The following is a 284,866-nucleotide window of genomic DNA, read 5'->3' on the forward strand; positions in this document are numbered from 1 at the left end:
TAAAATATTTAAAAAATAAATAGTTTTACTTTACACCTGGAATCAAAATTTTAGATTGATATATTATTTAGTTTTAAGATTTTTTTATTTAATAGTTTTTTTAAATAATTGTTTACAATGTACAATCGAAAACTTCAACATTTATTCATTTATTTTAATAGAAATTTCGTGTCCTTCCATAAGTACTTAATTGGATTTAGATCTGAACTTAATACTGGCCAATAAAAAATTTTAACATGACTTAATCAATTTTGAACGACTAAACGAAATCAGCAATATTTATATCTTGAATTTTAATGTTAATTATATCAAATATATAGAATATTGAAATATTTATATACTTACTAGCCAAATTTTGAATTAGATCCTTTTCTTCAAAATGTTTAATTTTAAATTACGATTTCTCTGACCACCACTTATATGGAAGTTTGATTTATTATTTTTATTTTTTAAAAATGATATTGTGGGAAAAATAAAACAACATTGCATCTAATTAACATTTATTATCTAATCAAGTACATGTTTCAATGATATATCCATTCAATAATTGATATTAAGAGTTATCTAGTTTTTGGTAGGACAGTCTAAAAAAATACACATTGTTTAAAATATGAATGTGACACAGTGTTACAATAAATAATGAAGTTTTGGTTCATGACAAGCTAATCACTAGTGTACTTAAATAATATCACATATTCCCTGTGTCTTCATCACATTATTAATGTCATCAGTGACCAATATAATAATTATTTAGTGCACAAACAAAATCAACATATATAACATATTACATAAGTTAGTCAGTCTTAAAAATTAACGACACAGTTGTTATATATAATAAATTATATAATCATAATATTTTGGAACTTAAATGAGTCTCACATAATAAAACATTAAAAAATTAATAACAATAACAAATTTTAGAACTATTACTAAAAGATAAAAGCAGAGGGATATAGAAAGAGAAAAAGAGTTACTAATATAAAATAAAAATACGTCATGATGTTAATAAAAAAAAATATCAATAATTGGTCACCAACCATCAAATACCATTTATACCCAGGGAAACCTTTTGCACGATAAGTATAAACTGAAGACTGCGACCGAAGTCGCCTTGAGATCACTACGTATACAAAAACCGGTCAAACATCGAGCACGTCATTTCGTAACTAAAACGACATATCTATCTTTGGTCCGTCGGAATGTTTGGCGTTAGGAATTCTTGTTCTTGAACTTGACGATGAAAAGCTTGGGTCATTCTTCCTCGTTACCGTGCGCGTCCTTCGGTTTCGGGAGGGTGGCCTCGTCGAACAGCAAGCTGCACAGCACGGCTTGCAGCTTCCAGCGTGCCGGTGCGAAGTTCGAGTCGAGGGCCAGACACGCCCTGTAGAACGACACCGACTTCTCTAACTCGCCCTAAAAATTCAAACGTTAACTCTACTAAATAATTATAGGCGTTATGATTGTTACCATTGATATGTGTATGTTAGCGATGGTGAAATGATTGAGGACGAAGTTGTTGTAGATGCCCAGAGCCATTTGGGCCACCTCCAGAGCGTCCGAATGATAACCGACTCGGTTCAGTAGGTTGGCGAGATGGATCAGGGGTATGTCCTTCATTTCGTCAGGTACGTATGTGAGCGCCACCCTCAGGCAGGTCAGGGCTTCGCCGCTGTTTCCCAATACTCTCCAGAACACCGAGGCCGCCACCGAAAGAATCCACGATTTTTCATCCTTAAATAAAACAATAATTGTAATATTATTCCTAAATTTAATATATTTTATTACTTGTTTCAAGGCTTGTGCTATTTTGGAGCCCAGTTCTTCGATAGAAGATCGTCGGTCGCTTGCCATTAGGCCCAAAAGCTCGGCCAGTTCTTCGTCTGGAGCACTCGCAAGTTGTTGCTTAAATGCTATCGACTTCAGATAATCTAACGTGTTCATGTTGCCCGGAATGTTTTGCGTACAATATGGTCTCAATATCTTATCATTTGGGGACTGTACTTTCAAAAACGGCGTAATACTACAAACAAAAAAGTTATTTGAAACTCAAAATATATATGGAAAAGAAAATAAGAACGTACTCAAGACTTCTGGCAGCAATTGAAGGCCAAACTGAAGAGTACTTGAACTCCTGTGACACTTTAAGATTCTTGCAAACGCTCGGGGATAACGAATAGGTGCCGAACTGATCGTACACATGCAACAAGTTCTCCCTGTCCGGATCTTCCGATAATGCCACAGACACTGAAAGACAATAACAGTTTTTAACACAATTAGAATGTAAAATATTGATTTTGTACCAAAGAAGTCGCCCAACCCGGCGTGTTCGTGGGCCGGATGTTTTTCTCCTAAAGAAAGGCGCATGTGAAAAGCGTGAGGGGCTGACTTTTCCACGTTGTCACGTGGCAATTTAGGATCGTGTTCTACATCAGGTCCGTCGGTTGATAAAAGTGTAGATATTAATGTGTGACCTAGTCCGATTTTGTCGTGGGAGTGGCAGGACTTTTTAAGATCTGAAAACGTTGATATTGCAATAAAATTTTGTACTATTTTGTTTTATTTTCAACTCCTAATAATTATTCTAACGTACCGTCAGCGCCAATATTAGTGGGGTAACATTGTATAGAAGCAGTTTTGCATTGATCTCCGTTGGGTGAACACAGGACTCCTTCCCCTTTAAAAGTCGTTTCCTTCTTAGCACACATCCCTTCGACCGAATGTTCCACCGTGCTGTACTTCGGGTTCGTGTACCCGCCCAGTTTCACCCTGCACGACCAAATCTTCAGCAACTCTTCGGCCTTTCCGTCGTAATAATCCGGGTCCACTCGCAGCACATTTTTCATGTAATACATGGCGAGCAAAGGATTGTTTTTCGTGTAGTGCAAAAGGGCCAGCAGGAAATTGGTGCTGGGTTCAACGTAGTTTATTTTAAACGCAAGGGTGGCGAATTTCAGGGCCTGTTCAGTGAAGCCGAGCTGATGTACCAGCGAACCGATGGAAACGAGCACCACGTCGGTGGGTTCTTTCGGGACGATCTGGAAGGCGAGGTCGAGGCAATCCAGCGCCCTGCGGGCGTTGCCCCGCACCCTCCAATAGAGGCTTGCTAGTGTTGCCAAAACCCAACGTGGGGCGCTTTTCTGGAATATAAAGGGGTAATAGGAAGTGACAACTTTATTAACCTATAGGTTTCTGTTCTTGTAGGAAACTGAGGTACTTGTTTCTGTGAAATATCTGTATTTATTAAACTATTAAAACAAATATGTTGTGTTGTTATTTAGTTTTTGTTAGTTAATTTTTATGTAGTGTTTCATTTATTGTATTCTTCTATTGAAACCATTATTTCTACCTTGTTTAATACTGCTGTATTTAATTGAATTGATTAATTAATTACTCGTACCTCTATAAAGTTCTAAATTACTCAGTATAAAGTAGTTTTAAATTAATTATTATTAATTAAGATATTGTATATAAAGAAAATATTAATTTATTAATTGATAGTACACTTTTTAATTATTTAACTATATACTAACTTTTTATTTATTTAACTATATAACTAAATTTTTATTCACATTGACCAAATTTATTTATTATTTATTAATTTATTATTTATTATTTTATTAGAAACTAATATTTATGTCAAAATATTAGTTTCTAATAAAAATTCGAGATAATATAAATCCAGAACAATTAATAATATGAAATGAAATGAAACTAATTATTATAATAACATTTAAACAAATATTTTAAAACAATAGTTAAGATTTTTTAATATAAAATCATATATTTTAATGAAAAATTGTATTTCAATTAAATGTATCTGCGATGCACGTAATTACATAAAACCCTCTGTCGACCAATCAAGCGCATGAGGTGACACTCATCCCCAACGACGCATCGCGTCATATAACCAATCAGTTTGTTATCGACCCGTGTATCGATCGGTTGAGTGGTGGAGCGTATTTACTCCTTCGCTTAAATTAATTCGGTGGTGCGGTTCAGTTGAATGTAGTTCGGTTTAGCGTGCAGTTAATTAGTGTTGTGATTAGTGCTCTATTGGATATAGTGTGTGTTTTAAATAGTTCTTTTGAATCTTTGTGAGAAAGATTTTAGTTTATATTACTCGTCGACTGTGTACATTTACTGTGATGATCAATCATTGGAAAGACGATAAGGCTACAGGGAAAAGGCATTAAAGGTAATAAATATCAATTTTATTTATCAAATGAACAATGATATTAAATGAATGTTTTTAACCAATTTCAGGTAGGTTCAGAACGAGACTAGTTAACCTGGCAACTGGCAACGCAAAGTAAGTTTTTGAACAAATTACTCTAGGATTCGACAACAGAATTAATTCATCAAAAAGGCTATGGAATAAACTGTCAAAAAACTACTGTTGAGTAAGAAAGTGTTAAAAGAAACTGTGCTAGAAGTAGACGTAATCTACGTCAGGAGAATAAAATTTCAGGGATGGTTTATTATTTGGTATGTTCTTTAGTTAATCTAACCAAGCGTTTTATTACAGCTTAAATAAATTAAAAAAAAAAACTTTTTTCGTTTTATTTTTATCCATATTTCCATACCATATCAAAATATTATTATCTATCAAGGAAGGAAACTTCCAACTATATTATTTATATTTTTCGTCCAGTTTTGACACACTATTTTTTCAATTCAAAAGCATGAAAATCTATACTTAATAGCAAAATTTATTTTTTAATCAAGTAGGCTATGGAATAAACTGTCAAAAACTACTGTCAAGAAGAAAGTGGCAAAAGACACCTGATGGACATCCTGATGGATTTACAGTGAACGGCACAATGTATAAATAAGGTTTTTTACGAAAAAGACTGTACATAAAAATATACCCTCAAAAACAGAAGTAATCCACGTCAGGAGAATAGAAATAGTGAGCATCACCATCATTAGCGCTTGAGAACTGAATTGGTAGAAACAAATAAAATTAGAGTAACAAATAAAATTAGAGTATTATTTCTTTCAGATTGAGTTCATATTTGGTTTTAAGTATTTTAATAATATTAAACTTCTGTTGGATATTTTAAGTTTTTAATATTATATTGCCTTATTTATGAATTTTATGAAGTATAAAATTACCTTTTCCATTGCTGTAATAATTCTCTGACCAATTTCGGCTTCGTCGGTGGCGTCTTCGTCCGCATAAATCATGAGATGTTTGCGCAAAAACGCAGAATTCTTCAGTTCCACATTTAATGCTTGTTTTTCGTTCGGCGGCAGATATTTATCCCCGTCAGAGTCCGGATGTTCACAAACAGGTGGATACCAAGGTAAATCGTGTTGCGTACCTTTAGGCAAGTCTATGTACTCGCCCAGAATCTTTTTGACCCTGAAAAATACAATTTAATTATCATTTTTGTGGGGTGTACAAACAAATTAACACTTACTGAAACCCTTTATTTTCGGGCGGCAAATAAACAGGCAAATCCAAATCGTCTTTTTGATGTATGGGCAAGTTCCACTCCAAACACTGCTCCTTGGTGGGCCAGCCGGTTGCGTCGTAATACTGATTTGTAGCGGTCGACATGGTGGTCGGGTACTTGAGATGCAGCAAAGGCGGCGTCTTGCCCAAACTCTTTTTTTCGTTCGCCGCCTTCTTCTTCAACACCTTGGCAAATTTCTTCGCCGGTTTGGCAATGTGATCGTTCAGTTTTCGTTTTTCACTTTCCACGTAGTTGAAGAGACTTTCGACGTTTAAGCTGTCCAAATCCGGGCCGGAATTGTAGAAGTCTTCGCAGGAAATGATGGGCTTGGAGGTGCCGGATGTCTTTTGAAAGCAACGTTGCACTTTTTTACCGGGCACCGAATCGAGGTTGTCGGAGTGAAATCCGTCGATTTGGACCTCAAAGGATGAATGTTCCCACATTAATCTCTCTTGCAGTCTCAGCCACTGTTGTTGTTGGCTGTGATAGTTGTGTAAATCGGTGAGAATCCCTTGCAACGATTCTTGCAGCTGTATCAATCCGGTTTCCAGTTTCCAGTAGCAGAGGATGGCGTGTCTATTCGCTATCACATCCTTTTGGCCAGGTTTCAGTTCTAAGTAACGGTCGTAATACTGTACGGACTTGTTGTAGTCGCCCAGTGAAGCGTAGATGCTTCCCAGGGCCAGGTGGTGTATGGCTTCTTTGGGGGCGTGTTCTATGGCACTGTGCAGGAACATTGCCGCCTCTTTGGAGTGACGAGCCTGGTGTAAGGTGCCAGCCAAGTTGTGGATTGGAATGTCTCTGAATTCCCTACAAAGCAACACAATTTTAATTGTCTTTAATTGTGAATTAAATCCAATTCTTACATAGGTACATAGTGAATGGCACGTTTGATGCAGTTGATGGCTTTTGGCCCATCTCCTTTGATGCGCCAGTAGATCGCGGCCAAATTGTAGTGCACCCACGAGCTGGTGTTCTTCTTCAGTCCTTGTGCAATCTCGTGTCCGAATACTTTGACTGAATCGACCGGCATGAACTGTCGTAAAGAATCGTCTGGAGCCACAAATATGTTGTTCTTGCTCTCCATCGGAGGCACGCCTTGATAAGGCCCGTTACCGTCTAAACTTGTAAATGTGACGCAATCAGGTGTGTTGTAGGTTTTCACCTCTTTGTCGCTGCCGCGAAATTCGACGTCGATGCCTTCGCGTTCGGTGCCGTTGGTCGCTATGTTTGAGAACAAGTCGATGTCGAGGAACAGTTTGCCGGCTGCCAGACAATCGGGGTCGTTGGATGTGAATTTGTTGCCCAAATTTGACGTGCGTTCTAAGTTGGACCATTTTTCTTCGATCATTAGCTTGCTGACGATCAGTTCGTTGTACAACCTGCTGATTTCTTCATGGCGTTTTTCCTGTTCCATTAGTGCAAGTAAATCGTACGGTCTTCGCATATCATACGGTGATTCCATCTGTTTAAATCATGAAAATTATTTTAATTAATTGTCCTAATATGTGAATTTCTATATTATATTGTAAAATGTTTCGAATCTTTTTTATTATTTATTGTTCATTACATTTTTTGTCATTTCTTGATTGATAATTTTAATTCTAACAATTAATTTTAAGAGTATAATAATTTTAATAATTATTTACGATTATTTATATAATAATATCTAGTAATAATAATAGTAATAATTTATATCGTTTTTGGTGAAAATAAATCAATTTTCTTAAATATTTTAATATATAATAAATATTTAAACTGGATTTAAAAAGTGTTATCTTAAGTAGCCACAAACGGAAATGATTTTATCGTCTTTATTTTATGGTGCCTACAACACAAATAAATATGAACAGCCTCCATTTGGAAAATCAATATTATGATATTGCTTTGTTCACTTGTTGCATTAAATTAAATATTATTTCATACATAATTAACTTATTAAATCAATTTTAGACCCCAAATGCTTTTTTAACTGCAATTCTAAAGATTAAGTACTTTAATTTTATAATAAATTTGTTTACAGTTTATTAACAGTTTTCACGAAAAATGGTAAAAATACCACAAGTTATAAATATTTATATTTCGTATCGTTACAAATTTAAACAGACGCAAATGTTGTAATTGATGATAATCGTAAAATGCGGCAAATATTAAAATAACAAGCGCTTAAACATATTCATAACCTAAGAGAGAACAGGTTGCAAACATCCGACTCACATAAGCTTGAATCCGACCGGTCTCGGTAACGATCCAATGTGTGACCGCACCATTTTCTTTAAGCAATTTAACAAAAATCAACAACAACAGCCACAGTTTTTTTAACATTTTTCTGTTTATCAACAACACGCATGAGCATTTTATACACTCACTGACAGCTTCTGTCACAAGTCGGCAAATACAATCGAATATACCACGTGATTGTGTCCTAAATTTGTTCTGCAATGCCACGGTACAGGAATATATTGTTAGCTTTCTTTAACACCAGTTATTAGAACGGTGATTGGTTCGTGCAAAACAACGTAAGTTTGCAATTGGTTTACAACTGATGATAGTAAGAGACGTAAGATTTGTGTTCTCTTTTGCGCCTTCCGGGTTTTGTGCCAGATATACGATTTCATATATACCTTCCAACTATATACAACACAACTACTGGAAATATTTGTGTAGGTGCAATATACGTCCACAATTTGGTCTGTCACTTTCAATTTGTACCATATGTGTTTAATTTTAATTTATAGTTGTGGAATTATGTAAATATAAATAAACTGTCCATTTAAATAATTTCTTATTTTGTGTAGTTACAGTTAAAATTGTGGTTTGTTATAGTGTAGTTCGAAAATATGAAAACCGCACTCAAAATTTCCCAAACTGTTATTAAGGTAAAACAACGTTAAAATCCTTTGAAACAATTACTCAGGTATTTACAGAGAATTTCAGACACAACAAAACCATGTCTGGGCAAACTATATGGAATTTTATTCAAAAACAACATAATAATATTAGCCCTGCAAGCTGAAGTGGACACATGCAGTAACCTACTATATTCATTGCCCGCTGAGGTTGATTTCTGTGGTGTGTTCAAGTCAGGCGACAATGATACCACTAGCCCTTGGATTAGGCAGTCAACCAGTGAAATATATGTAACAGACAGTCCAATTTACATTAATTTCAATTTGGAGGAAAAGAAACTGTCCACATTTATAATTTTGAATGACAGAATTGAACCACTTCAGTACACTGTTGTAACAGAGCCAGATTTAAATTCACAGTTCATTCATTTGAGGTTGTTGGGGAATTTGCCTGTTAAATGTGAGGCAAGCATTAAAGCTGTTGAAGAAGTTTTTAATGGGTTGAGAAAACTTGTTACCTCAAGTAATTATTAGTTTTTTCTTGGTGATATATTATAGTTATAATAATATATTTTTTAGATGCTGTTGCTTTCACTTTTGAAAAATCAAATGTATTTTTACTGGGAAATGATTATGACAACCCAATTTTGGGAATATCTGGTGATAATACCGTGTCAGAAATGCTAGAAGAAGGAAATGATATGGAAGGTGCAGGCAAAAAAAAGAAACAGGACCTGCAAGTTATCAACGTCAATTTATTAAGAAAAAACTCAGAACAAGACTTGACTGAAATTAAATCACATGCACCAATCTGCGTCCTAGATAAGAGTAATATTCCCACTTTAAATTGTAGCTGTTAATAAATTACTGTTCTTTTTGTAGGACCAATGACAGTTTTTAATATCTCGTTAAACCTGGACGGTTTAGCGATCGTTAATAGACAGTTAAGGGTTAGTAAGTTGCATGGAATTTTAGTGGAAAGTGCGATACGAAAATTAAGGTTGTATGAGCATGTTCTTTTGTCTAATTTAAGAGAAAATGAGGATAATCAAAGCAACATACAAGTACTTGAAACATTCCATTTTTATCCATCAGAATGCGGACATTTTGTCACCAGGATTTATCCGCATGTTAACGAAGAAGAATTAAGTAAGTTCTTTAAATTAATTGAGAACAATTGTAAATTTAAATATTTACAGAAAAAGAAAGGGCAATGTTACATGCTGAACTGCTAGTATCTTCCGAAATACCTATGTTCAGGCGAGGAAACCAATTCGATTTCTTAGCACTGACTAATAAAAATTCACCACTGCTCAACCCACATGAATATGTCAAGAAATCAGACAATGGTTTGAATGTAATTTAAACTAAAATTTAAAAAACTAATTATTATAATTTAGGTGGACAAGTGTCCTTGGTTAAAGGCAAATATTTATACTACCACTATTGCCAAGACAACATGGATGATAAAGGATGGGGTTGTGCATACAGGTCTTTACAAACACTCGCCTCTTGGTACAAACTTCAAGGGTAATTTTGCTAATTTCCCCCCCCCCTAAAAACAGTTAAAAATCTAATTGTACCGTTTCAGATTTACAGAAAAAGACGTGCCCACGTTCAAAGAAATCCAGAAGTGCCTGGTTGATATTGAAGACAAACCGGCATCATTCATTAATTCCAGACAATGGATCGGCTCCACTGAAGTCGGATTCGTTCTCGACACTCTTCTGGGAGTAACGTGCAAGATATTATTCGCCAGCTCGGGCGAGGAAATGTCCACTAAAGGCCCCGAACTGGTCAATCACTTCGAGAACCACGGCTCCCCGGTGATGATCGGGGGTGGCGTACTGGCGCACACAATTCTAGGTGTTGATTATAACAGAGACACTGGTAGTTTGAAGTTTTTGATCCTCGATCCCCATTACACGGGCGGTGAAGATTTGCAAGTGATTACCAGCAAAGGATGGTGTGGGTGGAAGGGATGCGAGTTTTGGGACAAAAGCGCCCACTATAATATGTGTTTGCCACAGGTTCCCAGGGGTGTTTGAAAAGTTTTTGTAAGGTTCATATGTTGGTGTTTTTTATAATTAGATATATTTATATTATACTATATGAATAAATGCTTTGTTCTATACAAACATTTTACAATGCTTTTCTTAATTAATATTTTTAATATACCCTTCCAATGGAATACAAACATCAAAGTTGATAATCTTCAATATTTCTTTAATGGTATTAAAACTAACATAAAGAAAATTATATAATTGTATGCGTTTTATTAAAAAACAATATGTTTAATATATTTTTTTTTGTGGAATAGAAGGAATAAAATTAAATGTCATGTGAAAGTTGAGAAAGTTTATTTATTTTAACGTCATGTTAAAAAATACAAAAACTAAAATGTATAATGGAATTGAAAATGCACAGCCTATTTGCACACACCTACATACATACAAAATTTACGATGTAATAAGGCACATTCACATAATTTTAATTAGTCGTTTTTTATATACTATCACTCAATATATATTTATTTTAACAATAACAATATATTTAGGGCAAATAAATAACAGTTAATTGATGATAATTTGTACTGGCCTTAAACTATTATTATTGAGTATTCCCAAACACCATTAACAATTCATAAATAAATAATTTATAAAGAAACTTAAATTTGTCAGAAAAATGTTTGAGAAGACTAAAACTAAGTGAATGATTTTTGGCGTAATTTGCAACAGCGATGTGCGTTCACTAAACAAAACGGAATGCTATTCAAGTTGAACCAACTTTACTATATCAACCTTAAACCCCCGAATGACGCATAATTTTCAAATTATTTGTGACTATGACTAGAAGGCCTTAATTAAATTTTGGTGCTCCTGACAACAATTAAGCATATATCGTTATGGAATTAAAGAACACATAGATTATTTACAAGGGTGTGATGGTGGTTTCAGTGGCCCATTGTGTGGCCACGCAGCAGGTTGTAACCGGCACCCAAGGCCCAACTGATCTCGTGTCCGTTTATTTTCTTGTATAACTGCAAAATAAATAATTTTTATTATTTCTATGGAAACAGTAGATTTCATGGAAAAGTGTATAATATAATTATGTAAATTTAAACAACTAATTTGTTGAATTTCTTCAAACAAACGTGTACAAGGTTACATTAACACTTACATAAATACTGCTTTCAGACTTCAATCCAAATCCTTTTTCCAATAGGACCCAAATGAAAGTCAGATCTAGGCACATGAAAGGTTGATCTGCGTTTGCTGTATGGCAAGCTAGAATTATAGGGAACATAAGTATTATTCAAATAAGGATTAATATAATACTAACATTCTTCCGCAGCTTTTTTGAAGTCTCCAACTTGTATTCTACCACCAGTTGATTCATCTGCAATAAAATGAAAATTAAGCATTTCATCTTATAATGACGATTAACCATTTTTACCGATTAATCCGACTTCTGTGGCACGATCGAAATAATAACTGAAGGCAAAAATGGTCTTCAATGGCAACTCTTCGGGAGGCTGCGCTCTACTCTCGACGTACTTCCTGATAATACCGGAACATTTATCGAAATTAACGATGGGCACCTCTTCGGCGGTCAAGAACTGCCCACCTAGCACCTTGGATGTGGGATACCCGGACTGGAGACCGCTGACGAGGTAGTCGGTTCCTCCGTACGTCCATTTGCGGTTTTTGATTATGGGATTGACGCATTCGCTGATCACCGACGTGTTGCCCTCTTGGCCCACCGTTAGGATTTCCTTACGAGCAGCCATCAGACCCAAGCCCAAGTAGCTGTGGGTGTACACGGAAATTTCCCTAAAAATATCCACAATAGTATGAGGGAAGGTGCAGCTAATTTATTTTATACCCTTTGGGTGTTAAGGCATTGTGAATTTTGTCTATTTCTTTGAGGCTGGCCGGGGTGGTGGCTGCGAATGTCACTTGTGTTGAGCCGCCCCCTAAATCGAGAGCTGCCACAGTATTCGCTGGGTTTCCACTGAATTTTTCTGCAATTTATTATTATTATTATTATGTAATAATATGAATCATATTTAAATTCTTTAAGAAATATTTATAATGCTATAAATAGAAATACTATCTATAACGTTATCAACTCGTAAATTTTAAATTATAACTTACACTTAATAATACTCATCAGTTGAAGTATAAACATTAAAATTGTATTAAACATCTTTAATATTATAATGCCAAAATAGATATAGCAATTTGGCTATATTAGTTCTAGATCTATTCGTGGACAACGTTTCAAACATTATTTATAGTCCAAGTTATATATTTCTATTTTAATATTCATTCGTCCTTGCGCCCAATTTAGTCTTAAAAAGCCTATTTCACAACATTATACAATAATTTATCAGCAGAAACAACAGAAGATTAAATTCAATAATCATTATCAAAATCCATTGTCTATTATGTAACCAGATAAATGAAGTGTTGTTAAATTTTTAAATTTTAAACTAAAAGTACAATTAAATGAATAACAAACAGGGAAACAGTAGTACAAATAAAGTTGTTTCAAAATATTATGTAAATATTGTTTAGACAAGTAAAATATACCCTTTTCTCAATATCAATATTTTTACCTGAAAGAAAGTTGACAGTGAACCAAGACATAATTCCTTCATCTGTTCCATCCATAATCTCCACAGAATTCTCGTTTGTTAAAAAGGGCATGCGTTTAAACAATGCCTTAACCGAATTAAGAAGATTTTCGGCCTTTGCGGCGGGCAATAAACGAAGGCCGGCCGTGGCTCTCAATATTAACGGAGTTTGTGACCAGTATTCTTGGGGAATTTCGTCTTTTGCTTGTTCCAACAAATTTTCGATTGTCGCAACTCCCTTAACACAAAAAAATATACATATTATGCATAATTTTACAATAATTTTTATCAGTTTACTGGACTCAATGCAAATGGCTTACCTTGTCTGGTTCATTAGCAAATGAAGATAGTCCTGGTTTTGTGTACCTAAACAATTCCTTGTCAAGTACCAAATGTCCACCTGAATAATTAATTTTTTATTGTTTAACTCGGGAAATTTGCAGTAAAAACTCACCCATATAAGCTTCATGGAAACTGAAAGCCAGAACTCTTGAACCAGTACTTCCAGCATCTATGACAACTACATAGGCTGGTTTGTTGTACCCAAACTTCTTGGCAATGTGGTCTATTGCTCGATGACCAATGTACCATGGTATCTGGTCCACATACAACACTGTAAACTCATGACTTAACCTTTCAACCGGTTCTAATTTAATAAAACTTACCGACAAACAAAGTCAGGATGGTTCCGCTCATAATAAGACACAACAACGACCGGTGCAGATTGATGTCCGGCTGTGCCTGTCGTTTTTTGTTCCGCGGCGACACCGATTTGCCATTGTGCTGCTCCTTGAGCTGAAACCACGTCACCACATTAGGGCACAAACATAAACAACTTTAACACCACAACTGAGGGCACTTACAATCTGATATTCGTACATTTAACTACTAATTATGTGTAAAACGTGATGGAATTTTTGTGTGTCTGGCTTATGTTTATCGTGCATTATCAGCGATTGAACGAATGGCCGACTAACACATTGCCCATTTACCTTTCGTTTACGTAGATGGTCCGCGTTGCTCATGTTATCTGACGTTAATGTTTTCGGAGCTCGCGAGCTGGTGTGATCGCACTTATTGATTCGTAAATGATACTATGCGCACAAGTTTCTATCTTATAATCTTTAGACTGCACGTATCTCGAGATGATGACTTGGTGGTTTCGAACCGGCCGATTTTTAATATGTGTGATTATTTCGCTTGTCTGAATGGAGTTGTTTGCGAACAGTCAGAGGCAATTCAATTATACGCATAAATTTGGCGCGTCATTTCCTGGACGTTTATTTGCGACGACAATTTTTTTTGACTATTTAATTTTTTATAGTTGTATAACAATTATATAAATGTAATATAAATAATATACTTGTCAAATATACAGTATGTTATAAAAAAGAACATGTAATTTTGACAAGAAATGTTACCAACATTAGACAATTAAATTATATTTCTAGTTTTGGTCTTCAAATTAATTTTTTTTATGTTAACAGAGCAAAAACCATACAATTTTTGTTTAGGATACATAAGAACTATTACGTGATTTTTATAAAAAAGTAGGTCGTCCGATTTAATGTAGGTATTTTAATTTTAATCTCAGTTCAAGCAGTTCATGAATATGTAAGAGAAACATAGTTTGAAATTAGGCTAGATTGTTCATATATTGGGATTTTTAATTTTGAAAATCAATGTTTTGAGAAATACCATTAGCATTTGATATCAATATTTATTATTTTTAGATCTTATTTGTTGATATTAATATTATGAAAACACTTTCATTCTATTAGAAGTATTAGAAAGTTATAATTCTGGTTAATAAAATGAAATAGAAACCAATTTAATTAAAAAACTTTATTCAAAATGACAAAAACAATCACTCCTGCTTGTACACAACTCCTCTGAGCACAGCCTTGTCCAAAATATCGGCGAAAGTCCTCTGCGTAAGATCGCACAGCTCTTCGCTCTCGCGTGCCGATATTTCCAGTTCCCTGCCCAGATGGGCGTCGAAATGCGACGCCAAAGACGCCTGACTCTGGCAGATCCTCGCCAGCTGCATCAGTAAATTGATTATGTCGTTGGTCAAAGGCGGAAAGGCTTCGGCGATTTTCACCAGCGAGGGCAGGACGGGCTTGAAAAGTTTGACGCGTTGTGCGCTTGAAATTCCGCCCAACAACGCGTACAACAAATTAAGGGCGGTAACGCACAGACCGATGCTGCGGTGGAGGGCGTACTGGAGTGACACCTCGGCCAACAGTTGAATCGCGAAGATTTGCTTGTTGAGGCTCGGCTGTTGCATCAGTTCCACCACGAAGTCCAGGCAAATGTGCATTGAGGGCACACCTTTGACCACTACCTCCAGTAGCTCGCTCGGGTATCCCTAAAAGTAATTAAATTTAGCCTCAAGATGAATTTAAAATGCTTAGGCATGTTACCTGGAAATGTACGAGTTTTGCTAGCATAGTATCTCCAATAAAAACTTGATGTAAATAACTGCACACCAAAGATCGAACTTCTTGTAAAGCCCATTGACGCCCGGGAATTGTTTTATCGTCTTCCGTTTCCAGGCATGTTTCTAAAAGCATTTGAACTGCGGCACTTTCCTAAAAATAAAATAATTTTCAAATTTGGGTTAATCTACATTTTATAATATCTATGATAACTGTGCAAAAAGAAACCTGTAAGTAAAACACGAATGTTTTGGCTATGACGTTTTTCCTAACCTAACTTCTTTGTAAACAAAATGGAAAGAAGAAAAAGACATTACGAAGACGATGAACCATCCACATCAAGACACAAAAGATCCAAATCACCCAGACAAAAAGAAATCGAAGACTATAAACACGAACTGAACAAATTTTTGAACGAACATTGCAACGTTCAAAAATGTTCGGATTTTTGGACGTTCTACACGAAATACAAACAAAAACAGTCTTTGGTCAGAAGCGACGTAGACAAAAACAAAATCCTTTCTCTAAATTTCGAATTACCCAACACGATTTTGTTTGAAAAGTTACCGTTGTTTGATAAAAACGGGCATAAAATGAAAATTTCACGGAGGGACTTTGAGGAATTTTTATTAGTAGTACGTGTATATCAAGACTTCCAACAGAAGATGAAGTTTTCAAAGCTCAAAAAGATCCGGAATGCACAAAAAGATCTACCAATTGCGCAACATAAAGAAGAAATTATCAACTGTTTGTCAACTAATAAGGTATTGCTTGTTGCTGGTGACACTGGATGTGGCAAATCTACACAAGTACCACAGTATGTATTAGGTACATAAAAAATGAATTTGTTTGCAAAAATGTCATATTTTAATTCTGGATTTCTAGAGGCGGGATACAAAAAGATAGTCTGCACACAACCAAGGAGAATTGCTTGTGTTTCATTGGCGAAACGAGTCGCATACGAAACTTTAACAGATTATGGGAGTACTGTAGGTTATCAAATCAGGTTTGAGAAGACCAAAAGAGCAGATACATCTATAATTTTCATGACTGAAGGTAATTTTTTTGTTTTATAAAGTATATGAGTACTAAAATAATGTTTTAAAAGGTTTATTACTGAGGCAGGCAAGTGAAGAGGAGACTTTAAACTCATATGATGTTATAATATTGGATGAGGTACATGAGAGGCATTTGCATGGAGACTTTCTGATAGGAATCATGAAATGCATCATAGGCCGAAGAGATGATGTCAAGCTCATTCTTATGTCTGCCACAATTAATTTACAACTGTTTAGTAGTTACTTCGCCGACGAAAACGTTAAGGTACAAATAACCTAACAATAGTTATAACAAAAACCTTATTAAAACTGTTTACAGGTGATACAAGTACCAGGAAGATTATACCCAATAGAAATTCACTACAAACCTATCGTCAAAGATCCTTACGAAAGGAAGCGGGACCATTTCGACTGTCAACCCTATTTACAAATCATTCAAATGATCGACGAACAATTCCAGCCTCATCAAAAGGGTGACCTATTAATATTCCTCAATGGTTACTCAGAAATTTCATCCCTTGCGGAAGCGGTTCGAGAGTACGCCGAACATAAACCACGGTGGATCGTGTTAGAGTTACACAGCAGTCTGTCTTTGGAGGAACAGGACAAGGTAATTATTACACACCTAATAAATGAATAATCAACCTAAATTGTTGCAGGTCTTTGATTATCCCCCAGCGGGAATACGCAAGTGCATAATTTCAACCAACATAGCCGAAACGTCAGTAACAATAGACGGCATACGTTTTGTAATAGACTCAGGTAAAGTTAACAGGATGGTTTACCACACGTCAGGAGGCGTGAACAAGTTAAGCGAAACGACCATCTCACAAGACAGTGCGAAACAAAGGGCCGGACGTGCCGGTAGAACAGGGCCGGGAATTTGCTATCGGATGTACTCGGAGGACGACTTAAAAAAATTTGAGGCGTTCACGCCTCCTGAAATCCACTTAGTTCCGTTGGAATCGTTGTTTTTGAAAATGATATCGTTGGGCTTGTCGGACGTTACTCAGTTCCCATTTATCGAAAAACCGAGTGCCAGTAGTATCGAGGAGAGCTTGGAGAAGTTGAAGTTCAGCGGTGCTTTGTCGCTGGAAGAAGATTGTTTGGCACTGACGCCTCTTGGTGATGCCCTCAGTCAACTACCGGTCGATTTGATTATCGGAAAGATGTTAATCAACTCAACTGTGTTCGGGAACGTTAATTCCATCCTGGCAGTTGCTTCGTTGATGAGTGTGCAAAGCCCCCTAACTCAGGAAGCGTATAAATCATCCGATGCACAGGATTTACGTAAACCTCTGGATTCGAATCATGGAGATCCTATTAGCCTTTTAAACTATTACAAGGAGTGGTTGAATATTAAGTACAACACCACTCCGGTCGATTACAATCACAGGCACAGGCAAGAGAGCTCCAGAACTTGGGCGAGGAAACGTTGCATAGAAGAGCAACGTTTCTACGAAACAACTAAGCTGGTTGAGCAGTTCAGGGATATACTGTGCGAGGCGAAACTGCTGCCGAAAATCGACGACCTCGAACTATCGAGTGCGGAACGTTCCATACGCCACGGCGAAATGAAAAAGCTGAAGCACATGCGTTACGAACTGAAAATGGAGAACAAATCACGACAGAAGAAACAACTGAAACAACGCAGGTTCCAAGAAGAGGAGGAGGAGAAAACGGATCTGCGCGATGTGGAGTTTCGCATCGCCAACGACTTCAAGAAGTTGCAGAAACTATTGAACGAATCGTCGGCGGACAGTCACAAGGACGTGATGATGTTGAAGTTGATTTTAGCCGGCGGTTTGTACCCACAAATTGCGTTGCCCGACGAGTTCAACTCCAGCAAGTCAGTGGCGGACAAGTTGTACCACACCAAAAAGAAAAACTTTATATTTTTGCGACCCATGTCGTATTTTGCCCTCAATCCCGAGTTACTCGAGTTGCACAATGACGACATCGAGGTTCCGCCTCCCGGTTACTTTAGTAAGCGGCCTATTAGTCGTAAGCATCAACTGTTGATTTACCAATCTATTCTGGAGACTAAAAAGGTTTACCTGGTGAACACCTTGCGCATGCCTGTGATACAAACGTTGATGCTTTTTGCTAAAACAATAGCCACCAACTTGTCCTTCACTAAATTTGTTTTCGACGACTTTGTGTCGATTGACGCTCCCTACTACGGACAAGGCAAAACACTTTTGTTGCGTGCAATTGAATTGCGCAATAAATGGCGGCAGAAACTAGAGACTAAACTGCGAGACCCGCAAGTGGTACATGACGATAAAAGGGACATCTTTGATTTTACTGAAGACTTGGTACGTTTCATGCAAAGTGATGTAAGTTACAACGTTAAACGTCTCTTGCCCGCCGATTTAAAGTCCATCTATACCGAGCGCTCAGACTTCTACACAAACATAACTTCTTCAGGCATCAAAGGCCCTAATCCTTTAGACAAAAACTTTACAATACGCGTTAATAATGAACTAGGAGGTTATAACGTAACGGAAAATGTAATTTACGGTTGTCTGATAGAGGAGGAGTGGTCAGCAAATATCGAAGAGACGATAACACAGCAAGAGCATGAATGTAAATACTGTAGGGCGGAGTTAAGGGGGCGTGGCACTTGGGAGACAATGCAGCACGAACAGTCCTGTCGGGTGGACGTCAAGGTTGAAGTTGTGGAAGAGGCGACCACTTCAACAACTGTTAAAGCGAATTCGAAACCGTTTTCTTGTTCAGTTTGTAATAAGGAATTGCTTTTAACCCCCGTTGAGATACTTAGGCATAAGAAAAATTGTAAATAAAGGTTTTTATAGTTATTATCATGTTTTTTCAATGGAGTAACCCATATCTGTTCCCTTAAATTTCAAATAGTTTAGTATATCTGATACCTGAGCAGCGATGGTGGCTCTGCACATCTCCTCCCTGTCGTTTTCGTTAACTAATTGCCCGTTATGGTCGATTCTGGGATTGGCTTGTAAATGTTGCATCAGTTGGCTTCTGGAAGATGCCAAACTGGCCCTCAACACGCGCAGTACAATCGAGTAAATCGGTGCGCAACGGAACACCCGTTCGTCACATCTTAATATCTGAAACAAGACAATTTAGTACCTTCCTCAAATGACACAACGAATTAAGTTACCTGTAGGGGATCTTCGGCCACATCAATTCGGGTGACGACTGAGAAATCGTCGACCAAATTCTTGATAGTCAAAACCCACAATCTGCGAGGCAAGACTGTGTTCAACCTTAACCAGACGTCTTTGTATAAGTCTTGCAGATACCTAGGCACGTCGTCGCCCAGTAACTTTCTGGCGTACAAAGTTAACGTTTCAGCTAAGGGCCAAATATCAATAGCCTCCTGATCCAACAACCCCTTCAGCAAGTTTGCGCATTTAGAAGGGTTTACCTCCAGTGCTTCCATGCCTTCAACCAATGCAAACTCGCTGATCCTAGTCTTGCGTTTCGTCTTGGTTTTGTTATCGTTTAACGACATGTCGTCCAGCCAATCTTCAACCAGCGTTAAGTGGGGAAAATGCGTTGCCAGTAACTTGAGCAACGGCCCGAATAATCCGGAGTAACTTGTCTGGTCTTTTTGAGCGTGGTGGAGTAAATATTTAATTGGCAGTTCGCTCAGAAAATCCGACGTGTATATCTTGATTTTTCTGCCACTGGTCGCCAAAAGATGTGCGTTACTCAACCTACAATCCTCGTACAACAGCAAGTAGTACAAAAGGAGGAGTTGTGGCGTAAGACTACTGTTGTCGACTTTTATCGTTCCAATTTCAGGGTCAGTGTCCATGCTGAACACCGACTGACGATGGTCGAAATATTTACCGAATATTGACGATTGGAACACGTGCCTTATTTCATTTTCTGTTAAAGGTTTGTTGGTTTGTTGCTGTTCGGAGACTTTCGTGTTCGGCACCATTATGCTGTTCACGTATACTTCAACAAGCATTGGAAGGACTGGATGAAGTGGGCTGATGCTGGTACAAATCTGCTTGTAAATCCAACTTTTAATATTAACATTATGTTTTGCAAACGCCCTAGACTTTAACAACTGATGTATACAATGTATGGGTAAAAACCCCGACATGTTGGCGTTCAAGGAGTTGGTAACTGGAACCTTGACAGCGTGTGCGGTAACCACCTGCTCCGTGAAAATGTCCTGCGTGAACACCTGCTTCATTCTCGTCATGTTGTTGTGTCTGATGGCAATTTTCATCCCCAACGTTGAGCACACCAAGTCGCAGATGGCACTCAGTTGATTGCTGTGAAAGTGGATGGCCATCAACAGCAACATCTCTCCGAAAGAGGCGCTTACACCGCTGGCAGATTCGAAATAAGCTTCTTCACGTACGAGCCACTGGACCCATTCGATGCTGCGCTTCTCGTGATCTTGCATGGTGACTAAAGACGGACAGGCGATCAACATGCACAGGCCGATTGAGACGAAACGTACGCCTGCCGGTGTTGGATTCGGGTGCGACGTTAATAGTTGGACTATTAACGTGACTTCTTCATCCTGAAATCTTTAAAAAAATTATTGAGAATAGGGCGAGATAATGAAAGTTACTTAATGGCGGCAATTCCACGTAAGGCACAGTAGAGTCTCAAAAGGGCTGACGCCTGAACCACCAATGCGTCAGGCAATTGTCCATTAGGAGACGCCTCTATAATACTGTGGAGTCGTCGCAACAGTTCATCTCTCAGTTGCTGCAACGCGTTGCTGGAAACTTCCCCTTTACGTTTCTGTCCCGTTCTTATGAACAACGCTATCCAGTTGCTAAAAATTAAAATTATTATATGTGATAATGATTATTATTATTATTAATACCGGGTTGTTTGATCATTGCCCAACAACAGGCCAGAAATAAAAGCGACCATGTCGCTGTCTTCTTCTACTCGTGCATTTTTGTCTCCATGTTCAAGTGACAAAGCAATGGCTAATGCAGGCATTCTGCACAACTCCACGCACTTTCCTCTAATCGTCAAAGCTTGAGACGGATTCATTCTGCATAAAAGAGTTATTGTTGACGCCCTAACTGTACTTGAAATTGTTTCTTCTTGTTTTTCGCCACTTTGAATCAAATACGTGCACACTAAAACAATATATTAAGTTATATTAAACTAATATGCCTAATTTACTGACCTTCTCTAAATGAATCTGGAAAATTAGCCACAAGTCTGCAAATTATCGCAGGTCCGTTGTGCACGTGCAATAATGTCTCGCAAATATTAGTGATGCTTAAAGTTGTTGGAAGCTCTGCCAGTGCTATACAAATAATATCAGCCAGTTCCTCTGTGAAAATATCATTATCAAATAAATCGGAGGCCCTTAGAAAATATTCGTCGTCGTTGCAGTCCTGAATTTGGGACTGAATGTAAAGGAGTTCACCCAAAAGTATGCTCAACCTTCTCGTCATATCGCTGCGTTCGTATTCCAGTGCCATGCTTGAATTCGACAGGTTACCAATTAAAACTGAGTCATTCTGTACTAAACTACCTGAAATTTAATCACTGTAATCTGGAGGTGTCACTTCAATAAACACTATAACAAAACCTTTTTGCCTCAACTGCTGCTCTTTCCTCACATCAATCTCAAGCTTGTGAAAGTCGATGGACAACAGAGCAACAATAGAATTAACCAGCTCCATCCCAGACACAATGGTGAGTATGCTCAGCTTCATATTGGAGCACTTTTTCGATGTGTAAACGGGGGAGATCAACCCCATTCGCACCAAACAGGGTAGAACGGGGCGAATTTCGGTCTCGGTGCATTTGGCCAGTTCGTCCATATCGACGTTCAGAACGGCACGGAAGACTTTTGAGTCTATTCCGCGTCTGAACGTCATTTTTAATATGTTTTTTAATTCAGTTTTGTGTTTTGTTTACGTCGTATTAGCATCAGAGTTTTGAAGGTTAATCTTCTACTTCTTTTGTGGGCGGTTTGTTTATAAATTTGAATTGATGTTTACTAATAGATTTATTTTTAATGTATAAAAATTAATAATAAGAAACGAAATTTCATTTCTTCCTATTAATGTTTATATATTCTTTTATTATTACTGTGATTTGCAATAGTTCAAAATTCACTTTTATTTTAACTCCTTATCTGTGAGTTTGTAGTTTAATAATAGATGGCGCTGCATTTGTGTGTGATTCCAACTTTTATTAAAAGTAATTATAATAATTAAATAATAGTAATAAATGATATATTTATAATAACAAGTACATTTTTTATGCAAATTTATATAAAATTCAGACAGCTCTGAAATGAGAGAGATTTATTGCGTTAATATTCTAATAACGATAATAATTTTAAAATAATTGAAATAGAAAATTGTATTACCAAAAATTATCCTAATTGAGATATCGAGTAAAAACAAGTAAAACATCTTTTATTCTAATTAATATTCAATGTCTTTTCGAAACATTTAATGGAGAAGGTCGAAATTATAATTAAAAAATAAAGTTAATTTTTCCTAATGATTTCTTTATGCAGTACTTTTAAAAATTTCGGAATTTTGGTGTGGTTATAACGACCGTTTTCTAATAACATTCCATCGAGTTATTATCCCCAAATCACAAACTAATCGATTAGAAGTGTTAGTGAAATTGCCATTCGAAAATCCTAATTAGCATCGAATGTGTTTGGGAATTATTTAACGGACAGCCTTAACGAAGAACGGGCACAAACCGAAAACCGTCGCGAGAACCGGTACGAACCGTTTCCTTGACCCAATGTTACGCGGCGTCGAAGAAAGTGAGTTTTCGTAGCCAATGAATGGTCAGTTGGCTGAAAGTGGCGAGCAGGAGGAAAGTGCAGTGCACCGTCGTCAGTCGTGTACGCGAGCAGGAAAAATGGGCAAGGTCCTGCGTTATGTTCCTGCCACCAAATCGGGACTGGTTGTTTTTTTTAGTGTCTTGTGTTTAACTGTTAGTATTGGTAAGTTCGTTTGTTGTCGACGCGATTGTGTGCGTTTGTACTTTGGAAAGCAAAGTTTCTAATTGCGGTATTTACATATTGCTCTTTGTGTTAAGACGCCAATTAAAGTTTTTATTGGTTGTTACTATTTATTCAACTGTAACAACACAAGTTTTCAGTTTTATTATATAGTTTAGCATAAGATATACCAGAATTCATTTTTAATTGAGGGAGCACCACAGTTAATAATTTTTGACGAATTATTCAAGTTTTAGTTACAGAAACTATAATGATTCATTTAATTTCTGTAATATCATTTTTTATTAAAATTTTCATGGAAGCAACCAAATAATTTTAATAATTACCACTGAAATACTGAAGTTAAAGCTTTTTTTCAAACTTTTAAACTTTAAAAACTAGCATTAAACATTGCAAAAACATTTTTTATTAGAACTTTCATAGAATCAACCTAATAATTTCAATAATTACTGCTGAAATGCTGAAGTTACAGCTTTTTTTTCAAAATTTTTTTTATCTTAATCCAATAAAATCGATGGATCATTAAAAATACAACTTCTAAGCTTTAAAAACAGGCATTAAACATTGCAAAAACGCATTAATGTTAATAACACCATCGTAAACAATAATTGCAACGTCTAATAATCGATTAAAGTTGACATTTTGTCACTAAACTATTTCAAGGCGATTTACCAATCGAATCCGATAAATTAAACCAGTTTCGCACTAACACGTTTCTGAATAAACATGAATCGTCGACGCGAAAAATCCTAATAATCAAAGAATTGGTGCCAACGAACAAGTTAAAAACCGGGGAAGGCGAAAAAGTTTTAGTATTAAGGCTGTTATTAATTTTAAAATTATATATTTTATACGAATTTCACAATTTATTACGCAACGTACAAACAATTCAATGACATAACGTCCAGATAAACATTCACATCCATTACGGTACGGAATTGTTTATTATTGTGAATGTTTAAATAAATACCTAACGGTACTTTTATTTGCATATATTGTATTAATATTATAACAATTATGATCGAAGTTTTAAGTTGTGTGTAATTTTAATGTAACAACTTTCATATTGTATAAGAGGTTGAATTATTTATTAATCTTTGAGGAGCTTTGAATTCGTCCGTCTGAAATCGGGTATTTAATTAAATTGCGTAACTGGTTTATGTATATTTACATAAAAAAATGGAATGAATTAACTTTTAACATTAGCAAAACCAGTTTTATTACGAGGATTATGTGTTAATTAATTCGTTTCCTAGTAACATTGTTATTTAATATTTTTATATTTGACGAATGTCATAATCATTTCTAAAGAAAACTGCCCTTTGTAAATCTGAATTAAATGGAGGAGAAGCCGAAGAGACGCGGACTGGCGGAGTTGGATGGTATTCTGGGTGTGGTGGAGACGTTGACGATTTTAACGACGCAATTTTTGATGCACACAAACCCGATTGATGACCACACAGGTTATGCCGGTGTGCTTTTAACGGACCACATCCGCACACGGTGTTCGGACTGCGACGTGTGCGAATGCCCGCAGGCCTTCAACTGGGCCAAGAAGGTGAAGAAGGCTCAGGTGCCCGAACATGTTCAGATGGAAATTAACAAGTTGCCAAAGCTTACTTAAGTTACCTTAGTAAATTATTAATAAACCCAATAAAAACACCTATAACTGTACTTTTAATGTTCGTTGATAATTTAATTCGAGACACGTTCAACGACGTTTGGGCGCATACAAATTGTAAAAGGTGTATTTTTAGATTTGACTCGACAAGTACCATTTTGGGTGGACGCACGACGAATTTTTAATGGGTTCTTGAGAATCTGAGGAGCCACAATTGTGTAACGTTCTCAGGCGAGGTATTTCGGTAAAAGTGAACTTGAACTTTACGATTAGGAAAGTGACACGAGCCTAGAAATTCCGAAACGGTTTTCGGATGCGGATAACTCAAATATGGTCGTCCTAGTTCCGTTCGGAAAAACTATCGGAAAGTTAAACAATATTAGTGCGTAGAAAGTGTACAATATCGATTTTCTATTTTTCTATGCCCGTTACAATAGGTAACGAATTTTAAACAATTAATTAATAAACCTAAAACACGTTACTTTCGGTTTTAACTGGGTTTTCACTTTTGCTATAACAATATATAAAAAAAGACCTTGATAATAATAAATCTCTCATCTTCATCGCGACTAATCCAGGTTAAAGTAGAAAGTCACGTTTGATGGATCCTTTTAGCTTTTATATAATTGAAAACGTCGCTTAAATTAGCAAATACCGACGTGCGAAAAATTACCAAGTGTTAATCTATTAAATTTAATTCGATTCATAACCGGTATTCGATATCCTGGAATAAAAACACGTTAGCCTTGTTTCGGAAACATTGCTTACCCCTTATTTGGACACGAAATTGTATCTTCAGTTGAATAGAAATCTTTTTCGCACTACTACACGATCACTTACTTCCACAAGACTTATTGGATTGGAAATATAATAATATTTATGTTTTTTTCTTTCATAATTAGATACTAATCCAGTTTAGTTATGTCTGTATGAATTAAATTAACATGAAAACTAATTATTTTTTTTTTACCAAATGTATTAAACTCTTCATGAATAATTATTCATCCAGTTTCTGTATTTTTATATGGAATAATAACTTAAATTAACAGGATTTAAATTAATACGAAGACATTTGATTTTTCGTTTCTTAAAAATATTTGAAGCCATTTGGTGTTTTTATATCAATATGAATTCATTTACAGTTTATTTCAGTTAATAGCCAAAACAACGAAAACGCTTCAAGAAAACCCAAAGAAGAAAAAAAAGATGTGGAGTTCCAGTGTCCGCACGAAACAGGCAACGGAAACTTCGCCGACCCAAACACATGCAGAAGATTTTATCAGGTACTAGTTAAAACTGTGGTTTATGTAACAGAATTTACTAAGTGTGTTTTGTAGTGTGTGGACGGTTATCCATATTTAAATAGATGTCCATCCGGCTTGTTCTTTGACGACATCAGCAAGTTTTGCACCTTCAAAAACGAAGCAAGATGCGGCCCGATAGCCACAAGTAAAATAAATCAACTACAAGACGTTTTAGATGTTTAACATTTGAATTTTTAGCCCCAGCTCCAGTGACCGAACCACCGAAAGACCTGGCGGTGAAATGCAACCCCGCCGAGTGCGAACTGCCTTACTGTTTTTGTTCCAAGGACGGCACATTGATTCCAGGGAGCCTGGACCCGGAAGAGGTGAGTTAGAATTCAACAAGGAACGCACGACGGTACCGTTATTTGTCCACAGACTCCACAAATGGTGCTGATGACGTTTGACGGGGCAGTAAACTTGAACAACTACGAGCATTACAGAAAAGTGTTCAATAAAAAACGCCAGAATCCCAACGGCTGCGACATAAAAGGAACGTTCTTCATCTCGCACGAGTACAGCAACTACCAGATGATCCAACAGTTGGCGAGCGAAGGACATGAAATCGCCACCGAAACAATCTCGTAATATCAACAATGGTCGTTTCCTTCCTGCAATTTATCAAGTTATTTTGCAGTTTACAAATGGGTCTTCAAGACAAAGGATACGAGGAGTGGGTGGGCGAAATGGTGGGAATGCGCGAGATCCTCAAACATTTCGCCAACATATCCAAGAGCGAGGTGGTGGGTATGCGTGCCCCCTTCTTGAAACCGGGTCGCAACACCCAGTACAAGGTTCTGGAGGAATTCGGCTACATTTACGACAGTTCAATCGGCGTTCCTGCCCTTCCAATTCCTCTTTGGCCCTACACTTTGGATTACAAGATTCCGCATGAGTGCAAGGCTGGTACCTGCCCCACTAAATCATTCCCAGGTGAGATGCGCAAAGTTAATTGCTGAGCCAAATACTAATTTTACATTTAAAGGTGTGTGGGAGATTCCGTTAAATGCCCACTACGTTGAGGGTTACGAGGGTGGTCACTGTCCGTATTTGGATCAGTGCGTGTTGCACAATCACGACGCCGAAGAGGTGTTCGAATGGTTGCAGGAAGATTTCAGCCGGTACTACGACCAAAATCGTGCCCCTTACATGATGCCCTTCCACACTAACTGGTTTTCGATCAAGGAGCTGGAACAAGGCCTGCACAAGTTCCTGGATTGGCTCACCACTCTGTAAGATCAATTAAATTGTTCTCTACCTCAACTACAATAATACTTTTTAGTCCCGACGTGTGGTTTGTAACCAACACTCAAGCTTTAACCTGGATAACCGACCCGAAGACGATAAAGGAGCTAAACAATTATGAAGCTTGGGGATGCAAGAAGAAGGACAACTTGCCACAACCGTGCGCACAGGGCAACAAGTGTGCCCTTAACTTCAAAACCCCCGACATGAATTTCACCGACACCAGATACTTGGAGACTTGCGTGGACTGTCCCAATCAGTATCCGTGGTTGGGCGATGCTTCTGGTTCCGGTATTCCGGGCAAGGACAATTACGTGCCCGACAACGTTTAGGTATGATCGGGATTTTAGTCAATTATGTTGACTGGTAATTTAAGATCATTGTTTGTTTTAAACAATGTAATACGCTGGTATAATTTATAAGCCAAATTTATGTGTGTATCTTACAGTTAGATTATAGGATTTTTATGACGAATAAATTATTGTTACATTGTTGTTTATTGTTTCACTTTTATTCTAGGGGATAAAAAATAAATGACGTGTGTTATGAAAATATGTTTATTATAAATAAGAATACATTAGTTCTTACATAAAATTATACATTAAATAACGTTATTACTTTAATTTTTAATTACACTAAATTCATAATATATCAAGTAATTTACTCTAAAATGCTCAAACTAACATCAGTTATATGGAGCATTCAATTAATAATTGAACAAATTCATATCAAAATAATATTTACAAAACTTTTTATCAATAAAGGAAAGCGCCAAATTATTGCACTATAAAGACAAAATATTGCGTAGAAAATTAAATTGCGTAGCCACAAAAAATAGACTGTAGAAAAATAATCTATAAAGCAACGTTTCTATTAATTGTGGCAGGGGAAACATAAAGTATGTTTTTATGACTAGCAAATATCAATTTACATTTTTTACATTATACAAACAATATATCTATTTGCGGTTACATAAACCTAAAAAATTCGGGACAATACATCAACATATTTGCATATTAAAAACACCACAATTGAGCAAATCTGTTAACTTAACAGTAAAGCGGAATGAAACTGAGAAATCACGACATTTTTCTATAAAATATAGGCCTAAGATTATTCACGACATTAACATTATTGTCACGAAAATAAAAATGTGCTCATGCATTAAAATGCACGTGATATAAACAGTGTAAAGAAAGCGATAATTATTATTGTCTGTAGGAAATTAAAATACATACATTAGGAAGAAGAATATAGATAGATTCGAGGACAGACAGATCTTGCGGAAACAACATGAGATGCAGCAAAACTTGAGGGTGTTGCGTAAAATTAAAACTAATGGAATTTTTATATTCTCTGTACGTATTCGGGACAATTTGGTTTATAAACTATTAAATTATAGCAATTACAAAACCGATATGTTTAACTTTAAAAAACAATGCTAAAGAAAGTGTTCCAAACTCTACAATATCTATAATAATTTGAACCAAAGTTATATTAAATAGAAACCTGAAACTATTATTTAAATGGAAAGTTGTGTCTCTGAGCATAATAATAAAATACTCGGTTTCTATATAATAAACAGGTCCAAATTAAAAAGTAGTCTTTTGTATTTTCATTTGGGTAAGTTTGTACTAAAACCAGTCGGAAAAACCCTTTCAAACTAAACAACCTGAGTCAAACACGTTACAGATCCAGAAAATAAAAACTGCAACATATTTTGGCAATGTAACATTCATTTTCAGTCGGTTAAAATGAAGTTTGGCAGATGTACACTGAATTAATTTGGCTCGATTTTAGTTTTGAGCTTAAGCGGACTCGTTTATTCACTAATTTGGTCAATGTTTTTTATTTAATGCCACTCGTGGACAACTCCCGTTGGCTTTTTAAATTCGACGATGACTTGTAAAATATACATATCTAGCTAAATCATCGATGAATCCACATCAGGTTTTATTAGAGGAGATTTATATATATAAATTTAATTATTATTTTTTAAATCCGTTGATTTACAGATTGATCACGCACTAATTAGACTAGTAGTAAGTTGTTCAAGAAAACTTTTGTGGAATACACACTGTTTTTGCACTAATTCTAATGATTGGATGGATTTTTACAACTAGCACTATTTATGATACAATTAAAGCTTATGATAATTTTTTTTAAATGTATTCCAAAAAAAATTTTTAAGATTTATAATGAGGGCAAGAAAAACATAATATTGTTTAAACACTTTTGGGCAGCATAATGTTTGGTCGTTGTTCAAAAGGCCAGACAATAAACTTACAATTAACATAGTATTACCAGTTTTGTTTCAACCCTGATGCGAAACCCTATTAACTTTTAATACATACATTAATCAACAATAACTAACAACATAAAACATAATAAATGAGATTCGAACAAATAACCCGCAATGTACGCATCAACTTCAAAACAAAACCGCCCTCATTATCAACCCTCAACATCTTATTTGCCATCCAAAGATTCAACTCTTTTCGGCACCTCCGCATACAGTGGAAACTTGGCCGTTTCAATTTTATTCCGCACCTTGAAACCAGGAAACAGTCCTACTTGATTCGTACGAATGTTCAGCCCTTTACTCAAGCCGTTCCAGTGGTTGCCGGCGATGCCGACGAGGTCGCCCACGGCCATCGTCATTTCGCCGCCCCGACGTGCTTCGTGGGGCAACACGGCGACGACGTTGTGTGCGTTCTGTCCGCCGTAATAGTAGATGTCGTCCAAAGAACGGAAACGGGCGGACGCATCCGGATAGTAGTTTTGCATTATCTCGTACGCCACTCTACACACCTAATTCAAAAAAAAGGTTATTACATCGAAAGGCAGGTGTTTATTTACAACAAACCTGAGATGAAAAGGTGCATACAAGGAAGTCACTCATAGACAACATGTGAATGTCAAAAATTATGCCGAACAATGAGGAATCCGAATAACGTGTGGATATTGCGGCTGTCTTCGAAATACTGGAGTCGCTCAGTATCTCGTAATTCGGGTATTTATTCTTGGCCTCCGCTATTACTCTGGGTTCGTCTGTGGCCAGATAGATGCGCCGCTTATCCACCGTTTCTTTCGCTTCTAGTTGGTCGTAGTATTCGTCCACCGCCGTCATGTACTCTACGATGCTGTGGAACGAGGCTTCGGTGCCCACTTTATCCGTCCGTCGAACGTGGACCCTAAAATAATCAATTACTTTATTTATTTAATGGGGATATAGGCAAATAATTACCCAACGATTGGTCGTTTGAAACCCATTTTCGTCATGGTTTCTTGTATGATAGCCTGCGTTTTTTCCTGAGGTCTGAGCAGATACTTTAAGATTTGGCCAATCCACCATACAATGGGGTCACCGTGAAGCCTTGTCAGCCTACAACACAACAAACAGTCACATACGTGATGAACAGTGTTATTTTAAGTTCTTGTACCTTGGAGCCAGATCCTCAGGAATCGCCAGGGGTAAGAACGGCGGACGAGGCGACAGAGAATCAATAATGGGCAAGTTGAGGACTTGCGTGTCCGCATTGCCCGGCCAGTTGCTGATGCTCTCGCCGTTCGGCGTCGTGCAGGTGTCGCTCACCGGCTTGAAGATCTCCTCCCAGCCTCCAGTGTGGTAACGCCACCCCTTGGATTTCAGGATCAGCGTGCGTTTCGTACCGTACGCCACCATGAAGCAGTAGACGACGTGGTGCAGCTGACAACCGTAGCCGCAACCCTGCAATCAATTTTTATGTGAATAAATAATGTAAGGAATAAAATATTAACGGGAAATATTCAATAAAAATGTTTCCTTGACTAATTCAACCCAATAATCAATAAATATTATTTATTAGTATGTTATGCATTCAGGATAATGATTTAAACAAAACTAACGTTTCTATTGTTCTATATAAATGTGATCAAACCTCATAAGTAGCCACTAATTATTATAATGAAAAATGTATGCATACGATATTCTTTTGTATAGTTCTAGAACGTTATGCGGATGTCTGCAAATTTGAGAGCGTGTGATTATCTGTGAGTTTTTCGCAATTATCAATTTATTCAAGATAATTTGAGTGCTGTAAATAACTTATTCTTTGTGTGATGTGTTTTGTTGTCAATTTAAATAGTTCAAATGTGCTTTTACAACAGATATTAATCTAATATGTTGGGTCTATCTCATATTATACGAATTTAATAAAATTAATACAATTAATTTATTCACCTTAAATAATATTTAATATTTCAAGAAAAATATAATTCAAACCACGGGTCAAGATTGTTTCTATATTCATATATTTATAAAAACTTACTGTAGTTTTGATATTTTTTTGTTTTTTTCGTAGCTTATTTTTAATTGAATTTACTGTTCAAATATACTAGTAGTTCAAATGTGTTTTTTAACAGATATAAATCTAATTTATTAGATTAATATATTAAATTAATACAAATTAATTTATTACCTTAAAAACATATTTAATATTTCAACAAAAAATATTCAAAGCACAGGTCAAGATAGTTTCTATACACATAAATTTATTGCTGTAATTGTTTCAAACACTAATACGACCAATGTAGTACAGTAGAAATTTTGACAATAGAATTCATTTGATACGCTCAAAATTGATAAAATTATAAACGTTTTAATAAAACAATCGACTGAATAAATGTAAACAATAAATTTTAGAATTGAGAGCGTAAAAATTTGTAAAAATTGAGGTTAGAAATTTTAAAATTAATGCTCTTTTACTCTTGGAGGATTTTTGACAGATAACCGGCAAATTCTTAATGTTAGTTACTATTTCTTTTAATACTCTCCAGTTATTGATAACTAATTTTAGTTTGTTTATGTGAAGTGTTGTGGTGTTGCATTGTGAATTTTAAAACGTTTTCAAAGTGCATTTCGTTGTATTACATATAAATAGTCAAACTAGGGCCAACAACGTAAAGGTATTATATCTAAACAATTAATCATGAAAATTAATAGTAATACAATTTGTTTTAGGTAGGTCCAGAACGAGTCTAGTTAATAAAGAAACTGGCATCGCAAAGTGAGTTTTTAAACATGTTTTAGTCGACAATTATTTATAATAATCTAGAATAAAATAATGTTGAATGAACAACGTTAGAAAAAAATATGATGATAAAAACACGATAAAATTATTTGAAGGCAGAGAAGCGTAACAAATGACAATCCCATATGTTATCTCAAATCTGAAACTCACTCCAATTTGCCGGACAATAAACGCATAACATCACGACCGTGAAATCCTTTCATTCGCCCCGTGTCAGTGACACACCACAATTATTATTACTATTACCGCATATTACGCAAAAACAGGAAACCTATCCCCGTACCTTGTTCAAATTGCAGACCAATTTCTTGGCCGTGGCGCAGTCGGGCGGATTCTGCAAATAATTAAACCGATCCTGCACCAAATTGCTGAGATCATTCGACTCCTTTTCCCTCCAAGTCGCGTAGCCGTCCACCTCCGCCAACTGTTGTATGTCGTTCAGCAAGGCCCTTTTGTGCTCGAAACCCGTGCCCAGCATGTACTGGAGCTGCTCCGCCAAATCGGGCGCCACATCCTTTGCCCGCTTCTGCAAGTCGACCAAACCCGAGTGGACGAAATACCAAAACTCGAGGGCGTTGGTCGACAGGCGCCTGCGCAGCAGTTCGTATTGGGTGTTGGGTTCTTCTTTGGGGCTGATGTAGCCAATCGAGGATTTCGAGAAGGCGTACTCGGCTTTGGTGAGGCGTGTCTGGAAATTTTCTATTGCTTCTTTTTGGTCCTGTTTCAGGTTGCTGCAACATTAATAAAGAATTATCAGTTGTTTATGACATCTCATATTTGTTTAGCACATGGTAAACATTGCATGAAAAGCAAACACAAGAAAATCATAACAAACTGAGTGGCAGTGACTAAAATTAAATATAGACACAACTTGACATTTGCGTGTTTGTTTCGTCGTAAAATCGTATAATAGAAAGTACAAATTATCTGATTTTTTTTATTACACCTGCGTTTTCGTCAATAAATTCCCTTACTCATACATGTGGGGCGTTCCAGTCCAAAGCGGACGGCTTGAAAAGTTTTAAGTGTTCTCTCCATAATCACCTGACTAACGAACAATTTTTACAATTTGTAAAATGATTTTAAACAACCAGTATAATGAGTTTGTGTTGTTAAATACATTTTTTTTGTTTCCCAAGAAAAATGTGCACAACAACTTGTGCATTAAATAATGAAAACGCTACAGTTTATTAATTAATTAACAAATCCAGTTTAGATAAGTTTTGACCCCGTAAATTACGTAACAATCCAATAATCCGATAATTAACTGGTAAGACAAGCCTATAAAATATGAAACATTATGAGAAACGTGGTGTGGTAACTAGAAAATAATTATAAGGCGGGGTAAAAACAATATTGACTGCACTTAAATTAATTACCGGGGCACAATTTAATGGACGAGGTGTTTTGGTACAATTAAATTGAATATGCGAACACAATTGATTCGTTTGTCACGAACTTCCTGCACTTCCTGTCCAGGAACTGTCCGATTCGTCTATTTTATTTGTACATTATATCTACTTATCTAACATAAACTGACACGTGCAGTAATATAAAAAAGAATTGATTTTATTTTAAAAGAAAATGTCCACAATTTTAATGTAGTCGTTACGATAATCTAGTTATACAATCAAAGCTGGGGCGTCCTGTTTTAATCCATAATTGGTTTAACAATAAGTTTAAGCTGTTTAGAAACAAACGTTACACGAGGATTATTTTTTCGCAGAACAGATTATGTTGAATATTTTAAAAGCCATTAATTAAATTACCTATTATACTGGAAATTATTTTTTGTGGTCAATAAAAATATAATTATTTATAGAAGTCAACAGAATTGAACATAAAATTACAAATACTAAATTATACCGTTTTATTCAGATAATTTCCGTCTTGATTATTTTTGCATACATGTTAACTAAGAACCATATTATAAGATGCCATTATTGATACCAAATTTTATACAAGGTGTTCGTTATTTATGTTAAAATTTATACATCTTAAATCATCAATAACTTTGTTATTTTCAGCGGAACACCCTGTATAATTTTATACAAAAACGCAAATTATTTGCGGTTTGATGAATCACCCAGTATATGTACCAATAGTAATTTTCAAATTGTTTTTATGTTTTATATTTTAAATGTTTTTTTCAGAATTGTGATAAAACTGTAAATATGTCTGTGAATAACAAAGTTTAAATAATATTTACTTTTTGTAAATATTGTTGGTGATATGTGATCTTTGATATAATAATACATTGCCTAAAAGAATATGTCAATTTTTAAACTTTTTTCATCAAAGTAATTAATGAGATAATATTTTGTGTTTCAAAAATTTTGATACGTATAATGAATATTTACAGATATTTTTATAATGTTTTAGTCACAAAGCAAATACCTTTCATGGAATACTACACTACCCTTAGTACACATAGGAAAATCAGAGTAATTTGTACATTTTTGGAAAATCTCTCTTAATATTAATTTTATGTATAAGGAATGTCTACACCAATCGAAGTTATGTTTAATATTAAATGTTTAAAAATAAAATTTAATCGTAAATAATGAACACCCTGTATAAAATTTGGGAGTACTAATAATGGCTTCTTATAGGATGGTTCTTAATTAACGTGTATGCCAAAAATGAATTTTTTACCATCAAAATTGGTAACTTTGCAGGCATTTACTTAGTCCATCAATTTTCAAACATGTCTGTGAATAATAAAGCTTATTTAAATAACAAATATTTATTTTTTGTAAACATTATTGCTGATATGTTATTGAAATTTTTGATATAATGATACATTGTTTAAAAAAATTGTCAATTTCTAACAAAATTTCACCAAAAATACTTAAAATGCATGTTAAATTATTTTGTGTGAGTGTATATTAAAACATCAATAATTTCGTTCATTTCAATAGAACTTCGTGTATATTTTAACTTAATTAAATTGAAACCTATCGATTGATAAGAGTATTCTCCATCGTAAAATGAATATTTACAGAGATTTGTAGGATGTTTCTTAGACACAAAACAAATGCCATTCATATAATAAATACTACACTCAGTACACAGGAAAATAAGAATAATTTTTACATTTTTTCATAATATTTATTTTATGTATAGGAAATATTTACATTAATGGAAAGGTTCCGTTGATAATAACTAAGTAAGTGATGTGTTAAAATACACAAAATTAAAAGTAAATATCGAACACTCCGTATAAAATTTGGGAGTTCTAATAAAGGCTTATTATAGCATGGTTCTTGGTTAATATGTTTGTCTAAAATGAACATTCCTGCACCAAAATTGGTGTCATTACAAACATTTTACTTACACCATCAATCTGTCAAAATTTTTGGAAAAAATAAATATCTCAAAAACTATTGGGTTTAGGTATAGGATATGGCATAACCATTTTATTTGAAATTACATATAGAATTTAAAAATCTAAAAAAATAAATAGTAAATCTAAGGGTTCTATTGACACAGGGTCCTTGTTATTTTCTATTTCGTAGATATAATACAGATTACAGAAAGATTATAATTTCTATAAAAATTTTAAATCAATTCCCTGTATATTATTATGTGATATTTCAAGCTTGAAAGTTAGAAAATATAATATTCTTAGTACTTATTACTTGCTTCTTTTAACTTATCACATTCAATTACTTTGTACATTATTATGTGATATTTCAAGTATGAAAGTTAGAAAATATGATATTCTTGGTACTTATTATTTGCTTCTTTTAGCTTATCACATTCAATTAATTTTAATGACTGAAGTACCATAGTTATGGCTTGACAAAAATTTCTATCCTAAATATCCCTTTTCCAGTTTAATATGTGCCCTTATATTGCGTAAATATTATTTTTATGTAATTATTTCAAAAATTTACCAAATTTTCGAATTAAAATTTAAAGTTAAATTATTTTTCGCTAAAAATTAATATAACTTTGAAAACTAGTATTTATAATTGTAATAATAAATGTTTATCTATTAACATACAATATTATTTCAACAATTTATACCATACACATTTGTTTTTATCACTTACAAGTAATTTCTAAGAAGAGATTATATTTATTACTTATTCGTTATTCATTCAATTAAATTTGCATATTATAAATTGTTTTCTATAATAAAAAAGCGAATTTTTAATCAAATTAAACACTGTACAAACATTCAAAGAGCTATTTCCTAATGGTAACAAGTGATAAAATGATAATAAATTAATACTTTAAAAGTTCTATTAATAGAAACTAACACATGGATATAAAGAATACAATCAAAACCCAATCACAGTACCGCAAGCACTAATGGAACGAATGCAACAGTAATCGAGAAACAACAAAACAGGTTGCGATCGCCCAGTCACCAAATCGTTCCAGATTTAAAACTTACTTGACGCTTATATCTTTGAAGATGTTCTGCAGCTCGACGTTCTGTTTCCTCAGCGCCTCCAAATCGGCGAGCGCCCTGCTCAGCCGTTCGCTCGTCTTCCCGTCGACGGGGCCCTGATTCGTGCTGATGATTGGGAAGCCGGTGATCACCAGCACAATCACCCACAGCGCCAGGAACACCAGCAGTATCCTGTGCCAGCCTACCGAGTTCACGTACCTCAACGCGGCACTCATCTCGCCACAATCTCTATTTACAAATAAACGATATTGGGGTTATGTTACGCGTAACGGAGGCCCGCCGAGAAACGCACATCAAACGGTGCGCGAGACGTTCCGTTCTCTCAATGGTGCTTCATGGCGGCCCAAAGCGCACTAATTGTCGCGACGGAAAACCATTTTCGAACGGATTATCCGGAGGCGAAATTCCACATAGCACAACACAGAATGCGTTCGAGCAACCAGTGTTACGGCTTTCATTGTGTACGGTGTTATATGGGTTGCATAAGTTAAACACTAGTATCTAATTAATTCATAATTTATTACATCTATGTATTTTATTAATATAATCTATAAGGACATGTGTTCACATTCTCATGAGATCTTCAAACAGTGATTCCATAGTCCAAATTTCGTTGCTCTCCTCGACACTCTTCTCGTTGTAGAGTTTGCTGGTAAAGAATGACAAATCAACATCACCAACACTTCCGAAATTGAGTTGGTCCGATTGTAAGTTCTCAAACTGATCATCCAGTTCTTTATATGTTGATTTGTCGACTGTAACCCTGTGGAAACATTAATTAATAATTGATGCAATTATGTAGTATTTAATTACATGGGTCTGACGTCCGGAAGATTTAACGGATCATCTTGTAAATCGTCGATGTCTGGAATTACTGGGATGTCGTCGTCTGATTCGATTTTTTCTTTTTGGAAACGTTCTCTTAATAAAAAATTGTTATTTTACATATATTTCATTTAAAAACAATTTATTTACTTACTGTTCTATAACATTTGGCCCTTTATTCCTGAAAATAAGGATTAACTTTATTATGTACACAGAAAAATAAAAAAAAATAATTTACTTGTTGGATTTTGTTCCTTCATCAGTCCAAACACCAGTTTTAACAGGTACATCTCTCGGACTTCCCGCTTCCTCCGGGGAATCAATTTTGCTGGACCTTCTTCCTTGTTTTACAGTCTTAAAAATTGCACAAATGAAATTCTAATCATAAATGTAATAAAATAGTTTTTACTTTTTTCCCAACGGAAAGGTCGATGTCTTCGTCCCAATTCATGTTTTTGGGAAAGGTTGCTATTGTTTATTTGTTGTGACGTTTCTATGGAAACATGAGTAGTTCCAATGTATTGAAAGTAAATGTTTCATGTTTTTACGTCCCCTAGTTGGTAACGTGAAATGTGTAGGTATTTTGCGGAATGTTTGTTAAAGCAGTGGTGCATCAAACTTAATTTTCTAATTTGATTTTCATCGAGTTCAAATAAATTTTGAAAATATTGTAAAACTACAATTTAATCACAATTAGAGCCGTATATGAAACAACAACCATTTCGCTAATTTAGAACCACAACCACATCTGAAACTACATCTACAACCACATTGGAACCACAAATACATCTATAATTTTACAATTATGTCTAAAACTATGAAAATATTTAGAATTAGAAACATCGAGGACCTTAACAAACACCATAAATATAGTACATTTACAATTAAAACAACTACTATAATCATCTGTATATCAATCTAAGAAAGTATATATTTAATATTTATTATAATTGTAACTACACCTTCATCCATAATTAAACTATAAACTGTTATTATGGTCAATCCCAATAGGGAAACGTATCTTAGAAAATCATAAAATTAAATAAATAAAAAAAAGTGAGTACGCCTATGTCGCCTCAAATAGTTCAAATTACCCGCATCCGTACAGTTGGCAAGGGAAGCTTGGTTTTCCGACTGACAAACGACAGAAAATGTAAAAATCACGACATGGCGGGTTTTCGGGCAACAGACAAGTCTTTATTCCCGATAAACAGCATAACAACGGTGGTGCAACTGTTCAAAAACCAATTGGAGAACTCACCAGAACCGGACCTCGCTCTGCTCTCGATAGTCGCGGGCGTCATCGAGAACTCGCTCACCGACCGCTCGCATCCCAATTTGCAGATATGCGAGCCAATCGACCACAACAGTTTACCCACGTTGGAATTGGACACGATTTTGACGTTGTACAACAAGTTTCACACCATCATCAAGAACGCCATCGAGGTGAACAAGCACAAGAAGTCTGCGAACAGGGAGCTGGTCAAGAAGGTGTCCGATGTGATTTGGAACAGCCTCACCAGGAGTTACTACAAAGACAGGGCGCATTTGCAAAGTCTCTACAGCTATTTGACGGGTAGTAAATTGGACTGTTTTGGCGTTGCGTTCGCAGTGGTGGCCGGTTGTCAGGCTCTGGGTTACAGTGATGTGCACCTCGCGTTATCTGAAGATCATGCTTGGGTCGTGTTCGGGGAAAACGGTACGGAAACCGCCGAAGTTACATGGCACGGCAAAGGCAACGAGGACAAAAGGGGCCAAGAAATTGGCAAAGGGGTGTCAGCCAGATCTTGGCTTTATGTCAACAACAAACCAGTGATTTGTACCAGAGAAATGGAGGTGGCTGCTCTCGTTTCAGCAATAAATCCATCTTTGAATGCCACACATGAAGCTTTTGAAGTCTCTGAGGTGCAGCAGGAGCTGCTGTGGTTGTTGTATGATTTGGGGCACTTGAAGAAGTATCCAATGGCTCTTGGTAACTTGGGGGATTTGGAGGAGTTGTCGCCGAAAAAGGGGAGAGTGCCGTGTCAAGTTTTGTTTGAGGAGGCCATCAAATCAGCGCGGATGTTCTACAACAATCAACATGTTTATCCATACACTTATCAGGGAGGTTATTTTTACCGCCACAAAATGTATCAGGAAGCATTTGAAAGCTGGGCAAATGCCAGTGATGTTATAAGATTGTAAGTATATTACCTAAATATAAAACAATTAATTATAATAACAAATTTCAGATATAATTACTCAAGGGATGATGAAGAGATTTACAAGGAGTTCCTGGAGATTGCAAATGAATTAATACCGCACATTATGAAGGTGGAGAGTTCCGGCTTTAGCGCCAACACAATTTTAAAGAAGCCTGAATGTTTCGCACATCTGTTACGATTTTATGACGGGATATGCCAATGGGAGGAAGGCAGTGCCACTCCAGTTTTACATATTGGATGGGCAAAGCCACTTGTCAACACCATATCGAAATTCGACGCAGAAGTCAGAGCACAAGTCAACATCGTGTGCGACAACGTGGAGGAAATTAAAAAGAACGGCGGTTTCTTCAACAATAACAACAACAACTACGAGAAGGAAAACGGCGGAAACGACAGCACCGGTTTACAAAAAGATGACAAGGAGACCGTTAATTTCCATCCGACTTTGGAGGCTCTAACTGCGGCCTGTTCCGAAAAGATTTTAAATCCGGAGTTTTTATTACAAGGAGACGGTTCACCATTCGTAGGTGGGGACGAATCGTCCCCCACTAAATCAGATGACCAAGACAAGACTAACGGTAAACCGAGCACGTCCAAAGACGAGGAACGACAGCCGACTCCACCGCCGGAGGAAACACGCCGACCCACAGTCACACTGCACAGCCAAAAGATGAAGGAGTTGAAAGATCTTTTGTTGGCCGAAAAGCTCAACACGCACGCTATATCGTTGCACCTCACTGCGCAGTCGCAGGTCCAAATAGGCAAGAAGACCCGAGGCGAAGGGGACTCAGGCGGTGGAACGCAGAGGCCCAAACGGGCACGTAGGGAGTAAGTAAAGAGTTACGAGGTATAAATTCGGTGAAATATTTTGCAGGTCTGATGCAAATTAGTACGGTTTATGCATTATTTACATAGATTATGTATTAGTTACTTGAATTGTTTAATTGTGTGGTGAGATAAACGCACATTTATGTTTGTCTTTTATTTTAAATATTGAAAGGAGTCAAGCAGAAAAGTATATTTATATCACCACACAATCAAACAATGGATTTAAATGTTTTGAAATATTCTGTTTCATTGATTTCAGTACAATTTATAATATTTGACCAAATTTTTCAAAATTTATTTGAATAACAAATGTTTTAATATTAAAAATTCCAAAAGAGAAGTATTACAACTAAGTTAAATGATTAAAATTCTTTGCGTATCGTACTTTTTTCCAAACATCATCAATTTAATCCATATGTGTGTACTAAACATAATTTATACGAATCGATTTGAACGACAAACAATTGTTTGTCTCTTGTAAATATTTCGTAACAATTTCGTTTCCCGTTCAAATCGAATCAGATGCCGTAAAAAAAGCAATCCGAAAGAGATAAACCTAGTACAACATCACCAGAGTACAATCTATGTATTATGTGTAATTTTCACCAGTTTATATTGATTATTACATTAATAGGGTACTTAACGAACCAGTTTTCACAACGGTTAGCAAAGTGTAGTAATGCTGGGCATTATGAGTATAGAGATATGCAATATATTATTTTGTTTACATTATTATTTTGCTCGATTGGCACGTGAGACTGGCTCTAAGGAATTCGATTGATCCCACTTATTTTGTGATTGTCGAATTCGTCGAATGTGATGATGAATTGAGGACGTATGACAATTTTTTACAAAAAAAAAGTATTTATTGTATCCTTGCCATTTTATTTGTTGAAGGTATTGATTGAATTAAAACCAGTACATGAACACGTGCAAACAGTATTATGTTTTTATTAATATTATTATTATTATTTAAAGGAACTGATATATCTATAATATCTTGTTAATATTTATTTATGTCCCACTTTTCTACAAACGTAAACTAATTAATTAATTAAGTCTTAATTATGATTAGTGTAACGCACCTCCGCTTAATTGAAAAACGCTTATATATTGTTGCACATCCATCGGTCAAAGCACATCTTTGCTTTTGGATTTAACATTAGCCGTTAGTTGCATATACAAACGACAACATTCCACTTGTGATTAGATCACCTAGTGTTTTATTATTTTGTTGATGCATCCGGATGCATGTAAATGTTGCGCGGTCGACTCCGTCCGTCCTTGCGGCCGGTGACTCTTGAATCGTCTTTTCTTCTGTGCTAGTCCTTCTACCCGCTTACCTGAATCTGTTCCGGCGTTGGGGGACGGGTCGTTCTGCGCGTTGTGCTATTTATTATGTATTTTATTAAATGTTAATATTAAGGTTTTAAAAAACGGGATCCTCATGTGAGTCCAGTGATTTTAGTTTAGTATTTAGTGATAGTGATTGTAAAAGATAACGCTGTAACATGATTTCTACGCAATACTATTTAAGGCCTTCGCACTATCCGAACAAGTATTTTTACCTTACCGGTGACTAATTGTGATTTGTGTTTGCTTTTTACACTCTTGGGTAGAAACGTGTGCAAATAATCAAAATAGCCGAACACAATATTCCGACTGTGAAATAATATTGTACGTACTCGTGTTGCAATCAATCAAAAGAGGTACCTGCAATATTATTTAAAGCAAGTGTTAAGTTTTCCAATTTTACTGAAATTTAGTTCGACAATGTTGAAACGTGTGGCTCCACTTTGTTATACTTATAGGATTTATTTGTGACACATGCCGATACAATAATGACAGGGAGGTTTGATGTGTGCTCTACAATATTGAAGTTTGCCAAAATTTTGATCTGATGTTGGAATTATTTTGATATTAACTAACCAGTATGATTAAGTTTAATTGTAAACGGAGGTACACTGGAATCATTTTTTGTTGTATGAAATTTGTATATTTTGTCGAGGTTTTTTGTATATTTTCCCAGTGATACTTCTAATATTTTCTGGAATTTCAGGTCTAGTTATAAGCATTTTAGTACATAAATATTTAATTGAAGAACAATATTATGTACCACAGAAGAAAAAAATTAAATTATTGTAGTCTGTGATGATATAAAGGGTGACTAATGTATTTATTGAGTAACGTATTTGTAGAAATAGAGAATATTATTAATACATGTATTTTTCTAACCGAAAATAAATTTTATCAGATAATCTTCCATTTTGTTTGTTAAATGTTGAATTTGTAACGGAGTTTAACAGTCATGTTTGGATAAATTGTCTAAGTATTGTTATATTTCAGTAGGTTTCATTAAAATATGAACAAATGTACAACCAACAGTTTTATAGGATAATTCTGATGATTTGTGTAATCTATAGATCAATCATGTCATTTTTGCCCACAAATATACTAATAAATCTGATGCATACAAATACATGTTTTTTCTTTGGATATTCTAGAATATACTTTTTAAACAACTGGCATATATTTATTTCAGTGACTATTATTAATTGAATATGAAGAAACATTTTTTCATTCAATCTAATTGGAAGTTACATAAATAAATATAACTTTCGGCGGATATTTCAAACATAAAACCAATTTATACTGTGTGTTTTATTATGTAAACTGCTTGTAGTAAAACACATTATTAAATACACATGGTATATTTAATGAAAACTGTACAATATAAATCTAATAAATAACAAACCCATCTAACGGACTGGTACCCATGGTAAGAATAGTTCTCCAATCTTTTTGCGATCTGCAAAACACAAAATTAATCCCTCCAGAATAATTGGCAAACTTTACATACCATAATCAGGAAAGTCCTCTGGGTGCAATTCGATGTAGTGACGGTAGACTGCGTCCCGGTCCGCCAAATACCTGTTCCTCACATCGTCCAACCAGAAACCTAACGCCAGGCCTCCGCCACCGAATAACGCGTGTCTATGGATACCTAAAACAGTAGAACTGTGCCTTTTCTGTGAGTTATATAATATTGTAGGTTACCGCTGAAAACTGGCCTTCTGGTCAGATAATTGCCGATGATCACGCTGGTGAATCCGACAACGGCGCAAGCAGCTGGGCCCCAGTATTTAGCCGTTAACGGCTTTTCGACTTTGCACGGGTTTGATAGTAATTCCAGAGCATTTTTTGGCAGTCCTGGACCAGTCGCCATTTTTATTATTATTTGACACGATACTTTTGAACTATTTGGGGATATTTGAACTATACTACTATCTGCGCATTACATGTCACAGGTGGTCACAGTGCGACAATATATCCATGTCTTTGTCACAGCACCAATCACAAACTATGATTTAAGTTTTAGAAAGAAATAGATAACGTTTTGTTCACCAACAAATGTATCATATGATAGTAGTAATTTGTATGTGTACGTAAAAAAAAGAATACTACTTTATCTAAAGTTTTTGCATGTTTAAAATTATGGTTATTTCAGCAGCATTAACTTTATTTAACACGCTTTTATAAATTAAACCAGTATTATAAACGACCACATAATAACTACAATAAAAATTATACATAACGGAGTGGTTGCCTATAAATTCCATGACTGTGACCAATTAACCAAAGTTTGTGTGAGTGGTTTTGTGTGCACAAAATTGGAGACATGCAAACAAACATAATTTACGATAGAATCAAATAATGGCATTATTTCTCCCAAGATCGATAGCCATGCTTTAATGACTCTCTAAAAAAACTTCCTAGTTCCTATTTAGTCATAGTTTCAGGTCACAGGTACACAGTTGTATTTTTTTGTGATGGTTTGGAATATGTTTCGTGTTATTTTAATATCGTTCTTTTGCCTTTATCAAACCTGCTCGCAGGAGACTGATTCTGCTTTAGCTGAACAACTCTGTATCCTTTTTTATGTTTCAATATAAATCATGTATTAATTTAAAAAATATATTATTTGCTTAACAGTTTAAAGATATGAGATTGTTCAAGAGACAAAGAGCTGAGCAGCTTGACGCAATAAAAAGTTTCAGACAAATAACCAACTTTGAAAAACAAATACAGATGATTGATCTGATGGCTGAGAAGGTTTTCACAGTGATACAAGAAAGCAGAGCGACGATCGAAGCCTCGCCGTATATTCCAGGCGTTTCCGACTTCCCTCTGGACGAAAAAATACGTGATTCCCTCTCCAGTATTCTGGAAAACACCGCCCTGTTTTCCGAGATTATTTTACGTTATCCAGACATTTCAGTTTCTGTGTTGAGAACCAATAATAATTGGGACGTGTTGTTGCAGTGGAGTATCGCATTTTGCAATCAAGTTAGGTATTTATTGGATAAACCGACGAAGAAACTGTTACATTTGGTCAGTCAAGAGTTGAACTACATTGATAAGGATCCAGAGTACAGGAATCCGTACAGGAACGAGTTCACGAAGAATCAGCCTAAAGACGAAAGAGAGGAAGAGAAAAAGAAGAGGAAGAAAAAGAAAGAGATTAAAAGGGGGCCGAGGATGTCGCATAACGAGTTTTAAGAGTTTTAAGATTCCTAATTAAATCAATTGCTCATGGAAATCTAGTCTAAGATTTGTTATTTATATTTGTAAAAATATTATAGATTTGTAATAAACTATTATTTCTGTATTGCGTGTATTTAATTCCATTTAAAAATCTGAAAATTCGAGAATTTATTGAAACAAATTAGATTTTATAATTTTATTACAAATTTCGACAAATTACACAAACTTCGCTGACAAATACGACTAAAAAACACTATAAAACCATATTTACAAATGCATAATTAATATAATTACACTAATAATTGTCCTTCTCAATTTTTAAACGTGACATAAAAAACCAGTCTGAAGATCTTATTATATAAAACTACTTATAAATTAGGATATATTAACTTAAATTTGCTATCCGTCGATCCCATCATGTACATATTTTGCCTCTTTCCGAAAAAATATCCGATCGTAAACGAAACGAACACAACTATGGTGGTGACGGTGGCAACGATAGCAATTTCCCCCGACCTCCTGTAGTTCAGGACGCAAACCGTGGTCGTGTTTTGATTAGTGGCCAAATCGGTTACCCTTGGGCTCCCTTCTTCGACCGTCATCAAAGGCGATTGCTTCAAATCACCTTTGACTTCCTTCTGCACTTTCACCAACGAATCGGTAAACAAGAGCCCGGCGTCATCCGCGCATTTTTTCTTGTACATCTCAATCACACCGTTGATCTTCATAAATTTCTTCTCGGTCGTTAAACACATGGCTGGCTCGTCTGGATCGATGAATCGTTCGTTGGTCAGGTACTCGAACAGGTGAATTGTTTGACAATTACAGTCCCAGGGATTGTATCGCAGGTCCACGTAGAAGAAACTCTTGGCACTTTGGAACATCGACACGGCAATGTGGGTGATCTTGTTCTGGTCCAGCATCAACAGCCGTATGTTGGGCAAATTGTCCAAGCTGTCGGCTGGAACGACGTGCACGTCTGACTTGGACAGTATCAGAATCTCGAGACTCTTGGACGTGATTTTCGGCATGTCGTTGAACAAATTTTCCGCCAGATTCAGCAGGATCAAATCCCTGTTCCGTTTGATAAAACCCTCGGGCACGCTCGACAACAGATTCGTCTGTAAATAAAGGCCCTGGAGTTTCTTCATTTCGGCGAAGGCCTCCGGATGAATGTCAGCCAAATTGGAGTTGTTCAGGTAGACTTCGATCACGTATTTGTTGACTTCGAAGTTGAAATCGTTGCGTTGCACCTCGGTGATGTCGTTGCCTGATAAATCGATGACCGAGGGGCTGTTTTCCAAAACGTCGAAATTCGGGATGTACGCTATGGATTTTTCCACACATGATACCGAGAACGTGTCACATTTGCACATTGATGGGCATTTGCTGGATCTCACCAACATGGTGGAGAATAACAGGATGAAAACTGTGGTCGCGACGAAATTGATTATTCCCATTTTAATGATTATGCAACCTAAAATTAATTATTTTGTTAATTATTATATAATATTAGAGAATAAATAAATATAATAACATTGAAGAATATTTTTCTAATTGGTAACTTAAATATATATACAGTACAACAAGAGTTGGATCCATTTGAATCCTGAAAGAGACATCACGTGCACTAGAGACAGTAAGTCTCCCACTTGGGACAGACTTCTTCTGTCTCTGTCATGCATGAGGTGTCTCTCTAAATTTAAACGGGTCAGACACTTTTCCTGCTGTATATAGAGTGATTCTCCTAACTTATTCATTTATGGAGAACGGAATAAGGTGTTAATTTGAAATTTTTATGGCAGTTATAACTTGACTTTATTTTGAACAAAATTCATTTCCAGTTTCGATATTACCTTTAAAGGACCCAGGTCCTGTACCTAAATGCAATAGTTTATGACAGATAATAAACACTCTGTATAAAATTTAGAAGTACTAATAATGGCTTCTTATAGTCTGGTCTTTGATTAATGTATATACCAAAAATGAACTTCTCAGCATCAGCATTGGCAGCTTTATAGACATTTTAGTTAGACTACCAATGTGTCAGAATTAAAAAAGAATTACTAAAAATACCCTGTACGATAAACAATTACAGTTAAAGTTATTACCTTATATGTTTTCGAAGTTCGAATCAGCAACTAAATTTTTATTGTTAATAATGAAACATTTAATTGAGGCGTACTTATGTTGACAATAAATTTATAAGTAAATGGCTATCTAGTGCAAAGATTTATCTAATAACAAGTACGTATCAATAGTATCAATAAGTTATTGATTTAACTTTGTTGATTTCAATTCATTATCAAATCATAGGTTTTTTTAAATATATAATTTAAATTTTTACACAGCATCAATTAAGAAAAAAATGCATGTGTAAACATTTGATAAGTGTATGTGATAATATATCTAAGATTACTAATAATAGACGATTGTTGTAATGTCTGTACGTAAAGAATAATATATTTTTAAATACACGGACAATAATTTTGTTAGTAATGTGTGAAAATTTTAATTTTGGTAAATAATGTAATATTATTTAATTAATTATAAAATAACAATAGATGAAACATTTAATTAATCGCAAAATTAATAATATGTAATTAGATGTGTTATCTTAAAGACTAATTATTTGCTAAACATGATATAATTTAATCACAATTAATCTATATTTTGACTCTAAAAATTCAGACAATAAAGATGAAAGTGTTTTATAATTGTTTTAATAGGGGTCAAAATTAATTAAACACTTGTAACAGTCCAAATTGGATCTAATCAGAATCGTAAAAATACGCATAAAATTAATATAGTATAATAGAGATTTATATAAAGTAACTTAATCTTATCTGACAGTTGTAAGAAAAAATTCAAGGTCCAAGAAATTTATGCACTAATAATAAATGATTTTGTACGATTGTGATCTGGATATTTAACAACCGGAATGATTTACAAAATATTATAAATATTATATTTATTTGAACAGGATTTCGGGAAGATACAACAAAACTTTCACTTCCCAAAATGAGTCGCATAAATGAAGGACGCACCAAGTCACTTCTTTCAATATTTAAAAAAATACGAGTTGTTCTTCATCTCTACCAGTAAAATATTATGTTTGTGGATATTTAGAGAAAAATTTGAGTAATAAAGTGTTTTTCTTAAGCATTTTAACCTTGATTATTATCATTTTTCAAACAAGTATCAATTGGGGAAACATGCCCCGTAAAAACCCACTGTGGCGCCATTTATCTGAATTTGTTGACAAAGCTCGCCGGTTACGAAATCGAGTGAATGAATGAAACCCAACCACCAAAATGAAATTTATTCTTACCTTTTTTCTCATGCACCAACAACAAAAACTTAAATCGGACGACACAATTAAATCGAAGTGTGTAACTATCGTTCCATGTGTCTAATCACAATTGACATGATTGATAAGATGGTGAACAAATAGCATTTGCAAGTACTTGTTGTAAAATCAATAAGAATGTCGAAAACAACTGTCTGACTACAGCACTGTATAGGTGCAAACAGATCGAATTGTGTCCTTATGAAAAATCATCGGTCGTAACTCATCGATTTCACGTTTATCTTATCAGTTTTAACTATTTATATTAATCCCGACTGCGTTTTAGTCTGTTTATCGATGCTCTTTTAGGTGTGAATCTATCTATACTGAACAAACAAATGGAAAACTGGTAGCTATTGACACATGGTACCTTAAATTCTTAAGAAATGATGGTTTTTCAATTTTTTAAACTCAGTTTCAAAAGTTTTGTATAAATAAATATATGATGAATTTACTTTTCTAAATTTAATTCAAGCGGTACCTCTAGAGGGACGTCCAAGTTCCAAGCAAGACAGATACTTAATACAAATGGCTATTATTTATGGTAGACACAGATCAAACATTAAGGTTGGAATAGTTCAATGTTCATCAAAATTGGCTTTTGCCTCAATGGTTATATGTTCCTTTTTCGAATTAAAAGAGGAGAGGATTAAGTGAGTGATGTTTTAGAGTGGAATCATGTATGAAAGAACTGCTTTGATACATATTCCTGTCAGAAAGAATTGACAGATTTATATAAATCTTATAATTTACTATATTGTGCAACAGATACGAGAGGATGTGAGTCCCAATTTCGTATTTATGGACTACAATGTTCACATACATAGAACCCAAGAGGTCAGAGATGTTCTTAGAGAAGATAAAATTGAAACAATGGAGTGGCTACCACTCTCCTCGATTATGAACATAAATGGGCATGTATGAATTAATTCGAAGCCGTGTAAATCCTCCAACGAGTATTCCAGATCTCCTACAGGCTGCAGTTGAGGAGTTGGGATAATATCTCTCAAAAATTTATTGATAACACAACACTAGTTTACAAATTAGAAAAAAAGTTCGTTTATGATGAAGGTATTTTACTCTTTATTTGTATTCTAATTTGAAAAAATCCTCTCATAGATTGTTTAAAACTATTTAGTATACTATAAATCTTCAAAGAACCTTATGAGAAATAGGTGGATAACTGTCAGTAGTCTTAGGAGTCATTATCAGGCTAGATACCACCCACTCATTTCCAATACAACCATCGGAAGATGGATGTTATAAGTCGGTTACGATCCAGAAGACTTTTAAGAGTATCTAGGCTATTATTTATGGTAGACACAGAACATCAAGGTTGGAATAGTTCAATGTTTATCAAAATTGGCTTTTGCCTCAATGGTTAAAAGTTCTTTTTTTAAAGGAAAGGAGGAGAAGATTAAGTGAATGAGGTGCTCAGTAACAATTCGCTTTTGGAAAGAAGTTCTTCCATATGCGGGTGTCAGTCAAGAACTACAGTGATACATGTACCTGTCAGAATGGTTTGACAAATTTACATAGATCTTATAATTCAACATATTGTACAACAGATACGAAAGGATGTGGGTCTCAAATTTGTATTTATGGTCGACAATGTTCGCCCACATCGAACCCATGTGGTCAGGGACGTTCTTAGAGTAGGTAAAATAGAAAGACTGGAGTGGCCACCACAGACCCCGATTATGAACCTGAATGTTAAATCCTCCAATGAGTATTCAACACCTTCTACATGGTGCAGTTGAAGAATTTAATTATATCCCTCAATGATTTTACTGCCATATCATTTCTAATTTGAAAAAAGACAACATTTTAAAAAGTGACTGTCTTTTCAACAACAATTTAAGAAAAATTTTTTAGATAATTTAATATTTGGATGAAATTGCTTAGAGAAGAACATAAAATAGTGCCCAAACACAGAAACGCGACCGGCTGATTCAACAACAAAACAAAAAAATTCAATTTTGGCGCCCAACATCCGAATTTAACGACGTCATCCTTTAGTAAACACCAAAACAAAGAAAAAAATGAATTCGAGAGGAAGACGATTTCCATAGAATCAAATCGAGGCCACCAAAACCGAATCGATTGCATAACAAAACGTGTTACGCGCGACGGAAAAGAGCACAACTGGAGTGGAAAGCAAAAGACCCCTTCCTTCGTTTTGTCGCTTCGCTGTTTTACTTTCGTTCGGTCCGTACCAGCGGCACGTTTCGACCTCACAAGAATGTAACGTGTGTGCGTGTGTTTTTCGATCGTACCTCATCAATTTCGAAGATGGACCAGATGGAGAACACGAGCAAGTGCTCGAGCAACGAGATACCTTCGATACCGGAATATTTGTCTGGTAGGTTTTTGTGTTTTGAGTGAAAGTGATCTGTGGAGATTTGGACGAGGAAGTTGGTTCGAATGTTCGCGGTAAACCGTTGCGGTTTCTAGGAAGTCCAAGGTTCTGTGATAAGTGATAACGGACAAAGGGTTTATCTGACTAAATTAGACAAAAAAGCTATAGATTATGGGACTCAATTTCAAAACCCAGATATTATCAATAAATTTACATTTTAAACAGTTTAATTTACCTACAAAACTGTGACAAGCTTAGTGTGAATTAGAAAAATAAATAAACCTCATAAGACTAATGATTATGAGATTGTAAAGAACACAGATTAGCACAGAAATACTTTCATTACAACAGCTGATCCATTACCGAAGAAAGTACGAACACTAATTCCATACTTTGCATTTATTTATATTAGAAATTGTGCGGAACTTCCTTTAATTAAATATTCACTTTCTGTGATGATTTTGAATTAATTAGTCTTATAAATCTAGTTACTTCATGTCAACAATTTTAACGCATTAATAATTTGATATTTAAATGCAAAACGTCGGTTGAATTTGTTAAAAATTTTATTGACCCAGTTTAGTTTATGCAATAACGAATTATTTCACTTTTACTTCTAAATATAAGATGTGTGACTGTTGCAGAATTCATTAATCTATTACCGGAAAAAGGTTGCAAAACGAAAAGAAATTGTCTCAGGAATATCTTTGGCGTAATTACACTTCTTCAAAGTCTTAAGTAACGATCTGCACACAAAAAAAGTGTATCATTATATCATCAAAAATTGCAAATACGTAACACTTATGTAATTGAAAATGTACGACAGGATAAGAAAACGAATGTTCCATAATTTCACCGATGGATTTTTGATAAAGTCAAAGTGAGTAAAAATAACCGGTCAGTTTCACTTTGTGTGAGATGAACTTTCACCGAAATCGTCCAGACAATGAATAATTATCGTCGTTAACGAAGTGCATGTAAATTTTAGTAATTAGTCTGGGTCAATTATTCAAAACAATATAAAGGCAAATTATATGTTAATTTCGAATTTTAATTAATAAATTATGAACGATGATTTTTTATAATTTAAATTGTTTATTTATTTCGCAAGTGTCGTGTTTTGGGAAACTAAAATTCTTGCAAAATTTTGAATAATTTAAATTTTAGTCACTGTGGTTAAAAAATGTTTTTCAAGGTCGAAGACATTAATCAACAAATCGAATCATGTTTCTGTTAAATTTCTAATGCATATGGGTCATTGTCTGTATGAGTAAAAATTATTTGCATTATATTTTAGTAAACACGTTTAAATTGGACTTAATTAAAAATGTGCAAATTCAATTTAAATTATCACAACAAACACAATAAATTTCTATGATACAATTACGGATATGCAGTAATCTTAAAAGAAATTTAAAACGACCTTTATTCAATGTTAACTTGGCAGTAATTATAAAATATAATTGTAAAACGTTAAAAAACTAATTTTAATTAAATTTATCATTTTAGTTGATATAGTTTTAATTAAAAATTGTAATTATTAACATACTCAGTTTCAAAAATCTTGTACCGCTTTGTAAATTACTGAATTTACTTAAAACAATGTATGTACCATTAATTACTTTTGTGTAAAATAAATTAAAACCCAGCTGTGTTAAAAGCAAACGATTTTAATTAATTAATGTAAAAATGCCAAGATATCCATTAACTATTGATATTTATTTACGAATAATATTTCTTCACGAAGAAGGTTTGTCACGTAGGCAAATTCCTCAATGATTGAACATTTATCACAGTATGGTAGCGAGGACTAAATGAAAGGGGTCTGTTAGAATCTAGATCTCGAAATGGATTACCAGCTAGACATAGTCCAAATGATGAGAAATAGGTGAATAACTATTGGCAGCCTTCGAAGTCATTACCACCAACTCATTTCGAATGCAACCATCAGAAGACGGATGTTGCTAGTCGATTACGATCTAGAAGACTTCTGTTAAATAGGCACAGAACATCAAGGATGGAATGGGCCCATGTTCATCAAAATTAACTTTTGCCTCAATGGTCAAATGTTTTTTTTTCAAATGAAAAAAGAAATAATGAAGTGGCCACAACTTCCCCTTAATATGAACCCAATTGAGCATACGTGATTACTTATCTAGATTAATTCAGTTTAAATCCTGCTATGATAATTCCAGACCTGCTACAGGCTGCAGTTGAAGAATCAGGGTCATGCACAGGCATGTAAATGTGTTACTTTATTACAAAACAATTAATTTAATTCTGTTTGGTATATGTATATGTATGTATATGTTATAACGTTTTAGAGGCTATTTACAGATGTGAAGACAGTTTATTAATAGGTGTAGTATAATGACAATAATTATTTGTTTATTTTAAACTAAATTATAGCCTGGTGAAACCGAGTTTATATGCTGAATTAAAAACAAACTTTTATTACTTATTAAATTCAGTGAAAATTTGAGTGAACTGCTACAATACACAATATAATTATTATAGTTATTAATTATGTAAAACAGTGAATGGGGTGTAAAGTTAATATTGAATGATCAATATGTGAATTATGACATTGAATAATTATGTTAATTATATACAATTGTATAAATTACATTTTAATAGACTATATAATCAAGATTATTTTCAAAATGATAACCATTAGTGTTTAATTTTATACTGAAAGTTATATTTTTCTTTGTTTAAATTTACCATTTTAATTAATTAAAATTATAATAAATCGTCATACATATTTCACAATTATTTAATTCGTTAACCTTCTTTAGTTTTAATTTATGTATTTTATTTTTTAATGGATGCAACTGACAATGAACAAAATTAATTTGGTATTTATATACAGTTAAGAAATATATTTCATAATTATTTCACATATGTAGTTAAAGATTGTTACTGAAACATTACAAAACTGTATGCATGTAAATGTAAGCAAACCATCGTTAAGTTGAACAAATTGCAATAATTACATCAATTTAGCAACTGAAAACAAGTTTTCTTAACAATTATTGAAAATTTCGCTAGTTTCCACGTCAAACATTTGTAAATGGAATAATGAGGACATTTCAAATGTTTTGAATATTCAGAATATTCTAAAAACAAATATGTACAGTATTGGAAGAGAGTATAGTAACTTTAAATAAATATACATTTTTTTTGAACATAAAGTTCAGGAGAAAATTATTTGAATTTTAAAAAAGTTGCTCTACTTATAAGTTTTTATAATAATTATTAAGATTTAAGGATTTCACAGCTTTCAGTACCTCCTTTCGTTCTGAACTTCTAATAAATATTTTAGGTGATTCACCCTGTAGATTTATTATTTTTAATATTATAAAGTTTGTATTATTTGTTACATTTCTGTAGTTATTATATAAATTTAATATAGGTCTTATTTTTTATTTAATTAAATTTGAAATTTTTAATATACATTTTTTGAACATAAAATTCAGGACAAAAATTATTTGAATTTTAAAAAAATTGCTCTACTTTCTGACAATACTGTAGATAAAATAAGTTGTCATAAGTTCTTATAATAATTATTAACATTTAAGGATTTCATAACTTTCAGTACCTCCTTTCGTTCTGCCTAAACTTCTAATAAACATTTTAGGTGATTCACTTTATATATTTGTTATTTTTAATACATGAGATTTGTATTATTTGTTACATTTCTGTGGTTATTATATAAATTTAATATAGGTCTTATTTTTTATTTAATTAAATTTGTAATTTTTAATATACATTTTTTTGAACATAAAATTCAGGACAAAAATTTTTTGAATTTTAAAAAAATTATTCTACTTTCTGACAATACTGTAGATAAAATAAGTTGTCATAAGTTCTTGTAATAATTATTAACATTTAAGGATTTCATAGTTTTCAGTACCTCCTTTCGTACAGTCCGAACTTCTAATGAATATTTTAGGTGATTCATCCCGTATATTTAGTATTTTTAATATTATGAAGTTTGTATTATTTGTTACATTTCTGTAATTATTATATAAATTTAAAATAAGTCATATTATTTAATTAAATTTGGAAAAATAATAAAAATATTTATATTAAGTAGACGTTGTTATAAAAGATTTGTGAAAACAAGAATTTATATGCAAATCATAAATTTAACGTTTATTCATTATTCTAAACAAATACAATTTCCAGCGACAAATGTCTACGGAATAACGCTGGTCTCGATGGGCACGGTTGCGGTGCTCGTCGTTGTCGCAATGTTCCTCGACACCTTCCTTTACGTAATGAAAAACGCCTCGTCCAAAGTGAAAGCGCACACCGCCTTCGTAATTGGAGTGTATCCGGTGAGTTTTCCCACCCGTACAAACCAAAACGAAAACCGTCCGCTTACCTTAAACTATTTTCAGGTCATTTCGTTGGTGACGTACTTTGCGATATTGGTGCCGCGTTCGCATCTGATCGCCGAGGCGATCACCCAGGGCATGTTCATGGCCGGGATGTACCAACTGTTCTGCCTGTTCGTCGCCTACTGCGACGGCGAAGCTGAGGTGGTGCGAAGAGTCAAGCCGGCGAAGCTGAGCCTGCAGGTCAATCCGCTGTGCTGCTTCCCGTGCTGCAAACTTCTGCCGACGTTTCATGTTACCAAGTAATTGTAATTTTATTTGACGGAATCTGGAAGTTGATGTGGGGGTGTTTCAGAAAGTCGGTCAGGACGTTGAGGTTTATGGTGTTGCAGCTGCCGATTTTCCAAAGTCTCGTTTACTTGACGCTTATTGTTATGTGGGCTGAACGAGAGGTAATGGGATCATTTTAAATGAATTCGATAATAAGTCAATTAATTACAGAGTTTATATCGCATCAATTATCTATACATTCAACCTTTGATCGGCATCTCGATTCTGATCGGCATTTGGGGCATTTCCATGATGATCAACATACTTAAATCGATTCTGGTCGATGAATTTATTATTGGAAAATTCATAGTGCTCCAAATGGTGCTGTTGCTTGCAAAGATGCAGGGCTTTTTCACCAGAGCTCTGGTCTGGATGGATCTGTTGCCTTGCAAACCTCCAATTACTCCAGCAGTTTATGGAAACCGTATGTTATCAATTAAAATATTTATTTAAAGCTAAAAGAAAAGTTAAATATTTAGAAAATATATATTTATATAAATAAATAATCTTATAAAAGATAATTGTATAAGATAGTAAATGTCGATAAGATCCAATTTGTTCACAAGATTAGTAAAATTTTTAATACTTATTCGTATGTATGTGAATCTAATTCATTCTTTAAATTTACAAGATTCTGAAGACTCATAAAATTAGTAAATATTCATTAAATTTATTACCTAAAATTCCAATAATTATGGACCCTGTAATATTCTTTGTAATTAAGACATTCATAAAATGTATGTGGATTTTTAAGGGGTTTTATTATTCATAAAATATGTGCAATTCGTATATTTATGTATATGAAAGTATTTCTTTAATTAAATTTACAAGATTCTGACGATTCATAAAATTAGTAAATATTTATTAAATTTACTATTTAATAAATATATAAAAATATATTTTTACAAAATCTGTAAACTATGTAAGATTCTATGTAAACATGGGATTTCTAAAATGTAATAAATTAATAAGAATCATATCAATTTAGTCTTAAATAATAATAATATATGATACTTAAAATTTTTAAAATTTGTATGATACATAAATTTACAAGTTTGAAAATTTGTAATATTTTAAAGATTTTTTACATATTTATTAATCCATCAAATAATAGAAATCCCTTGAATTAATTGAAAGATTCAAATAATTTATAAATAACTTAATATATTAAATGATTCGACGACATAATTAAAAATAATTCTTCTGACGTTTAAATAAATTTATAGGGTTTAAAAAATTAATATAATTTTTACCACTATAGTTTCCAAATAATTATAACAGTTTGGTAATTTTTTAGTGTTGCATAATACGTTGATGTTGGGAGAAATGGTTCTATTAGGTGCTGTGGCAAGATTCTTATACAAAAGACGTCTGCCAGAAACTGTGGACGTACCGACAAAAATTACAACAATCGGTTCGATTATGAGCGACGATTTCGCCAATAACAACAACAATAACAATCAAATTGTTATCAAATCGGAGAAGGAGTTGATTGGCTACGAAAATCATGCTTGTGATATTAAGTTGTAATTGTATTACTCCAGATGATGTAGTTTTCATTATTTTTTGCAGGGTGCAAATAAAATCAATAGTTTTACGAAGTTTTTTCAAATCTGGTCACCTTATCTTTACTCTTGATATTATATTTATTTTATTTAATATTGTAAATGCTGAATTGATTTTTAGATTTCTGTGGATGTTGTAAAAATTTCTGGTTACATAAATTTGGAGTGTGTGGAAATTATTTATATCAAGAGATTGTTATTAAGTTGTAACTGTTTTGTTTGTATTTTGTGATATTATAATAGATTAATGTAATTGTTTTAACAATGAATTTTTTAATAAATATATATTGTTTTATTTCACAGTGTTTAATTATAATTTTTGTTTTTTATCATTTAGAATTCTAATTTTTATTAGTATAGAATAATTTTTAATAAACAAACCTTGACAATTTTTTTGTAATTTCATTATACACAGATAATAAAGGGAAGGTTATCACTAATATTTATCGCAAAGTAAAGTCATTAAGACAAACAAACAACCTTTACAATTAAACAAATGATTTCAAATAATAATATTAATAATAGACAAATATTTATTTGGTACAATTACCGTTAACCAACAGATCAATTTTGGGTATAAAACTTGGGTATAATAAAGTCTCAATATCTTTGGCACTTAAGAGATCCAAATGGATCCATTACGACCAAGGTATTACTTTTATTTTACATCCACTCTCTTCTCGCAGCTTCGAATTAATCCTAGTAACAGTTTATAAACAATTAACGTTAATTAGTTTTAGTTTTGTTTGTTGTAAAACATACATACCTCGACTCGAATCTCGAAAGTTTAAAAGCCACACTTCGTATCCATGATTAGCCAAAACGTAAGCTAAAAATATTTACTCTGTAGGTTACAAAAATGGTGGATGCGCCGGTGTATAGTAGGAAGTATTTCTTATACTTAATTAATAATACTTATTCATTAATTTCATCGCCGGCTGAATAAACATAATAAGATTGAAAAATGTAGGTTGCTACGTGAAACAACACCAAAACTATCATATCAACATCAGGCATCTGAAATATTGTTATTATTAATATTGGCCAAAAAATGTATCAAAAATGCTCACCACAACCATTTGGATTAAAATCACGATTATATTAATTGCTGAAATCATGAAATCGATTTATAAAAATGTTTTAAAGCTTTCGTTGAATTGTTTTGTTAATCTGAAAGGATACACCCACAGATATAATTTTTGATGTTTCAGAACACATTCTTTAACATACAATTTTATGGCCTTCTGCTCAGGAATTTGCCTTTCTCGATTGTAGATTTTGATTGTGGCTGTGGTGTTCAGCAATTTGACTTTCAGAATTTAAGCCTGTCCAGCCAGAAACACCAAGTAACTCAACAAAAACGACGTCGTGTAAGAAAAGTACGCGAAAATCCACTGAAACACATCAAAAATTATTACAAAAAAGTTTTGCATTTTTGGCTCTCTTACCAAAGCATTGTGTCACGTACTCGAATAAAAAGTACTTGTTATCGTCGAACAGAAACCACATGTCGAAAATCAAATGTGCTTCTTGGCCTCGCGAAGATAAGACAACAACGATTTGACCTCTAGTACAAGGAAATATTCAATTATGGTCCTGTAAGTAACAACCAACAGGAAAATGGTACGAAAATTCAATTTGGATACGTATTTTTCATGTATTTATATCAATTCTTTATTGCTCGTCCTTTTAATTCATTTTTTCTTTGGTAAGCCTCTCTGATGCACTTTTCCACAGGAGATTGGAAGGAAATGTACACTTTGACGGCTGCGATGTAAGATCCAATTATTAGAGGTGTTTCAGCACATATTTCAGTTATAGTTTTCTCATAAGCCGTCAAAAGGGTTTGGAGAACAAAACAGAATACAAAATATTGCCAATAGATTATTACCAAGCAAAAATATGCATTATACAATTTTGATTTCCAATCCGTGAACTCATAAGGCCAAAATCCCAAAATCGAATATAAGTATCTTACTATCCTTAAATGTTCCCGAATGATTGACATTTTAATTTGATTATACAGAATATTGTAGAGTTTCTTTATAATTCACTATAAATTGAATCATTAAAGTTTAAATTTCATGTTATAGGTATATATAATATGTAAATTACCATAATGATTGAATGTATTATTAATGTTGATGTGTATGATAGCATGTGGTATGGTTCAAAATGAACTCAGGCTGTTATTTTTAATACTTAGTTTAATATTGGTCCTATTAATTATTAGTTTATTAAATGTTTTAGAACGAATATCATTTTTATTTGCTTACCCACTATACCGCTGAGTTTTTTATACTTCATTAATTAGCGCATCATTAACGTGCAATTCCATGGAAAGGTTATTTAAATTAATCGACACGCGTTGTCAATAACACAAATATATAAACAAACGCTACAAAATACTATTAATTAAAGACAATATTTTTCAACAAACATTTATTTGGTACATGTACCACTTGCTAACAGATCAATTTCCGGAATAAAACTTTGGTACAACAGAGTCTCAATATCTTTGGCACACAGAATATCCAGATGGGTCCATTTCGGCCAAGGTATCACGTTTATTTTACATCTGTTCTCTGGTCGCAGTTCCGAATTAATTTTCATCGCACTCTGTAAGCAATTAATATTAATTATTTGTTATTATACTGTGTGTTAATGATATAAACCTCGTTTGTGGCGATCCAGTCGTTGGGTCCGAACCACTGCGAAACCGGGACAAGAATGTCGCCCAATTTGTAAAGCGGCGGTGTTAGTTGTTTATACCTGAGCATGTTTTCCACCGGTCCATAATCGTATTGTTTAAACACCTCGGTTCTCGCGATTTGGAACATGTGGTTCAAGTTTTTGGTGGCTATGCTGTCCGGACCTTTGTAGAAGAACACCGGGTAGGTTTCCAGGTCAATTTGTTCGTAGTCGTCGCCGAAAATGAGGGCGGTTAAGCCGTGGCAGAAGTACAAGGTGAAGGGATCACCGATGGTGCACAGAGGGGCGAAGGTTTTGATCACGTCGAAGAAGCGACCGTTAAATACTGTTTTATCCAAAGTCTGAAATGTTTAATTATGTTAATTTGCTGAATTATTTCTGTGGCTTTGAAGTAGTACCATTAACATAGGCATAAAAGGGATAAGATATTGTGCCCAAGACTTTTGGTGGAAGTAGTAGGCTACTGGTGACTGGGCCACTATGGAGGTGAGTTTGGTTGCAGCCTCCTGAGGAAACTGGCTGCCGTAGACGAAGCCGGCGTGATTTCCCATCGAGTAACCGATGTAGGTTGACTTTTGGCCCGTCCTGTTGTAGACCAGATCGACTGTTTCCCTCAAATCGTATATTCCCATTTCGTGAAAACTTTTCATAACCACAATTAATTAATTCAGTTCAAATTTTGTTAATATTTTTGTTACCTGAAATCCCAAAATGGATAGGAGTTTGACGAAAGTGTGTTGTGGGTGTCGCTGTATGTTGTACCTCGGAAATTTAAAAGCCATACCTCGTATCCTTGATCAGCCAAAACGTATGCTAAAAATATAGTTTACTCTGTAAGTTACAAAATGGTGGATGCGCCGGTGTATAACAGGCATTATTTCTTACTGGTGAATGCACAATTTTTTAAAATCCTTATAATTTCAATTAAATTAATTCACTTGGAAGATGTGTTGGCAGAAAGTAGAGCTACTTTTTTAAAATTATTTATTTTTATTTATTTATAAAAAATGACCATCAGGTTCCTTCCACATTAACAAATCTTGAAATATTCACCGATATGTTTGTATACAGTGAGTGTTCAGTGTATTAGATTTGCATATAAAGGGCGGTGCAATTTATATATTTTTAATGTTGTTCTACTTTCTGCCAATACTGTATTTACTTTTTTATATAGTTATTTGACTTACAACCCTACAATACAATTTTAATCCCTATCATTTCTAATGTAGAATACAATATTATTAATAAACATGAATCATTACAAAATTACTCAGTGAAACTAAACTTATCATTAGTAATATAACACAATGACGAAAGTTAACATTTATGTGTTTTCATTTAATAATAGACTACCATAAAATTTAATCGTTGTAGTTAAATATTTAAGTAAGGACATATATAAAAGTCTTAGTTACCTAAAGATTTTTTGCCTTGTAGGGTAAAACCACCACCATTCATCATGATCCCATGTCCAATAATAATTGGGGTTGTTTTCGTTATATTTTTATATACCCTAACCACTTTTATGTGGTAACCATCTTTGGTCACCACCGTATTCTCTTCAGCTGTGAAGTTCCAATTTTGCACCGCTTGTGTCTAGAAGCAAACATTTTAATCCACTTTTTAAAAAGATATTTGTGTGATTTAAACTTACCAAATTTCTTTTGTCGTCCCCATTGTCATAGCAATTTTCGGCCGGAAAACCCTTGCACACCCAAACGGAGCCCGTCTCCAAAACACAAGCGACCACCAAAACCAACGCAACCTTCCACATTATTAACTGTAACACACAACAATGCTTATTCGTATTTGACTATTTTATATTTATATTGACACTATGCAGTGTTATCTCTACGATATTCATATTCAACACACCTAATTACCTTCACGTAATTGGCAATTAACCCTTTACTCCGGCAAAATAATTATGATAAGTGTCGGTGGAAAAAAAAATCGCTGTCGTGTTGTTAACGTTTGATGCGGGCGTTTACTGGTGTATTAGTAGAGGGTCGTTTAATTGTAAATTACCACTGGTGATTAAAGTGGCGTTTGAAAATTGAGACGGCCATTAAAATCAATTTAATAATGATTTTGTAGGGGACACAGGCGTATTTAATTCTATTTAATATTTCTATTTACTAATGTACATGGAACTATTTAATTTTCCCAATATTTTATAATATATTTTTATTTATTTTTTAAAATATTTGTTTATGCATGAGTAGAAGTGTAAGCAATTACATTTGCATCCATTTCTTAGTTTTTAAATATTAATTTTTAACTTATGTATGTATCTATTTCTGATGGGATGATTCATTAACATTTGTCGATAATTTTGACAAGGTTTTGACCTTTTAATTGTATGTACATTTCTAATGTATCCACGTGTGGATAAAATATTAAAAAATTACTATTTTTTTTGTTAGAATTTCATAAATATCACCCTGTATTCCCTTGACTTATTATTGGATTTTTGGCTACTTTTCTAATATAATTGACACCAAGTTTATTATTTTCAATAAAACACTCTGTTTATTTTTGCATTTTAAATTCTACATGTAATTACAAATAAAACAATGCCACTATATTTTATACCTAAACCCAATAGTTTTTGATTATAATTAACTTATTAATTTTTTTCCAAAATTTTTGTTCATTTCAAGCATATACATTAACTAAAGACAGCCATTATTAATACTCCCAAATTTTATGCAGGCTCATTATTTATGTTTAATTGTGTTCAAAATAAATCAAGTCAAGTTATAATTACTAAAAAAAAATTCAAGACGATCCCTTTCTTCATTCTTCCTAAACTTCTAATGAGAAAGCTAGGTGAACCACCCTGTTTATGTACCGGTATAATAATTTTCAACTTGTTTTTATTTTTTACACATTTTAAATGTGTTGTTTTATTTTTATCAGAATTATATATATTATATAAAAATACAAATATGACTATGAATAATACAATTTATTTAAATTTATTTAAATATTGAATATTTAATATTCAATAATTAGTTTACTACTTATATATTAATGCTAAATTTATAGACTAATATTTAAAAAATTCAACAACAAACTTATTAATTTATAACAATCTTATAAAAAATTTGATTTTTTGTCATATAATTAACAGAAAACGTTACTCTTTGTTTGGTATTTTTACATATTTATCATTTTAATTTACGTATTAGTCACTAAATATATTATTTAACAAAATTTAAATTTAAAATAGAAAATAGAATATACAAGATGTATTTAAATATAAAATAAATATATTTATTCTGTTAAATACAGGGTGATTCACTTAACTTGTTACTGAATTTTTAACTAATTTTCTAATATAATTGACACCAAGTTTATTATTTTCAATAGATCACTAAGTTCTATACTTAATTTTTTGGATTCCATGTAAAATGTCTGTATATGTACCGATATAATAATTTTCAACTTGTTTTTATTTTTTACACATTTTAAATGTGTTGTTTTAATTTTATCAGAATTATGATAAAGTTGCAAATATAAGTATGAATAATAAAATTTATTTAAATATTTAGTACTAAATAAAATCTTAGTTTACTACTTATATTGTATATTAATGCTAAATTTATAAACGAATATTTAAAATTTACAACAACAAACTTATTAATTAATCATATATATAATTAAAAGAAAACGTTACTCTTTGTCTGGTATTTTTATATTTTTATCATTTTAATTTATGTATTAGTCATTAAATATATTATTTAGCAAAATTTAAATTTAAAATAGAAAATAGAATATACAATAATATATATATATATATATATATATATATATATATATATATATATATGTATATTTATTCTGTTCTGTTCTGTTAAAACTCTTTAATTACTCTTAACTACAATAACATTTGTTAAAACGGTTCCAAATAAATATGTTATATATGTTATTTAAACTGTGTAATTACATATTGTTTAAAATGAAGCAAAAAGATGAATATACTACTTTAGAAACCTAAAATTAAAGTAAATTATTTTTTATTGTGTCAAATTTTCTTAAATACTTTGACCTTAAGTAAAAGTTCTAATTTCATATCGTAAAACGGACCAATCGTCAATCTCATAGGTAAATTTTGACAATTCTGCATCATGAACAACATATCCTTTTTTAGTAGATTATCATAATCATACCAGTCGCTTTCATAAATTGCACAAGCTAAATTCTTACTCTAAAACACAGGTAATCAAATTAGAACTGTTAATAATGAAAATTAATAATACTTCTTCATTAATTTCATCGCCGGCTGAATAAACAAAATAGTATTGAAAAATGTAGGTTACAACGTGAAACAATACCAAAACTATCATATCAACATCAGGCATCTGAAATATTGATATTATTAATACTGATCAAAAAATTTATCAAAAATACTTACCACAACCATTTGGATTAAAACCATGGTTATATTAATTGCTGAAATCATGAAATCTATTAATAAGAATGTTTTAAAGCTCTCGTTGAACTGTTTTGTTAATCTGAAAGGATACCAATAAATTTATTAATCCAATTCAATTCAATTGTTACCCACAGATATAATTTTTGATGTTCCAGAACACATTCTTTAAAATACAATTTTGTGGCCTCCTGCTCAGGAATTTGCCGTTCTCGAGTATAAATTTTGCTTGTGGCTGTGATGTTCAGCAATTTGACTTTCAGAATTTGAACTTGTCCAGCCAGAAACACCAAGTAACTCAACAAAAATGACGTCGTGTAAGAAAAGTACGCGTTCCCAAGAAAACCCACTGAAACATTCAAAAATTACTACAAAACTGTTTTGCACTTTTGGCTTTCTTACCAAAGCATTGTGTCACGTACTCGAATAAAAAGAACTTGTTGTCGTCGAACGGAAACCACATGTCGAAAATCAAATGGGCTTCTTGGTCCTTGCGAAGATAAGACAACAACGATTTGGTCGCTGGCACAAGAAAATATTCAATTATGGTCCCGTAAGTCACGACCAGCAGGAAAATGGTACGAAAATTCGATTTGGATACGTATTTTTCATGTATTGATATCAATTCTTTATTGCCCGTTTCTTTTAATTCATTTTCTATTTGGTAAGCCTCTCTGATGCACTTTACCACAGGAGATTGGAGGGAAATGTACACTTTGACGGCTGCGATATAAGACCCAATTATTAAGGGTGCATCAGCACATATTTCAGTTATAGTTTTCTCATTAGCCGTCAAAAGGGTTTGGAGAACAAAACAAAACACAAAATATTGCCAATAGATTATTACCAAGCAAAAATATGCATTATACAATTTTGATTTCCAATCAGTGAACTCGTAAGGCCAAAGTCCCAAAATCGAATATAAATATCTTACTACCCTTAAATGTTCCCGAATGATCGACATTTTAATTTGATTATACAGTATATTGCAGAGTTGCTTTATACTTCACTATAAATTGAATCATTAAAGTTTAAATTTCATGTTATAGGTATATATAATATGTAAATTACATATTATAATTCATCCTTGACAATTTGACTTTTGAGAAATTTTTCTCTTTGCTGTATTACTGGTCTAATTAATTATTAACGATGAAGAACAACATGTGGAAATATTCAAAACGAAATTAAATTTTTGTTTTAAACTCAATTTCGGTGTTCTTACAAATTATGAATTAAAAAATAAATATTAAATTTATAACTAATCATAATATTAATTTTCTACTTTTTTGTAATTTTCACTGTTAAAATGTTTTTTTACTAATTTACTTTGGTTTAAATATTAAGACAAAAAAAAACATCTTAATTGCAATTATACTTTTTAATATCATTTTTATTCTAGTTACAATGATTAAGTTCTAAAATATATACCAAGAGGAAAGCTTTGATCCTACTGAAATTTGAGAGAGACATACATAAGAGAGACAGTAAAAGATTCCCACTACGAGATTTACTGTCTCTGTTGTGCATGATGTCTCTCTCAAAATTTAGTAGAATCAAACTGTTTTCGATTGGTATATTTTAGGTGTATTAAAAAGAACATTTTGGTGCCTTATACAACATTTTATATTATTAAATTATGTTGATATATCTTATTCTTCATTCATATTGTGTAAAATAAAACAGAAGGAGGAATAAACAACTTTGGCAACCTGAAAATAATTATTATTAATTATATGCATTTAACGAATATTCATCAGTTTATTTACCTTCAACAATAATTCCAATTTCATATCATAAAATGGACCAATCGACAACCTCATCGGTACATTTTGACAATTCTGCATCATGAACAATAAATCCATCTTTAATCCATTATCATATTCGTACCAATCACATTCGTAAATTGCACAAGCCAAATTCATACTCTAAAAAATTAGCAATTAAAATAAAATTAAATATATTTAAATTATTACTTCTTCGTTGATTTCGTGACCAGCCGAATATATAAAATAAAATTGAAAAACGTATGTTACAACGTGAAACAAGACTAAAACTATCATGTCAAGACCAGGCAACTGAAAGGTTAATAAAATGCACATGACAATTTAAAAATATACGTGTTGTACTTACAACAACCATTTGAATTGAAATTATTGTTATATTAATTGCTGAAATCATGAAATCAATTAACAAAAACATCTTGAAGCTATCACTAAACCGTTTTGTTAATCTGAAACAATACGAAGACAATAAAGTATGTTAATTAATATTATTTTACTCACTGATATAATTTTTGGTGCTCGAAAATACATTCTTTAAGATACAACTTTCTAGCAAGCTCTTCCGAAATGTGACGTTCTTCCCTGTAAATTTTGCTAAAGGTTGTGATGTTTCGTAATTTAGTTTTAAGAATTTGCACTTGTCCTGCTATAAAAACCAAAAAACTCAACATAAAGCATGTCGTGTAAGAAAAGTTGGCGTTCCCATAAATCCCCCCTAGAAGTAACATAGAAATCGAATAGTTGTTATTAAATGTTTCGCACCTCACCAATGAATTGATAAACAAAAGCAACATAAAAGTATTTCTCCTCATCGAAGGGGATCCACCCGTAGAAAATCAAAATTTGTTCCTCGTTGCGGAGGTGCGAAAGTACCGACCTAGTCGCCGGTACAATAAAATACTCTATTATAGTCCCGTAAGCAAGAAGTAAAAGGGACAGCGTTTGAAAATTCGATTTCGCAACGTATTCCTCGTAAATTGCGTTGATCTCTTCATTTCCCAACTGTCTTAACTCTTTTTCTCTTTCGCACGCTTCTCTGATACAATTTCTAATCGGCGCTTGAATACAAATTACCACTTTGGCAGCTGCGATATAAGAGGCTACTATTATCGCTGCGTCGGCACATATTTTCAAAATTTCTCTTTCGGTAATCGTCAACAGTGATTTTATAACTAGACATAACACAAAGGAATTCCAGTAGGTGAAAGAAATGTAAAAATATGCTTTGTATGCCTTCGATTTCCAACCGGTTAAGTCGTAAGGCCAAATTCCCAACGCCGAGTACAAATATCTTGCTATCTTTAAATGTTCACGGATGTTCGTCATTTTGCTTTTTGGTGGCGGACTGTTTTGATGGCTTATTATATAGTCTATTATAGAGTGGATCATTAAGTATTTAAGTTTTGTACTAAGTATTATATATGTAAATTATATATCTCAATTCATCCTTGACTACATGTGGATGTTTCAGGAGTTTTTCGTTGGATATTGTTCATCAAATATGTCTTTTAAAGTGGATAAGGGGTAAAATTAAACACGAAAACTTGAAGATGTGATGTACATTTATTAAACTCATGAATATAAATTATGGCAGTGTAATGTAAAAAAAAGTAATAAAAAATGTGCATAAATAAAAATAAAATCTAGAAAAACATATTTAAGTACATATAACAAAATTTTCAGATATATTCAATTCCCATTCAAACCCCTTAACAAATAAATAACATAAATAATCATGCGGTTTTAAGGCATTGTCCAAAGAATATTTTAAATCTCTGCAACAATTCTATTATACAATTCTCTTAAACTCTAACAATGGCGAATTTTATAAACTATCATATCAGACTTGAAAACAGATAAATCTTATTCTAACTTTACCTACTGCAAGGTGGTTAAAACATTGAGTACAAGTTATATCACAACATTAATCAAGCCAGATAATCCAAATCAACAACAAAGTGATCCATTTTACCCGACCAAACGTGCTAATACTAAAAATAACTCAATAATTTCAATCTACAGATCATAATATAACGGCACGTAAACTAATTCTAGTTAAACTAGCATCTACATGACATCCTAAGAAACGCGTGTAAGTCAGACCCAAACGCCGTGCGGGTTCTTATTGGTCGGCACCGCGTTCTCCAACTGCCTCGGCGACCCGATCATCTTCCGTGTCGTGCCTGCCTTGGTCGGACCCTCCAGGATTTGTCGTACGTCTTCGGGCGGTGCGATGCTCAGCGACTCCAAGTTGGCCTCCTTCATCTCGGACACGAGGTGCTCCACCTGTTTCTTCTTCTCAATAATGGCCGTTTCCAACGCGGCCACCTCTTTCTTCAACGTCTCGGCGGTCAAGTGGTGCAGTTCGGTGCTCTGTTTCGCCAATTCGATGTCCTTCTGCAGTCGCTCCACTTCCGCCAAAAGGCTACGTTCCAACTGCTTTCTTGATTCGCTTCTCCGGCACTGCGCCCGTTGTTCCATCTGCAGCTCGTCCATAACCAACCTAAAAATTAATCTGAATAATCTGCAAACTAGACACGGAATTGTGTATGTACCTTATTTTATTTTTGCACTGCAACAGTTCCGTCTCGCAGTTAGCCAGTTTGGAACGTAACAAGGTTATTTCCGACTTGAGCGTTTTCTCCTGTTGTTTCACAATTTCGCTCTCCTCTTCTATGTAATTCAAAGCCTGAATCTGTGCATTAATTAGTTATGTAACTTCAAGTTGTAACCAATTTGTATTACCTGATCCTGATTGGTTTTGCTTTCATTTGACACAGACAGTATTTCCTGTGCCAGATAGTCCAACTGCATTTGTTTCTCGCGTTCTTTGCCTTCCCAAAACACGATTTCTGCGTCGTACTAAACAAACAACATTATTTATAAATAATAAGTTAAAATTGAGCATTAAAAACGTTTACTTTAGTTAAGTCAGCCTGTTGATTTGAGAGCTTCTCTCTTTGGTAGTTGATGAGGGCGATCAGTTCTCTGTACTGAGCGTTGTACAAAACGTTTTCCTGCGTCTTGCCCCTGTAATCGACGCTGTCCTGCGACATACTCTTCGCGTGGTTCACCAACGGCTTAATATTTTCCTGAAGAATGTTGCGTTTGTATTTTTCGTGATGGTTAGAGGCGGTCGGCGGGGGTGGGTCTCTGTATGGCGGAGGTTGGGGAGGGTCTTTGTACGGGGGGGCTATACGAGAGGGCGGTCCGGTGTCCGGATGATCCCCTTTCTTGGGTGACGAGTGCGGCGAGTTGCGACACTCGCGCACTTCCAGGGGCGACGGTCGCACCTGTTGCACCCCCTTCACCACCCCTATGTTGTCTGGACTCGCCAAGTGGCCGAGGTGGGTCATACTGGAAACATTTATGACATTATTTGTCATTAAGAAATTTCGTTTATTAAAACGCACCTGTACATTTGTGTTTTCTGCAGCTCTCTCATTCTCTCAGGTGAATCGGTGCCTGCACTGTGTGAGGTGACTGAGTGAGTTGGTGTGCTGCTATTTGACTTTGGTTTCTGAGTCACCATGTTCTTGTTGCTGTCACTGTATTGTAAAATGAACTGGACATCGCTCGAATATTCGCCCCACTTCATCAAAATCTTAAAAAGACACAGTTAGTTTAATGTTTAAGTGTCTGATTTGAGTTCGTACCTTCATGGGGTTTTCATTGGGGGCGAGTTGTCGCTCGTTGTTCCGCCACCTTTCGATGAGCGTGAACCTGCCCGATTTGCCAGTCGCATGGGCCAACGCAAAAACTACATCCTGAAAATGGTTTCAGTGTTTTATTAACCTCTCAATTGTTGTGGACAATTTGTGCTACAAACCTGACATGTGGTGGACTCCGATACTCCGCAAACGATACGTTGAATTCCTTCAACCCAAACTTTCAATTCCATATTATGATCTGCAAAGTTGAAATTGTTTAGTTCTGGGTTTTTGTTGATTTATTGTGTGGTGATTAATTGTGTACCTTGTGCCCAGTTTCATTTTGGGATACTAGTCTATGTGTTTAAGTATATGTTTGAGACATTAAACATTTTTTTACGGTTTTTGGTAAAGTTTACACAAATATGTCAAATTGTTACTTGTCAATAAAAATACCACTACAAAAACATTTGCCAGCAGAATTAACGGGCCGCTTACAGATTCCTGTGTCTCCAGAAATCTTTAATGCCTTGAACTTAATGTAGGTTTCTGTTATTTTCTGCAGGTAACTACTATAAATATGTTTATTTTTGTTTAACTGATGTGTGCACTTATTTTCTATCTTCGTCACTTGTTGCCATTTTTAATTATGATAGTAAATTTGGCGGGAATTAACAATGTAAATATTCAATCTATGGTAAACCAACGAAATTGTCAGTACAGTATTATTTTCTTAAAAAAAAACCATTATGGCACCGTAAGTAGACCAAAAATTTAAATCAACCCGTTTAGCATAAAATTTATATTTAATAATTTCAAGCGTGGTGACTAAAAAAGCACAAGAAAAGTTCACGATTGAAATAACGGTGGACAAAGAGAACGACGACGAACGCGACAGTCAAAGTGCAGACATGGAAAAAGGCGATGCGAAATCGGACAGCAAATCGCACGAGGAACACCAATACTTGCAACACATCGACCGCATAATCAAAAACGGAGTGAAACGCGAAGACCGCACGGGCGTCGGCACCTACAGCATCTTCGGTGCCCAGATGCGCTACTCCCTAAGGAACAATGTGTTCCCGCTGCTGACAACGAAACGCGTGTTCTGGCGCGGCGTCGCCGAGGAACTGTTGTGGTTCATCCGCGGCTCCACCAACGCGTTGGAACTGTCAAAGAAGAACGTGCACATCTGGGACGCGAACAGCACCAGGGAATTTCTCGATTCGGTCGGTTTGAAGGACAGGGAGGAGGGCGACTTGGGCCCCATTTACGGGTTCCAGTGGAGACATTTCGGAGCTGAATACAAGGGGATGCATGCCGACTATACTAACAAAGGTTTTAATTTGTGTTATCAACAAAATACCAATGATTATGAATTGATTTTTAGGCATAGACCAGTTGGCGCACGTGATAAACACCATTAAAAATAAACCGACTGATCGCAGGATGATAATGTGCGCATGGAACCCAATAGACTTGCCGGAGATGGCTTTGCCCCCCTGTCACTGTCTCGTGCAGTTCTTCGTCGCCAACGACGAATTGTCGTGCATGTTGTACCAGCGTTCCGCCGACATGGGTTTGGGCGTGCCTTTCAACATCGCAAGTTACGCCCTGCTTACTTACATGATTGCGCATGTCACCGATTTGAAGGCAAGTTTCATCTTTTGACAACAAATACAAGTTTAACAAGGTTATTTGCAGCCTGGGGAGTTCATACACACGTTAGGAGACAGTCACGTTTACTTGAACCACGTGAACGCGTTGCAGGAACAGCTGAAACGGGAACCGAGACCGTTTCCCACCTTACACATCAAAAGGAAGGTGGACAACATTGAAGATTTCACTTTGGATGATTTCGAATTGCGTGATTACAATCCGCATCCGAAATTGTCTATGCCTATGGCTGTTTGAGATTGTTTTATTCTTAAATTACTTTTATGTTGCTTCTGATTGTTTGATTGTGTTTTTAGTATTATTTTGTATGATCCAAATCTAATCTTATGTATACAATTATTTTTTTATTAATAAACTATTTAGTATTTACTTTAATTTTAGTTCCTAAATTAATTTTATGAGATATTTTATAACTTCACTCTGGTCTCACACCTACACTATTCTTATCAATACAAATTAAATAACAAATTTTAGAAAAGTTATGGAATGTGAAAAACAGTAAAATTGCAGTCGATATAAATTTAAACAATTTCCAATTTTAATAGAAAGAATACACTGGAAAGAGCTCCCAAAAGTGGTAGAAAATCCAAAGCTAACAGATCAGTAGACAGAACATGTGAACTGGACAAATGGGCAACGGAAAACAAGTTTGTTTTTTCCAATTCAAATGTGACGGCATTTTATAGTTGAGGAGACCAATTAATGAAAGGTATAATCCCAAGTACACTAGACGTACTGTGAAGCATGGTGTAGGAGGAGTTACGGTTTGGGGATGTTTAACATGGGTCCACTGGTTAAGATATATGGGATAATGGATAGTTTGGTTCATCCTGACATTCTAAAGAATCATATGCTTCTATTTGCCGAAGATAATATGAACTTAAGGTGGAAGTTCCACCATAATAACTATCCGAAACATATGTCTAACTTAATTAAGAATGGTTTGCTTCTTAAGTAGTATGTGTGAAGACCAGATTTTAATCCAATTGAAAACCTTTGGGATGAAATTAATTGGAAAATCCATACAAAAATTTGAATGAACTCACCAAGAATTTTAAAATCAGTGAAAAGAAAAAACCTACTGAAATCAATGAAAAAATTTGTTTAGAAGTTATTAAAAATAATGGATAGATACTAAATAAAGGAAGGCTAAATTTATGTAAGGTTGTTTTATTTTATAGTTATACTTTTGACCCTTGATTTGATTTTTTTCAAATATTAAAAAAAACTAATTAAACTCACTAATCAACGATTATATTGACGTATTGTTGTTGTTATTAAACATATTAATAATATGGATATATAAATGTACACACAGTATTGGACGTACCCACATAATTTCCGTATAGTACTAATATTCAAACACTGTGTCAAAATTTGCATGGGATAGCTGATACCTTGAAATTGGTATCTTTACAATTTTACATAAAAATTTGAACATGTCGAAGTTGCTTTCGCTGTGGATTCTGCGTTTGCCATCACCAGACCAGAAACAACAACGCGTCGACGATTCAGAACACTGTTTGGAACTGTTCAAGCGAAATGGAAAAAATTTCTTGCATCGGTATGTAACGACAAATAGAACATGGATCCACTACTAGAATCTTGAATCTAAAAGATCGCCTATTGAGTGAACAGCAGCCAGTGGAAGTCATCCAAAGCAATCGAAAAATCAACCGAAATCTTGAGAAAGACAGCTGTCAATAGTGAATTGTACATGGCACTATTGGATCGATTGAGTGCAGAAAATACGGCCCCATGTCGATGAAAACAATTGTGACAATTGGTCGTACACTCCAGGTTTGGCCTCCAGCTACTACTGACTTTATGCAGACATCAAAAAAAAAATGCTCCAAGGAAAGAAATTACGCTCTAATGAAGAAGTAATAGCTGAAACTGAAGCCTATTTTGAAATCGTTTTTCATAAAGGGCATCGAAAAGTTACAGGAACGTTGGAATGAATGTATTCTTTGAAACTTTCTCTTGTCATTAGTACAAAGAGTTTTGGACTTGTACAAATTTTTAAAAATGGGTTCATCAAATAGAATAACTCTGTATAATAATTTAACTTAATGTAAATATCTTGAACAAAAATATAATAATAATATTCGTAGGTTCATTTTATTTAATTGTCATAGAACGTATTTAATACAATTAATATATTAAAAATACAAGCTAATCTTACAGTAAATATGTTATCAGATTTATCTTCTTAATCGTTGACAGGTATATCTTTAATCCATTTGGAATATAATAGATCAATATTGATATCTGATAGTAATAAACTAAAAAAGAGGTTCATCATAAATCGAGATTTACTGTACTTTAATTTATGGTTGCGAAAATATGAATCTGAGATTTGTGCTACTGCTAATATTTACTCCGAGTTGTTTATGTGGTAAGTAACGTTTAATTATATATATACCATACTATATATTATTTAATGGTAATCGATTTCAGAATTAGCAGATGTAACGAATCTGGAAGCATCAAGTAGTTCTTCAACTATTTTCAGTGCATCATGGATTCCTTCTGTAGATTTTACTGAAGGGGATACATATCAAGTACATATACTACAAAATGAGACACAAAATTACTATCCATCAGAATGTGGGAAACCTTTTTATGACGAAACTCAAACCACCTCAGACACGAATTTTTTATATTATTATGGCAATCCCGATTTTATAGTTTATTTAACGGTGTCTCACGTTAGAGGGGATGAACTTAGTAAGGGAGTCACGACTGTGTTTGGAATGAGCTATCAAGGTATGGATTTTTCAATATTCATTCCACTTAATAATACCAATACTTTTTAGCACCCGACAAGGATTTAGGAGCTTCATATAAAAACAAAACTATAATCACCGAAACTGAAGTAGATCTGCAAGGAATCCTTAATTGGCATTTTCCTTGTCCACCAGGTGGTAATCTTACATTTGAGATTGAACTAATGGGAACTTATTCGGAGGACACTTCGATTTCTACATCAAAACTATTGGATGTTCCAATAGTGCAAAACTATGAACAAAGCTTTGATTTGAAGGAATATTTAAACTATTCATTCAATTACGAAGTCAGAATCAAACCTAGAAACGAAGTCGGAACTGGCAAAGTATCAGTATTGACCTTCAAAACTGACCCTAATTGTAAGTCACAAATGAACTTATTGAGGCAGAGCCATCAAATCAACAATTTCAGATCCTGGAAAGCCCCAAAATCTTATTGTGGAGGACACCGGCACCGAAGTGACGGTTAGCTGGGAAGAACCCGAAGAAAAGTGGGGAAAAATCGTCAATTACCATGTGGAGTTGGAGTCTTTGGGTCCGGCTCCGGGTGGGTTTGATTGCGAGGAGGAAAAGGGTACCAAAATTGTGGACACAACCGACTTAACCACCACGTTCAAGTCCAAGTCCTACTACAGTTACAACGTGAGAGTTAGCGCAGAAACGACTGTTGGACGTGGACAAGCTAATGAAGCGGACCATCAAACCAAAACGAGTCGTACGACGAAATTGTTTTCTTGGTCTGTTACTTATAATACAGAGGCATGTTTTAGCGCCAGAAGCGGTTGATGAGCTAAAAGTGGAAGATAAAAGTGTGGATAATCACCAGGATAATGTTGAATTGAACGTTGAATTGAACTGGAAAAGTCCTTGCACCAGTAACGGCAAATTAATGCTAATACTTGAACTAAACGGCCAATACACTGAAGATCCCACCAATACTCAAAGTCAAAATTTTTCTATTGAAGGCACAACACAAAATTTTGATGTGTCTAAATATTTGAAGTACTCCTATGATTACAACGCTACTATTATTAGTTCCAACGAAGAGGGGGAAGGCGGTAAAAATACTATAGCTTTTAAAACAAGTCCAAATTGTAAATCAAATTGTTTTACAACAGAACTTTTGTCTATTAAAATATGTACTCATTTTAGATCCTGGTGAAATAAAAATAAAAAATGTAAGTTATAATGATCAGAACATGAAAATTGAATGGACAGAACCTGAGTCGCCGGTGGGAAAAGTAGCCTACGACCTAAGCATTAAACCAAAATCACCAATCAGTTACGATTGTAGCCCCAACAACACAATAATTCAGAAAACTACTGAGGATGTTGTATTCGAAACTCCCGTAATGCCTTATTATAATTACGAAATTACTATTACTCCAAGTACAGATGTAGGAGCTGGAAAATCTGTAGTTAAAGAGGATAAATCGCCTCCTAGTGGTAAGTCTAGTAAAATGTCTTAAATAATCATTGGGTCCAATAAAATTTTCTTTAAGAATCGGATGTAGTGGCTCATATAGGTCACTCAATAGCAAACAAAAGTACCACCCAAGATTACAATACAGAAGTAACAGTAACGTTTGGTAAACCATGCAGATTTAATGACGAATTCCACTCGTACGTGATTGAATATATTGGAACAAGAAACAACTTCGAAAAGGATAGTCATACTGAAGAAATATTAGAAGTGGATATCACTTATGTTTACTCAAAGTTGAAACCACAATACGACTATACTGTTAGTGTGGTTGTTAAAACAGAAAATTTCGAAAGCAAGGCTGTACAAGAAAAGTTTTCAGCACCAGCTGGAGGTATATGTTTGTAACTATAATAAGTGAGCTAAAACAACAATTATTTCATTCCAGTGCCAATAATTAAAAGTGAAATAATAAACATGACCGAAGTGACTTTGAAGGAATACAATTTGGCGGAGTTCACCCTGAAGAAATCGTTTTTCGATGACACAAACGGTGATATAGTATATTGCGCAATTATTTTGTCAGAAAAGCAGATTCCGACAGCAGGAAAATATGCATATTGGGGCGGAACAAGTGACTATTGGCCCGAAACTGGGTCTGACAATACCACCTACGTCACTGATAAGATGTGGAATCCTTTTACAGGTATTAAAATTACCAGAATAAAATCCGTACTTAATATGAAAACATTTTAGATTCCAATCAGGTACAAGTGTCTATTGGTGATAAGATTGAATTGAATGAAAAAACCACTTATTACTTTGTTGTAAGGGCGTTCACCAAAACTGCATTCATAGATTCAATGAACATTAATTTTACGACGGGTAACTGAAATTAACATACCTTGTTTCACTTGTTATATAAATTATATTTTAGATGAAGAGGAATCGTCACAATTGGCCATAATTTTGGGCGCAACTTTCGGCGGTTTGGCTATTCTCATTCTTTTAGTTGTCGGAATTCTTTGGAAACTAGGAAAATTACCGTAAGTGTGGAGCATGAAGAAAAAATATGAAACTATTAGGAAATTCACTTTATGTTACAGTTTCAATAAATCAAAAGCGGTAATCCAAGAAGTACGTCGTAAAACTGCAGAAAAAATCTCAACAACTGAAAAAAATGAAGGGAACATCTGAAAAACCTGAAGAAAATACTGAAATTAAAGGCGACGTAGATAGTTTGAAAGCTGTAGATTTATAAATTTAATCATTTAAGTTTGGAAAATAACCGATGGTATTATAATCTAATGTTAAAAAATTATCTATCACATGTATATATTAGTTTTATTAATAAACCCCATTTAGATTCTACCTCATTTTTATCAATGATTGATTGTTTTTATCCTGTATATTTATATTTTATGATACACTTCTGTATGTAAATCTAATATTTAAAAATGAACATTTCTTAAAACACAAAATTAATTTGTTTCTTTAATTATTATTAATTTTAATTTTTTATATTAATGTTACATGTTTTGGAAGCTATTTAGTCGTAAATAGAAAACAATGTGTCACTTATCAGCCCAACTTAAACGATATCTTCTATCAGTCAAAACAATCTAAATCCTCACGTTATAATGGATTGATAAATATATCTGTAGATATGCAGAATTATGCTATTAACCATGAAAACAGTTAAACATATTTAGATTCACTAGTTATTTATTTGTATAAATATGGATCTGAAACTTCTGTTACTGTTAATATTTTCACCATATTGTTTATGTGGTAAGTAATAATTAAAACTAGGATTAGAAATGTCGACAAATATAAAATAATTCCGATTTTAGAATTATCTGATGTTAACAATGTGACATATAGTATCATTGATCCAACTATTTTTACATTAGAGTGGGAACCTCCTGATGATTTTGAAGATGGTGATATGTATCAAATTATTATAACACAAAATGAAACAGATTATTTCTATCCTACAAAATGTGGCAACTCCAGTAAAAACTTTGATATCAACACTAACCTTACAAGCTATAATATTACAGATTATTTAGCTGATTCTGTGGTTTACCTGACAGTGTATCATGTTCGTGAACAAGATTTAAGTAATGGATATTCTGATATATTCAAGATGCCAGCACAAAGTACGTACATGTCAATATCTTAAATTAAATGTACACAGCACTATACCTTTTAGAACCTTATCAGGAACTGGATGGTTCAATTGCGAACAATTCAACTGACACTGGAACTGAAGTGAATCTGGAAGTAATGCTTCATTGGCATTACCCTTGCCCACCTGGTGGTAATCTTTCTTTCACCATTGAACTAAATGGAACCTATTCGGAGGACGCCTCAATTTTTACGTCAGAAAATTTACTTGTTCCTTTAATGGAAGAGTACGAACAACAATTCGATTTATCCCAATATTTAAACTACTCATTCGACTACAACGTCACAATTATACCATTAAACGAAGCGGGGACTGGATTAGTGTCAGAATTGAGTTTTAAAACCGAAGATAATTGTAAGTTACAAACAAATTTATCGACACATTCATCAAATCAGCAATTTCAGATCCTGGCAAGCCACAAAATCTGTCGGTGGAAGACAACGGCACCGAAGTGACGGTGAGCTGGGAAGAGCCGGAGGGTAATTGGGGCAAAATTGTCAATTACCACGTGGTGCTGGAGTCTTTGGGTCCGGCTACTGGGGGTTTCGATTGCGACGAGGATAAAAACACCACAACCTGGGTCACAACAAATCTAACTGCCACGTTCCACTCCAAGTATTATTACAATTACAACGTAAGGGTGGCGGCGGAAACGGCGGCGGGCCTTGGGAGTTTTAGTGAAGTCAACCATCAAACCATGTCGATTCGTAAGCTATATACTTAGGTGATATAAACGATTATTGAAATTAAGACTCATTTTAGCACCGGAGGAGGTCCAAGAATTTATTGCAGTGGACACAAGTGAGGATAATGAAGTTGATAACGTCGAGTTAAAATTCGAATTGATGTGGAAGAATCCATGTGCTAGTAATGGGAAGTGGTTACTCACCCTTGAACTAAACGGTCAATACACTGAAGACCCATCTAATTCCCATATTCTAAAATTCACCTTTGAAGACACGACAGAAAATTTAAACGTGTCCAAAAATTTAAGATACTCGTACAATTACAACGCCACAATTATTAGCTCCAACGAAGCCGGGGAAGGTGGCAGCAAAACCATTGCTTTTACAACAAAGCCAAATTGTAAATTAGACTCGTTTATAACAAAACAATTATGTAATAAAATTTGCGTTCATTTTAGATCCTGGAGAAATAGAAATAAAAAATGTAAGTTACAACAACCAGAACATGATAATCGAGTGGGGAGAACCAGAACTGTTGGTGGGGAAAGTATCATACGAACTAAATATTAAACCTGTACCACTGAATTATGATTGTAACCCTAATGATACTTTAATAAACTTTAAAACGGACGAAACTACATACGAAACTCCCGTAAGGTCTTTTTATAGTTACGAAATTACCATTACTCCAAATACCACCGTAGGACCTGGAAATTCTTCAAGGGATACATTCAAAACTCCTCCTAGTGGTAAGTTGTTAGAAAAATAATGTTTTAATATATAAAAGGTTCGTTTTAGAACCAGACGTGGTGGACAATATAACTTACACAATAGCCAACAAAAGTACTGGGCAAGATTACGATACAGAAGTAAGAGTAACGTTCAACAAACCGTGTAGATTTAATGACAAGTTTCAATCATACGTGATTAATTATGTTGGAACGAGAGAAAACTTCGACCAGGATAATCATACTGATGAAATATTAAAAATGGACACCAACACTCATGTTTACTCTAAGTTGAAGCCACAATACGATTATACTGTTAGTGTGATAGTTAAAACCGACAATTTTGAAAGCAATGCTGTACAAGCAGTGTTTTTAGCTCCAGCTGGAGGTAAGTACTAAAAAACTATAATATGTGACCCAACAACAGCAATTCAATTTTAGTCCCAATAATTAATAGTGGGATCAACATGTCTGAACCAGTGTTAAAAGAGTACAATTTGGCAGAGTTCACCTTAAATAAAACATATTTTGATAACACAAATGGTGATATATTATTTTACGCGGTAATTTTATCACCAAACCCAATTTCAACGGCAGGCAAGTTCGCGTATTGGGGCGGAACAAGCGAATACTGGCCTGAAACTGGATCCACGGATGCATCTTACATTACTGAGAAGATGTGGAATCCTTTTTCCGGTAAAGAATTAAAAACTACATAATGCACGCTTAACAACGAAAAATTTCAGATTCTGAGCAGGTTAAAGTTCTTATTGGTGAGAATGGAACACTGGCAGAAAAAACTACGTATTACCTTGTTGTAAGAGCTTTCACTCAAGCTGCCTACATAGACTCAGACAATATTAATTTTATAACAGGTAGTTAAAAATTCCATTTGAATTGTCTTATAAATAAGTATTTTCTAGGTGAAATCGAATCTTATTTGGGAATAATTTTGGGCGCCACTTTTGGGTCATTAGCTATTCTAACTATTGGAATTGTAGTGGTTCTTTGGAAATTAGGAAAACTTCCAAGTATATCGTAAGTACTAGAAGCTCTTGTTTTGTGATTTGTTGTTGGTTTATTTAAATTTTCATGTAAGATTTTATAGTTATTTATGTTAGTGCTGTCAAAACTACCACAATTATATTAACCTTACTATAGTAATTTGTTTTTTCTATTTTGAAAGTTATGAGGAGTTTCAATTATCCATCTGTATCATTGATTTTACATATTTAATAAGGGATTTTTTTAAGAAAAAACTTTATTCTTTTTATACTCTACACTTAAAATATTTTATTACATTTTAAAGTCTGAAAGAATAAATACATAAGTCTTTAAAATATTGTAAAAGTCTATTTAGTCATACTGTAAGCAATCTAAATTTTTTCGAACTGGGCCCGAAGTCTTCCAATAGGTGAAAGCATAATATAAATGGGGTCATAAGTCAAAGGCATTTTGGTCTTATTACTAAAAGTAATCCTAAAATTTTTCAAAATATGAACCATAGCTACTTTAATCTGCAATTGCCCGAATTTTTGTCCTAAAAATTAGTCACAAATTAGTCGTAATTAATTAAAGTTACCAAGTCAACAAACCTAAGCAAGACCTTGGTCCATCACCAAAAGGTTTAAAAAGTCCTCTGGCAACATCCGACAAGGAGTGGTTTTCCTTGAGGAACCTTTCTGGAATAAACTTCTCACTATCTGGAAAGTATTTCTCATCCTTGAATAAGGAACCCCAAGGTAATAAAACAGACGTTCAAGGCTCAATAGTGACAGACAAAGGCCTAAAGTCCTTGGTGTTGGTTGTTTCATATGTAAATTTCTCCGTGCACACTTTGCCAAGCACCGTAACAATAGAAAACGTCCTCATTGATTCTGCAAACCAGATAATTATCTTAACGGCCAAAATTATTTCATATCCAACGTACCGCTTAAACAAGCATCCAAATATTCCATTTCCATGACTAACTCGTAGGTTAACTCTCCGTTGTTCCCTTCGATTTTCGTTAAGATTTCATTCCTGAGTTTCTCCTGCACCGGATTGCGCGCCAATTAAAACAGTGCGAAACTCATAACTATGGAACTGGTTTCGTAGCCATCTCCGAAAAATGTGGCAACATTAGCAACCACATCTATCATTTGGAAGTTGGGATTGCTTTCCTGTAATTGCATCAGGGTGTTAAGGTAGTCGTGCCTGTTGATATTGTTTTTTCCTCTGTAGTCTACCGTGTCTTGAAGAAGCTTCAAGATCTCAATCTAAAATGACAATTTATTAACTTATGATATATGTTTTGGATGCCAATTATTTACTGTAGGGAGAAGACCTTGGACAACCAGGGCATTAAAAATATCAGCATCATTTTAAACGACTGGAAACCTCCAGGTGTGAGGAAATTATTTGCCAATTGTTTAAATTCACAATTGGGGTCTTCAAAACATTTTGCTTCAAGACCAAAAGCAGAAATTGCTACGTTTTCTAGAGTAGTTTTAGTACTAAGTTCCTTTAGTTCTAATGTGGAGTTGTATTCTTCAATTTGTTTGTTTATGTAATTTACAAGTTTGGTGCCTACATTATCCATTAAAGGAAACAATATCTTCATCTGAAATATACATATATAGGTAATGATAGAACTAACGGCGTTGTTTTGGCTACAGTACCTTTCCAGATGTAAAACAAGGTGTCAGAATTGATCTGGTTTGCTTCCATTCTTCTCCTTTCAGGAAGAACGGGTTTCTGCCCAAAATCGGATCGTTTTTCTTGTCAAGATATACATCGTTGTTGTAGAAGTTCTTGAAATTTTTCACTGTGACCGCTTTTAATAAATCTGGATCTCTGACGAGTAAAGCTGGCGATCCAGACTTGTATATTCCAATAAAGGGATAGCCATACCAATCCCTGACAATAAGATTAATAAAAGTTTCTCACACAAACACCAGTACTTACTTGTACAAGTCATTAAAAAAGTCATGAATTGACTTCCTCCTGAACACGAAAGGTCCGATGTTACCGATAAAAATGGTAGGAGACGGGCCCGGCACTTTTAATCTATCCCAATATCCAAAAACGAATTTTCAATAACAATTGAAACATGTTATTTTTATAAGCCTATTTATTCATGTAAGGTCATAAATTAATTAATCGGAGGTGATGGGAGCTCATATTAAAATTGTCCATATTTATTTTAACTTACGATAGTTGAACTCATTTCGTACATGTATATTCAAATTAATAACATATTATTAAGATAACAGATGACAAACAACAAAAAGCATAACAGTCATCAATATAAATCCTTCAGTCCACTTATTATATCAGTCCAATTCCAAGTGTAACCAATTTTTCTCTAAACTATCTCAAGTATTTTTATTTAAAACATTTTGGAATGAAAACTGTTTTTTTTTCTTTGTAAAATATAATTTAATTGATGAATATTAGTTACTTTAGTAAAAATTGTTGCTGTAAAATCCTTTATTATTTATCATATTTTCGAAAAAGGTTTCAATATAAATTAAAATTAATTATATTGGGATTCTATTGCTCTTTTTAATATATCTAGGTAAATTTATCGAGGCTCTTCCAGAATTTCTGGTTTACACTGCCCAAGTTGATAATTTTAGTAGACGACCGTAATCACAGATAAGGAAAGAAACACTGTTTATTTTGTCACTTTCAATTGTACTTTTGGTAATTCCTTATTAACCGTTTAACAACATTAAATTATAATTCAAAAATAAAGATATACTGTATCGTTCGTACCAAAAATTTAAATCGATTTAATTAATAAAAAGATTATAATGATGAGTTCAATTTGTTCAACTTTATCAACCATTTCTTAAAATATAATTAGTCGTGAGTGAGTTAAATAGACGAGGTAAATTTGACATCACTACAACTTATTAATTTATTTCATTCATTCAATGAAAACGTCAAAGTCTAATTTGTCCTGGTTCATTAACAGCTCAATCCTCGCAATGTCCAAGTAATAATTATAAAATCTGATGATCTAATTGACTTGATAGATTTCGCAGGTCTTTAACATCCCCCAAAAATAATAATGTAGTCAAGTTATTAAAAGAATACAATGAGACCGACTTGAAAAACGAATTTCTTCAACTGAATATGGAAACACAGGATCTGTCTAAATCATCAACTGGTGTTGCTACATTGCCTTCTAACATGAAGAAAAATCGTTACAAAAATATTTTACCATGTAAGTTTTTAGTGATATATAGTTGAATGTTTAAAATTTTAAACAATGGTTTCAGACGATTCAACCAGAGTGAAACTTTCGGAGCAAATTTATGAGAATTTCACGGATTACATCAACGCATCGTACATAAAAGTAAGTCAGGATAGTTTATTGTAATATTTAAAGATAAAATTTCGTTTTGATAGGGTTTTTCTGGAAAACCTGAATATATAGCCACACAAGGACCCCTACCTTCTACAACTAAAGATTTTTGGAGAATGATTTGGCAGGAAGATGTCCATCTTATTATCATGGCTGCTCAGTTTCAGGAAAACAATCAGATCAAGTGTACGAAATATTTTCCTGACTTAGGCAAATTTCAAGATGAAGATGATTTGTCCATTAAATGTGTATCAGAATCGTCCAACAATGTTATTTGTAACAGACAATTCGAAATTCAAGTAAAATGTTGTCCCACTTAATTATTAATTAATGATTATACAACATTAACTTGTAGATGAACGACACTAAGCGAACTGTAACTCATTTGCAACTATTAACATGGCCAGATTTCGGAGTTCCGAATGGAACAAGCGACGTTATAAATATTTGCAAACAAATGCGCCAGTTGAACAAGTCAAATATGGTTGTAATTCATTGCAGGTAAAAGTTCAATTTCTTCACAAAATTTGTTTTCATTAAATTTATTACAGTGCTGGAGTTGGAAGAACAGGGACTCTTATAGCCGTCGACATTGGTATGCAAATTCTCAATTCAAAACAAAATGTGGATATTAAAAATACAATAAAAGAAATGAGGCAACAAAGAGCCCTCATGGTACAAACACCAGTACGTATAAACAAAGAAATGTTGATAAATATTTAACAATTATTCGTTTTAGGATCAATACGTGTTTATACACAAATGCCTTCATGACTATTTGAAACAGCAAGGACTGTGATGTAGATTTCTGCCATTTTCCTTTGTATTAGGAAGAAAAGTAGAAAATATTTATTTTAAATGTGATGTAACAGTATTTTGTATAAATTTCATGGCAATATTTCAACTTAATGATGAATACTCAAAATGAAATTAATAAAACTCTGACGTTTTAATTAAATATATATTTTTTTAATGTTTCAGATATAAATTGAATACAAAAATTATGTAACAATAAAAAGTTTTAATAACAAAATTGGGACAATTAAAAATAAAACAAAATTAAAAAACAGTCGTTTATTAATAATAATAAAATTTAATAAAAATATAATTTAGATAAAAAATACTTAAGTAGTGTTCGCCTGTTGGTCAGTGAACTCCTTGAAAGCCTCCACGAATTTCTGATCAGTTATGTCGCAAACCTTGATCAGATCTTCTAACCCCCTTTTCAGTGCATCCACTGCTTTGCCCTTGTGCATTTGTATCCGGAAGTGCATTTTTGATTCAGCCGGATGTGGAACTGTGTAGCCACAAAACTCTACATCCGGACTAAACGTAACAATTAATTATCAAAAAACAACAGGTGTAAAAAGGGTACTTACTAACTGGAAATCACACATCTTAGGGCATTTCCTAAAGTGTGACCTTCGTCTTGCATTACGAAGGTTTTGTTGGATTCGTCTGAGGTTTCGCTCCCAGTTAACTGTAAATTAATAAAGGATATCATAGCGTGGCAATGTTTTTTAATGTGGTCCTTACCTGAGCAATCGGCATGTTTCTAATGTTTACAAAACTTGTGTTTAATTGAGGTTAGGTGTGAATTCTTCACTTACACTGCCTGCACATAAATAAGACATACACATTGATCACAATGTATAGTGTATATAAGATAAAAATGGCTTATTTGTTTATTTTTTTTTTTGTTATTTACCTAGCTCTTGCACTTATTAACACATGACTTAATAAATTATTTGAATATAATAAAATTTTTCAATGAAAATATTGCCAATATAAAAAATAAAATAAATCATCTAACACAAAAACTCTTACATAGATCACATTTACACTAACTTGTAAATCAAAATAAATAATTAATATCAAATCTAATTAATAAAAATACATGTATTTTAAACATATTAAATTAAAAGTAAATACTTGAGTATTATTTTAAAAGTTGGTATTATGAGGCAATAAACTGTTAAACTTCTCAAAAACCATTATTGGTAACAAATAGGTTTAATTAACTAAATATATTAATAAGCCACAACAAAATATTAAGGTGAGTTTATAATTATATTTATAATTATAAAACAGTCATTTTGAGGATTGTGAAACATGTTTTGATACATTCCTTTGTGTAATGATTGAAAACAGTTTTGAAAGTGTTCTGATGTTAAAATCAAAACAAAATTCACAAATAACCCAAGAAAATAGTTACAGGTATGTAAAGAAGACGAAGTTTCATATAAATAAATTTAGTAAAATAGATTCAATTGTCAGTTTGTAACAGATCAATTTATTTAATTTAAAAAACCTTTATTAAAACAATCGTTAACCATAAGCATGGCCATAGTTTACTAATTGAATAACTATAATAATTAATAAATTGCGTAAGTTGAATCATTTTGGAAGAACGGCCACGCGAAGATCGTACGCTCGTGACTTGCCGAACACGACCGATGGCCGTTATCGTCGATAATTTGGAGTTTGGTAAATTATATTATGGACATTTATTTATCGAAGTTTATGATTTTAATTTGTTGTCAAACTATTGTAAAGTGGTGTTGGCGGGTTGTTAGGGTGCGTACGTGCCCAGTGCCGACAGTTGTGCGTTAGTTAGCGTCTCCGTTGGAAGTTTATATCAAGTATGCGCCTCGCACAAGTTTAAGCCCGGCCGAGCACAACTATTTGTCCGTGGTGCACGTTGATTCCACTAATTCCGTTTTATGGGACTGTTGCAGAATAAAATGAAGGATCTGGAAATAAGCAAAGAATTAAAATGCAACATAGAGTCGAACCAGAACCAATTGAAAAACGCTATCTTCAACCACCAGGTGAGTTTTCCTTACTATTATTTTTTTTCGTCACGTATTATGGAATTCGAAACGCGTTGGACAAAGATGTGCTAACATATTTTGTTATGTAAATAATTTGAAAAAATTTTTTTTCAGATCATCCTGCAAAAAATTAAAGACGGATCTGAGGTGAGTAGTAATTTACTTGTGTTAATTAATTTTTTTTAATACTTATTATATTTTCAGCCAACAGCAGATCAACAAACTGAATTGATCAAAGCTGAGGAAGAAATAATTTTGATCGGTCTTCAACAAGTAAGTGATTAATTGAATGTTATATACATTGACATCGAACACTAATACTGTCACATTTATTAATAATCAAATTTTTTATATTGCTCAATAATTTTTGAGGGTTATTAAAACTTGCAGATTGAGTTTTTATTGATTTGTTACACACGCAGATGCATAAGATTTAATGCGAGCTTTTAATAGGTTATGGTTTGGTTAAAATGCGACGAATCGATTTGCGATTTGTGTTTTTGATGTTTGGTTGTTGAAAAAATGGAGTCTTTTAGGTTAGTTGAAATTAAAATAATTTGGGGTCAAGATATAACCTTTAATTTTTAATATATTTGTCTATTATTTATTACAAATCATTAGTCAAATATCAAAGGGACTTTTTTTGAGTTGTGTTTATCTTTTATCTAAATATTTGAATAATAGATTAAGAAAATGAGTGAAAACAGGAAAATTGATATTTATAAAATTTAGGATTATATTCCTTATTTTGATATATTTGGGTTAAAATTATACAAAAGTTACATAAGAATATAGTTTATTATATCAAAATATATCATAAAGAGAAAAATTTATGTAAGTATAAAGTATATAGCTGTACTTATAGTGTCTTATTTACATTACATCATTTAGTAAAATGAGTCAATCTCAAAAATATAAGCAATAACTTACAAATATATATATATATATATATATATATATATATATATATATATATATATATATATATAAATTATATTTATTGATTGTGTCATAGAAAATTGAATTTGTCAATTACAGAAGTGAACTTCAAAATATCAAAAAGAAATAAATAACTTTTGCTGCCTAAAGAAATTTAACCTAAAAGGTTTTACTATTTAATTGTAAAAAATAAATCTAATTATTGACATATAGAATTGTATTGACTAATAAATAAACGAATACATTTTACAAAATTTTTAGTTTAGTTAGCAAATATTATAAAAACATTAATACTAAATTGATTGTAATGTTTTTAACAATTAAAAAAGTAAAAAAAAAATAAAATAAAGTCTGGTGGTTAAATGGAATTTTAACGTATTTTATTATTATTTTATACAGTTTTATTATTTAATTTAATTGTAAAAGAATAAATCTATTTATTGATATAACTAATTTATAAATTAATAAATTTCATAAAATTTTTAGTTGAACATCTTACAAATATTAAAAAAATGTTAAAAAAAATTGATTCGATTTTATTTAACAATTAAAAAAATAAAACAAAATTAAAAAGCCACAGGTTATATGAAATTTTAATGTGTGTGTATTATAATTATTTTATACAGTTTTATTATTCAATTTATATAGAATGGTACAGCTAAACTTATACTATCTTATTTACATAAAATAGTAAAATAAGTCAATATCATAAATATAACCAATAACTTACAAATATTGTATATAAATTATATTTATTGATTGTGTCATAGAAAATTGAATTTTTACTACTTAAAGTAATTCGTCCTAAAAGTTATATTAAAAAAATAAATATATTAATCAGTTTCTAATAAATAATTAATAAATTTCATAAAATTTTTATTGTTTAATTTAAATGTAAAAAATAAATTGATCATTTTCATAACATTTTTATTTGAACATCTTACGAATATATAAATACTAAAACCAAATTGATTGTATTATATTTAACAATGAAAAGAGTAAAACAAAATTTAAAAATCACTGGTTATATAAAATATTAATATGCGTATTATAATTATTTTATACAGTTTTGTTGTTCAATTTAATCCTAAAAAATTAATTTAATTGTTGACATAGAAAATTGTATTAATTATTAAATAAATAACATAAATTTTTTAGTTGAACATCTCATCATAAAAAAATACAAATATTATAAAAATAATATATAATTATAATTAAAAAAATAATATATAGTTATAATAATTTTTTTCAGTTTTATTATTTAATGTAATTGTAAAAAATATTTGTCTATAATAAAGTGTATTAACTAACAAATAAATTAATAAATTTCATAACATTTTTAATTGAACAGCACCTGAATTTGATTGTTGACATAGAAAATTGTATTAAAAAGTTAAAATTAAATATTAACTTTTTATGTATTTTAAATTTTTAATTTGATATTTTTTTTATATTTTCAGAAATCCTTGCTGCAACTTCTCAGAGATGAATTCAAGTCTAATCAGAAACTTCAAAAATCGAGTCCCGTGAAAAACGGCAACGATGATAAAAAAGCAAACTTATTAAACAGGAATCGGAAACAAAATATGTAAGTCACATCTTTATCTGGAAAAAAAATATGAAATATCCCGATATTTATTTTAGTTCATTGACCAGATCTCCGTCAGCAACAAACGACGATGCCTCTGAAGACTCGGTGGACAATGCGTCGATCGAATCGTCGACGATGGACAGGGAAAAACGTCCACTCAGTCCGCACGACATGTCCCAAACCGAATTCCTTAGCTACTTCAACCTGTGCACCCACGACGTCTACAGGGAGATGCAAAGTAGGCGGGTGGAACGGAAGAGACGCAGCACCGCCAATCCGCATTTCCTCTACGGCGGACGCGGCTACGAATACACTTCCACCGGAGTTAGTCTTTTACTTCTACCTATTGTACAATTATTATTCCGATTTTTCGTTGCAGAAAAGGAAACGTAACGCATACTTGGTGTCGGGCATGTCCCCGCCCCAAACACGCCAGTCCACGAAGCGTCGCTCGGCCGCCGAGAAGGCCTCCCCGCCCCAACCGTCCAAACAGTCCGCCCCGTGGCCACCCGCCCACAAGGACAAAGAGACAGCGGCCGCGTCGGGCGCCGCCGTCGCCGCCGAGCTGAAGAACGGCACGGAGAACGGCACCACCATCACCACCGTCTATCCCTCCTTCCCGGCCATCCCGAACCTGCCCAGCGGGCTGATTATCGAACGCGTCAGTCCCGGGTCGCCGTCACCCGACTCCAAGACGTGCATCAAATGCAAACAACCCGGTAAGGTGTTTGACTTGAGGTGCGGCGGACTGTGCTGATTGTCGGCGTGTTTTAGGTGCGTTGACGGTTTGCGAGGTGTGCGCGAACGGCTTCCACGTCAGCTGCCACAACAGGCCGCTGACGCAGACGCCGCGCCAATGTCCCAGGTGCATCACGAGGGAGGTGCGCACCGTCGGGTCGCTGACGGTGCCCTCCGGCATGACCGTGTCGTGCATCCATCCATCGGACGTCACAGGTTAGAAACAATCACACACAACTACCCTCTGTAAATACAGTTTTATGTGAGTTTACATGTTAAATGTGTGTGGTGTTCTTGTCGTAGCATTTTGTTGCCACTTTGATTTGGTACATTTTTTTAGTCTTGAGTTGCTGGTTATTTATTAATTTATAGTGACTAGGATTTTGGTACTCCAAATAATGCTTTTTATAAACGCTTGCACGTTTCTAGTAATTCTATAGAACTAGATAAGTCAAGTCGTTTTACATCTCTAATTAGATACAGGGTGATTCACCCACAATTTATTAATTTGACCTTTATGGACAACGAATTTGAAATTTTTCTGAGAAACTTGACTTGAAACTGCTTATTTCTCCGGAACTATATTTTCTGTGAACACACTGTATATTTTTAGATTTTTAAATTCTACATGTAATCGCAAGCTAAATGGCTATATCTAAACCAAATAGTTTTTGAGTTATTTTTTTTCCAAACAATTTGAAAGATTGATGGCCTACCTAAAATGTCTGTAAAGCTTTTAATTTGGATCCTGGCAAGTTAATTTTTGACATACACTTTAAGCAAGGACCATTCTATAAGGTGTTACTATTATTACCTCCAAATTTTATATGGTGTTTAATTATCTAAAACATACCTAATGTTCTATTGAAAATATCAAACTTATTGATGTTTTAAGATGTACAAAATTAAACGAAAATAACGAACACCCTGTATAAAACCTGGAAGTACTAATAATGACTTCTTCTAGGATGTTCCTTGGTTAACGTGTACTGCAGAAATTAACTTGTCTCCATTGTCTATAGACATTTTAGTTAGACCATCAATATATCAAAACATTTTGGAAAAGTATTAATAAATCAAAAACTATTGGGATTAGGTATAGAACATGGTATAGCCATTTAATTTTCAATTTTGTTGAAAGTAAATTAGAAAAATAATTCAAGTCAAGTTATAAAAGTTATATAACAAAACATTTGACTTGTCTTCAAATATTCTCAGACTTTCTGCAATAAAACATAAACTTGAAAATATTTTGTTCTTGTTTCCAGAAAAGGTGAGGGACAGAGACGCCCTCCTATCGAAAAACGAGTCGTTGAACGCCGAACTGATCAAACTCCAAGACAGACATACGGAACTGACGATATCATTAAAATCGCAACAGTCTCACCAGCAAGAGTTGCTGATGACGCAGCAAACGACAGAACAAAAGATTCAACAGATTTTCAAGTTTATTAACGCCGTTAAACAGCCGGAACAAAAACCGCAGGAAAATGATGAAGCTGAGGTTGTGGAAGAACCGGACAATAAACTTCAGTTATCGATTAATTCGGAGGAGTGTGATGATCCCGAAGAGGCGAATAAATCTGGAAATTCGTCGTGTAAATCGGTTGATTCGCCTAAAGCACAAGATTCACCGTGTAAATCGGACGATTCACCGAAATCGAGGGATTCGTCCTGTAAATTAGATGATTCACCTAAGTCGAGGAGTTCGTCCTGTAAATCGGATGATTCACCTAAATCTTTTTGTAAATCGAGTGATTCGCCTAAATCAATGAATTCGCCGAGTAAATATGATGAGTCTCCGGATCAGTCGATTAAATCGGATAGTTCACCGACTAAATGATTACTTCCGTTATTGTTCGGTTTCATATCAGGATGTTAAGTATTAAATTTTATTGTTTTAAAAGTTTTACGATGGATATTTTTGTATGTGTAGATATATTGATGTTTGATTGTTAAGACTGAAATGTTAAACTAATTTTATAATAAAAAATTTAAAATAACTGTATCACTTATTATTATTATTGCTATTTTAACACTGTGTAAAAAAGACTTTATGATCATTATTATTATTGTTAATGTTTCAGGATTTTTATCTTGTTGAGATATTCAAAGCTTAGATTGTCAGTTGTTAATTTGTCATTGATTGAATGATGAATTATCAACAAAATTTAATTAAGCACCTTATTTACAATCCAATCGGTGAACATTTTTAAAGAAAATAGTTTGAACGCATTGTATGTTTTTATTTTCAGATTTTTAAATCTTATATTGGCAACCCTGATGGATTTGTTTACGCGTAAACGCGACGTCAAAAACAGCTGATTGCCGTCTAAAATGCATGTTTTTAAATGTATAAAGTAAATAAATTAATTAAATAACATGAACCTGCTAAAAATAATTTACTCATTAATATTCCTTCATCAAGTGCAATCGCGACGCACCTATACCAAAGACGATGTAGCTAAACTAAGGTGAGAAAATCAAATTCCAATTGGAATCGTATTGCATTTTAATTATTACAGAGACGAAGTGAAAGACATGTTCTATCACGCATATAATAGTTATTTGAAATATGCATATCCTTACGACGAACTCAGACCGATTAGTTGTGATGGTGTGGACACTTATGGCAGGTAAAACAAAGTGTAAATGTAACCAAACTGTTGAAAAAATTTGGACGAATTTTAGTTACTCCTTGACACTCATAGACGCGTTAGACACATTAGCAATTATGGGAAATTATTCAGAATTTCAGCGTGTTGTTGATATATTAACCACTAAGAAAGATTTTGATGCCAACATAAATGTTTCGGTCTTTGAGACTAATATCAGAATTGTTGGGGGATTGTTAAGTGCACATTTAATGTCACACAGGTAAAACAAATAAGATTTACTTAAATAATTTTATCTAAAATATTTTTGTAAACAGAGCTGGTGTTAAATTAGAACCAGGTTGGCCCTGCAACGGACCTTTGCTGAGACTTGCAGAAGATGTGGCAAAAAGATTAATAGTAGCCTTCAATTCTAAAACAGGTATGCCATATGGAACTGTGAATTTACATTCTGGAGTGCCACCAGGTGAAACTACAGTCACTTGTACAGCTGGTGTTGGCACTTTTATTTTGGAGTTTGGCACTTTGAGTAGACTCACTGGGGATCCACTTTATGAAGAAGTATTGAAAAATAGTTTTATCATTTTCACAAAGTTAAAAAATTGTTTCTATAGGTCGCTCTTAATGCGTTGTACGCTTTATTCCATCATAAATCTCAATTGGGTTTGTTTGGCAACCATATAGATATAGACACTGGTAAATGGACAGCTCAGGATGCAGGTATATTAACTAAAAACATCCTTTTGAAGTATTGAAAGAAATTGTTTCATTTCCAAAGGAATTGGTTCTGGAGTGGACTCTTACTTTGAGTATTTGGTCAAAGGATCAATTCTGTTCCAACGACCCGAATTGTACGAAATGTTTTTAGAAGTAAAAAAGTCCATAGATAAATATTTAAAGAAAGACGATTGGTACATGTGGGTCACAATGAATAAAGCTCAGGTCACCTTGCCTGTGTTCCAATCTCTGGAAGCCTACTGGCCTGGAGTATTAAGTCTTATAGGTAATTAATTGAGCAAAAACTTTTAACAGTTGTCTTAAAAACCGTTTTATTATCAGGAGAAACGTCCAGTGCGATGCGTACGCTACACAATTACCATCAGGTGTGGGGCCAGTATGGTTTCACACCCGAATTCTACAACATTCCACAGTCGGAGGCCGGAACGAACCGCGAAACGTATCCGATGCGTCCCGAACTGATCGAATCGATAATGTATTTGTATCGGGCAACCGGCGATCCGTTTCTGTTGGAGGCGGGCGAAGATATACTGCGCAGCATCCAACACAGTGCCCGCACACCCTGCGGTTATGCGACCATTAAAGACGTACGCGATCACCGCAAGGAGGATAGGATGGAGTCGTTTTTCCTTGCCGAGACCACCAAGTACCTCTATCTGTTGTTCGATACCGATAATTTTATTCACAACCAAGGTGATCATGGGAAAATCATACAAACACCTAACGGTATACATACGACAATTTGTTTCCTAATTACTTAAATTAACATGTTTGTTATATTGAAGGGGAATGTATAATAGAAACGGGCGGTTACATATTCAACACAGAAGCACATCCCATCGATCCGGGAGCTTTGAGATGTTGCCACTTGGACGACACCACCAAATTGTACGACTTGAAAGGATTCCAGGACAAAAAGGACTTGTTCAAAGGCGAACCTTTAAGAAAACGACCCAATACTGTAGTAAAACAAGAAACGGTGGCGCAAGATACAAACGTCACACACGCAATAATCACAACAGAATCGACTAGTTCTTACATTAAGCTAGAGGATAACGATAACATCAGTAAAAAAATAAACGCGGACGATTTTCCAGACGACAACGACAGTTTCGTGAACGAAACATTGCAAGTAACGCTTCCGGAAATCGTGGATCAGATTGTTTTGAACACAAACAAGAAGTTTGACCCACAGGAAATGCTAGAGAGGTTCAGGAAAGAGGACAGGTTTCCCAGGAATTCCACTTGGGAGCAGAATTTTGGCGTTATGCAGTGCAAGGCACAACCGTTCTTGCAAAAATTGTCGATATGCGGCGAGTTCTTTAATAAATAATTGTTTTTTATAGCGTTTGTTTAATAAAAAAGAAAAATTATAACAAATGCCGTATGGTTGTTTGTTTTACTTTAATTTAAAGTGTGATTGATATTCCTTTTATCTAAAAATAATATAAACCTCATTTGTAATAACAAACAATTTATTTGTAATTATAATTCAAAGAGTTGTTATCATTTTCATTCAGTCCTAATAAGAGTAAACAGTATGTAAATGATTGTATATAAATTCTATCCTAAGTAATTTAAAATATTCATTTGATAATAGTTATATAAATAAACGACGATGAACAATGTAATACTATCACAAAATAATTAATGCAACCTCATATGACTTAAAACCGCCCACGTGGAGCTAAACATTTTACCACAAATCTTACACTCGCAATTCTTCTCTTCAATAATATTGTGCTTATTTTTCTTGTGCACCCTCAACGAAACGTTCTGTCTGAAACCTTCGCCGCATAATTCGCACTTGTACGGCGCGTCATTGGTGTGCTGCCGAACGTGAGTGCGCAACGCGAACTTGCTGGAGAAACCTTTGTCGCAGTGCTCGCAAATGTGGGGACGCAGTTTCATGTGCGTCATGCGGATGTGTTTGTTCAGACAGTAATGGGTGAAGAACCCCTTGCCGCATGTGTCACAAATATGACTTTTCTCACCTGGAAATCGACTATTAGATCTGTTCAAGGATTGTTTGTGAATGTTTACCTGTGTGCTCCTTTCTAATGTGCAACAGTCTGGAGTAACTCTTTTTGAACACCTTGTCGCATTGGCCGCACGGGAACTCGTTAGTCGAGTGCGTGTAGTACAAGTGTCCCCTTAAACTGTCGTGGTTCTTGCACGTGGCGCCACATAAGTGACACACACTTGGACCGGCCGTGTGGGACAGCACGTGCTTCTTCAGGTTCGAAATGGTGATCATCGCGTCGCAAATTTCGCACTTCTTGCGCTTGTGCACTTTGAGGTGTACCTCGTAACGACGTCGTTCCTCTTCGGGAAACGTCTTGCCGCATTCAGGGCAGCAGTACTGACCGTTGACGGGTACGTCTTCCATCGCAGCGTCACCAGTGCTCGTCGTTGCTTTCGGCTGGCTCGATTTGCGTTTCGGTGCTATCAATTTTTTCTGACCTACAATCAAAATTGTTATTATGGCATATGTCAATGTCAAGTAAACAATGACCTGTTAGTACAGCTTTTTGTTTCAGATGCGCCTTTTCCTGATGAATGACGAACAGCGACTTATACTGAAAACTGGCGTTGCATTTCGTACAAGACCACGTTTTGAATTGGCCATTGTGTTTCCCAATTATGTGGCTTTTGTACAGATGCAAGTTGCCTAGTTTAGTGTCGCATATGTCGCAGTATTGTTCTTCCAAAAAGTGATTTTTGACGTGATCTTCTATGCTCAATTCCGTCAGGTAGTCCCCGCATATTATGCAACTGAACAAGTTGTCTAGCTGTTTGTCTGGTTCATCTTCTTGTTGTTCACCATCTGCTTCACCATCTGAGTTTTCCTTAACTGGTTGTACCATGTTTATTTCTTCCTCCTCCACTTCCTCTCTGGTCTCATCAAATAATTCATCTGATATTTCACCTTATAACACAATCAAAATTACAACACAACTCGCCAATTATAAACATCTTACCTTTAATTATGATTAAATCTGTTTGTGTTGGATCACCTAATTCACATTCTTCATCACTGTGCTGACTTAAGATAGATGGTTCAAAATCCTCCTCAATCTTAATATTAGGATTATCTTCAATTGTGCATTCAATCAAGGCAAATCTTTTATTAGCATCAATAAAACCTTGTTGAATACCGTATGCTAGTTTTAAATTCAGCCAACATTTGTCACATACTGTTTTCGGCGCCGTTTCATCGTCTTTTGTGAACTACAATTGAAACATGTTAACAAAACTTAGCAAACATTTCTAACATACCTTTATTGAAGTTAAACATTCCAACATGTGATAACCATCATCTTGGGAAAGATCATGTCTGGTTACAGGAGGGTCTAAACATAATCTGCATAACTTTTCCTGCATTTTTAGTTTCCAACACAAAAACCTATACAAATCCTCTTGGATATTATAAAATAAATATAAATTATAGTTGTTTTGGGTTCTATTTTGTCACTATTTGTCGTTTTAAACGCGGTGAAATAGTGTCGAAAATTAGTTGTTCGTCATCAATTTTATGATATATTATTTTCGTTTAAACCTCATATTTACTAATTATTTCATTGTGTTTACCTTCTATGAGTGGAAATTGATTAAAAGTACTTGGTATATACCAAGCCTAAACCCAGAAATTACGAAAACAACATATGAAAGTAGATAAAATTTGACCTACTGAATAGTTCGGAATGGGTTGTTTTAGGTCCAATGCTATTCAAAAAAGTTATTGTGAAGTTAATTATAAAAGTTTTCGGTTAAATAATAAAAATTCATTAATAATTTAAATGTGAATGAATAAAAGTTTTTTGTTTATTGTATTTTTCGAATATTAAACGACTGGACAATTAATATTTGGCAACATTGTAAGGAACTTAAATTCTAGTCTGTTTATGTAGTAATTATATTTATACTGAAGTATATAACATAATTAATTTATATTTTTACATAAAAGAAATCTTATTCGTGAGTCCATTTAAAAATGCTAGTTGTAGAACATCTATATTATGTTTTGTGTTTTTTATTATTTAATAATTAATAAAACATCTACATTATGTCATTTGCGGCGTTGCCACATGTATACAAATTTCATAGAATCGTTACTTCAACAACTTTCTAGTCGTTAGTAAACAATTAGAACAAACAAAACACAATCTATCAACTATTAAACTACTTTCCTTAGCTCTTTTTACTATCAGTCTATAACTTACCCAAGTACTTTACGGTGTTCAAAAGTGTTCGTATTAATCAACAACAACGAAACGTGGCAACGTTTGAACGAAGCGTTTGAGGTTTCTAAAATATGGAGGGCTGAGTTTAAAATTCCTGCGTTGGGAACAAGTCATACAAAAACCGGTGATAATGTTGAACCAAGTGACGGGGGAGGCGGCATATTCCGCCACGTACGTGGAAAACTATCTGGACTGCGTCGAAAATTTGCCAGATGAGTTACAAAGGTTAATTTCCCGAATGAGGGAATTGGACGTTAATTATTTGGGTATTTTGAACGTCTGTAAGCTGGAAAAGGGTGTTTTTGTTAATTTTTAAGTTTTAGCGCGAGTTAGAGACGTAGCAAATCAAGTACAAACATGGAAGAAACTGACAGATGAGAACCCCAAGCGAGCCAGGGTTGGGGCCAGGATACAACAAGCCTTGATCGCCGCCCAAGAACTTGGTGACGAGAAAATGGGTTTGTTGCAAGCTATATTAGATAAAATCGAATCAAAGACCAGGATGCTGGATTCTGATTTAAAGAATTTAGGTTTGTTTATGTGTGTGTTTTGATCACAGTGAATTATAAGTTTGTTCTTAGATTTTGGAAAAGAAGATGTCGTGACCAGTGAGAATAAAGAACAGCAACCTCCAACCAATAACTCAAGTTCAACGAATAATTCAGTACAAAACAATGATAGACCTTCAAAAAGATCCAGGAGGTAGGATTAGAACAATTTTTACTTTTCACAGTTGTTCATTGATTATTTGTAATTGCAGAAATAGAAATGAAACTTTCTCAGGCCTGGAAAATAATCAAAATGACAGTGTTCAACAAGAACACACATTAAGAAGCACAGTTCCAACAAGTTCAAACTCCAACAACCAGAAGAAAACTGCTGCTGGTAAGTAATTAGCAAAATCAAACATGCAATTGTTCAAATAAATGTATTTCAGGAAAGAAAAAGAAGAGGAAGACAAGACAAGTCCCTCAGGCGCAGAAGGAAGAGTCGCCACCACGCGAAGAAGAACAGGCCATCGATCCGGATGAGCCCACTTACTGTCTGTGTGATCAGATTAGTTATGGAGAAATGATCATGTGTGACAATGATTTATGTCCAATAGAGTGGTTTCACTTTTCATGTGTATCACTTACAACTAAACCCAAAGGTACTGAATGTATGCTTTTGTTTCTTGATATTGTTTGTAATGTTTTTTGGTTTTAAGGTAAATGGTATTGTCCAAAATGCAGAGGAGACAGGCCTAATGTCATGAAACCTAAGGCACAGTTCCTAAAGGAGCTAGAAAAATATAATAAAGAAAAGGAGGAGAAAACATAATTGTTGGAGATCTGAATCATTCATTTATATATAGAGTTTTCTTTATCTAACAATGTAAATATTGTATCTGCATTTTTTATAGTCTGATAATATCAAGTACTTATAGGTTTATGTTTAACAAATTTTATTAATTTAAGCTAACAAATCAACCAGTTTTTAATTGTTGCAATATTTGAATGCTGATGAATATTTAGTTGAAATGTGGTTTCTACTGTATTATATATCTCTTGTCTTGTATGATCATACCTGCTGCGTTTCAGGGAACCAAACTTACTTTAGGATTACTTGTTTTATTTGTCTTGTTTCTTAGATTAATAAATAATTCATTTGGCATATTTATTTTTTAATAAACTACATGAATCATATTTGTGCATGATTATTATGGAGTTGTTGCAAATGAGCATACTAACAAAAAATATTTAACATGTTTCTTCTTTTTCTTTATATTTTTTCCAATTTTTTTTTTTCTATAAATACGTCTTGATGTTTACTTTCATCATGTTTAAGTAATCTATATAAGCCAAGCTAACAAATTAATTTTAACCTTTTTTATAAGAGGATGAATTATTTTAATTATTTTTGTTTGGCTTTCTTGTGAGATAAAAAAAGTGTATTGACTTTTGAGCTAACCATTAGAAATTCCTGAGCAATAACTTTTTTTATAGTAAAGACTGCAAAATTTTTAAAAGTTGTTAGCTATTTGTATTTAAATAAAATAAAATTTGGTATAAAATATTAATATGTGCTTTTTTTGCTATGTGGTTAATTATAACAATAAATAGAAACAGTAAATTATTTATTAATTCTAATATAACAAAATAAAAATTTAACAATGATTATTCCCACATTCCTTTGCTTTGTTTGATAGTATCATTATTCTCTCTCCTGGTCCTGGTGACGGCACTCGCCTCGCCCTTCGCCACCGCCTTCTTCGCCCTCTCCTTTCTATCCCTCGCGCTCATCTGCTTCTTGATCCTCTTTTTAATCTCGTCGGGGTGAATCGTGGTGGCCGTCGATCTAACGCTCCTACTTTCAAACTGTTCGTCCGAACAATCTGAGAAGTCCGACTGAGAATCTACGTTTAAGTTTTTCATCCTGTTGAATATTTCGTCTGTCGTGTTTATTATCTGGTCATTGTTTGTAGTAGTTTCACATTCATGGAAGATTTCCTGTTCCTCAGTTTCTTCTTCAGATTTATCCTCAGTTTCCTCTTCGGATTTGTCCTCAGTTTCGTCTTCACTGTCAATTCCCAGTTCCAAGTTTATGTCCTTAGCCATTTGTTTTGTGAAGCCAGAACACAAAACTTCGGCGTCCAACGCATCGCTTCTCTGTACGTCAGAAAATTTGGGGTACAATTCGCTTTCATAATCGAAACGCTTCTTAAAAAATGTTTTTATACAATTAACGTCTCGATTAAAGAAATATTCGGCGTTCGGATGTTCTGTTGAAATCATTTGAGGGAAATCGATGATTACCGGTTTCTCGTTTTCGTCCAGAATAATGTTGAACTCGTTGAAATCGCCGTGAATTACTCCGGAATCAGCGAATTTAATGATGAGGTTCATTAAATCATCATATAATGCTAATAATTGGAAAAACGCATTAATATTTATGGTCAACATTAAAATACTTTTACTCACCTTCAGTGTTATTGACTTCCATAACATGCGTGAGTAATTTGCCGCGTATAAGCTCCATGACAACACAATGCCTGTTGAAATCAATGGGTTTTGGAACTGGAAACTTCCTCTCATACAAAGCTTTCATGTATGCAAACTCTTTAGTGGCTGAAATGCGGGACAAATACAACCAAGAGGCGGACTTTCTGTGTTTGTGATAATCCCTTTTGTCCTTAACATTTCGGAAACACGTCCGGCCCAGCCTATGCAGTTTTAAACATACTTCTTCACCTTCTGGGTTTGCAACTATGTAAATGTTACTTTCTTTTCCTACTCCAATTTGATTCCCAAAAGAACTAATGACGCTTCGTTTAGTCAAGGAATGAAGTGCCAAATAATCGTAACCAGCATTAGTGAGTCTGTAACCATCATATTTTTTACCACGTTCGTAGCTTAATAATCTGTGTTTGCACAGATCGCGCAACAACTTGTGGACACCTAAAATAATATTAATTTATAATGATGTACGAGAAGTGTGCGAATTACGTTTTACCTCCGTGTTGCAGATTGGCAATCGAAGCAGCCATAGGGCCGGGCACTAACTCGTGGTTTTTCATGCCCATTTCGATTGCAGTCAACACGCGGAAATCTTCATGCGTTAAATAACGCATCATGCTAACGTTTAACTTTCCCATTTTTGAGCTTGTGCTGTTGACAACATAAACACATGCACTTGACAAGTTAACCTCAAAATGGAACCGTAAAATAACAAAAATGCAGCAGAACTACCTGTCATTGACGTAGACGGAGATATCTATGAAATGAACATTGTTTGTGTATGCAACTAAGATTACACTTAGTTCAATTTACAAAAATATTACTGGTTAAATTAAAATATTTATTGCAAAAATGAATAAATTAAAAATAATCTGATTCTATTAATAAAATAAACAAAAAGCACGGGACATGTTATTGTTTACGGGCGTAGTTCAAGTTGTGCGTCAGAGATTTTTTCTCCAGCAAATTACAAACATATGTGTGTATACACTTGAAAACATAACCCGAACGTATAGTAGATAACACAACAAAAGATTAGCCAGTTATCGATAAACCAGATTGTTTTAGTTGTGTCAGCGTATACGAAACAAACCAATCGTTTTTTGTTGAACGTAAATTTTTTGTATCGTCAATTTCATTGTTATATCCAGTTTGTTGTTACCACATTAAACAATACGAAATGGACAGCAGACCGTTTTTAGATTTCTTAAGGGAGCACTGCGAAATCAGGAGTCAGGTGACCGTATTGTCGCTTAATAGGGTCGTGTTTGCTGACATGGTCGTTGAAATTGGCGAGGCTATTTTGGATAGGGATTTGCACAAAGCCAAAAAAGTTTTGACCAAATGTATGACCTTTTTGAAAACAGAGACAGAGCTACAAACCTACAATATCAAGCACCAACATGTACAAGTTGTGGAAATTTTGTTTTGTTACTGCTATTACAAAACTAAATCTGATATTGAGGAATGTGCCAGGTATTTTAGAGACACTGAAAGGTTCATAATTTTGATGGGCATGGTACAGTTTGCTGAGAGCAGAGGGTATATTATTTAAATTTTATTAATTTATTTCATTTTTATCATGATTGTTAAATTAGGGAAGAGGACAAACTTCTGGAGAGCCAAATATCCTTTTTGAATGAATATTTGAATGAGACAAGATTTGCCAGGTAAAAAATTATACAATGATTAATAAAGGGAAATTGTAAACATGTTAAATTGTTATCAAGAAATTAAGAGATGATTAATTAACATAGTTATTAACAAATCCATTGTTAAGTCACTTTGAATATTTTCATGGTGAGACTAATAATGTTTAGTCTTTTATTGCTTTACAGATTATTTACACCTACAACAGTGCAAATTTAGATAAGAAATTTCAATGCTGCATTCAGTAATTATTTCATTTCTAAAATCTGGCGACAAAAAATATTTTAATATCATGTTTTTAATTAAAAATTGTTCTTAATAATGGATTAAAATATGGTGTATGTTAAAAATTATAAATTACAATGTATAAATATAATAAAATTGCTTTATTTAAATAAACAGTGATGAGGATGATTCATTGATCGAGAAAAAAATCCGGTCCAAAGCAGAAAAATCATTAAGCCCAGACGGTACGCCCAAAAACAAGAACAAATCAAAAAAAGGGAAGAAATCAAATTTAGACAGGACGTCATCGCCCACCCAAACTTTATTTGTGAACGGCAATGATGCTGAAACTTCATTTGAAAGAATCGAGGATGCGACCAGTTCCGTACGTTATCAAACTGCGGTTTTATTAGTTTTTATTATAAACGTATTTTTAGACATTGGTAATACGCGTACAAAAGAAAAAAGATTCGAACGATTTTGGCACGCAAACTGAAGCAAGAAAGGTCACACACAAAGGGGTAAGAATTAAGACAGATCAACTGTAATAATTCAATTAACAATATATTTTTTAATTAGATACAAGTGGACACAAAAGCGCTGTTGGATTCGGAGATTTTAACGGTTGTTCTGGATATAAAAAAATCCATTGACACCACAAACAAACGTGAACAAGAAATGGAAGATCTAAAGGAAAAACTACAAAAGTCGCAGGACGAAATGAGGAGTTACAAGCAAAAAGTCGACGAAGAGTATCAAAAGAAGAAGAACAAAGATAAAGCAGAGTACAACAACCTTAAGTACGGTGTTGTTTCGCTCGTAGTTCTTTTATTAAAACTGTTCTTTTAGGAAGTCACTCACCAAGCTGGAACAGGAGCTTAATATGTGCAAGGGAAAAATCCAACAGTCCAATAATACCATCCAAAACCTGCTGAACGCACGCAGAAATTTGCAGAACCTATATTTCAACATGTAAGTAAGCGGGAGCACGTTTTTACAATCTTCTACACTTAATCGTTGCGTTTAGATGCGAGAAGAGGATAAATCAGACGCTACACTTCCTAAAGGTGATGAAAAAGTACGTAGATCGGGACATGGTTTGCGATTCGGACGAACATTGTACGAACTTAAACGTTTGGAAGGCTCATAAAGACAAGATCAACACTGACAAGAGTCTGTATATGGTAAGAAAATTCACTGACAGCTACTCAGATAAAAATTATTTCGTTGACAATGTTAATATTAAAAAAATACATATTTTGCATGCTTTTATACTTTAAAATGGAATATAACTTAATTTTTAAACAAAGGTAGAAGGGTAATATGTTGTAAAACCGACAATTAAACTTGCTATAATAGTTTTATCTTAAATTTCAATGAATATTTTATTCAGAGGCACTTTTAAACGTGCCTCTTCGCGCCTTGATTAAGTTTAGGCTACTGTTTTAATGATAGGGGAGCTCAGGTCATTGAGATGACTCCTCCAAATGCCGACACAAACGAAGTTCCCGAACATAGCCAATTTTTCAGTTTCAAAAACTACTTGATTGGGTGCGAGTTTGGTGGATTCAGTTGTGAAAAGATTTTTAATACTGCATCTTTTTACTTCGTACTTAATTATGCGTAATTAAAAATAAAATGTTTTTTTTTGTTTTATATTTAATGAACACACACTAGTAAAATTGGTTCATTATTGTTAATTTATTTTATTTTTTCTAAGATGCATTTTGATACTTTGGAGAAAGCGATCAAAAACGGGAAAGATTACAACGAAATGGACTGGTCGAAAATAACGGATGTGTGTAACGTCGATCTGTTCACTAAATACGTCGAAATGGCCATTCAAAAGGGTGAAAGGTATTGAAATTGGCCCATTTATTTACAATTATACAATAGTTTATTTTTAGAAAACTTGAACAAACGAAAAGACAAAACAACAATCCGCCCATTCCAAATAGACAAACATATCTATATGGTAGTCAGCTTTTGTAATGCCGTTAACTTTATTTTATTACTTGTGTGTTTGTATACAGATATGAAAGATATCCCGGAAACGATAACTGTTAGGGCGACTCCGGGAACATCGACGGAGCATTTCGACGAAGTGGAACGTAAGCGGACCCTCCAAATGTACAAAAAGGAGCCTATTGGGAAGGTACCACCGCCGGAATATGAAATGTCAGAAAAAGCTTTATATCAGTATCTAATGGATAACACGGGGATGAGTGAAGATGTGCTTTGTTCTGTCGTAGTTGACATAGTTTCGAAGCGAAATACGGGGATTTGCGGCATGCGTAAAGAGGAAATCCTCAAAGAAATCAAAAAGATGTTCGAGTCGAAGTAGGTTTAACTTGTAAACGAAATTCAGATGTTAAAATTGGTTTTCAGGGGTAAGAGAAACTGGATAATGCCGAATGAAGCGGCGAGTTGGCGCTACGAAAATTCGGATAAAAACTGCACGATTTGTCTGGACGATTATTCGGCCAAGACTTGCTACACTTTGCCTTGTATGCATAAGTTTCACAAGAAAGTAAGTTGTTAAAAACATACGAAAGTTAATTGAGTATTAACCAATACTTGTAGTGCATCCAAAAGTGGCTAAAGAATAATAGTTGCTGTCCGATTTGCAGAGTACACACGGTGCTCGATGATGATTTTCCGCCGTTGGGATAAGTTTAAATTTCTATTTTTTACATTTAACAGTATTTTATTCATTTTTAATCTTATGACTTTGTGATAAATATTATGCATATATTTTCGATATTTATATTTACGATATTTTTCAGCAGACTAAATTTAAATAAAAATTAAAAATGTGTTTTATTGAAATTGTATATGTACATTGACGTATTGACCAAAAAGATATCAATTTTTTATTTTTGAATATATTTTAAATAAAGTGTATGGTAATTCCGTCGTTTATCAACAAGAAATCTAACATGGCATACGGCCATGTGAGATGTCTTGTTGGTAATACTCATCTCGAAGATTTTCGTGAGCGACTAATACTAAACAAACTCTCACTAAAAGTTCTCGTCTTATGGTCCTAATACTCGTGTTAATGGATATCTGTAACTCACTACTCGTTTCGAAATGTTTCGTGGGCGATCAGTACTAAACAAACACTCAGCAAATAGTTATCGTCCTATGGCCCCAGTACTTACTGTTAATGAGTAATTATAACTCATCTTGAAGTTTTTCAATACTAAATAAACCCTTAACTAATAGTTCTCCTCTTATGATCCTAATACTCGTGTTAATGGATAATTTAACTATCTACTCGTCTCGGAATTGTTTCGTGGGTGACCAGTACTGAACAAATCCATGTTGATGAATAACTAAAACTACTACGTCATTAAAACCCATAACTAATTGTTCTCGTCTTATGGTTCTAGTACCCATTGTGTTAATTGATAACTATCACTATTTACTCGTCTCTAAATGTTTTGTGGGTGACCAGTACTAAACAAACCCTCAGCTAGTAGTTCTCGTCTTACGGTCCTGGTACTCACTGTGTTAAAGGGTAACTATAACTATTTCGTTTTTTATTGGCAACCGATACTTTTTGAAGCTTTGAAGTTTCAGTACACCCGTTGAGCGATAAAGCTTAATAATTTTCGATATATTCCAATATGTGACTGCATTATTAAGTGTCTTATTTCAGATGAAACAGTTTTTAAGCGATCTATGATTATATTGAAAGAAGACAAGTAAACTGGACAAATAACGAAAACAAATTATATCTAATGTAAGACTGAAACTAAATAAAAGATTTATATTATTTTGTTCAGTTTAAAAATGAAAATAATTTAATTTTGAAAAATCCAATGAACTAAAAACCGTTTTAATAATTTTGATAATATACAATAATGAAAATAGTATATTAAGAATATTACAGACTCATAACTACAGTGTGTACTGAAATAAATAACAGTTTTAACACGTTGATATATTTTTGACTGACTAATACTGTAAATTAATATTTAATAATAATGAAATTAGTCACATTCAACTTGTTAAATAATTTTTATTATTAGACACATTTCTTGTGTTATGTAACGTTGTTTACCTGTGTGATTCAATTTTAAACGACGCAAATTTATTAGGTAGATTTACAAGGAACAACTTTACTCCTACATTAAATAAATAGTAATTTTCAATACGCCATTTAGGTATTTTCAGTATAGGAAAAAGGAATTTATAGGAAAAGGAATTTCACCTGTACTTTCACAAATTGGGAATAAAATATTAATTTATATATAATTTGATAAATTAATTATTTAGGGAGTAATAAAGGTATGAATAAAACATTCGCTAATTATAGCAGATATAATTATATTTAAAAGAAAAATTAGGTCCTTTTGTTACATACATCACCTCAAAAGTATATCCGTAACGTTTCTGTATAATTAATTATGTACAAGGTACTTGTTAGTGGTAATTTCATCTTTAGGATCTAGACAAGGTCACTTTGAGTTGTAAACTTTATTTATTTCCTTTGTCAACATCACCAAGACCAAGTTTGGTTACAATTCGATCAAAACGAAATAAAACAAAATAAATATATAAATAAATTAATATATTTCAAACAGAAAAAACAATTTTTGTCAGTCGATATGTATATTTTATATTACAGGAAAAAACAAAACTGAAATGCAACAATAAAATGATGCGTTCGAAAATTTCATAGATGCACAATTAATATCATCGCCAATTCGTATACACTCAAGAGATTTATTTCCGTTTTGGTCCCTCCTAGCAGCCTACTTCTTTACTTTTTTATTTTGTGATGTCAGCATCCAATTTTCCATAACAATCAAAAAATAAACATTCAACGCAAAGCTTTCAAAAGTCTCACACAGATCCCGGATTGAAATCTATTTTTTTTATAACAATACGTCAGTTTTCAATCCGGGATACGTCACAAAATTGCGTAAAACGTAAGTTTGTAACCAAACTTGTCTCAAAAGAATCGAACAACTGTCGTTAACCAAATAAAAAATACAATTGGTTCGGTAGTAAAAAAATGGCCCAGACGTTTTCTTTTGATTCTTTTGATTATTTTTTCCCCCGTTTTTTGATTTTGAGTGTATGCATAAACTTTTACTCCCTCCCAAATTCTCATACAAAATACTTGGAAGATCTATCGATCAACAAAAACACGTCATCATAATGAAAAAGTAAAATAAATTAAACAACAATATAATATAAAGTAAAAAACGCGACAATTTAATGTGTTTTGTGGTTTTTTTACGTCTTAATAATGACCTTAATGGAAAACAACTAATCGATAAAAAATTAAATAATAAAAATGTACAAGATATACATATACATGGTACATATGCACACACGACTCGGACGAAATTCTTTGCGAAGGTAAAATAACTGATCCAACACTGTACAGGGCAAAGGCGAGAGCGACACAATGAGAGACACACTGCTTTTAAATTATATAATCTCGAAAAACGTACAATATTTAAACGAATCATCAGTCTTTTTTTCTTTTCTTTCAATTCTTTATACAATTACCTAACAGTGTTTGATTTTTTTCGGGCCAAATCCATACTGACAATAATAATAATAATTGCAAAGGTGAGAATAAATTGACAAATAAATTATTTGATATATTATTGAAATCACAGTTCAATGTAGTTTTAGAATTAACCATTATTTGTTTTTGTTGTAAAGTTAACAATTCTACGTCCAGCTTTAGAAATTTGAACAAAGGGTTCCTTATTTAATTGACTCAATACAATTTAGTTAATTAGATATGTACAGTCTTGTTAATTCATAATTATTTGATATTAATTGTTTAATAAAATTATTTCAATGATAATCTATAAAAAATACACGGATATAAAAATAAATAAGTCAATGTATATAAAAAGGGTGAAGAAAGAGCAGCTTTTTAGATTGATTTGTGTCGCCCGCACGGAGATTGAAACGGATCATTATTTTCCGGGCAGAATTCACGTCACCGAGTCGAAATAATCTCTAAAATATATCTATGAAAAAAGTTATTAACAATGACCACTTGATTTAACATTAGTTCTCTTAAATCAAAAAAATGAAACTAGAGACATCCACAACCGAGTGAGATGTACGGATTTGTTTCGCTAGGCCTTGAGTTTTTAGATTTGCTTCATTTCACTAGTTTTTTTTTTGCAGCATTGTCATAAATATATTATATAACTTTTTAGCGTACATTATTTACACAAAAATATACAATTGGAATTTTACTATGTTTGTTTTTTTATAATGTATATGTAAAAATATTACTTATAGTACTGCACCCTAAGTCATTAACTAGAAACTCAAAATGTCGATCACAAAGACTCTAAACTTTAGGGGGAACGTCTCCGTTCCCCTTATTTATATATAAAATCAATCTAAAAAATTCGGCACCATTGCCATATTTCTCTAGGTAAAAGTCCCTAACACTAGCGTATCATAAATATATCAATATATATATATATATATATATATAATTGTATAAAGTGTGTTCCGGTAAATATGTTCCAAGTTTTATTATTGGTTATGAATCGCGCGCTGCTGGTTCCGCGTTTTGACAAATTGACTCGGTGCAAGTTTTCTTTGGCATCGTACATCGTTCCTCTTCCTCCTCCTCCTCCTCCTCCTCCTCCACCTCCACTATGTACAAGAAGTCGTCCGTGCCGCTCCGACGACTAGCGTTCCCGCTTCAACCGGTTGATGCCTTCGCGCACGTAACGCACCAGGTCGATCAGCGAACTGTGCAGCGTCAACGGTTTGCACTGCCGATCCAGTTCGATAAAGAAATCTACAAACAAAAACCCACACGATTAAAACCAACTCGGAAACGTCGATCGAAAACTCACCTTTATTGCCCATGTCAGCCGCCTTCATGACGAGCGCGTCCGCCGTGTCCCACAGCTCCTGATAAGAAATCTGATAGGTGAACAGCTGGTTCTGTTTGGCCATCGCGTTGTACACGGACAATGGCAGCCACACACCCGGACCGCCCGGATGGTGGACGGCGGCGGCCGTCGAACACACGGCTGGCGGTTGGCCGCCGCGTCCGGCCGCGTGCAGCTCGCCACTCGAATAGCCCGACGATTGGCTGCCCACGGAGCCCACGGAACCGGCGGGCGACGGGGTCGGCGACAGGGCGGACGGCGTGCCCTGACCCTGCTGCTGCTGTTGCTGCTGCTGGGCGGTCGGCGTCTGCTCTTGCGTGATCGCCGGATTCTAAAACAATTACAATTTGTTAGGTCATAATACAGAGGGGGTTGCTTGCTTTGGGACTTTACCTTGGCAATAAAATCGGACCACTGTTTGACAATATCTTTGGCCTCCTGTCGGCGCATTTTGAACAACTTGTAGTAGAGCAGTGCCTGACAGCGGTAACTGGAATGAAACATACGAGATTTAACTATTAGAAAATCTTGCTCTTCTAACGAAAACCAACCTTAGGACGGCCAATTTGTTGTGGACCGACGAGACGTTCTGTTGATTGCGGAACTTTGACGAGATGTATCTAAAACAATAAAAACAAAGTTAGATTTCTTTTATTTTATTTCAATATAATAAAAGACTTGTTCAATTAATCAAACTCCACTATTCCGAGAAATTAATGCACCACCTATAATTTTGTAAACAAATTTACATAGTAAATAAATAGGTCATTGTTTATATTAACTTTATAACACTTTCGTTTAAGACTTAAAAAGTAATGTTTTTACAAGTTATTTAGTCTGGGAAATTTTTGGGAAGCGTTTAAGGAATAGTCCTAACCGTCCGAATAACTTAGAGGATGTGGAGAGTCCAAAATTAAATTCGAACTTAAATTTTGAGTATAAGCAGAAGATGTGAGGTAGAGATTTTGTTAATTTTTAATGTTTTTAGAAAAATAATTGTTTTAAGATTTTTATCGTAACAATTATAATTAAAAACCTATTTTTAAATAAATATACAAAGAAAGCATACGTTTATTTTTCCCGTTTTCAGAAAATATTAGTAATAATCATTTATTACTGGTGCGGTTAATATCTTGGAACTGTTTACTAACTCCCCTCGATGTTATAATTTGACTGACTTAAAAAGAAAACAAAGAAAGGTACATACTTGATGAGGCTGAGTGTTTCTTTGTACATGGTGAAGACTGCCTTTTCGGTGACGCTCTCGTGTTCCATTGCGTTGCCGGTCAATAGAAAATACAACACCGCCTCCAAATAAAGCAGACACTGTTTAATGGGATCGGTTTCCTTGTCGGCAAGTCGTTTTAACCGTTTCGCGTCGCTCAGGTACTGATGTTGGTCCCTAAACAGAAACGAATAAATAAAGAGAACACCAAGTGATATGAATCGAACGAACCTTTCATCGATCTCCGACGGCTCGTCGTAGTGATCAAAGTACGAGTGGTACTCGCGGTGCGGCTGCTGCTGCAGAGACCTGTTGCCGCCGGACGAGTCGTATGTTTGGGCCGTCATCGGTGCGACCGTGGCGGTGAGCCGCGCCGAGGCGGCCTGCTCGTCCCGCTCGTGATTCGTCGGCGGCACCGTGACCAGATTGAGATTGTTCTCGCCGTGAGATCGGTTGTTGGCGGTGGATGGGGCGTGGAGCGAGAGCGGCGGCACGCATGCCACCGACGCGTCCGACGTACTCGCGTTCTCGTCTTTCCGCCTCTTCGACTTCTGATTTTCTTTGTCCTTGCCCTTTTTGTGCTCCTTGCGCTGCTTCACGCTGACCTGAGACTGGCTGCTCACCTGCGAACAGACCGAGCTGCCGCTGTTCCGCCGTTTGCGCTTCTTGCTCTTGTGCTTGTGTTCTTTGTCGCCCTTGTTCTTCTTCTCTTTCGAGTGCGATTTCTCCTTGTCCTCCTCCCCGTCGCTGTTCCTTCTCTCGTTCTCCTTGAGACTTTGCAGGAAGAACGGATGCTGTGTCCGCTCCAGGTGTCGCTTGAGGGCGGGTATTCTCTTCCAGTCGATCTGCGCCAAACTTAAGCTGACCTTCAGCGGCATAACTTTGCCGATTGGCGTGCCAGGTGGTTCAGTCTTCATGTGAATAGGAAAGGCGGGAGAGGAAGCGGGTGTTGTTGCCGTAACTGATGAAGGACGTTTCATGGGGGGTGGAGCGGGTGGTTGTTCGATGGTGGGCGCCGCTATAGGCGACAGCAGCGCTGGATTCTGTGACATAACTGGCATCGCTTCGTCTTCCACTGACGAACTGCTTCGTTCGTAGTCGCCGTCCACGATTATCACGTTCACTCCACCTTTTCCTAAACAAAACAATAAAATAAATGTTTGGTAATAATAAAAGGGATAAGAAGTGTTACCTTTTCCACCTTTGCCGCCTTTACCGCCGCCCTTTCCACCACCTTTACCGCCGTCCGCATCGCCCCTCTTGAACGTAAAGAGCTTGCGCAACGTGTCGTTCTTCTTCTTGTCCTGCACCGGTTTACTTTCCTCGAGTTTGAGCGTCGTCGTGTCTGCTTTGCTTGGTGTCTTTTTGAGTGGCGAACAAACGTCGCTGTCCGACGAATCGGATCCGGCACGACGTCGTCTCTCATCATCCGACGACGAAGATCTGGAGCTCGGTTTTCGTTTCGATCTGTAAATAATTTTTATCATCGTTATGGATATACACTTATAAACAACAATTTGCGGTTATGTAAATGTCACAGTTGTCAAAAACATACCTTGACGCCTTTGGTGGATCATCGCTGTCGCTGCTGTCTGTCGTCGTCGGACACGTTTCTGCACTCTTCGATGGCCTGCCCGGCTTCCTCTTCAGCGGCGAAGTTTTGCCTTCACGTTCCGGCCGTTTTTTCGGCGTAGTCTCGGCACGTCGACGCAGCTCACCTTCCGTCGAGGTTTTCGCACGGTTGTTGCGTTGCTGATCCACCATCCACTCCTCGTCTGAGTCACCCTTTTTCTTTTTGGCCACGAGTTTGTCGTCGGAGCGGGGCGACTTGTGACGGGGCGGTTTGCGAGGCGAATCGCTTCGGTCGGAAGAACGGTGGCTGGCCGACGAGACGGGACGACGCGTCGGTGTCGGACTGTCTGAATCGCTACTCGAAGAGGTTTGCAATTTTGATTTGGTGCGTCTAAAATTCAAAACATTTGCATAAAAAAATTCTTTGATATTTTTAAGAGTTTTACCTTCTGGGCGGCGGATGGGGCTTCTCGAACTTGCCGTGATCCTCGTCGTCGCTGCTGCTGGACGGGGCGGTTTGCTGCGACTTGGGGGGCCGGCCCCTCTTGCCCTTAACGTGGGCGGACGCGCCGTCCTTGGGCGGGCGTCCGCGCTTCTTCACCTTCACCTCCGTGTCCGAGCTGACGGGCGTTTTCGTTTTTCTGGGCCGTCCGCGACTCTGTTTCGGCTTCGTCGGCGTGGTCGTCGTCTTTTCCGGTACCGCTTTCGGTTGCTGGGCGACCGGCACGATCGGCCCCGGCTTGTTGAACACCTCGCCGTCGGAATCGCTTAGCGAATCAACCGATTTCGTCCTGGGACTGGCCCTGTTCACTGGTTTCACTGTTTTGCATTTGCTAGTCCTGCTGTTGGCATCGTCGTCGTCACTATCACTATCACTGTCACTCGACGAGTGTTTCCTCGCGCGACCCGCGCCCTTGGGCGCCTCGCCGCTATGATCCGAATCGTCCGAGAAGCTGCTCAGCATGTTCGGCACCCGCGTCAGATCCTCCGTCACCTTGCGCACAATGTCCTTCGAGTCGCTGGTGTCGTCTCCGTTCGACTCGTCGTTGTTGCCCTTCTTGTTACTGTCCGGACTCTCCGGTATCGAAATCTGATTGCCTGACTGGCCGCCCGAAGTCTCCACCTTCGGCGACAGCATCACGTTCTGGCTCGACACGAACGAGCCCAGGTTCCACCGCGTGTTCTGTTTCGGCGACATGCTCGCCACCTCTTCGACCGCCAGCGGTGCGGGGGCCAAGTCGGCGGCGGTGGTACCCTTGCTCTCGGCCGAGGTGACGTTCTCCTCCTGCGAATCATCGCTGCTCGAGTCGCTCGCACTGTCCGAATCGCTGGCCGAATCGCTCGACGAGCTGGCCACGGGACTGAGGGGCGGCGCCATGGGGGCGGGAGCGGGCGCCGGCGGCGGACACAGGTTGCCCTGGGGCGAGGGCGTCGATTTCTGATGGTGGCCGCCGTGATGGTTGTGCTGTTGCTGCTGCTGATGGTGGTGTTGGTGGTGGTGGAGTGGCGGCGGGTACTTCAGGTTCGGCAGGGGCGGGTGGTTGGCGAACGGGTGGGCGGGCGTCGCCTCGATCGGGGACAGCATCCTGCGTTAAAACGAAACAACGTTACACATTCAGACGGAACAAAAACGTGTCGTTTATTGTGAAACGAACGTTACCTTCCTACTGGTTCATGGGTGGTTTGTCTGTGCTCGTCATCGCTCTCCGACAGGCTGAGATCACCCTGAAGGTCGCTGCAAATGAAAACGAAACAACAAATTAAATAAACGTCGGTAATAAATGGACAAGAAGAAAAAAATCAACGGACAAAATTAGCGTTGGAATAGACGACGATAATCTTAAAAGAGGTCGATTTCTAAATGCGAACGTTAGCGGGCTTCACTTTCGCTAATGCACTTTGAAATGATCGATAATAAATGAAATTTTGCAAGCAATGAAGGTGACTTAAAAAAAGGTTCAATGTGAGGCACTTATACCTTTTTTTAATATAATAGGGACTTGTATTTAATTACATAACTACCACAAACTAAAAATAACAATAAAAGAATGTGAAACTTTCTTAACAATTTCATTTAAGTAAATAATAAAATTGCAATATTTACGTTTTAAAAGGAAAATGTGACATTTCGGACGGTCTCATAATATTATTGTAACTTTCTGAAAAAATACTTTACATACAATAATATTATTGCGAAATGTTTTTACCATCGCAGAGAAAGAGAACGTCTCCAATAAACCATCATTGCCATTCAATTGCAAATAAACATTCACACAATACAAAACAACTTGTGGGCTGTAAACAAGTCCGTTTCCATTGATTTTTTTTATCGAATTTGCCGTCGTTTAACTAGAAACTGGTAGAATACTTACGAAACTGGTGCCAGGCCGGGATGACGTTCCTTCTCTGAAACAGACGAGACCAAACTTTGAGTGAACTCCTCCAAAAACCACAACATAGTATACCGAGCTTCGACTGAAATGTGCCCGGACGCGTACGAAACTGAAAAGACTTAAGGGCGGTTCGTCCACCTGTTGCCGCCACCTGCGTCAGGTGGAACGGCGGAAAACAAAGGTGGCACGCGCGTATCACGTACGCAGAGCAAACGAATAACCGAAGAAATCCGTCAAAACTAAATTAATTTAACGTTTAATTGAATGGCGAGGCTTGAAATGTTGTCGCCCATGAAACCGCGGTTTGTTTTCTTATGGTAATCGGACGAATGTCGCCGGAATTCCTTCGCGTCAAATCACTATTCCTTTCCACCACCCTATAAATTGTGATTTATTAATTATTCAAAGGACGGATTGTAATTATATATTAATAATTGCTGGTTTGTATGAGAGCAGCATTAAATAATGAAATATTAAATTATTGACGAGTGTGAGAGGGCGAAAAGTGGACTTTTCGACCGTTGTTTCCAACGGCGTATTTTGAATTTTAAAAAGCGTAAACAATAAGTTGAGCGTGTTTATTGTGTACTGCCAGATCTGTGCACGTTATTTACTACTTTAGCATTGACTAGTAATTTATTATTTTCTATTATTGAACAACTATGATAATTTAATATTAATAATTGACAAGTGCATTTTTACAATGCGTCGGTTGATTTATTATTCTTGGAAGGAAATATCTGTTTACGGCCAACGGAATTTAGAGTGGAGTACTCAAGACATAAAAATATCATTTGTAACATTAACTTGAACAAAACAGTCCAATTAAAATAATTAAAAAAGGGAACCAAAACACAGCAGATACACTGCATCTTTTGGAATGAATAACTAAATTAAATGGATATAAAAATATTATCAATGTGTTTTATTTTAACCAGTAATTTTATTTGAATATTTAAAGCTCCATATTAAACTCATTACCTTCATTTTATGAATTTGGACACATTTTATTCGACTTATTTTTAATTTACAAGGTGAGCAAGTTTAAAATGTCCTTTTTCTGTTTAGGGATGGTGCATGAAACTTATTGAAGTATATGACGAACTAAAAACTTGTTTTTCTTGTTAAATATGTTGAATTTTGAGTCAAATAAGCATTATATTTTTGTCCAGTCAAAAGAAAAAGACACCGGAACGTCGAATTGTTATTGACACTTATGCTAATCTTGGCCCAATCCAAGATTTTTAAACATTGGTCTCAACATTTCAAAGTATTATTGGACAAACGCAACAAGTGATGACGAAGTAGATGAATGTCACTCGTCAAGCCATTCAGAGTCAAGCCTGAGAGATATGCCAAAGATTCAGTAGGTTGGAAAATGGGTTCCACATGAACTGAACGAAGGGGCACAGTGAAAAGCGAATAACTGTGTGTCAAATGATGCTTTTACGCCACGAAAGAAAGGGTCTTTTGTATCTATTTTGGTAATCCCAAACGCAAAGAGTCATGAATAAAACCAAGGAAACCATCAACATCGAGTGCAAGACAGGATCGTCTTGTGTGTGTGTGGTGATCACATTGATCGAAAAATAGCCAGAAGAAGCTAAAAAGTCATTTTGTACCATGATAACGTTTCTGTATATTCAGTTAAAGTAATAAAAGAAACGATTTCTTCACTTGATTGGGAATTTCTACACTACCTGCTGAATATGCCACACCTGACGCCTTCTGATTATCATCTCTTTTCATCAACGAGTACGCACTGACTGAGCAACACTTCAAAACCTTCGAGGATGTCTAAAAATTGCTCCCCGTATCAATGAAAGATGAAGTATCCATATATTAGATGAGAGATCGACAAAATGTGTATAAAAAGTGGGCTAAATACAATATTGCTGAACCTCAATTTCTTAAAAGAAGTATCAATATAAAAGTTAATTGGCTTACTTAATTTATTTGTAAGAGAATAATACAGTTTTTTATAAATATTTCTTACTTTGTTTAAAATATTTAAAAACTTGAGGGGAATCGACAAAATGTGTGAAAAGTGGGTTGAATTTGAATCTTTCGTCAATGTTCTTAAATAAATGAGTATTTTTCATGAAAAAGGAAATTGGGTATGTGGGATTTGTTGTTTAGCACCATAAAATGGCCTTCCTTCTAAAGACTTTACCGATATAATTTCACTTTTGGAACAGGCAATCTAAGTCAACAAGTATCCCAAATATATAATGTTTCATAAGGTGTGATAAGTTGAGCTTGGAATCATCATCAACAACAAACTCTTAATAGCAATATACGAAGGTGGTGATTGACAAGGAACTACGACCAGAAGACAGGACTATTTTCTGATTATTTCTGTTAGATGAAATCCCACATTGTACACATCCAGGCTTCGTGCAGATGTTAGAACCACTATAAGTTTGTTTACTATAAGAAGAAGGGTGCATAAAAATTGTCTTAGATCCAGAACACGTTTTGGACACCTTCTGTTAAACAAGAAACATAGGGTTGCCCACAGAGGATGGGTCTATGAACTGCAGCTAAATGGAGTATTGTTTAACAGATAGAAGAATCTACTCATTATCACTGAGAAATTTCAAGAGCAACACATGGCTCCAACTGTTGTTTTTGGAACTCATTCTGTAACTGTGTGAGGTGGAATTTCTTTAGATGCACGCACGTAGCTGCTCATATTGAACCTAGTAACTATGAATGTTCGACGATATCTCGACTTGGTTAATCAGCCAATTATTACCCATTTGCTTAAGAATTTGGACCGGATATCGTTTTTGTAGATGTCAATGCTCGACCTCATTGTGCGAGACGTAAATTTGACATTACTTGGATGTTGTGGTCCCCATGTTCACCAGGCTGAACATGTATGGGGACCTTCTTCAAAGACAAATTTACAGTCGAAACCACAAGCTTCAAAATTTGGATGAGCTACTAAAACTCTTAGAGAAGAATGGTGACTTAGGGACCAAGAATCACTGATTTTTACTATGCTAAAGAGGATGCCAGTAGTTCATAGAGCAAGGAACGACCAACCAAGTACTGATTGGATTTATTTAAAGGTAATAAGTAGTGTTTTATTAATTCCCCAATGAATTTGGTGATATTAGTTTTAATACTGGTTTGAAAGTTCCGTTATTGATACAATTTTGTAGGAGATTACACTGTTTATTTTAACTTATTTAGATAATATGTCATTGGTATTCCAAATTTCGAAGCAATTTAAATTACCCCGCTTCAAAGGAAGATCAGTGTAGTGTAGGAGACAAAAATCAGTCCCTTTCTTTGTTTCCGCGTGCACATTTCGCTCCGTACGCCTTTTCCGCCGCGGATCAGGTTGTTGACACCGTAAACCCCGCTATATTCCGTCCTCGCTCTCTCTCTTCGTCGCCGTCTTCGGCGCACACACCGCCACAGCGAGCCGAAGAAGTGTTTGCGAAAAATTAATAAAAAAAAAAACGACAACAAATTTCGGACCGAAACGTGTTTCGCGTTATCGAGATCGAAAGTTATCGTCGCCGACGTCGAAGAAGTAATTATCGCCTGGATTGCGTCAACGTATCAATTACGTCACGATTTTTATTTCCTAAGCCGGACTAAATAGACAAAGAATCTCGGGTCAGCTGTTTTTCTTGTACCTGGGATAGCTGCCTTGGCTGTTTGTTTACCTGGCCGAAAAACCGGGCGCTGTTTCTCAACCGTCCACCGCCAGTCATCGCACGTTCCTTATTAATTGATCGAACAAGATGGAAAAATCACGTTTATGAGTCGGTGAATGAATCATCGGTTGCGGCAACCTCGCACGTGCACTCACACACACACACACATAAACACACGGTGTCGTTGGGGTTACGCAATGGGGATTTTTCGAAACGGCACCTACACGACTGATACAACATGTGCGCGTTGTTGCAGTCGAACTAGACGGACTGAGACTGGGACAACAACGGGGCAAAGAATGAAAACGTTCCGGCACCGGGCCCTCGAGGGTTCAAAACATGTGTGTCGCACGATCGACAAAGAAAACCTCTATATACCATAAACGTATGGCATATAGAGGAATGTAAAAAGTTTAACAATTAATTGCTTGATTCAATCAAATTACGTTTGTTTACAAATTCATATTCTGAATGGAATTCTTTATTTGAATATTTGGATTACTTTAACTCATAAATTTTTATATAAAATGTTACTATATCATGTATTTTTGTGTGTTACCGTTTTTTGAACAAAATTTTAAATAAATATTGTTATTATATTTTATTAAAAACAATCTTAATGTCTCTCAATCTCATTAAATAAGCATTAGTTTGAGAAGTTAATTGCCATACTTAATTTATTTATAAGAGATAATAGTTCTATACATATTTTTACTATTTTTTAGTTTAATTTTTTTTAATACTTGAAACTAACGTATTACTTATATTTTAATGAACATAACTTAATTTAGCTATTTTATTTATAACAAAATATATTATTTTAAAATTGTATACTTTTCTATAAATATTTTTTATATTTTTTTTTATTTAAATTATTTTAAAGAAGTATCAATATAGAAGTTAATGACTTAATTTATTTGAAAAAGAATATATATTGTTTATAAATATTTCTTACTTTTTTTTTGTTTAAAATATTTTAAAATATTTAAAAATATTGAATATTGCCATAATTATTATATTTTAATAAATACACTATTGTTGAACCTCAATTTTTTAAAAGAAGTATCAATATAAAAGTTTATTGACTTAATTAATTTATTTGTAAGATAATATATTGTTGTCTATACACATTTCTTACTTTGTTTGTTTAAAATATTTTAAAATACTTAAAAATATTGAATATTGCCATTATTATTATATTTTAATAAATATAATATTGTTGAACCTCAATTTCTTAAAAAAAGTATCAATATAAAAGTTTATTGATTTACTTAATTTATTTGTAAGATAATATATTGTTGTCTATAAATATTTTTTACTTTTTTTGTTTAAAATATTTTAAAATACTTAAAAATATTGAATATTACCATTATTATTATATTTTAATAAATATAATATTATTGAACCCCAATTTCTTAAAAGTATCAATATAAAAGCTAAATGACTTACTTAATTTATTTGTAAGAGAATATATAGTTATATATGTCATTATTATTATATTTTAATAAATACACTATTGTTAAACATCAATTTCTTAAAAAAAGTATCAATATAAAAGTTTATTGACTTACTTAATTTATTTTTAAGAAAATATATAGTTGTTTATAAATATTTCTTATTTTTTTTGTTTAAAATATTTTAAAACATTCAAAAATATTATATTTATAATTGTATTTTTATGAATACAATATTGTTGAACCTATAGAATTTCAGTATTAATTAAGTTACTTAATCTATTCGTAAGATTTAGTTTTCTATAAATACTTTTAGATAAACCTGTAATTAAAATTCCTTAAAAAACTATTAAAACAGATTCTTTAGCAAAAAAAATGACTCCCATTTAGTCCTAAAACCCTACTTTAAAATATATTTGTAATATTAAAGTGAATTGGCAGACAAAAATTCAGCTTCGTGGCAAATTTGAACCTTCTTTTGTTTAATTTTATTCACCTACGATTGTTTTCAATACAAAATAGACTTATTTAAATTCACATTGATTTAAAATTAATTAATAACAACAATAGTTTGATAAAACGGAACAATCTAATCTGAAAGGCGTAGCAGATAACATTTTTATTGTCCGATCACAATATATTAATACATCGCGATTATAACATAAATAATGTTTTAGAAACTTAATTAGTAAAAGGAGGTTTTTGCATAACACCAAAAAAGTCATAAAACCCATCGTTGATGCAATTATTAAAATTCGAATGACGAAACAAACTCATTACTATGTTCGATCCGTGCGAAGAAAACAAACCGAATGCGAAACGGTGTGGGCGAAACGCGTGCGAACACGGGCGGAAATGTCGAATCAATTATTTTATTGCGTCCCATTAAAAACGTAACGGCGACCAAACAAAAAATTGACAATTTTACAAACCATTAAAGTACGTAATGAATTGAACGATTGTTGCGCGACGTTAATACGATATGTGATAAGACTGGCAAACGAGCCTTCCTTTTCATTATTATTGCCAATTTTTGATTTGCCCAACGTGGCGTTTTTCTTCGCCACCTTCGGAGGCGTGTCTGGCACTCAGTCGACACAATTAAAACGATTAGCTAGCCCAAAAACTGAATTAAGACTCACTTTTCGATGGGTACGGTCCTGGCGTCGCCTCGGAAATCTGCAAAAACAATTATGTATTATTAATAGTTTTTATTTAAACAATTTCCAATTAATAGAGTCGCAGCAGAGACGAAAATCTTGCGCAAAATTCGGCCGTGACTTTTGCTATCGCGATCAAAGAACGTGCGACCGTTCGTTGGTCGACGATAAAATCCACACGTTCTTTTGATTCGATTCATTTCAAGAGAGCACACTCACTTTTCCCAAATTGTACTGGCTGGCGCTCTGTCTGTACTTGTTGTCGAGATCGATGCGAGGCGTCGCAGCTATCGATTCCAACGGGGCCGGTATCCTTTTCATCTCCTGAAAAACGATCGAAAACATTATGTAGTTTTTTTCTCGCATCATTTACATGTTAATTTACCTTCATGATGTTGTCCAGGTCGCCGCTGCTCGGCGTCTGGAACGGCATCGGTTCGCGGGGCGCCGCCATCGACGACGATTGACTCTGCAACGAACAATTAAAAGTGTTCAAACGAAACGGTTAAATTGCATAAAATTACGGCGTCGAAATGTAGGAAAAAAACAATCAAACAATTTACAGTAAAATGCACCTAACAGTAACCGAAATTAACTCTGTATGACGACAAATTGCACTCCGGACGATAAAACGACACATTTTCAGTTATTCGACGACGAGTTTTCCGAAAATTTCCGTGTTTGTAGTCGGGAGTCTAGTTATTTATTTGGCAATAAACATCGGAACGTCCGACGAACGACCTATAAAACCCTCTTTTATTATCATGTCTCGGGTTTTTTTATAGAGTTTTGTGTGGTTTCCTTAAGCGAAGAATATTATATTCAGTAATTACTCTATTTCGAAAAGTAAATGATAATCAGGAAATGAATTTACCATCCATCTTTAAAATAACTGGCAAGGTGTCATGATTTATGCAAACTGGAGTGCGCATCTCTTAGTTGTTCAGGCAAATAACTGTTATGAAATGTTGATTTGAAAAGTATTAAACAATTTTCTTCGTATTTATTCTTTAAATATTCATGCAATTACCAATCGTGCTTTAAACTGTACTCCATTGATTTTGTAATCAAATAGTTAATATTCAATTAAGAAAAATAAATGTAAAGTAGTTGTTCAATTTTTATTAAATAAAAGAAAAAACAAATAGATATGCTTTTATTAATTATTTATCTCAGAAGGTAAAACTGTTCTAATTGTAACAAAAATGTTTGAGAGGTTTTACAATTGTCTCAAGTACTTTCTTAATTGTATAGACAATTAAATTCCAGAAAACAATACCTTTTCTCTATATTTTAAACATCTTACGTTTGATGTTTTATTTATTTTGTAATCAAACACAGAAAATTTACTATAAAGAAATGGTTAAATTTAATTTAAACAAAATAGAAGGAATAAAAGATATTTTTTACTAATTCTCTAAAATTGTCATAATTGTTTTTAGAACTGTTTAGGAAGTTTCATCTCTTTTAGTTGTATAAATTATTTCTCTTTGTTTTAAATAATATATTTATAGAGTTACCAATAGTGCCTTAATTTTTACCTTTGGCAATCAGTCCATTTAGTTAATATTTAGAGAAAATTTACTATAAAGAAACGACTACATTTAAATAAAATAGAAGAAATATAAAAACAGTTTTTACTAATTACTTATCTTATAAACTAAAACTGTCTTAATTGTTTTTAGGACTGTTTAGAAAGGTTAATGACTGTCTTAGTTGTATAAATCTTAAGAGGGTTGACATTGTCTAATAGCTACTAAAAATCCTTTCTCTTTGTTTTAATAAGTATATTTATGGAGGTATCAATATTATTCTAATTTTTACCTTTGGTAATCAGTCCATTTTGTAATCAAATACTATTTAATTGATATTTAGTAACAATTTACTATAAATAAACGTCTAAATTTAAATAAAATAGAAGGAATATAAAAACATTTTTTACTAATTACGTATCTTATAAACTAAAACTGTCTTAATTGTTTTTAGGACTGTTTAGAAAAGTTAATGACTGTCTTAGTTGTATAAATAAATCTTAAGAGGGTTGACATTATCTAATAGTTACTAAAAATTCTTTATCTTTGTTTTAAATAATATATTTATGGAGTTATCAATATTATTGTAATTTTTACCTTTAGTAATCAGACAATTTGTAATTAAATACAATTTAATTAATATTTATAGAAAATTTACTATAAAGAAATGACTAAATTTAAATAAAATAGAAGGACTATAAATACATTTTTTACTAATTGTTTATCTCAAAAATTGTTTGTCTAAACTGTCTTTGTTGAATGTTAATGGGAATGACACTGTTTAAATTCTATACACCCTTTGTTTTAAATATATTATAATAATTCTACACACCCTTTGTTTTAAATAATACATTTGTTTTAAATAATACAATAGTGCTTTAAATTTTACCATTGATGATCAGTCATTTCATTATAAAATCAAATAATATTTAGTTTTGAAGTAGTTTATTGGTTTAAAATATTCGTTAATCTCTTATCCACAACTTCTGCAGAAAAACCACGTCAAATTCCTATGAAAAATATCGTGAAATAGTCAGAATTCTACAGAAAACTGTGCACATTATGAAATTCGTCAAAACGTATGATCTAACATTATTTATGCAAGTTCTAATGAATCGATCCCCGAGGGTTGACCTCAAAATCAATGTCCCATTACAAAATGAACAAAAACAGACAGACACAGCCGTGAAAGGGGGGAAAAAGAGGTGCGTGCCAGCCGAATATAAATTCCAATCTTTTTCGACCGGGGGGAAGAGAGAGAGAAGGAAAGCGCATCGATCAACTCCCACTTGCGCCCCCCGCACAACCCGGGGGACTAAACCGGAGGGTTCATCTTTTAGCAAAGGCACAAAAAAAACGATGCGTAGTTTTTTTGCAGGTGCGAAAACGGCTTCAATCTCAATCTGTTTATGTTGTACGAATCGAATGATGTTAAGTGGGTAAATATTGAGTCTGGATTTTAACGATTCTTGGAACGGTAATTACGATTACAGTCGTTGGTGTGTTTGTGAAGAAGTACGGACAGATTGATCGGAGACGGTGAATTGTGCAACTGAAATAATTGGGTCAACTTCGTACGAAATAGAGCTTGCAAAATTCGTCGATCCGATATTCTAGAAACTGTGACTCGATTTAAATGACAAGGAGAAATTCCAACGAAATGAGCAAACAGTTTTATTGATTGTTGATTCTTGGACCATTTTATTAAATTAGAAGCGATATTTGACCCATTTTAATGAACGTGTAACTGAAAGAAAAACAATGCAGTTTAAAACCTTGATAGTTGTGAAGTGTGTATCGAACCGACACACGCAAAAACTGCATCTTGAACGAACGAACGGCGAAAAATTACACGTTCCGTCCCGAATCCTTACGGTAAATCTCGTTTTACGTACTGTAAACGCATTTTCCAGGCCGTTCTAAGGAGTACATGCGTTTTTCTTCGGTAATCAAACGTGATACAATTTTCACATTGTTGTATAACGTTTAAGGTATGGATGGAATCATTTTTTCTTGTAACTTTACTTCATATATGACCATTTTAAATTAAATTGTCAAATTCTTTCTACTCTTTCTACTTCGTGAAATATTTAATTTATTCAAATATTTATCACTACTTGTTGTAGTAGATCAGGAGTCTTCATAGAAAATTGGGGTTAATTAATTAAATTCAAGTTTTTTTTCAAAAAATAACTCAAAAAAAAATCATTATATTTATAATTATTGCCCCAACCAATTATTTAATTGAAAAATGTCGTATATAAAGTAAACAGGAAATTAAATTATCTTTAATTTAAATCTACAAATTCATAATCAGCTCACTGGAACTCTTTTCAGTAAAGCTTATTAAAAGGCAAAATGAGGAAACTTTACTGACTTCTCAAAAGTTGTTTAACGTTTTAAATTTGTGGCCCAATTTTTGTATTTACAGTGCAATGACTAAATAATTAATAATCGCATAGATTAGAGCGATCATTGTCGATAAAATGAAATAACGAAGCAACAAGTTAAGAGGTAATGTCGAGAACGACGTTAACGACTTGGGCCGGAAAAAACACACGCCAAGATTAAGCGATTATCCACCTGTAATCTCGTTCTCGACAAACACACTCACACACGAACGTACGTTTCGGCCTTTTAATCGACGTGACTCATCGAAAGGTTTACTAATGGAAAAAAATCACACGTACCATATCATACTGTCCTCTGGCTCCTACTCTGGCGTGGTTCTGGTGCATCCTCGACGCGGAGGACGAGGAGGCGGGCGCCGCCGCCGCACTGGTCGACGACGACGCCGTCGGCGACGACAGGGGTGGACCCTTGGCGGGCACGATGCCCTTAGACCGGTGGCCGGTGATGCCGTTGCCCGGCTGGCCCGGATAGTCGCCGCGGCCGGCGTACGGCGGCTTGCCCTCCTGCAGCTTTAGGTAGCCGCCCCGGGGGGCCGACGCGTGGTTCACGCCGCCGCCCGGTTTCTTGAAGTCCTGCCGGCATTCCGGCGACGGTTGGAGTCTGCAGAAAATGCAATATTAATAAACTTCCTTAGCCCTAGATTTCGATAATGTTCATTGTTTTTAAAGGCTCAGTATAACGGAGAATGTTTGTTTATATATCTGTCGAAAAGTCTTGATTATGCAACTTAGAGTACTTAAAGGGCTATTGGATATATTTTGCACCTCACATTAAGTATCCTCTGGTGTGCATAGACCACCAGTTATAGAGGAAATATAAATATATTTTTAATAAAATACTTCATAATAACATAACATTTATGTTATTTCAAATGTTCAAAAAAGTCTTCTCTCCGGCGTTAGCTCGACTAAACCGTAAATGACATCTGGTGAGCTATGAAACTATAATTTAATTATTTATGCTAATTGTTGATGAACGTGGCTTAAACTTAAACATTTGAAAGTATTTATGTAAAGAAATATAAAAATAAAAAATTGTCATTTTCAGTTAGTATTTTGGTAGATACAATGTACATATTCTGCGAGTAGAACTACTAGAGAGACCTTTGACGTAAGTGTCCTTATATTGTTGTTTAAAAGATGTGTTGTGTTCGTTTATTATTTTAGCCGTTTTGGCAACGTTCTTACACTGGTGAGTATGTTTCATAAAAATATGTAAATATATCTACTTTTTTATATCTGTTATAATGAAACAAATAATAGGGAAACAAAATATATTCAATAACCCTATAAACGTGTAAAAATGGTATTTCTGATTATAATTTGCTTTTTTTTTATTTTAATTGTTGAAGAAAGACGAATATTTTAGACAATTAAACGACTATGGTAACGACAGTGACAGAGTAATTTTATGAAAAGAAAGTTGTTTTATCGTCTTCTTTTCTATATTTTCTGTCAAGCATTAAGCAAAAAAAAACAGAAAACTAAGTTCTTTACTTCATGGCACATAACATATAACCTTTTTATGTATTCTGTACATAATACATGCATTTGGTACCACGTATGTTATAAAAACTGTCAATGTGAAACTGTGTAATTTACTACTTCTACATTTTCCTTATTTTGTACTGTAACAAAGTAAATTTTTATGTACAGTGGTGGCCAGAGAAATAGCACAAAATTTAAAATCAAACAAAAGGATTTAATTTAAATTTTGTCCAGTCAGTATAAAAAATAGATTTCAATATTCGATACTTTTTTATTACACATTTTATAATCGTCTGATTTGGTTGGCCAAAAAATAGCACTTTCAAATCCATTTACGTTTGGTGTATATATATAACAATACTCAAAATAGTAGAATTTATTCTTATTAGGAGTATTTTAAATTCAGTTTCAATAAGAAGAAAGAAACAATGCCTTCCAGAGGAAAATAATATAAACATGAAATAACAAGGTATAAATATTGCTGATATAGCTAAAAATGTATGATACTTGCTTGTTAACAAATATGAAACAACACACTCAATTGAAAATACAATAAGAAAATATATCCTTTTATTGATAGACAAAAATCAGTAAACGACCTCTTTCTTGTCTTCTAAATAAATAAAAAATGAATTAATAGAGTCGCACAATCAGTGTGTCTAGTAAAATAATCAGACGTCAACTGAATAAACAACACAACTTGAAAGGATATATTTCAGTAAAGAAACATAATTACCCCCGGAATTTTGGCTTACTTTGAAGTGATGATTTCATGTTCAAAAAAACAAATCAGATGGTAAGAAATACATTCGTTGTCCCTCTAATAAAAATTTGGATCCCAGATACACTAAAAATACTTTAAAACACGGTGAAGGAAAAGTTTTAGTTTGGGGTTCCCTTCCTTGGCATGGTATAGGGCCATTACAAAAAATGATTAGTGGACCCTTTCATAAATAGAGACATCATGACACAAGTAATGGAACCATTTGTCAACGTTAATTATCAATTATATGGATTTTTATGCATACTAATGATACGAAGCATGCATCCAAAGTGGTTCAAAATTGGTTAAAAGATAAAAATGTTGAGACTCTCGATTGACCAGCATAAGATCCTGATTTAAATACAATTAAAAACTTGTGGAGCGATACGTAATTTCGATTAAAACACCAAAAAGGATGAAATTTAGAAGCTTTGTGCTTTATTAATTGAAGAGTCGTGAAATTTCATTTCAAACGACCGTTGCAAATATTTCATTGAATTTCCACCTCACCGTTTACCAGTGATTATAATGACCAAAGGGTATCCAACGAAATATTAACAATTTTGATTAAGTCATGTGTAAATTAATTAACAAATATATATTTTTCATATTTTATTTAGGATTTATTTTAAGTAGAAATTATTTTGAATTAGGTACAAAATGAATAATAGTAGGAAGAATATATGGTAGTCTAATTATTATTTATATTGTATTTAATTAGAGGTGAGCGTTTCCTAATTAACGTAAATTTAGTAATGTGAGTGCTACTTCTCTGATGTATGTTTAATTAAAAGACAAAATAAGGACATGTTTTAAACCAAACTTTAAAAAACAAACAACATAAGTAGAAATGTATTTGTCGTGAAATGTAAATAACAGTTATTATTATCGTTACCTGGGTGCGGCTGATGAGTTCGAGGGCGGCAACGGGAAGGAGGGCGGCCTCGACGACGGCGCCGGACTGGGCGGTATGACACCGTCGACGCCGATCAAATGATTCTGACCGAGATACGGACGGAAGGCGCCGAAATCGCCTAGCTTCTGTTGAATCTGCTGCGTGACCGGATCGGTCGATGACGGATTGACCTTTAACGACAACAAAACATATTCAATTATATTGTTCGTTAATTATATATTATTGTATTGGCTGGTGTAATAACGAAAAAACGGTGCGGTCGTTAGGAAAGCTTTTATTCCACGACGGATAATGGTGTAAATGATTTTGTCAATGGGTCGGAATGTGTTGCGCTCCGCTCCGAAAACTTACTCACTCGCACATGCGGCACGGTTTATTTTTAAACCAAGATTCCGAAACGGGGCGACGCTTGTTTTTCGTACGTTCGTAGCGCAACAACTTTTTGCGGGGGTGTCACCCGACAAACTGCACGTTTATATTTTCCACACACACTCACGAGAATTGGTGTTTTTTATCGACTTATTTAATGTTTTAAAAAGGGCGACCCGCATACAAAATTGGTACACGGATATTAATTAAACTGGGCGGGGGATGAAAACGGGCGACACGGTATTCGGGGTGCAAATAACAATCGTTAATAATCCGCGGTCCATTATCGAGCTACGTGCAGTGCAGCATTACGTTCTCCTCTGTTGAAATGTAGCCGAGTATGCGTTTTCGCCACACTTGGATTCCAGCACGATTTCAGAAAAAGTAATTCCAAATTTTTCAGTGCAATCATGGGAAAACACTTATATCTAACGTTATCATTTCTAATAAATTACATGTTTTATCTGTACAAAATTCGCCACAAATTTGCCTACAATGAACAGTCACTTAAAATAAAATTAGGTATCTAATCGCAACTGCGGTTTCTGATTCCCGGTAGTTGCATTACAAATTGAGTAAGTTGTTTATTTTCGGAGCTGAATCTTCGTTGTTGATCTAAATTATAATTTGTCCAAATTACATTTACAACCGCAACAACTGTATTATGTTTTATTAGTTGTGCACATGTTCGTAAAATAATCGTAAAAATGAGGAGTAAGTATGTTGCCCTTCTAAAAGCGTTATTGGCAATTACTCGTTTCTTAACCTAGACATTTGAAACAGAATACGGTGTAATAAAACATGTTCCTACATTAAAATTACACGTTCGTTATTCATTCCATAATCAATATGTATGTCTTTTCTAAAATCGAAATGTTCTTTTGTAATAACAGAGCTAATGTTAAAATTACAATGTAATTAACATATTTGATGGTTAAAATCAGTTGGTTTTCACATTCACAGCATGTTTCTGAGGTTTTTTCTTCACTAATAAGTTTCTTTTATGTGACTCATAACTTAAAACAGTGAAACTCAATAATCCATACATTTTTATTTTCAAAGTCTCTTTTTGAGACATATTTCAAGTTACATTAATAAAACAAAAGAAAATTATTTCTTCTTAAATCTTCTTAAGATATTTTTCATGTCTGACAATTTTAGATTTTCAAATTTACTGATTTTTCTACATTTCTCTCATATTCATTTAACATGTTGAGACGTTAATTTTCATTTTTCCTAATTCTATACAGATATTTTTTACTTTGTGACGCTTTCAAATATTAAACTTTCAACTTTTTTTACAATTTTTAATAACAAATGTTTTTCAATATATTTTAAAGATTTCTGTTTTATTTTTCAACAATTTTAGATTCCAAAAATTGGATTGTCTCTAAATAAACATTTTTCTTTATTCTATACAGACACTTTTTACTTTGCGACACTTTCAAATATTAAACTTTCAACTTTTTTTACAATTTTTAATAACAAATGTTTCTTAAGATATTTTAGAGTTATCTCTTTTACTTTCCAAGAATTTTATATTTCAAAATTACGCTTCTTTAAAATAAATTTTTACTTGTCGTATTTCAGAAATAAAAGCTTTCCTTGATTGACTACAAAACCGTCGTTATCCGAATATTCGATTAAATTTGAATTAGTCCACTTACCTTGATCGGCTGTCCGAAAAGGGGCCCCGATCCGGCACCTTCGTCTAGATCCGGGACCTGCGACATTTGCGCACGTGCCTGACGATCCCGCTCCCGCAGGCGGTCTCGTTCCACACTGCAACACAACAAAAACACACGCACAATCAACACCGAATCGAATCTGATCAATTGACAACAAGAGGCGACAATTTCAATAAGAGAGTTTAGTTGCAGCTTGTGAATAAGCGGTGTGCGGAAAGGCTGCGCTCCTTAGAAATTGTTTTTCGATCAATTTAATCACGCAATTAATTAATAAGCCGTCAATTTCAAAGGGGCGCTGGTAAATAATAAGAGAAGAAAACAGAGAAAATGTGTCGATTAGTTGGCAAAATGATGAGGCGGGTTATTAACAATTTGCGCTACACATCATGAATGTCGGGGTGAAACAGAATGGGGCGCATTTTTATTATTTGTGTAATTTAAACCTCGAATTAAATTAAATAACAATAACAACAACAACGTGATATTTTTGGCACTTTCATAACAACGCAAATTTTTATATAGTGACACAACTAAAAATACGAAAACAATTTTTCCACGATTGTCAAAAACACGCGTAATAATTTTTTTGGGTCCCGTCCAATTTTCTAGTAAAACTACACAACAATATCAAATGTAAAATCGCACGAACGATTAACGTGGCGAGAATGCGCAACACACATAAACAAATTATTAGGATAAGACGTCACGAGAACGACGACATCAATTATGGATTTCGTCAGCGCTAAATGATAATTAACTGTTTGATACTATGTAATTTTCCGGACAAAAAATGCGCCGATCAAATATTAATAAATTTGTGTCACGTTTCTAAACGTTTAATCTAAAAAATGCACCTGAGTGACCTATTCCATTCGATACTGCTCATATTTTACGTTTTATTCAGTAAAATTAAATTTGTGTGTCATTCCTTTTATATCAATATAGTTTAAATAACAAAATCAATCAAGTAATATTCTTTTTTCGTTGTAAAATGTGATTTTTCTCATACATAAAACTCGAAATTAAATGTGTAAATTATTTACAGATATGTAACTTTAAACTAAAAATGATACACAGGATATTTCATTACTATATAGGGCGTTTGTGGTACTTTGAAATTGTTAACTTAGTTACATATTAATCGAAAGGATTTTAATATTCTATTTATGCTAAAACATACATGTTTCACTGAAAATAATAAACTTATTGATGTTATAAGATGAACAAACTTAAACGTAAATAAGAAACACCCTGTATAAAACTTGGGAGTATTATTAATGGCTGTTTATAGGATGATCCTTCGTTAACGTTTATGCCAAAAATTTCTAGCTTCAAAATTGATGGGTTTATAGATATTTTCTTCCTTTTTCTTTCTAAACAATGTTTCTAGGTCTAGATGTGTTTGCTACTTATTATTTGGCTCAACAAACTACATAATTTAAATAAATTGTTAAATAGAAAAATGAGTATTGCTAATTGTTGGAAGTTTGTAGTAAAATAGTAATTTTTCCGCACATTTTAAACAAAGTATGATCCAAATTCGTCATCTAAAAAATGGACAAAATGGACCAGTCGATTTGAAATGGAATAGGCCAACTGTGTGTTTGTAAATTACTCCCAATTAGTGCACAGAAAAAACTTATCTAACTATTAAAATGCTTCGTTAGATAAAGTTTATTGCCATCAGTTCCGTAACAAATGTTAAAGCCCCCAAAAAAATATATAAAAGCATGATGATCCGAAAAAGTTGCGAATCACGATCGACGAATTAGTCGGATTCTCATTTGTAATAAAAAGGTAATTTGTTATGTGAACAAATCTGTACTTACAGTTTCTCGTTTGTTAATTTGTTTTCGGGCAAATTGTTTATTTAAAGATTTTCGAGACACTCGGACCCTCTCTCACTATCTCTCTCTCACTATTAATGGACCTGACTACACGTGCAAGGCTGACGCACGGGAACCTCGCCCTTCTCATCATCCCCCAAAACACCTGCCCGCAAAAAATTCAGCAAAATCACAACAGATATTCAGTTTTCGATCGATTTTTAATGAGCCAATCGTGTCTTTATTAATTTCCGGGACTATTTCTATCGACAAATGTGCATTGTTTATAAATTAGGCCGTGCATATTTGTCAACAAATCATTTATTCGTCGTTGTCCAACTTAACAATAAAATTTTGAAAAAGGAAAACGTGCAAAATAGTAAATTCTGGCGAAAATCTTGTGCGTGTTCTTATAAGATACCGTCAAAAGTGACTCGTTTAACAACAAATCGCAATAAAACAATAAACAAACAAAGTGGATATGAAACCTTATCGCTCGTACAACAACAATAAAAAAACGCACCAGGTAAATAACCTGCTGTCACACTATTTTATCAGATATAAGGAAATCTTTGGTTTTTCCGGCCTTGACCAACGTCACAAACTCGTGTGTTGTGCAAAGCGTTTCCTTTCAAGGTGTCGTAACGAATCGGAAAAGATGAAATGCACCCTTTTCTTTTTTTAGAACAGGATGCTGGGGAAAGAGGGCTGGCTGCGAGATGCCAAATGCAAATCACGGTGACGATTGGTTGATGACGCAGGAGATAACCTTTCGAAACGGCCGGTATTTCCAAGACATCTGTTTTTATATTGCCTGCATATTACTTCTGTTACATTTTAATTATTCAATATGAAGAGGGTGCTCCAATATAATGGCATTTTTGTGATTCAATAAAAACTTATTTCATTCAAAGGTTAATAATAATCAATGTGCAGGTCAATGTTATTTTTTACATATACATTTAAATCAGTTTTATAGATAAAATTAGAGAAAAGAGATTTTATTAATTCAAGAAATTGATCATTATTTATGTGTTATTTTAAAGAAATCAAAGTTATAATTTTAATAAACAACTTCTATTAAACTAATTTATGTTAGGAACTTAGTTTCCTACCTTTTTTCCATTAATTAATTAATTAAGTATATTTTGAAATATAGTACATCGCTTATTCAAAATCTTAGGTTAACTACCACTTTCATTAATCCGAATTTTTATGTAAACGAAAACACATTTCACCAAATAAATCCCCCTAACATTTAAATGAAGAAAATTTGATAAAGGACCTTTTTTAACTAAAACAAACACATTTTGATTCTTCATTAATCTAAGAATCCTTTTTGTTCATTACTTATTTTAAAAACAGATTCTTTTGTGTGTACGGAATTGCCATTACAAAATCAGTCTCCGATGATAAGACAATGGAACAGGCTACAAGTTATTTAGGTCAATCTTGATTAAAACTTACGTTGTAACTTTTTGAGTTGGCTCAAACTTTCAGCACGAATTAGATTACGGTGTACAAAATGATCCCCCAAATTAGCTAATTCTCGCACTTCTCCAGCACAATTAATAAAATCGCAAACGCGGAAAAACACCAGATGAATCACCGTCGTTTCGTAAAACTGGGGAATTTCGTGTCGCTTCGTACGGATTTGTTTTTCAAAGTTAAACTTCTTTGCAGGTATGCAAAACTGGAAAACTGGGTGTGCAACAGGTATAAACGTATACACACCAAACAGATGCAAGTTTAGATGAACAAATACGATTTATATGTTCTTCTTAAACGTATTATATTAATTTTAACAAATCAGATTTAGGTACTATTAACTACATTGTTATAAATAATATTATACAACAACACGTTTATAACGTAAACAAGATACTGATCAATTTCATCTGTGTTTAAACCAGATAAAAATGCGGCAAACCAAAAATAGCTTTGATTCGATTGATAAACAAATTCAATTATATGCATTAAAGTTGTTATAAGGACTAAACTTACATATTTCTTTAATGGTTTCATTTTGATAAACGAATCAGACAAAAATGTATTGAATTATCCCCAATTCTCGATGTTTAGACGCAGTTAATATTAACAAGTGTCAAAATATATCATTGATTTTTGCAGTCTGATCAACGAACCAGATAATTATTTATTAAAATAATGGATTCTAAATGATTTTGTTGTTCAATTTGCTTTTACGTTTATTATTGATGGTAAACATTTATAAATTATTTCATCTTTCAGCTGCAGTTTGTGTGGTTAAAGTAACAACTGTCTAAATTTTGATACAGATCTGATTATTACAGACCGGTCAATGAATCAGTTAAACATGTATTAAAATAGATGTTTCCAAATGGTTTTGTTGTTCATATTTCTTTAACGTTTGTTATTGATGGAAATATTTATAAATTAGTTCATCGTTCAGATGTAGTTTGTGTGGTTAAGGTAACAACTGTCTAAATTTTGATACAGATCTGATTATTACAGTAGTTCCGTGAATGATTCAGTTGAAAATGATTTTGTTGTTCAATTTTCTTTAAAATTTATTATTCATCGTTCAGATGTAGTTTGTGTAGTTAAGACAACAACCTTCTAAATGTTGATACAAATCTGATTATTGCAGTTCAGTGGTTGAATCAGTTAAAACTGCGTTAAAATGGTTGTTTCTAAATGATTTCTTTGTTCAATTTAATCCTTCAGCTAAACTTTGGGTAGTTAAGGTAACAACTGTCTAAATTTTGATACAGATCTGACTATTACAGTAGTTCAGTTGAACGTGCATTAAAATAGTTGTTTCTAAATGATTTCGTTGTTCAATTTTCTTTAACGTTTAATATTTATTGGCGGTAAATATTTATAAATAGTTTAATCCTTCAGCTAAAGTTTGTGCGTTTAACAACTGTCTAAATTTTGGTACAGATGTGAGTTCTACTCTCAAATAAAATGCAATTAAATAATTGTATCTAAATGACTTTGCTGTTCAGTATTCTCTAATAGTGATTTTTTATAAATTCTTTCATCGTTCAATTGCAATGTGGTTAAGATAACTGTATATATTTTGATACAGATTTGATTTTTACTGTTTGATAAACGAACAGGATAAAATGCATTTAAATGATAGTATCTAAATGACCTTGTTGTTTAATTTTGTTTAACATTTATTAGTTAGTGGTATAAGTATATTTCTTTCACTATTTAGTCGTCGCAGTTTGTGTTGTCTGTCAAATTATTAATTGTTTTGACATCGGAAAGATCAGTATTGTTTTTAATTTATGATCCTATGAAATAGTAAATAATAATAGTCTTGGAGACGTTTTAACAAAGGAAATTTAGAAGAAGTGACGAAACATCCCTGCCGTTTCGATCGGTGTGAATTCCCGCTCCATTTCCATTGTTCGCAACGCAATTCTGCGGCAACAAACAACCAAATCCGGATAATCGAAGACTGGGAGAAGGAGAGATGAACGTAGTAAACAACACGGAACCGTGTGTTCGGTGTGACGTCGCTATTTTGCGGCCATTTAACTAAAACTGTGACGATTTCAATGATCAATCCCGTGTGTGTTTACACGATCCAAGTATTAAACGTTGCACCATTGACAGTCGCAACAAGATTTTCGTCTCGAACAATCGACCAGCAAGTGTCGCAAAACGGACGGACCGCTCTGGCAAAAATAGGGCCCTTGACCCGATTCGTACGGGTGCAATTCGGGCACATATCTCTCTTCCGTTTTGCGGCGCTTGTGTGTGCGTGCACGTACGCCACCGAAGAGCGAGGAGCGCACAGAACTCTCACCGTGGGGGCTTCTTCATTTAATCGCTAATCCGATCGCATGACACCAAAACAACCGGACACCACAAGAACAACAAACGAACGCAAACACCACCAGCAATAACCAAAACACACGGCTCGTGTCCCGTTCTCCCGAGTGTTCCGTGTTCCTCGGCTGCGGCTTCGCTTAGCACGGTGGCGGCGCGGCCCGTCTCATCTTGCTCGGGGGGCGGTTGCACTGTTACGTTTACGCGTTCTCAGGGGGCACACGCACTAGACACACACACCGCTGTGTGCCCGTGTTCACATCGTCCGTGGCGGAGATTTTCGGTCGCACGTACGTTTCTCGTTCGCGGTAGACGTTTCACTTTACTACCGTCTTCCCCTCGGCTAGTGGACGGGGCCCGATGACGGTTCGGTTGGCGAGTGGGACGCGAGGCGGCGCCACCGGACGGCCGCGCAGATTTCTGGAATCCTCGGTGAAAAACCAGCAACGGGTGCGACGTTGTCGCGTCTATTTTTTTATATTCTCTTTGGGATTTTTCTTTTATAAAAAAGTTCAATATGATAAAAATTTAATCAAACTTTTTGTTTTTTTTTAATTGTTGATGAAGTTTAATAACTGTCAAATGTTAATTTAAATTTTACAATTAAAATAAATAAGTATATTTTACAGTTAAAAACTGTAAAAAATATAATTATTTTTGTAGAAAAATATAAAAATCAATTGTTAATGGAATATAAATAAAAAATATTTTTTTCAAACCGTTTTAAAATCATAAATATACTTCTTTAAAGGCATTCATGATAAAATTTAATAAATGTCAAATGACTTAATTGAATATTGTTATTTAAATTTAAAAACCTCTAATTAATACAATTTTATTAGATAACTGGGTTTAATTAAAAATTTATCTAGAGACCATATAAAATATAATTCAATATTCTATAAATTTTTTATTTTTTACTTTAAATTCATCTGCTATTTGGTTAGTCAAAGAAAAACCACATTCTAATATGTATATTTACGTTGTATGTCCTTATTTCTAACAAAGAGAAACATAGCAATGCAGAGGGAAGTAAAATAATAATTAACATAGAAATCAAGGTTTAAATATATTGCTGACTTCACTAAAAGCTTTAAGATGTCTCATAAAAAATGGTTTATAAAGTTATTAACAAGTATGAAACTACATACTCTTTTGAAAATTGATAAGAAAAGGTAAATAAAAAATTAATTCATACAATATCAATAGGTTTAGTAAAGCAATTAAACATCGACAAAATGGACAAAATTAGCTGAGATATATTTTAGTAAAGAATATTTGAACAAAACTAAAGTTAAATAATAAATAAAATTTAAAATATTTTCTTTACATTTAATTAAAGGTATAATACTATGTACTATTTTTTTGGACGTCACCGTACATTACTTTATTAATCAAGGTTACTTAAAAATATAAAAATTTGTTAATTAATCAAATTTTAAAAAAATAAAGTTTTTAATTCTTATCGTTAATAACATAACTTTAACATAATTATTGATATAGTTTTTGTTGTATTGTTGTATATTATAAATTGTCAACCTCATCACCACTTCTATTAGAAAGAGTAACTTACAAATTTTAAAAACTATAGTTAATCAAATATTACCATTAAAAACTATTATTTTTCAAAATGTTTTTACGATTTTAACATAATTTTTATTATTTAATGTCAAAATTTCAATTAATATTAAAATAAACATAAATATCATTTAATTAGAGGTATAATACAATGTTCTTATTTTTTGGACATAATTGTACATTATTTTATTAAATAACGTTATTTAAAAATATAAAAACCTATTTATTAATCAAATTTTTTAATAAAAAAATAGATTTTCTAACTCTTTTTGTTTATTAATATAACAATTAATAGAATAATTTCTGAAATATTTTTTGTTGTACTAAAAAGTATGATTTAAAAATTTCAAAAACTATAATTATTCAAATATTAGGATTAAAAACTATTATTTTTCAAACTGTTTTTAAGATTTTAACATAAGTTTTATTATTTAATGCCAAATTTTCAATTAATATTTAAATAAATATTAATATCATTTAATTAGGGGTATAATACAATGTTCAATTTTTTTGGACATCACTGTACATTATTTTATTAAAAAACGTTATTTAAAAATATAAAAATCTATTTATTAATATAACATTAACAATTATTAGAATAATTCTTGATATAGATTTTGTTATATTGTAGTATATTATACATTGTTAATCTCATCATCACTTTTATTAAAAAGTGTAATTTAAAAATTTCAAAAACTATAGTTATTCCAATATTACGATTAAAAACTATTATTTTTCAAACTGTTTTTAAGATTTTAACATAATTTTTATTATTTAATGTTAAATTTTCAGTTAATATTTAAATAAACATAAATATCATTTAATTAGAAGTTATAATACAATGTCCCATTTTTTTGGACATCACTACATTATTTTATTAAAAAACGTTATTTAAAAATATAAAAATCTATTTATTAATCAAATTTTATAATAAAAAAATACATTTACTAACTCTTTTCATTTATTAGCGTAACAATAACAATTATTAGAATAATTCTTGATATAGTTTTTGTTGTATTGTTGTATATTAAATATTATTTATCTCATCATCACTTTTATTAAAAAGTATAATTTAAAAATTTCAAAAAATATAATTAATCAAATATTACGATTAAAAACTATTATTTCTCAAATTATTTTTAAGATTTTAACATAATTTTTATTATTTAATGTCAAATTTTCAATTAATTTTTAAATAAACATAAATATCATTTAATTAGAGATATAATACAATGTTCTTTTTTGGACATCACTGTACATTATCTTATTAAATAACATCATTTAAAAATATAAAAATATATTTATTAATCAAATTTTATAATAAAAAATTAATTAATAATAATAATAATTTTCTAACTCTTTTCGGTTTTAACATAACATTAACTCAAAAACTATAGTTAGTCAAATATTACGATTAAAAACTATTATTTTTTAAATTGTTTTTAAGATTTTAACATATAAAAGGATACAAAAGTAGAACTGGCAACGTTGTTTCGAAACCAATCAGTTTTTCGCCAATGATGGACGGATTATTATGCGTTCGAAAAAATGTATGTGTCATTGAACCGACGACTAGGTTTTCATAGAATTATCATTTTGGTTAAGAAAAAACAATTATTAACATGTAGATCTACTACATATTTATCTGTTACGATGACGCAACAAGAAATTATTAGTCCATTACTTATTTGAAAAGAAAAATATGTAGGTCAGAATTATTTTCATGTCAATAATAGGAATTAACATGTAATTATCAGCGCTTTATGATAAATTTATGTGGTTCTTTACGATCAGAATAATAATTAATATTTATTTTATGTATGCATAACATATTACGACTGAAAACGTTTTACAAAACGATCCTCAATGAATAAAAGCCTCCCCCAAAGGCCGATAATTCTAAATCCATCCCCATAATTCAAAATGGAACGTGGAAAAATCGATTAAATCGAACCTCATTAAAGTGATACTGGGTATTTATCCGTTTAGTGCACACACTTTACAGGAAACAAACATTCCGCCATCTCATTCTTTCACATGCACTCATTCACCTTCGCACTCTCGCACACAGTATGCAAGTGCAACACTCCACCTCTCTCCTTCTTACTTGCATCATTTAAGCGTGGCCTTTCTCTCTTTTTAATCACCGGAGACAAGTATTAGTCGCGTTCTCTTTTACACACACGCGAACGTCCGTTTTTTTCTCTCGCTTTCGATTTGATCCCAATGACAATTGTCCGTCTCGCTCGTTTTAGTCATCGCAATTAAATGTTGCTGTTTCTGGTTTCGCGGGCAAAACGTTGTTAACATTACGATTCGAAAACTCGCCTAAACTCCAACCTTGACAAAGGATAACAACTCCAGGTCATACAAAACACGTAAATGTATAAAACGAATCGTGTATGCAACAACACCGGATCCGATCTGTATTAATTAGGCGCCCCTAATTGACTGTTAACGACGGCCAATCAGCGTCTCGACCAAATTCTGTTTTATGTGATTTGATATTAATCATTAAATTATGGTCAATATTTATTTCACGATCCCACTTGAATTATGTTATCGATTTCCTTTAAGTATTTTCTTGACTTATAACAAAAATGCTCATTGAAACTTGTTTACCCGATTCCTATTTATACACGTACTAAGTGAATTATTATGATGAATCCGAAACGAATTCCTAATATAGAACCAGTTTACGTTTTATTTTTAGACCGTGTTCGGTGGCACAATTCCTGTCATTTAATAACCAACCAATTCCTCCACGTTATCCCGATCGGAAACCCGTTGAAATTGTTTTAAACGATCAATCAACGAGTGCGAACGAGTTTACCAGGTTGAGCAAATATTTGATAAAATCGTCGTCAATCAGTAAATCCTTGACATTCAGATACGAACTGCATTAATTTAAATTATTCCGGATGAAAATTCAAATAAAACGAGGACGCAAATTGTTGACTACTCTGCTTGAAATTGTCACTTACTCCGTGGCCTTTTCGAATTGGTGAAAGGTTTGGGCTTACCTGCAAAAAATATATAATAATTAATAATTACTATGAACATTAAATGAAAAATTAATAGAAACTATGAAATAAATAATGGTGGTATTAAATAGTACTTAATTAATGTATCCAAATTAATGCTGAATGATTAAAAATTAAAAAAAAATGTAAAAGTCAAAGAAACAAGATTGTTTATTTGTTTTGCACGAAACGTAACAAGTAAGTAATGACAAGAGTCGCCACCTTTTGTCCCGTGGCTAGAATTAAAGTTGCAGGAACAAAAGATGCGCGCGCACCTCACGATTAAAGTATCTCATTGTCATTTCGTTAAGTTCGTGATACTTTCGTTTCAAGTTGGATTGTTTGACGCATTTTAGTTTTAGTTTAGTTTTCGACACTGAATTAATATTAAATAATTAATAAATAGTTTTCAATATATTGAATAAATGTTTTTTACTCAGTTGAAGGTTGAACAGATTTACAAGCAGCAATTAATAACCGTCCCTCGCCTGTCAAATCTACAAAAACGTATCAATCCATAGTAACATTGAGCGTTTCCCAAGTTCAAACCGTCGCGACGCTCACGCGGAGACGTCATCGACGACGTAGCCGCCGCGAGCGTCTGTCTGGCCGGCGTCGTGCGCCCGAATCGATGTCCGCGAACAAAGAGAGGCGGACGGGGGCGGCCGCCCCCTTTTCCCGCGCTGCCCGCCGCCCCAATCACGTGGCGACCACGTTTACTATCGATCCGTGTGTGTGTGTGTCGGCGTTAGGGGATGAGAGGGACCGTTAACTGGGTTTGTGGAGTGAAATTTCGAATCTCTGCGTGGTCGGGGTGGATTAAAATTTATGTTGTCTGTGTTGCCTTTTTTTTAACGTTATTAAAGTGGGACGAGCACAAAAGTGCTGGGGTAAAGGTTAAGAAGAGAATAACTAATGGGAAGGTTACGAAAGAAGTTTTCAATGTATCAGTAAAAAGTAACAAACAATTAATCAATCAATCTGACGATACTTTTTAAATTGAGATTTACTGTTCACACTTCTTTACGTTCAATTCTTTCTAATTTATATTAAACTGTTTTAAAATAACTACGAACCATAAATTATAAATCATCTTTCTTGCTCTTATTCTCTAGTTTCAATCAGTCATTCATTGTCAGTGTGGAATGTGAATTCAAAGCATCTGAGACCCCTTTCCCCCAATCACCAACTCTTAATCCCAGCATCCCAATAAATTAATTAACTAAACGTCGCATTAAAAACCAAGTAACAAATTCGAGAATGATCTCCTTCCACTAGTGTAAACAACAATTGCACAACCCGAATTATGTAATGTTTTCATTTTATATAAATTAATTTTCGTTTTTCGTCGACAACCACGAATTTGTTTAATAATTGTTAAATAAATAAATAATCGTTTTGAATTGGAAACGGGGTCAAGGTAAAAAATAATTAAACAAAATGTTTTACGGTAATATAATTTTCAATCGGTTTTTGTGAGCTCGCACAAAATGGAAAACTGCTGATGTTTATCGGAAGATTCGGGTTAGTTACTGTTATCACTATTTTAAGCGAATTTAATTGCGCAGATAAGGTCATTAAAATGCATGATTAATAGTTTAAATGCTTGACGAATTTTTAGTTTTTCCTGTTGAGTAACACCCATAATCAATCTTCAATTATGTACTATAGTTTGTAATGATACAGATTAAATATACTTCTTGTTTCACTGTTATACAAGAAATCGGTTTTAAAAACACTCCAATGTGATATTGACATGTCTGGAAATGAATAAAAAAGGGGATCTGAAATGGACGTTTCGATTTTCATTTCAAAGATACAGTTAACATTAATAATGCTGATGTAATTAATATTACAATATTATAATTATGATATAACAAATCAGGTTTTATTTTTTTCTGTTTCTGTTTACTCTACAAATATTTAAATTATTTGTTAATAGTATTAATAATTGATTAAGAATGTTAACGAAATTAAAAATAAATATATATTTATGTAAAAAGTTGTTGTCAAGATCCTTTTAAGGTCATATCAGTAAACAAACTCCATTTTTTCAGGTAAAAAAGTGCTTCTAGAAAATTTTTATCGTTTGTCAAATATAAATAAATAAATAAATAAATAAAGATTCAGTAAATATTTCTAGAATAGTCTAAATATATGTTTATTTAGACAAGTTACTCATATTATGGAAAATTGCATCTATAAACTTTTTACTATAAATAAATTAATAAAAAAATGTATTATACATTTTCGAAATCTGCCAAGATTAAGATTAAATAAATATTTCTGAAATAGTCAGAGATGTGTATATTTTTTAGACACGTTACTTATATACGGAAAAAATGTATTTAAATAGTTTATCCAGTTTGTAAAAAATAAATATTTAGAAAATTTATTACTTTTTCAAAAACTGCCAAAAGTGAGACTGAGTAAATATTCCTAAAATAGTAGATATGCATATTTTTTTAGGTAAATTGCTTATATTACGAAAAAAAGCATCTAGAAAGTTTTTATAGTCTGTCAAAAATAAATGAATATGTAAAAAAAGATTTATCAGACGTTTTCAAAAGGTGCCAAAAACAATAAGTAAATATTTCTCAAATCAAAGATATGTATATTTGTGAGGTTAATTGCACATATTATGAAAAAAAGTAAATATGTAAAAGATTCATTATACGTTTTCAAAAGGTGCCAAAAACAATAAGTAAATATTTTCGAAATAGTCAGATATATGTATATTTTTGGGGTATATTGCTTATACTAAAAAAAGTATCTAAAAAGTATTCACAATGTGTAAAAAATAAATAAATAAAATGATTTATTATACTTTTTCAAAAACTAACTAAAGCATTGAGTAAATATTTCTGAAATAGTCAAAAATATATAGGTACATATATTTTTGAGATAAATTGCTTATGTTATAAAAAAAAGTATCTTCAAATTTTCAGCAGTTTGTAAGAAATAAATAAATATGTAAAAAGTTCATTATACGTTTTCAAAACCTGCCAAAAAAATAAGTAAATATTTCTGAAATAGTCAGAGATATGTATATTTTTGAGATAAATTGCTTGTTATGAAAAAAAGTATCTACAAAGTTTCTGCAGTTGTAAAAAATAAACAAAAACTGCCTAAAATGTTGAATAAATAGTTCTGAATAGATATGAATATTTTTGAAGTAAATTGTGCTGTATTTTTGAGATAAATTGCTTATATTGTGAAAAAAGTGTCTTTAAAGTTTCTACAGTTTGTGAAAAATAAATATATAAAAGATTCATTGTACGTTTTCAAAAGCTACCAAAAGCAATAAGTAAATATTTCTGAAATAGTTAGATATATGTATATTTTTAAGGTAAATTGCTTTTACTAAGAAAAAATGTATCAAAAATATTTTCAGAATTTGTAAAAAATAAATAAATATGTACATTTATTATACTTTTTCAAAAATTATTAAAAGTATTGATTAAATATTTCTGAGATAGTTAAAGATATATTATGTATAAGCATAAGTAAATATTTCTGAAATAATCAGAAATATGTATATTTTGAGGTAAATTGTTTATACTAAGAAAAAATGTATCTAGAAAGTTTTCACAATTAGTAATAAATAAATAAATATGTAAAAGATTTATTATACTTTTTCAAAAGTTGCCAAAAGCTTTGAGTAAATATGTTCGAAATAGTCAATGATTAGTATATTTTTGAGGCAAATTGCTTATGTTATGAAAAAATGTATCTAGAATTATTTGCAGTTTGTAAAAAATAAATAAATATGTAAAAGATTTATTATACTTTTTCAAAAACTATCAAAAGTCATATTCAGTAAATATTAAAAAACAATGATATAAAGTTACTAAATAAACATAACAGTAATATTTTGTTAATATTATGTTAATTATGGTTTTTATAGCGAATTTTCGTCATTATCAAGTTATAGAAACATGTCAAGCTAATAAAATTACCGTAATTGGAGATTCTAAGAGATTTTGTGTGAAAAGTGAGAGTGAGAACTTTCGAAATCGCATGGCCAAGTGGCGATCCCCATTAAAATTATAAGTGTTTTGAACCGTTGTGCATGTAGGTATAAAAAATGCTTATCTCGTTTTTATTTAATTTAAAATGTCGCTTGTTATTGAATTATTATTGGAATGTTACTGTTGATAAAGCAGGAGCACACACGCTCCCTCGCCATATTTATCGTTATTTTCAACATTATTTTTAAAAAACTTATCCCTCTTGTATTTCCACATTTTCCATTGAACTCTTTTATAATCACACGATTCTTTGTGCCCCGCACGTTTTATATCTCGTTCATATTTTTCCTTCGTTTTTGCCTCCCGCATTCCAATTACTATTGAAAAAGTCGCCGTCTCACTCCGACGTCTTGCTCACAATCAGTTATTTCCGCGGTTCCTATTTTCGTTCCGGGTTTTATTTTTAGCCCCGGTTTTTTCGTGCGCCTAAATTAGACTAACGCTCTTAATTAACCGTGCTCCAAAACAAACAGTTTCCAACTTAAACGATGATTTTGTAATTTATGTGCACGAATAAAAATGGTCGGGCCTGAATTAATTGCGTGGAATCGGAAGTTTCGGCTTCGAGGTTTCAAGGTAAACAATACCAATGACATTTACCACTTTACAATAAATCTATTTTCGACATTCGGAATGTTTATATTTAAATATTTGTTTAAAAACGGCGATGAATGTTGTGCCTTGTTATCTCACTGTGTTACATTTATTAATTGCACAAATCGGTGTGAAACAATAAACGTTGCTTAATTTGCGGTTTTTGCCAAGAATGAACACATGAATGAAATGTTCTTGGGACTAGTTTATGAACGCAGCAGATGTCGCTGGCCTATTCTATTTCAAATAGACCGGTCCATTCTAGTTATGAAGGAATATATTCCATAAGCTCTTTCATTGGACACTTGTGGACAACCTTGTTTTCTGTAGGGATCAACCGATATAAATATATATGCATCAATAATCAAAACATTTCCCCATGGACCTCGCCATCTGCCATCTGCATTCAGCAGGAGAAATTTTGAATAATATGTGCAGTATTTTTATTTCAAATGGAAACAAGAATTTATATTTAAAATGTCAGGAAAAAATCAAGCCAAAATATTTAATTTGTGATTAATTAAATTATCTCCAACCAACGATATAACTATATTTCTAGTAAATTTAAAACAAAGAGAGAGTAATTGATACTGATTTGTTTATATTTTTCACATACACTAATGCAAAATTTCTGATGTAACTACTCATTTTCAAACAGATTATCAGGGGCTAAGATAAGTTAACAATAAATTTGTTTAATATCACATTTGGTGGCTTTAACATCACTTGTGAAACTATTACTTTCTATAATTACATTTTTTAAATAAATTGCTCATATTTTTCTTTGGAATGTTTTTATTATACTACTTATATTATATATTATATTATATTACTCAATCTATATCTTTCATATAGATTCAGATTCAGATTGAGTAAATGTATCTGAAATAGTCAGGGATTTGTATATATTTTGAGGAAAGTTGCTCAGATTACCGAAGAAATATGCCTCTAGAAAGTTTTTACTGTTCGTCACAAATAAATAATTATATAAAAGGTTCATTATACTTTTTTAAAATCTATCAAAAGTCACACTAAGTAAATATTTCTGAAATAATCAGATATGTATATATTTTGAGGTAATTTGCTTATATTACTGAGGAAAAGTGCCTCTATAATGTTTTTACTGTTGTCACAAATAAATAAATATATAAAAGGTTTATTGTACTTCTTCAAAATTTGTCAAAAATCAAATTAAGTAAATATTTCTAAAATAATTAGAGGTATGTATATATTTTGAGGTAATTTGCTTATATTACCGAGGAAAAATGCCTCTATAATGTTTTTACTGTTTGTCACAAATAAATAAATACATAAAAGGTTTATTGTACTTCTTCAAAATTTGTCAAAAATCAAATTAAGTAAATATTTCTAAAATAATCAGAGATATCTATATATTTTGAGGTAATTTGCTTATATTACCGACAAAAATTCCTTTAGAATGTTTTTACTGTTTGTTGCAAATAAATAAATATATAAAAGGTTTATTATACTTCTTCAAAATTTGTCAAAAATAAAATTAAGTAAATATTTCTAAAATAATCAGAGATATGTATATATTTTGAGGTAATTTACTTATATTACCGAAGAAAAATGCCTTTAGTATGTTTTTACTGTTTGTCACAAATAAATAAGTATATAAAAGGTTTATTATACTTCTTCAAAATTTGTCAAAAATCATATTAAGTAAATATTTCTAAAATAATCAGAGGTATGTATATATTTTGAGGTAATTTGCTTATATTACCGAGGAAAAATGCCTCTATAATGTTTTTACTGTTTGTCACAAATAAATAAATATATAAAAGGTTTATTGTACTTCTTCAAAATTAGTCAAAAATCAAACTAAGTAATTATTTCTAAAATAATCAGAGATATCTATATATTTTGAGGTAATTTGCTTATATTACCGAGGAAAAATGCCTTTAGAATGTTTTTACTGTTGTCACAAATAATAATAATACATAAAAGGTCAAACTAAGTAACACAACTAAATAAATATACAAAAAATTTATTATACATTGTCAAAGACAACAAAGATGAGAATGAGTAAATATTTTTAAAATATTCATATATATTTTTCAGTTAAATTACTTATATTATGACAATAATGTTTCTAGAAAGTTTTTACAGTTTGTGAAAATTAAATAAATATGAAAAAGATTTATTATACTTTTCCAAAAAATGTCAAAAATCAAATTTAGTATAATATTCCTAAAATAGGGAATAGAAATATTTTTTGAGATATATGCTTATATTACGAGAAAAAGTGTTTTTGGATAGATCATTAATTGGAACAACAGACACATTATCTAGTTATTCAGAAATAAATAAGGCTTTTTGAGAAGTTAAAAAATCATTTATTATTAAAAAAAATTATAAGAACTGTTGTAACTACAGTTGAGTGTTACTTATTCAACAGATATTCAAAAAAAACAAAATTTTTACTTGCTTATGAAATTATATTGAAAAAATTAATATAAATAGATTTATTTATTCCCTGAAAATAAAAATGTCCGCATTAAAGTCAACACACTTAGCTCAGCAATGGTTCTCGGAACGTACAAAGCGATTTCGTTTAATGGCGCAACTCGTGACGTGAAAAAAATAACCGTTGAACGCGTGCGAACTAGAGAAAAAATCCACTAAAATAACGAAATGTGTTGGACACGGAGGCGATGTTCGGACGAGCGACGACGAAGCCGGAATGTGGGTCAGATGCGGCTCTTCGGCGATGCGCTTCGTAACTGACCTATAAAAAGTGTAGATTTTCTACCGATCCATCTTGCCAATTACGAACTGCTGCTTTATTCAAATACGTCAGCGGTTTCGGTTACGTAAAATCAAAAGGTTCGCACAATTCCATTAATTGAACGATAATGATCGATTACCTGGTGGTACGGGGGGGAATCGCTGAATTATTCATATGCATGTTGAGCCAACGACGAGACGAAAACTGATGGGATCGAACGTGAACGTGGACGTCCTAATTAGTAACTTGGCAAAATTTAATTACGTTCGCATATTGACATTTGCATTTATACAAATTCATTCCATTTATTATTATAATGGGCTCGAAGCAAGGTCGTTGTAGTTTTAGAAATTATCACTAAAATTATTTAACAACTTATTTAGTTGCTTTTAATTTTTTCAACGGGAATTTCCTTGCAACTCTAGAATTGCAATGATGGATTAAATGTAAGTGCTCGTTTCTAAATTGCCATTAACATTCAAGCGTGTTCCAATGTAAAAATTGAAGAGAAAGTAAACAGAAGGTATTTTATTATGAATGGTTTTGTGATCCAAACTTATATCGGACACATTTCAGTCTACTTAGTCCGTCAGTCTTAATAAAAATATGTGAACTTCTACTTCTATTTCTTACCCCTTAATTAGTCCCCTTTTGTATCCTTCCTTATGAAAAGATTGTGTGAAGAGATGACACGATTTGTTATTTGTAGCTATAATTTTTTATCGACTACACTCGATACTTAATCAATGTCAACTAAAAAAATGTCAATCTTCTTCTTCAAAACGTTCAAACAACACGATCCCATTAATTAGAATAAAATAGAAGTCTTTTAGGGATAATCTAGTCATAATTTATCTATGGAAGGAAGAGTGGGCCCTTCGTTTACGTTGATTGATAACGGTCAATCCTTGTTCTTCCTCCAGTGATCGACAACAAGATAATCCATGGATGCGATTACGCGACGGGGCTCCACAAGTCGCCATGGAATTCCGGACAAGGCTGTTGCACGACGACCGTTTTCCGTTATCGACGTTATCCGAGCAGACGTGAAAGTCGCCGAAACGAGAGAGAGTCGAACGATGCGAGCCCGTTGTTGCTGACGATACGGTGAGAAAACACGATCCGATTGGAAAATTGGTTTGGGGGTTTTCTTTGTTTACATGCCGTTATTGTGTGGCTTCTGGATTAGTATCGATGATACTAATATTAAGTGGAAAGATAACTTTTGACGTGATTGATTTGTGAAGTAGGAAACTGAAATTGATACAGTTCACTTGCATTGTCTCATATAATTAAAATCTATAAAATTAAATAGAAGACAAATATATAGTTTGGAAAGTGATGAAAGTTGTCTTCTATTTTTAAAGGACAATGAAATATTTAATTTGTAAGATTTCAATGGTGAAGTAAAATTATCCATTGGGAATTTGATAAAAAAGTAAAAAACTTTGATTGATAAAGTAATCGAATCCTAAAGTTGTACCATCATCAAATATATAGAAGTTGAATGATGTCATAATTCTAATGATATACGGTTAAGAAATTGATAAAATTTGTCTTTTGATGTCCCATAAGGAAGTCAAAACCAAAATTTGTATCACAACAAAATCACTATCTTGTAAGTTTATGTAGAAGACGAATCATGAAGTAAAGCATATGATTTGGAAACTGATAAAAGTTGTCCTCTAACTAATAAAAGTGCCATTAGAAAGTTACAATTTTGACAGCTTATATAGAGATAATTGATGCAGTAATATATACAATTAAGGTATTGATGAAAGATGTCTTCTTATTTGTCCTTTAGACCAATTAAATACAGAATTTGTATCATCAAAAATCACTATAATGTAAGTTTATGTAGAAGACGACTGATGTATGTGATTTGTAAACTGATAAATGTGGTCTTCTTTGGTGCAGTAACATGTACAATTAAGAAATTGATAAAGTTTGTCATTTGATGTCCTATAAGGAAGTCAAAACTAAAATTTGTATCACTGTAAAATCAGTATCTTGTAAGTTTATGTAGAAAACCAATGATGAAGTAAAGCATATGATTTGGAAACTGATAAAAGTTGTCTTCTAACTAGTAAAAGTACCATCAGAAAGTTACAATCTTGACAGCTTATATAGAGATAATTCGTGCAGTAATATATACAATGAAAGATGTCTTCTTATTTGTCCTTTAGACCAATTAAATACAGAATTTGTACCATCAAAAATCACTATAATGTAAGTTTATGTAGAAGACGACTGATGTATGTGATTTGTAAACTGATAAATGTGGTCTTCTTTGGTGCAGTAACATGTACAATTAAGAAATTGATAAAGTTTGTCATTTGATGTCCTATAAGGAAGTCAAAACTAAAATTTGTATCACTGTAAAATCACTATCTTGTAAGTTTATGTAGAAAACCAATGATGAAGTAAAGCATATGATTTGGAAACTGATAAAAGTTGTCTTCTAACTAGTAAAAGTACCATCAGAAAGTTACAATTTTGACAGCTTATATAGAGATAATTGGTGCAGTAATATATACAATTAAGGTATTGATGAAATATGTCTTTTAGCTATCCTGTAAGACGATTATTCGCAAAATTACAGTCTTGTAGGTTTACACAGAAGATGATTAATGAACTAAAATATACGATTTGTAAACTGATAAAAGTAGAATTTTAACTATTAAAGGACAGTCGAATCCTAAATTTGTACCATCACAAAATTACAATCTAAATAGAAGATAATTTGTACAGTAATATGTACAATTAAAAAATTGATAAAATTTGTCTTCCAACTTTCCTTCATAGCAATCAAATCCAAAATTTGTAGTACCATGATAAAATTACAATATTGTGAGTTTACAAAGGAGATCATTGGTGCAGTAATATGTACAATTAAAAATTGATAAAATTTGTTTTCTAACTGTCCTTCATAGCAATCAAATCAAAAGTTTGTACAATCACAAAATCACAATCTATATAGAAGATCATTGATGAAGTAAAGTATACGATTTCGAATCTATGGTCTATAGTTTATATAGAAGATAATTAGTGCAGTAATATGTACAATTAAGAAATTGATAACTGTCTAACTGTCCTTTAGGAAATTTGTACCATTAGAAAATAACAATCTTGTAAATGTATGTAGAAGATGATTCATGAAGTGAAGAATACAATTTGGATTTGATTTGATCACAAAATCATATTTTTAGATTATGTAAAAGATTATTGATGAAGTGAAGTATATGATTTGTAAATTGAAAGTGGTCTTCTAACGAATCCTAAATTACAGTCTTGACAGTTTATATAGAAAATAGTTGGTACAGTAAAATACACAATTAAGAAATTGATAAAAGTTGTCTTCTAATTAAATCCAAAACTTATACCATGCTTGATGACGTAAAATATATGATTTATAAACTGTATTCTAACTATTAAAGGTCAATGGAATCTAAAAATTGTACATTAGAAATAAATGATGAAATTTATGATATAATTTTAGTCAGAAAGTGGAGGAAGAGATGCGTGATTTGAAAATTGAAAGTTATTTTCTAAGTGACAATTTGAATATGTGTAACACCTAACCCAACAATCACAGAAGAGAGGAAGATGATGATGATGATCTTTTAATAGTTTGTTAATCTCTTGAGAGTATATTTGAATGAAACACAAGTTAAACATCCCATTATCGACCGTACAAACGATCATATCTTGTAGAGAGATCCACGAAAAGGCATTTAACCATGTACTTAGTAAAACACCGGTTGATCCGAGCGAGAGAGAGAATTTGATTTTGGCCGATCTAAAATCGAGGTCAATGACGCCATCGCCATCGCCATCAACTCATTGTTTAGCTGGCGAAACGTCGACACAAACACAGAGGAGAGACACACTCCGAGTGTCGGATTTCTTAAAATACACCCGGTTTCACGAAACACACGGTTTCGGGAAAAACGAAAACCTCACCAAACGGCGGACCGTCGTCGTGGCCTGGTGGGGGGCTAAATAAAAAATTACGTCCCGCTAAAAATACGTCGTAGGTGCGAGGTATTTCGCAACGCGATCAATTTCGACATTGTAAAAATAGAAATCCGATATAAAAAAAAAATAAAACTAACTGACAACCGAAACTATTGTCGCGGTTCTGTTTCGCAGTCGGGCGACGAAACGTGTCCCGAAGTTTGTTGAACAATTGCGAACCGTTAATTGTTCACTCAGTACGTCGTTCATAATTACATGTGTTAATCTAAACTGAAAAGTTTATTAGCGACTAGTTTCTTTTTTTTTGTTTTTATGCAATTAACGTGTGGGTATATCTAAATGGGTAAAAATTTGATATGGGAAAGATAAATAAAATGGATCTTGAGGCGGACAATAGTAGAAACAACGGTTTAACGGTAAACCAGCAAGTAAAACTGGAAGCATTATCGAAAATGCCTAGCGCCCGACCTTGGAACAATTCACAGCCGATCCACGAACCAGAAAGCCATATCCACGATAAATAATTGCCAATAATTAATCCGTAATTGACGCTTCGATCGTGTTTTTCTCTTGCACGATAACAATAAAATCTGCTGTCGAAAAGTAATACAGCTAAAAGGCCAAGATAACGAAACGTATGAATTTGTGCTTGTCGCAGGTTTGGCAACGTTGTAAGAGGACGATTTTATCAATTGTCAGCTTGGAATTACAACCGATTTACCTGTTGTTAATGCTAAATGGAATAGATTAGAATTGGACTACCTGAACGCGACGAACTGTCATTAGTCTTTAACAACTTATAATCGTTCCTTATATTATATAATTGTAAAAAAGATGGCGTCGTTAACTTTCAGACAGTGCAACAATAGTCCAGTTAACATGAATCTAAATAATATTGTGCTATAAGATTTATAGTTACATGGTGATTAACTTTTAATTGCAATTCAGACGGAAAAACACATTACGTGAAAATAATCTATTCTTTAGTAATTTTTTCCGTATAATTCAAAAATATTAATGGTGTGACGCACGGAAACATATTTTCGTCAGCAAAAACAATATTTTATAGAGATTTACTCTGCTTCTCATTGTAAAGGATAGTTAGAAGAACATGTTTCATCATTATAAAACTTCAGAACGATGATACTTCAATGACTAAGATTAGTTGAATGTAAAAAAAGTTATTTATTGTCTTCTCAAACTTCTAAATATTAAAAATTGTAGAAAACTTACCTAAATTAATTATCAACATCTGAGCATAAGACTTATCTTCTAACTATCAAAATTCAGTCTAAATTTATACCGTAAAACATTTGATAATGGTTGTCTTCTAGTTGCCTTTTAGGACAATCAAATACAAAATTTGTACCACCACAAAATCTGTCTTGGAAATGTATAAGATGAAGTAATACATATGATTTGGAAACTGGTAAAAGTTTTCTAATTATTAAAGACCAATTGAATTTAAAATTTGTACAGTCAGAAAATTATAATATTGTGAGTTTACATAGAAAATAATCTATGCTGTAAAATGTACAATTAAGAAATTGATAATAGTTGTCTTTTAACTGTCTTTTAGAGAAATCAAATACAAAATTTGTACCACCACAAAATCATAATCTTAGAAATGTAGAAGATCATTGATGAAGCATATGATTTGGAAAGTTGAAAGTGACAGAATCTTTCTTCTAGATATTAAAGATCAATTGAATTTAAAATTTGTACAGTCAGAAAATTATAATATTGTGAGTTTACATAGAAAATAATCTATGTTGTAAAATGTACAATTAAGAAATTGATAATAGTCTTTTAGGGCAATCAAATACAAAATTTGTATTATTACAAAATCACAATCTTGAAAATGTATATAGGAGATGATTGATGAAGTATATAATCTTGAAACTGATAAATGTTGTCTTCTAACTATTAAAGGTCATTAATACAATATTTTAATTTATATAAAATATAATTGATGCAGTAAAATGTGCAAGTAAGAAATTGACAACATTTATCTTCTAGTTGCCCTTTAGGGCAATTAAATACACAATTTGTACCATTAAAAAATCACCATAACTTTACGTAGAAGATGATTAAAAAGGCTAAGCATGTGATTTGGGAAATAATAAAAGTTTTCTTCTAACTATTCAAGGTCAGTCGAAACTTAAATTTATGCTATTAGAAAATTACGAAGTTATGAATTTACACAGAAAATAATTGATACAGTGAAATGTACAATTAAAAAATTGATAAAAGTTAGAAAACTGTTTTTAGGGTAGTTAAATTAGAGATTTGTACCATCACAAAATTACAGTGAGATTTTAGGTTAAGTTTTCATAGTGGTCTGTTTTACCAACATTTGTAGACCATAAACATTCATAACATAAATTAAATAATTTTAATGAAACAATATTTCTGATTTTCGTAAATTTTCCTTATTAAGTAGAAAGTGCCTTAAATTTGTCAAAAATTAAATTAGTGCAATTGATGATTTAAAAGTTTCATCATTTATCTATGGAACAAATATTATCAAATGAAGAAAGTAAACATTAGTAATCGATAGTGGCATGAATAACACTCTTTTTTACATATTGAGGTCACAATGGCAATTTTAAGGAGGTAATTGTGGAAAAACACCTAACATCAATGGATTTGTTTGTTTACTGCGTTACAATATTGTTGTCGTTTTTTTCCTTAACAAAATATGGCCGGTTAATTAATTAAATAAACAATATTTATGTCGTAAATTTCAGGCGATATAATCACGAATATATAATACAACAAACGTTTTTGTTTTCATTAGTTATAATTAAAACAATGCACATTGAAAATGTTTACTTAAAAATCGCCGATTGTATCGACGAAGTTCATATGGCATTACACATTGATAACATAAAATAATAATTTGCATGGTAATTTATTCAAATCGAAACCGGTTTCCACGATTTAAGTAACCCGTTCCGATTTTAATACACAATGCCGCCCATTAACGAACCAATCCGATTTAACCAAAAAAAAAAAAGACGGACGAATATCACACGCGAGATTAAACCGAGAAATTTACGAGCTCTCGAAAAAAAGACGGCGCAGTTAATCGGGATGGATGCCCGTAAAACGTTTTCTTTTTTTAGGGGTCGAACACTCCGAAAAAATCATCGGTTTAGTGCACACGATCATTAGCATCGCTTAAGGGTAAACAATGTGTTGCTGGTTTGGCGTTTTTGTTGATTCTTTGGTAATTGTTAGCTTTGAAATAATTTGAAAGGTTTAACAGTATTATTGCCACAACTGGTACTTATTGTTAAAAGGTAATAATACATGTCATAGTTTAGAAGTAGTTTAATGTAAGGTTATACAAGAACTTCCTGTCCATTGAGCCAAGAATTTTTTCCCCAATATTAAAAGGCAATCAAATCCAAAATTTATATTATCACAAAGAAATAATTTTGTAAGGTTAAATAGAAGATGATTTATGAACTAAAATGCATTAATCCACAATCTGTACTACTGCAAAATCATAACCTTCTAAGTCAAGTGTGTTCCCAGTATTGAAGGTGAATGAAATCCAAAATATATAATATCAAAAAATTATAGTCTTGTAAGAACAGATAGAAGATTATAGATGAACTAAAATGAAGATCTATGGAAGTCAGTTGATGAAGCAAAATATACAACTTGAATTGATCAGAAATGTCTTCCAAATGTTGAAAGACAATCTAATTCAAAATATGTAATAACAATAGTCTTGTAAGAATATATAGAAGAATATGAACTAAAATGTATGAATCTACAATTTGTATTCTTACCAAGCGATAATCTTGAAAGTTTTTAAAGAAAATGATTGTTGAAATAGAATGTACAATTTGGAAATTAATAGAAGTTATCTTCTAACTATTAAAAATCTATAGAAGTCAGCTGTTCAAATAAAATATACGATTTGAATTGTTCAGAAATGTCTTCCAAATATTGAAGGACAATCAAATCCAAAATATGTAGTATTAAAAAATCTTAGTCTTGTAAGAACATATAGAAGATGACAGATGAACTAAAATGTACGAATCCATAATTTGTTTTCTTACCAAGTGATATTCTTGTAAGTTTATAATGAAGATGATTGATGAAATTAATATGTAGTATCAAAATATCATAGTCTTGTAAGAATATGTAGAAGATGACAGATGAACTAAATTGTATAAATCCATAATTTGAATTCTTACCAAGTGATAATTTTGTAAGTTTATAAAGAATGCGACTGATGAAGTGAAATGTACAATTTGGAAATTAATAGAAATTATTTTCTAACTATGGAAGATCTATAGAAGTCAGGCGTTCAAATAAAATATACGATTTGAATTGTTCAGAAATGTCTTCCAAATATTGAAGGACAATCAAATCCAAAATATGTAGTATTAAAAAATCTTAGTCTTGTAAGAATATGTAGAAGATCACAGATGAACTAAATTGTATGAATCCATAATTTGAATTTTTACCAAGTGATAATCTTGTTAGTTTATAAAGAAGGTGATTGACGAAATGAAATGTACAATTTGGAAATTAGTAGAAGTTATCTTCTAACTATGGAAGATCTATAGAAGTCAGGTGTTCAAATAAAATATACGATTAGAATTGTTCAGAAATGTCTTCCAAATATTGAAGGACAATCAAATACAAAATATGTAGTATCAAAAAATCATAGTCTTGTAAGAATATATAGAAGATGACAGATGAACTAAAATGTATGAATCCACAATTTGTATTCTTACCAAGTACTAATCTTCTAATTATTGAAACTCTATAGAAGTCTGTTGATGAAGTAAAATATACGACTCGAATTGATCAGAAAATAAAGGCTATGAAATCTAACTTTCATAGTATTGGAAAATTACAATCTTAAAAGATTAGATAGAAGATAATTAACTAAAATATATTAAACCACAATTTTTACCATTGAAATATAAAAATCTTGTAAGTTTATGAATAAGATGATTGTATGGCTTTGATAATACTTGTTTGTAACTGTTGAATATCTATTAAACAAACTTTTAAGATCTGATAGAAGTTGATTGAAGAAGTAAAATGCATGGAAATTGATCTAAGAAACTATTAAAGCCCATTTAAATTCATAGTTTGTTGTCGATCATCAAATATAATCTGCCAAGATTACAAGGAAGATGATGAACTCCTATAGGACAATAAAATCCAAATTCTATACAAGCACAAAATTACAATCTAGTAATATTATTTAGAAAATTATTGTTGATTTGATAATCACGTAATCTCGAATAGAATAAAGACAGTGCGTTCAATCAAAGCTTGACAACCGACGAACCATTGACTCCGAACAAGCGGTTAAGATGTCGGACCGTGCACAAAATAAGTTATTTATCTTATGCACAATAGAAACTCGGCTGGTTACGGACGAACAAAAACATGGTTGTTTGATGTTTGATCCTCCAGATCACCGGGATCCGGATCAAAACACCCAACACCGCTCGGGTTAATAGTTGTAGTACGTAGTGGCCGTTGCATGCCGAGATTCCCGGGTTCCACCGTGCCGAACAATGGATTTAATTGAAGAAAATATGTCGGCGGTCGCACAATGCGGCCGGTAATTGTATGTTAATGCCGGTTACGAACGCACACTAACAACCGGGAATTAAAAACAGCCGCCGATGTCCAACGGAACTGCGTTATTAAACGGCATTAAAGGGGGTCGAGCGTTCGCTCGGAACGAAATCAATAAATGTGCTTAAAAATTGCCATAATTAGCATACATATATAAGTACTCAAGTACAGGGAGGGCGTACAACAGGAAACCTACGAACGATTGATTGATTGATTGATTGATTGATTGATTAATTCGTGGTTTAATAGACCCAAATTTGGTTGTTGGTTGTTGGTTGTTCGGTAAACACTTGTTAAAACATCACGAAGCGGAATGTTATCTACCCCAGTTAATGTTAATCGCGTCAACCGTGCAAAAGTGCTGTTGCGGTTGCACTTTGCACACGGTGTTATACAAATCAGTTGTGCGTTTTAGGGTTTTTGCTTTAAATACTAATTAATGCGAATAATTGATGGCAATTACAAGTTTGTGGTACTGTTTTCATATTACTCAATTATCTCAATATTAACAATTCAAATTGTTTTTAGAGGTTTTTTACGATTACTAATAATAACTATAATTTGACGTTGGAATAGATAAAATAGGTTTTTATCATTCTGTCGTATATTTGCATTAATAACTAACCAATTTTTATTTTACATTAAAATTGCAACAATTGGTGGCTTTTGATTAAAAAATAAATAAAAAACATTTCAAATTAAATTTCGTATACTTTGCTTTTTATTTCGAAATAACTAAATATCATATTAAATGTGAAGCACTAAAAATACCTACAGAAAGTGCTAATTTACAAAGTTGGTGGTTTATTAGATGTTTCAAAGGAAGTTGAATATCTCAGAAATTATTAGTTTTATAATTTCATATTTCTTTTTGTAGAAACTCAGAAGTTAGATTTAAAGTTAACTTATTGGCATTTCAAGTTCACCTAATCTGTCTTGGATTTTGTTACATAATTTATCGAAAGTGTTTAAAATTTGATGTGCAACCTTTCAAGATTCCAAAACACATAATATCAAGTAAGATATGAGTTTTTGATTGATGTACAAGTTAGGTTTATTGACGTTCCAAGTTCACCAAATTTGTCTTGAATTTTGTCATATAATTCATTGAACAATGTTTAAACATTTCAAAAATTCTAACGCCATGTCAGCAAACCTAATAACAAAAAAGTTATGAGCTCTTTTTGATAGACATATAATTTAGGATATTGACGTTTTTAGTTCACTTAATTTGTCTTCGATTTTCTCAAATAATCTATTGAGAAGTTGTTAAATTTTGACATAGAAACTTTTAAACACTGTTTTCAAATTTTATAAATTCAAATCTCATGTCAGCAAACCTAATAACAAAAAAGTTATGAGCTCTTTTTGATAGACATATAATTTAGGATATTGACGTTTTTAGTTCACTTAATTTGTCTTCGATTTTCTCAAATAATCTATTGAGAAGTTGTTAAATTATGACCTGGAATCTTTTAAAAAATATTTAAAAATTTCATAAATTCAAACCTTATGTTAGCAAACCTAATAATAAAAAAGCTATGGGCTCTTTTCAATAAACATACCAATTAGGATATTTACGTTTTTACTTCACTTAATTTGCCTTGGATTTTCTCAAATAATCTATTGAGACATTGTCAAATTTTGACATGGAATCTTTTAAACAATATTTTAAAATGTCATAAATTCAAACCTCATGTCAGCAAACCTAATAACAAAAAAGTTATGAGCTCTTTTCGATAGACATATAAATTCGGATATTGACGTTTTTAATTCACTTAATTTGTCTTGGATTTTCTCAAATAAATTATTGAGAAGTTGTTAAATTTTGACATGGAATCGTTTAAACAATGCTTCAAAATTTCATAAATTCAAATCTCATGTGAGCAAACCTAATAACAAAAAAGTTATGAGCTCTTTTCCATTGACATACAAGTTAAAATATTCATGTTTTTAGTTCACTTAATTTGTCGTGGATTTTCTCAAATAATCTATTGAGAAGTTGTTACGTTTTAACATGGAATCGTTTAAACAATGCTTTAAAATTTCATAAATTCAAATCTCATGTTAGCAAACCGAATAACACAAAGTTATGAGATCATTTCGATTAATATACAAGTTAGGATATTTAAGTTTTTAGTCCACTTAATTTCTCTTGGATTTTCTCAAATAATCCATCGAGAAATTTTTAAATATTGACATGGAATCTTTTAAACAATGTTTCAGTATTTCATAAATTCAAACCTCGTGTCAGTAAACCTAATAACAAAAAAGTTATGACTTCTTTTCGATAGACATATAAGTTAGGATATTGACGTTTTTAGTTCACTTAATTTGTCTTCGATTTTCTCAAACAATCTATTGAGAAGTTGTTAAATTTTGACATAGAAACTTTTTAACAATGTTTTAAAATTTTATAAATTCAAAACTCATGTCAGCAAACCGAAGAACAAAAAAGTTATGAGCTCTTTTCGATTGACATACAGGTTAAAACATTTACGTTTTTAGTTCACTTAATTTGTCTTGAATTTTCTCAAATAATCTATTGAGAAATTTTTAAATTTTGACGTGAATCTATTAAACAATTTTTCAAAATTTCATAAATTCAAACATCATGTCAGCGAACCTAATAACAACAAAATTATGGGCTCCTTTCGATTGACATACAAGATAGGATATTTACGTATTTAGTTCACACAATTTGTCTTGGATTTTGTCAATTAATTAATTTTTGGCAAAGTTATGAGCTATTTCTGATTGAAAAACACATATTGTGAATTTTAGAGAAAAAATTAATATCTCGAAAACTCTTAACGTTAACTATGGGACATCCCATAATCATTTTTATACAGAATTTTATATACAATCGAGGTGTCTTATTGGATATAATAAAGAGAATGTCAGTTGTGATGAATAGTACATTTTATACGTAAATAACCATAACCTGTTCAAGAAACAACATATTTGAGTACCAGCAGAACATAAAATCATAACCAGGATGTTGATTTAAACAGCAATAATTATATTTGTAAAAAATCTAACGCATTAGCTCATCTAAACGATACGAAGAAGAAAAGAGAAAAAACGAGATGTAAATTTATGAATGGAATGCATGAAATTCAGGTTACCGTGGCGAAGGAACTGAACATGTCGACGGTGCGCTGAAGACCCAACATAACTAAACAAGTGCGTACTGAATTGAAACAGATTAAAAACCATTATATGCCATCATTGATTGAAATTAAAAGAAACGTCACGATTTCTATTTATTTCTTGTACACCATAATGTTGGAATTTTTCAATAAACGAGACGTGAATTTTCGTTATTCCAGGGACTTTACCTTGGAACGGTTTTCGTTGTGACTTCTTTCGGTTATTGACAGAGATTTGTTTATTTTTTTTCCGAGTTATCAATTTTGAGATTATTTAATAACGGTAAACAACATACTTTTGTGGCTTATTAAAGATAAATCGTCACAAGTTCAACTTTAAACAAACACAAGACACTGTTTTTTCTACATGAATGTGGTCTAGTGGTAAAATTATGATTTTTAAGGCATGCATAGAACGGATGGGTTTTTGTGGAAAGCGCAATCGACGCGCGCAAAAACAATTCCTTCCACTAGCCAGAGAAAGTTTAATGGCCATTTGTCGAGAATGTTCTTATATAATTCTGCATTTCTGCCATTCGTTACAATTTCATCCCGTCAATCGATCAATATCTGATGCGATTTACACAAAAATTTACCGTCCCAAACTGTTGTGAACGAATCTATTCAAAACCATCTAAAAATACACCCGCCGATCACCTCTTATCTTATCTATTTTACTCGCACTATCTAAATTTTTATTTATTATGATGAGTCTCACATCTTGAAACAATACGAAAAAAATATTACGTAAGCGGCGTTGCCAAAAAAAAAAAAAAAAAAAAATAATCGGTAAACAGTTGTGAAACGTAACAATTGACGTGCGCCATGTTTTTAGTAGATTTTCGTTGTGTGAAACGGCGAAAATAAACGCGACCGTGAACTTGCCGACCCTAAATGCAGATACCCGAACGTGCACAAAAGGAACTTTACTCTTTATCGTCTTGGCACGTCGATCCTGACGAAATTATGACATTAGCGTGGGCAAATTAATTGAAAAACTTTATTGAAATCGAATCGGCGCAACAAAATCGGTTTTCATAGAAGCGGCAACGCGGCGCAAAAGAGAATGGTAACCTCCAGGGTGAGGGAGTCCGGGCCGCGGAGATTGGAAATCTGCTTCAGGTGAAAGTGACTGCGACTAACGCAAAACTAGTCTCTGTCTATGCGGATTTACGGAATTAGAAACTTTTTGGCTGGTTTTGGGCTATTTTACGCTGGTTCCTTTAGCTCTTCTTAACGGCGCTTTGAGGAGGGGCATCACTGGATGAGCCTAACGTTTGGTCAAAGGTTAATTTTGCGAATTAAGGTGGACCAATGTAAGAAAAAGTTGCTTCAAACTGGTCTGTTATTGCTAAATTACAAATGCAAGGCATCAAGCAATCACCTTAGATTGGGGGTACCTCCAAGGTAACCTAGAGGAAGGACAACATGGATATCGTCTTCAGCAAAAAGTTATAGAATAGAAATGACACCCCTGATTAACTGTGTTCCAAGTTGTTTTGAGTTGGAAAAACTCCACGGACTAAATGTGGACAATATTACCCATGGAGTAGGAAGAGTACCTCCAAAACAAGTAAACAAAATCGAAGGAGAAACGTCAAAAAGTTTGTGGGTGACCCCCCAGAAGGATTACCACTGGGCAACACACCAAACTGTTGTTTTCAATTGAGTATTTCACGTGGGGGATTACCTTGTGAGTGTCCCTTTCAGCAGCGGATTGCGGTCATAGTATCCACCTAGCATGTTGACGACACACCACCAACGAACTGCACCGCATCAGCGCACCGCACCAATAATCGGAATCACCAAAAACACATGGAAATAAAAATAATAAAACAACGGATCGATCACATGTCACACACAACACTGTTGGTAAACAGGTATCGCACCACTATGCGACGACTGGTGCCCTTGATGATGGGACAAGACGTACGTAAATCGGGACGCCAGGGTGTCGCGGTTACGGACGCGACACACACACTGGAGAGACTGGTCGTCGTCGGCTCGGCGGTTCGGTGCGATCGGCCGCGTGCGGTGCGCCAGGAGGTGGACTTGACTCGCTCACCTAGTTTCCGATCGGGGACGCTTGCCGGCCACTTCCTTCTCGCACGCTTCGGTCGCGGCTGTGCGGGGTGGGTTTTATTGTTTTTTGGGGGAGTGAACGGCTGACACGGCTCTTCCATTAAGGCGCCGCGTGACGTGAAAATCGGCTCGGCAAATATGATTTTCGACAACGGTTGATGTCTGACCCATTTTACGCGGTGCCGTTTAATTTTCCGGGGGAATTAATGCGGATTGAGTCGCGAAGTTTCCAGACGAAAAGTTTGAATTCAGGTTCGGTTTTATAATGTGATTGTGACTCGAATAATTGTAACACTTACCCATCAAACTGGAAAAATGTTAATGCTTCCATTTGGCCGTCTCAACTCTGAAAACGACAAATTTTTTAATTTTTTTTAATTTTTAAGTGGCATTTTTCGATTAATATGAAAGATTATTTCCTTGTACGATCGTGGAAGTAAAAGTACTGTGTATAAATTACATCCATATAATAATTATTCAGCCAGACAATCATTAAGTGGAATTAAAATGGATTTTAATTGGCTGTTAAGGCTAGTTCGGTTATTGTCACATGACTTAATCTGTTTTTCAGATTTGTCTGAACGCACACTTGTTTTTATATTCAGGTATTTTAGACTTAATATAAACATCTATAACAATTTTAAGGCTTGTTTTTATTGTACTGTTTTGACAAAATAAAGATTGTTTTGTTAAATTGTGTTTTCTAAAAATTAAAAGTTATACAGATTGACAAATTGTAAATAGATATACACTTTTATAAAATATTGGAAATTATCACAAAAGCAGGTAATTCGATTTAACTTGATTATTTATTGAGGTAACTTCAGTTATTTATTATTAATAAGAAAATTAATATCAATTTTTACATAAATCAATTATTATAGGTCATGAAATGCTTTAGATATTGGAAAAAATTACGACTTACCAATTTGTTGTTAAATGTCATTTTAATTAAATATAAGTAATAAAAGTAATATATTTTATTTTAAGTATAAAAAAGGTGTGTTGATTTCACAATAAATGAAAACAAAATCCAAATAAAATATATAATTTATTTCTTAAAAACAATTTACTGTTTTAACAATTGGAATATAGTGTTCCACTATTTTTTTTCTTTAGTTATCCTGGAAATGTCGTTCACTGTGATAAAATAAAAAAAATAGCAAAGTTTGGGCTCTTAATATTAATATTAAGGTGTGGCATATCTAATTTCCATTTTAAATAACATTGGCATTTTTTTATTTGGAGTTTAAGGCGTTTCAATAAATTAACTTGTAAAAATCAATGCATATTCTTGAAGGAAATTGAAAAGGTCTGATTTGATTTTTTTAAGTTAAAAGTTATTGAAGGTTAAAGTACAACTTCAAATTTTTATATTTTATCTCGAAATTTACTTTATTTTAATTAAATATAAATAATAAAAAATGATTTTGATGTCTACTTAAGACATTTAAGAAAAAATAACGAATAAGTGTGTTGATTTCACAATAAATAAAAACAAAATCTAAATAAAATATCTAATTTAACTGTTAAAATGAATTTACTCTTTTAACAATTGGATTATAATGTTTATTAGGGTGCACCAAAAAAAAATTCTTTAGTTATCCTGAAAATATCATTCACGACGATAAAAAAATAAATTCGGGTGAAGTTAGAGCCCATAATATTAATATTAAGAGGTGGCTCATCGTGACCTATTATTTCCCATTTAAACAACACATTTTTTATTTGGATTTTTTTGTGTTCTAACAAATTAGCGTGTTGTAAAAGGCAATATTCCTGCAGGAAATTGAACGTTCTTCAAAAATGGTACTGATATAAATTTTCGCTGAGTCGACTCCTTTACAAAAAATATTGAGGGTTAAAGTTCAACTTCAAATGGTATATGATGACTTCCACAAATTTTTATATTTTATCTCAAAATTTACTTTATTTTAATTGAATATAAATAATAAAAATTGATTTTGATTTCTATTTAAAACACTTAAGGAAAAATAATTCGGGTAAGGTTTGAGCTCTTAATATTAACATTAAGAGGTGGCTCATCGTAATTTACTACTTCCAATTTAAATAACACATTTTTTATTCGGAATTTTTTGCGTTATAATAGTTAACTTGTTATAAAAATCAATACTTATTCTTGTAGAAAATTGAGCGATCTTCAAAAATGGTCTGATATAACTCGTTTAAAAGTTATTGAAGGTTAAAGTTCAACTTCCACAATTTTTTATATTTTATCTCGAAATAGTGGCTCAATAACTTAAAATATCATATTTTCCTTGAAGTTCATCAAGTGTTATTTGGTCAAACATTGAAATTTTAAGAAAATACAAATAATCATAAAGAAAATCAATTTTTTACAAACTTAATTTTATGTGGCACACATTTTTTTTTGTTTTTTAAGCCATGTTTCAATAATTTTTCAATCAAAAAATTTTTTTTTATTTTAATTGTAAAATTTTTTACTATTTCAGAATTGAATTAAATTTTTTTTTGTTACAATGGGGATATTTTTGACTGATTCCTCCTACATATAAATTCCTTTTTGAGGCTTTTTAATTGAATCGTGGAAAATAATATAAGTTTTTCTTTGTAAGTTCGTGGAATGAAAACGACAATAGGTAGAATATTATATTATTATTAGTGTTTATACAAAGTACTAAAAATGTTCTAACAAAAAGAAAGTATTTGTGATTTAATTTTTTAATCAAAAATGGGTTTTAACAATTAGATGTAACCATCCAATTTTACCGTACAAACGAAGAAGTTAAAATGCAAATTTCAGTAACATTGTCATATCAATTAATGAGTAAATTAAGCTACGGCAAAAAGAATTGCCAGTCGCCAACGATCGAACACATCAACCAATTCAACCAACAAATTGAGACGAATTAACAAGCAACTCAATCAAGACGGTACAGTCACGAGAAAACTGACCTGCGAGCCGCCAAAAATCGCCGCCACAGAAAAACAACAAAACTCGTCCACACTCTCTCTCGCACGACACACACACGCACCCGCACGCACACGTTGTGTTTTTCGCGTAATCGATTGATCGGTGGTAAAGGGATCGAAACCGTGACGCGAGACGGGATGAATCGACGGCGGAAGCACACCGCGGACAAAACGGTCGTGCGGCCTGCGTGTGGGCGGTGCCAAAAACCAGTGGAAAGAACGACGGCGCGTGTGATACGCCGAATCAGATCGGACCTGTTGTCTCATTGGTTAGATTTGAACTGAAAAATTTTTAAGCGGGTTGTTGATTGGGCGGATTGTTCGTTAATCGAAGATGTTTCGGTGTCAATCGGTGATGTCATTGGTGGTTTTGCGTTCGAATGATAATTGTTTGTTTAATTTGTAGTTTTATTTTGATTTTGGAACGAGGTTACGCGTTATAACACCCCGGGATAAAATTGAAGTTCAATGCGACGCTTTAGAAAATTTGCACGTTTGTTGTACATGTAAAGAGTGTCAAGGTGGTTTGTGTTAAGATGATTGTTGTCCAGGAAAAAATCGACGCTGATCACAAGACAGACCTCAGCGACGTTGTAGTTTTTTCTAATTGGTCGCCTTGAGTTTTTTCCGAAACTATAAATCATTCAAATCGGTGATCAATTATAATTTTAATCGTTGAGTTTTTTTAACGTTCATGATTGTAATTCAATTATTTATTTATGTAGGAATATAAACTTTAATAAATTAAAACAATTAATATGAGATTCACATTCCATATTTTTCACCTACTTTCACTAACAAAAACATAATTAATTAACTATGCAAGTCAAGCGTTGAAATTAATTAATATTATATTTTCAACACATTTTTTAACTTGGACACGTAAATTTTAATACGAATGCAATTAAACCTTGTGCTACGCGATTCGCATTTTTAATTCCCGATTGTATGGAGGACGTTTACAAAACGACGGAATTTCCTTTGAAACGCTTGCGGCCATTTACGTAAATTTTGGACATTGGACGTGCACCGCCATCTATCAAGTGTACAAATAACCATTAAATTTAGAAGTTGTAATATCCCAATTGATGGCGCCAGTATGGATGGTAAACAGAGTTGCCTACATAATTATCGTAATTAATGAGTCTTCAAAAATTATTAATTGTAGAGATTTAAAAGAGATTTGATGATTTAAGTAAAAGTTTAGCCATAATATTAGAATTTATTATTTTTATTAGTAATTTTATAACGAAAAACAGGATGTGACGTCAAGATAATACGACACTGCGCACGCGCCCCGGCAACTTAAGCCAACTTCACGAACAAACCACCGTTTATTTTCCTTTCTTTCGTTAGCTACGCTAGAAGAAGGATCAAAACGTAAGTTCCTCCACTTTTATCCACTGCTATTTACCCCATCCCTGTTTGATTGTAACACCAAGACATCCCTTGTTAATCCCCCAACATGATTCCACGCATATTTAAACCGATTTCCCCAAGTTAATCGTGCAAATTGGACAATCAACATGTGTGTGATTTTCTTCCAGAATGGCGGACTCAGCTCCAGCCCGTGGCGGATTTCGCGGAGGTTTCGGTGGTGCCGGAGGCGGCGGTAGGGGAGGACGCGGCGGCCCGCGCGGTCGCGGTCGCGGACGCGGTCGTGGACGTGGACGCGGCAAGGAGGACTCCAAGGAATGGGTGCCCGTGACCAAGCTGGGACGTTTGGTGCGCGACGGCAAGATCCGTTCGCTCGAGGAGATCTATCTCTTCTCTTTGCCCATCAAGGAGTACGAAATCATCGATTTCTTCATCGGTGCTGATCTGAACGATGAGGTGAGTTTTTTCGTTGTGTTGATTGAGTTGAAGTATGGTGCAATGTAAACAAAACTTGTTTTGTCACATGTGGAAAGTAACGTGACTGTATGCAAAATCGTTGTAATGTAGTCATTCATAGATTTTACTAATTAGATAAGGTCTAGAATTGACTTAATATTTGCCAATACTATATAATATATGATGATCCTTTAGTAATAGATAATCTTACCAAGTTGTAAATGAAATTCTAAAAATAGTAAATAATTTTCAAAATATGTTCAAGACTCGTAAAAGTAATGTTTGGCATTTATAGCACGTTCATGTAAATGTATATATAACTTAACACAAACAATTCTCTCATTAGTAACAGAAATGTTAAAATTTAATTTCTTTACCATTACACACAACTTGCTAAATGACATCATGTAATATTAATGAGTAAACTGACACTTTAAATGATAAATCTTCCATGATGAATAACTAATTCTTTCGCGGTTTCCACCAGAAGGAGTAAAATCCTCATGTTGGCCAAGAATAACTGATTTTCCACCCTTGTTTACATTTTAAATTTGTTTTAAAACCCATCAAACTAATATTATAATTTAATTTCAGGTTCTTAAAATTATGCCCGTTCAGAAACAGACCCGTGCCGGACAACGTACACGTTTCAAGGCCTTCGTCGCCATTGGTGACAGCAAGGGACACATTGGTCTTGGTGTCAAATGCAGCAAGGAAGTGGCAACTGCAATTCGTGGTGCCATCATCTTGGCCAAGCTCTCAGTGGTTCCAGTCCGACGTGGATACTGGGGTAACAAAATTGGTCAACCCCACACTGTGCCTTGCAAGGTAAATATCATCACCTGACTGTAGAATTTTATTAATTATTATTGCTTTTGTTAATATGATGAATAACTCATTCTTTCGCGGTTTCCACCAGAGGGATTGACGTCCTGATGACGGCTAGAATGACTGAACACCCTTTAAATCAGCAAAATCATTTAACTTGATAGCGTAGCAGCGTTGCTAAATGAATTGTTTGTTCTAGGTAACTGGAAAATGTGGTTCCGTAACCGTAAGACTGATTCCCGCCCCCCGTGGTACCGGTATCGTATCTGCGCCCGTACCCAAGAAGCTGCTGCAGATGGCCGGTATCGAGGATTGTTACACGTCGGCCAGAGGATCCACAGGCACTTTGGGTAACTTCGCAAAGGCCACATACGCCGCCATCGCGAAGACCTACGCATACTTGACACCAGACTTGTGGAAGGAGATGCCCTTGACCAAGACGCCCTACCAGGAGTACGCCGACTACCTTGTGAAGAATCACAGGCCCGTCGCCCTCAACCCTCGTGCGGAAAATGCGTAGGGATTTTAATGAATCGGCGATTCATTTGTCCTGTATAACACACATATTTTGATTTTGTTGGCAGTTAGCTGAACTGCTGAATAAAATCCTAAAAGAACCACAATGAAGTGTTTTATTTATTCCTAAATATAGAACTTTTTTATATTTTTTGTACAGGTAATTACTTTTTGAAGGGCTCAATTTAATCAGCTACTAAATGAGGAAAAAGTTGGATTTCTGGCTTTAGATAAATTGCAATTTGCTGCATTTTTGATTATTAGTTTTAATGTAACATATAAATAATTCTAAAATTGAAAGTGCATGAGATGATTACGTCATTTATAAAAAATGTCTGAATAAAAAAGTAAAAATGTGGTTTAATTTATGCAATACTCGAAAATGATAAATGAAGATTAGTTTAAAATATTCACAAAATTAAATGCAGATATTAAAATTATGTTAAAAATAAATATTACAGAATAACTTGTGCTTCATTTCCTTTAACAATGATGAAAAGAAGTTATTTTTCAGTATAACTATTGTCCTTTGTTGAACTAATTTTAAAATAATGCTAACAAAGACTTATGAATTGATAATTACAATTTTTCAAGTAAAATCATTAATATTAACGTAAATTAAAAGCAATTAAGGTATTAAAATATGTTTAAAATAAGTATTACATAATAACTTGTGCTCAATTCTTTTAACAATTTTGAAAAGAACTTTAAGAATTTTAAAATAATGATAACAAAGACATTTATGAATTGATAATTACAATTTTTCAAGTAATATGCTTAATATTAACGTAAATTAAAAATGGTTAAGTCTCGGTGTACTTATATTTTAATACAAGAAAAAATAATTATATAATCGCTCCCCCTCATAGCAACAACACATTTGATAGTTAAAAAATTATTTTTGTAATAATTTTACTTATTATAAATATTAATGTTTAAGTTGCTGATTTCCAGTTTTTTTTTAATATAAGCAACATTGAACTCTGATCCTTTTCAAACTTCACATTTAAACAGCAGTGACGTTGGGTGACGTCAGTAAACGATTTCAGTAAACTTCACAGGAATCTTGATAAAAATCACCTTTTTACAATTATTGTCTGTTGTTTTGGATAATTTTAGTAGAAACATAGTTTTGCATTAAAAATCAATAAAGCAATTACTATGAATTAAATAAAAACTTGTTGATATGGGTTTTGACAGTTCATTTTTAAAGTGTTATTTTTCATTAATTGCTTCATTTAACAACAAAATAAAGTGCGGGATCGATTTTAGAAGACTTTTAAATAAAATATATGTAAATTATGTGTTTGCAAAAAGATTTTTTGGGGTGTGGCGCGAAAATTTCAAATCGCATTTTAATAAACATGGCTTCAAACAAATCAGTGATATCATGTGTTTGGGTGGCATAAAATGGTGTGCTCTTGAAACAGTTCGAAGTTTTTAGTGTAGTTTATTAGGATTTACTGATAAAAGGTAGTTTTAGAAAAACGTTATGTGACATCGAATCGCGTCGTTTGTTAATCGAGCATCCGGCAAAGTCATTTTGGTGTCCTGTTAACGAAACGTTGGCGAATTACTCGACAATTTCAATTCGGATGCACGTTTTGTTGTACATCCAATGGCTGAAATTTGACCTATATTATTTGAATTGATCAATTGACATTGTCGCTAAAACCGATCGTTGTTTTAACGTTGCACATTCGCACGGTCTAATTATAAATTGGGTATTATTTCGGGCCGTTTTCGTCCTTTCGAAAAATGTGGTTAGGTCGTTGTTACGTACCACGTATTGTGTGTTTATTGCTAAATTTGGTAAACAATATTTTTATCTGGACAATTTTGGACGTAATTCGCCCTAACCAATAACTTATAACATCCGAATATTCTTTGGTTTTAGTCATTTTTTACGTTTGTTATGTCACAACTACTGAAAATTTATTCTGGGATAAATTTATCTCAGTTGGAAGATGGTTGGGATCACGCAATTTTTGTTTTACTTTTACTGATCTACTTGATATTTCACATCAGTTCAGGGTTGCTAAGAATAAACATTACATAAAAACGCACACGCATTAATAACAATAACCAACAACAAATCGAAATCGTATTGCAAAATGGTGGAATAAACAATATCAGTGATTGTTGTTATTTGCGGAGTTGTCGAAATTACACCGCACATTCCAACGTTGAAAACGAGGTTAAACAATTTCCGTTAACTTCTTCAGGCCACAATTAACTAATAAAAAAATTTCGGGGCATCTGTTTATGTTATAATTAAGATACGGGGGATCGTTAAAATGACGATTTGTTTAATTCGATGTGTTGTCAGTGTTTATCTCGATATCAAACAAATATCAATAAAGTTGAGAATTGATTAATAAAATATTGTTATTGTGTGCTCGTGTAAAATTTTAGAATTGTAACGTTGGATTTAAGTATCATTTTAAAATACCAATTTTAAAATAATACTTAAATCCACGTTACAATCCCAATATGTTTAAAATACCAATTTTAAAATGATATTTAAATCCAACGTTACAATCCCAATATGTTTATAATACTAATTTTAAAATGATATTTAAATTCAACGTTACAATTCCAATATGTTTAAAATACCAAATTCAAAATGATATTTAAATCCAATGTCACAATCCCAATATGTTTAAAATATCAAGATTAAAATGATATTTAAATTTAACGTTACAATCCCAATATATTAAAAATATCAATTTTAAAATGATATTTAAATCCAACGTTACAATCCCAATATGTTTAAAATACCAATTTAAAATGGTATTTAAAACCAACATTACAATTCCAATATGTTTACATGAGCCACTTTCAACTTGCTGTGGAAAACGCATTATGTTGTTTACGTGTTGTTTTAGTTGTTTTTTAATTAACCAGTAGTTACCTAATTATAATTTGAAACGAGAGGAACTTTCAGGCGCGTTATGTAATAGCTTTGTTCAATTTAATGTTGTCACGTATATTCGAGACTGCAACTAATTAAAAATTTTTTTATTGTATACTTCATAAATATGTTATATATTTAAGGGGCGCCCTTGTGTATGTTACCATTTTCGTAGTTTTCTATTTTAAAATGTATGGAGTGTCACCAGTGCACAATTGAATGTTTATTTATTTGTTTATTATATATAAAATTTATGAAACTAAAATGGTTAACAATAAACACAGAGGTGGACAACACATAAATAAATTCATGGTTTTCATAAACATGTTTTTCAGTGTTTATCTTGAAATTGATGTTTATCTAAATAAACAAAAATAATAGAAAATTGTGGTTTTGATAAGTAATATTCATTAATTTGGTAGTAGAATGTTAACTATATATAATTTTTTGAATTAAAATAGTGCGTTTGGTGATAATGTACTTAATAATCACAAAATTGTGTAACATTTTATTAAATTTTATTGTTGTAACACTCTAAATTGTTATCTTAGCGTTTAAAATGTGATAAAACTTGATTTATAATTGTTCATAAATTAAATTAGATAATAAACCTATTTTTAAATGAAAATAATAAATCAAAAGAAAAATGTATATTAATTGTTTGTAACAAATTTAAATTCTCTTTTAGGTAGTGTATAAATTAACTGAAAGCAACTAGACAATGTCACCAGAAAGATCGAATTCACCACAAAGCGACGTGGCGTTAACGCCGAAACTATCGGTACCGGGCAGTCCTGTAGCCGGCACTCCAATCCAGGACGCCACATCCCCATTTTCGTTCTTGCTGGCGGTCGCCCAAAGCCAGAGCAAAATCACCGACGACGATTTAACCAGTTTGTCCTGGTTGCAAAACAGAGACCTCTTAAAAGGTTGTACAAAATAAATCCTCGTGTATTAATCAAACTTTAATTGATTTTCATTTTATTCAGACATGAACATAAACCCATCTCCTTCGAGCAGCATGAACAGCACGCCGGTGAAACACCAGACGCCCGAGTCATCGGACGGCACCCCACCTGAAGCAGCGGCGCCGTCCCCGTACACCAACAGCTTCACGCCCAAGAACAAACATCCGCACAACATACCGTACGACCCGCTCGTGCACACGAACAACAAACCACCGTACTCGTTCAGCTGCCTCATTTTCATGGCCATCGAAGACTCGCCGCAAAAAGCGTTGCCCGTCAAGGAGATCTACGCGTGGATCCTGGAACACTTTCCGTATTTCAAAAACGCACCTACCGGCTGGAAGAACAGCGTGCGCCACAACCTGTCCCTGAACAAGTGCTTCCAGAAGGTCGAAAAGGCCCCGGTACTGATTGAACTGTTTAAACATTTTTAGCACGGTTTTACTTTTTATTGTTTTCAGAACTTGGGGAAGGGTTCGTTGTGGACGGTGGACCCACAGTACAAACCGAATTTGATCCAAGCCCTGACCCGATCGCCGTTCCACCCGTGCGCCAACCTGGACCCGACCTCGTACATGAAACCCTCCGCCAAGTCGCAGTCGGACGAGAACAACGTGGTGCGTCTCCCCAATCCTCAGCTGTTCCCCTATCTGGCGAGGAAGCTGGCCTCCACGCAGATGGACAGCGAGGAAAGCCTGGACGAAAGGGACGCCGCCGCCGTGATGTTGAGTCTCAAGAATGGGCCGAGGGTGAGCGACAAGAAGATCAAGGGTGTGTGGCAGATCATCACGACGTCTCCCAGCCAAGACCACACATACAGCGCCGGTGTTTCCAGCGAGGAAAACGACGACGACCGGTAACTAACTCTAGAACATCCATTAACTAGTCTACAATTTAATTTGATTTAAGGTTAACGAAGAGCAAAACGTGCCGCAAAATCGACTTCGAGGACGACGAAGAGCGCAGGATAAAGGAGGGGGCGGAGACGCTGCTGAATTTGGCGCACTCGACGAGAAAGCGCAACAATTCCGGTAACCTGGAGGGCGGCAAGATACCGAAACTCTCCCATTACGTCGACGTTAACGAAAACGAGGCGGAGGAGAAGCACGCTCCCTTCAAACCTAGATTGCTACGTACGAAAGGTGACTATTACTAGAATACTTTACTTATTAATTGTTGTGATTTTTTTAGGGAGGTCGACAAACAATAACAACAACAACAAAATATTGTCGAACAACAACAACAACGACGAATGGTCGAAACACCGGCGCGAATTAGAAATATGCCAGAACAGGTAATATTCAAGAAAAGTCTTAAACAACAAGTAAATGCAAACCTAGCGAATTAACAAAAAACATTAGTTACGTTGATATAATATATATATACTTGAGCTGTTATTATTATATTCTAATATATTTTATGTTTTCGTTTATATATAGAAAAAATACCTATGAATTGAAAAAATGTACATCTAAGGATTGTTTTTTTACTCTTACTGACTGAAAATTATTTATTGAGTCTTCTACATAACTTTAATATCTTGTAAATAAGTTTGAATGCAATTTTTTTATATATACACGGTTTTGGAATTGGTGCTCCGAGTCAAACACCAAACTTATTATTTACCTAACTGAGCGGAGCCACACATTTCAAAACGCAAATTATTGTAAATAATTAAAATATTTATTTGTATAATTTCCAGTCATCTACATTGTTATAGTTTGTTACAATTAATTGATTTAAGTATAATCGTTACCAATTTTTTCGTTAACTCTTAAGCTGACTAAAAATCCCTTACATTACTCCCTAACGCTATAATTTCGATGTGATTGCACGAGCGACAATCAATTTCTCGTTGAAAACGCACTAAATAATGTTGTTTACGTGTAGATATAATAATAGCTGTTTTAAATGGACCAGTAGCTGCTTAATTATGATTTGAAACGGGCGGAACTTTGAGGCGCGTTATGTAATAGGTTTTGCTCAATTTAATGTTGTCCTCAGATCTCAAAGTTCCGTCGCGTTTATTCGGGTAGTACTACAAGTAATGTAAAGGTTTTTTCTATTATATACTATATAAATATACAATTAAGGTGTGCTCTTGTTTAGGTTGCCATTTTCGTTGTTTTCTTATTTTCTAATGTGTAGAGTGAAGTGACAAGAGTGCACTATTCAAAATTTTATTGTAAAAAATTTAAGATGAAACTTTTGAAATGGTTAGCAATAAATTCGGGGGTAGATTGTTGAAAGGGTGGACAAAAACAAAAATGTCTTGAGGTTGTAGAAGAGTAGTTCGAACTGATATATTTTTTCTATTTCTCGTGATATACATGTATATTATACATATATGGAATGTGCTCTTCCTATTTTAAAAGATAATTGTCGATAGATTTTTCTATGTTCTAACTTAGCGGTTGGAAGTCTCAAATTCGATGGAATACAAGGACCAAAATAGTCATCCAAAATAAAAACACATCAAATTGAATGGCCACTATTATCCCAGTGAAACCGCCGGTGAGTTTTGAGACTTCCAACAAACATATCGATGAACCCAATTGAAAAGCAATAATAGTTTTTAAAATGTAGTGTGATTTCCGTTCCCATGATTTCGCCAGCAGAATTTAGTATGCGGTGAAACTTGTGCCGCGCTTGGGATTAATTTCGCGGACATGATCATTCTCTGTGCCAAACTAAATTTATAGTTTTTATCTTGATTTTTGAGTTTGTTGAATTTTTTGGCCTCTGTCTTCCAATTTTATAAGTACTCAAATGCTGACAAAGATGTTCTAAATTTAAGGGATTTTACTAGTTCGATAGGTATATTATTATTATTATTACTATTATTATTATTACGACTTTTACGGAAGATGTTTTTTCGAGGACTACATGAAATTTTAAATAGCTACGATGTTAATTGCAATCTATATGTGCTGTATTTAGTTTTTATTGTTTTTAAAGATGTTATTTATATGTATAAATATTAAACAATAAATTTGTTATTGTAAAAAATAAACGGAAATAAAACAATTACTTTGTGTTTTAATTATCCCATTTCCTATAATTAATTTATTGAGTGCTAAGATCAAAGACTACTAAAGGTAAGCGAGTAAATGTCAGAATGTAGTAGAGGTATTTCCCGCCAAAACTTATTAGGAGTAAAACTCTGACGTCACGATATCTTGAACAAAAATGGTAGTATGTAGTTAGCAATCTGATTAATCTGTGACTTCCCGCCAAAAGTTATTAGGAGCAAAGCTCGACACCTCCTCGCGTTTATGTTATCCTGATACAATATTGATATTTCTTCAAAATCTGCTCAGTAAAGTGAAAAATTTAACAGGGCAACAGAATGTAGTAAGAGGTATTTCCCGCCAAAACTTATCAGGAGTAAAACTCTGACATCACGATATCTTGAACAAAAATGGAAGTATGTAGTTAGCAATCTGATTAATCTGTGACTTCCCGCCAAAAGTTATTAGGAGCAAAGCTCGACACCTCCTCGCGTTTATGTTATCCTGATACAATATTGATATTTCTTCAAAATCTGCTCAGTAAAGTGAAAAATTTAACAGGGCAACAGAATGTAGTAAGAGGTATTTCCCGCCAAAACTTATCAGGAGTAAAACTCTGACGTCACGATATCTTGACCAAAAATGGTAGTATGTAGTTTAGCAATCTGATTAATCTGTGACTTCCCGCCAAAAGTTATTAGGAGCAAAGCTCGACACCTCCTCGCATTTATGTTATCCTGATACAATAATCTGCACAGTAAAGTGAAAAATTTAACAGGGCAACAGAATGTAGTAAGAGGTATTTCCCACCAAAACTTATTAGGAGTAAAACTCTGACGTCACGATATCTTGAACAAAAATGGTAGTATGTAGTTAGCAATCTGATTAATCTGTGACTTCCCGCCAAAAGTTATTAGGAGCAAAGCTCGACACCTCCTCGCGTTTATGTTATCCTGATACAATATTGATATTTCTTCAAAATCTGCTCAGTAAAGTGAAAAATTTAACAGGGCAACAGAATGTAGTAAGAGGTATTTCCCGCCAAAACTTATCAGGAGTAAAACTCTGACATCACGATATCTTGAACAAAAATGGAAGTATGTAGTTAGCAATCTGATTAATCTGTGACTTCCCGCCAAAAGTTATTAGGAGCAAAGCTCGACACCTCCTCGCGTTTATGTTATCCTGATACAATATTTATATTTCTTCAAAATCTGCACAGTAAAGTGAAAAATTTAACAGGGCAACAGAATGTAGTAAGAGGTATTTCCCGCCAAAACTTATCAGGAGTAAAACTCTGACATCACGATATCTTGAACAAAAATGGAAGTATGTAGTTAGCAATCTGATTAATCTGTGACTTCCCGCCAAAAGTTATTAGGAGCAAAGCTCGACACCTCCTCGCGTTTATGTTATCCTGATACAATATTTATATTTCTTCAAAATCTGCACAGTAAAGTGAAAAATTTAACAGGGCAACAGAATGTAGTAAGAGGTATTTCCCGCCAAAACTTATCAGGAGTAAAACTCTGACGTCACGATATCTTGACCAGAAATGGAAGTATGTAGTTAGCAATCTGATTAATCTGTGACTTCCCGCCAAAAGTTATTAGGAGCAAAGCTCGACACCTCCTCGCGTTTATGTTATCCTGATACAATATTTATATTTCTTCAAAATCTGCACAGTAAAGTGAAAAATTTAACAGGGCAACAGAATGTAGTAAGAGGTATTTCCCGCCAAAACTTATCAGGAGTAAAACTCTGACATCACGATATCTTGAACAAAAATGGAAGTATGTAGTTAGCAATCTGATTAATCTGTGACTTCCCGCCAAAAGTTATTAGGAGCAAAGGTCGACACCTCCTCGCGTTTATGTTATCCTGATACAATATTTATATTTCTTCAAAATCTGCACAGTAAAGTGAAAAATTTAACAGGGCAACAGAATGTAGTAAGAGGTATTTCCCGCCAAAACTTATCAGGAGTAAAACTCTGACGTCACGATATCTTGACCAGAAATGGAAGTATGTAGTTAGCAATCTGATTAATCTGTGACTTCCCGCCAAAAGTTATTAGGAGCAAAGCTCGACACCTCCTCGCGTTTATGTTATCCTGATACAATATTGATATTTCTTCAAAATCTGCACAGTAAAGTGTAAAATTTAACAGGGCAACAGAATGTAGTAAGAGGTATTTCCCGCCAAAACTTATCAGGAGTAAAACTCTGACGTCACGATATCTTGACCAAAAATGGAAGTATGTAGTTAGCAATCTGATTAATCTGTGACTTCCCGCCAAAAGTTATTAGGAACAGGCTCAATGTTATCCTGTTAAAAAATGGACCATAATAAACATTTTTTTTTGACAAGATGGAATTCGGAGGCAAGTGTCCGATTTTCACGGACCTCTCTCCGGGCACCAATCCTATGATCATAACTATTTGAAATTTTGCAAACCAAAGTCGCGGACAAATAGAAACAAAATTTGTAACTTAAAATGTACACATACTAGCGTCATCTATGTATTATGATATTAACATTGAATTTGTTAAGAATAGAAAACTGTGAAATGGAAAGTTTACAAGCAGAAAACTGGAACAGATCTTTAACGGTTCGACAATGCTGTTCTAGGTGGCACTTTTTTTCATAAATTAATTGATTGAAAAACAAGTTTTTGAAGTGCTATGTGATGAATATTTATTGGGTTGGGAACAAATAAATAAAACAATTTATAATTAATTAAAAATTTATTAGGGTTTATTACGAACAGAAAACTGTAAAATTGAATCTGCGTATTTCTGTAATTCAAAATAGATGGTTTCGCATACTAATCAATTGATAAAAGAAGTTATGTTATAAAATTCATTCATTTATTTTTACGAAAACAGTAAATTAAAGATATCTACCATTTACTATATGTTTGATTACTAATATAAAATTCAATGAATTGTAAGGGATACTTTACAATTCATTAAATGTATTGATAGTTCATAGTTTTTTATTTCTTTTCAAAAAGGCAAAAAATTTGTAATCGTAGAAACAGACTATTCCAGTTAATCAGATGAATTGCAGGAGTTTAACAGTTTGATGGACTTACCTGTACCAGAAACAAAAATATAAATGAGATGTATTTATCATGTAATTTATTTACACTGATTATTTAGAATTATTGTTTAAAGTATCACAACTATTTATCCATTCTTAAAATGTATTCTCATTTTTTGTAACATTTTTATTTAATGTGTAATTTTAATTAAGCACAATAAATTTGTGGTCAAGTTTATTTCGCACAATTATTTCGACCACACCCCACAATATTGTCTCGACATTGTTTATTGTCATTTTGTAAATTTAACTGAATCAGATATTGATATTCAAGGATACGACAAACGTATATACTAATATTGCATAATTTTAGCCACTTACTTTAGAATGCGAAAATTACTCTAATTCATTCAATTTAAATTATTTTCGGGGCATTAAAACATAAAACATGTTTCTTGTGACATCCATAAGTTAAAAAACGTTAAATGTGGAATGAAATTAAGTAGTTGACACTTTCACGCTAACTATACCATTCTCCGACGCGTCCTAACAAAATGTAGACGACATTAGAAAGCATCTCTTTTAAGAAATCGGAAACCCGATATTGGGCCAGCAATATTGATGATGACACTCCGTTAAAATATTTAACACTTTCAATTTTTTTACCTATTTTTTAATAATTATGTAACAGATTAGAGGGTTGAATGTAATTAGCATTTATGAGAATTTTTGTATTGTATTATCTGGTTCCAGTTCGAATAATTATATTTAGATTAAATATAGAAGTGAATGGTTTAAGCACAATCGGGTCACCTGAAGGAAACTGAAAGTCTCTTTAAGATTTGCTTACGAATGCGGCTGCGAAAACCGATGTCCATTTATTTAACACGACAACAGACATACACACACGACCGCGCTAATTTTTTCGTTCTCATTTATTATGGGGGTGGGAGTGAATAGACTCCAGCTACAGATTATGTAACACGGTTTTACGTAATGTTTTTTTTTCGCTAATTTGATGTAGACGGTTGCACGATTTTGTTTGGGGGTCAGTAGAATTGGTCTGATCTATTTTTGGATGTTTGAAGACGATTTGCCGAATTTGCATTTTGGTATTTGCAAAATTTTGCAATAATAACTAACCTTTAGATTTATCTAAATGTTTCTGTATGAATATTAAATATATCGATTAATTAAAAATAAAAGGGCAACAAGAAATTAAAATAAAATTCATCTTATATGCATTTTTATAATCTGAGATTTAATAAAAAATTAGATTCTCCTAGGAAAACTCAAATGAAATTGGATAATTTTTACTTGTCTTTATGTAGTGTGTTTTTGCTAATATTATTGATAAGGAATAATCTTTTAATTATTTATTCCAATCTGAGAAGAGGGTGTCGTAACCCAGAAAATGATTTGGTCTTGAAATAATGAAATGTTTAATAAACTTTTTATTATTATAAATACAAAAACATTTCAAAAGATAATAAGACTACAATTATAATATATTTAATAAGTATTAAATAAAACAAAGTAAACTACTAAAGTACAGAATAAAGTGATCGAAAAAAGAATATTAACATATTTAACCAGACATTTTTATATGCCCTGTATACGTTGATTATTTGTGAATGAAAACGTAAAAATGAAAACAATAAAATCTTAGACAAAAAACAACGAGGTCGAAAAAATGCATCATGGGTTTCAGTCGATATTTAAATATCAGTTTGATTTTAATTCTGTTCGAGAATTAACAATCAATTTCTACTATCTTTTCTTAAAATCATGCAGAGACGTCATTTATCAGAAGCTGACCGACTTCATCGTTTAAGGATCATTCAGGTTAGCTCAATACAAGTTGATGTGGCCTCTGCAATTAATATTGAGGAATCTGTAGTGTGCAGACTCTATCAATGGTTTTTAGAGACTGGACATGTGCTAGATTGGCCTAGAGAAGGTTGACTAAGAGAAACATTTGATCGGGAAGACCGATTATTATTCAGAGGAGCACGAGCGGACCCAATAAGAAATTTCTTAGACAAGACCTGATTTTGGCTACTGGACGTCATGTCTCCTGATCTGAATTGCAGAACATGCCCAGGATGTGATTGGAAGATCATTAATTGCTCACCAACCCAGTGCTCACATTACCTGAGAGTTAAGACAACTCCTTCTAGCAATATGGGACGCTTTGGATTAAAATCATCTGGATGAGCTGATAAGGAGTATGCCAAACCAATTTCTTTCAATTGAAATAACTAAATTGTATAAAAATAAAGAATATTTCATGTTACTTTTATAGTAAAAACTTAAAATTCCATCAGAAATTAAGAAGTGTTGATTAAAAAAAATCCTGCATGATTACCGAAGAAGTCGTAAAAACAGAAATTCGTGCAACTGCACTTGTAATCAATCGCCTTACGCCGGCTCGATTTCCTGCCGAATGCACATGTCGCTCTCCTGCTCGAACCGCACGGTCCGAAAGAAGTGGGGACGGCTCACCGGCAGCAGGAGAAAGGACAGGTGAGAGGGAAACTGATACAGTTTTTTTTCTTCTGAACACCACCACAATTCGGGGTTTCCTCGACGTGACGCGATTCCGAACGGTCCGAGTGCACAGTACGTTTTACGACGCGTCCACGCCAACATTTGTTGGTTTTTTAAAAATTTTTTTCTTGCCGACGTTTAGGACCGACTTTAGTTTGTAGTGGTGGCATGTTTGTGAATTTCAGTGTCGGATGATCGATTTAAGTTTCAGGATTAATTCGACGTTTGATGCTATGGTGTGTTATTGATTGATTTCTGTATTTTGTTTTAGTTGTTTTGGGTTTTTATGTACGGACAAGTGATCTAAGGGTGAAATGTGAACAATTCTGAAGCAATTAACATCTCTAATGATTTTATGAAACGACTGTATTGTGTTAAAAAATTGCTTTTTTATAACATTGGTGATTTAAATCATTAAAAATTAACTGATAAATTTAACATAATGCTTTCTGGGGGATTTAATTAATAACAATATATTTTTAATGCATATATATGTAAATATAAAAATTCAAATAGGTTGAAAAATTTAATATATAAATGTTGTGATTCTATTGAAGTTTAAATATCTTCTGAGGTCTTTTAAATTTTTTTAAAAAAATAAATAACATCTTCATTCAGTCAAAAATGAATTTACTGTATTTTTATAAAAAGTTAAGACATTTTCTAGCGTTACAAAACAAATAACAACGTATTTGAAATAAAAAAGAGAATGTATTTTTCTATTAAATTACTCATTGCGTTATATTATTATTCTGTAAACATTCCTAATAAAATGTCAGACCTTCTTATTCTAATCACACACAAATCTTAACTATTGTAACGTCAATTACGTTAATAAAAGATAAAGTTACTCGAATACACTTTCTAATTGAATTCATAATTGTCAATTCACTTCTGAAATTGTTTATAGTAATTAAGTTATGTTACAGTTATTATGAAATATGAGTTAAAACTCGTTTAAACCTTCCAAATTTAGTTCACACATGACAGGAGTTTTACTTCTTTTACTTCATTAACAGAGCTGTTAAAATATAAGTTTCTAAAAGCATTTTATGATCGAATATTTACTTAATTTAAATAATTCATATATATGCATTAATTAACTTTCCACAACAAATTACTTTGACAATATAGTTTTTGTTTTTTAAGAGAAACTTATAGAATCCATCCAAGAAATTCAATGTGAAGTGTAACATTACGATGCGTGAATCCGAACATGAAAACAAACATTAGGAAATCCGTGAGTTGGTAAATTGCGATTTGCATCGTTGGATCAACATTAGAAAATCAAATTTATACCGCATTGTTGTCTTAAATAGTTATATTTATTAAAATAACAGCCCCACAATATTCCGCGTTTTCACGTAAATAATTAATATAATTTATTCGCAAGGTTGACACACTAATTAAACGTGGTGAAATATTCAATTTTTAAAAGGGAAGGTCGCACTAATTATTTAATCATTAGAGAATTTTCCTAAATATAGAACAAGTTAGTAGTAAAATATGCGAAAAATTGATCCACATTAATTTGCGATGGAAAAAAAATCTTACGTAAATTTGCGTTCATGATATTAATTGCGACCAATTTCCTGTAGAAAGTGAACGATTTTCGATAACAAAACGCGACCCACAAGCGTATTTTTTTGCACATCTTAATCATCCGACATTAAAAAATCAAGATTCTAAATACCAGTCCAGATAGAATAGGAAATGTCAGCGTATAAATTACATTTTGGTGGGCTTAGGTTGCGTAATTTAACCGATGACTCCGGAATATATTACATATTTCGGCTTCGAAAGCTTGGAAAGGTCAAAAAACCATTTTTTTCTATTCGAAAGTGTATTTATTGTGAAAATTTATCAAATGAATATTTATATTAAATCCGAGAAAAATTTCGTTTATTATAATTTCTAAATGATCTTTGTTAATAAGCGGATAGAATGTAAATAAAAGGCACAAAAATTTGCTGCTGCATTCGTGTGTTTGTCTCTTCCTATTTGTGGGAAAGTTGAGAACGTTCAACCTGCGTTTTACGTTTTGTTGTTGTTATTAATATTGAAAATTATGTGCGTAATTTCAGTGTTTCAATCATTAATGTAACGCCAAACGATAAAATTTCAAATTAAATAAACCAACTCGTGAGATTTCAATGCTGGTAGACGAGAGAAACGTTTTATTTTTGTAAATTATATGTGTAAATTGTGTTTATTAGATTTATTATTGGCACTTGGTTATTGTATTTCAAAATTAATTGCCAAGCATTAACTCATATATGGTCATTTCAAGTAAAACTCAAACATAAAACATGAATTAAAGGAAATATATAAAGAATATAGTTGATTGATTGTTTTTGCAAAGATATGTTTAAAAGTAATTATACGTAATTATTTCGGATATTTATATAATAAGTATACTTTTTTATACCAGTCCTATCCATATTCTTGCTTCGATGTTCCTCCTCATGTTACAGACTCTGAAAAAAAAACTTATATTAACATTGATTGTGTCATTTTTTATTCGAAACATTTTTTTATTAAAAAAAGTCTGTTGTACTTCGCTTTTTCCTATCCATTTTTCACCATGTTGTTCGTCCTCATGTTTCAGACTAAAAAAGAAAGACTTGCATTAACTTATGTCAGATTGATGATCATATCATTTTTTATACCTAATATTCTTTTTTATTAAAAAAAAGTCTTTTGTACTTTGCTTGTTCTAGTCCATCTTTTCACCCTTTTGTTCTTCCTCATGTTTCAGACTCTGAAAAAGAAAGATTTGCATTAACTTACGACAGATCAAGTATCTTATCAATTTTTCAATAAAATATTTTTTATCAATAGTTTTTTGTACTTCGCCTTTACCTCTCAATTTTTCTATCCCGTCGTTTTTTATCATGTTTGAAAAAAAGACTTGTATTAACTTGTTGTATCTTTTTCCATCTTTTTAGCCTTTTTTTTAATAAAGAATAGTTTTTTTACTTTGTTTTTCCTGTCCATTTTTTTGCTCCATAGTCCTTACTCATGTTTCAGACTCTGAAAAAAAGAGTTTTTTGTACTTAGCCTTCTCCCGTCCATCTTTTTGTACGATCGTCCTTCCTCATGTTACATACTCTGAAAAAAAAAAGAACTTACATTAACTTACGTCAGAAAATTTAAATTAACATGTAACTAACTATAATAATACAAAAACTTAAAATAAAAATAAATCTCGTTATCCTTGATCTAATATCAGCATTTATCGGAAATGAACCTAATTAAATCTTGTAATCCAATATTTCTAATACGTTTTCCTTTGTTTCAGGATCCTACTCTGAGTAGAGTACCATACGTGTTCTGAGTGAAATAATTTTTATGTGACCAACTGGATCAAAATGAAGCCATCAATTATTCTACTCCTTGTCTGCCTGTTGTGCGCAGACGCCCAAAGACGTGCACCGTCCGTAAGTACAATTCGATAAAACAGTAATTATGTTCGTAACAGTTTTGCACAAAACCCACGTTGCATAATTAACGTGTTAAACTTTCGTTCGGATCATTTTTGTTCACGCCGAATCGTTAGTGATTGTTCAGCAACTTATCGATTTGCATATGTATTGATTAAATAATCGACGAAAGTTATTGTTCAAATTAATGACGATCCGAATGTTATTTGATGTCTATTTAATTGTTTCAAACGGATTCGATGCTGGTTTACGTGGTTTCGTATCTCTAGGTCGACATATGAAAGTTTGGGTGCGGTTCTGTTTTTAATGTTGTCCTTAAAAGTTAAACTGCACAACACGAATTTTATATGACTCGAATTAATTGTAAAAATAATGGTTTTTGTTGATTTAAGTCGGAGATTAAGTTACAAGTTAAATTATGTGTTCTTTTGTTCGTTACAACATCTAATCTGTTATTCAAAATTGTAGAATTATACGGTTACTCCTTTGCCTAAGAATTTCCGGTGTTTTCCGCCCACCGAATAACGTGCGAATAACTGAATGAATTCGAAGGTGAAAGCTATGAAAATCAAAACTGCATCTTCATGACTATTTGAATTGTTAATTGATGTGGAATTGATAATTTAACGTGGGTGCTTTAAGAGTTGGGCATTTCGGAATGTTTTCCTGAAGCATAACAAATGTGGTTGCGCAATTAACGATAGATTGTGAACCGAACACGTATATTCAATTTGTCGGACTAAATATTTTTGCCATATTATCCTTTCATTATATAACAACACTGCAATTATATAAATAATTGGAATTGAAAATATCGTACAAATGAACATGTCGGTTTTTAAAGTTATATATGATTTTTTACCGAAAAATAACTGATGGTTAAGTAACGGTATAATTTAGCAATTTACCTAAATCGGTAATATTTAATCACAAATTAATTGGAAATAGTTTAATTCCGCTCGGTTGCGAAATTCCAATTAGAACGGTTTTATATCGAAATTTGACATTTGGTAGTTGCACAAAACTCATCTCTTTTTAATTATTTAACATAATTTGTGCATTATGAATGACCTAATAATTTTTTGGTAGATCTTGGAGATGAGATAAGTTGTGTAACACTTTCGTTCAAATGCAAATGATAATTTGCTAATCATTAACGTCAATTAATATTCAAATTTATGATTTCTATTCCGGGTTATAATATTCAAATTTATTATTTGTAGGAATTTCAAAAATTTGTGTAAATGTAAATATTCCATTGGTTTTATCTGAAAGTTTAATTTAAGTGTCTTTTGAAGTGGTTAACACGAATTTCTCAAATTAAATATATTTAAAAATATTTTCAATATGTATTATTTTGATCTTTGCAGCTCTATTGGATAGTATGTCAAATTTATTTTACTTTTTATATATTTAATAGATAGTATTCCATTAATTTTACAATTTTCATTTTCAAAAAACGTATTTTGTGGATTTTAATGTATTTTATTCTCAATTTATTTGTTGTTGAGCATCGTCAAATTCTTAAAAAAGACATTCTTCTGCTGCTATAATTGCTATTTTACAATATGGCAATCTGATTCAACAAGTAAGCTGCCACCAAAAGACAGGACCGTTTTCTGATTATTTTTGTTAGACGAAATCGTATATCCTCTATATCCAGGGTTCATGCAAACGTTGGAACTATTGTAAGTCTGTCTATTGTCAGAAGAAGGATGCATGAAGGTGGTTTTAGGGTCAGAAGATGTTTTTCACATCTTCTGTTAAACAGGGAACATAATGTTGGAACATGGGCCAATTAGCCAGCCAATGGGTACATCTTATATCACTGGAATAGATCTTTAGATTCCTTAGATTCATTAGATTCTTTGGATTCTTTAGATTCTTTAGATTCTTTAGATTCTTTAGATTCTTTAGATTCTTTAGATTCTCTAGATTCTCTAGAATCTCTAGATTCTCTAGATTCTCTAGATTCTCTAGATTCTTTAGATTCCTTAGATTCATTCGATTCTTTGGATTCTTTAAATTCTTTAGATTTTTTAGATTCTTTAGATTCTTTAGTTTCTTTAGATTCTTTAGATTCTTTAGATTCTTTAGATTCTTTAGATTCTCTAGATTCTCTAGATTCTCTAGATTCTCTAGATTCTCTAGATTCTCTAGATTCTCTAGATTCTCTAGATTCTCTAGATTCTCTAGATTCTCTAGATTCTCTAGATTCTCTAGATTCTTCAGATTCTTCAGATTCTTCAGATTCTTCAGATTCTTCAGATTCTTCAGATTCTTCAGATTCTTCAGATTCTTCAGATTCTTCAGATTCTTCAGATTCTTCAGATTCTTCAGATTCTTCAGATTCTTCAGATTCTTCAGATTCTTCAGATTCTTCAGATTCTTCAGATTCTTCAGATTCTTCAGATTCTTCAGATTCTTCAGATTCTTCAGATTCTTCAGATTCTTCAGATTCTTTAGATTCTTTAGATTCTTTAGATTCTTTAGATTCTTCCTTAGATTCTTGCTTAGATTCTTCCTTAGATTCTTCCTTAGAATCTTCTTTAGATTCTCTTTTAGATTCTTCTGTAGATTCTCTTTTAGACTTTTCTCTAGATTTTTCTTTAAATTCTTCTTTAGATTCTTCCTTAGATTCTTTTATATATTCTTCAAAATCATTTTTAGATTCTTCTTTAAATTCCTCTTTAGATTCTTCTTAAGATTCTTCCTTACATTTTTATTTATATTCTTCCTCAGAATCTTTTCTAGATTCTTCTTTAGATTCCTCTTTAGATTCTTTTTTAGATTCTTCTTAGATTGTTCATTAGATTGTTCTTTAGATTCTTCTTTTGATTTTTCTTTAGATTCTTCTTTAGATTCTTCCTTAGAATCTTCTTTAAATTAGATTATTCTTTTTTGGATTCTTCGGAAGATTCTCTTTTAGATTCTTCGGAAGATTCTTCTTTAGATTCTTCTTTTGATTTTTCTTTAGATTCTTCTTTAGATTCTTTCTTAGAATCTTCTTTAAATGAGATTATTCGAAAGATTTTCTTTTAAATTCTTCTGTAGATTCTCTTTTTGATTCTTTTTTAGATTTTTATTTAAATTCTTCTTTAGATTTTTTAGTTTCCACCGCGTTCACAGACTGCAATCCAATTGAACACCGTCTTCAAAAACAAATTTAAATTTCTAATCCAACATTTGGAGGAGCTTGTTAATGCTCTTAGAGAAGAGTATTTGCATCAAACATTTATTCCATTGAGAGTTTTAAGTATTGATTGGAAAATTGAAACTGTTAACAGTTTAAGCTTTTTTTTTCTTTAATTTTAATTAATTTTGCTTTATTAATTTCCATAGGTATTTGGTGATATCAGTTTTATTACTAGTTTAAAAAATCTGTTGTTGATGGAATTTTATATATATAAATTTATGTAGGAGATTACATTGTTTATTCAAACTTATATTTATTTTTGAAATCATTCAAATTAGAATAAAAAATGTCCTAAAATTCTTGGACTATAAATTTCTAAACAATATTTAAAATTAATTGTAAACAAACACAAATATAACAGAGAAAGTTAATAATAATAAAATTGTAAAAAACATTAATTAACAACATATTATCCATAATAACAGAACATTAAATAAAAGGAAAATTGTAACTAATTATAGCACAATCTTTATGACAAAACAATTAAAATTAAAATAAATTAATTAATAATTCTTAATTAAATTAAAATCTGTTTTTCCAAATGTTAAATTTGTGATAATCTTAATTACAACTTCCTCTTTTAATGCCAATAAAACTATTAAATCATGCAATAAAATACCCAGAAGGTGAAACCTTATTAAAATTACAAAATTTAAATATATCACGAATAACAATATTAATAAATTCAAGTTGCCCAACATTTTTATGGTAGCAGATGTTTAATTCGCCTAAATAATGTCATTGCTCTTACAAATTTAGAAATCAACATTTTTACACCAATTTAATGACAACTATTTCATAAAATATCAAACAGTTTTATTGTTTAAATTGTAAACTAGTTTGTTTAATAAATCATTGCTAAAACGTCATTGAAATAAAAACGAAGACGTTGACACATCGCATAAACGTGATATTTAAATGCACGTCCGTCAAGAAAACAGTTAAATGATTCACCTCAAAGTGGGCAGATTTATTTGAATTCATTTTTAGATGCAGCCTTGTTTAACTATAATTAGAAATGGCAATCGTTTTAGATTATCATTTTTTTGACGCGCCCGATTTATCGTGCTGTTGAACAACAAACTTTCAGTTTCTGGAATTTCACTTTTTCAACTTTGAACATTAAATTATAAAATGCCCGTTTTGGGAAGTAAAAGTGAATCATTTTCATTGTTAGCACTGGATAATTTATACAAATTGTGCGTTGTAACTAATAAAATAGTTCACGTTTTGTTAAACATCTCGTGCAATTAGACCGGATGTCGGAATTATTTATAATTTCCGCCCGTTTTTGAATTATTAACTAGTGAAATTACGAACGCGAAGATAGAGATCACTTTTGTCGATCGATTTTGATCGATTTACTTGTGCAATTGATACGAAGTGTCGGTTACAAATAACAATGTGTAAAAATGCTTTTTCATTTACATGTTATTGTTCCACTGTTGCTACACATTTGTTAATCAATCTGGGTCAGTTAATTTGTGATTATGATAAAATCAACGTACCTACATTTCTCTCGATTTTGACTCAACAAGGTTCCCAGTTAACATTCTAAAACCGCATCTTAGATTTTATTGCATGCAAAACAGCCAGGTGATTACACGCGATGACTTTAATTACAGTTTTATTGTTGTAAACGCATTTGCAACACCGCATTGCATGATTAGAGCCTCGGGGGGACTTTTCTGAAGATGTGCAAATGCATCTGAAATGTTTTTCGGTTACATGTTTTCTGGGTCACAGTCACTTAATCATAGGAGGCGGATTTTGGAGAAAATCACTTCATATAGTTGATGTGAAATTATGATTTAACGACGGTTTGTGTGTTTAATTTGTAATTGCGTATTTAGTAATGGTTTTTGAGTTGCACTTTCTGAACAGTTTACCACAAATAGCATAAAATTTAAAATTTTGTAACATATTTCATAAAATGATTTAATTCAAGGTGTATTTTATATGTATTGACGAAAATGGGCGCCGATTTTTTTCTTGAAATAACAGAAATAAAGATGATGATTCACAGAGAAAAATGTCGTATGAATGGAATCTCTCAGTTATATAGAAGCTGAGATACAAATTTTTGAAAATAACTAATTATTGTTTTCAAATATCAAAAAATTTTCCAATGGCAATGGCAATGTGATGGATTTTTAAGAAAAAAATCAGTGTCCAAATCGGTTACCCATGTTACTCATTACATTTAATCAATAAAAATTCCTTTCAAAAATACAAGTTGTTATTTTTATGACTATTTTATAGACTAAGAAAATATTGGCTTTTAGAATAGTTTAACAGTTCATATTATATGAAATAGTTATGGCCATAATATTTAAAATTTTAAAAAGTTGTTTTAATAATGATTACTACTGTATTTACGTTTTGTGACACTATTTAACATTGTACTACAGAGAAGAAAGATCAAGGTCTAAACATCGCTCCCAAGAAGTGGTTTATAATGTTATTAACAAATAAGAAACAACACATTTATTTAAAAATACCAAAAGAATGTGTCCTAACAAAAAACTCCATTTTTGGACAGAGAAATTAGGAGAATCAGTAAACTAAATCATTTCTTGCCTTCTAGGCAAATAAAAAATGAATTAATTCAGTCACATAATATCATTATGTCAAGTAGAACGTCGACTGAATGAACAAAACTTGCAAGGATATATTTCAGTAAAGAAACAATTGGTACTAAAAATGAATACTCAAATTTGACTGCACAAAAATATATTAAATATCCTCCAGTTATTTGACGAAGACACTATTTAACATTGCACTACAGAGAAGAGGAAAAACATAAAACATCAAGGTCCAAGCATTGCTAACTGCGCTCCCAAGAAATGGTTTACAATGTTATAAACAAATATGAAACAACATATTTACAAAATACAAAAAGAATGTGTCCTAACAAAAATCTCCATTTGTGGACAGAGAAATTAGAAAAATCAGTAAATTAAATCCTTTCTTGCCTTTTAGGCAAATAAAAAATGGATTAATTGAATCACTCAATATTAGTGTGTCTAGTAGAACGTCAACTGAATGAACAAAAGTTGCAAGGATATATTTCAGTAAAGAAACTATTGGTACTAAAAATAAATACTTGAATTAGACTGCACAAAAATATATTAATTATCCTCTAGATATTTGACGAAGAGTGTGACAGAGAAGAGGAAAGACATGAAACATCAAAGTCCAAGCATTGCTAACATGGCTCCCAAGAAATGGTTTACAATGTTATTAACAAATATGAAACAACACATTTATTTAAAAATACAAAAAGAATATGTTCTAACAAAAAACTCCATTTTTGGACAAAGAAATTAGAAGAATCAGTAAACTAAATCTCTTCTTGCCTTCTAGGTAAATAAAAAATGAATTAATTGAGTCACACAATATCATTGTGTCTAGTAAAACGTTGACTGAATGAACAAAACTTGCAAGGATATATTTCAGTAAAGAAACCATTGGTATTACAAATGAATACTCGAATTAGACTGCACAAAAATATATTAATTATCCTCCAGATATTTGACGAAGAGTGTGACACTATTTAACATTGCACTACAGAGAAGAGGAAAAACATAAAACATCAAGGTCCAAGTGTTGCTAACACCGCTCCCAAGAAATAGTTTAGAAGATTATTAACAAATATGAAACAATACATTTATTTAAAAATACAAAAAGAATGTGTCCTATAAAAACACTATTTGTGGACAGAGATATTATAAGAATCAGTCTAAATCCTTTCTTACCTTCTAGGCAAATATAAAATTGAATTAATTGAGTCACACAAACCATCAGTGTATATAGTAGGAAATCGACTCAATGAACAAAACTTGCAAGGATATATTTCAGTAAAGAAACCATTGGTGCTAAAAATGAATACTCGAATTTGACTGCACAAAAATATATTAATTATTCTTCAGATTTTAACAAAGAGTGTGACACTGTTTAACATTGCACTACAGAGAAAAGGAAAGCATTGCTAACACCGCTCCTAAGAAATGGTTTTCAATGTTATAAACAAATATGAAACAACACATATATTTAAAAATACAAAAAGAATGTGTCCTAACAAAAATTTCCATTTGTGGACAGAGAAATTAGAGGAACCAGTAAATTAAACCATTTCTTGCCTTCTAGGCAAATAAAAAATGGATTAATTGAATCACTCAATATTAATGTGTCTAGTAGAACGTCAACTGAATGAACAAAAGTTGCAAGGATATATTTTAGTAAAGAAACCATTGGTATTAAAAACGAATACTCGAATTAGACTGCACAAAAATATATTAATTATTCTCCAGATATTTGACGAAGAGTGTGACACTATTTAACATTGCACTATAGAGAAGAGGAAAAACATGAAACATCAAGGTTCAAGCATTGCTAACATCGCTTCCAAGAAATGGTTTACAATATTATTAACAAATATGAAACAACACATATATTTAAAAATACAAAAAGAACGTGTTCTAACAACAAACACCATTTGTGGACTGAGAAATTAGGAGAATTAGTAAAGGAATTAGATTAAAAATTGCACAAAAATATATTAATTATCCTCCAGGTATTTGGCGAAGAGTGGTGAATCCAAGTTCAACAGAAATAGAAAATCATGTTGAAGTTGTGGCTTCTTGAACCAATTGAAAGCTTGGATATGAAATCTTGTTGAATTATTAAATGTTTAACATTTTGATTGCATTAAATTAGAGGTGTGCATTTCCTAATTAACAAAAAACAGCAATATCCTTAGCCACCACTGTAAATAAGAAACAGGTAAATTTTACATACATGAACTAGTTTAATAAAACATATTATAAAACCTTGTATTGCAATCAATTAATTACCCCGTGGTAATATTATTAAAGCCAACGATAACTATAATAACTGTATTGATTTAATTGCAATTTGCGAAATAGAACTGATCACCGTTACAACCTTGAGTTAATTGACTGATTTTTATTTAAAAATCCTACTTCCTAAATCTATTCAAATATTTGTACCCGTTTCAAAACCGACTGACTGTTCTGTAATTTTCAACAATTAAAACAATAATCTTTTGATTTCTCGAACAGTAATTGCACTTGTGTAACAAGATAATGCTTGAAGTGAGGATGACACAATTCCAAACAAAAATCGAGCGAAAAGCTGAAGCTGTGAAAGCAGTAAAATCCCAAAACCATTATGTTATGACCATCTAACCTTTCATCTCTATTAATATGTTTTTAATGGCGATTTTTAATTCGGACTTTCCTATTTTAAAATCTTGGTATTACGTAAAACTTTGGACGATTTATTTGCATTTTTATTTGATGTTTGTTAATTTTCTTTATTTTTTAAACAATACTTTTACTTGCTCCACTTGATTTTTAATGGCGATTTTTAATTCGGACTTTCCTATTTTAAAATCTTGGTATTACGTAAAACTTTGGACGATTTATTTGCATTTTTATTTGATGTTTGTTAATTTTCTTTATTTTTTAAACAATACTTTTACTTGCTCCACTTGATCGTTATTTAAAATTTTACATAACTACATAAAATAACAATAAATTTCTATTAAATTACCATGTCACCATTAAAATAATATTTAATCACCATTAGAATAATATCGAATTGTCCTTTTTTCGAATAGTAAAAGTAATGGGGCGTTTTACGATTAACTAGAACATGACAATGTGTAATTGTAGCCCATAATTATACTGGAGGAAATTTCAAATTCGAGTTTTGGTCCGTTGACTAAATTATCGATTTTCTAATTATCGGAAAAACGATCAATTTCCATTTACGAATAAAAATCAACGAAAGCGAATCGAATGCGACGTTCAAGGTCGTTAATCCTTTCGCAGGATTACGAACGGTGAACGTACGAAACCGCAAAGTATAATTGCTTTTGACGTCTCACAATTCAGCTCGAAATTATCGTTTTTGAATGCAGTATGCACATGGAATAATATTGCAATTTTTTGAAGCCTTGGCATCCTTATTTTACATAAATCAAATTGTCACAACTATTTATTACACATTTTAATTTATTTGAGTTGAATACTTAAATGACATTCTTTAAAATTGGCTTTTATGTGTCGATGATAGAGGCTGCAAAATTAAAAAGTAACACAAAAACAATTAAAAAATAGTTTCGCAACAGCTTTTGCACAATTAAACCTTTCCTAAATTAAATCGAGTGCAAATAATTAAGATTAAGACTCGTTGAAAAGATAATCAGTGACCTTCACAATGCTGAAATTCCGTCAAGGTTTCCAAAAAAAGTTTCTAAATAGATATCTTTTGTGATACACTCATAAATTGATCAGTCAACCATCAAAAATACTTATTTAAATGTCATTCTTAATATTATACAACTTCCTGTTCTAACACATCATTCACAGCAACCAACAAAAAAAAAAGAAATCAATGATTAACTATGTATTTATGGAAACATCAACAGTTATTGTTGAAATTATAAAATCTGATTTATAAGAAAACACATTTTTTGCGTAACCGTTATTTCGAAACCGTGAAGATTTTCAAACGAAGCGTGTAAACGTTTTGTAATTGCGGCTTTAATTTCATACAAACTATTCGATTTGATTGACCAACCCCTTCATTGTTTTAAACAACAAATAAACAAACAAATTCGGTTTTTTTACTCGACCTATCCCATTTATCAACAAAAAAAAACAGATTCGAAACTACCGAATACATTAAGATTGTGAAACGTGGACCTGAACTGGTTAATTATAAATGAGTGTACGAGATTAAAGAACACTAAACCACCTTCGGATGTTAAAAATTATATCGCTCTTTTGGACGGTTGGAAAAATTTACAAAGTACATTGATTATGTTGCTCAGTTTTAATTGGAGTGGATTATAACACTGATTAAAAACAGCGATATATAAAGGGGCAACACGATTTTATAATTATTATAATAAATCATGACATTTGCATTATTCGTTATCGATTGTGATTAAAAGAACAAAAATGGAAGGCCTTGAAATATTTTTTTTTTGGTGCACTAATTTTGGATGAATCTTCAGTTAAAGGTTAATTACTTTATGCACCTTAACCTACAAAATTACCGGATTATATTTGCACATTTTAAGGCTTTACTGTTTGTTCCTGCTCTTGAACCTGTCAATCATTAAAAATTAATTAGTAATTATCTGTAGCAGTTAATGACAAAATTAGCCATAATAAAAATTCCTTTGTCTACCGTTTATAATATATCTGTACTTACAACAATGTGCAATGTAAGTGAAGGTCGTTGGTTTCTCGCCTGTAATAAACGACTTTAAACGAATGTAAAAGTGAAATAATTAAGTAATATGCAGCTGCCATTTTAAATATTAGAACTTGCTCCGAGCATTTTAACACTTTTACTTGAAATATTCTAATAATATTTATTTTAATATGCCTATTAAAATATATATAATACGTTTCGATAGTGTGTGCCATGTGAAAGGGGGATAATCTTATAAAATGTCTATTTTTTGTCAGATTTTAATATATTTTTTATTCAATTGTAATGCATGAAAATATGTATTTACAGACAAAATAATTTTTAATTTTTCACACACATAATTTTTTATGATGTATACTCATTTCAGAAGTTGTTTAATCCAGTGGGGTAGTTATTTTTTTAGAAATGATTTCTAGCATAATCTTTTCAGTGTATTAGCCTAAAAAATTACCCTAAATAGGCCAATGTATAAGTATATATTTTCATGATATACAATTGAAAAAAATGTTTATCAAAATCGGAGAAAAAATATAAATTTTATGGGCATGCCCCGATGTAGAACGGGCCACACTGTATATATAGGATAATTCACGTAACTTATTCATTAGAATTTTATGGAGGACGAAGAAATTTTTACAGCAATTATAATTTGACTTGAACTGCTTTTCTAATTTATTTTGAATAAAATTTCATTTCCAGTTTCTGGAATTGATATCAATTTTATTAATTTCAATGAAACCTCTGTATATTTTTGTATTTTTAAATTATACATATAATTACAGAAAAAATGGCTATACCATATCCTATATCTAAACACTATAGTTTTTGAGATATTAATATATTTCCAAAGCCATTATTAGTATTTTATACAGAGTGTTCGTTAATTACGTTTAATTTTGCGTATCTTAAAACTTCAATGGGACACCATGTATATTTTATCATAATTAAACTGAATATTTAAAAAACTTTCGATTTCTAAAACCATTTCCTATACATAAAATGAATATGAACAGTAATTTTACCAGTTATTTGACACCTTGCGTAGATTTATTTAATTTATTTGTTTCCGGTTTTAGAAGAATAATAAATTATTTTATTGAACAGCATGAACAATATTTTAAACAATTTGATTTGATAAGACTTGTTTTAAAACTCATTAATTTTATTGTTTTATTGCTTGATTTTATTTGTTCTGTTATTAATTATACTTTCTTTTATTTGAAGTTTATTACTAGTTTTTTTTTTTTTAATTTTTGGAAAATTGTCTGTTAATGTTCATTTCATATATAGGGAATTATTTTGAAATTTTCTTGAAAATAGAGTTATTGATGTTTTAAGACGTACAAAATTAAACTTGTAGTATTAATAGTAGTTTCTTATAGAATCGTTCTTCGTTATCAAAATTGGTGACCTTTCAGGACATTTAAGTTAGACCGTTAATCTGTCAAAATTTTTGGAACATTAATAATTCAAAAACTATTGGCTTTAAGTATAATACATAGTATAGCTAAAGTCCAAATGCGTATTCTTCTTATTTAACTCCAAATAATTATTTTATTTAGTTTTTAACATCATGAATAAATGATATACTTTATTTACAACATAGTTAAAGATGTTGATTGATTGATTATTTTTGTAAATTTAATATAATTTCTATTCGAAAAGCTTGTACATTCGCCAATCAAACCTCTTTCGTAACAAGTTAATTTCCTATAAAAAAGTTGAACAATACCGTTTCCTTTTTGCTTTAATTCACTAAAGAAAGCATTAAATTAAAGTTAATTGAATTAAAACCACCAAACCGATTTTAGCATGTAGATCAAATTACCTCCATGCTTCGTTACCGAAAATTAGACATCCGTTAGTTTTCCTTTATTAAAAAATAGCCAACCATATGCTACTTATTAAGAAAAAACGATAATCGTTTTGAAAAACACCAGACGGCATTTAGTAGTATGTTAATTAAGGATTAGGAGAAATTTGAGCAATTAAACGTTGGCAGGTTTTAGAATTAACGAAAGCGACACTGTTTTCACACGCTTTTTCAAAAATATAATAAAAGATGAAATAGTGCTTGCTCTTCAAAATGCTTAATTGCGACATGTGCAAAATCACGTTTTTATTTGTTTACAGCCAGAGAAAGTAAATCTTGTTTATAACCATTTTTCTTTCTGTTACAAACTGCTGATCCAATCGAAAAAACAAAATCAAATTTATTAGCCTTTCAATGATTTTTTAATGTTGTTGTGATTATTAAACATATTTTGTGTGAGGCATATGGTGATTTAAATATTTCCGGTGCGTATGAATGAGTAAAAGTTTCAATTTTTTCTTAAGCTCAATCGTGAGTCAATGTGTAAAAGTGGAACGAATATTGCGACACATTCGAACAGTACTAATAAATCACTTAACGTTGGAATACTTTTAGAAAATTAAAACCAATTAACTGTATACATTTTCAATAAACGATTGATTTACAAACATAAATCACCGTTAAACTCAAACAATTTGATTCACTGGAGCATTAAGTTTCCGTGCGTTGTTTCCTATTGGAAACAAATTGTCGATATTACATTGTTTCTTGTTCTATTGTAATATAATAATAAAATAAGATAATATTATATAGAAAGAAAATGAAAGGGAATAAGTAAATTGGTCCGGTTTGTTCCACATACAAAGTAACTGTACGACCTTGAATAACATTAATATGTCTGCATACAAGTAAGTACTTCGGTATTACGCCCATTGCAGATTTGTCTACTGACAATAAAACTAATTTTATTATATGCTTTATTGCCACATCGAATTAATTGAAAATACAATTGTTGTTTTGAAATATCAACTAGTTATTTATTTTTGGACCTTGTCAACATATTCCGGATCGAAGAAAAAACGGCTTAAAACAGATCTTGTTTTCGGGCGTATCCAGTTTCAAGACTGGTTTTATTTAAAATGAAAAGTGAACTGTAAAAAAGTGAAAATTGGCTATAATTACACTGTGGATATGTCTGATCAATTAATGGAAACATTCTTGTCAATAATTAATATTTGTAAACAGTAATATTTTAAGGTATGAATAAGGAAGGAAAAATGAATAAGAAATAAGTACTCCATATTTTATAGAGGGAGTTCGTTATTTAAGTTTAATTTTGTGCATCTTAAAACATCAATATCTTTCCTATTTTCAATAGAATATCACATTCCCCAATCATATTGGTATATTATAGAAAATTTATCAAAAATTGAAAAAAAAATCTAATAAATAAAAGGAAATAAAATTAATAATAGACAAAAGACGATTAAAATCAAACAATAAAACAATAAAATAAAGGATGTTTAAATCAAATTTACTGACAAAGTTGTCCCTACTGTCCAGTAAAACATGGGAATAAAATTTTATTCAAAATAAATTAGTATCTACATATATCCACAAAGAGTGTCAAAATTAGTAAAATCTTTGTATAGGAAATGATTATAGCATTATCGAATATTTAACACAAATATACATGGTGTTCCATAACAAAGTTATAGATGTTTCTTCGTAAATAACGATCACCCTATATAAAATTTGGGAGTATTAATGACGGTTCCATATAAGGAGTTACTTGGTTAACATGTATGCCAAAAATGAACTTTTAATCATCAAAATTGGTGGACTTACAGACATTTCTGTTATATCAATTTGTCAAAATTTTTGAAAAAAGTTTAATAACTCAAAAATTATTGAGTTTAGGCATAGCACATTGTATAACCATTTTATGTAGAAGTTGATATATTTTTAGCATTTTAGCAAAACTGTACATAAATAACAAAAACTAATTCTTTTAAGATATCAATTACATAAAATTTCTTAACCACCATTAATATAAATTATTTTTAACAAGCCATTGATATGGCTTAATGCAACAGTTAATTGAGGCTAATGCTGTTAATCAGTTAATTAACATGCAACTATTTTTGCAAGCAATTATGCAACTTAATGAGTTGTACTTTATCAAAAACTGCAGTAAATTTTGTTTATGTTTGTCTTATTTTTAATATAAATTTATATAATTTCACCAAAAAAAAAAAAAAAAAGAAATTTTATAATGCTAATAAAAATGTTTATACCAATTTTGGTTACTGTTAAAAGTGAACGTTAAAATAATTGAATAATACATAAATCCTTTACAATATGTAAACAGTATTAAAATTTCAATATCTTTTTGCTTAATAATAATTATTAATGATCCATCAGATGTTTCATAACTAAAAATGAAGAGCAACATTCACATTTGTAAATTAAAATCTCCATTTCTAACCTTATAATTATTGTTTAAATCTTTTAATAATTATGTTCGATACAAATGTATCCTCAACAATTGATACGGTTAATGCAACCGTTAATTAAGGCTAATGCAGTTAATCAATGAATTAGCAATACTTTTTATGTTAGTGCGCAGATTTTGCAACGCTATGATTGATCCAAAAAAACAATGTAATTTACGTGAGAAACGACATAAACTCGTTTAGATTCCGGGTTTGTTTCGTGTATTTGACCCGATTCCATCGAAATGAAGCCACAAAAATCGATTAATTAAAAAATTCCGCTGCGGGCGTTTCGGTGCAGTGAAAGTGGTCCTTAAAACGCGATGCTCGCCAATCATCATGCCGTCGGAAATTAATCCGATGGCTTAAGGTCGGCAATGTAACGTGGCCGTTTCGAATTGAACGAAATTTATGTAATATTTATTGTACTAACTATCCGTGAGTTATGGCGATGTCATTAAGTTTTGAATGAGAGGATTTGTTAGGATGTTATTAAGGCTCGTGTAATGAGGTAATTATGATGTGAAACTTAATGGTTTTAGCGTTTCAAGAAGGACAACAAATCATGTGGAAATGCGCGTAATTAGAATAAAATCCATGGATTAAAATATAAATTATGTATGTGATTTATATAACGTTTTTTTATTACCGTTTTTAAGGATTTTTATGCAACCAAAAGTTTATAATCTTGTGGGTTAATTAGCGCAGAATTTGCATGTGCAGTTTAACGGATCACAAGGTAAAAGTAGATTGTAATTAATGTTAGGAAAAATTACAACTTGTGAACAGACTAAAACGGAAATAACTAAAATAAAATTAAATTAACATTTACTTGACTTTTTAATTTTATTTGATAATCTAAATGCAATCATTTGAATATTTATTTATTTAGAACAGCTCGTAAAATTTTAGTTTTACATAATGGTATGTAAATAAAGTTATAAAATTACACTACATATTTAAATGCACTTTGAAATATTTAATTTGACATTTTCAATTAACTGATTTAAAAGGGAAATTTGGTGTAAAATGTTAAAGCAATAAAAAAATTATAATTTAAAAAATTGCATTCAAGGTTTCTTCTTCAAAAAAATGATAAGAATCAATGTTGAAGATATAAATCAGTTTGCCCTCTAAATATTAACCTTTATTTTAATGAATAATTGCTAAATGGTACTTTTCACTTATGTAAATAGAATTTATTTTTGTATGCATTTATGTTAATTATATTTTTGTTGCAATTTCCGTAAATTACATTAATTGTTTGTGAGTCTAGACTATTAAATATTACACTAGTTTATTTCTGCCTTATATTCCACTATAATTTTTCAATAAACCTGAAAACTGTATTAAACCTGAATACCACATCATGGTACATATTTTCAAAGAATGAATTTTTAATTTATATTTTTTCAATTACCGGATTTGCTCCCACATATTTGAGTACAACTCGAGATCAAATTGATTGATTTGGCTAAACAAGCATTCAAATAAAGTCAGTTTTATGGATAAAAATTGTTGCTGAAATGTGTATATGATGATGAGAGCAATAAACATCACAAAGTTAAGTTCTCTTTGAATTTATTACATAAATATGAAACTTTATGAAAGAAATAAACTATTGAAAATGAAAAACTAGAACGATAAATTATGAAGTTTTACAGCGACAGACCAAATTTCTAGACTATTCAATATTGTATTAGTTTACAAATTCTGCCACTATGATTTTTCAATAAACCTGAAAACTGTATTAAATCTGAAAGTCACATCATAGAAGTATTTTTGAAGAATGAACTTTTGATTTTTTTTTTAATTACCGGATTTGGTGCGACATTTTTGAGTATAACTCAAGATCTAATTAATCGATTTCGCTAAACAATCATTTAACTTAATCATCAATGAACATTTTACAACTTTCATTTATATAGTGTTGGGATTGATCCAGTAGTTTAGATGTCAGAAATTTTAATTACTTGATAATGTCAGTTTTACGGGCAAAAATCGATACTGAAAATGTGTATATCGTGTTGAGAGTAATAAAAATCACAAAGTTAAGCTCATTTTCTACGTAAAAGTGACACCATTTAAAATGAAAATAGAACAACAAAGTATGAGGTTTTACAGTAGCAGATAAAAATTTAGTTTTTTTGACAATTTTAGTATAAAAAAATTGTGTTATGGCTCTTTTTTTGTACATTTTCTATAATTTATTAAAAAGTCATAGTGAATATGGATATGAAAGGCATAATAACTGTAGACCAGTGTTATGAGATCTTTCGAGATTTTTTAATATTTTTAGTTTCTTATATAACAACAATATTAATGATTTTCTATTCATTGAAGATTTAATGAGGAATTAAAAAAATGCACGTGCCAACTGGTATTTAAATAACAAGATGTTCAACTTCATAAATCTGACTATTACATTGCTTTTTACTTTTTAACATTTATTAATTGTTATTTAAAAAACGTGAAAAGATTATAATGTAAAAATAAAAAATATTACTAAAGCAAACTTTCAAATTTAATTAGTGAAAATTATTTTCACAGTTTTTTTTTTAATGTTTTGCATATTTTTGTAAATTTACACTTTGTACCATACAAGAGGCATACATAATTGGTATTTAATCTAGACTAAATTAAATTATTTTTTATGCAGAAGGTCATTTTATAATAAATTGCATCCAATCAATTTTCCGCAATAAAAATAGATTTATCGTCAATAAAGATCAGTGTGACCAAGTTTAATTACTTTTTTACAGCATGACATTTACTTATAAATATACCAAAAAATATTGTACATCGATCAAATCCATTAAATTACCATAACTATTTGGAAGATGGTTTTTTTGGATGACTAACATTCTTCGAGATTTTCTGACATTTGTGCGACCTAGAGAATTGATTGCTAAATGAATATTCATGGCGAAAGATTTCCACACATACACAAACAATCCTCTATTAAATTGCAATCAAGAATCTTCATTGAAATCGTAATTGCTACGCTGATTATTTAATTAATTCCCCACAGTTTCTCAACAAATAATAAATTCTATAAAGTCAAGTGCAAATAATGAGAAAATATAAAACAAATCCTACAAAAACATGATAGTTAAAACAATATGCAGTTCCAATTATCAATACACTTTTGCTTTCTATGCAGTGAAAGCATGTTCGGGAATAACTGTCAGATCACTGTAAACAATTTCTTTTTGCTTGCAGCGCGACGCACCAGAACCCGAAAAACAACCGGACAAAGCCCCGTCGCATCCCAGAGGGAGAGGCCGCGCCCGATTCACCACCACCCCCGAATTCACCCAAATCACCGAGGCCCAAAAACAGGAAACAACCACCAGAAAACGAGTCAACCCCGTGGCCTTGGAGCGACGCACCCAAACGGCTCCGGCCAGCAGGACTTACGAGGTCTCGGAAATAGTCGAAGAATCACCGATTGATTCGTTCAAAAGGCAAAGTAAACCTAGAGTGTTGACTGAAAGTCGGTTTGAAGCCAGAAACGCCCCGAAAAAGCCTCTGTTTGAGCCTGCACCATCAACTCCTGAGCCAACTGTTGATGAACTACTAAAGTCTTTCGGTAGCAACTTAGAGACCACCATCCCCGACATTTCAATCACCACCATAAAACAGGATTTGGACTCGACGTCTGAGGACTCAGAAATAGCCAGTGCCAACAATGTTTTACCTAGCACAGAACCGTCGAAACAAGACAACGAAATCAAAAAAGAGAATTCTAAAGCACCAGAAACAACAACAAAAACGGAACAAAGGCGCCCACAAAATAGGCGAGTAAACGTTGTAGCTAGAGGTAGGGCTACTCCAATTCAAACCGAAGTTTCGACGCAAGCCTCAAGAACGAGAGGTAGGACGAGACCGACCAGAAAACCTGAGGTTACTTCAGCCTCCACAACCACCGCTTCCACCAGAGCCGCACTGAGAACAGGAAGGAGACGTTCTGAAATTCCTGAACCTATCAAATCTCGAGGGCCGTCCGTTTTGTTAGCAGAAGAAACCCGTGAGGCGCCCAGCAGATCAAGAACCGGGCGTAGAATTAACAACAGAGTAGAAGAAAAATCCCCGGAGAAGATTACTATAGATTTAAACGCAGCTCCTGTCACGAATTCGAATTCCAGATCTAGATTTTCAGGGAAACCTACTGCAAGATCTGAAACATCTACTCCCTCTCGCAGGGCGGGATCTAGGTTTCCGTCGAGGACCGCAACAACTGAAGCTTCGAGATCAACGACTTCTGCTCTGCCTGTTACTAAAGGCACGACACATGTCAGGAAAGCTTTGAGGAGCAGGACTAGAGTGACTACTACAACTCTTAGTCCACCGGTTTTTGATGAACAGAAATTGGAGGTGCTACCTTTGTTTGAAACTGAGGCTAAAACTGTTTTGCCTGCTAAGACTAAGAGGAATTTTAGCGGAGAAGAAATGAGTGCCACCGAAACTGATAACAAGTTTACGGCGAAACCCAACGACATACAATCTAGAGTGACGGTTTCACACAGAGTCGAAACGAGGAAACAGACGTACTTCAAACGAAAGGTTACCAAAAGACCTTTGGTAAAAGAGACGGTTGTTGCGGAAGTCACAGAGGTCACATCCAGATCGACCGCCAGAAAAAGAAACAACGAAATCCCCGTCGAAATTAAAGGAAGAATTAAAGTTGACGACCCCAAAGTCTCCGTCAGCAGTTCTATTTCTAGAGGCAGAAAGAAAAGTTCGGCGAGGAACAAATCGGACTTGACCAGTTCCGAGGAGGACATCGAAGACGGTGACAACTATCCCAAGGAGTTCAAGGCGCTGATCCAGGCGAAAAAGAACAAAAAGGTGAGCGTGCGATCTTCAGACACAACAATGAGCCGACCGTAACAATGAATCTCGTTGCAGGAGTCAAGGTTGCCGCCGCGAACGAATCCCACGACGGGAAGAACGAATGATGTTGCGAGCACTGTACCATCAACGGTACCCACGGTCACGACGACTACGCAGAGTACCACTACGACCGTAACCACTGAAGCCGTAAAAGAGGTTTGTTTGTGTCTTCCTGATGGCGTTTCTTAATCGTTTTAAACTGTGCCGACCAAATTTGGAAGGTCAATTGTTTGTTTGGGTTGTGTAATTTTGTTCATTGAGTTCTAGTGCTCTTATCTGGTTTTAATGTATGTAAATCAACTGCGGAATTGGGGTATTTAAAGGGCAAGCTATAAATCTATGTAAAGTGTGAAACAAGACCATTAATTTTAAGAGCTTTATCTTAATGACTTATTTTGATAAATGCCAAGACACATCGACAACTCGATCATAGTAAACCTAGATCTTTCTATTTTTTGCACACACTCAATTAATCAATTCATTGTAAGTAACGTAGATCCTGCAAGAGTGAACAATCGTCCTTGAACATTTGTTACAATTATTCCGTAACCGACAATTTTCCCACTGCAATTGGAAGTTTTTATTTCTCATACAGACTGCACATATAATAAATCGAACGAAATAATAAAATGTGATAATTGTGGTCGAACGGATCAGGTTCTAAATAAAACTCAAGCTCACAATACAACTTTCACTTTCGAAAAGCGGCACGGCACTTAATCTGGGGTCAAACGAGCTCAATCGGCGTCGAGTCGGTACGGTTTTGCGCGAAATTAATTTATTTATTCATAACTGTAAAACAAACGGCGTCCATTACGTAAAATCGTTATGTTTTAGTTGTCGCGATTGTGGCTTTCTATCGCACAATCGGGCGCTGTTAATAAATGGTAAAAGTGATTTTCAATTCGATACGAATTCCTACATAATATCCAACGAATTATGACGAAACTATGTCATTTATTAATCCGTTTTTTTGGTACACATTTGCAATTTAATAATTAAACACTCGGAATATTTTTATTTTATGTTAACATCCACTTAAGTTAGAAAATAAAAAAAACTGGTTAACATAAAGTTCTGTATCAAAAACAAGATTAACCATTTATCACATTCAAAATTATTAACTCGTTACAATACTTAATACCTTTTAGATTATCTAACGCCAATATTTTTTATTATATGGGACTTAATTTGACATTATCATAAAACTATTCCTATGTTTTATCAAAGTTGTCACTGTTTAACATGTTATTTTTGTAAACTGTAATAATTTATTTATTTTGCATACATTAATCTACATTCTGCCATCAACAAAAATATTGCCAAGTAAATTCAGTACCTGTTCTCCTTGAAATCACGAATCAGGTTGAAACTATTTAACGAATTTACTCTCCCAAATTCCAATACACAAATTTATGGAGAAATAATGTTTAATATGGCCGATATTATTGTTTAGAATGCAGATTTGGAAAATGAAGTACTACCGAAAACGACAGCTCCAACGTTCAGGCCTACCAGAAAAAGAATTGTCAAAGTTTTGGAAAAAACAACACCAAGACGTCAACCTTCAACAACAAGACAAAAAGTTGTCAGATCAACAACTTTTGCCCCCATAGGTAAAAAACTACACCTACAGTTAAATGTTTCTAATTGTTTTCCGTTTTTTGTTGTTGTTAGAAAGTACCAGGACCTCACACAGATTCCATGCGAAGTTCAACTCCAAACCTGAAAGCTCAGAAAGTTCATTAAGAACGGAAAAGAACTACAAGTCTTCAAGAAATAGATACAGTAGCAGGAAAAGTAAAGAAACAGTTAAAGAAGAAAAATCAGGAAAAGTTCCCACTGAACCCACTATTAAACCAACACAAGTAAGAATTGTTTAGTCATTAAGAGTAATTTTCTGAAGAATGTGTCCTATTATTATATATTTTATGCTGCAGACACATTCTTGTTTGACAATTTATTGCACTTAGGTATTTTCATCGATTATACGGAGTAATTACATGCATATTACCCACAATTAAATTTTATGCAACGCCTTACACAAATTACATAAATTTATGATAGCGACAAAGTAGAAAATCCGTTTCACTCGTTTAAATCTCGCCGTCTCTCAAAAAAAAAACGCAAGAGTTCTCTTTCCTTTTGTACAGATAAGCAGGAACGCAGCAGGAGCAAAGAAATCAAACAGATTCAGCGCCAAATACCGCGGCGACACCTCGCTGCGAGGAGCCAGATCGTCGACCGCCGCGCCAGCCTACATTCCTACCATACCGACCGCGCCGTACGTCCCGACCATACCGACCCTGGTGCCGCCCACCACAACTGTAAGTACCGCCATTCGTCCCCAGATGCCGATCGAAAAACGTCCGATTTGATTTTTTGATTGGCCCGAGGGGTGAAACACCACTTTACAAATGAAATAGTACGCCGCTTAATCTAAAACGATTGAATTTGCTGATTTGTTTTCTGCCCGAAGGAGTTCGTTTGGCCGGACGAGGCGAACGTTGAAAACGACCGGTACTTCGGTCGATTGTACTGAAGCGAACCGGACATTTCTTCTATCACACGACCTTCCACACACCACTCTCCCTTCTTCGGGGAACCGATGTTTTTCGATTGCTTGAATGCCAAAACATTAAAACCGTACAAAATGAGAATTCTTTTAGCATTATAATTTCGTGAAAAATCCAAAATGCCACACAAAACACTAAAGTCTGTTATGAGCATGGACCATTACTGAAACACATCCTTCTTGCTTATACATTTATATATATTCTTTTTCGACTTGCCTATCTTTATCACTTTTTCTAATATATTTTGGATTTTTCCAAGTCTATACATACACAATTTATTTTATTTAATTACTGGTGTAGGGAATTGTTTATAAACTGTTGTACAAAAATATTTATACTTACCCTGGCTAATATCAAATCATAATTGGCAATAACAAAATTACTCAACACAATTGTGTTTATCTCCACGTTTTGAAACAAATTACGCTTCGTATTATTAAGTATTATTACAAAACAAGCATGACTCGCCAGTCAAACAAGTATAAATATCAATCGTAACAATTTTTATATATAAATATAGAATTTTAGAATTAAGAAAAGGTGTACTATTTTATTTTTATACAAAAAACACAATAAATGCAAAGAGAAGTTTTGATTTTTATTTTCTTCATTGTAAATTCATGTATATATGTCTATTGCACGTTTATACTCGTTTAACTAACAGTTTTAGATGAGCACCATGTAATACACTAAATAGCACGTAGATTTTTTTAATTTATTACACCAGTGGTGTTTGAAACTAAAGGTCACCCTTGTAATAACTATTTTAACATGTGCGTCTAATTTTAGAAGCGCCCAAAATTTTCCTTGAGTGGCATCTTTAATTTAGTATTCAAGTTTATTGAGCAATGAGGATGTAAAAGCATTCTTTTTTTAATTTCTAAACTTCAAAGAAGGGTAATATCAAAATATTTCATTAAAATAGTTTCTTTTGCCATTAAAGGAAAATAATGTTGATGACAGTCAAATCGTCTCTAGCATAAACAGGAATTCTAAAACATAAAAACAGTTGTGTGTAGTGTTTAGAACCAAAAAATGTTGTTTGACCGGCCATTTGCAGATAAAATGGAGTAAAGGAACGCTGGACAAAGATTTGGGCCTTGAGGTACTAACGATCGATGACCCAGTAGCGTATACAGTGCCTTCAGCAAATCTAGTCAACGAAGAATTCGTGTCGCCTACCAATAGCAACCGCCTGTCGAACTCCGTGGTAACTACTCACCATTCTACTAACAGTTCAAGCAACCAACCTAAACTGCTTTATTTCCCCAAGGTAACGACCACCGAGAAACCAGTGTCCATTATAGAGCGCATTATAAACAGCATAACAGCGATATCGACGACAGCGGTGCCGGACGCCATGACGACGCCGTTCACGACGCCCAAAACCGAACCGTCCGCCATATTGAAATTGGCCACCAAAAAGCCGACCAAACAAGACAAGACGCAACCAGACAAGACTAACAATCCAAGTATCACGACCGAAAAACCGACAACAATCATTGAACGCATCCTAAGTTCATTGTCTGCCATCCAGGCAGACGACGAAATCAATTCAAACAAAGTAGGTAACAATTTTAATACTTTAAGCTCTCCCTCCACTACGCCCATCTCTAGAGTAACCAAGTCCTCACGTAGTATTCCTTCGCCTACTGCACAATTTAGCACCATCAATCCCCTCACCATCTTAGACGAGATATCCGACGAGCAGGTACTTCAAAAACGAACAATTGGTAAACTTCTCTCCTTGCTCAATGGTCTTACCTCCACGGTTAAAACTCAAACGATTGTTGTCACGCCTAAACCCTCCAACACTCTGACCACACTGACCACCACTGACTCGACACTCTTCACCTCCACCCCCTTGCAAGACGACGTCAACATCAACTCTAGATTCAATGTAGATAGCACTGAAGCAGCCGTTCCTTCCACTGTACAATCTAGCACTGAACCGCCTTCAACTACTGTTCCAAGCACTGAATCTATTACAACCGCTGTAACTGAAGCTAGTTCAGTTCCTAGCACTGAAGCTGCAGGCTCAACAACTGAAGCAGTCACGAGTACTGTTCGTACAACCGATGAATCTTCTACAGTTTCAAAAGAAATAGCTACTCCAAACCCCTTAAGTCTAGACAGCAACGATCTCGGGGTATTAAATCTGTTCGTCGCACCGGATGTGACGAGAGACTTAACGGAAAGTTCTACAGTAGGAATGGAAGGGGAATTCACCGAAACCGTTTACACTATACCATCTACAATACCCACACTATCGAATTTCGAAGTAAGTCCAAACAGCGTGTCTATCTTCTCAGCTAACGATCTTTCTAACGCCATAACATCCGACGATAACCTCTTCAGTACCGTAACCATTTCCGCCAGAGCCAACTTTGGAGAAACTATCACGACCGATGAAAGCACTACTGAAAGTACTACATCTAATGCTCCTGTTAGTACTACTGCAGCTAGTTCACCAGCTAGCAGCACTGAAGCAACAACAGCAGTTGCTAGTACATCTGAAGCCAGTACAACTGTTAGTAGTGCTGAAGCTAGTACAAACGTTGGTAGTACTGAAGCTAGTACAACTATCGGTACTGCTGAAGCTGGTACAACTATTGGTACTGCTGAAGGTAGTACTACTGTTGGTAACGTTGAACCTAGTACGACTATTGGTAGTGTTGAAACTAGTACAACTGTTGGTGGTGCCGAAGCTAGTACAACTGCGGGAAGTGCTGAAGCTAGCACAACCGCTGGTGGTACTGAAGCTGGTACAACCGCTGTTGGTACTGAAGCTAGTACGGCCGCTGGTGGTACTGAAGCAAGTACAACTGCCGGCGGTAGTGAAGCTAGTACAACTATTGGTAGTACAGAAGCTGCTCCAAGCAGTACAGAAGGAGGTTCCGATAGCACAACTGTTAGTGCGATCAGTGCTGAGAATAACACAGCAGTTGAAATGACGACTGAAGGTACCATCAACCCTTTAACCACCCCCGTTTCTGTGTCTAATACCACTGAACCTGTAGCTAACAACACTGACGCATCTTCGAGTGCTAACACAACAGATTCACAGTCAAATCGTTCCGGTCGTCTATTGAACGTGGTCCAAGATCCGGTCGAGAACAGTCTGGACGTAACCACTACCCCCGGTCCTGATTATTACGTTTTCGCAGTGCTGAATAACAATACGATCCTGCGCAAGAAACCGTTGAGTTTCCCGCCGCCGCCGCCCCCATACGTCGTTGTGGGCGTCTATCCGAATAACACGATCGTGCGCAAGTTCCCGAACGGTACTCTAATACCGATGGACATGATAATAAGGGTAAGCGGATTCGACACCCGTCCGAATCCACCGCCCCTGCCAGAAATAACTAGTAACCAAGTAACAAACGACCCCGGAGCCCCTGTGGATAACACAAACGTTCAAACGGTATTCATTGTCAATAACTTTATGGTGGTGTAGCTTCCGGGACGCTTTTTATATCATTTTGTCTTCCTATGTGTGTCACCGGATCTTGATCCGTAGTGTTTTTGTTGTGAGATGTTGGATGCACGTATGCCGAATCACATATGCACCATCCCTGTATGTTTTTATTAATGGGGTTGTCTTTTGTATATAACTGACTGACTGTCAGTGTTTAATGCATGAATTTTAGAGAGCTTTACTACATTTTGTACGCTTTTGTTGATGAAAGATTCTGGTGACAATAAAGAATTGATTGGAAAGACATAAAGTGGTACCAGATGGATAATGGAAGATGAGTTTCAGGAGGTGTTTAAGTATTTTCTCCAATGTTTGCAAACGGATTAAATATTGAATTTACCAATATAATTATTGTATAACCTTGAAGTAACATTTCAAACTATGTACTTAATTTAATTTGTACTTAACTTATCTCACGTACTAATTTGATTACTCTTATTTTATTGTTTTCCCAGTTATGTAATTGATTAATTTTATTCCATATTTAATTGTTAATCTAATATTTCATTTTAACATATTACTGTTATTAAAATTCATTATTCCTAATAAGAAAAAAAACCTGAAGATTATGAATTATCTTTAAATACAATCAATATCCATCTAATTTTTCTATCAAATATACTCATAATGGAAATAAAACCTTAACATATTAAGTAGTTAAACCAGTACCATTGAATAACAAATAATCAATTCTTTATCTTTTTAAAACATTCATCCTGCTTTTAACCTGTATCACATATGCAAAAACGGCTGCGCTCTTTCCATTTATGTCACTTTTCATCCACATGTTTGTGTTCTCTTGTAGGATAACGTTGACGAAAACACAGTACCGTCAGTTGACCTGAATTCCCCCAATCTAAGTACCAGTACGTCTGGATCTCCCACGGTTAGTACCAGTACTCCAAACACATCTACACTAGACACCCCGACCAGTACCACTAGCGCGGGCGAAAACCGAGAGGGAAAGGCTCTTGATATTGATAGTACTACTATTAATTCCCCCATCAGTACAACCGAAGGTGCAAGTGAGTCGGTTCAATCTAGCACTGAACAGGTTGTACAAATTACCCCAGAAAAAGCTTTGGAAATTGATAGTACCACAGTAAGTTCCCAGATTAGTACTGAAGGTTCAAATGCCGCCGTTGAATCTAGTACGGAACCAGTTGTTGAAAATAAAGTTGAGGATGCGGTTACAATTAGTGCTCAAATTAGTTCTACAGAAGGTTCAAGTGAATCAGCGCAGTCGAGTACTGAGTTAGTTGCAGATAAAGATAGCACCACTGTAGTTTCCCAAATTAGTACTACAGAAATTCCAAGTGCAACAACAGAAGCGAGCACCGAAGCAGTAGTAGAAACCAGAGCTGGTAAAGCTTTGGATATCAATACTGTAACAAGTGGCCCAAATGAGTCAGAACAAACGAGTACAGAACCAGCTGCAGATGTTCAAAGTAGTACACTGACACCACAACAATTGAGCACTTTATCCCCTGAACTTAGCACGATGTTGAGTATTTTGAGTACGACATTGGGAGGTAGCAGTACTACTCCCAGTCCGACGATTCCGACTTTGTCCGAGCTGTTGAACGGAAGAACATTAGAGGCGTTTAACGATTTAATCAATAACTCGAAATCCAATTACCAAACTCTGATGGTGAATCAGGTAAGGATCATGGAAGAAAGCTTGGGCAGGTGTTGGCAATGATCATCATTCAATCAGCATTTCAAACAAGTGGTACTTCGTGTGTTTTTCAACGCATCTCAAATGGAGAATACCTGCTTTTATAAAAAGAATTCCGGTTCATGTTTTTTGTAGTTAATTATTAGTAATTTTGCTATTTTTCCCCATTTTACGGTCATTCTTCTTTAGTTTAAGATTATCTATAACACATTTCATAAATATATTTCTACTCTCTTGATGGAAGAGAAGAGGAATATAATTACTAAATCTTCAAACATTTCTGATGAGCGTCAAGAAAAGAACTTATTGATTATTACTTTTTTCTTGGTGCAGCATCAATGCATGTCGAAAGACAAAAAGTGCACACGTGCTTTTTTCTATACATGTCTGTTTCTTTTTTGACTTTGACAGTGGAATGAAGTAGTAAACATACAAGACTTGATAAAACAGAACGACGTTGTATACAGATGGAAACCTGTTACACGACCATACAACCAAGACAACAAGGCAAGATAATACTCAATTTTAATACAACTTACTCGACTAAATGACTAACATCTTTTACAAAAATGTAATATTGACTATTAATGTTTCTTAAGCATGACTAACACAACTGACATGTTTCATTTATTTAATTTTGACTCATCAACCTCATAATTTATTTTAATTTGTTAGATTTTAATAGTTTTTTCATTGTCGACATATCATCCCCAAAAGTGCCACAAATTTTAACATCCATTCTAATATATAATTTTTCAGGATGGTACTTCTACTGTTCCTCCTACAACTGCAAGAACCACTTTAAAACCAACGGTAATCACCATATTTTTAATTTGTTTATGTGTAAAAAGGGAATTTATAAATGTTTTTAATTTTAGGAGTCTACTTCTTCAGTACCATCGACGACTGAGCCACCTAAACCCACGGTATGACTTTATGGTTAAATTTCGTTTTAAATAGATATTGTTTATTTAATATAACAATTTCCTTTTACAAATTTTAGGAACCACCAACTCAACCAACCACCACTGAAGCCACAACTAAACCAACGGTAATTTTAAAACCTTGTACCAATTAACTTAACTTAATTATCATAAATTTTAGGAACCACCACCGCCACCATCTTCAAGTGAGGTGAGCGTTATAGGTAGAGTGGCAGAGGTACCAGAAAATACAGAGAACATACTCACAACTACAACTGCTGAACCGATCCAAACGACCACACAAACTGAACCACCAGTCACAACTACTTTAAGAACAACCACAGAAGCAATAAGATACACATCTACACCAACAACCACCTACCAAACGTTCGAACCAATCGTAACATCAATACGTCCCACATTAGCCCCAATAACCACCCTGTTCCCGAACTTCTTGACCACATTGTTGTCCACGTTACAGCCGGTAACGCTAGCCCCGCCAACCACCCAAGAAACTCCAAAAGAAGTCAACACTGATCAAATTTTGGCGGCTACGACAATTGCTCCAAGTACTTCAGCACCATTTTTGAGCACTAGAGGAAGGGTAGGTTACTTTGACACTATCAGTACGGACATTCCGTTGACGACACGTAGAAGAACACAACCACCAATCACTATCACAACCAATCCACCCACAACGACACAGTCCCCAACACGTCTTCCGTTAACCACAAGAGTTTCAAGAACAACGATTCCAACGAGAACTACAATTATTACATCTGTGCCGTATGTCGAGACGACCACTTCCAAAAGATTAAAGGAGTTGACTGAAGAGCAGAAGCAAAACTTGAAGACGTTGGCGGAGTTAGAGAAGGAACAGGCTGCTCTTTTGAATCAGTTGTCCATTCTTACCAGTTTTGTAAGTTAACTTTATTAGTTACTTTTGTTAGAAATATTTGTGATCGTGATTTATTTGCAGGCAAATGGAGGGCGCAAACCAGCTTCTGAAAACGGAAATCTCGCTAATAGAGTAGGTGTCTAAAGTAGAATATTTTGTGTAAAAACTTATGGTTTATATATTTGTAGATCATAGCTTTGGCAATGGATAGAGACAGAACAAAGACGACTACAGAAGGCACAACCGTTTCAGTAAGAGGAGGCAAAAAATTGGAGCCGTCCCTGGACGAAGTGCTAAAACAATACAATCTCCAAGGTTTGGAAAGTGTGACAGCTTCACCTTCACCATCCAGCGCCTCGACTTTCGGCAAATCCAACGAAGCTCTAATCGCTTCGCTGTTGAAGCAACAGGGAATCGGACCCACGACTCCAAGTATTCTGCAAGGAATTTACACGCAAACAACTACAAGACCTCCGCGCACCACCACGAGACAGCCTGGAAGGATCCTGCAAGGTTTGAACTGGTTGTTAAACGCACTCTCACCACAGCCTCAAGCGCCAAGACAAAAGCCCAGACCGAAGACCACGACCAGTAGTCCGTCGGATGACGAATTGTTGACGAACCTTCCTACTCATATTACACCTGTAGTCACTGCAGCCCCAAAAATTCGTCCTAATCAACTGTCACAAGAGGACATTAAAAAACTGATCAACCAGTTGGAGACGTTGCAGAAGAATCCACGCGACAGCAAGGCGTTGGACTTTACGCAGATCAAAAGCCTTCAAAACCTCATCAACACAAACGAGGGCGTGTTGGTAACTTCTTCGGGCGAAAGCGGAACAACAAGACCGTCAACACGAATGATTGCCACGACTCAACTTCCGGCCATTACGACGAATTTGATAGTTGAAGAAGAAGACTACGTGCCTACAACCACAACAAGACCGAGGATTTCCTTGCCACCAGTCAGATTGAATCCCGTTCCCGGTGTCGACGACGAAAATTCGGATCCCTACATCCGAGGAAACTTGATAACAGCAGCCGTGAACGTGACGAGGGCGATTTCCAGCTTCTTGGGGTCGGCGTTGCAGGTAAACTGGTCACTTCTTCTCTAGTTGATGGTTGTGAACATGTGTAAAATGTTTTCCCCGTGTTTGTTTTCAGGATGCCGCCTTCCAATTTACGAAAATGTTCTCGAGCAATCCCAGTTCCTTATTACCAAACGTAGCAAACTTTACTGCCATTAGCGGTTAAGTCACTTGGTCGATTTAGGATAGTTTAGTGAAATGAATGGTAAAAATTATGAAAACAATGCTTTATTTATATTGGCTTTTTGACGACCAATGACAAAAATTTAACTAGTTGACTTTTAAAAAGATGACTGACTCTATTTAGATGAAAATAACCACTTGGGAAACTACGTTATTAACATTGATTAACAGTGTTAATTATATAAAAAATGACAAATTAGCTAAATAAATCAATTTATAAAACATAATTTAATGACTCAGACTATAATAAACTACGATTGGACTAAGGATTAAGCTGCTTCCTCCTTTACTCTACTAGCAAAACTAATGTATTGGCCAAAGTACATGGTCAATAGAGCTCTATTTCAGTTCTATTGTTTCTATTTCCTTCTTTCCATCCTTTTTCTTCCACTATTTTTTTCATCATATCATTCATTTTATTATCATCATCATTTCTTGTTCATCATATTCTTTACAAAACGTATTTCAATTTGTTCTTTTGCATGTTTTTAACAAATTAAATTTAAAAAATATTAAAATCCTTTTTTGTTTAGGGTGCAGCACAATCGTTCCAGTCTATAATAAGCAATGGATCCAGAGTGGTCAATGGTTACATGCAGGGATCCAGCAGTAGACCGGGATGAATGGGGAAAGTTTCTTAATTTTTTAATTAATTAATTAATTTCTTCAATCTTTTATTTATTTATGCCTCTGGTGAACTATTTTATAAACTATATCTGAAATTCAGACAAACTAGGACTTAACTGAATTTGTGTATTTCTTATTTCCTTATTATTATTTTAGTGTCTTTATTAGAGTATTTTAATGCTGTTTCCTTGTTTCTTTCTGCATGAAAATTGTGATAATTGTAATTCCTATTGAATGTCCTCAGCACTTTTTCAATTATTCTAGGATTGTTATTATTGCAGTGAATTGATTTTAATGTAATTTACGCTTTTTTGTATATAGTAACACGAATTGTAAATTATTATTGTTATATGTGTATTATAGTATGAGGTTTTAGACTTAATAATAATGTAAATAATAAAAAAAGTAATGAGTAAATCTGGTACTTTTTATTTTTATTGTTTATTATTACAAGTTGCTGGGTTATTTTATACAACAACCCACTCTTTTATTAGCAATCTGATTATTATTATAACAAAATTCTCGAAACCAATGATTATTTACCACAGTAACTTAATAATTAATAGTACATTAGTGTACGCAAAACCACTGGGAAATGTAAAACGGAAATTCTTCAGCGTTGTCAATAAAACAATGCAATTCAAGGATAAACTAAAATCGATCGATCGACACGTGTTCCATATTGGTACGTTAATCGATTCATAAGCAACAACATGAAAAAAGCCTCATTGCATAAACTCGCATCTAATCTGCATAAATGTGCATTATATTCGTACCTACATAAATATTATACAATTGGAAAATCCGAACTGTGATTCGTTTCTTTTTTTATTCGTTTCATTAATGAAACATGAAATACCGGCTGCGACAAAATGAAAGGTATAAATTCCCGATCTATTTTCGGTCCGTTCAAAACCATAGAAAAATGCTTGTGGGTAAAAAAACGGGTGGAGGAACATTACCGAAACCCACTCATTAATTGGCATTGTTCTTTGGGATTTCATAATCGATTAGCGGTCATTTTTTTATGTTTGTTTTTATTTGTCATTAAAAATGTGGTGTATATTTTGTTAATCTCCAAAATAAATTAAAATTTCTTAAAAATTTAGGAAAAATAAGCTATTATTACTTTGACTAGAAAGGTTTTCCATTTTATATTTAATGTTAATAGTACTTTTGTCTTATTTTATACATTTCGATAATACATTAAAATCTCTTGAAATTAATTTACATTAGAAAAAAGTAATGTAAGAAGGAGTGGAAAAGAAAAAAATAATTTTCCATTATGCTTTTATCTAAGGTTTTCAATATTAAATTGAGGATTTGTAATGTTCTTTATAATTTTTTACATAATTTAAGTGTAATTACTTACGTGTAGTTATATTTTATTAATATTCAAAATAATTTGTTCTTAAAATTAATTGAATGGAGGAAAAAGTAACTTTCCATTATTATTTTGTCTCAGGTTTTCAATTTTAAATTAAAGGTGTTTTTTTAAAATATAATTTCAATCCTATAAATAAATAAATTAATTAATATCCAAAATAAATTAAAATTTTTTAAATTTAATTTAAAAGTTAGACAAATATTATCTATTTTTTTCTAAAGATGAATATTTTTAATGCTTTTTTGTAATAGTTTAAATTAATTAGTAAATAAAAATTTCTAGAATTTAAATTAAAAGAGAAAAATGTAATTTTCCGATATTATTTTGTCTAAAAAAGTTATGAATTTTAAATTGACAGTTTTTAATTCTTTTTAAAATATTTTATATAAGTTTAAATGTAATTAATTTTAGTTTATTTATTGATATCCATAATAAATTAAAAATTTTTAAATTTAATTTAAAATAGGAAAACACAATTTCCATCATTTTTGGTCCAAGAAAGTCTATATTTTTTAATTGAATGTTTTTAATACTTTTAACACAATTTGTTTAACACAAGTTTAAATGTAGTGGTATCTTTGATAATATTTTATTAATATCTAAAATAAATTAAAATTTCTAAAATTTAAATTAAAAGAAATAAGTAATTTTCTATTATTATTTTGCCTAAGAAGGTTATCTACTTTAAGTTGAAGGTTCTTAATGTTTTTTAAAATTGTTTACAGATGTACAAATACCATTATGTTTGTTTATATTTTAGTAATATCCAAAATAAAGTAAAATTTCTTGAAATAAATTTATAAGAGAAAAAGGTAAGTGAAAAAGGTAAGTTGAAATTTAAACGATATGATGCTTTAATCTTAAATATCTGTAAACTGTCTTAGAATTCGTAAATGAAATTATTTAAAAATTGTTTAGTTCATTAAAACTATTAATTTTAACTGTGAACCACTTGGAAAAATTAAAAAAACAGAACAACCAATTACCCAGCACCATTTTAAACTGTCATCAATTGTATTTTTATGCATAGCGTAAACGAACAAATCCAGAAAACAAAAAATTACCATAGAAACCGCAAAATAAATCCGTGCGCATTGGCACGAATTACATCACAGCGCACGCCACTGCCTCAACACATTCTTAAACCCGATCTGAGCCCGGTCGACTTGCCGTCTTTCACTTGTTTCTTGTCGGGCCCCACGACTCTAAGTAGGCCGCGACTTTAGAAAGACCAGTACCAAACCATTGAGTGTCGAACAGTCGGATGGTGCGCATCACGCAGTATCAGCCACCATTTTTTTTGCACGTATTTTACCAGCAGGAATTCGACTTTTGTGCGTTTTAATGAGGAACCATATTGACTGGTTGTGACTTTTTGATTACGAGAGATAGTGCGACTGTGAAAACGACCTGCTGACGTTTGGAAATGGTACTGCTCAACAGGAATACGGAGATGGACGAGACAGTAAGCAGGATTCTTAGTATTTATGATGGTGCCTTAAATGGTAACCATTATTTGCACTGCAAAGCGTTGTTTTGTTTTAAGCAGCAGGAATATTTCTTCATTATACAATGATCACTATTTTTTTCTGTAATAAGCTGAACTTATAGTTATAAGGCTTTATTCGCTGAACTTTTAACGAAATCTTTTGAAGCCATCAACACTTTGTACAATCTTATAGCAAGTTTCAATATATTTTAAACCTTCTTAAAACAATAAACAACTATTTAGTGCACTTGCTGAAATTTTCACTAAAACATCTGTTGTAATATTGTTATAACTTCATCAATGTGAACATCATTAAAGTACAATAGAAGTTTTTAGAAAATATCTTGCGAAAAACAAGTGAAAAAATTTTTCCTTCAGATAAGTTTGTCCATTGATATTTCAAGGTTGCGCAACTGTGCAAAAATATAATTGTGCGTTGCCCAAATTAGTGTATGCAGTGAAAGTATTTATTAATAACAATAAAACAGTATACAAGTCTAAAATGCAAATAATTTGGCCGATTTGTAAATTAAAAAGGTGCGTTTATCCTAAGGTTTTTTTCGGTGCTTTTAGATCGTGCTTTGAAAGTAAAGTTGTTTTTTTTGAATTGAATTTAATAAGATGATGTCATGCAGGAATCTATGAATATCGGAATGTAATTTGATGGTTAATTTGTTGATCGGGGAAAAAACCAATTACCAACATCCAAAAATATTCATGACTTTAATCAGTGATTAAATATAATCAAAGATTTATAATCGGTAAATGTGATATTAAGAGAATAAAATATTTTTAGAATTTAGTTGTTTTATAAACAGTTTATCGGTTTTGAAACTCGTGGTTTGTACATCCAAATCAAAAAAAAGTTAAGACACGAGATAAACGGTTGATAAAAAAGGTTGCAGTTCAACATTCTGTAAACATTTCAACGAATTATGTTTATCGTAATGGACCAATTTTTAAGACATTATCGACTTTTAATAATTGTTTCTAATCCCATTGTATAATTATGGAATCGCAAGTTCAAAATTCAATTTTGCAGTTACCAAAACACTGATTAAAGAGCGACAAATTTAATTAATTAATCAATTAATTAATTAATTAACTTTTCCAAACTTAACGAAAAATGAAACGAATGAGTCACAAAATTGCACGTTGTTAAAACAACGAACAAGTATCGTTACTTAGCTGGCGTTCAGTAATTGAAGCTCTCACGTCTAGTACGAAACATTTTCCGGAACTAATGAGTGAGTAGGTTGAGAAAATCATCAATGAAAATCTGTTCATTTCCGAAAACAAACCGTGTGTGATTTGAGTTTTGCTCGGACGTGTTCTGCTGATTTCTGAAAGGTAAAAATAGAACTGTTTGTTTGGACGGGCTCTGTGTTATTTTTCAATGTTGGAAGCTTCGATATTAAAAATTTCTATTGTAATAACTTTGCAGTTAATTTTACCGTTTGACTAATTGCTACTTATAACTTGTTAGTAAGTAATTTATGAATCAATAATTATATACATTATTATCGTCTTCAGTTGTCCTTTTGTTGAATTAATGTCAAGCTAGGAAAGATTAGTGAATTGCATAATTAATTAAGTAAATATGATAATAATAATTTTGAAAACAATTTACATATTAATATACCAAGAAATGCATTAATCAATTCAATAAATAATCTTAAGCATTACACTAATATTAAAATATGACATTTTTAAAGAACCCAACTAAATTTTTCGTAGAATTCTTAAAGAATTGTAAATTATTATAAGTGTTTGAAATTGTTAAATAAAACTCTTTATATTATACATTGTATTAGATAAAATTACAAATTAATTCATATTCTTCTTTTGACATTTTTTAAAATTTTTCTGAAATAGGTAATCAGAGTATTTGAAATTTTTAAATAAAAATCTTTATTCAGTGTTTTAGATAAAATTACCAATAAACAATAATTAATTTAATTCATATTTTTCATTTTATATTTTCTAAAATTTTACTTACCCAGTAAATTTCTTAGTCGAATTCTTCTGAAATTAGAAATCAAAGTATTAGAAATTGTTAAATAAAAATCTTCACACATTGTTTTAGATAAAATTACCAATAAACAATAATTAATATTTTACATTTGACATCTTTTAAAATTTTACCTAAAGAACCCAATAAATTTCTTCTGAAATTATTTCTAATTTTGATTTCTCAAAGAATTTGAAATTGTTCAATAAAAATCTTTACACTGTGTTTTCATTCATATTTTTCATTTGAACTTTTATAAAATTTCTTAGTAGAATTCTTCTGAAATTATAAATCAAAGTATTTGAAATTGTAAAATAAAAATCTTTAAACGTTGTTTTAGATAAAATTACCAATAAACATAAATTAATTTAATTCATATTTTTCATTTGATGTCTTCTAAAACTTTTCTTAAAGAATCCAATAAATGTGTTAGTAGATAAAATTAAAAATCAAATTATTTGAAATAAAAATTTCTACACGTTATTTTAGATAAAATTACTGATATGTTAATTAACTTAATTCATATTTTAATTTCAATTCAATAAATTTCCTAGTATATTGTTTATAAAATTAGAAATTAACAAATAATATGTATAGCATTTGATAAAATTTAAGAAATTCAATCAAACCTTAACTAAAAAAACACAAATGTTTTATTGAAAAGTAAAATTTGATAGTTAAATCTCAGTTTTGACTTTAACCATCGAACCTATGAATCGAATACCATTTGGTTGAGTCACAACAAACATACAACAAACTGCAATTACATTCAAAAAACGCATGTTTTCCATCGTATCGATAACATTACTACGTCCATTCATTAATTAAACGATGACTCACAACAAAAATTTAATAATTGTCGCAAACAAATTCAAATATCGAACAAGATCGATTATGTAAAGAGAACTTTCTCTTCGTTGTTCTTCGAATCGTGACGCACTCATTTTCGGTGCCAAGCACCGTTTTTATTCGCACGTAATTTCAGGGGTTCCCAGAAATTGATTAATTACGCAAACATTTGCTGACTAAAATACTGATTGGGGTAAAGAAATGGTAGTACTGGATCCTTGAATGAACATTGATTTGTATATCGATTGTATCCACGTGGTACCGAATAAATTAACAATGGCAACGTACAAAATGGAACCATAACACATTCACTTTTAATTTATTTCAATCGTTTTGAATAAAACACACCGTGCAAACAGGTATGAAATCTTGTTTGTCAGTTTCAAGGATGGTCGGTTTTTCCTGGCGAACACGTAATATCGTTGAGCCCGCTCGAATAATCGGAATGTCGGTTCGTACGCCACAATTAAATATGTTAATGGAAGAACAAACAGTGCATCCATGTTTTTGTTTCAAAAATGCTGAGTTTAATTGAATACGAGCGGCGGCGAATTTGTTTAAATCGTTTTAATAGGCTGAACAGGTTTTGGTAACTGTACTCTGAGCCGTGCTAATCAATTTTCATGCTGGACGTTTCCATTATTTTTCGATTCGCTACAACACGTTCGATTTGTACGTTTTGATTGATTTTTGTTTTACAATAGTAATGTTTTCGTAAATATTATTGCGAAGAAGCAAAGGAAAATTTTATTGTATGATTTCATGTACGTAATTAAGGTTTCCAGAAGGTCAAATTTATTATATAAAATTTATATTGTTCATTAGTTTTAGCGAAATTACTTCCAGTGGACTTATAAAAATATACAATGTTGTACTGGATTATTTTGTCCTAAGGGAAAAAACACTAATTAATATTAAAATATAACAAAAAACTTCTTATTCATTTAATCAAATCCTGTTGATAACTAATATTTAGTAAGAAAAAGTAATTTTACTAAAATTATTGACTGGAAACTCGACTTTCACTAAAGTGCAATGCACTTTGTGTGTACAAATCACAACGAAATTCCCAAGTAGGAAGTTTATTACACAATTTTAAAAATTATTAAACTATTATACAAGAAAAACAAAGGTTAAAGACCTGCAAATTATTAAATAAAATCATAAACGGATGTTAAAATTTACGAATAAATCAAGGACTGGGTTTTCCTCCAGTCACGAAAACTCTTCGATCCGTATCCGTGTTGATTTTAATACCGATAATGTTAATTAATTTGAAATTAAATTTCGTCATACCATTCTTTAAGGCGTCATAACCATTCAAATTAAATTTTAGTGTTTATTAATTATAAAAAATATGTTTTGTTTGCTAATTAAAAGTTTGATACAATTAAATATACATATTTATCCATTGAAAGATCTATGACACTTAATTTTGATCTGAATAAATTCCAGTTGGTCCAGGAAGACAGACGCAATGACGTCACGTCTCGACAACAGTACCAAAAATTCGAACGTGGATAATAAAAAACGGTCGTTGTAACAATGAAGAAACCAAGGTTGTATCAGTACCGTACAAGAGCAAGATGTGCGTTCCTCAGTTCGCCGCGTGTTTTTGTTTTAGAAGTACATTTTGTGTGTAAAAATAACATGTAATTTTGAGTTTAACAGGTAAAATTTAATTTTTGGTTTTCTGTTGGTAAATTTACCAGTACGGTACTCAATATAACTTGAGGAAATGTTGTGGCCAACCTCGTGCAACAGTTTAATGACCATCAATACGTAAAACTCGATTAACTTTTTCATTAATAGATTATGGGTGTTAAACCGCATTAACGTAGTTAATCTAAAAATATCCCTTTTTAAAATAGTCAATCGGCATCGCGAATTTAGCACATCTGCAAATAATCCAATCGAAAAACAAACAAATACACATGGTTAACGCACGTCATCGCATCATTCAAAATCGTCCAAACCACCAGATTATCATGATTCTGTTACAGATGCCACAAACGGTACCATCGGCCGGTTTCACGCCTCCATGCGACTACAGCACCTTCGCCGAGAACTTTGACTTGTCGCTCTTGCCCTGTGTGTCGCCCTCCACACAGTTCTACAATCAGGTCGAGGTGGAGAAGCCGAAGATCTTCGCCAGTTTCCATCAAGGCGTCAAAAACCCAGAACTGAGCCCTGACATACCGAAACTGTTGCTTCCCGAGGACAAAAGCGTCACGAACATTTATCTGGAGGTGCCGCAGAATTATCCGAACTCACCTGGCAGTTTGTCTCCCTATTCTCCACACAGTCAGGGGTTGCTGTCGCCGAACGATCAATTCTCGGCCTACAGACAATCTGAGGTTAATTATTATCCCAGCAGTCCGGAGCTATCTTTGTACACGCCATCCCCGAATTCAATATATTCCCGTTCCCCCTGCGCCGGGGAAGATTACCTGCAGAACGGCTACAAGGAGAGCACGTCGCCTTTGCCGTCGTTCTCGCCGTTCCAGATCAAAGAAGAGAACTACCTATCGCCGTGCAGCTTCTCCTCGCCCACCAGTCCCGGGAACTACACCAATCTATCATCGCCGGAACAACAAATCAACTTGAAGTCGGAAAACCCGGATGTGCTCCTGTTAGAGAACAATGCGCTGGAAAAACAAATAAAACAGGAAAACACCGACTTCTCGAACATACTGCAGGCATACAACCAAACAGACACGTTCCGGCAACTCATCGAGGAGGACCTCAAGAAGACGGAGCACCAGATTGTGCCGGAGAAGCCGCGCGACCATCAGCTCCTGCGGGAGGTGCTCAAGGACACCACGTTCCAGAAGAAGTACAACATCAGGCCCTTCGACCTGGGCTTCATGAACGGGCAGGACATCAAAATGGAGGAGCAGGACGAGAATGTGGAGGGCGATTTGATGAGGAGTTGCAACGAGCAGTTGGCCCGGGAGCCTGTGCTGAACATGGTAATCGAGGAGGTCAGGAAGGATGTCGGACGTACGTGTGCTGCTTTGGGAATCTCTCCTGGTGAGTTCTAACTCCTTTTAATTGCTTGATTATGTCTCAGATTTTTTATGCTTTTCGTCACATACGAAGTCAAGCTGGTCTTTGTTTTGTCAGTTTTAAATGTCTTTTTTTATTAAGATTTGATAATTTTGAGAGAGTGACTTAAAAGATTATTGTTTAGGGCAATTTTTTGAAATCAAGATGTTAATGTCAGTGACTTCATCAATTATAAATGGTCATGAATTATGACTATTTATGATTTTGTTTTTACTTATTGTGTCTTTGTTTTTAATTTTAACAAATATATTAATTTGTCCGTGACATTATTTAATATAAACACAAAAATAGTAGAGTTAGAGACATTTTTTGCAATCGATTGGGTTCTAAAAGTAAAACACCCCACTAGAAAGGAACGAAGTGTTCTAATTACTTAGGCATCGTTTGCAAAACGTTTGACAAAACGAAAACGAAGGAAAAAAGCACGGACGTCGGCCTTGATAAATAAAATCTCGTTACCACACCCAACATTCTAGTTCATGGGTCTCGTATGATAGTTTTGCGCGTTGAAAACCGCGTGGGTGAACGTCAACTTGCCTTTTTCTTTTCTGAAGGTTCCAAGAAAGTCACGTATTCGTTCACCATTCAAGATTTGTTATTAAACCAATTTTTTCAGGAGGATTTTTTATCGGTGAAATGCTGAAATTATAAATCTGGTCGTGACGCACACGAATTGAAAATCTTATTTATGTTATCGGCGTTGACGCAATTGAATTGGTATAACAGCAGATCCTCCTGAATATCTCGATGGCGACTAATCGGTTCTTGTAAAATAATTACGGGTGCAATAAAGATCAGATTATTAACCGTGTTGAGTGATTTGTAATGTTGATAAATTATTTAATATTTTATCGCGTTTCCAACTAATTAGGTCAAGCGGTTTCTCAATCAGTCAAGCATTGCACCACATTTCAAATTACCAGCATTTGTTTCATACATTGTCCTTCTGGAAGAAAACTTATTCTTCAATGTCTTTGTTATTAAGCCAATTATTTTTATTGTAGACCCCCAAAAGTGGTCGACGGCGAACGTTTTGTCTTGGCTGAAGTGGACTTCCAGCCAGTCGAACCTCCCGGAGCCGTCCGTAGACCAGTGGGACATTTCGGGCTTCGATTTGGTGAACATGCCCGAGGCGGAATTCACCCGAAGATCACCACAGGTAAGTTAATCGAATGACAAATCGATCGAAATTGGCTGAGTCATTAATCTGAGGTTGCCCCGTGAGAAACCAATGACATCATGGATGGGTAATTGCGCAAATCGCACCATTATCTCATCGTGCAAGTTCAAAGGTTAGGCGGGAAAACCTCGGGTAAAAAAAAATTCGGGAAAGTTGCACGCAAAACGTAATTAAAATGTTGATACAGATTCGCTCATATAATTAAGATGCAAATTGTGTTTGCTTGCTCTTATTAAAATAATAATTATATCGATAATAAATTGGTAGGTGTGTTCAAGAATCTAGGTTAAAACCGACTATAAATAATAATAAACGTGTTTGCTAAACAAAACTCATTTATTTGTGTTTGCATTAATGACCAGATGCAGTTTGTGGGGCACTTTTTGAACAATCGAAAAACTACTTCTAGCACAAGTTTCAGCAATTAAATATTGGCCACAAATAAACTGGTTTTGGTGCAGCAAAAGTAGATAAAATCTTGATTGTTGCATCGTTATCAAGCCGGAGGATTAACCTTTCCGCGGGCAATGTCATCGGACGTCCTTTACACAACCGGCAACGCGATCGGGGAAAAAGCGCTTCGTGACGGTCAAGAAACCTGCGGAGAAAGTCTTTCTACCACGACCCACTTCCGAACGTTCAATTCGTACGGAATGCCGATTATTTTGTTGTGATGAGTCACGTGCTGGTGAAAATCGATGAAAAATCCAAAAGTGAAAACACTATTTGTTACACTTCCAATTGTTTCCGACATAAATCTTTGACACACTCAGATTAGCAGTATTAATTTGTTATCGTGTCAGCCGAACAATCCCTGACAAAACCTGTTCTAACGCACAACTAACACCAAGATGGATTACAATTTTAAGTTGTTTGGCTCTTTTACAGGCTGGGGAAATTTTGCACGCACAGCTTGAGATCTGGAAGGCCGCTTATTCGGAGGAAACGTGGCTTCCTGAGACCGCATCCAGTAACGCCTCCAGTGGAGACATGTCGGATGGTAAGAATTGAATTAAAGTAGTATTTGTTTGTTGCGAAATGAGGTGTACGTACCGTGAAAGAATTCCATGGTCAACAGTTGAAATATGCGTGTAATTATTCCAAAACGTCAACCACACCTTCTGATTTAGTTTTTTTGCTTGTTGAATTGTAAACAAGATCGATCATCAGAGTAAAACCTTTTAACAATGTTTCAAGTAGCAAATAATGTAATCAATATTACAAAGCTATCAATAAACAATGAACAAGAAGTAGGAAGCAGAATGAATAAAATTTCTTAAGATTTTAATGTGCTGAACCAAAGTAAAACAACTCTAAGTATCCAATAAAATATTATAAGATAATTAAAAACATTAATTCAAAACTATCTGGCAATTTCTCAAACAAACAAAGAAACTGAAGTGAGAAACGATCAACGATTTACTCATAAATAGCTCTGAAACGATAATAAAACACTGGATTTTTTCCAGTGTAGAAAAAGAGAAAAAGCCAACATATTCCCATAACCTTTTCGCTTGGCAAGAATTTATTCGTAAATGCTAAAACATTTTATCCGCCGCATTTCAACAACGACTTGATTAATATTATAACTAGAACGGTTTCTTTGAAGGTCGGCCACTCTTCCAAACACACACACACACACTCGTGTTATCGTGCTCGTTTAAATTATTCATAAGTGCTTAAATAGTCTTTCTTCATGTCTTTGTTCTTACTCGAATAAAATTTCAGAAGAAGACGAAGACTCTTCCTCGAAACCCGACGCGAAACCGTCAACGTCCCGAAGCGGCGGCTCCCACATCCACCTCTGGCAGTTCCTGAAGGAGCTGCTCGCGTCCCCCCAGTTACACGGCTCGTGTATCCGGTGGCTGGATCGCACCAAGGGCATATTCAAAATCGAAGACTCGGTCAAAGTGGCCCGTTTGTGGGGCAAAAGGAAGAACAGGCCGGCCATGAACTACGACAAGCTCAGCAGATCGATACGGCAGTACTACAAGAAGGGTATTATGAAAAAGACCGAACGATCGCAAAGATTGGTCTATCAATTCTGTCATCCGTACAACCTTTAAGTTGGGGGATGTACATACGGGGTTGGTTAGGGTTGAGGTGTAGGTTAATCGGCGCGTCGCCTTGAAGTTATCAGGGTGGCCAGTTAAGTTAATACTCGTCTGGTAGGGTATTACTACAGACGAGATATGCCAGTTAGGCATTAAGACGAGTTATTTTTCACGGAAGGTAATTTCCTGTTTAGTTTTATAACTTAAGTTGAAGTTTGCCGTGGAGTAGAGACGATTTCCGGGATCTGGAATTGAGCTGTACGTTTCTGGGTGGAGTCTGAGCTCGGGCTTTTGCTCTGGTGCTCGACTCTTGAAACGACGCCTTTTCCGTGGAGGTCTTTTAGGAATATCGTTTCGAAAAACGGTGATTTTGGTCCCATATATCTATGATATATTAAGCTTGTAAGTTCTATGAACGAATACGATTTTAATGTTACAAAAAAGTTTGTTAAGTAATAACAATCATATTGTTAAGTGGGGTGAACTTTGAAGGGGATTTTATTTGTAAAATTTTGTACTGAAAGAACCAAAATTTAATACTCTAAATGTTTTGTATATAGGTTTAATTTTATTGATAAGTCAGTTATATTTAATATTATTTATGTCTTGTTTTATCATTTCTCTTAAGTTATTATTTATTGAGTTTATGCAATAGAAGCTTTATATTATTCATCAAGTATTTATACATATATTTATTTTTTTAATAAAAGTTAGTTTAAACGTAAAATTTTTTGTTTATTTCTTAAATCATAGAAATACTAATGTGCTAAAAAGGTAAGTAGTTATTTTTTATACAAATTTTAGCTGGCATTTATAGGTGTGTGGCTAAATATAAAAACAAAGCCATTTTTAATAAATCTTTTCTCTTGACTTCGACCTTGTCAGATGAAATTTACAGGCGGAAGAAATACTGTTTCGGTAACAATAAAAATGACGCAAACTGAATCATTTACAGGCGTTATAAAATATAAATCGTACACAATTATGCAACTTCGATCCATTTCAGTAGCCATGGAATAAATATTTTTAAACCTTTAATCAAAGACCTTCAAACCGACAAACAAACTGAATCACTTTTAATCACTTCAAAATGTGATTAAACATATTGAATCTTTTAAATTATGATTGACAATCGCAAAAAACTATAAAACAAATAAAAAAAAATGAACTGGTTGAACGAATAAAAATAAATTAAGTGAATACAAGCGTACGTCGTCAACAGAAAGAAGTGGTACCAAAGGTCGTACCGGAAAATAACCGGTGTTGTTGCCGAACGGTGATTTATCGATTGGTAGGGAGCAGAACCGAATGACCGTAAAGAGAGAGGCGGTCTCCGCAAGGACGTCCACAATTCAAATGCGAGAAACCACAAATCTAATCGCCAATTCACGTATATATTCTCCGACTTGGCCGCCATTAAAATTAAACAATTCACCATAAAACGTCGGAGATTTAATGTGGAAGAATATCTAACAACATTTAAACAATTCGTAGGTGCTGTAATAAAAAATAAACGTCTTTATCGATATTTTTATATAAAAAAATAAATTAAAGCTCTGTAAAATAGAAGAGAGTTGAATAACTGTCTAAAAACGGACTTGTACAAGTATTGAGTATTGAAGCGACGCAACGTCACCAGTGACGTAGATGATATATAACGATTTTTGTGTGGGTTATGTTTATTATTTCCCTTACCTGCCCTTACTAACTGCAGGTGTTTATATTTACCATCTGTTACAAAAATAGAACAGGGTTGATAAATTTAAATACAATTACAGCTTTTAATATTATATACTCTATTCCTAGAAGTTAATTTTCCAAGTAAATAAATATTTCTATTTTAGTCAGTAGTACATTGTTTGTATTATCTCTGAAACACCCTCGTATATGATTTTTAAAAAGTGTCTAAAAGTTTTTACAAGACGTTTAGTTTTTTTTATTTGAGACAAGAGGTACATTTGAATTTGAACTTAATATGGGGTATTTCCATTACTACAAAATTTGTAGTAGTTAATTTGACTGCATAATTGAAAAATTCAGAGAATATATATATCCTTTCTGTGACGTCAAAGAAAATTATTGTTTGTTTATACGTCAAAATAACTATAGAAAAGTTTTCTTCTTTCCCTCATTTTTAATAAACTGTATCAAGTTTAACAAAACCATTTAATCTGTTAAGTTAATTTAAATTAATTAATTTTATTGTTTTTTAGTTTTAAATTAAATATTATTATTAATTATATATATTTTAATATACATATTATATTATTAATATTAATTATCAATTTAGATTAAATATTTAATTGTCTTTTAACTTTGAATATTTATATTTTTTTCTAAAATAATATATTTTTTATTTAATACAATTTAATATTTCTTAAAAATTGAACTAAAAATTTTTATATATTTATCGAAATTATTAAAAACTTATTGTTTAAATAAAACTGGCAATTATTTTTCTGGTTACCAATAAAATATTAATAGAAGAAAAGTATCAAATAAAATGTTGCTGATAATCAGAGTTAATTGATTTTAATTTATATAAATTTAAATTAAATATTTAATCGTTTTTTTTTAAATTTAAAATTAAATATATATATATTATTTTATTATTTAAAATAAATATTTTGTTATAATATGTTATAATTTTTTAAATTTTAAATTAAATAAATTTAGATTGAATATTACATTTTATATATATATATATATATATATATATATATATATATATATATATATATATTTACTGAATTTTGAGAGAGACATCGTGCATGACAGAGACCTTGAAAGATTCCCACTAAGAAGAAGTTAAAGAGTTGCTGTCTCTGTCGTGCAACTAACATGACAGCCCAACGTTATCTTCAAAAGGTAGTAAAGCCGAATGTTCTTCCTTAGCTTAATCCGCCCAAGAATCCAATATTTCAGCAATATAATGCTCTGCCCCCATGTTGCCAGTTTAAACTTTTCTAAAGAGATCCATGTGAATCTGATGCTATGGCTAGCCAGATCTCAGGACCTTTCACCCATGGACCCAGAGCAGGCTCCATGGACTTTGGAGGTTTTGAGACATGAAGTACAAGTAACTTGGGGTACTATACCTCAAGACGAAATAGAACATCTCTTTGAATCAATCAGAAATTATATTTAATAATTTTGTTATCGAGGTTATCTAAACACTTCTCAACAGGTCTATTTCCTCTTGAGGTATAGTATTTCAAGCTACTTATTTAAATAGAAAAATAGGTCGTGCATTAATTTCTTGGAACAGTGTAATTGATTATAAAAAATATATCCTAACTCCCAAGACAAACAAGAAGTTATCAATCATTTAATTAGAGTTTTATATTCTTGTCATAAAACGTCAAAAACTGATTTCCTATCAAAATCAATATATTCTCAACTCTGAAACCTATTTAACTTCTTGACAACTTCCGTGGACTATTCTTTAATTAAATTTTTCAACGTCATTTAGCCTAACTGAAATCAGTCCTCGTTAATAGAACAATACAATTTATAAATAACGTTCAGTTGCATTATATCCAGCTCCAGACGCGTCACTTCACCCCCATCTCCCCCAACGGCGCAGCCGCCTTCGATATAGACCGGACCTGCGCCCCAATTCCGTGTCGTCCACCAGTTGAGCACCTGCAACCCTGACACAAAACAGTTCGCGGTGAAATGCGGGCGCGCGTATACAAACAATGCTGAGGTGAAGTGCAATGGAGAAGATGAGCGCGATCCGGTCGCCTCGCACTCGTAAAGAGAAACGCGAGGACTACATACGACAGGAGATCGTCGCCCAGGTGCACAAATCCACCAAATCGAACACCAGTTCGGAAAACGACTATGGAAACTCCGAGGACAACGTGGAGTTCGTCGGTAAACACGAGGAGAACGAGAACATCGAGATGCACACGCCAAGCGTCGAACTGTCAATAGACGGGGAGAGTCAGATCAACTCCAAAATATTGTCGTTGATCGAGAGCGAGATCAAAAGGGAGAACAACAGGAAGACCCATTTCACCGATTCGAGGCCGCAAAGTTTGAGCTTTTATGAGGACGAGAAAATGCCGGAGGAACTGTCAGGTCGGTGTTTCGGGGGCGCAGGCGTTAGGTTGGGGGTTTGGAAAGGTTAAAGTTCGAAAGTTCATGTGGCGTGGGATTTGAACGTGAATTTAAAGGTTAAAATGTTTTGTCTTATTTGCATAAATATTGCCTTTGAGGTGAGGCCTCATGATTAAAGTTATAAAATATTCATTCAATTGGAAGACTCCAGCATAAGTAAATTTTTTCCCATTTTAGGTAATTTGGAGTTGTTGAGTCCGGAAGAACGAAAGCACTTCAAAAAGCGTAAAGAATACTTGCAATTAGATGATGAACGAAACATATACAACTCCATAACAGACATGTACAATGTGAGGGACACTGAAGACATGATCACAAAAAAGCACAAGTACCGGAAAAAGCGCCATGGCGAAACGGAATTGGGTATGGGTAATAGTACTGAAATGATGATACCGAAGGAGAAGCCTAAACGTCGTAAGAAAAAACGGGAGAACTCTCCGGGTTGCACAAACGGTAAAAGAAAGCACAAGAAACGTGATGACGAGTATGAGGTGAAGAACGACATAACGTTGGCTTTGGAGGAGCTGCAGGATGATGTTTTTGAAAATAACCACGACGAAATATTTCCCAAACCAGAAAGGATTAAGAGGAGTCCGAGACGAGCTGACAAAGTTTACGTTCAAAAGAAAAATAAGTTCGAGTATGTGGGAAAACCGACTAATAATAACTGCATCAAAGATTGTGAAGAAGGACCAAACGCCAAAGAGTATTAACAATATTTGTATTCGTACAATTATTACAATCACTAATAAAATTTTTGTTTTAGATTATCAACATATCATCCATTACAAGTGGCGATAGTTCTTCAATCATGGTGGATCCGAATATCAAACGTCTGTCACGGTTTACTTGGAGGCTTGGCTCTGGGACATTGGTTGTACTTGATCTGTAATATCAATTCGGAGGATAACAATTTTTTGATACATTATGCCTACTATAGTGACATGTTCGTTGCGCTTTTCTATGGACTCTGTGTTGTGTGCATCATATCAGTCTTAGACCGGTAAAAACAACTCCTATTAAAAAATTTGTTTAATTTTAATCGTTTTCTTTGTCGTTTTTCAGGATAGATATAGAGGAATTAAGTGGCACAAATGTGGGTGGATTGTTGAAGAAGAAAAGTTCTTTCATCATAATAATCTACATAACTTGTTTGATACTACATTTATCAGCTTCCTCTTTAGACGATAAAATAGGAAATTTGTCCAACAACGAAACCATGCCAAATGTATGGAAAATGATTAATCATTTAATGTGTTTATTAATTTTATTATTTTAGATGACGCTTAGTGAAGTAAAAACATGGAACCATTTGTCTCTTTGGAGAGCGATTTTCGCGTTCACCGCTTGGATTTTTCTAGGTCTGGTGCCTTCTGATGACATGCTCTATATAAATCTTAAGAGCATGGAGAGATTCTTCCCTGACAAATAATTAATGTTTATAGTTATTATGTTAAACAATGGAGGACGTTTCTATGTGATAAAAAATAAATTTTAATAAAGACTGTATAAATAATTTATTGCATAGATTTTGTGTTTTATTACATTTTATTATTATTAATTGAAATAATTAGCATATATTGAATAAAAATAAATGTTATGACATATATAAAATTTCTCCTGAAGTAATACAGTCCCACAAATTTAAATTTCAAAAATTGTTTTTTTCTCATATTTACGTAAACTTTGGTTCAGTTTCAAGTGATAAATTTTATCCATAAGGATACAATACAGTGGATTCTGAGAGTTCTTCCTCTTTTTTTACGCTACTGAATATTATTTAAAACTATTAAGCTTTTCTTATACTTTTCACAATATGGAAGAAAAAAGTTAATTTTGATTAATACAGCCCTTTTTAAGATGTTTATATTAATTTTTTTTGTTTTTTCTTCAGGAGAAATTAAAAAAATATATATTCAAATTTTTTCAATATTGAAAATGTTCTAACTGCTCCCAAATTTTGACCATTTATTTTAGAAACACCTTGTATAATTGAGAAAACAGTTATTTGATGAAGTTTTGAAGTGCTGCCGTCTAGTGAGAAGTGGTGAAAATGTCCGAAATTATAAAATCAATTGGGAGTCTGTAGCTCATTATCAAGTAAAGTGGTCATTCTCAAATTTTCAGACAATGATTTTAATTAAATATCAGTTTTGACTGATTGATTATTATGTAATAAAAAATATTTAGTTAATTCTGATTTATTGTAAGAAATAAATATTTTCGAATCTAACAAAATAGGAAACTGTATCAAACTAATAAAGCAAAAGGAATCTTTGTGAACGAATAAAGTTATATTACGGCAACTTTACAATATGTGTCTCTATTTACATATTTTCAACAATTACATCTATAGAAAAATTTGATTTTCAATTAAATTATTTGTGTGTTACAACTTTTTTTAATTTGATGAAAGCTTCAAAAACACGGCATAAAAAATGTACTTTTTTTTAACTGTTTCAGCACACATGGCCATAATAAATATGATAATAGTGTATTCACATAAAGTACGCAGTGAAAAAAAAAAGTCATTCACCTACACTTGATTCAATAGTTTAGAATCAAAATAAACATTATAATTGGTATTATTTATCGTAATTTTCAATAAATAATAATAACAATAAATTAAATTTAATCGGAATGTCTTTATGTCAAAATACTATCCTGGAAAAATTTAAATAGGCATCATCCTCAGCCAAGCCTTCCTAACTGGTCAACTAGAAACACGTTACCTATGATAACGTCCTTATCATGCAACTAATTTTGTTTGTCACTGTGTATCTAGTTTGAATGGAGTATAGTTTCAGAGACTTTTACGACAACGGGGCGGTCAAGATAGCCCTTTTATTTTATGGAACCCCAAAGCAAAGGAAATAATTTCTAAAGCTAATAAATAATCGAATGATTCAATGATAAACTCGAATGACTTTTCCATGTAACCTACTTTAGGAATCGCTGCCCTAGACATTTGCGAAACATCGAATCTTAGAGAAATCCCAAAATGGTGGGTTTAATTTAGTTTAACTATATTTGGAATATACAATTATTAAAAAAATTCACCCTATAGTACGAAAATATGTAATTAAAATACATTATTTTTGTATGTAATATTTATTATATTCATAAATTTATAATAGAAGTATAGGATAATATTTATAATAATAGTTCATAATTAATAAAATATTTGCATGTATCGTATAGTTTAGTGCATGTTATAAATATAATTTTAAGCCATTTTTGTCATTATAGGTGACTTACAATCATCAGCGATTCTACAGTGATTATCATTGTTCCTTGCAATTTTCCCATAACCATTCTCACCCCAATCTTTGGACCAAGAATTCTTGATTAACCAATAATCATGACCATTTTCGTCAGTTCCGTAACCGATGATAGTAACGGCATGATTAGCCGGCTGGTTGCAGTTATCCTCTTTAAAGACACCACTTTTGTAAAACTTAAAATGAGGATTATACACATACATCGATGCAGAAAGTGGTCCTAATTTGTAAACTGCGCGTTTGATAGTTTCCTCATCGCTTTCGATCCGGTAGTATCCGTTCATGTTAATGTTCATACTAGTCACATTGTTCAATTTGCACTGTTGTTCTTTATTGACTTGTGAAAGTGGCCCGTAGTTTTCGGTAGTTGCTATGTTATTATTCTTAAAGTGTTCATAAACATTTTCTGGAAAACCACTTTGGTTAAAGGGATTAGATATTTCACAATCCACAATTTGCTGTTCGCTAAAATTCAAAAGTTCTCCGTTGACGATCGAGTATCTACCTTCGACAGCAGCTATCTAAAAATCGACACACTTAAAAATATACATAAGCGGTAGTGAAAAACGTACAGCCGAAAAAATCCAGCAATATGGGGAGTTAAATTGTGATTTCATTTCAGTTACTGCATTATGTTTTCTCCAGTCATATTCATCGGGAACAGGGCCTAAGTCTTTAAAAATATCACTATTACGCGTCAAAACGTCTTTAGACATTTGAGTGGTTTGCCCTAATGGGTTCGACATTTTTTGAGCAAGTCCAAGATTTTCTTTAAGTTCAGCAGGTGATCGATCAGTGGCATTATTAATGCCCATGCGGTACCAAGCGAGGCCTCGGTCATACTTTTCATTATGTTCAGTTATCAGTTTCATATTTTTTTCGAAATCTTTCTTCCTTTCTGCCTCTTCTCTTGCTGATGCGTATCTTTTATCGTATTTTATCTATAGACAGTGTTAAGTTGTTATAAATGTGATAATAAAAAAAATATTTACCTTGAATGTGTAAAAATTCCCTTCTATAGACGCATCTTGTATAGATTCAATTTTATAAAGAAAGTACCAAATGGTAACAATAATGAGAATTTTAAACACGTGATTTACTCTAATTCGATCCATGACTATAGTTTGAAATAAGTTAATGTTTTCCCTTGTTAATTTTCAGCTTTATATATGAATTTTAAATAATATCTATAGATAAAATTTTATCCCACTCCTGAGTTTTTGAAATTTCAATATACAACAATACAAATGTATCACAATATAATTACAACGGTGAAATATTTTTAATTTATTGAAAACTCAAATTAGCCATTGTGTCGTTGAATGACACACATCAGGAAAAATTAATATAATTTTTGTGTTGAACGTTTAAATTCATTATTATAATAATATACTAGTTCCCATTATTATTTAGTGTTAAATCAAAGAAGTATAACCTGTGGGACTCTGAAATCATACTTTGAAAAATTCCTTTTCATTGATATAAATGAACAATTGCAGGGCTCATAATTTTTTAAATATGATATGACAAAATTAAATGAAAATATATAAAAAATAAAATAAATATATTTTAAGAACACTTCACTATTTAGTACTACAATACAAGGAATATATATCTACGTAAAAGCGCTTTTCTATTGGTAAAATGTACTCTAGTGTTACAGTATCTTGCCATATTTATATTTGTTTTTTATAAAAAATGACCTCTTAAATTAACGCTATTTGGAAAACGTATCGTTCTTATCGCAAAATTGCCAGGGTCCAGAAAACGAGATTCCGCATATCTATATACATATAATGACGTTTTATTTTGTTTCCACGATTATAATATAACTTTTCTATTCTATTAGTACTTTTTTTGTATATATAAAATGAAATATGATATAAATTTAGTACCAGTTTTTTTTTTTAATTATGACAAGATAAAATTAATCGACTTTTATTAACCGTATAACAATAAGTAATTGATTTCGAAATTTTATTAATCAGATTTGATACATTAAATTTCCAAATAATTTAACTATTCATTTTTATTTCCCTCAAAATACACCGTAAAAATCAGAAAATTACGGTTGAGATATCAAAGTAAAATCTTGTCAGTCTATTCAACAAAATTAGATTAGAATTCTTTTCATAATTTGCAATAATCAAAAAAATGTCTTTAATCTTCAACTTTGTCTATTAAGGTTTATTAAAGTTTTCAGTCAGAATATTCCATCTCGAAATTTAATGAATTGAAAACTATACAAAATAATAATTTTCTGACAAAAATTTTCTTTTTAGATGTATTTATTTTAATATATATTAATATAAAATTAATTATCCACTAAGGAAAATAAAATGAAAAAAGATAAATATTAATATAGATTTGGAATTTTATTATTAAATGATTTATTTTCCCATCTTGTTTCTTTCTTTAGAAAAATGTCTTGAATTCGTCCAGAGGCTTTCGTTGAATTCAGGACAATTGGGATAATTAACGTATTTATCCTTAAATGCCTAATTAAAATTATGGGGTCAATTAAACAATAGAACATTAATTAAATTAAACATTTGAATTAACACCGAATTATTTTTAAATCCAGTTAATTCAGTTTATTGATTGAAATTGAAATTCTGAAATAAAATTTTTATGTTATAAGTATTTAGGAAGGTGTACTTAATTGTAAATATTTTGTATATATGAAAGAAGAAAGAAATTGTTATTTGAAATCAGATTTAACTCACTGATGAAAATTCTAAAAACAGAGTTAATAATTAGTTCATTTTTAAATAATGTAACAGAATGTTAATTAAATTGTTCATCATTTATTGAAAATTCCGAAACTTTTGTTTTATAAATATTAAGTTTGGTATAGTTGGAAGGAAAAAGAGTGTTTTTGGGAAGTATTTATAATGTATTTAAAATTATTTGCCGCCCCCTTACCAGACCTTGTTAAAGAAAATTATATGTGTTTATCACAAAGACAGATTAAAGATCAATTATTTTATTTTAAATTAACATTAAAGACGAGCGAAAAAATATAAAAATAAAATTAGTAATATTTTATATAAGAATATAAGGATTTTCAAACTACTTTTTTTTTGTTTATCCACACAAAAACTAATTATCTTATCAAAGCATGAACCACATAAAGCCAATAGTTTATCATTAATATATTAATCTTAGGGATTAGACAACTCACATTCATATCATTCATACATATATTGTTATTTACCATGCAAATTAATTGTTTATTTTTATTTTCGTTGTGGAATTTATTTATTATCACTTCTTCCAATTCAAGCAAAATTTGCAAGCAGTTAATTTGACAGCATACTTGGAAGAAAATGTATTTTCGAATTACTTTTTCTGGTTATTGATTATGAACCACATTAGTATACCCATTTATTATAATGAAAAGTTAATACTAAATAGGTCTTACAGTACCAAAACTGTCCGCAAAACTGATTTATAGGAAAAGGGCGGGTTTGCACTAGTTTTTTTTTTTTAATTATGACAGGATAAAATTAATCGACCTTTATTATCCGTATAACAATAACTAATTTATTTCGAACTTTCATTAATAGATTAAGATATGACACATTAAATTTTAGTTTCCTAGAGATACCAAAATAAAATGAAAAAAAAAAAAAAAATAATAAATAAATAAATAATATAGATATGAAAGTTCTATATTTCTAAGCAAGTGATTAGTTTCCAAGTAATATTTTATATATATTTTATTTTATTTAAGTAAAATCGTGTCAGTGTATTCAACAAAACAACTGTAATGATATTGATATTAAATTCTTTTCATCATTTTCACCATTTACAATAATCAAAAAATGTCTCATTGAATATTTAATCTTCAACTTTGTCTATTAAGGTTTATTACATTTTTCCATAATTTATTCATTTTTATATAACGACACATCAGAATATTTCACCACGAATATTAATGAATAGAAAACTATACAAAATAATAATTGACTGCCAGAAATTATCTTATTAGAAGTTGTTTTGTATAGTTGGCAGGAAAAAGAGAAGAGTTTTTGGAAAGTAATTATAATGTATTTAAAACTATTTGCCGCCCCCGCAACAGATCTTGTTAAAGAAAATTGTGTTTATCACAACGAACGTTTAAAAGTCAATTATTTTATTTTAAATTAACTAATTAACATTAAAGATAACCGAAAAAATATAAAAATAAAATTAGTAATATTTTATTTAAGGATATAACGATTTTTAAACTACTTCTTTTTGTTTATCCACACAATAACTAATTATCTTATCAGTATTAAAGCACATAAAGCTAATAGTTTATCATTAATACATTAATCTTAGGGATTAGACAACTCACATTCATATCATTCATACATACAATACGATGAAAATAAAAATAGACAATTAATTTGCATGATAAATCACAATGTACATTGTTATTTATTTTGCATTTTTTTTTTGGAACTACTTTTTTCTTGTTTATTGGCACAATAAATAAATATCCAATTAGTGACGAGACATTATGAATCATATAGAATATCTATTTATTATAATACAATGCCAATAATTTTTTATAATTAATACATTAGTATTAATTTTATTATGCATATATCATTTGCAAGTAATTGTTCAAGTTTATTTTCAACATGTGATATATAGGTATTGTATGATTATCATTTCTTCAAAACAAAGCAAAATTAAAAAGTTTTCAATTTGACTGCATAATTGAAAATTCATAAAATTCTCGGCGTGAATATATTCCAGAATTAATTATCGCCTTGTGTTTCTTTCTGTGACGTCAAAGGAAAATCTTGTCCGTTTATCCGACAAAATAGCTATACAAAAGTTGGTTATTGACTTCTTTCCATCGTTTCCATCATCAGAACTAATCAAAAGAATGTTTTATCAATTTTTTTTCTCAATTTCTGTTTATTAAAATTTAATAAGCCTTATCATGTTTCACAAAACACTTTAATTTGTTTTAATTCTTATATCTAAATAAAATCTATTAATTTTTTTTATAATTTTTATTAATTATATTCGCTTACAATATTTATTGTCAAAACTACTTAATTAATTTAAAGGACTAATCTCTTAATAAATTGATATTTTAATATAACTAATTTTTATTGCCAATAAATCAGCTGACACAATACAGTAATATTAATTTGAAATTCTGTAAAATTTAATATTCAGTTGTTTTTATAGTGTTGGCTATAAAAGATTAAAATTTTATTTCTATATATTTATTAAATAAAAAGTTACAAACACGTTTTGACTTATTTCATTGTGACTAATTTATAATATAGATTATAACTGAGATTTAATTTCTACACAGAAAAGAAATAAAATTTTAATTTCTGTCAAAAATTGTTTTTTATTTAGATTTTGAATTTTATGATAATAAAATATGTACAACATATAAAAAATATTAAAAGTTTAAAATAGATTTGATAGGCGATTTAATTTGTACAAAATAAATACCATAATTATTAAAGTGAATCTGCATTTTTAGAAATGCAAAAATGACTTGATTCTTCCAAAGTTCCTCGTTGATTAAAGGATGATTAATTAAAGGATAATTATCGTATCTAAGTTTGAATGTCCAATTAAAATTATGGAGTAAATAATAGAACGTTAATTAAATTAAACATGTAAATTAACATCGAATAATTTTTAAATTTAGTCCCATTTATTGATGTGAAACTTCTGAAATAAAACTTTTATGTTTTGTATAATAGGAACAAAAAAGGAGATCTGTTGGAGAAGCAATTATAAAGTATTCGAAAGTACTAGAACTTGTTTAAGAAAATTATATACGATTATCACAAGAAAACGTTTATTTTATTACAAATTTAGCTTGTCATTTTCGCACTAATCATTTCGGTTTAAATTTTTTTATCGATTTTATTCATGAAAATATAAATTATTTATTGTCAAAAGATCTTAAGTAAAAATAGTTAATTTAAAATAATATTCCCTAATTATAAATTCAGCTTACGTTCTATAAAACACACAAATATATTATTATGTTAGTTTCGGGAGTGACTCTTGAAAGAGTATCGGGGTCGAAAATTGAATTTAATGCGACCTTTAAAATGCGACGCGAAAAGGGTTCGTTGAACAGCGGACCGCAGAATCGTTTTTCGGAGAGTTTTAAAAATTCTCTCCAACTTCTGCTTTTTTACTTACTTATGCTTGGCTTTATTTTTATATTGCGACATATCAGAAATGTTCAACCTCGAAAATTTAGTGCACGGAATATTTATTGAAATATTCATTTTTTGTCAGAAATTTTGCATTTTTAGTTAATATTTTAATTTTATGTTTTAACAGAAACTACACGTGAGGGTAAATAAATAAAACAATTTTTATATTAAATATTTAACACTGTTTTGGTATGTGATTAATCTTAATCTAATCAAGTGACTGATTTTTCCATTTTGTATCTTGTTTTAAAAAGTTCCTCGTTCAAAGAACGACTGGAATAATTATTGTATAAAGGTTCAGTTAAAAATACGGAGAAAAGAATATAACGTTAATTTAATTAAACATGCAAATTAACTTCGAATGATTTTTAAAATAAGCATGATACTTTTAAATTACAAATATTTAATAGGCAGTTTTTAATTCAAAAGGTTTTAGTATAAGTAGAACTAAGACGGAAAATGTTTTCATTTAGTAATTAATGCCTTGAAAAGAGTTTTCTGCTTTCCTAAGTTATAGAAAAGTGTACACGTTTATTGAAACGAAACTTTTAAATCTTGATTTAAATTTAACTCAATAACAGTTAACTAAATTGTACAAATATTCATACAGTTTCATTCATGCGTTGTATAGAAATATTATTTAGGTAAATATTCATATATATAAATTTAATTTAATTAAACAAAATTATCTTTACAATTAATTAAATTCTTTTTCACAGATGAAATAATTACATTCATTCAATGATGTCAGTTACTTAAATTATTTAATTGAAAATAATTATAAAATTAATTACATATTTATTTTCAATTTTAGTTAATTTCATTTCAACTAGGTCGAATATTAATAAAATTGTATTAAACTTGTACATCCTTTTATATGTTTCATATTAAATATATTTTTAAAATATTAGTAGTTGCAATACAATATTAAATATACCATAATTGTGAAATTAATTCCTTGATACAATTTCAGTTTATATAAATATAATTCCCGTTTGAACCATAAAAATTTTAATATGAATTTAAATACCATTTTTTATGAATTTTTAATCTATATTAATATTTACAAAATATTACATTAAATATTCTTACAATATTTATTTGATAGTAAACATAAGTTTAATAATAATAATAATGATAATGATGATAATAATGATAATAATAGTGATTATGATAATAATGGTGATAATGATAATTATGGTGATAATGATAACCATTGTTTATTGCAGATTACTTTTTAAATAATCATTAAATGAAATTGATGTTGTCTCGCAGTAAAATACTTAATAACTTAATAAAATATATTCCTTTTTTATTTTATAACGTTTTAAAATAACCCTGAAAATGAAGCACAATATTTTAAATTTTACAACATATAAAACAAATAAAATGAGATGCATTAAGTAAGAAAAAAAAATAATAATTCGGCATCTGTAGAAGACTCGCAACGACCGTCGTTTGGGCCGAAATGAAACAGTCCTGCTGCATAGTGGGTAGGGCGCATCCCGCCGCGACGCCGACGCAACAGCGCCGCAACCGTCGGCCGGCGAGGCTGCGACGGAGGCATCATAGTGCGGCGAACTCGGCTTCAGACCACTGGCCTGCGTCACCCGTCGTCGTGAATACGCCACGCCGTGTGCGCGACACGCGCGCTCTCCTCCAAAAGTTATTTCAGATAATTTCGGTCGTCCGGTATAAATAGACGCGATGCTGTGACAGACATGTTGGCTCTAACATGAGTTGGGGTTATGGCTCCGGCTTACGTACTGATGCTGGTGTTGGCACTGGCTTTGGCGGCGCCAGACTGGACCGACTGTCCGAGATCGTGCCGATGCAAATGGTCCTCCGGCAAGAAGACGGCCGTTTGTCTAAACGCCGGCATCTCGGAGATACCGCACCTGGACGAGGACATACAAGTATTGGATTTGACGGGGAACTTCATCCCCCAGCTCTCCGATGCCGAGTTCGTGTCCATCGGACTGATCAACCTCCAGAGGATTTTCCTCACCACGTCGGGTCTTAGGCAAGTGCATCCTAACGCCTTCAAAGACCTAATCATTTTAGTTGAGGTAGACCTCTCCGGCAACCAAATCTCCTACCTGGACCCCAAAACGTTCACGGGAAACGTACGTCTCAGAATATTAATCCTGAGCCACAATCCTCTGACGCAATTGGCGGCGGAGCAGTTTCCGCCCCTACCACATTTAAGAACCCTCGAATTAGAAGGCTGTCAATTATCGACCATCCACAAGAACGCCTTCATTCATCTCGTTAACTTGGAACTTCTGAATCTCAACGGTAACCACCTGGAAAGTCTGTCCGAGCGTTCGTTCATGAACTTTGCCCATTTGAAGACTTTAATATTGGACGGTAACCCATGGAAGTGCGACTGCGAGTTACGCGGCTTCCGCGACTGGTACTTGAGCGGCAGGCTGCATTCCATCCCCTTGACTTGTTCGGAGCCGCCGCAGGCCGAAGGTCGGGAATGGAAGGACGTGAAATCCGAGGAGTTCGCGTGTCCGCCACAAGTCTTTATCTCGCCCCCGAACCAAGTGCAAGCAGAAGCTGGAGGGAATGTAACGTTGGGATGTAGAGTGACGGGTGATCCAGAGCCGCAGGTGTCGTGGCAGTACGAGGGATACGCGATCAACCATACGTGGCTGGTGATAGAGGCGGAGGAAGGATTATTGGACAAGTGGGCTAATATAAGTGTGTACAACGTCAGCGACGTGGATGTGGGGGTGTACACGTGCGTGGCCAAGAACGTCTTGCAAACGGTGTCGAACAACGTGACCTTGGTGCTGCCGGAGGTGATGACCGCGAAGACGACCAGCAAATCGGACCAGAGTTACTTTTGGTGGGGCGTTGTGATAGGATGTGTGGTTGTCGGGGTGACCGTTGTGGTAACGGTGGTGGCTGTGTGTTGTGCAAAGTACCGTACGCGACCGTCGAGAGATATAAAGGCGAGTGTCAGCTTCACGGATCAAGAAAAGAAGCTGTTGGACGTGAGCATCGCGACGACCACGGACCGCGGTACCGGAAGTAGCGAGGCGATGGGCCCGGAAGTCGAGATACTGGATCCCCTGGTACATTTCACATTGGAACGGGAACCTATACCGATGTCGATGTCGATGCCGCTGCATCACGCGGTCTTTCCGCCGCCGCCCGAGTTCTCCACCTGCGACCCGTTGCAGGACCAGTACGGGAACTTCTACATTTCAGTGGCCGTGAGTCGAGACCCCAATATTATAGATGTGTCCCGGTGCCCTGACCTGTTAGATTTACCCCACAGGCCCAAACAGAAATACCACGGGATGGCGACCCTGCCGCGGCGCCCGGCGCCGCCCGTCAATTACGATAATATGGGGCCGCGGGTGACGGCGGGCGGCAGCTCGACGCTCTCGCTGCCCGGCTCCTCGCAGGAGATGGCGTTGCCGCCGCCGCCGCCGCCCCAACACTTGCACTGCGCCCCCGTTCTCACGCCGGAGTTCGTGTCTCTTTAAGGTCGATTGATGGATGCATGGATGGATGGATGGAACACCTCCCCCCGTACACCCACCCCCCCTTGTGGTTAATCTTCGATTAGTGCCTTTTGCTCACATCATACCTAATTGCGTTTTCTGTTCGGGATTTTGCGCAGGTGATGTACATTAGTTTTTTCTCTTCTTCTTTCCCTTTTCCTGATGGGGGTACACGATTTTTTCCTGTGCAGGACCATTCGACGTTTCTTCGTTTAAAAAATGTGCCAATTAAATATTGAACTAACGTACTTAACAATTTTTTACTCTTTACTGATTAAAAAATAATTTTTAATAATCTAAAAAAATATATATCGTCTTAAAACTTTTAATTAACATAAATTTTTTAATAAATTTTTTTATACATATGCGACCATTTTTATTAAAAACCTTCAATTTAAATTTTTTTAACTCTAAAAATATAAAACAGTATTAAAATGACAATATAAATTTTAAATAAAAATATAAAATAATACATAATAATTATATTTTCATAATTTTAATCATTAAATATGTATGAAATTTACTTTAGACACAGAATATTAATAATTATATTTATAATTAATATTTTATTATGACATGGTTAAAGTTCTAAATAAAAAAAGTATTGAAACCAATAATTTTTAATAATAATGCATAATATCAATCATCATAATCATCATTATTATCATATCAACATTTATTTTAAAGCAAATACACCTAAATATTTAATTCTTAAACTAAAAAATTAAATTACATTTTAATATGGATTAAAACTAAAAATTAAGTAAAAACTTTTAATTAACTTAAAGATAATACAAAGAACAATTCATTAATTTAATTAAAATTTTACTTGAGACTAAATGAAATATATCATCTCTTATTTTAAGTAATCACAAATCACAGTAAAATTAACAAAGAAAAAAGAAAAGGGTTTGTTTTGATTAAAATTTGATTGCACGATTCTTTACTCAAGTATTTTTAATAAGGGTGAAATGATAAAGATTTTCACCTTCTAATTAAACTTGAAGCACAAAAAAAAGGTTTTTTTTTAATGAAATAGACTGAATTTGATTGTTTTTTATGTGGTTTTCAGAGATAATATTTATTTTGTAATTTTCTGGGGATATAAATATTGTTGAGTTAATACATTTTTAATACGAATATCTGAAATAACAAAACTGAAAACAAATTTAATTAAAATGGTAATATGATTTATTTTCAGTAAAGGTGTTATTAATTTTAAATTAAATTTTAGGAATTTTCATATTTCAATTAAATATTATATTTTAATTAAATAAAAATTGAATGTATATTTCAAATTAAAACCATATTTTTATAATTTTATATTTTATATGAATATAAAATAACAATAATCAAATAATATTTACTTACTGTGTACTTCCGAATATGTGAACAATTTTAATTAATACAAAAAATGCTCCCCTAAAACAAAACTCGTTTGGTATTTTATAATGACGTTTGACAAAATGTCGAATTTCATCCAGGAACATGTTATTAGAGCTGTAAAATTTTGCGCCTAACGGAAAAAGCAATTTGAACACTTTTTTATAGAAAATGAATGTATCACGGTAGACCCTTTTTTGACGCATTTTTCGTGTCGGATCCGGTCAATTTAATTTCGCTTTTCTAACATGAACGCTTAGACTAATATGTGAAGCATTTTAATTAAAACGTACAACGGACAAAAGCGTGAAAAGGTTCTTTTTATAGTCGGTCCGGCACCGAAATAAATGCGTTCCGTTTTAGATTAATGTCTCGGCTTTTAATGCGTTATAAAACAAACAATGTATTTATAAATATGGAAAAGTGCAACCGTTATAAAGTGCACGAAAGTTACACTGTTGTAAATTTCGAAAGCGGGACGAACTTTATTGCGAACTTCGATAAATCTGTATTTTATAGTCGACTTTATATTTACGACAGTTTACTATTTTGTTACGTGTTTTTGTTCGACTCAATTATTATGGGGTGAAAAACGTGAATTATTCATTAATTCTGATCGATTTCCCATTAATTATTTTCATTGTCAACAAAAGTATCAAAACGTAAAATGGAATTATTCACAGTATTTGTGACAGTAATGGAAAATTATTAAAAAACTTCCGCGATATAGTTTTTAATAGGGAGGATAATAATTCCTGCTGGATTTTTCAACAATTAAAACAGGACTAAATTATATGAAAAGACTTTACGAAGTTTTTAATTAAAATCGTTTGCATAACACGGAGATTGTGTTTAAAGTTTTAAACTCGACGTGTTAATTATTTTAGATCTCGAAATTGTTATCGTTTTTTTACTTACCAAAAAGCATGTTTTTGTTGCCTTTACTCTTCATTATTTTCCTGAAAATAGAAAATTGTTATTTTAATTTGTTAATTTTAGGTTTTGCTCACATGTTACAGTTTTGTTTATTTAAAAAATGGCCGCTGTTTAAAATTGAAACAGGATTTTTTTATAAAACTATGAAATGTTTTGGTATAGACTGCGAATGAAAATAAACGAAATTTATACTTGGTTCATTATAAAAAACTGACTAAACTATTACTGCTTTAAAAACTATGATTTAAACAAACTAACTATAATTGAAATTCAGTTAACTTTTAATTTTAAAAATAAAATAATCTTACATTAAATTAAAAAATAATAATAATAATCTAAATAAGTGTGATTTAAATAAACTTATGCAACCTAAAATCATCAGATCATTTAAAATCAATCATTTGAATAATTTAAACACTTAAACTATTTAATTTATTCTAATATTTACAAAAATAATTAATTTAAAGTAGCCTTAAAATTCTCTAGTTTTTTATTTATATAAACTAAGTAATCAAAATGTATTATAAAATAAATTTTTATATCAAAACCTGTAAATATGTATTTAAAAGGGTCCAATTTAGTTATTAAAATATTAGAGTTGTTAATTTCTAAGAAATTGTATTATTTTATTGTTACAACTTTTTTTAATTTAAATACAGCCAAAGAATTGAATAGAAACTTATTTTCCTGCAGATTTACGTTTAAATCCTGCACAGCCTCCATCAAAGCTCTCATGTAAATATTAATCTTTCATACACTTGCGCAAAACCTCAACCAATCATACATTTTTAATACCTTCGATGTACCAAAAAAAAAAATAAATAAATCTCTTTAAAACCCAATTTTACCCGTTCAGACTGTATCTATGTAATTTCCACCTTTTTCCCGCTTGTTCCGCACCGGAAGAAGCGGTATTTTTTCGGTGGCGGGACGATTTCGATTTGTAACCCGCAGTTTTTCCAGAATGTTGGCGGCAAAATAAAAAAAAAAAAAATTGACCCACACGAGATTAAGACTTTCAATTTAAGCATTATTTCAAAAACAAGAATATTGTACTATATATTATTATATGGATAAGCGCGCGATGAAAATCCAGGACGATCGAACGAACGTTTTCATGTCCTTTTTGTTAGAATTTTGGCGGACGATCATCTTGCATTTTTTGACCGCGGGATTAATGTTTTTTGTTGATATACGTATAATTGTTGATCTATTAGGTAATACTATTAAATAAATCAAAACTTTATAATTTTATTTTTGTATTATTTTATAACCCGGATGTTTGATTATGTTTCGCAGGTTTGTGATAAGGTAAGTAAAGATTTTTGTTACATGAACGTGCTATACTCCATTCAAACTAGGTACGCAAATATTTGATTTCATGGAACTGTGTAAAACAAATTTTTTATTGATCAGATTGGAAGGGTTGGCATTTTTTCCATGGTGGTACTCAGGCATAAAGAGTATCGTGCTGATCCAGTTACATATATATTTAATTTATTATTATTATGAAAATAATACCAATTACAATGTTTATCTTTTTGCTAAATTATTGAGTTCAAAGGAATATTTTAATATATGTCTAAAAATATTATTGAAATATCGTCAATGAATATAAATTAATATTTTTATTTAATTTTAATAATAGACTGAATTAATACACGGTATTAAAATACTATAAAATAAAGTTGTTATAATTTAGTCCAATAAACAAAATAAAATGTACGTGATTCTTTAAGAAATTAAATTAAATTGGCCAGCTGGACACAACAATAAGAGAAAAAACAATAAATATTACGTAAACTGAAATATAATTCAAGTCAAATTTTTAAAACATTTTAGTAAGTTGCTATAATTATGTCCACTATAGTAAATACAGAAATGTATATTGGTAATTAAAATTGTTTACATAATTAATTGAATATAATTAAAATTTAATTAACTCAATATTTAATAATAACAATGTTTAGTTTTCAGTTTTAAAGTATAATTAAATTTTTATCAAATGAAATGAATAAAATATTAATCAATTAATTGTAGATCACAACATTGCCAACCGTAGTTCAATTTCGAATTTAGAATAGTAAAAATAATTTAATTGATTGTTTATTTAACGTAACTTGATCCCATTTAACAAAAAGTTTGGTAATCAATTCGTTTTACGAGTGTGTTTTGAAAACAAGTTTATTTCTGTTGCTTTGTCGCAGAATTCGGATGGATCCGAAAATAAAACACAATTGGAAAGAATGTAAACTTGTCCGAGACAATTTTGTAAAAATTTTTAATAACACATTTCCAATTATAATTTTCATTCGGTCTGAATTTCATGAATTCCGACGGTTTTTAAAATATACGTGTACCAAATTAGAAAGTTCCATCAAAGTTAACCTTTTTATGGTTTTGCTGCCGAGTTGCTTTTTTTATGAAACGCTTTTTTGTCAAAGTGAGCCACATATATTTCAAGTGCTTTGAATAAAACGCACATTTTTTGACAAAAACCGCATGTTGTGTTTGATTAGTACTTAGGAAAAGTGTAGAGCCTCACATTTAATTTTAAACTTTGTGCTTAAAATCAATAATAGAGGTAAATTGACACAACGTAATTTTAAGCGTTTGCCATTTAACGTCTCCCTCATCCCCCAGAAATTCGCGGGAAACCTCAAAATGCGAGACAGGTGTTTTATTACAGTTACGGTTTTGTAGCGGAGATTAAAACTAGACTACGGTTTAAACAGTATTAAACCAATCGATGGGACTTAAGTCTGGAAAATAATGAAGGAAAAGTTATAAGAAATTTATGCTCAAGATCCTGTTGTTTGTGTTGTTCTACAAACGCGAGTAAAACTTTAAACAGATTTAACATTTAAGTGTGTTAAGTGCTTAAGACATAAACCGCTTTTATCAAAGGCGAAACTTTCAAAATTCTCCGACAGAATGTAACTCAATATGTTCTAATTAAACTATGGTATACGCAGCGGGAGTTACATTAAATATTAAAATTAAACACGGCGTACTAATATATACTGATTAAATAATAATCGACTCAATTAACTGATGGAAATGTGTTTAACCTTTTAATTGGAGTGCGTGGCGATTTATGCGCTTCCCTCCTGTTTCTATTTATTTTGGGGTTAGCCACCCCACGAAAAAAGTTATTATTGAGTTTCCGCACCTCATGTATAAGTCTTCAGCAACAGATGCGATGACAAGAGTCGACTCGGCTCGTATTATGACACCGATATTGTGAAATGCGAAGTCCCGAGTTCAAACTTGTATTATTGTGTCGGTCATTGATTTTTGTTGTTGATTTTTTCGTCCGGTTTTACTTGGGATTTTTCTATTCGACGAATTTCAAAGCGAAAATGATAAAATGGGATATTTTGTGTAAACGTTATGGCATGTAACAAAATTTCGATTTATACAAAGATTTATATGTTGAAAAAAGGTATGTCAAATAGTAAAACTGGAAGTTATGATGAATTTATCCTATTATAAGGTAATAAATTATAATGATAATTATAAATTCTTTAATTTTTTCAATTTTTCCGTCATATTAAGTCGAGTTTTTCTATTGACGAACGAATATTAACAGGAAAATGATAAAATAATATTTCATATAAAAATAAAAGGTAATAAAATATTCAAATATTGAAGTTTTAGATAAATATTAAATTTCCAAAATCAAATATAATAAAATAACATTATAATAAAAGTAACTAAATATATTTGGTTACAATTTTATAATCACAATGAAGGTTTATTTACATTTTAATAGATGTATTACAATTTTCCAATTACCAAGTGGAGGCCACAAGTAAAACCAAATTCTTGAGCAAGTATGGACCAAATTTCACTTTACAACAAGATTATGCAACACCACACATTGCCAGAGTTATTCAAAAATTCTTTGAAGAGCATAATTTAGGAGTTTTGGTGTTTCCAGCGGATAGTCCTGACATGAATCCAATAGAACATCTTCGGGACATTCTAGGGTGACACATAAGAAATCTGGAACTCACAAATAACCCTCAATTAGCTCAACAGCTTCAGATAGATTGGAATAATGTATCCCAAGAATTGATCCGCCTGTTGACACAATCAATGCCTCACCGTTACGCCGAACTTCGAAGAATTAGAGGAGGACATACTCAGTATTAAATATAGGAATATCTTTAATTTTTAGACATTTTATAATATTATATTAATTTGAATATTAGCGCATATTTTCTTGATGCTTACTCTAATTGCTATATTCTAAAATTACAATTATAGAGGTAAAATCTTCAAGAGAAGAAATACTTTTTTGAGGTATTTTACGGTGCTAAACAGCAGACAAATTAAGAATGAAAGAAATAAAATGTGTTCAAATTTATAATATGGTTTTTAGACATAAAAAGTTGATAAAAAATAGATTGTTGATTATTTTTATTTCAATTAAATATATAAAAAGTATAATACATTTAAAATACTGACATCTAGTGCTGTAAATATTGAACTATGGTTAAAATAAAACATTGAATATATTTTTAAATATATTTAATCTAGTAAATTCAAATTATCCACTTCAAAAGATGGGCTGTGTAGTTTTAATTGGCATTTGTTTATTTTATTTTTAATCAAAATGAATTGTAAAAAAATGTAACATTAAAGTCAACTATAGGTATTTTACAATTATTGAAGTATTTGTTGGTTTTAAAAATAATCATTCTCAATGATTTGGAATTTTTATATTTTATATAAATGTAATAATATGCATTGATTAAAAAAGTAAACACAAAAATTCAAATATAATAATTAGTATTGTACTATTCATTAACTGAATATTTAATTAAATTGTTAAAATTTTAATCAATTCATAATTAATTTCGTTGGTCGTTAAAATTTTTAATTAATATAAAACATTTCATTCAACTAAAACTCAGTTAATTACAACACAATTGAATTATTTTTATTTTTTACCGTTCTTTATGGCTGAATTCAGTAAAACCGCAAGCACAAAAACTAAAACCGAAATAAAATAGTAGAATCCAAAATCAATTAATCGACTGAATCGCAAAACAGTGTTTACGTAGCTGCGGTTTCCTCTGTACCATCGATTAACATTTACAGATTCGAAAGGGATCCTGTTGGAAAAAAAACAGGGTCCGGAAACTATCCAGACTGAGTCGATTATCTGCGTGCGTTTTTTCCCCACCGGTTCCCGAACTTCGTGTTAATTTTAAACTTGGAATCGGGCACAAAACACGGTTGCAAAGTAAATGTTTGTGTTTTCGTGCCGAAATTAAGTGGGAATTTACAAATGATTTTGTTTAGTTCGAGAGGAAGTTTATAAAAGTGTTTATAATCGGGAGTTTGTTTGGGCTGTAGTTGAACAAACGGAACGAAAATTAAAATCTTTATCGGTCACTTTTTCGTTTATTAAAACGGTCAGAGGTAAATGGGCGAATAGTTGTATTAAAAGAATGGTACGGGTAAAAAATTACCATTTCCTAACGGAGCTAAACAAAAGTGAAGGGTATATTACCGCAATTTCCAGGGGGAAAAAGAGGCGGACTCTTTTTAACGCAACATACTCAGCCATCGGATAAAGGAGACATAATGAGTTCCCGTGTTTGTTCTGGAGGAAAATGCCCGCAGGACGTTAGAACCTGTCTGTTTTATTCAGACACACACATGTACATTCTATTCTCGCCTCTTCTTAATTTTTTTTTGCCGCTACATAACACACAATAAACGTTCTGTCTTTCAAACTATTTTTCCCTTATGTTATGTTCTGTTTATCATCATATTTGTTTGCTTTGTTTGTTTTGTAAGTGCAGACTTTTCAACTGTTTATTAATTAAAAATTGATTGTGTGAACAATAGTGTGAGTGGGACTACAAAGAAAAAATAATTTTACGATTAGGTAACCGTCCAAACAAACATCGGGCTTAATTAAATTTTTCTCTTAATTTACGTTTTCCACGTGAAAAGACACTAACAATAAATGAAATGGGGTTGTGTAAATACACAACGGGGGTTCCGAATAAACTTTACCTTTTGACAACTTGTTTTAATTTAAAAATACTTTTTCTAATTCATAATTTACTGTAAACTTTCTAACAACATATTTTAATGTATTATTAAACAAAGTATAGTTGAAGAACTTTTGTCGGAGCTTTAGAAAAGTTTTGCTAACATGGATTTTAGCTTTTTACTATAAATTAAACAACCCGGTGTTAATAAAATCCGGCTCCTCGGTCAAATATATTATTAAAGTTTATAGTTGAAAGCGGTAAAGTTTTGCAGATTTGTCCCTTTTAAAGTTTTATTATGAAAGTTAAAGTTTCCGCGTGGCATTGTTTGAGCGATCCATTGAATAGTCGAAAGGATTAAAACATGTTTGGTGCGCCTGATGAATGAATGGATTGTGTCGTTTTACCGTCGTAATTTCAGATCACATTTAAAATTTTCTTAATTAACGTTTTACATACATTATTCACCTGTTGAACGTTAAACTGAAATTTCCCATTAATTAACAAAGACAATGTACGTTTTATGTTAGCCAACTAATTTAATTCCACCGCAGACTTGTAACTTTCTTTGTTTATTTTAATCATGCAACTAATTAATATGTTAATCGATATGTGATGTCAAGGAATTTCCATTTGACGCTTATCAAATTCCGGGCGAATCCTTTGGCCGAAACGTCACGTCTATCCGACCGACATCTAAAGGTAATTACCGAGCCAGAAAACCCCCGAACTAAATTCGCCTCCACTTTACGAAAGTGTACCCATAAAGAACGGCCGAACGAAAAATCCAACGGGCATCTTTCCGGACTCTGTCTTATCCCATTCCGGGGCGCTGTCACGTCGCGAATTACGATGTCGAACTCAAAATGCACAAAATACACGTCGAACAAACGTGAAAATTAAAATCGGACGAATAAATTAAGTAAACCGGGGGGGAAGGAAAGTGTGTCGGAATTGAAATCCGAAGGTGTTTGTAAAATTACATCGGGCAATATTTGTCTGAAGCCCGGTTTCAATTTGCGTTCATCCCCGGCTTCCAATACAAATATTATTGTTGATTTAGCCTTGTGGAAGAAAAAAAGCGGGCGCGAGATAAAGTGGACTTTTTTCTTCTTGTTTCGGTTGTTTCCGAGTGAGTATAATTCAAGTTAATGACGTTACGATTTCGTTTTGGTTGATGGGCGAAATATTTTTTAAAACTCTTGGATTTTATCGTTGTTTCAGTTCTCCACTGTTTAAACGAACAATTGGAAGTTTTTTGAGGAGGTGATGGTCTTAAAATTTTATAGTAACGTCGCCGCTTTATTTTCCGAAACTAGCGCCTAATAATTTCAGTAAAGTTTTCAGATTAAAAAATGATGTTTGCGTAAAGTATACAGATAATGGGGCCGAACCTGAAACTGCTATTCCGATATAAAAGAGTCCGTTTCTTTACTTTGTAATTTTCAACTTGTTAAGAACTTTTACGTGCTCAAAGTTATCTTTGTTGTTTAACGACGGGGAACCTGGCTAATGATATATTAAAAAATATATAGACTATCGTCATGCTTACACTGTATCCTCTGACATACCGCAGGGGTCTAACTTGGGACCCCTATTATTCCTTTTAATCATGTTGAGTTGTTTTTATGCTATAGTCTAGCTTATGCTGATGATCTGAAGCTATATTATCAAATCGACAGTATTGTACAAGCCCTTACTCTACAAAGTGATATGGACACTTTGGAGCCATGGTGTAAGAATAACAACCTCTGACTAAATGTAAAGAAATGTTTTTTGTTCTACTAAAAAGCCCACTTTTCCAAATATGCAGGAATGCTGACAAATATTGCGATGATATTTTTAATTAAACTATTCGGCAATATAATTGTTTATTAGGTTTAATTAGGTATTTATTAATATTTGAAAAAAATCAAGGGTCAAAAGTAGGGTAACTATAATAAAAAACAACCTTATTTAACAACTACATTTAGCCTTCCTTTATTTAGTAACTAGTACCATATCCAATTTTTTTAATATCTTCTCTTCATTGGTTTCAGTAGTTCTAAATACCTTTTTCTCATATGTAGAGCAAGATGTTCAAATTTAGTCGACCAAAAGGGAATTATAATAATAGTAACGAGAAATTATATCAAGAAATTAATTTCACAATTATATTTAATATTGTACTGTAGTTATTTCAAAAAATATATTTATTATGAAATATTTAATAATTATGTAGTACATATTTAATAAAATTTTATTAATATTCGACCTGACTCAAATGAAACGAACTAAAATTGAAATTAAATATCTAATTAATTTTACAATTATTTTCAAATATGTAATAAATGTAATTGAAATCAGTGCAATTTTTTCAACTGTGAAATAGAGTTTAATTAATTGGAAAGAAAATTTTATTTAATTAAATGGAAATTATATAAATATTTACATAAATAATATTTCTATAAAATGTATGAATGAAATTATATGAAAATTTTTACAATTTAGTTCACTATTTTAAACTGAGTTAAATTTAAAATAAAATAATGAAAGTTTAAACGTTTCATTTTAATAAACGTGTACAGTTTTCTATAACTTAAGAAAGCAGAAAATATTTTTCATGGTATTAATTACTAAATGAAAACTTTTAAATTTTCATTTGCCTTGATAAAAGTGTACGTTTAAATATCTATATTATTGTTAGTTATGCTGTCAGTTTGTTAACAACAAGACGATAATATAATTGTTTATTAGAGGGTATAGCAAATATAAAATAAAACAACTTTACATACTTTTTAGTCTTCCTTTATTTAGTTTCTAGTAGCATTATCTATTATTCTTAATAATTTCTGACATCTTTTATTCATTGATTTCAGAAGCTTTTCAATATAATCGTTAGACATATGTTTCCACTAATTTTGAACTTCGTAGAGTTTATTCAAATTTGATCCAATATACTTGGGATTATACCTTTCATTAATTAGTTTTCTCAACCATGAAATACTATCAGTTTTGAACAATTGGAACCGACTTTCATAGGAAAACAAAATTATTTACCATTACCTATTTCTCCAGTTCACACGTTCTCTTACAAAAAATAATCTAGTTGCTCTATTTTATGCAGAAATGAAGGGCTACCGTAGTGACCTGCTTCTTTTAGTCTTCGTTTTACACACTGATTTCGTTTATTTTTGAATTTTTGCCGGAGGCGCTGATAAAAGGGTCGCGAAGAGTTTTTATTTTCCTGTCCACCACTCTGTTAGATTTTCCTTTTCTACCACTTTTGGGAACTCCTTCCAGTATATTCCTTCTATTAAAATTGGAAATCGTCCCAGAAATGATCGATTTGTTTAAATTTAAATCTGCAATTTTCTGCTTCTCACCATTCCGGAACTTTTCTACAATTTGTTGTTTAATTTGTATCGATAAATGGACACCTCTAGGCATTTTTAGCTTTCAGGAACGATGTCGGACACAGAAATAAATTATAAAATCAATCTATTGAATATACAGTTTGGTTGCTTAACTTATGAACCCGATATCCGGATATAAAGGGAGGTACGAAACATTTAGATACTTAATAATCATAAAATTAATTAAAATTTAAATTATATTTTTTAATTTGTTGCTCTTCGTATGAGCGATAGTGTATATAAGATAACTTCATCCCCTGTGAAGTCGATACAATAAATAACGATAAGCGGAACTGGCCAACATGTTCATCAAGAATTGATCAGTACGTCAGGTAATTTCGTCGATAAAAAATGCACGAACGAGATCCGTACGTTAACACTTCCCCAATCCCGAATCGAATGTGTTAATGGAGAGATAAGGAGGCATTGTTCCCGCTTTGAAAAAAGGATAATGTTGTTTTTCTGTCGCGTCGATATTCACCGGGATTGGAATTTATTTCCAAAGGACTCTCGTACAGGAACTCGGAACTCTTTAGCCGCTCAATATTTAACGACGCCGATGGGATTAATCCGAGACGGATCCATGATATAATGAGTTTCATGTTCTGCCTTCTCTGGTTTTTTCCTGACCGGTTTTTTCGTGGAGATTAAAATGGCTTTTCGTACAATGTTTTTAGATATAATTAATATTGTTCCTGACAGTTTTCTTAAGCCCACCAACAACACTGAAACGCACACACACTCCCCAAGGTTGTCTGATCCTTTTTACATAAAAATAAGGACGCGAAGAAGCAATCAACCTAAACTAGAACAAGTACACTTTACTAAAATATGTGCTTTGTACAGTTGTAAGTAAGTTTTGGATGCGTCCTGTTTTGGAAGTGCGGTAAATGAGAGATGTCGAGTTTAATTAGCGAAGCGGACGAATGGGTCGAGGACTGGCCGCCGAATTAACCGATCATAACTTCCGGACCGGTCGAAATCCCGGGACCCCGATCTCACGTTAACTGCCCCCGTTACGGCGTCCGCGGAAATAACGCCCCGAATGTCCGTTGCGTGATCGCCGTTTTTATTTTCGCAAACGGCCGGATGTCCACTTCGAGTCGGAAGTCGACGATGATGACCCGATTGAACGACGTAACGGGATGAAATGAAAAACAGAAAAAAAAACACGAAATAAACTTTAATGTCCGACTCATTTTTCTGTTTAACCATCAGGAACGGCATTGTGTTTAAGGAACAAACAGTTATTCTTGTTTGAGTTGTGTTCCGCGTTAACGGGAAGAATGCAACAGTGGAAACTTTAAAAGGGACAAATCTGTGAAGTTTACAACTTCCAACTATAAACTTTAATAATATATTCGTCCGAGGAGTCAGATTTTATTAACACACCCCGAGTTGTTTAATTTATAGTAAAAAGCTAAAATGTACATTATTAAAGTTCAGCGGAAACGAGTTGGAAGTTTTAAACTGTTCCTCTTTGATTAAGAGAAAATGGAACATTTCTGGAGTTATTACAATATTTTCTTGTTAGTGTCATATAATTCAAACGTTTAATTGACAACGTAGGTGAGGTTAACTAATTTGATTTATCCTTTTTTATATTTTTCTTTTTATTGTCAGTTTTGTATTAATTAAAAATGAAATATTTAATTCATTGTTGTATTAGATTATAAAGTATTTGTTTCCTTTTTTCTTAGGATAATTTAATTTAAAAAAAATATTTTTATTTATTTTTCTTTAATTTCTCATTTTGTTGCTTTTGCTCTCCCTATATATATAATTTACTTATAAAAAATTAATATAATATACTTTGTTCTTAATTAAAAATGTGTTAAATTTTGTTTTTATCTTATTAGCATATTTTAATTAAAAAAAAAATAATATATTACATATTGTTTCTAATTGAAAATTTTATTTAAGTTTATAACTACTAACCTACATTAACCTTTAATATTCCTCATCTTGTCTGTATCTCCCAATGTAACTTTTTACCTTTTATACCATTTTCTTCATTATTTACCTTTTTTATTCTTAATTAAAAATGTAGGTTTAGTTTTTAATAACTATTTTACATCAATCTTTTATTACTATTCTAACTTATTCTTAAGAACTTCCTAATTCAAAATGTTAGTTAAGTTAATAACTACTAACTTACATTAACCTTTTAAATTCTTTATCTTGTCAGTATCTCTCAATCCAACTTTTTCTCTTTTACACTATTTTTTTCATTATTTACCTTGTAAGTATATTTTAATTTAAAGAATTAATATATTTCATTCCTAATTAAAAATGTAGGTTAATTTATTAATTATCCTACATCAACTTTTTATTTCTAGTATATACTATTTTAACTTATTCTTTTTTATTTTTTTATCATTATTTGTCTTGTGGTATAATTTAATTAAAAAAGTAATATAATATACATTTTTCCTAATTCGAAATGTTACTTAAGTTAATAACTTCTAACCTACATTAACCTTTTTAAATTCTCCCTTTTGTGAGTATCTCCTAACCTAACTTTTCTCTTTTATTCCATTATTTTATTATTTATCTTGTCAGCATATTTGAATTTAAAGAATTAATATATTATATTTCTACTTAAAAATGTATGTTAATTTATTAATTACCCTAGATCAACCTTTTTATTTCTAGTATATACTAGTCTAACTTATTCTTTTTTACTTTTTTACTATTATTTATCTTGTTGGTATAATTTAATTAAAAAAGTAATATAATATACATTTTTCTCTAATTTAAAATGTTAGTTAAGGTATTAACTACTAACCTACATTAACCTTTTTAAATTTTTCATTTTGTCAGTAGCTCGTAATTTAAATGTTCCTCTTTTGTACCATTTTATTTCATTATTTACCTTGTTAACATATTTTAATAGTTTACTTAAAAATGTAGGTTAATTTATTAATTATTATCCTACATCAACCTTTTTATTTCTAGTATATACTCTCTTAATTTATTCGTTTTTACTTTTTTACCATTATTTATATTGATGGTATAATTTATCAAAAAAAAAAAATAATATAATACACATTGTTCCTAATTAAACATGTTAGTTAAGTTAATAACTACTACCCTACATTAACTTTTTTAAATTATTCATCTTGTCAGTATCTCCCAATTTAACTTTTCCTTTTTTATACCATTTTTTTCATTCATTTCAATATTGGAAGAATATTTTAATTTAAAAAATTAATATATTACATTATTAAATAAGGTTAATTTAATTAGGTTAATTTATTAATTGTTATCCTATATCAATCTTTTTATTTCTAGTATATACTATCCTAACGTATTATATTTTACTTTAGTTAACATTATTTATCTATCGTGTTAGCATATTTTAATTTGAAGAATTAATATATTACATATTTCTCTTAATTAAAAATCTAGGTTAAGCTATTAATTACTATCCTACATCAACCCTTTTTTTATTATATACTATCCTAACTTATTATTTTTAACTTTTTCCCCATAATTAATCTTGTTAATATAATTTAATTAAAAAAATGATATAAATACATATTGATTTTATAGTGTCTACTAATCTAACTTATTTCTTTTAATATTGTTCCCATTATACATTATTTAATATTGTTTAGTTTTAAATTAATTACCACTATTAAACTAACTTAACAATTTTTCTTTTTTATTAGTGTAGTATAAGGAAAAAAATATATTTTTTTGGTAATTTTAACCAACAAATTTAATATTGCAGATAACCTAATCTTTCCTAACTTATCTGACCCAATTTAACTTGGTTTTATCTTGATAATTAAATTGAATTGTGAACGTTTGGTTTCAGGTTAAATGTAAATTGAGTAATTCCCATAAAACAGAACTCGTATATTTTCCAGGAATATTCAAATTACATCAACAGAACAGTTAAAACCGTGAGGCCTAGAAGTCATAAATAAAACAATTAACAAAATTAACCAATTCCTGGTGTCCCACCGTATGAAACATGAGTTTCGCGTTGCACAATTCATTTAGCCGTTCCGAGTTAATTTTAACCCAGACCATTCGGGACATGCGCTCAAAAATTAAGTTTGCATTTCGCACATAAATATAGAAAATGCGGACGCGAAATTAATTACACGGTACGGAAAAGCGTTCTTGCTTCCGCACAGGCCGCAGCACAATGTTTATTAAATGAGACAAACCGAAACTATGTGACCTGAAAGACACTTTTTAAGTGCACAGGTCAATCAACTTAAGAATTTATGGTACTGTCGATTGAAGAATGGAAAACCTTTTCAAACAACCCCACAAACCCATTTATAAAGTCTGTAGTGCCCCCGGCACAATTTTTAATAGTTGAACTTCTATTTTCGAACCGAAAGTAGTAAATCGAATATCATTTAATCCCGTCTTTCATCCCTTCACTTCGTTCGGGAAAAATTGCGTTGAGCAATGTAATTTATCGACTTGCCAGGCGCTCCCATAAAAGATAATAAAGTCACTAACGATTCCCGTTCTTTCATATGACTATATTAACTGGATACAAGACTCGAAACACGAGAAATAAAATCAGCATTAAACAGTGAGTGGATGGAACATCTTCCTGCATCCACTTTTATTGAGTGCCTATCTTTATGCCGCTGCTGAAGTAACGTGCCCGAACACTAATAATTTTACGACGACAGCTCTAAAAATATTCATATTTTAATTTACACATGTATAATAAAGGTTCGTTCCGCCAGTTTTATCGCGGGGATTACAGCAACGCTTTACGTCCGTTTTCGATGTTACTCCGTAAACGCAATTCCACTTTTTCACCCCGGCTCCCAAACCTCTCCGGTAATTTTCCGCCTTTATTCAAACCGATATATCCATTGTGCGAAACGGCCCGTCCTGAAATAAAACTCGGTCATAAGAGGGATCAGCATGAAACGTTCCGCAATTGAATCGCCGGGGAATCACTAAATAGGATATATTTTCCTTTTTTTCAATTATTGCCCGCATTGTTCAAAACGTCCCTTTTTAGGCTTATTTAATTTACAGGTGTTGCTTTTTATGGCGATCGATATTTCTGGGGACGAAAACGAAACAAAACGTTTCGGCCAGATGATGGGTTTAAGGAATTAACTCCGAAATGTAAAAGATTAACCGTAAACCGTAAGACGATCTGTTACAATATTAGCAAACTTCGCTCAACAGATGTTTGTTAATTAGTACGGAGAAATTTCATCAAACTACCATCCACTGTATTAATATTCTACAAGTGCACTCCATAATAAATGTAATACGTTAATTTCAGAAATTTGAATACGATTTGCATCCATAACTTACTCTTTCACTATTTACTTTGGTTTTTAAATAATCATGTTTAAAATTACTCTAACAAGATAAATCTTGTAAACAGCCAATTAGTAACTTTAATAATATACTTTATTTGATCAATCAAATATTTAATTCAAATAATTTAAAAAAAAAATTGTTTGAAAGTTCTTTAAAAGAGATAAATCTTGCAAACTTGCAACTAAAAACTTTAAGTATTAATTTAAATCTACTTCAAAAAAAATTCTGTTTGAAAGTACTTTAAAAGGTAAACTTCCAACTAGAATCTTTAATAGTATATTTTTAAAGAGAATTATTGAATTTATTTAATATATTCTTAAAAATATAAACTTATTTATACTTATTTATGAAATTTAGAATTAGGATATTGATTCATTTATTGATTTCAAAATAAAATTGTTTGAAAGTACTTAATAAAGACAATCCTTATAAATTTATAATTAGTAATTTTAATAATGTACATTGTAACATTAAAATCATGTGAACAATCAAATGTATAATTAATATAAATAGCTAATTGAACATTTCAATTAATTTTAAAAAATATTTTGTTTGAAAGTACTTTGAAAAAAGAAAGAACTCAACCAACTCAAATCTTTAATAGTATGTTTTTAAAAAGAATTATTGTATTAATTTATTATATTCTTAAAAATGTAATACTATATTTACCCTTATTTAAGAAATTTAGAATTAAGATATTATTTCGAACGATTTTTTGAAAGTACTCAAAAAAATAAACTTTATAAATTTATAATTAGTAATTTTGATAATGTATTTTATAACATTAAAATAATGTGATCAATCAAAAGTACTCAAAAAGACAAACCTTATAAATATATAATTAGTAATTTTAATAGTATACTTTATAATCAATTTACTTTTATGCGCCAAATTTAAAATTAAAGTTTAAGTAAAATTAAAGTACTTTAAAAGAGATAAACTTCCCACTTGAAACTTTAATAATGTTTTTAAAGAGAATTATATCCTTCAAAATATAATACTATATTTACCCTTATTTATGAAATTTAGAATTAGTATATTATTGATTTCAAAATAAAATTGTTTGAAAGTACTCAAAAAAGACAAACCTTATAAATTTATAATTAGTAATTTTAATAGTACACTTTATTAAAATAATATTATCAACCAAATGTATAATTAATACAAAACTTATTTATTTAAGAAATTTAGAATTAGGATATTATAGTTTTCGAAATAAAGTTGTTTGAAAGTATCCAAAAAAAACTACTAAAAGGCAATTTTAATAATAAATTTAGAATTAAAGTTGTTTGAAAGTACTTTAAAAAAGGTAATTCTAGTGATTGCACAACTTCCAATTATCCAACAGTAAAATTATGTGATGAATCTAATGGATAATTAATATAAAATAGCTGCTTTGACAATTTAATTGATTTTTAAAAAAATCTTTTTGAAAGTACTTTAAAAGAGATAAACATGGTCCAACTGGAAACTTTAATAATATGTATTTAAAGAGAAATATTGTATTAAGTTAAATATACTTCAAAATATAATACCATATTTACCCCTATTTATGAAATTTATAATTAAAGTATTATAGTTTTCAAAATAAAGTTGTTTGAAAGTACTTAGAAGGGTAAACCTCGTAAACTTTCAACTAGAAATATAAATAACATGTATTAATTTAAAACTACTTCAAAATATAATAATTTATTTACTTTCATTTATTAAATTTAGAATTAGAGTATTATTTTAATTATTATTTTAAAAATAAGTTGTTAGAAAGTATAAAAAAATTAATTTTATGAATTTCATTACTTTTAATTATAAACATTATACCACCAACAAAGAGCTTTAAAATTACCATTAGTTCTCATTTAAATATTATAAATTTATAAATATTTTCTCGAGCAGTCCAGTTGGTTTTTAGATAATATTCCCATGAAGTAATATTAAATATTAATATTACAATAACCAAAACCCACTAAGCTTTTAAATTATTTACTTACCATAGAAATTTATAATGACAGCAATTTCAAACTGTTAATTTATTAAAGAAAGTAACCGACTAATTATAGAATATTTATAAGGGCGTAAACATATGTTAAAGTAGTTAGATTGTGGCGTCGGAGTTTTATCGGCACTCCGTTCAGGAACCGGGTTGTAGTTTGAGGAGTTGAAAGTTTCGCCGGGGGTAATATCGTTGAACTAATGGCTTCCTTTTCGGCGGGCGTTATTTTGTTTGCGTCCTAATTAAAATTATTATGACTCCCTCCTACATGCACTTTGTTCCATCGTCCGGAAACTTTCGGTTGCGTTCTAATCGTCCAGCCACAAAATCGCTCCCGGATTATGTATGCGTCCCTTATTTTTTTATGGCATCGGAAATAATTGATTAGCGTGCGTGTTTTGGGGTCGTTATTAAAGTTTTAAAGTTCTCTTTCCCGGCCACGTGAACGGATGCATTAATTATGGGAGTTTGGGGCTGGGGCACATAGTTTTTATTATTTCTAATCATATCCCTTAATCTGGGGAAAACCACGGGGGAAATGCTTCGCCACTGTTCAGGTTGTAAATCAAACTAGTTTTATTATAAATGACAAAATGTAGGTGAAAAATAAAATTAATCAAACGAGTTAGGTTCAGTATCGCCAGATGTCGGTGTGTTTAATCACAATCACAAGGCAACCATGATTACAGCTCTTATAAAACTATGTTGCATTAAAATAGTTTCGTCAATATTAAGTGTGCATGTTAAACAAGATTAGGAAGCGGATTAATAAAACGATAAAGTTTTCATCAATAGCTGGTAGTATGTTTCATAGACAAACAGTAGGCAACATAGTTTACAACATTGTTCAGCATTCCAGGAACAATGTGTTAACATTCAATTACACAAATAGTTTGCAACTACAATAATTACATGTAATATAAAATGTTTTTAGAAATAGTCGAATTTTGCACATGTTATCGGTAAACTATGCATTCCATTATGATAAATTTTACAATGATCAAACAACGCACATAGTTATAAAATCTGTTTATTTGAAACCGTAACATGTACGCAGATATTTTGGTATTGAAACCAGGAATTGCTAAATATTTACTCCCATTTATACTTCAAAGTGTTCAGATAAAATTGTTGAGTTGAGTTTCGAAACAATTAGATAGGAACTAATTAATGGCATTCTTGGCAAAACCGTGTGTTTGATTCTAGCCTAGTTTCCGTTAAATAAAGTCAAACGAATTTTACAACGTTGGACGATGATGTTTACACACTGCGTATTCCCTGCAGGCAAACACAAAAAGAGTATCAAACGACAGTTTGATAAACACAAGCGTAAATCAATGAAATTTCCATACAAACTCGTTCAAATCAAAACGCCAAACATTGGAATTCATACAAACATATATAAAATAAGTGCCGAAATCGCATCAAATAATGTTTTGCTGGTTGATGTGAATGGAAACGACCATGGAATTTGTTACAGACCGACAGCGAAACACATTTATGCACCCAACAGTCGGACGGGGGTGGTTCTGGAAAATAAAAACACCGGCTCGTCATTCGTATATAAATTGCAATTTTGATGGCGGACGGATGTTCCTCTCGGCGGAATTATTACCGAAAATATGAACCTCGTCGGTTGATTTATAGGAAATGTAGTGTCCATTCGATGCGGCATTTGGACCTTGACCTCGCGCGTAACAAATTGAATTATTTTTCTGTCCGGAATGGAAACCCGTGTCCTGTTTATGTCCCGTATCATTATTATTTTACGGCAACAACGGAAAAAGTGTTTTAATTAAAGGCACGCGATGTTGGTTGTCTATTACTTATTGCAAATGTTGTGGCGCCATCTCAGTTACGTATTTCCCAATTGCGATTAAACGGTAGTTCAACTTTGGGGATTTAAATAGGTATAATTTAAATTACATTGATAACGCCCGGATTTAAATACAAATCCGGGAGTGAATCGTTTTTGGCAAGAATTCAAGTAATTAGTTCCCGTCTAATTGTTTCGCAACGATACACCGTTTTGTTGTATCGGAGTAATTGGAATTAAAGAATATTTAGCCGTGTCTGATTGTGTGTCGGATTTATTTTCGACGGGAGATTGATGTCAAAATAACTACACGTAAACTAAATAAAATTCACCGGTAAAGTTGCAACAAAATATTTTATATATTTATTAAAACCGAAACAATAGGAAGTTCAACGGTGCATACTGAGTTGCCTATTGTTAATCCGCGCAATGTGGCGCCATCTCCTTGTAACACAACTCCACACTTTCAGTTGGTATTTAGTTACATTAAGCATTTGGTGTTCATAATCGTAAAGAGCTGTCATCGCAGCTCCGTCCATAAATTTTGATTGCCGTGAAGCCTTACATTTTAATGTTTTGTGTGCACTTAGAAAACAGAGTGTAAATTACACCCGTAACTCGAAACACATATTAGCAGCGTGGAAAACTGACAGTGTAAAGTGCACATACCAGTTAATGCGAGAGAGATACTGGAACAGATTGAATTCTTGAAGGCCTGTTTGAAATCGTAGCAGTGCGGAAACCTTATCATACAGACATTTTATAGCTTAAGAAGATTACTTTAAATCAATTATTTCGCGTGCGGATGCAGTTGACGGCGACACAAAAGGCATATTTATGCTACGACGTGATATTTATCAAGTTTTTGAAACGTGATGGGCAACCAACTGCGTTTTATTTGAGTGAAAACCTCGGACGAAACTATTCAGTTTCGCCGTCTTTGTGCGAAACTTTACATAATGTGTGTTATTTGTATCGCATCCGAAATTCCACTGTCAGAACACGTTTGAGCCATTTTCTTCGCAACCACTCCGGTCCGGTATTATTTTAGTTTATATTGAAACATAAAATATATCGTGTTGTTGTGTTCTGAATTAGGTTTATCGTCGAGAGATGGCAATAAGGTCAATCCAACAACAATAGGCAACCCAGTTTACGCATTGTAATGTGTATTAATGGTACAATATTATATAACAACTATTGTCGCCCTGTTTACATTAAACTAAAATATTGCATACGCATATGAAAATAACTAATTAAAAATATAATTACATTTAAAATAAAATACATTTATGGAAACAATGGAACCACAAATTTCAATCGAATACAACATACATATTAAAACATGCACAAACCCTCAGTCGAAAATCCTGGCCGTTGCGCACACCATTGGATTAACGCTAACGCCCAACACTATTTACCCAATAAATTTTGCATGTTGCAACCTGAAACTGCTAAATATTTACTTCCAATTATGCCACAACGTGAACCGATACCAACGGAACTTTGGGGAGTTTGTTTCGAAACAATTAGATGGGGAGTAATTACACTTGAACCTTTGCCAAAAAGTCCGATTTCTGTTTGGATCGTAGTTTAAACAGTGCAATTTAAAACATGATTATATTTAAATTGCTACTGTTCACTTTAAATGGTACGAGTAACTTTATTAATGTGCTTTTGCGTTCAAGCACAATAAATATTCATAAAAGTTTTTGAGGGGCTTTGTCAGCCATAAAAGCTTTTAATTTGCCGCTTTGATTGACACCCATCAAAGTATCAAAGTCGAGTTTTTTTTTTTTCACTTTTTTCACCGGTTAATTGAAGCGACGCAGAAAATTGTGAGGCGTCTCCACGCACAAATGGCGAAAAAAAAAACTCCAATGAAAGGGGCACGTATTTGGAAACTTTGCCGTCGTCGAATCCTAAAGTTTTAAGTCCAAGTTCTGGAAAAATGAATAGAAAAATTTATTACTGTCGAAACAGTTTTTACAAATATGTTGGGGTCAATTAACGATTTCGAAAGAAATGGGGTGGAAAATGGAGTAGCGGCTTCGGGTACCAGTTTGAGATTTTGAGGGTGGGTTCATTGACTTGACAAAACCCGCAAGTTGGCATTAGAGTAAGAACTGTTTGGAAGTGGGCGAGCCACCAGCATAAAACATACACTTTCGGATGTGCTATCTAAACTTTGTATTCATAGTGTTTAGAAGGGTCAGAAGTTATTGCCGTTGGCCGGGAGGTCAATTTAGATGGGGCCCCGAATAATCTCGCTTCGCCCCAACTACAGTTGATAGTTGCGCGTAATCCATTAGGACTCGCATTTTTATCGTCGGTTAATTCAGTTTTCAGGAAACTGGAAGTTTAATAAGCAGGAAACGGGAACAAAAAAATGAAGTTGTTGCGGGAAAATTTCCCGTTTGCATGCGCACATCAAATCTAATTTGAAATTGATATTCACGGTAAATTTAATATTAGCCAAACAATGATATTGACGTCGAACGAAGAATAAATAGGATGTAGTATTGACAGGCCGAGTGAAAGCTGCCGCGCCAGATAAACTTCCATGAATATATTTGAGAAGTTTAATATTGGCTCCACAAAATTTTACTTATACTCCCCATATCATACTACTTTTTCAATTAAATTTATGTGTGAGTGCTTTTGTGATTTTATATGTAAATTGTCGTTTAAACATATTATTTGACACTCTACCTACACCTTTTAAATTTGCTTCTTTTTTACTATATTAAAACATTTGATGTGACATTTTCGAAATATATAGAAATGTATGAGGGTGATATTGCATCTTTTAAATTTGATTCATTCTTATTTTATTTAAAAAATATATTTTAATATTGTTTTTGAAAAGTTTTAGGTTTATATTGTTTATATTACTCTTTACATTTTTCAATTACATTTCTAACGGGAGCTTTCGTGATTTTTAAAGTAATCTCTCCTCTCAATATAGTTGTGATTCAGCATCTTTTAAATTTGGTTAATTTTTATTTTATTTAAAAAATATATTTTATCTGATAGTTTAATATAGTCATCTAAAAGCTTTAGTTATAATTATACTGTGTCACTTTTTTACAATTGTCAGTAAATATTATAATGAGAGCTTTTGTGATTTTTAAAGTAAATTGTCGTCCCAACATATTTGTGATTCAACATCTTTTAACATTGGTTAACTTTTATTTTACATAATAAATATATTTCATCTGATAATTTAATATTGTCCTCGAAAAGCTTTAGTTATAATTATATTGTGTCACTGTTTATATTTTTTAATAAATTTTGTGATGAATACTTTTGTGTTCTTTAAAATAAATTGTTGTTTCAATCTATTTGTGATTTAGCATCTATTAAATTATGCCTTTTTTGCATTATTTAAAAAATACATTTTATCTGATCTGATATTTTAATATTGTCTTCGAAAAGGTTTATTTATGTTCATATTGTGTCACTTTTACATTTCTCAATTATATTTTCCAACGAGAACATTTGTGATTTTTAGATTATTTCTCGTCATTTTTAGATTATTTCTCAACATTTTTATGGTTCAGCATCTTTTAAATTTGTTTCATTTTTATTTTATTTAAATAAATATTGAAAATAAAATTAAATGATACAACTTTTTTCCACTTTACAACGAAACTTCAATCGAATATTTATAACTTTATTCCGTAAATCGTCTTCTGTATTTATAAAATGTATTTTGCTTTTACTTTCTTAAAAATATGTATGTATGAACTGAAAGTTACGACATGTTAAACAAATAGCAACGTATGATAAATGTACAACACTAAACGAAGGTTTGTCTGGTAAATCCAGTAGTAACATTCAATATTTCAAAAACTGAAATTCGACAACCAGAATTAATCTCGATCAATTTTTATTTGCCGTACAGACTCCGAATCAATCTCTTTCTTATTTTCCTCCTGTACCGCATTTATCACAATTCCAACAACAAATTACCGTTTAAACATACGAAATCCGGCGCTCCGTTTCGTAAATAATTCATGTTAAAACGCGATAGTGACCGTTTTCTGCGGTTCTCGTTGCAGATTACTTACCAAAAACGATTTATCATTAATTTAACCGCAGTTGCGGTATATTGTTACATTTCCCGGTCTGTTGTTCTTTTGTCCGCGCCTTCGGGAGGATAACGTGAAAAATGAGACACATCTTGCTTCGCTGACCGCCGCCAACTTTACGATGGAAGCGTAAAGAAGCCGGTTTCCTGCATAATTGCCGCCATAAAAACTAACCGCGAAAACTTTTACCTACCAACATCAATCTTTAAATATGCTCCAGTCTCTCCGGGGGGTTTTATAAATGATATTTTTTATGGCGACCGAAACTGTCGCCCGTTTTATTATCAATAAGTCGAATTTTATGTTTGCCATTCTGTCGATCGTTTTTCGGTCTTCTAGATTATCTTTTGTTACTTGTTCTAGCGTTAATTTTCTTTTTTAAATTTATCGATTAAACAAAAAATTAAAAGGAATCAATTCATTTTTTTAAACTCTTTTATTGTATTTGTCCCAAAAATATAAAATGTTTCATTACTGTAATTTATACCAACATTTTATATTAATAACCGGTGATTTTTCAAAGATACGACGTAATGTTCTTTATTGAATACAATTCCTAAGTCCACAACTTTCAGCATTTTAATAAAAATAAATGGGTGCAATAAAATAAACAATAGGATTGTAACATCTCCCCCCATTTCAGATATGTAGTGGCCATTAAATGAATTTATCACCATTTAACTTTAATTTAATATAATATGATGTTATTAACTTGTCTTTTATGTACATTTTATTTTTCATTCTTTCTTCTCATGATTGATTTAATGTAGCGTACTTGTTTTTCTAACCATTCTCATGTTATTTATGTTTCCATGTCTTGTTGATTTATTGGCAACTTACTGTTTCACTTTTTTAATTAAAAATATTTGATTTAATTAAATACTAATGTTAATGTTAACAGGGTTGTCTATGATTGTTAGAGTGACCTTGTTGCCATCTCTTGACTCTATTCTAAATTCTACTACAAATACAAATTCTATTAAATTTGTTTTATTTAAAAAAATATATATTTTATTTGATAGTTTAATATTGGCCTCGAAAAACTAGTTATATTTGTATTGTATCACTTTTTACATTTTTCTATTAAATTTCTAATAAGAGTTTTTATTTATTTAAAAAATATTATATCTGATTCATATTGCCCTTGAAAAACGTTACATATATACTTATTGTACCACTTTTAACATTTGTTAATTATATTTCCAAGTCTTGTTGATTTATTGGCAATTTACTGTTTTACTGTTGTAATTATTTGATTTAAAGAAATACTAATCTTAAAGTTAACAGGGTTGCCTATGCTTGTTAGATTGACCTTGGTGCCATCTCTTGACAAAAGTATTTCCGCTACATCCACAACCATTTCCAACACAGTCACAGCCAAATCCCATCGAAACATTAAGGTGATTATTTTGAAACCATGCAGAACATATTGGGCTGGCACATGACATGATTTAATCCGATCAATATGGAGTAACACGAAGGTGATTTGTGTGGTTAAAACGGAATATCGGAACATCCAGAAACTGGTTAGCTACGTGTGCTTATTGCATTACGGGTCCGACATCCGACTAATTACCAGAAAAGTGCCTCGAGACTGAAACGGGTTACCGGATTATCCGGACGATGGAAAGACATTTTATTGGCCGCTCAATTTTTGAGACGGATTTTCCAATTATGTTTCGATATTATAGGAAAATGTCAACAGTCACCTTATAAATTTTTAATTAGGTTAATTTTGAATAATTTATTCTAGTTAAAGTAACGTTAATTAATATTTGTTTGTGTGTGTGTTCGGTTTGCAATTCGTGTTTCGAATTATTTTAATTATATTGTGTCCGAATTGATCAATTTGTTTGATATTTATCTAATTATAAGTACACACATGTGAACTAAAAATAAACACAAACATCATTTCGTGTTGCAAATCAGTTGTATTTATTGCGCTTTGTTTAAATTTCCTTAATTTGAAAATTAAATAATGGTTTAGGGATAAATTGCCATTACTATTTTAATTATGCAAATAGATTTTAAAAGCGTACTTTACGTGTGGCGTGGTAATAATAAGTACGAGCCCGAATAAATGGACCTGTTTTTCGTCCCAGACTAACGAAGTAAATTTCCTTTTTCCCCAGCCCACTTCGGGTTTACTGAATAACAACTTAACCATAACTCAAGCTGGACCTGACAGAATTCTTCCTAACGTTTTTTTTTTTGCGCCCCACTCTGTTCTTAATCAGTTGTAATTTATTTTTCGTGCCGCAACCAAAAGAAATTCGATTAGCGAATGTTGTCATTGTGTGTTTTCTATTGATTTTTACCGTTATTTGCTGGTTTTCTATTTACAAAAGTCATTAAAGAGGCCAATATATTTTTATTAAATTAAAAAAAAAAACATAAATTAATCGTCAAGACTCACAAAACTATACGAACTAATATAAAATTATGGTTTGAAAGTTCGATGCGAACAGCTTAGCTTACTGTCGCTTCCATTAAGCCGAAAGAGAAATATAAACGAGTGTAGTTAAGGCGAAGTGCTAATTCTTGTATTTTTATTATGATGTTCGAATGGATATAAAAGTGAAATACGAAAAATCTCCGGTTGTAGCGACGATAAAAACGTACTGCGCTTTCGTAATTCGTTATTTGACGACAGAAAAATATTGCAAACTTGGTCTTATTGGTTTCCCTTTGTATCTGGATATAGAAGGATTTCTGGATAATGGAAACAACTAGTTGACTGTTCTTGATTGATGTTCCATCGATTTACTCAATATTCGCACCTCTGTGTTTTTTTATGGATCAATCGATCTCCGACAGTCAAATTCATCTTTGTTAACGACTTGCTTTTTTCCTACTTTTTCTGCGTCTGTTTTATATTTTAATATGAATGTAAAACGTATACCAACTATTTTTTACAACTTATTTTATACTGGTTGTGAAATATCGGTTTTATTTCTTAAGAATAAAAGTAAAAACAGATGTTCTAAAATATGTACTCAATGAAAAAGAAATTGCAACACCAAGTTTAATATTCTTTTGGTAAAACATATTAATTAATAAATTTTATATGTTGCTGACATCTCGAATATTTTATAGATACATACAAAGTTATCACCATTACTATTAACATTTTTTCCAAGAACTACAACTAAATTGATGCCACGAGAAAAAAATTCTACATTTTAGGAACTTATTGAAAAATCAACTTCAGTTTTAACCTCCTCTTCAGAATGTAAAAATAAATAATAACTTTCTGAAATAAATATATATTTTTTAAATGTGTGTTATTTCTGGGATTTATTTTTAATAAAAACCATCAGAAAAATAATAATTGTAGAAATAATATAGTGTAAATATTTTAGAGAAAATATAAAATATTTTGAATGCATTTTAATGATCATAAAAAATATGTAAATTACTTTTTTCGGTATACTAGGTATATTTTTTTGCAAATACTTCAACGACAAATGTTTTTAATTACCATTAAACGAATACCCCATTTAAGTTACGACGCCCCCACCCACCCCCACTTTAATACATGCCCAATTATAATTTGAAACACAATATTGAACACTAATTTCGCCTGCCCGTCCACCATTAATATACCAAACCGAACACGAACGCGATATTAGTCATGAAAAACCCACCCAAAAAAAAATTTATTTGCGGGGGGACGCACCCTGAAAATATCCGGCGCGCCGTTAAACAAATATCGGCCCCCATTGATCCCGATTTAACCCAACGATCTGCATTAATCGCTGACACCGCAAAACGATCCCCCGTGAATTTTCAATACCCCGATAATCGTGTTCGGACTGTTACACATTCACGAGGAACGTTCTTAAGAATTTGATCGTTGTTATGATTGGATTAGGGGGGACTATTGTGTTTTTTCTTAATGCAAACGAAGAAGGTTAATTACGACGAAATCGATTTGTGTACGTTCCATTTAATTACAGTGAGCGAGTGGGTATTAAAATCTGATGGAACCCACTTCGGGTAATCGCCTCGTAATTCAATAATTAATTGCTTAGCGCCAGATTATTATAAAATCGATTCGGTTTGTACAACAAATTTACTTAAAACGAACAAGAAAACCAAACAGTTAACAGTATAATTGTATTTACAATAGGAATAAGCCTGTTTATTTTGGCTAAAAGTCTCAGAGACAATGATAACAACGTTTTTTATTTTCAGCAACTTGAAACGCACCATCCTGATTTATTAACGGCTCGGTAAAGAGACGGTAAACGATACTTGACGCAGAAAATTAGGATCAAGAGTTTTTTTATTTTCCTTGACATATTTGTCAGGGAGTTACCGAACACTGACTGTTACTGTTCATGTTACTTTCATGCACAGTTAGAGATAGAATAAATGATAATTTTTGTATCAGTAACTTGAGTTTTTGATGTTTTCGGAAAGTTAAATAATAGAGAAAAGATATATTGCCATAAATAAAATATAAAATTGGCACTAGTAAAAACTCAAGATTTCGTATAAAAATCTGTTGAAACCTACTTCAGGTAATTTATTGTTTAACTCCATAAATGTATAAAATCATTTTGATTTATAAAACAAATTTCTTTAAAACAAATAAAAAATCCAAATACTTTACAATGTATATGAAAATGTATGGTTTAATCGTAATTGAAAATGAAATTAAAAATCTTTTCGTCAAACAGAAATAACTCTTTTGCATTAAAATAAGAACTTTACATAATATATTGCGTCGCAAAAATATGGAATACTCTTTAAAATTAACAAAAATGAAGTATAAAATATAAAAAAAGTATGTTACTTTTTATATTATTTTTATTTTTTAATAAATTAAGGATACAATTTTGAGGTAATCTATGAATATTTATTGAAAAAGAAAAAAATACAATACTGTTAGAGAAATAAATAAATATAACAAATTTTTAATGACCACTCAAAAATTCCAAACCGGTAAAACTGGAAGTGATGTAAAAGTGTAAAATATGCGAAAACTCTTTTCTCTCCTAGAAGTTATTCCGGTATAAAAGTATTAAAATTGACACTTTTTAAAAGGAATGGGTTTAACACCAAACATTTATAAGGTCAAATCGGTTTATACAACAAATTTACTTAAAACGAACAAGAAAACCTTTACAGTTAACAACACAATTTTATTTACAGTGAGAATAAGTCTCGGTGCAATGATAATATTTTTTTATTTTCGGCAACATGAAACCCACCGTCCCGATTTATTTACGGTAAATAGACGGTAAACGATACTTGACGCAAAAAATTGGGATCAAGGGTGATTTTTTTTATTTCTCTTGTCGTATTTATCTGAGGGAGTAACCAAACACTGACTGCTGTTGTCATATTACTTTCATACTCAGTTGGAGACATATTAAGCGATAATTTTTTATCAATAATTTGAGTTTTTACGTTATAAAAAATAATGGCTTTATTTCCATAATGAAGCATCCAAACTAAAGTATTGAATTTGTTTTTAATAAATGTGAAAATCCGAAACTATGGACTTCGGGTAATAATGTAGTTGTAATGTAATGTAATTGTCTAATACCAAATATTTATAAAATCGATTCCTGTACAGCAAATTTGTTTAACGTAGAATAAGTTTGTTTATTTTGACTAAATGTCTTGGAAACGACGATAACAATGTTTTTTTTTCAGTAACTGTAAACGCAATTTCCTGATTTATTAACGGCTCGGTGAATAGACTGTAAACGATATTGACATAGAAAATCAGGATCAAGAGTTTTTTTTGTTTTATTTTTCTTGTCAGATTTACCAGGGAGAATTAATGCTGTTGTCATGTTAGTTTCGTGATGATTTACATTGTGATTAACTGATATATTCTGTATCTGTTATTTAATATTTTTATATTTTAAAATGAGAAAATATGGAAAAAGCTATTTTACATAAATATAGTATTACATTGGTCATAGCAAAAAGCGGTAATCATTTTTATTTATTTTTTTTTTTTGTTTTATACAGGCTATGGTTGAATATTAAATTTCATCCACTTCGAGTAATCTAGTCGTAATTCAATAAATAATAGATTAACATCAACTGACTATAAAATCAATTTGGTTTATACAAATAAATTTACTTAAAATAACAAGAAAAGCACTCAGTTAATTGTATTTAAAATACTAGTAAGTCTGTTTAACTAATTTTTGTCTTTTTTTATTTTCAACAACTTAAAGTATAATGTACTGATTTATTAACGTGTCTGGAAATAGAAAGTAAACGACATTGACAAGGAAAAAAAGGACCAATGGGGTATTTTTTATTTTTTTGTCATATTATTTGGGGCCATTTTATTAACTTCTGTTATTGTTATGTTTGTGCACAGTTAAAAACTTATGAAGTGTTTTTACGAAGCTGAAAATCTGAGAAAATCTATTTTTCCATAAATAAAGTATGTCATTGATATTAATAAAAAATCAGAATCGTTATTTTCATTTTTATCGCATATTTATGTGTTTTGTAGAGTGGGTATTTAATTCTCATTGAATCCATGTCTAGTAACATAGCCGTAATCCAATAGAACCACAACAATAAAATCAATTCGGTTTATACAACAAATTTGCTAAAAATAAAAAAAACACCCTGTTAATTGCAATTAAAATTAAAGTAAGTCTATTTCTCTTAGCTGGAAGCCTTGGAGAGGATATAAACAACCCTTTTTTATTTTCAACGACTTAAAATGTATGTCCTGATTTATTAACGGCTCTGGAAATATAAAGTAAACGACACTGACAAGGAATAGAAGGAACAAGGCTATATTTTTTGATTGTTTTGACATTTTACTGACCTCTGTCATTGTTGTTTGTGCACAGTTAAATAGTTATGAAGTGTTTTTACAAAGGTGAAAATCTGGGAAAATCTATTTTTCCATAATTAAAGTATGGCATTGATATTGGTAAAGAAACCGGAATCGATATTTTCATTTGTATGGCATATTTACGTGTTTTGTAGAGTGGGTATTTAATTCTCATTGAATCCGTCGTCTCCAGTAACACAGTCTCAATTCAATAGAACCAAAACAATAAAATCAATTCGGTTTATACAACAACTTTGCTTAAAATAAACAAGGAAAACACCTACTTAATAATATAATAGTATTTAAAATAAGATTAATTCTGTTTATTTTGGTTGGAACTCTTAGAGAGAATGATAACAACGTTTTCCATTTTCAACAATTTGTCCCGATTTATTAACGGTTCGGTAATTAAACAGTAACGGATACTCGACACACAAAATCAGAATTAAAAAACCATGAAAAAGCTATTTTTTATTTAGTATTGTATTGAATTGGTCATAGTAAAAAGTGGGATTCACTTTTATTTATTTTTTTACAAAAAGTTTTCGTATTTTACACAGTACAGGTTGAGTATTAAATTCTGATGAAATCCACTTCGAGTAAGCCAACCGCAATTCATTAAGTATTTGATTAACATCAATTGACTATAAATTAAGTTTGGTTTATACAACAAATCTGCTTAAAATAAACAAGAAAAACACTTAATAAATTGTATTTAAAATAAGAGAAGTCTGTTTATCTTAGCTGGAAGTCTTTGAGAAGATATCAACAACTTTTTTTATTTTCAACGACTTAAAATGTAATGTTCTGATTTATTAACAGCTGTGGAAGTAGAAAGTAAAGGACACTGACAAGGAAATGAAGAACCAAGGGTGTATTTTTTAATTTTCTTGTATTATTCAGGGGAATGTTACCGAGTCTGTTATTGTTATGTTTGTGCACAGTTAAAGCTTATGAAGTGTTTTTAAAAAGCTGAAAAACTGCGAAAATCTCTTTTTCGATAAATAAAGTATGATATTGATACTGGTAAAAAAACAGGAATCGCTATTTTCATTTTTATGGCACATTTACGTGTTTTGTGCAGTGAGTGAGTGGGTATTTAATTCTCATTGAATTCAGCTGGAGTAATCCTGCCGTAATCTAATAGTACCAAATGACAATGAAATCAATCAATTCAGTGTATACAACAAATTTGCTTAAAATAACAAGAAAAACACCCTGTTAAATGTAATTAAAATTAAAGTAAGTTTATTTCTCTTAGCTGGAAGCCTTGGAGAGGATATAAACAACTTTTATTTATTTTCAACGACTTAAAATATAATGTCCTGATTTATTAATGGCTCTGGAAATTTAAAGTAAACGACATTGACAAGGAATAAACGAAACAAGGGTTTATTTTTTGATTTTCTTGACATTTTACTGACCTCTGTCATTGTTGTTTGTACACAGTTAAAAACTTATGAAATGTTTTTACAAAGCTGAAAACCTGCGAAAATCTATTTTTCCATAAATAAAATATGAAATTGATACAATTACAAAGCACGAATCGCTATTTTCATTTGTATGGCATATTTACGTGTTTTGTACAGTGAGTGAGTGGGTATTTAATTCTCATTGAATCCACCTCGAGTAACCCAGTCGTAATCCAATTATTGTGGACCACCAAACGACTATAAATAAAATCAATTCAGTTTATACAACAAATTTGTTTAAAATAAACAAGTAAAACACTCTGTTAACAATATAATAGTATTTAAAATAAGAATAATTCTGTTTATTTTGACCGGAGAGAATGATAACAACGTTTTTAATTTTCAACAACTTAAAACGCACTGTCCTGATTTATTAACGGCTCGGTAAATAAACAGTAAACGATACTCGACCCAGAAAATCAGGATCAAGGGTGGGTTTTTATTTTCTTGTCATATTTATCAGGGGAAGTTACTGAACACTGCGGTTGTCATGTTAGTTTCGTGCTCAGTTAAATACTGATTAACTGGTGATTTTTGTACCAGCTATTACACTTTTAAATAGTCGAAAAATAATTAAAAGCTATTTTGCCGTAAATACACTATCAGACTGACACTAGTAAAAATGAATATTTCTGTTTTTTTTATCGCATATTTGCGTATTTTTAGAAGCTTTATCGAAATTAAAAAACCTCCATTTTCCCAATCAATTAAACAAATAAAAAATACCCCACAATAATATTGTTTTTCAAACGTCGATTATTCAGCGGTGGAATAAAAAATTCAAAACACACATCCAACATGTTTTCCATTGTCGCCATGAATAGCATAGGTAGAGATAAAACTAAATCGAACACGCCATTCGAATTAAATTTTTTGTGGATACCACGTTTAGTCTCTAATATAAAAAATATATATACGAGTGAGTATACGAACTCCTGAAAACGATAAACGTTTTATTTTATTAAAAAAGGCCGCGATTCAATTTATAAATAAATGTACGACGCACGGATTATCAGATCAACAGGATCAAAAACATATTCAGCGTTTTAATCATTAATATATTAATCCGGGACCGATTGTTTCGCGTACGAATGTTATCGATACAAAACGCCACTAAATTATACATTAATTAACAGCGGTCCACATTTTCAATTGTCCACCACAATTAAATTCACCCTCGTTCCGTTTTTAATGGTCTTGAATTTACGGCACCACTTAATCCCGATGTCTATTTTGCGACGGCTGTTCGAACATTTGCAACTGCAGTGATTTAATCAAATTAATAAGCCAGACGGATTTATCGAATCTGATTGCAGATAACCACGTAAAAAAAAATTAATTTCGTTGTTTGTTCCGGTTTTTTTGGACAACATGTGTATAAATTAAAAGCGGAATTATTATTATTACATGCAGCTATGAATGCATTGAAAATTGGTGTTTTAATTTGCGTTTTGGTGACCGTTAATGCACTAAAAGATGTAAAACATTAAGCTCCGTTTTTTTTTTGGTTTCCTTTACAGATTTGTTTTAGGTTTTCTATAATCCTATATTTGATGGAATTAAGCTAGAATATTACGATAAGCATTTGGCGAAAAATGCAGTTTTCAATTTCCAGAAGGTTAACAGAACCAGTTCAGTTTTGAATTTGGCTTTTGACTTGACTGAGGATTTGAATGGCCGGAAAATATTCGTAAGAGCACAATTTCATCATAACGTATACGTTTAATAATTAACTTTTAGGGTACATCAAAAATTTATTTTTTCATGAGCAACCAGTGGCGTTATAGCGGTTTCCACTTCGACTACAACGTATGCGAACAATGGCGAACCAATTTGTTCGGTGTCCGCCTATTTTTAAAACGGTTTGGCAATTTGGAAGCATGCGACATCAAAAAAGTCAGTATTTAATCCACTTTTTGAACCCATAAATGTTTTATTGATGCGATTGCAGGGTCACTATTATTTAAACAGCTTCCTACCGGACATCACTCAATTCCCCAAAAAGGCTCCGATCAATCTCAATATGAAGTACGAGATTGACGTGTTCCACGAAAACAAAACCAGGATACTTTTATTCTCTTGGTATGGAAGGACCATTGAAAAACAATCTTGAATTGATTGCATGCACATTAGGTTTGGCTGTGGTAGTTATTAATTAAGGTTTTAATAAATCAAGCTGTAGTTTGCGCGTTAAATAATAAAGTTAAGCGATGGGAAGGTTAATTATTTTTAGACTTTAATCCCGTAGAATATTAACGAAATATTTTGCATGCAACGATTTTAATTATCTTTCATAGGTTAAACGATATTAATTACAACGTGTTTATTTCTCAATAACTGTCGTGTACAACATATATTTAGATATTTCTGACATTAATGAAGCTAATTTTCCATTTCTACTTACACTACACGTTTTATATCCACGTTAATAACAAATAGATGGCACAGAAGATGTTGACAAGCACATGGCAACCCAGGTTACACATAAATAAGTGATCAAATATTAATAAAGCATAAATAAAATCTGTAAATGCCACAACATAGAAATAATAAAAATGGCTTCAATTACTAACATTAGTGTTCTGTGTTATTTTATCGATACTTGAAATTTAAAATGATCATAAATAATAATGGATGTCACCGATAAAATTACTTTTTCACTTTAAATTATAATTCACGTCCGAAACTTCTGTAATAACAGAGTTAATAATGATAGATGGCGCAGAAGATGTTGACAAACATACGGCAACCTAGGTTACACAAAAATAAGAAATAAAATTTTAATAAAGTATAAACAAAATTCGTATATGTAATAACATAAAAGTAACAAAAATGGCTTGAATTACTAACGTTAATATTCCGTGTTATTTTATTGATATATGAGAAAAATTATCACAAGCGACAAATAACATTACTTTTTCCCTTTGAATTATACTTCATGTTGGAAATTTCTGTATCAACAGAGTTAATAATGATTAGATGGCGCCGAAGACGTTGACAAGCTGTCGGCAACTAAGTTTACACAAAAATAAGAGCACAATTTGTAACAAAGTATAAACAAAATCCGTACGTGCAACATTATAGAAGAAATAAAAACGACTTGAATTACTGGCAACACCGTCCCGTGTTGTTTCTTTGAAATCTCCAGCATACCGCACTCTCTCCATTACGCCCTCTTAAATTAGTGCACTTTGTTACCGTAATTAATTGCCTCGCAGTCGGTTTTCTACGTTTTGCTGCACACGGGGCATATTTAATTTTAATACGGCCCGGCTACAATTGCTGAAATTAATACATATGGAGCCGGGTAGTTCTGAAACAAGCACCGACCGAAAAAAGTTAATTGAATTCCGAAGTTGTTGTTTTTGTACAGCGTTAAATGAAGCCTCGGCCAAGGGAATTTATTTAAAGTGTATAAACCGTTTCGCCGTCTGAATTTAATAATGCGAATACGTATAATATAATTCTTTCTTCGAGTTTTGTATGTAGTTAATAAGGGAAAACAATAAAAACGACTTACCGTTTTTCATGATGGCCGGCAGGTGGCGACTGTGAACGTTGGCAATTCTATATGCAACCACGTTTACGCCGATCTGAAAGATAAATCAAGTTAGTCTCCGTGTAGATTTCGGTTCGGTTTATAGCGAATTTAGACAATCAAACCGGGGAAATTGCAATTTGAATAGTACAGTGAGCGTTTGAACAATAAATCCAGTATGAGTGGCATGTAGGCCGACTTATTCTTACGGCACGGTATCTGCATAATAGGTTCCTGAATATAAATTGTATCACACATGTTGCTGCCTGTGGATTTGAATTGCAAAACGGGTCCTGACATTAACCGACCTCGTTCCTAATGAAGCACATGCGATGCGCAAAAATCGATCCCCGACACAATTTGCTAATGCGTTTTAACTAATAAATTGTCGTTTTCGGCTAATTTGATAAACGACTTTTAATTAACGGCTTACAAATCATTATCGCCGCCGTTTTTACGCTAATTGTCAGTACGTTGAAACAATAGATTAACAACTAGCCCGGTTCGGCGCTGAAAGTAATAAACACGAAAGAGGAAACCAAAGTAGGATCGTAATTCGGACGATAAAATAAAGTCGGATTGTAATCTAATATTAAATATGTGCAGGAAATATACGAGCTCGGACATTAAACGTTTTATTACAAAGTAACACATATCCATTTCCGTTCGGGGTCCGAAAATTCCAAGGATGTAAATTCGGCCTCGTTCAGTAATAAAATGAGATAATGTCCGCTTTGCTGAGAATTCGCCTTTGAAATATTCATCGTGCCGGAAAATTTATTGCACAATTCCAAACGTCAACAAGCAATATTGAATCAATAGATGCCTTCTGTACTTATTACCCTCATATCTCCATTGTGCGCGGAATTTCAACTTTGATTTTACTGGTTTCCAAACCAAAATTTATGCTTTTATTGATCGAAACATCAATTTTCACTTATTTTGTGCGAAACTCGCTTTTTGATAGAAGCACAATGTTTAAAGATTGAAAACAATTTTATAAAGTTTCATTGACAATTCTTATTTTTTATAACAAATTACATCTTGAATGATTTATTCCTCATAAAAACATCTGACTTTATGTTAAAAATTTATATACGTATAAAAAACATATCAATAATAAGAAATGTATCAAGAAGATAGCACCACTAAACATTGAGAAGTACTAGGCAACCAATTTTACACCCAATTCAAAAAGAATTTATAATAAATTAGTAAATCAATCTCATTTTAGTAATTGAAAGATTAATATTATATATTTAAATATTACGGTTACAAATAGTTTTATCATTATTATTTTTATTTATATATTTATTATATTTATTCTTTCTAATAAAGTTTTATAAATTAAAATTTACAGAAGCTTTCCAAACATCAACCAGCAATATTGAATCAATACATGTTGCCTTCTCTACTTGTTACATTCTTATCGCCATTGTGCCTGGAATTTCAACTTTAATATTACAAGTTTCCAAACCAAAGTTATTCCTTTATTGATTGAAACATCAATTTTCACTTATTTTGTGTAAAACTCGTAGATGATGTAAGTAAAATATTTCAAAAACTATTTTATAAAGTTAAGTTGAAAATACGTCCAATAATATATAATAATAAAACATTATTTATTATTAACAAATTATGCATACAGTAATTTATTATTAATCGTTCAAAATTCATATATTAACAAATCATAATATTAAGAAAGTATAAGTATATCCGGAAGATGGCGACACAACACATTGATGAGTAATAGACAACCAGGTTTACATCAAATTCCCACCAAGACGAGTTAATTTATTTGATCATAAATTGAATTAAATTAAAATTATATTTAAAATAAAGTGAATTAAACACATATCTCATTTACAAAATGGAATAATATAGTTAAAAGTTGTTCTATCTAAAAGTTGTTTTGTAAATTAAAATTTATAGCATCTTTCCAAATACCCGTTCGCACCTTAACAACATCTGACACAATTAAAACTTTTCGAAATTGTATCTAAACCAACGAGCTTCGTCCCGTCTAGAAACTGACCTTTTCGCCGAGCAGAAAAAAGAAAAACGGCCGCAAAAAAATGGGGCTGTGTAGACGGGTTAAATTAGAAACTAACGGACAACAATAAATTAGAAAGACGAAATATGGCGCTCACGTAATAATGTCCTGCTTTGTATTCAATGTCGAAGGGTATAAAAACGGATATTTAAAGATATTTAAATTAACTTCCAGCTCCCGACTGTAAAAAATGGACTGGGGGGTTAATTGATTCGGAAGAATAATGGTGAGTCGGAATAAATACGTCGGTTTTTGTCGTCCTAATTAGATATTAACGTTCTTTATGATTAAATCATAATTCAGATTAATAATTAATTGCTTTTGTTTAATCAGGTATTTACTTTTTTAGGTTTATTGACAATTCGAATAGGTTTTCATTAGTTGTAGTTTTATAGCCGTAATATATTTCCGTTGGGTCGTTTAATGTGGCTTTATAAAAGAAAATTCGGCGGGTAATGAAAATAAATTGCCCTCAGAATTAATTTTCTCGGTAAAAACACATAAATTGACAATCGTAATTGTCTTCCTACCTTTTTTTTATAATAAGGTTTCCGTTAATTGTGAAACAAGAGATTCTTCGTCTGGAGTTTAAATTGGAATTGGATCATGTTTTCGGGAATAATCGCTTCCAGAAGCGATGGAGGAGGGAGTTAAGTTAAGACAAGCCTAATTTATGGTCCGAATCGTTTGAACAGGACGAAACCACTAAAACTAATCCCAAAACACACATCACACTAAAACTTCATTGATACCTTCAACTAATACTGTTATTAATGATTATGGAAATTATCTACCTTGAATTCGCAATTCTCACAAGTCAAATTGCTAACGATATTTTCAAACTTAAATCCACTGCGGTTGTAGACTCCTCAATTTTTCTTTTTTACTTAAACTTGAAAAAATGAGTTGGAATTTAACGTTACTTCTCTTTATTTTCTGTATAATCTTAAAAATCATTTTCAACTTTTTAATAAATCATTAAAGTTTAAAGAAAATTTTTGAAACTCTAGAATTTAAACAGATATAATAATTTTTTCAATACATTTTGTTTTGACCAGAAATATTATTTGTATATTTGAAGGTTTAGACGGTTTTTTCTCAATTTAATTGTTATATAGCACCGTAAAATGCTTCATGGAAGACTTGTTTCTCTTCTTTACTGTCTTAGTCTTAGAGCCAGAAGACGTTATCAACATCCTTTGTCAAATAGGGAGCATCAGGTTGCCTTTAGGGCATAGACCAAAGATCACCGTCCAATAACTGGAGAAGAATG

General features: G+C 32.6%; 35 protein-coding genes and 2 long non-coding RNA genes across 51 annotated transcripts; 22 read left to right on the top strand and 15 right to left on the bottom strand.

Moving 5' to 3' along the window:
• Positions 1-483: 483 nt before the first annotated feature.
• On the bottom strand, positions 484-7,801 carry LOC109601040 (tetratricopeptide repeat protein 17). The gene is made up of 10 exons (XM_049969989.1): positions 7,677-7,801; positions 6,326-6,924; positions 5,424-6,269; positions 5,116-5,365; positions 2,591-3,137; positions 2,301-2,513; positions 2,082-2,244; positions 1,786-2,020; positions 1,468-1,731; positions 484-1,413 (listed from the first exon to the last, which is right to left on the bottom strand). The coding sequence occupies exons 1-10, from the start codon at positions 7,782-7,784 to the stop codon at positions 1,252-1,254; spliced, it is 3,387 nt and encodes a 1,128-aa protein (XP_049825946.1). The 5' UTR covers positions 7,785-7,801; the 3' UTR covers positions 484-1,251.
• A 281-nt stretch (positions 7,802-8,082) lies between these two features.
• Positions 8,083-10,446, top strand: LOC109601050 (ufm1-specific protease 2). Of its 2 annotated transcripts, XM_049969685.1 has the most exons (8): positions 8,104-8,209; positions 8,264-8,338; positions 8,387-8,831; positions 8,888-9,136; positions 9,191-9,457; positions 9,508-9,657; positions 9,709-9,838; positions 9,900-10,446. In XM_049969685.1, the coding sequence occupies exons 2-8, from the start codon at positions 8,300-8,302 to the stop codon at positions 10,354-10,356; spliced, it is 1,737 nt and encodes a 578-aa protein (XP_049825642.1). In that variant the 5' UTR covers positions 8,104-8,209; positions 8,264-8,299; the 3' UTR covers positions 10,357-10,446. The 2 variants fall into 2 exon arrangements, with proteins under 2 accessions (XP_019872814.2, XP_049825642.1); XM_020017255.2 differs by having other exon boundaries at positions 8,083-8,338.
• A 205-nt stretch (positions 10,447-10,651) lies between these two features.
• On the bottom strand, positions 10,652-14,260 carry LOC109601047 (ectonucleoside triphosphate diphosphohydrolase 5). Its single transcript, XM_020017252.2, has 10 exons — positions 13,940-14,260; positions 13,613-13,742; positions 13,402-13,560; positions 13,268-13,347; positions 12,930-13,185; positions 12,194-12,332; positions 11,765-12,141; positions 11,651-11,707; positions 11,489-11,595; positions 10,652-11,348 (listed from the first exon to the last, which is right to left on the bottom strand). Exons 1-10 carry the CDS (start codon positions 13,970-13,972, stop codon positions 11,262-11,264), a joined length of 1,425 nt encoding a protein of 474 aa, XP_019872811.2. The 5' UTR covers positions 13,973-14,260; the 3' UTR covers positions 10,652-11,261.
• Positions 14,261-14,777: 517 nt separating this feature from the next.
• On the bottom strand, positions 14,778-22,360 carry LOC109601070 (integrator complex subunit 2). Its single transcript, XM_020017277.2, has 8 exons — positions 22,016-22,360; positions 21,605-21,958; positions 21,290-21,554; positions 21,029-21,238; positions 19,592-20,984; positions 19,341-19,538; positions 15,374-15,541; positions 14,778-15,318 (listed from the first exon to the last, which is right to left on the bottom strand). The coding sequence occupies exons 1-8, from the start codon at positions 22,305-22,307 to the stop codon at positions 14,815-14,817; spliced, it is 3,384 nt and encodes a 1,127-aa protein (XP_019872836.2). The 5' UTR covers positions 22,308-22,360; the 3' UTR covers positions 14,778-14,814.
• LOC109601073 (probable ATP-dependent RNA helicase DHX34) lies at positions 15,548-19,271 on the top strand. The gene is made up of 5 exons (XM_049969678.1): positions 15,548-16,216; positions 16,274-16,444; positions 16,497-16,711; positions 16,766-17,056; positions 17,106-19,271. Exons 1-5 carry the CDS (start codon positions 15,682-15,684, stop codon positions 19,251-19,253), a joined length of 3,360 nt encoding a protein of 1,119 aa, XP_049825635.1. The 5' UTR covers positions 15,548-15,681; the 3' UTR covers positions 19,254-19,271.
• Positions 22,361-23,160: 800 nt separating the features above from the next.
• Positions 23,161-28,083, top strand: LOC109601072 (chitin deacetylase 1). Its single transcript, XM_020017279.2, has 8 exons — positions 23,161-23,401; positions 26,193-26,323; positions 26,378-26,489; positions 26,543-26,670; positions 26,723-26,928; positions 26,982-27,277; positions 27,330-27,576; positions 27,627-28,083. The coding sequence occupies exons 1-8, from the start codon at positions 23,236-23,238 to the stop codon at positions 27,919-27,921; spliced, it is 1,581 nt and encodes a 526-aa protein (XP_019872838.2). The 5' UTR covers positions 23,161-23,235; the 3' UTR covers positions 27,922-28,083.
• A 1,427-nt stretch (positions 28,084-29,510) lies between these two features.
• On the bottom strand, positions 29,511-37,491 carry LOC109601071 (alpha-(1,6)-fucosyltransferase). Its single transcript, XM_020017278.2, has 6 exons — positions 37,067-37,491; positions 32,945-33,392; positions 31,033-31,319; positions 30,837-30,974; positions 30,456-30,783; positions 29,511-30,400 (listed from the first exon to the last, which is right to left on the bottom strand). Exons 1-6 carry the CDS (start codon positions 37,297-37,299, stop codon positions 30,059-30,061), a joined length of 1,776 nt encoding a protein of 591 aa, XP_019872837.1. The 5' UTR covers positions 37,300-37,491; the 3' UTR covers positions 29,511-30,058.
• Positions 32,264-32,921, top strand: LOC126266160 (uncharacterized). Its single transcript, XR_007548635.1, has 3 exons — positions 32,264-32,376; positions 32,428-32,536; positions 32,592-32,921. It is a non-coding gene; the product is annotated as an uncharacterized LOC126266160 (long non-coding RNA).
• A 93-nt stretch (positions 37,492-37,584) lies between the features above and the next one.
• LOC109601069 (intraflagellar transport protein 43 homolog) lies at positions 37,585-38,474 on the bottom strand. The gene is made up of 5 exons (XM_020017276.2): positions 38,319-38,474; positions 38,148-38,263; positions 38,064-38,090; positions 37,898-38,005; positions 37,585-37,847 (listed from the first exon to the last, which is right to left on the bottom strand). The coding sequence occupies exons 1-5, from the start codon at positions 38,358-38,360 to the stop codon at positions 37,649-37,651; spliced, it is 492 nt and encodes a 163-aa protein (XP_019872835.1). The 5' UTR covers positions 38,361-38,474; the 3' UTR covers positions 37,585-37,648.
• Positions 38,475-39,037: 563 nt separating this feature from the next.
• On the top strand, positions 39,038-43,418 carry LOC109601084 (menin). Its single transcript, XM_020017302.2, has 2 exons — positions 39,038-40,089; positions 40,141-43,418. Exons 1-2 carry the CDS (start codon positions 39,077-39,079, stop codon positions 40,943-40,945), a joined length of 1,818 nt encoding a protein of 605 aa, XP_019872861.1. The 5' UTR covers positions 39,038-39,076; the 3' UTR covers positions 40,946-43,418.
• A 215-nt stretch (positions 43,419-43,633) lies between these two features.
• Positions 43,634-44,189, bottom strand: LOC109601068 (NADH dehydrogenase [ubiquinone] 1 subunit C2). The gene is made up of 3 exons (XM_020017275.2): positions 43,999-44,189; positions 43,802-43,945; positions 43,634-43,750 (listed from the first exon to the last, which is right to left on the bottom strand). The coding sequence occupies exons 1-3, from the start codon at positions 44,165-44,167 to the stop codon at positions 43,701-43,703; spliced, it is 363 nt and encodes a 120-aa protein (XP_019872834.1). The 5' UTR covers positions 44,168-44,189; the 3' UTR covers positions 43,634-43,700.
• A 123-nt stretch (positions 44,190-44,312) lies between these two features.
• On the top strand, positions 44,313-45,610 carry LOC109601060 (coiled-coil domain-containing protein 134). Its single transcript, XM_020017267.2, has 3 exons — positions 44,313-44,588; positions 44,736-44,868; positions 44,942-45,610. The coding sequence occupies exons 2-3, from the start codon at positions 44,772-44,774 to the stop codon at positions 45,499-45,501; spliced, it is 657 nt and encodes a 218-aa protein (XP_019872826.2). The 5' UTR covers positions 44,313-44,588; positions 44,736-44,771; the 3' UTR covers positions 45,502-45,610.
• A 57-nt stretch (positions 45,611-45,667) lies between these two features.
• On the bottom strand, positions 45,668-49,005 carry LOC109601067 (slit homolog 1 protein-like). Its single transcript, XM_020017274.2, has 2 exons — positions 48,818-49,005; positions 45,668-46,963 (listed from the first exon to the last, which is right to left on the bottom strand). The coding sequence occupies exon 2, from the start codon at positions 46,944-46,946 to the stop codon at positions 45,855-45,857; it is 1,092 nt and encodes a 363-aa protein (XP_019872833.2). The 5' UTR covers positions 46,947-46,963; positions 48,818-49,005; the 3' UTR covers positions 45,668-45,854.
• A 1,994-nt stretch (positions 49,006-50,999) lies between these two features.
• On the top strand, positions 51,000-57,464 carry LOC109601058 (organic solute transporter subunit alpha). Its single transcript, XM_020017264.2, has 6 exons — positions 51,000-51,197; positions 55,386-55,537; positions 55,601-55,839; positions 55,893-55,989; positions 56,039-56,291; positions 57,165-57,464. Exons 1-6 carry the CDS (start codon positions 51,128-51,130, stop codon positions 57,395-57,397), a joined length of 1,044 nt encoding a protein of 347 aa, XP_019872823.1. The 5' UTR covers positions 51,000-51,127; the 3' UTR covers positions 57,398-57,464.
• Positions 57,465-59,865: 2,401 nt separating this feature from the next.
• On the bottom strand, positions 59,866-62,096 carry LOC109601039 (gastric triacylglycerol lipase). The gene is made up of 7 exons (XM_020017244.2): positions 62,028-62,096; positions 61,799-61,924; positions 61,560-61,740; positions 60,843-60,957; positions 60,543-60,786; positions 60,108-60,485; positions 59,866-60,051 (listed from the first exon to the last, which is right to left on the bottom strand). Exons 2-7 carry the CDS (start codon positions 61,916-61,918, stop codon positions 59,875-59,877), a joined length of 1,215 nt encoding a protein of 404 aa, XP_019872803.1. The 5' UTR covers positions 61,919-61,924; positions 62,028-62,096; the 3' UTR covers positions 59,866-59,874.
• Positions 62,097-66,385: 4,289 nt separating this feature from the next.
• Positions 66,386-66,777, bottom strand: LOC126266299 (uncharacterized). The gene is made up of 3 exons (XR_007548713.1): positions 66,716-66,777; positions 66,559-66,660; positions 66,386-66,510 (listed from the first exon to the last, which is right to left on the bottom strand). It is a non-coding gene; the product is annotated as an uncharacterized LOC126266299 (long non-coding RNA).
• A 1,133-nt stretch (positions 66,778-67,910) lies between these two features.
• Positions 67,911-70,517, bottom strand: LOC109601048 (ras association domain-containing protein 8). Of its 2 annotated transcripts, none has more exons than XM_049969842.1 (8): positions 70,342-70,517; positions 70,196-70,275; positions 70,023-70,133; positions 69,780-69,970; positions 69,288-69,723; positions 69,112-69,228; positions 68,922-69,055; positions 67,911-68,869 (listed from the first exon to the last, which is right to left on the bottom strand). In XM_049969842.1, the coding sequence occupies exons 2-8, from the start codon at positions 70,265-70,267 to the stop codon at positions 68,464-68,466; spliced, it is 1,467 nt and encodes a 488-aa protein (XP_049825799.1). In that variant the 5' UTR covers positions 70,268-70,275; positions 70,342-70,517; the 3' UTR covers positions 67,911-68,463. The 2 variants fall into 2 exon arrangements, with proteins under 2 accessions (XP_049825799.1, XP_019872812.1); XM_020017253.2 differs by having other exon boundaries at positions 68,922-69,061.
• A 137-nt stretch (positions 70,518-70,654) lies between these two features.
• Positions 70,655-72,068, top strand: LOC109601056 (thymidylate synthase). The gene is made up of 4 exons (XM_020017260.2): positions 70,655-70,773; positions 70,837-71,354; positions 71,407-71,669; positions 71,721-72,068. Exons 1-4 carry the CDS (start codon positions 70,766-70,768, stop codon positions 71,928-71,930), a joined length of 999 nt encoding a protein of 332 aa, XP_019872819.1. The 5' UTR covers positions 70,655-70,765; the 3' UTR covers positions 71,931-72,068.
• Positions 72,069-74,172: 2,104 nt separating this feature from the next.
• Positions 74,173-75,644, top strand: LOC126266253 (uncharacterized). Its single transcript, XM_049969867.1, has 4 exons — positions 74,173-74,462; positions 74,513-74,842; positions 74,895-75,197; positions 75,253-75,644. The coding sequence occupies exons 1-4, from the start codon at positions 74,450-74,452 to the stop codon at positions 75,642-75,644; spliced, it is 1,038 nt and encodes a 345-aa protein (XP_049825824.1). The 5' UTR covers positions 74,173-74,449.
• LOC126266290 (uncharacterized) lies at positions 75,641-77,276 on the top strand. The gene is made up of 6 exons (XM_049969996.1): positions 75,641-75,928; positions 75,985-76,299; positions 76,354-76,611; positions 76,662-76,790; positions 76,843-76,951; positions 77,012-77,276. Exons 1-6 carry the CDS (start codon positions 75,682-75,684, stop codon positions 77,100-77,102), a joined length of 1,149 nt encoding a protein of 382 aa, XP_049825953.1. The 5' UTR covers positions 75,641-75,681; the 3' UTR covers positions 77,103-77,276.
• A 336-nt stretch (positions 77,277-77,612) lies between these two features.
• On the top strand, positions 77,613-84,822 carry LOC109601066 (phosphatidylinositol phosphatase PTPRQ). Its single transcript, XM_049969868.1, has 16 exons — positions 77,613-77,696; positions 77,759-78,067; positions 78,121-78,450; positions 78,501-78,803; positions 78,859-79,182; positions 79,241-79,531; positions 79,581-79,898; positions 79,952-80,206; positions 80,257-80,385; positions 80,434-80,548; positions 83,533-83,723; positions 83,779-83,855; positions 83,909-84,163; positions 84,220-84,365; positions 84,416-84,551; positions 84,604-84,822. Exons 1-16 carry the CDS (start codon positions 77,645-77,647, stop codon positions 84,661-84,663), a joined length of 3,291 nt encoding a protein of 1,096 aa, XP_049825825.1. The 5' UTR covers positions 77,613-77,644; the 3' UTR covers positions 84,664-84,822.
• A 101-nt stretch (positions 84,823-84,923) lies between these two features.
• On the bottom strand, positions 84,924-85,616 carry LOC109601065 (probable DNA-directed RNA polymerases I and III subunit RPAC2). Its single transcript, XM_020017271.2, has 4 exons — positions 85,573-85,616; positions 85,401-85,479; positions 85,244-85,344; positions 84,924-85,190 (listed from the first exon to the last, which is right to left on the bottom strand). Exons 2-4 carry the CDS (start codon positions 85,413-85,415, stop codon positions 84,989-84,991), a joined length of 318 nt encoding a protein of 105 aa, XP_019872830.1. The 5' UTR covers positions 85,416-85,479; positions 85,573-85,616; the 3' UTR covers positions 84,924-84,988.
• Positions 85,617-85,847: 231 nt separating this feature from the next.
• On the top strand, positions 85,848-91,969 carry LOC109601049 (PHD finger protein 21A). 3 transcript variants are annotated; one of them, XM_020017254.2, is made up of 9 exons: positions 85,848-85,920; positions 86,603-86,695; positions 86,813-86,845; positions 86,903-86,971; positions 89,098-89,225; positions 89,282-89,552; positions 89,608-89,947; positions 90,003-90,182; positions 91,235-91,969. In XM_020017254.2, exons 2-9 carry the CDS (start codon positions 86,609-86,611, stop codon positions 91,807-91,809), a joined length of 1,683 nt encoding a protein of 560 aa, XP_019872813.1. In that variant the 5' UTR covers positions 85,848-85,920; positions 86,603-86,608; the 3' UTR covers positions 91,810-91,969. The 3 variants fall into 3 exon arrangements, with proteins under 3 accessions (XP_019872813.1, XP_049825967.1, XP_049825966.1); XM_049970010.1 differs by lacking the exon at positions 85,848-85,920 and having other exon boundaries at positions 86,114-86,695; positions 89,294-89,552; XM_049970009.1 differs by lacking the exon at positions 85,848-85,920 and having other exon boundaries at positions 86,118-86,695.
• A 308-nt stretch (positions 91,970-92,277) lies between these two features.
• LOC109601051 (ER degradation-enhancing alpha-mannosidase-like protein 2) lies at positions 92,278-94,708 on the top strand. The gene is made up of 8 exons (XM_020017256.2): positions 92,278-92,440; positions 92,492-92,602; positions 92,658-92,843; positions 92,899-93,142; positions 93,196-93,301; positions 93,360-93,584; positions 93,641-94,045; positions 94,105-94,708. Exons 1-8 carry the CDS (start codon positions 92,349-92,351, stop codon positions 94,650-94,652), a joined length of 1,917 nt encoding a protein of 638 aa, XP_019872815.1. The 5' UTR covers positions 92,278-92,348; the 3' UTR covers positions 94,653-94,708.
• A 68-nt stretch (positions 94,709-94,776) lies between these two features.
• On the bottom strand, positions 94,777-96,990 carry LOC109597239 (zinc finger protein 569). The gene is made up of 6 exons (XM_049969787.1): positions 96,911-96,990; positions 96,599-96,725; positions 96,301-96,550; positions 95,835-96,248; positions 95,363-95,782; positions 94,777-95,313 (listed from the first exon to the last, which is right to left on the bottom strand). Exons 2-6 carry the CDS (start codon positions 96,701-96,703, stop codon positions 94,967-94,969), a joined length of 1,536 nt encoding a protein of 511 aa, XP_049825744.1. The 5' UTR covers positions 96,704-96,725; positions 96,911-96,990; the 3' UTR covers positions 94,777-94,966.
• Positions 96,991-97,497: 507 nt separating this feature from the next.
• LOC109607216 (inhibitor of growth protein 1) lies at positions 97,498-99,216 on the top strand. The gene is made up of 6 exons (XM_020023734.2): positions 97,498-97,829; positions 97,887-98,093; positions 98,145-98,265; positions 98,324-98,448; positions 98,501-98,713; positions 98,771-99,216. Exons 1-6 carry the CDS (start codon positions 97,694-97,696, stop codon positions 98,881-98,883), a joined length of 915 nt encoding a protein of 304 aa, XP_019879293.2. The 5' UTR covers positions 97,498-97,693; the 3' UTR covers positions 98,884-99,216.
• Positions 99,217-99,662: 446 nt separating this feature from the next.
• On the bottom strand, positions 99,663-101,273 carry LOC109607217 (uncharacterized). The gene is made up of 3 exons (XM_020023736.2): positions 101,056-101,273; positions 100,524-101,000; positions 99,663-100,465 (listed from the first exon to the last, which is right to left on the bottom strand). Exons 1-3 carry the CDS (start codon positions 101,195-101,197, stop codon positions 99,720-99,722), a joined length of 1,365 nt encoding a protein of 454 aa, XP_019879295.2. The 5' UTR covers positions 101,198-101,273; the 3' UTR covers positions 99,663-99,719.
• Positions 101,274-101,584: 311 nt separating this feature from the next.
• LOC109597238 (uncharacterized) lies at positions 101,585-105,220 on the top strand. Its single transcript, XM_020012885.2, has 12 exons — positions 101,585-102,101; positions 102,158-102,229; positions 102,612-102,819; positions 102,872-102,955; positions 103,014-103,234; positions 103,284-103,406; positions 103,462-103,618; positions 104,155-104,291; positions 104,342-104,409; positions 104,468-104,774; positions 104,823-104,964; positions 105,018-105,220. The coding sequence occupies exons 1-12, from the start codon at positions 101,740-101,742 to the stop codon at positions 105,105-105,107; spliced, it is 1,971 nt and encodes a 656-aa protein (XP_019868444.1). The 5' UTR covers positions 101,585-101,739; the 3' UTR covers positions 105,108-105,220.
• Positions 105,221-106,996: 1,776 nt separating this feature from the next.
• On the bottom strand, positions 106,997-162,320 carry LOC109597233 (AF4/FMR2 family member lilli). 3 transcript variants are annotated; one of them, XM_049969570.1, is made up of 19 exons: positions 135,604-136,041; positions 131,805-131,967; positions 129,955-130,069; positions 127,898-128,088; positions 125,031-125,352; positions 121,194-121,277; positions 121,028-121,132; positions 120,791-120,827; positions 114,500-114,533; positions 113,788-113,862; positions 112,574-113,713; positions 112,111-112,518; positions 111,748-112,022; positions 110,787-111,690; positions 110,538-110,732; positions 109,882-109,950; positions 109,724-109,820; positions 109,292-109,661; positions 106,997-109,233 (listed from the first exon to the last, which is right to left on the bottom strand). In XM_049969570.1, the coding sequence occupies exons 3-19, from the start codon at positions 130,018-130,020 to the stop codon at positions 109,121-109,123; spliced, it is 4,485 nt and encodes a 1,494-aa protein (XP_049825527.1). In that variant the 5' UTR covers positions 130,021-130,069; positions 131,805-131,967; positions 135,604-136,041; the 3' UTR covers positions 106,997-109,120. The 3 variants fall into 3 exon arrangements, with proteins under 3 accessions (XP_049825527.1, XP_049825525.1, XP_049825526.1); XM_049969568.1 differs by lacking the exons at positions 131,805-131,967; positions 135,604-136,041 and adding an exon at positions 162,044-162,320; XM_049969569.1 differs by lacking the exon at positions 131,805-131,967.
• Positions 162,321-166,937: 4,617 nt separating this feature from the next.
• On the top strand, positions 166,938-168,674 carry LOC109607672 (40S ribosomal protein S2). Its single transcript, XM_020024146.2, has 3 exons — positions 166,938-167,223; positions 167,818-168,051; positions 168,251-168,674. The coding sequence occupies exons 1-3, from the start codon at positions 166,939-166,941 to the stop codon at positions 168,569-168,571; spliced, it is 840 nt and encodes a 279-aa protein (XP_019879705.1). The 5' UTR covers position 166,938; the 3' UTR covers positions 168,572-168,674.
• Positions 168,675-169,943: 1,269 nt separating this feature from the next.
• On the top strand, positions 169,944-175,479 carry LOC109607673 (forkhead box protein N3-like). 2 transcript variants are annotated; one of them, XM_020024147.2, is made up of 6 exons: positions 169,944-170,040; positions 172,170-172,410; positions 172,471-172,853; positions 172,911-173,305; positions 173,359-173,591; positions 173,641-175,479. In XM_020024147.2, exons 2-6 carry the CDS (start codon positions 172,203-172,205, stop codon positions 173,745-173,747), a joined length of 1,326 nt encoding a protein of 441 aa, XP_019879706.2. In that variant the 5' UTR covers positions 169,944-170,040; positions 172,170-172,202; the 3' UTR covers positions 173,748-175,479. The 2 variants fall into 2 exon arrangements, with proteins under 2 accessions (XP_019879706.2, XP_049825530.1); XM_049969573.1 differs by having other exon boundaries at positions 173,359-173,582.
• Positions 175,480-180,066: 4,587 nt separating this feature from the next.
• Positions 180,067-216,011, top strand: LOC109597249 (mucin-3A). 7 transcript variants are annotated; one of them, XM_049969563.1, is made up of 20 exons: positions 180,067-181,291; positions 184,357-184,495; positions 202,476-204,104; positions 204,165-204,305; positions 205,606-205,765; positions 205,827-206,017; positions 206,303-206,476; positions 207,786-207,935; positions 207,999-209,006; positions 211,009-211,863; positions 212,293-212,388; positions 212,641-212,694; positions 212,760-212,807; positions 212,885-212,932; positions 212,986-213,015; positions 213,286-213,723; positions 213,784-213,834; positions 213,891-214,793; positions 214,867-214,995; positions 215,507-216,011. In XM_049969563.1, the coding sequence occupies exons 2-19, from the start codon at positions 184,427-184,429 to the stop codon at positions 214,954-214,956; spliced, it is 6,135 nt and encodes a 2,044-aa protein (XP_049825520.1). In that variant the 5' UTR covers positions 180,067-181,291; positions 184,357-184,426; the 3' UTR covers positions 214,957-214,995; positions 215,507-216,011. The 7 variants fall into 7 exon arrangements, with proteins under 7 accessions (XP_049825520.1, XP_049825517.1, XP_049825521.1 ...); XM_049969560.1 differs by having other exon boundaries at positions 212,986-213,723; XM_049969564.1 differs by having other exon boundaries at positions 207,999-208,289; positions 212,986-213,723.
• Positions 216,012-218,164: 2,153 nt separating this feature from the next.
• Positions 218,165-228,365, top strand: LOC109597253 (DNA-binding protein D-ETS-4). The gene is made up of 5 exons (XM_020012898.2): positions 218,165-218,452; positions 223,340-224,369; positions 225,410-225,564; positions 226,474-226,585; positions 227,314-228,365. The coding sequence occupies exons 1-5, from the start codon at positions 218,414-218,416 to the stop codon at positions 227,649-227,651; spliced, it is 1,674 nt and encodes a 557-aa protein (XP_019868457.1). The 5' UTR covers positions 218,165-218,413; the 3' UTR covers positions 227,652-228,365.
• Positions 228,366-231,274: 2,909 nt separating this feature from the next.
• On the top strand, positions 231,275-233,291 carry LOC109597254 (uncharacterized). Its single transcript, XM_020012899.2, has 5 exons — positions 231,275-231,725; positions 231,942-232,470; positions 232,531-232,767; positions 232,830-232,992; positions 233,044-233,291. The coding sequence occupies exons 1-5, from the start codon at positions 231,359-231,361 to the stop codon at positions 233,194-233,196; spliced, it is 1,449 nt and encodes a 482-aa protein (XP_019868458.1). The 5' UTR covers positions 231,275-231,358; the 3' UTR covers positions 233,197-233,291.
• A 1,659-nt stretch (positions 233,292-234,950) lies between these two features.
• Positions 234,951-236,160, bottom strand: LOC109597230 (uncharacterized). Its single transcript, XM_049969869.1, has 3 exons — positions 236,038-236,160; positions 235,618-235,986; positions 234,951-235,566 (listed from the first exon to the last, which is right to left on the bottom strand). Exons 1-3 carry the CDS (start codon positions 236,158-236,160, stop codon positions 234,991-234,993), a joined length of 1,068 nt encoding a protein of 355 aa, XP_049825826.1. The 3' UTR covers positions 234,951-234,990.
• Positions 236,161-242,857: 6,697 nt separating this feature from the next.
• On the top strand, positions 242,858-245,106 carry LOC109597229 (reticulon-4 receptor-like 2). 2 transcript variants are annotated; one of them, XM_049969571.1, is made up of 2 exons: positions 242,858-244,466; positions 244,532-244,730. In XM_049969571.1, the coding sequence occupies exons 1-2, from the start codon at positions 242,988-242,990 to the stop codon at positions 244,598-244,600; spliced, it is 1,548 nt and encodes a 515-aa protein (XP_049825528.1). In that variant the 5' UTR covers positions 242,858-242,987; the 3' UTR covers positions 244,601-244,730. The 2 variants fall into 2 exon arrangements, with proteins under 2 accessions (XP_049825528.1, XP_019868432.1); XM_020012873.2 differs by having other exon boundaries at positions 242,858-245,106.
• A 34,311-nt stretch (positions 245,107-279,417) lies between these two features.
• On the top strand, positions 279,418-280,115 carry LOC126266254 (uncharacterized). Its single transcript, XM_049969870.1, has 4 exons — positions 279,418-279,480; positions 279,534-279,692; positions 279,743-279,898; positions 279,954-280,115. The coding sequence occupies exons 1-4, from the start codon at positions 279,418-279,420 to the stop codon at positions 280,113-280,115; spliced, it is 540 nt and encodes a 179-aa protein (XP_049825827.1).
• The last annotated feature ends 4,751 nt before the right edge of the window (positions 280,116-284,866 follow it).

The sequence above is a fragment of the Aethina tumida genome, chromosome 7 (assembly GCF_024364675.1).
Source record: "Aethina tumida isolate Nest 87 chromosome 7, icAetTumi1.1, whole genome shotgun sequence".
Classification (NCBI taxonomy): domain Eukaryota; kingdom Metazoa; phylum Arthropoda; class Insecta; order Coleoptera; family Nitidulidae; genus Aethina; species Aethina tumida.

Bases quoted from the DNA above. Each gene is read 5' to 3' on its own strand.
- LOC109601040 (XM_049969989.1), bottom strand. From the start codon at position 7,784: ATGTTAAAAAAACTGTGGCTGTTGTTGTTGATTTTTGTTAAATTGCTT. The intron at 3,138-5,115 runs GTAATTTTATAC...TTTATATTCCAG, and splicing joins TTATTACAGCAATGGAAAAG to AAAAGCGCCCCACGTTGGGT. The intron at 2,514-2,590 runs GTACGTTAGAAT...CAACGTTTTCAG, and splicing joins CACTAATATTGGCGCTGACG to ATCTTAAAAAGTCCTGCCAC.
- LOC109601050 (XM_020017255.2), top strand. From the start codon at position 8,300: ATGAAAACCGCACTCAAAATTTCCCAAACTGTTATTAAG. The intron at 8,339-8,386 runs GTAAAACAACGT...AGGTATTTACAG, and splicing joins TTTCCCAAACTGTTATTAAG to AGAATTTCAGACACAACAAA. The intron at 9,658-9,708 runs GTTTGAATGTAA...ATTATAATTTAG, and splicing joins TGTCAAGAAATCAGACAATG to GTGGACAAGTGTCCTTGGTT.
- LOC109601047 (XM_020017252.2), bottom strand. From the start codon at position 13,972: ATGAGCAACGCGGACCATCTACGTAAACGAAAG. The intron at 12,333-12,929 runs GTAAAAATATTG...AATAAATTGCAG, and splicing joins CACTGTCAACTTTCTTTCAG to AAAAATTCAGTGGAAACCCA. The intron at 11,708-11,764 runs GTAAAAATGGTT...ATTTTATTGCAG, and splicing joins CACAGAAGTCGGATTAATCG to ATGAATCAACTGGTGGTAGA.
- LOC109601073 (XM_049969678.1), top strand. From the start codon at position 15,682: ATGGAAAGAAGAAAAAGACATTACGAAGACGATGAACCATCCACATCA. The intron at 16,217-16,273 runs GTACATAAAAAA...CTGGATTTCTAG, and splicing joins AGTACCACAGTATGTATTAG to AGGCGGGATACAAAAAGATA. The intron at 16,445-16,496 runs GTAATTTTTTTG...ATGTTTTAAAAG, and splicing joins TATAATTTTCATGACTGAAG to GTTTATTACTGAGGCAGGCA.
- LOC109601070 (XM_020017277.2), bottom strand. From the start codon at position 22,307: ATGACGTTCAGACGCGGAATAGACTCAAAAGTCTTCCGTGCCGTTCTG. The intron at 19,539-19,591 runs GTAACTTAATTC...GTCTTGTTTCAG, and splicing joins TGGCCGAAGATCCCCTACAG to ATATTAAGATGTGACGAACG. The intron at 15,542-19,340 runs GTATCAGATATA...TTTTATTTTTAG, and splicing joins GAGCCACCATCGCTGCTCAG to GAAAGTGCCGCAGTTCAAAT.
- LOC109601072 (XM_020017279.2), top strand. From the start codon at position 23,236: ATGAATGGTCAGTTGGCTGAAAGTGGCGAGCAGGAGGAAAGTGCAGTG. The intron at 27,278-27,329 runs GTGAGATGCGCA...TTACATTTAAAG, and splicing joins CCCCACTAAATCATTCCCAG to GTGTGTGGGAGATTCCGTTA. The intron at 27,577-27,626 runs GTAAGATCAATT...AATACTTTTTAG, and splicing joins CTGGATTGGCTCACCACTCT to TCCCGACGTGTGGTTTGTAA.
- LOC109601071 (XM_020017278.2), bottom strand. From the start codon at position 37,299: ATGAGTGCCGCGTTGAGGTACGTGAACTCGGTAGGCTGGCACAGGATA. The intron at 31,320-32,944 runs GTACGGGGATAG...AATTGATTGCAG, and splicing joins TGGTCTGCAATTTGAACAAG to GGTTGCGGCTACGGTTGTCA. The intron at 30,784-30,836 runs GTAATTATTTGC...TGATTATTTTAG, and splicing joins TTCAAACGACCAATCGTTGG to GGTCCACGTTCGACGGACGG.
- LOC109601069 (XM_020017276.2), bottom strand. From the start codon at position 38,360: ATGAATTGGGACGAAGACATCGACCTTTCCGTTGGGAAAAAA. The intron at 38,091-38,147 runs GTAAATTATTTT...CCTTATTTTCAG, and splicing joins GAAGGAACAAAATCCAACAA to GAATAAAGGGCCAAATGTTA. The intron at 37,848-37,897 runs GTAATTAAATAC...ATGTTTCCACAG, and splicing joins CTTCCGGACGTCAGACCCAT to GGTTACAGTCGACAAATCAA.
- LOC109601084 (XM_020017302.2), top strand. From the start codon at position 39,077: ATGGCGGGTTTTCGGGCAACAGACAAGTCTTTATTCCCGATAAACAGC. The intron at 40,090-40,140 runs GTAAGTATATTA...AACAAATTTCAG, and splicing joins GCCAGTGATGTTATAAGATT to ATATAATTACTCAAGGGATG.
- LOC109601068 (XM_020017275.2), bottom strand. From the start codon at position 44,167: ATGGCGACTGGTCCAGGACTGCCAAAAAATGCTCTGGAATTACTATCA. The intron at 43,946-43,998 runs GTAACCTACAAT...CTACTGTTTTAG, and splicing joins CAGAAGGCCAGTTTTCAGCG to GTATCCATAGACACGCGTTA. The intron at 43,751-43,801 runs GTATGTAAAGTT...TGTGTTTTGCAG, and splicing joins AGAGGACTTTCCTGATTATG to ATCGCAAAAAGATTGGAGAA.
- LOC109601060 (XM_020017267.2), top strand. From the start codon at position 44,772: ATGGTTTGGAATATGTTTCGTGTTATTTTAATATCGTTCTTTTGCCTT. The intron at 44,869-44,941 runs GTATCCTTTTTT...AACAGTTTAAAG, and splicing joins TGCTTTAGCTGAACAACTCT to ATATGAGATTGTTCAAGAGA.
- LOC109601067 (XM_020017274.2), bottom strand. From the start codon at position 46,946: ATGGGAATAATCAATTTCGTCGCGACCACAGTTTTCATCCTGTTATTC.
- LOC109601058 (XM_020017264.2), top strand. From the start codon at position 51,128: ATGGACCAGATGGAGAACACGAGCAAGTGCTCGAGCAACGAGATACCT. The intron at 55,538-55,600 runs GTGAGTTTTCCC...AACTATTTTCAG, and splicing joins TCGTAATTGGAGTGTATCCG to GTCATTTCGTTGGTGACGTA. The intron at 55,990-56,038 runs GTAATGGGATCA...AATTAATTACAG, and splicing joins TTATGTGGGCTGAACGAGAG to AGTTTATATCGCATCAATTA.
- LOC109601039 (XM_020017244.2), bottom strand. From the start codon at position 61,918: ATGTGGAAGGTTGCGTTGGTTTTGGTGGTCGCTTGTGTTTTGGAGACG. The intron at 60,486-60,542 runs GTACTACTTCAA...TAAACATTTCAG, and splicing joins CTTTTATGCCTATGTTAATG to ACTTTGGATAAAACAGTATT. The intron at 60,052-60,107 runs GTTTATATCATT...AATTGCTTACAG, and splicing joins ACTGGATCGCCACAAACGAG to AGTGCGATGAAAATTAATTC.
- LOC109601048 (XM_020017253.2), bottom strand. From the start codon at position 70,267: ATGGAATTGAAAGTTTGGGTTGAAGGAATTCAACGTATCGTTTGCGGA. The intron at 70,134-70,195 runs GTTTGTAGCACA...AACCATTTTCAG, and splicing joins CGGAGTCCACCACATGTCAG to GATGTAGTTTTTGCGTTGGC. The intron at 69,724-69,779 runs GTGCGTTTTAAT...AAATGTTTCCAG, and splicing joins CAGAAAACACAAATGTACAG to TATGACCCACCTCGGCCACT.
- LOC109601056 (XM_020017260.2), top strand. The intron at 71,355-71,406 runs GTTTTAATTTGT...ATTGATTTTTAG, and splicing joins TGCCGACTATACTAACAAAG to GCATAGACCAGTTGGCGCAC. The intron at 71,670-71,720 runs GCAAGTTTCATC...GGTTATTTGCAG, and splicing joins CGCATGTCACCGATTTGAAG to CCTGGGGAGTTCATACACAC.
- LOC126266253 (XM_049969867.1), top strand. The intron at 74,843-74,894 runs GTAAGTCACAAA...CAACAATTTCAG, and splicing joins CTTCAAAACTGACCCTAATT to ATCCTGGAAAGCCCCAAAAT. The intron at 75,198-75,252 runs GTACGACGAAAT...GGCATGTTTTAG, and splicing joins CCATCAAACCAAAACGAGTC to CGCCAGAAGCGGTTGATGAG.
- LOC126266290 (XM_049969996.1), top strand. From the start codon at position 75,682: ATGAAAATTGAATGGACAGAACCTGAGTCGCCGGTGGGAAAAGTAGCC. The intron at 76,612-76,661 runs GTATTAAAATTA...AAAACATTTTAG, and splicing joins GATGTGGAATCCTTTTACAG to ATTCCAATCAGGTACAAGTG. The intron at 76,791-76,842 runs GTAACTGAAATT...ATTATATTTTAG, and splicing joins GAACATTAATTTTACGACGG to ATGAAGAGGAATCGTCACAA.
- LOC109601066 (XM_049969868.1), top strand. From the start codon at position 77,645: ATGGATCTGAAACTTCTGTTACTGTTAATATTTTCACCATATTGTTTA. The intron at 80,549-83,532 runs GTAAGTACTAGA...TTGACTTGATAG, and splicing joins GGAAAACTTCCAAGTATATC to ATTTCGCAGGTCTTTAACAT. The intron at 84,552-84,603 runs GTACGTATAAAC...TATTCGTTTTAG, and splicing joins CCCTCATGGTACAAACACCA to GATCAATACGTGTTTATACA.
- LOC109601065 (XM_020017271.2), bottom strand. The intron at 85,191-85,243 runs GTAAGTACCCTT...TGTTACGTTTAG, and splicing joins AGATGTGTGATTTCCAGTTA to TCCGGATGTAGAGTTTTGTG.
- LOC109601049 (XM_049970009.1), top strand. From the start codon at position 86,588: ATGGGACTGTTGCAGAATAAAATGAAGGATCTGGAAATAAGCAAAGAA. The intron at 86,696-86,812 runs GTGAGTTTTCCT...ATTTTTTTTCAG, and splicing joins ACGCTATCTTCAACCACCAG to ATCATCCTGCAAAAAATTAA. The intron at 86,846-86,902 runs GTGAGTAGTAAT...TTATATTTTCAG, and splicing joins AAATTAAAGACGGATCTGAG to CCAACAGCAGATCAACAAAC.
- LOC109601051 (XM_020017256.2), top strand. From the start codon at position 92,349: ATGAACCTGCTAAAAATAATTTACTCATTAATATTCCTTCATCAAGTG. The intron at 92,603-92,657 runs GTAAAACAAAGT...GACGAATTTTAG, and splicing joins GGTGTGGACACTTATGGCAG to TTACTCCTTGACACTCATAG. The intron at 93,143-93,195 runs GTATTGAAAAAT...TTGTTTCTATAG, and splicing joins GGGATCCACTTTATGAAGAA to GTCGCTCTTAATGCGTTGTA.
- LOC109597239 (XM_049969787.1), bottom strand. From the start codon at position 96,703: ATGCAGGAAAAGTTATGCAGATTATGTTTAGACCCTCCTGTAACCAGA. The intron at 96,551-96,598 runs GTATGTTAGAAA...TTTCAATTGTAG, and splicing joins AATGTTTAACTTCAATAAAG to TTCACAAAAGACGATGAAAC. The intron at 95,314-95,362 runs GTAAACATTCAC...GTCGATTTCCAG, and splicing joins CATTAGAAAGGAGCACACAG to GTGAGAAAAGTCATATTTGT.
- LOC109607216 (XM_020023734.2), top strand. From the start codon at position 97,694: ATGTTGAACCAAGTGACGGGGGAGGCGGCATATTCCGCCACGTACGTG. The intron at 97,830-97,886 runs GTATTTTGAACG...TTTAAGTTTTAG, and splicing joins ATTGGACGTTAATTATTTGG to CGCGAGTTAGAGACGTAGCA. The intron at 98,094-98,144 runs GTTTGTTTATGT...GTTTGTTCTTAG, and splicing joins TTCTGATTTAAAGAATTTAG to ATTTTGGAAAAGAAGATGTC.
- LOC109607217 (XM_020023736.2), bottom strand. From the start codon at position 101,197: ATGGGAAAGTTAAACGTTAGCATGATGCGTTATTTAACGCATGAAGAT. The intron at 101,001-101,055 runs GTAAAACGTAAT...ATATTATTTTAG, and splicing joins TGCCAATCTGCAACACGGAG to GTGTCCACAAGTTGTTGCGC. The intron at 100,466-100,523 runs GTGAGTAAAAGT...TCCAATTATTAG, and splicing joins GGAAGTCAATAACACTGAAG to CATTATATGATGATTTAATG.
- LOC109597238 (XM_020012885.2), top strand. From the start codon at position 101,740: ATGGACAGCAGACCGTTTTTAGATTTCTTAAGGGAGCACTGCGAAATC. The intron at 102,230-102,611 runs GTAAAAAATTAT...TTAAATAAACAG, and splicing joins AATGAGACAAGATTTGCCAG to TGATGAGGATGATTCATTGA. The intron at 103,235-103,283 runs GTACGGTGTTGT...CTGTTCTTTTAG, and splicing joins GCAGAGTACAACAACCTTAA to GAAGTCACTCACCAAGCTGG.
- LOC109597233 (XM_049969568.1), bottom strand. From the start codon at position 162,096: ATGCTAGGTGGATACTATGACCGCAATCCGCTGCTGAAAGGGACACTC. The intron at 120,828-121,027 runs GTGAGTGTGCTC...TTGTTTTTGCAG, and splicing joins GCCAGTACAATTTGGGAAAA to ATTTCCGAGGCGACGCCAGG. The intron at 111,691-111,747 runs GTAACACTTCTT...TGTTTTGTTTAG, and splicing joins AGGCGGCAAAGGTGGAAAAG to GAAAAGGTGGAGTGAACGTG.
- LOC109607672 (XM_020024146.2), top strand. From the start codon at position 166,939: ATGGCGGACTCAGCTCCAGCCCGTGGCGGATTTCGCGGAGGTTTCGGT. The intron at 167,224-167,817 runs GTGAGTTTTTTC...ATTTAATTTCAG, and splicing joins GTGCTGATCTGAACGATGAG to GTTCTTAAAATTATGCCCGT. The intron at 168,052-168,250 runs GTAAATATCATC...TGTTTGTTCTAG, and splicing joins CCCACACTGTGCCTTGCAAG to GTAACTGGAAAATGTGGTTC.
- LOC109607673 (XM_020024147.2), top strand. From the start codon at position 172,203: ATGTCACCAGAAAGATCGAATTCACCACAAAGCGACGTGGCGTTAACG. The intron at 172,411-172,470 runs GTTGTACAAAAT...CATTTTATTCAG, and splicing joins AAACAGAGACCTCTTAAAAG to ACATGAACATAAACCCATCT. The intron at 173,306-173,358 runs GTAACTAACTCT...ATTTGATTTAAG, and splicing joins GAGGAAAACGACGACGACCG to GTTAACGAAGAGCAAAACGT.
- LOC109597249 (XM_049969560.1), top strand. From the start codon at position 184,427: ATGAAGCCATCAATTATTCTACTCCTTGTCTGCCTGTTGTGCGCAGAC. The intron at 204,306-205,605 runs GTTTGTTTGTGT...ATTATTGTTTAG, and splicing joins CCACTGAAGCCGTAAAAGAG to AATGCAGATTTGGAAAATGA. The intron at 212,389-212,640 runs GCAAGATAATAC...ATAATTTTTCAG, and splicing joins CATACAACCAAGACAACAAG to GATGGTACTTCTACTGTTCC.
- LOC109597253 (XM_020012898.2), top strand. From the start codon at position 218,414: ATGGTACTGCTCAACAGGAATACGGAGATGGACGAGACA. The intron at 224,370-225,409 runs GTGAGTTCTAAC...TTTTTATTGTAG, and splicing joins TGCTTTGGGAATCTCTCCTG to ACCCCCAAAAGTGGTCGACG. The intron at 225,565-226,473 runs GTAAGTTAATCG...GCTCTTTTACAG, and splicing joins TCACCCGAAGATCACCACAG to GCTGGGGAAATTTTGCACGC.
- LOC109597254 (XM_020012899.2), top strand. From the start codon at position 231,359: ATGGAGAAGATGAGCGCGATCCGGTCGCCTCGCACTCGTAAAGAGAAA. The intron at 232,471-232,530 runs GTATTAACAATA...TTTTTGTTTTAG, and splicing joins GAAGGACCAAACGCCAAAGA to ATTATCAACATATCATCCAT. The intron at 232,768-232,829 runs GTAAAAACAACT...GTCGTTTTTCAG, and splicing joins ATCATATCAGTCTTAGACCG to GATAGATATAGAGGAATTAA.
- LOC109597230 (XM_049969869.1), bottom strand. From the start codon at position 236,160: ATGGATCGAATTAGAGTAAATCACGTGTTTAAAATTCTCATTATTGTT. The intron at 235,987-236,037 runs GTAAATATTTTT...CACTGTCTATAG, and splicing joins GGAATTTTTACACATTCAAG to ATAAAATACGATAAAAGATA. The intron at 235,567-235,617 runs GTACGTTTTTCA...GTCGATTTTTAG, and splicing joins ATTGCTGGATTTTTTCGGCT to ATAGCTGCTGTCGAAGGTAG.
- LOC109597229 (XM_020012873.2), top strand. From the start codon at position 242,988: ATGGCTCCGGCTTACGTACTGATGCTGGTGTTGGCACTGGCTTTGGCG.
- LOC126266254 (XM_049969870.1), top strand. From the start codon at position 279,418: ATGAATGCATTGAAAATTGGTGTTTTAATTTGCGTTTTGGTGACCGTT. The intron at 279,693-279,742 runs GTAAGAGCACAA...ATTAACTTTTAG, and splicing joins TGAATGGCCGGAAAATATTC to GGTACATCAAAAATTTATTT. The intron at 279,899-279,953 runs GTCAGTATTTAA...ATGCGATTGCAG, and splicing joins AAGCATGCGACATCAAAAAA to GGTCACTATTATTTAAACAG.